The following is a 288,358-nucleotide window of genomic DNA, read 5'->3' as shown; positions in this document are numbered from 1 at the left end:
TACAAGGTGAATGACAACAGCAGTAATCTGACACAAATGTACACTGGAGAAAGTGGCTTCTTTTCCCCCCAGAACACTTTAATTAATTGAGGTTGATGACCTGATGCTCCTTTAATAAAGCTGCTAGAACATGGGCTCATTACCCAAAACAAGCACACTTAATAAAGAACCCACTGTCTATCCATGAGTCACCAGATCCAAAATCACTGACATGTCTTGAAGCAAACTTTAATGGTCAACTTAATTCTTTCATTGAAGATTGCCAATCAACTCTTTATAACTTAAATATTTTTGTGAGTGAACTTTTAAAATATACCAGCTTCAGTCACTCAAGGAAGTGAATATGTTTATTAAAACCCTCCAGAAGAAACAGAGTTGGAAAAATGGTGCTATTTGGAATTGGGCGGGGGAGGGGGGGGTGGGATGGATAGTTTAAAGAAAGGGCTTGGTTCAGAGAAATTGCATATTGAGGAAATATAAATGACAATGGGCAACATGAAATGGTTCAAGATTAAAATCCGCCCCCCCCTCCCCCAACTAATTCAGACAGAATGCAGAAAGTCAACTCCATTCAGAAGCATGTAATTCCACAGCACAATTCAGGCCCTTAGGCCCACGCTGTTGTGCTGATCTAATAACCTTCTCCACCTATCTAGATTTTCCCTACTGCTTAACCCTTAATTTTCCTCTGTTCCATGTACCTATCAATTTGTCTCTTAAAAGATCCTGTTCTACCGCCTTCACCACTGTAGCTGGCAGCTTATTCCATACACCCATCACTGTCTGAATTCACTGGATATACAAAAAGGCACGGATGAAGATCAGGCAATCGGTGAATGAGTGAAGAGTTTACTGTCATACACATACAATGTACAGATGCAAACAAAAAGTCTTGCTTGCTGCAGCTTTCAGCAGATAGGTAGCAAAACCTCAAATGGTGAGTTTCCAGATAATTTGAAGCTCATCAGCAAATCTAATCTAAAATCATCTGGTTGTGCGCCATAATCAAGCTCAATTGGATAGAGTTAAATGTCTTTAGGTTAAATTCCTTGCTACAACATTGACTTTAAGATTTGCTGAAATACAAGTGCAAAAGCATGAAAAATATTTATTATGCTTCTTGTCAAAGGTATGACTTGTGCAAGGGTAATTCACAAGATGAATGGCTTTAGTTATGTGAAGGACTAAAGACATAGGGATATTCTCCTTGGAACAAAAAAGATTATGTGTGGATTCAATTGAGGATTTAATAACCAAATAAAATGATATTTTTAATCTTTGCTTTTAAATAAAACAAAATAAAAACAAAGATTAAAAATATACCGTAATCTTATTTGGCGATAAAAGACCCTTGCTCTTGATGGCTGACATTGAGTACTGAAGTTGCTGCACTCCATTCATGGATGGATTGAATCTTTGTTGATGCTGGATGTCATTGACTCAAGGCTGTCTTCTTTTAAAATTTCTGATATATTATGGAATAAGGACATTGATGAGTGGACTTAATTTAACCATATTGGATTCTAAGTATCCAGTTCTTGCTGGAGCAGTTTCCTTGAAGTTATTTGCCTTGGAAATTGTGGTGATCAAAAGCAGTTTCAATGTTCTCAACGTGAGTCAATAAGAACAAGGGTGTTCTATCCCCAAATAAGATTATATATATGTTTTTAATCTTTGTTGCATTTTATCAAACCAAGACAAGTACTGGTTGAAAGTCATTCTCTACTACTGAGTTGCCTTGTCTGTTCAGAGTTAAGATATCTGTTTTCTTTTATGTCATCTCAAACAATCTTCCTTCAAGTACTTGAGCAGAATTTAACTTAACCAACCATATGAATGGTGGAGTGACATAAATAGCTCAGAGGCTGGGTGTTCTACAATGAGTGGCTCACCTCCAGATGCCTGTAGTCTTTCCACCGCGTATAAGCACAATTGAGGATTGTGAATTATTTTTCATTTGCCGAGATGAATGCAGCCCTAACTACTGCCATGAGGTTCGACAGCATCCAGGACAGAACAGTCTATTTGAATAGCCCTTCAACCTCACTAAATATTCAATCGCTTCAGCACCAACAAATCTCAAACTGATACCCCAGCCATTATTTGGAGGAAGGAAAGGTGGAGATTTGCCTGGTGTCTTGCCTTATATTTAAGGCTCAAATATCATGAAGTTATCAGATAAATTTCACAAACAATGCTATAGCATGACCCACCTGGAGAACAATACCATATAAACTAGGCTACTATTCATCAATTTCAGAATGGCATCTAATATGATAATTTCTTAGAAACTGGTGGAGAAGCTGTTCTCACTGGGATTTGGAATTGGATTCTGGACTTCCTGATGGAAAGGGCAGTCTGTCTGGGTTGGTAGCAGAACATCGAGCACCAATGGGCTGTGTTCAGCCCACTCCTGTTCACACCACTGATCTATGACTGCATTTCCAGCTCCAACAGTGTCATCAAGTTTGCAAATAGTTGGCTTCAACAGCAACAATAGTTGGCTTCACCAGCAACAATGAGTCACACCACAGGGAAGAAGTGGCAAATCTCATGATACGGTGAGAGATAAGCAATCTGAGTTCTGAAGGTGGACAAGATGAAGGAGATGATTGTGGACTTCAGGGGGACCAGGCATGACTACCCTCCACTACACATCAACAGCTTTGTAGTAGAGAGCACCAAGTTCCTCATGTCCACATTTCCTGAGAAGACTGAAGCAGGCAAGGCTACCAGCCACCACCATGTCAACTTCTGAAGGAGCTCTATTGAGAGCATCACTGTGTCGTTGCTGCAGAGAAATGGATTGGAGGTCGATGCACAAGACCATTAGAGTAGCAGAGAGTTTCCCTGTTGTCTCCCTTAACCACATCAATGTGATAGCCCAGGATCATTGTCTGAAGAGGGCATGCAAAATTGTTGAGGACCCCTACCATCCTGCACACAATATATTTCAGCTACTCGGGATATGTCGGGAAAGAGATACAAGAGTATCAGAGACAGCACGACGTTGGTTGGGAAACTATTTCTTCCCATGGGCAGTGAAAATGCCGAACAATCAAGACTTTCATATTACAAAACAAAATTTGTTTATTTATTTGTATATATGAATACTTGTCCTACCAATGTAGTGTGTGTGTGTCACCTCTGGTCATGTGTCTCGCGTTTTATACTGAGGACTGGAAAATGCTGTTTTGTCAGGTTATACTTGTGTAATCAAATGACAATAAACCTGACTTGAGAGTTTCACCTCTGCCACTCTCCCCTTTCCCTTAAGAAACTGTTTAAAATCCACCTCTGATCCATCACATGAGAGTAGCTTTGGAGTCTGATTAATAAACTAATAATATGGCTTGGGACAATTTATTTTTGCAGTATTTGTGGAAATTGCTAATTTTCCCAATGATATTAACATCTGGGAATGCTATGAGCCTGGTTTTGTGCATAATTATGAAGAGATGCCTGGTCAGAACTTCTATCCCTTGTGTTTTCTTAAATAGTCCATCTGTGTGACAAATATCCAAAGCTGTTGGTCCACTGCTAAATCATGGTGATATCAGGCACACAGCAGAAACAATTTGCATCTTTGACACATCATTAATTTTTCACTATTAATGTTGTTTGATAGATAAATTAACAGGTCCTGACTCCAATCCAAATTTAACTCTTTCAAATTAAATTAAACGTACAGCACTAACAAGCCATTTTGGCCCTATGAGCCCATTTTACACCTAAGTGTAACTACACCCCAGTACTTTTTTTTGATGGGTTGGAGGAAGCCAGAGACCCCAGAGGAAACCCATGCAGACATAGGAGAACGTATAAACTCCTTACAGACAGAGGGATTTGAACCCAGGTCCAGTACTGATTGCTGGCACTGTGAAGTATGAGGTCAGACATTATACCAAGGCTTTGTGAAATCTGATTTTTTTTAAAAGGTAATCAAGCAAATGAGTTTAAATCTCATCAACAAGAGAGCAGTTTTTGCTGAGTGAGAACAGTTTACAGCTGGAAATAGGATACTCATACTTAACGTCTGAGAGATGCAGAACCACTTGTACTGTAGTTATAGAATAATACATGTGATACCTCTTCTCGATTACTTGACATGCTCATTTACATCCTTCCTGTTGATTCTTTATTAAGATGTACTTTCACACACCATTATTATTCTATTCTCTATCCTACCCATGTTAATGTTTCTCTTTCCCAGAGATCCATTCACATTAAGATAGCATTTAACTGAAAATGCCAAATGGCATCAGAGGGAAATTACTCCAATGGTTGGTGCCATACTCTGCACAAAGAAATATGGCTGCAGTTTTCAGAGATCAATGAAACCAGCCCCAGGACAGCACTGTGCTGTAAGGGTTCCTCTGAGCAATGTCCTAACCACTTGCTTCATTTATAATTTCAGAAGCAAAAATCTTTGCCATTCATTGCTCAATAACCAATTTCATATGCAAATCATCAGTAAATAACACAGCCCGTGCCTGCACACAACTAAATCTCAAGAATATTTAGTTATCAGCTGAAGCATGTAAGGCATGTAACTATCACCCCACAAAAAACATGGGGAAATTATATTCAATAAGAGAATCTAACTGTGGAAGAAATTTTATGAAGATTGACACTGTCACTCTGTGAAAGAAAATCCATGCTGCAGCTTTGACATTGATACTAACATAGTTGGCGAATCATCAGTTTTAATTCAGCGAAATAATATTGAAAAGTTCTGCCTCAACAGTTGTCAAGGGCACTAGCAGTGATTATTGACACTCTCCTCATATTAGACAAAACTAAGGGTTTAATACAAAAATGTTACTCATGATGTAGTTTTCAACAGGTTTATTCCATGATGTAATCTTATTTCCTGTTACAACTTGGATAAATATATGTGCTTGTAGAAGTAGATTTCTGAGTGGGTAAGCAATGGAAACTGCCGCCTGCTTGCCATGATATATCATGTGAAATAGTCTGTGAAACTATACTAGATGTTCTCTGGATCAGTTAATGTAATTGCCACCTATTCTTGACATTCAACTGCATTACCATTGCTGGGTCACACAACAGTAATATTCTGAAAGGTTCCCAGAGGTTAGTGAGGACTTTTCATTTCTTCAGGGAGGCTTGGAACATATCCTTGAATCTCTTTACCCACCTAATCATCTTTTTCCTGTGACAGCTCAGAATAAGGGTGTTTCAAAAGTCGTATGAAGATACAGCTCGTCAGTGGTTAATTATGCCTGGTTTCTGTCCTTTGTGGAGCCTTTATTCACCACTGTAGAGTACACTTGCTCCCCCTGTGGTACCATTAGCAGAAGTTCTTTCTGCAATGATTGCCCTCTTATTAAGGCATGCATTAACATTTATATTACTGTCTAAATGTTTAATTAGTACTGTAATATCTTTTTTCTTACTGGAGAAAATTGGTTCATAATTCCATAGATACACAGTAATATTAAAGTGGATAAATTTCTTTGGGGTACTTAGATTGGGCATTCAGTTTTTGCAGTTTTGCAACATTGCATGGATTTATTCCCTGGACTCGAGTTTGAATGCATTGCCACTGGAGCATGAAGAAAGAGCCCATCAGGACACAGCTGGAAAAATGCCATTGAGCTACTGGTTAAACAGCTAATGTGCTGAGCTCTGCAAAACATGAACACTGCTGCTACATCTCTAATGTGTTTGGGGCAAAGTATTTGCTGCCGTGGTTATAGAATGAACAAAACTGTGGCACTTGAATCCACTTTGCCATTACTGATGTGAATGGTGAAGTGATGAACAGCACTTCATGAATAATTTTACGCTAACCAGTTTTAATTTTCTCAGAATAATGATCATGCATTTTTCATATAAATAATATCAGTTTGGAGTAATAATCAAGTGACTGATTTACTAGGAATACTTTCATTATAATGTTTTCTGATGGTATTTGGATTTATGACAAGCTCAACTTTAAAATTACTATCTGTGCCTAGCTGAACATTTTAATTCCAGTTGAGATATCCAATTTTTGTGCAGGCATTCATCATTATTTCAGCAAGGCCCATTTATATAATAAAAAAAACAGCTATACAGTAGATTCAAATGTCCTTCCAAAGAACAGTCCTTAATGATCACTCACTGGAAACATTGCACATTCCCCATCTTTTCCATCAAATCTTTCCGGCCACCTTGAGCCCTTGGACATTTTCTTTGTCAGGTGAACAGTCTTTTCCAATACATTTTCTAAGCTCTCCTCACAAGCTGAAAACTATATCAGGTAATATTTTGATTAACCTTCTCTGATTTTCATGAAGTTGATGCATTTGCATGTTAATTGTTCATTAATATGGTTATGGAACATCAAATCTTGCAATTAATAATCTGTACAACCTTTTAACCACATAATGTAAATGAAAATTAATCCCCAGCAGTTAAAATTAATTCTAAATTGACTGAGTCATATTCCTTTGGGAAAATTGCAAAAAATAATGTTTTCATTCTTTTATCATTGTTCCCTTCTGTGTTTCTTGCATAATCAAACCATCTTTCAATCCCATTATTTTATTGAAATTGCCCTCCTACCTTACACCATTACTTCCTCCCAAAATTGTCCAAGTATCCAGCTAAGGACAAACCAAAAATTATGAGCTTAAACAAGATCTAATTGATTGGTTTTAGTCCATGCTCATTGACCCACTTCAAGGGAATAGATTGATCCTCTGCTCGACCTCGGAATAGTGCCAAATACAGCCTTGGTTTTACGGTTCAGCTAAAAGACAGTATCTTCACTGAAATCAACAAGTGGGAAAAATATTCTTTATCTAAGGTAGGCCTTGACTATCTAAGAACACAGTTTTTTAGTCCCTCCTGCCTGTTCTATCATTTAATATGATCATGGCTTAATGCCAGTTTCCTGGACTAACTCCATATCGATTGATTCCTTTAATATTTGAACAACTATTGGTCTGTTTATTGGATATACTCGTGGACAATTCTCCCGAGCTCACTTGTAAGAAAGTTGCAAAAATTCATCTGATGATGTACTCTGAACTTTTCTTCATCTTGGTCCTTTATTTTTGAATGTTATTTTTGAGATTTTAGATATCCCAGCCAAGGGGAAAGAGCAAACATCCTCCATACCAGAAATCAATCTGATAAAGCTTTTTGCACGCTATCCATTTTAACTATCTTTCTGTGGATAGGTCGCCAAGATTTGTAAAAAAATGATTAACCAGCAGGATACCTGCCATTGCCCAGTAAAAAATAATCAGTTGTTAACTTCATGGTTAAAACAAAATACTAATATAAAAAGAAACCTCATAGTAATTCTGCATAAATTTACTGCATTGCTCGGAGTCTTGCTTGTCTTCCTCAGCAGTCTCTTCTTGTCTGTTTGTGGAATGCCTGGTGGTATCAGAACTGAGGTGGGATTGGTGCTGTTCCACAGTTTCCTACTGCCTGCCCCTTGCCTCTCTGGAGGCCTGAGCACTGAGGCAGGCCTGGTGTTGCTATTCTGTTTCCCAGTACCTACCCCTTGCCTGTCTGGAGGCCTGAGTTCTGTGATGGGTTTATCACTGCTGTTTCATTTCCTGCTGCCTACTCTTTGATGTCTGGAAGCATCAACAGTCAGACAAGACTGACAATTTCTCTGCTGTCTCTTGCTTTCTCCTTCGACTAATTCAACAGGCTTGTGAAGAATGTCTGCCAATGTTGCTTCGCTTTTTTGGGGCCTATATTGAACTAGATTTGACCACTTGTTTTTATTCTGAATGTACATTGATGCACAGCACTGTATCTAATTGAGGTGTCCCTGGTGAAAGTTCAATGTTTTTGAACTTCATATTGCTTTAAAGGTTAAATTCAATGTGGTCATGACATTCAGCATCAAATCTTACCCCTACTGAACCTCCTTGGACATTTCTCGAGTACTCCATATTGATTTGCATGGAGAACAAACAAACAGACAGACATACATGCACAAATATATTAGGTGTAACTTCCTCTGAATATTCTTGAGCATGACACCTCTGCTTTTGTATTCATCTTCTTACAATAAATGCTAATGCACCCATTGGTCTCCATAATCAAATATAGAACCAAGAACATTACAGCAAAGTACAGGCTATTCAGCCCATGATGTTGTGCAACCTTTATAAACCTACTCAACAAACTAAACTTTTCCATCCTCTGTGGTGCTACCACTGTGTATAGATGTATATATGTGCTTTATGGGCTGACCCTCCCCCTGAACCTGTGACTCCTCCCTCCCAGATATCTCCATAAAGGCTGTTAATACCCAAACCCTCCTCAGTACTTGCCTTGGAACTGGGCCAGCAACATGAAAGCTGTGCTGACACTAAAGTGATTAAGGCCTATTAATCACGATTCTCTAAATGATTGTGGTTGATTGGTGGTACAATGTAATCACCTTAATTTTAGACCATAGACAAGGCAGTACAGGAGAATAGATTAGACTCTGACCCCAAGGATCTGGAGGCCTCAACTTAATTTAACCAGTGGGTGCACTGCCTCAATGCATTCATGAGGTGCCATGATGTGCAGAGCGAAGAAGTCAAGAGGGAAGTGCTCTTTTCTCAAGTTGGCCACCAGAATTTCCAAGCATTAAGAGACTTTGTTAGTTACTCTGAAGCGATGGAGTTCCTGCAGAACCAGTACCGGGCTCTGACGAACATTATATATGCACAATTCCTCTTGGATAACTGAAAACAAGAGCCAGGTGAGTCAATTGATGAATATATGCGGGAACTGTGGCAGCTGGGATGAGTCTGCAAATGCCGAGAAGTCTCTGTGGCTGCCCAGTTCAAAGGCCTTTAAAAGGTGCTTGGACTTCTTTTCCTATTATGCTCAATGGGTCCTCAATTACGCAGACAAATCCTGCCCCCAGTGAAATCGGCTACTTTCCCTCTGCTGGCAGAAGCCCAGATGGCATTCACTCATCAAAGGTGACATCACCAAGGCAGAAATGCATGCTACAGATGAATCCATCCCCTTCCAAATGGAGAGTGATGCATCCAACTTCACCCTGGCCACCATGCTCAACCAGGTGGGCAGGCCCATGGCATTCTTTTTCAGAACCATCCAGGGCCCTGATCTCCAGCACTCAGCCATCAAGAAAGAGGCCCAAGCCCAAGTTTCACCTCCTCCACGCCAACACCCAATATGCCTATGTGGAATATCAAGATGGTTGACTCCATTTGGAACATGGTAATCATGTGTGCTATTGGAGACATTACCTAGTTGGAAAACCATTCATCCTGCTAACTGGCCAAAATACAGTTGCTTTTATGTTGAACAACAAACACTGGGGATAAATGAAGAACGAGAAGATCCTGAGGTGGAGAATTGAACTATCCACCTACAACTATGAGATCTTATTCTGGCCTGGGATGTTCAACAAGCCTCCCGGTGCCCTTTCCGGGGGGGGGGGGGCATATGTTGGATGTCTCCAAGTCCTCCACAACAACCTCTGCCACCCTGGAGTCGTTAGGCTCTACCTTGTTAGAGCATGCAACCTTCCCTACTCAGTCGAAGACATCATGGAATTAACATGCAACTGCCCAGTCTGCATCAAGAGAAGAGCAAACCCCAGTTCTACTGGCTGGACAAAACCCACCTTGTAAAAGCCACCCACCCCTTCAAGCGGCTGAGCATGGACTTTAAGGGACCCCTCCCATTAACCAACAGGAATGTATACTTCCTGAACATCGTGGATGAATACTTCCACTTCCCCTTTGCCATCCCCTGCCCTGATATGACCACAACCTCCATCATAAAGCTGCTACACACATCTTCACTCTGTTTTGGATACCCCTGCTATATCCATAGTGACCGGGGGTCCTCCTTTATGAGCAAGGAGCTGCACCAGTACCTGATGGCCAAGGGTATAGCCATGAGCAGGACCATGAGCTATCAACCCCGGGGAATGGACAGGTAGACAGGGAAAATGTCACTACTTGGAGGGAGATTCTCTCAGCCCTTAAATCAAAGGGACTACCCATCTCCTGGTGGCAAGACACCATCCTTGAAGCTCTCCATGCCACCAGGTTCTTTCTCTGTATGCCCACAAACATAACACTGTATGAAAGGTTCTTTTCCATCCCAAGGAAGTCAGCGATCCAGGACTACAGTACCGTTCTGGCTAATGACCCCTGGGCCTATGTTGCTTCCACATCAGACACCACAAAGCTGACATGGTTGAGAAGGTTCACCTCCTCCACGCCAACACCCAATATGCCTATGTGGAATATCAAGATGGTTGACTCCATTTGGAACATGGTAATCATGACCAACCAGTCCCACTATTGGCGCCCGAATTTGCTCCTCAAACTCCAGCCGAACCAAACAACACCCCGGCACCAACAAACCCTTAGTTACCGGATCCACTACCTGTTGCACAAGGCACTGCCTGAGAAATGACAACTGTGCCACAGCAGACCCTGCGATGGTCGCTGCGACAGATGAGACCACCGAAAAGGCTGAATCTTTAATGGACTTTGGAACTGCAATGAATCCTAAACCACACCACCCTGCTAGACTTTGTTTAAAAAGGAGGGTGTTTAGGAGCCTGTCAACAACTCCCACTAAATTTTCATCCCCATATTATTTCTTAGCTCCACCCAAACTCATTTGTATTCTTGTCACCAACACAACACTGATTGACCCATTGACTTCCTCCAGCAGATTGCTTATTGCTTTAGATTGCAACATTTGCTCATTCATCTTCCTAATTGGTCTTTTCTTGATTTTTTTTTTGAGTTATGTTCCTTCCACTTTACTGTTTATATTCATTTTTTTAACTCAGGGCAACCTCACTTTATTTTCTATTTTGTCAATCTCTTCCAAACATTAAGTATGATTGAATATTTAATTTCCAACCTTAATTTTTTTGCAATCATGCCTTCGTGATGGTTATGAGATTGCCACACATTTATTTTCATTTGTACGTTAATTTAACAATTTTCTCAGAAATACTGTAAACATTCGGATGAGGAATCTTCCATTTTGTTTTTGCATTTGCTTGACTCCAATTGTCAAGCAAATACAAGAACTTGACAACTGTAAGCACTGTCCCACTTTGATAGATCCTGGTTAATATTGTCCATTTTGCTACCCTGCACCACAACTGTATTTTTACTCTAACTTTTGAAATTTCCCTCACTCATCCCCACTATGTAGTTAAGTGTTATCTGCAGCCTTAATCATTCAAGTCACTAAGACTATTGTTTTTTTGTATCTATAGAATTTGTATGATTTTTAAAAATCAGTCTGAAAAATGTCTGATGTTTTGGCATTGGTCGTTCACACATGATCGAACAAAACTTAATCTCTGTTTCCTTACGCGAGTTTAGACAGAATAACGGAAGTGTGGTAATTAAAGAGGTGGAACTTGCAACTTGTCTTTGGTACATGCTATTCATTAGCCCATTGTTCATGGAATCTCTGCAGTTAACTTTAGATAGCAGGCATTCAGATTAATTTACTAGGGATCTAGGAGGTAAAATAGTGGAATGGGAATGGCACCCTCATTCCCATTCCAACCTTTTTACACAACATACATTTTGGGAAAATGGCAATAATTTCTTGGAATCCAGTGGCTGTAAAAAAGTTTCCAGAGTTATTCAAGTGAACCCAATCCCAGTGGAACAAGGTCTTCAGTGGCCATGAACTGAAGCCTACTTATTCTATAGCAGTCTTTAAGCAATATATTCTCTGATATGATTGACCCTGTGTCAATTTACACATGAGTCAGGTGCAGTCTAGAGATTATTATTTTTGTAATTTGGACTCTGGATTCAGCAAAACCTCCTATGTTTCATCTATGTTATTTGCTCCCACATGGACCTTTCCCATATTTCCAAGTTTCTCTCCAGCTCTCAGAAGATGCCTTTAACCCTGGCATTGTGCAGGCCACACAGCTTTCAGAACTCGTACTAGTGCCTGCAGAGAACAGTATCTGCCCCCTTAACTATCCAGTGCCAAATTAACACTACATTTCTCATCACTCCATCAAACTTGACTAGCCTTCACTTTAAATTACAGTGCTGTGTTTTATTTGCTTCCTATTCAGTAATCTCTGCTCACATTACACAAAAACAGCATGAACCTCATATCTGTTTGACAAGTCCAAGGATTGATGCTCCTCCAGTATTCCTTTCTGGATTGCAAAATCATGCGCAATCACGTCACACTTAATCTAGAATGTATAACTCTTTTCTGTAACTATGTATCTAGGTAATTTTCCCACCCCAGCCCCACACTTTCCTGTGTTGGATATCCTAATACTTAAATCCTTCAACAATCAATCATGTAGATTATTATAATGCAAGTCTAAGATCATTCATTTGAAACCTTAAGAAAATGTCAAATCTGTTGTATTTAAGTGACTACATTTGTAAGTAATGAGGCACTAAAGTAAATCTAATAATATTTAATGCTATATTGGTCAGATGCCAAAAGTTCTATTACAGTCAAAGTGAGATAAATGTATTACAATTGAGCACAATTTATAATATCGATAGACCAGAGCATAAGGGCCCAGAATTTGCCAAAAGAATAACATTTGAAGGACATATTAGGGTATGAAGTATCCAGCAATTTGAGTTAAGAATAAGATACCTTGTGAATTCTGAATTGCCAAAATATTATTGGATTCACAGAAACAGGAAATTGCCTTGAGCTTCCATGATTCTCATGAAGTTGATGTATTTGCATGTTAATCATTCATTACCCTTGACACAGAACATTAAGTCTAGCAATTAATAATCTATATAAACTTTTAACCACATAATGATTATCAATTAATCCCCCAGAACTAAATAATTAACTGTAAATTGACTGAGTCAAATTCCTTTGGGAAAATTGTAAAAAAGTAATATTTTCATTCTTTTTCTCATTGTGCATCTCTCACATAATTAAAACCATCTTTCAATCCCTTTATTATTTTGGCATCTGAATTTGTCCGGTCTAATTTGTCCAGTTGAATTTGTCCTAACTGTCGGCTCCAGTTTCTGAGTCTTTCTCTTTAGTTCTGAAAATAAACAGATTAAGGAAATGCATTGTTTATCCTGCAATTCATTAAGATTTCTGATACTCTTGAGCAAGAAATGAGAAGGTGGTGGAACACAGTGAGACTAGCTACAAACATGGATAGAAATGGATTAGGATCAGGACCTTGATAGTGTCAAGGAAGGGATGATATCAAATATATCAAGGGGAAATAGGGGGTGAATAAGCTGGGGAGTGACTGAGAAGTCATTGGGTATTAGACAGGAGGTGATGGAAGTCAACTTGGAAGTGGAAAAGGTTAGGGAGAAACGCAAGAATGGTAGTTGGTCAAGAAGAAATAAAACCAGTGGAACCATAAAGAAGTAGGAATTACATAAAATTAGAAAAAAATATGTTCATGCCATTGGGTTTAAGGCTGTCCAGGAGGAGTACACAGAATACAGTAGATTAGATTCAATGATGTGAATGCAAAGCTCTGCTTCACCTGGAAGGTCAATTTGTGGTAATGGATGGAGGTGAAGTTGTGGGGGTGGGGGGGTGGGGGAGATGCAGAAGCATGTTTTATTTTTTTGTGATTGCAGCAAAAGAAGTGCCTAAGACAGGGAAAGGGTGGGGATGAAAGAGTGGTCTAGGATATCTCAGAGAGTGATTCCTCTGAAAAGTGGATTGGATGGGTAAGAGAAGATGTGGCTGGTGGTGAGATCACACTGAAGCTGGTGCAAGTGTCAGAGCATTATCTGTCAGAGACAATGGTGGGGTGGAAACTGAGGATCAAAGTGACTCTATCCTAGTTTTGTCTAGTGGAGGCGAGGTGTAATCAGAAGTACAAAAAATGGAGGTGATATGGGTCTGAGCTTTATCAATGACATTTAGGGAGAATCCACACTAATTAAAGATTTAAAACAAAACATTTCAGATGTCCTGGAGTGGAATGTCTCATCATGTGAACAGAAATTATGGAGGAGGAAGAATAGGGAGAAAGAAATAGCATCTTTATAAGAAACAGGTTGAGATGAGGTATAATTCAGTGACGAGTTAGTGGGTTTACAATAGCGGTCATGAATAATTTGTCTACTCACTTGGAGACAGAGAGAGGTGTCTGCAGCAGTCCAGATAAAGTTAAGGCCAGTGCGGGTTAGCAGTTAAGTTAATGAATCTGGGGAAGGGCTAATTATGAAGGGATGAGACAGGAACTAGTGAAAATAAATTGGAAACAGATGTTTAAGGGTGAAGGCACTGAAATAATGTGGAAGAAGTTTAGGGTCCACTTGAGCAGGTTTGTTCCACGAGGACAAGGAAAAGATGGTAGGAAAATGGAATTGATGAAACAGGTCAGGCAACAAATCAAATGAAGAAGGAAGTATATATTAGGTATGGGAAGCAGGAAAAAAGGAAGGGTTCATGAGAAGTATATAGTAGCCAGGAAGGAACTTAAGAAAGAACTTGGGAGAGTTTGAAGGGAGGATGAGAAGGCCTTGGCATGTAGACTTAAGGTATTCTATGCGTATGTGAAGAACAGAAGGATGATGAGAATGAAGGTGGGGCTGCTAAAGGATAAGGGAGGCAACATGTACCTGGAGGCAGAGGATGTTGGGAAGGTCCTAAATGAATACTTCGTGTTGATATTCATTAGAGAAAAGGACCTTGATCATGGTGAGGTCGAACTTATACAGGCCTGTGATTTGGACAATGTGGAGATTAAGGAAGTGGAAGTGCTGGATCTTATTAAAAACATCTGGCCCCAGGGACATAGACATGTTATACCCAAGGCTGCTGTGGGAAGCGAGAGAAGAGATAACTGGGGTGGTAGCTATGATCTTTGAATCCTCTGGCTGCAGGGGAAGTGTCAGAGAAGATTAGAGAATGAAAAACATAGTTCCCTTGTTTAAAAAATGTCATAGGGAAAATCCCGGAAAGTTTAGACATGTGAGTCTTATTGGAGGGGATTCTTAAGGATAGGATCTATGAGCATTTGGAGAAGTAAAGTATACTCAAAGATGGTCAGCATAGCTTTGTGAAAGGAAGGTTGTGTCTCATGAACCTAATTGAGTTTTTTGAGGAGAAACCAAAAGGAATTGATGTGTAGGGCAGTAGATGTGGTCTATATGGATTTTAGCAAGGCATTTGACAAGAATTTCCATGAGAGACTCATCCAGAAAGTCATGGGACCAGTGAAAAATCAGCTGTATGGATAAAATGGCTTTTAGGTAGAAAGTAGAGAGTAGTAGTGGAAGAAAAGTATTACACCTGGAGGTTGGTGACGTGGAATGCCACATGAATCTGTTCTGGGACCCCTGCTCTTGTTGATTTTTATAAATCAACAAGGTGGATGGATGGGTCAGTGAGTTTGTGGATGGAGCTGAAGGTTGTTAAAGGTTACAAGATGATATAGACAGAATGCAGAGTTGGGGAGATGGATTTCAATCAGGATAAGTGTGAGGTGATGCATTTTGGAAGGACAAACCAGAAGGCTGAGTACAGGGTTAATGGTCGGTTAATAGAGGGACCTTGGGGTGCAAATCCATACATCCCTTAAGGTTGCTACACAGGTTGATAGGATAGTTAAAGCCTATGGGATGCTTGGATTCATTAATAAAGAGATTGAATTCAGGAGTAGAGAGGTCATGTGGCAACTCTACAAATTGAGAGTATTATTTAGTTCTGGTCACCCCATTATTGGAAGGATGTGGAAGCTATGGAGAGGGTGCAGAGGAGATTTACCAGGATGTTGCCTGGATTGGGAAACAAATCTTGAGGCAAGGTTAGCAGAGCTGGGACAATTTTTTGGAGCATAGAAATATAAGAGGAGACTGGATAGAGGTCTAAAAGATTATGAGAGGCATAAATAAGGTGGACAGCCATCCCCTGTTTCCCAGGGCAGGATCAGCAAACACCAGAGGATGTGTACAAAATTAATGGAGGTAAGTTTAGGGGAGATGTCAGGGGTAAGTGTTATTTTTACACAGAGTTGGGGGTTCCTGGAATACCTTGGCAGGGATGGTGGTAGAAGCTGAAACATTGGGCGCATTTAAGAGACTCTTAGACAAATGGATAAAAGAAAAAGCGGGTTATGGGGTAGAGAGAGCTTGGTACTTTTAAGGAAGGGATTATAGGATTAACACAACATTGAGGGTCAAAGGACCTGTACTGTGCTGTATTGTTCTATCAAGAGGTAGAACCAAAGCAGTCTTCACTATAGCAGAGGAAGACTTGGGTACCTGGTTAGGATTGGAAAAAGAACTATTCCAGACAGCTAACAAAAAGGCAGGCATTGCTGGGGCCCATGCAAATATAGCCTTAATCCCAATGGAATGGACATCCTTTAAAAAAAAATTAGATCCCCCAACCTCTTTCCAGTTCTGTAATTTCTATTTCTTCTTTACCTTCTCCTGTTCTTACTTTTTTTTTCCTCTTTATTCCCCACCCTCCATTGGTCTCTCCTATCTCCTCACCCGTTGCACCTTCGGCCTAATAGCATAACATCAATGACCACCCCCATCCCCAGCTTCTTTCCTCCCCATTTTATCTCCCTTGATACACCCAATGTGACCTCATTCTACTTCACTCTTGATAGTCATAACCTGAAACATTATTGTATCATTTCTACATATGGATGCTACCTGACCCACTGAGACCTTCCATTATCTCATTGTTTACTCGATTCCAACATTTTACCTTTTTCTAGTCTTTCTGTACTATTACCACCTTGGATTTCCCTGTGAACAAAAACATTTGAGGTGGGACAGAATTAGTCTTACCAGGGTATGCAACAAGATACTATGGTCTAACAAATTCCATTGCAGTACACTCATCAAAATATCAAACACTATGACACTACGGTCCAATGGAGACAGCTCGGAAAAATGGCATTGCCAGCACCTTAAGCTGGTTTGAAAGATCACCAAAGAACAGAAAGGAATTCAACATTCATCCTACTTTTCTGCTTGGCCGCTGTTGCTTTCTCCTCATGAACTAAAGTGTTCAATCAGCAGCTGGCCTCTTTGATCCCCTCCCTTTCCTGATGAAGGATAACTTGCTTTGTGTAGAAACACTGTTAATTTTAGTCTTCCAAACTAGATGATCATCAATGGTAATAACCCTTATGAGGCTATTGATTGGATGTGGGGGACATTGGGAGCAAGGGCAGAAAAACTAAAGAACATTTCTTAACAGCTGACTGAACTGATTTCAGTCTGTAAAAGGGTTGGAATGCTTTTAAAGTTCAAAGATATTCAGAAGCATTGAACTATTAAGAATCAAACAATTAAAAATGTTGAATTTATTATTTTTAAGGAAGGGAATTAAAACACTTAAACAATTTAGACTATTTCCATTAAGAGGAGGAAAGATTAAAACAAGAGGACATGAGTTAAGAATTAAAGGGCAGAGGTTTAGAGGTAACATGAGGGGGAACTTCTTTACTCAGAGAGTGGTAGACGTGTGGAACGAGCTTCCGGGAGAAATAGTGGCGGCGGAGTCAATTGTATTATTTAAGAAAAGGTTGGACAGGTATATGGATGAGAAGAAGATGGAGGGTTATGGGCATTGTGCAGGGAGGTGGGACTAGAGAGGGGTGTTTTGGTTCGGTGCGGACTATAAGGGCCTAATGGCCTGTTTCCATGCTGTAAATTGTTACGTTATGTTATGTTATTAGTTTGAGACAATTAATCAGTTACCTTATATTTTATTTGCTCTATTATAATGTGACCACTCCACTCAATTAGTCTGTGTAACAAGGCTTAACCACTGCAAGTAGATTCCGCTCTATGAATGCTGGGAAGTTTTCACAGCTTTACTCCTCAAATGAAGGAGATGGAAACCAAGTCAAGATGGTAGAAGGGAACAAATGCTCCTTTTCCTCTTATATTTCCAGAGCAATGCCTGTAAGAGCGTGGTTCTCCAAGGAGGCAGAGATCAAAATTAAATATCTGCTAAGGAGTACCAGTGGCTGCAGGTCCATGCGTGGACAACTCAGCTTTTTAATTCTCTGGTGGGCATCAGTGATATCCCTCAATATATATCACATTGCAGGGTAAAGTAACAATGAAGTTTGGAGACTAGCAGTTGTGTTTAAATGCAGTTACATCATGCATTTAGTGCTACCTATCAGGAATTAATTTCTGGGTTGACATATCTATTACACAATTTCCAGTGTAATCATATTTTTTTTCTTTACACTGGCCCCTTGCCCATTCTGCTTTCATCTCTCGGTCTTCAGATTATAACTTCAAAAATGTTTGTCTTAATCCACGTAATTCAATACAATCATCTTTGTCTCATTACCTCCTTTAACCTTCCTCTTTGAATTTTCACATCTTTCTCTCTTTTGAACCTCTCTCTTTGAAAAAGGAGGTCACAACAGTACAAATTACTCAGTTAAAAACAATATAAAATCAACACAAGTGAATAGGCTAGGTTCTTCAGAGGACTAACAGTTCTGGAAGGGACTGCTGACATTTCCCATGGCAGGAGTCATCAAGTTCTCAAGTTCATAATTCCTGTACAGACATAGATGTTTAGGACTTTCTGGTTACCTTCTGCCTTGGTCAGACTACATTCCAATAGAGCAAAGGGTAAGCAGGTAGGTAATGTGAAGATGATACAATGCAATCAAAAATCAGCCATCAGTCAAAATTTATGAAAATCAAAAATAGCTCTGTTGTCCAAAAGGCAAACATTACATTCACTTTGGCCCCGTTCCCTTTGGTTGTTGTAGATTTCAGATTTCTAGCACTGACTGGTTTTCCTCCTATCAGTTGAAGAATGTTGCTGGGTCTTCTGATAGTTCATGACAGACTCGTATGTGTCAGGCATCATAATTGAAATAAATCGCCTTCTCTGGGTAGCAAGGTTCAGATATCTTGCACAGACCTTAGTGGTCACTTGACAACATTCAGATTTCTTTATTTGGGACATTTAAAAAAAACATCATAAATGTTGGAAGTGAGGCAGCTATTATTTATTCATGGGTTTAAGAGCCATTTGGAAAATTAATTATATCATCATATTTATTTCATGCACTTCCATGGTTTATTTAAGTGTTTAAGAACACCATTGAAAAAATATTGCACAATTGGAATAAATTTCAACAGAGACCACATTTTAAAATGGTGGGAAGTCGGCCTTGATATAATTCATCACAAACCTGCTTGAGGCAAGTTTTCTTTCCCACAATGGAACTTATTTCTCAACTGCAACAAATTAGAACTTCAAAAACCATCAACAGAAGTTTTAACGAGTATGAAAATAGTATTCCATTCTAACTAATTTAAGCCAGAGTACACTGCTCAACTTATTTTCTGGTTGGAATGTTCAACACTTTATTTTTATTGAGATAATTAAATTATGGATTACTTTATTTAAGTTAACAGTGCACATGCTGTTCAAAAATTGTATGTCCAGAAGTAAAACACTATTCCACTGAGAAAAATATATTGTAAATCTTGAGTCTTTGAGGGAATTCTACTTCACTGTTGACAAGGCCACAGGTGTTCATGGGTGACTTTATTCATTAAAATGAGGATTGACTGGTAGTAAATGAAATGGTTTTCTACCTTTGATAAGCAATGTCAGAATCAAGGTTACAGAACACACTGATTAGAAGTTCTTTCTACTCTGCCCAGCAACATTCATTAGCCCCTAACTTCTAACAAGTACAGCTTCTAGCAAAAGCATAAACTCTTCATGCCTTGCACTTCAACCTTCATTTATTTAACAGAGAATGACAGAAAAAAGGTCTGCTTGCTTGAAATCATAAAATATTTGTTAATCTTCCCTCCATTGCTTAATGCAGAAAGAAAATGAATCACCTACTCCCCTCTCTGCAGTAACAGTGCTAAGATGGAGACAGCTTTCAGTTCCGAGGTGTAAACATCTCCAGTGACTTTCCTGGTCCAGCAATGTCAACATGATGGCCAAAAAAGTGTACTAGTACTTCCTCTGAAGTCTGAGGACATTTGGTATGTCACCTATGTCCCTCATCCACTTCTGCAGATAAAACAATTGAAAGAATCCTGTTGGTGAATCTCTACCTGGTATAGGAACTATTCCACCCAAAACTGTGGGAAAAATGCAGAGCTGTAAATGCAGCACAAAAATCCATCCCTACCATAGTCTCCATCTAAGCTTCCTGCTGCCTTGAAAATGGAGCCAATATATTAAATAGTTCATTCCATTCTGAAGAAAATCATACTTCCAGATGTATGGACAATTTCTTTCTTGCCTGATGCACCATCAATCACTCAGGAGACTATTGTGGAGAACAGCATATCCCTACTGATTGGTTGTCCTGCACTGAGTAACGGGGGCTGTGGTACAGTCATTTTTATACAGGAACCGGTGGGGAGGGGCCACAAGTACAACCAGCCAGTAGGGGTGCTTGTCCAGATAATTATACATTACAGTGGTTTACCACACTGTCATTATCAGACTCTTGAATGAGCCTCACCTGAGTAAAATAAAGTTACATTTGCTCTGTGCTGACTATCTTCTCTCTGAAATTCAGCACTCTGTGCATGGTTTTATTCGGCTAGTGGTGTATCACCACACATAGTCCTATTAATAGGAGTGAGGCAGGCGGAGGCCCCGGTCCGGGCAGAAAGTAGGAGGCGATGGCCCCAGTCCGAGCACAGGGAAAGCAGCGGTGGCCCCGGCCCCGGTCCGGGCAGAGGGTAGGCGGCGGCGGCCCCGATCCGGGAAAGAGCAAAGGGGAGGCGGCGGCCCCGGTCTCGGTTGAGTGAGGCAGGCGGAGGCCCCGGTCCGGGCAGAAAGTAGGAGGCGGTGGCCCCAGTCCGGGCACAGGGAAAGCAGCAGCGGCCTCGGCCCCGGTCCGGGCAGTATGGACCGACCTAGGAGGGGAGGCAGACCCCTCCAGCCCGTGTAAGAAACCTGCATAGGAGAAAGCCACTCCGATATAAAACTTACGACCCAAGGACCTCGCTGCCATGTCCCAGCTTTCTTTGCCATGGCACACGAACCATGGATGTAAAGGGTGGGGCCAGTACTGCGCGCACTGCACTCCACCTAAAAGCTCCTTTGCGCGGGCCCGAGGACAGGTCCACGTCCTCCCCCTCCACGTCCTCCCCCTCCACGTCCTCCCCCTCAAAAGATGCTCACAAACTCAAGCTAGCATGCTGGAACATCAGAACCATGATAGACAAGGCTGATAGCCACCGACCTGAACGTCGGTCTGCCCTCATTGCACATGAATTCCTCAGACTTGACATCGACATAGCCGCTCTCAGTGAAGTCCGCCTTGCAGATGTAGGCAGCCTCCAAGAACGCGGCATGGGCTACACACTCTACTGGTCTGGCAAGCCTATGGATGAACGATGCCTATCTGGTGTAGGCTGCATGGTCAAGAACTCCATTGCCTCCAAACTCGAAAACTTCCCGACAGGCCACTCGGACCGGATCATATCCATGCGACTCCCCCTTCAAAACAAGCATTGCATCACCCTCATCAGTGTCTATGCTCCAACCCTCCAGGCAGAACCAGCAGAAAAGGACAAGTTCTACACTGACCTGCGCAACCTCATTCAACGCACACCCACAGCCGACAAGGTTGTCATCCTTGGCGACTTCAACGCTCGCGTCGGCAAAGACTCAGAAACCTGGCCAGGAATCCTGGGCAAGCATGGTGTCGGCAAGTGCAACGACAATGGGCGCCTCCTGTTGGAGCTCTGCGCAGAACAGCGGCTTGTCATTACAAATACCCTTTTTCAGCAGAGGGACAGCCTGAAGACTACCTGGATGCATCCCCGATCCAATCACTGGCACCTCCTGGACTACGTCCTGGTGCGAGAAAGAGACAAACGAGATGTGCTCCACACCAGGGTCATGCCCAGCGCGGAATGCCACACTGACCACCGGCTGGTTCGCTGCAAGCTCAACCTTCACTTCAAGCCAAAGCCCAGGAACAGTGAAGCCCCCAGAAAGAGGTTCAATGTTGGAAACCTGCAGTCAGACGAAGTGAGAGGAAACTTCCAGGCAAACCTCAAAGTAAAGCTCGAGGATGCAATCCGCCTCACGGACTCGTCCCCTGAAACCCTCTGGGATCAGCTGAAGACTACCATACTGCAATCCACTGAAGAGGTACTGGGCTTCTCCTCCAGGAAAAACAAGGACTGGTTCGACGAAAACTGCCAGGAAATCCAGGAGCTGCTGGCAAAGAAGCGAGCTGCCTACCAGGCTCACCTTACAAAGCCGTCCTGGCCAGAGAAGAAACAAGCCTTCCGTCGCGCATGCAGCCATCTTCAGTGCAAACTCCGGGAGATCCAAAATGAGTGGTGGACTAGCCTCGCCAAACGAACCCAGCTCAGCGGGACATTGGCGACTTCAGGGGTTTTTACGAGGCTCTAAAGGCTGTGTACGGCCCCTCACCCCAAGTCCAAAGCCCGATGCGCAGCACAGACGGCAAAGTCCTCCTCAGCGACAAGATCTCCATCCTCAACCGATGGTCAGAACACTTCCAATCTCTTTTCAGTGCCAACCGCTCAGTCCAAGATTCCGCCCTGCTCCAGCTCCCTCAACAGCCCCTAAAGCTAGAGCTGGATGAGGTCCTCACCCGGGAAGAGACATATAAGGCAATTGAACAACTGAAAAGTGGCAAAGCAGCAAGTATGGATGGAATCCCCCCAGAGGTCTGGAAGGCTGGCGGCAAAACTCTGCATGCCAAACTGCATGAGTTTTTCAAGCTTTGTTGGGACCAAGGAAAACTGCCTCAGGACCTTCGTGATGCCATCATCATCTCCCTGTACAAAAACAAAGGCGAGAAATCAGACTGCTCAAACTACAGGGGAATCACGCTGCTCTCCATTGCAGGCAAAATCTTCACTAGGATTCTACTAAATAGAATAATACCTAGTGTCGCCGAAAATGTTCTCCCAGAATCACAGTGCGGCTTTCGCACAAACAGAGGAACTACTTACATGGTCTTTGCCCTCAGACAACTCCAAGAAAAGTGCAGAGAACAAAACAAAGGACTCTACATCACCTTTGTTGACCTCACCAAAGCCTTCGACACCGTAAGTAGGAAAGGGCTTTGGCAAATACTAGAGCACCTCGGATGCCCCCCAAAGTTCCTCAACATGGTTATCCAACTGCACGAAAACCATCAAGGTCGGGTCAGATACAGCAATGAGCTCTCTGAACCCTTCTCCATTAACAATGGCATGAAGCAAGGCTGCATTCTCGCACCAACCCTCTTTTAAATCTTCTTCAACATGATGCTGAACCAAGCCATGAAAGACCTCAACAATGAAGACGCTGTTTACATCCGGTACCGCACAGATGGCAGTCTCTTCAATCTGAGGCGCCTGCAAGCTCACACCAAGACACAAGAGCAACTTGTCCGTGAACTACTCTTTGCAGACGATGCCACTTTAGTTGCCCATTCAGAGCCAGCTCTTCAGCGCTTGACGTCCTGTTTTGCGGAAACTGCCAAAATGTTTGGCCTGGAAGTCAGCCTGAAGAAACGGAGGTCCTCCATCAGCCAGCTCCCCACCATGACTACCAGCCCCCCCACATCTCCATCGGGCACACAAAACTCAAAACGGTCAACCAGTTTACCTATCTCGGCTGCACCATTTCATCAGATGCAAGGATCGACAACGAGATAGACAACAGACTCGCCAAGGCAAATAGCGCCTTTGGAAGACTACACCAAAGAGTCTGGAAAAACAACCAACTGAAAAACCTCACAAAGATAAGTGTATACAGAGCCGTTGTCATACCCACACTCCTGTTCGGCTCCGAATCATGGGTCCTCTACCGGCATCACCTACGGCTCCTAGAACGCTTCCACCAGTGTTGTCTCCACTCCATCCTCAACATTCATTGGAGCGACTTCATCCCTAACATCGAAGTACTCGAGATGGCAGAGGCCGACAGCATCGAATCCACGCTGCTGAAGATCCAACTGCGCTGGGTGGGTCACGTCTCCAGAATGGAGGATCATCGCCTTCCCAAGATCGTGTTATATGGCGAACTCTCCACTGGCTACCGTGACAGAGGTGCACCAAAGAAGAGGTACAAGGACTGCCTAAAGAAATCTCTTGGTGCCTGCCACATTGACCACCGCCAGTGGGCTGATATCGCCTCAAACCGTGCATCTTGGCACCTCACAGTTCGGCGGGCAGCAACCTCCTTTGAAGAAGACCGCAGAGCCCACCTCACTGACAAAAGGCAAAGGAGGAAAAACCCAACACCCAACACCAACCAACCAATTTTTCCCTGCAACCGCTGCAACCGTGTCTGCCTGTCCCGCATCGGACTTGTCAGCCACAAACGAGCCTGCAGCTGACGTGGACATTTACCCCCTCCATATATCGTCGTCCGCGAAGCCAAGCCAAAGAAGAAAGACATGTATTTAACTTTCTGGTGCAATTACAAATAAATATTTAATTAAAATTTTCATAAGAGACTAAATTTTGCTTTGGCAATATTTATCTGCACTATACCCCCTCCATAAATCTTCGTCCGCGAAGCCAAGCCAAAGATAATGGTATCTGAATATTTATTATCAATTATCTTTTGTACTTATTATCTCTTTTTAATGTAATGTATACTATTGTAGTACTTTTACATGAAGTACCTGTTTAACTGCACCAAGTAAAACTTTTGGTGCACATGCACATTGTACAATGTAAATGACAATACACATAATCTTTATCATTAAACAAAAGCCTTTGTTAATTTATGACTCACCACATCAATTATCTGTATAAACGTCATTCCAAGCTCAACAACCAAAGACTGAGAGTCATTCAGAACAGGACGCTCCAAACGATTGTAGCCTTTCATCAGATCCCTGTAGAGTTTCCTTTGGTATTCACCCTGGTGTGAACCTCAACATTAAAGAGAAAAATATCAATTTTCATTCACTCCTGAACACAACACACGCTAACGAACAGCGTCTCTGTCTATCCAATGTTATTGACCAAGATTCTTTTGAGCTTCTGTATTAATAAAAGTATCTTGATAGCAGCTTTGCTGTTTAGAACATGGTCAATAAATTACAAAAATATCAGTTTTAATTATTTATTGCATGTTTAGGATCATAACACTAAGAAATCAATGCAATGCATAATACATGTGTTTGGTCTTTCCTTCTTGGAGTGACAGAGAATGAGGAGTGACCTGATAGAGATGTAGAAGATGATGAGAGGCATTGATCATGTAAAGAGCCAGAGGCTTTTTCCCAAGGCTGGAATGGCCTACATGAGGAGGCATAATTTTAAGGAGCTTGGGAGTCAGTATGGGGTGGTGGGGTGGGGCGGTAGTGGCTGGGAGGAAATGAGAGGTAGGTTCTTCACACAGAGAGTGGTGGGTGCATGTAATGTGCTGCTGACTGCAGTGGTGGAGGCAGGTATAATAGGATCTTTTAAGAGACTATTAGGAACAGAAAAAAATGGAGGGTTATACAGTAGGGAAATTTTATGCAGTTAGTAGAGCAGTTTATTTAGTCACCAGAACACTGTGGGATGAAGGGCCTGTAATGCACTGGAGATTTCTATTTTCTAAGTTCTAAGGAGCAGAAGACAGAATGCTGGAGGAACTTAATGATTTGGGCAGCATCCATGCAAGGCAATAGATAATCAACTTTTCTGGCTGCAACCCTTCATCAGGAAAGAATTCCCAGCATCTGCAGTCTCACAATAATTTGCTGTGAAGAAAAGCAGATTATCAGATATTGGTGCACACGCTCACAATCAATTGTCTTTAATTTAGAAGTCTTGTTAAGAGAAATTGTCCACTTATTACTAGTGAGTCCTTTCACATGGTCCTCTGGCACATCATATGGCTAAACAGGCCTTGTCCATAAAAGAGCAAGAAAAGACATGATATTGCAGATTGCTCCGCACAAGTTAGCGGGCAGAATTGGCAGGGATGGGTGTGGGGTGGGTAATGGCGCTAGGGAGTCAGCGTTGCTGCGTAGAAGCGCCTACCTGCAGGAATGCGGGCTACAGGTGGAAGGCGGGACTTCCAGGGAATCTGCCCATCAAGACTCTGGGAATGGTGATGGGCAGACTGAGCTCAAGGGGTGGGTTTTGGAAACCCAGAAGGGCATTGGGACTGTTTAACTATCACGTGGGTGTTTTGAGTCAACTTTTTCTGTTACTGGCATTTACTGTGTGGACTTCAGTTATTGTGGCTCCTGTAGTTGGTAATTACAGATGCCAAAATTGGTGACCCCCAACAGACATCTAACATTTTTAGAACTAGTATTTATTTTTCCTTTGTCAGCAGTATGGAGGAACAGTCAGTAGCTGCCAGTTCTGGGCCAGTGAATGGTCTCAGAGCCTGTTCACACAGTGCGAATTCACCTCCCGCCATTCTGGGGAAATCAACTTCGTAATTGATTGGGTCTGGCTGAAGCTCAGTTTAATCTGAAAAGTATTACTTTGGAGGATACCAAGTCCTGACAAGTGGTCAGTGCTTTGGACCCGGCGACAGCTGCAAAGGTCAGTTCTTTTGTTCAAAATCCACCTTTGGAGCGTAAATATACCATGTTTCATCACTATCTTCTGGAGTCATTAGACCTCAGTAAACATGAGTGAGCCATTCATCTTTTAAATCTGCTGGGCATTGGAGATCATAATCCATCAGACTTAATGCATGAGATGATAGCTCTGGCAAACGGACACACAGATTGTTTTCTGTTTGAGGCCCTTTTTCCTTTGTAAATTGCCAGTGCACATGTATTTCTCTGCCCTTCATTTGATTGTCAGAGAAGCTGACTGGTTATTCTGCACTCTACAGCTCGGGTCATTACAGTCACAGCAAGTATTTGTTAGTTCCACTGAGGCACCTGAGTCGTCCTCTCCATCCGAGCTGGTGTGTGGTGGAAGGACATGAAGACTAAGAAGTACTGCTCTTATCATCAACATTGGGGAAGGGATGGCCACCACTGCATTCCACAGTGTTCATTCCTTGAAGGACTCTGGCAACGATCAGGTCAACCATCGTTAGTGGCCTCGGCGGTTGGCATACAAAAGGGCCTGCCATATATTGTGGATGTTCGCACTCAGCAGTATTTTCTTATTGACACTGGTGTGGAGTTTAATCTGGTTCCATTGACTGACTTTGAGAAATGTCACAATGGAAAGGGTCCCCCTAGAAACAGCCAATGGTTCCCCAGAGGCCTTTTATGGTGACTCCTCATATGGACAAAGCTGTCTTCCAATGGCATTGTACAATTGCTGTAGTAGGCCAGCTGTTGGTAGGGGTGGATTTCTTTCTGGCTCCTGGGTTCTTGGTGGATTTAGCACAAAGCTGCCTAGTTGATACAGGGTCTTTTCAGACCCACCTATTAGTGCTTCATCAGCGCTCGTTTAACACTTTAGGTGTGCATGCTGCCAACCACAATGAATATGCAGTACTCCTGGCACAGTATCCCTCCTTGTGGATACCTAACTTCCATACAGCACATGAAATGGAGCATATAATTACCACCACTAGTGCTCTGGTCTTTGCCAAGGTGAGACGTCTTCCACAAGCAAAGCTGCAGATAGCCAAAGCCGAGTTTAAGGCCACGGAGGACGTGAGTATTATTCACCATTCCAGTAGTCCGTGGGCATTGCCACTTCACATGGTTTTTAAGAGCAATGATGATGGCAGCCCTGTGATGACTATCGGTTCTTGAATAACATCATTGGACCGGACTGATATCCTGTTCCACATGTACAGGACTTTGCAGTGCGGCTAAAGGGCAGCACAATATTTTCCAAGTTGGATTTGGTTAAAGGATACCACCAGATTCCAGTGCAACCATCTGACATGCACAATACGGCCATTATTACACCGTTTGGTTTGTGGGTATTCCTAATAATGCCATTCGGGTTTAAGAATGCAGCCTAGACATTCCAGTGTTTAACTGACATCATAACTCGGGGAGTGGACTTTGCCTTCGTCTATCTGAATGGCATTCTCATTTTCAGCCCTGACTCGCATTCACACCAGAATCACCTAATGGAATTGTTCAAATCTCTGCAATTCTTCGATCTAACTGTAAACCCAGAGAAATGCCAGTTAGGTCAGGAAGTGATCAACTTTTTAGGGCACCTCATTGACAATAGAGGGGTGTGCCCCCTCCCAGATAAGGTAGAGGTGATACAAACTTTCTCTAAGTCCAGGCATGACAAATAATTACAAAAATTCCTGGGCGTGATAAATTTTTACCACTGATTTATCCCAGCAGCCGCCAAGACTATGCACCCACTTTTTGATATGTTAAAGGGTGATTAAAAATGACTTGTGTTAGGACTCGATTAAGGAACAGGCTTTTCAAAGGGCTAAGGGTGGCAGAGGCTGCACTATTGGCTCATGCAGATCCTGCAGCAGCCCTTGCCCTTAGGACGGATGCATCAAGCATTGTCACGGGAGCAGTCCTGGAATAATGGACAGATGGAAATTGGTCACCGCTAGCATTTTTTAGCCACCATTTACAGCAGTCTGAACTTCGTTACAGCACGTTTGATAGGGAGTTGTTGGCTCTGTACCTAGTGATACATCATTTCAGATATACACTGAAAAGATGGCCTTTTGCGGTCTTTACAGACCACAAGCCCTTGGTACAGGCACTGGTGAAGTCATCCAACCCTTGGACAGCCAGACAATGATGTCAATTGTCTTGCGTGTCTGAGTCTATGACTGACGTCTGTCACTTGGTGGGTAAGCTCAATATCATAGCAGATGTATTGTCCTGTCCAACAATTGCAATGGTGACAGGAGATATGGACATTGTACAGCTAGCCCATGATCAGGCTGAAGACCCATTAATCCAGGTTTATAGAACTGCTGTCACCCTTCTCAATTTGCAAGACATTTTGCTTAGGCTTGTTTCCCTTGCAGTACTCTGCAACATCTCAACCAGTACTTCCCGAAGGTTGGGGCCGTAACATTTTTGACAATATACATGAGTTATCACACCCATTGATATGGTCTACACAGTGGGCCAGGAAATGTCTCCAGTGCCAATTGGCCAAGGTGCAATGCCACACCAAGCCCACTTTGCAACAGTTCCCTACGTTTTACCGACAATTTCAACATGTGGCCATTGTGGGTCCTCTGCCAGTTTGTAAAAGTATGAGTTATCTGTTCACAATGGTGGATAGATTGATGTGTTGGCTTGAGGTAGTGCCCATGGAATTCTGTGATACAGAGTGCTGCGTATGGGCTTTCATTACATATTGGATTGCCTGGTTTGGGGTTCCAATGCATATCACTTTCGACAATTTACTTCTGCCTTGTGGTCAGCCCTGGGGAGGTTCTGCGGTAGTTAGTTGCACCATACTACTGCCTACCATCCTCAGGCAAATGGCTTGGTGGAGCGTTTCCATCGGTATCTTAAGGCTGCATTGAAAGTACGCCTGCAGTATCCTAACTGGCTCAATGAGCTGCCCTAGGTGCTGCTTGGTATCCGTACAGCACTGAAAGAGGATCTTGCAGCATCTTCAGCGGAGGTTGTATACAGTATCTCCGTTTCAGTTCCTGGGGATGTACATTTTGACCTGGCAATCTCGACCATGGAACAGCTCGTCTGTCCCCACTCCTCAACCAGCCCGACATGGTAATCATCCTACTCGTGTTCCTTCTGCACTATAAATGACTGATTATGTTTTTGTCCAGAGAGGACCACCTGGCTCACCTTTGCAGTGCCCCAATAAAGGACCTTTGTGTCATTAAAAGAGAAGGCACAGTTTACACATTGGATGTTGGAAGCCAACAGGAACTTTACACTATGGACTATCTGAAACCAGTGATTACCCCATGCCGACCAAGAAGCCTTGTGGCCAACCATCCAAAGTTCTGGATCTGCCTGGCACCCTTCCTGAACTAGGTGGCAATTCTTGGGGGGGGGGGGGTTGGGGGGTGGGGTTGCTGTAGCAGATCGCTCCACACAAGTTAGCAGTAGATTCAGCAAGGAGGGATGCGGGATGGTCATGGTGCTGGGTAGTCAGCGTCGTTGCATAGAAGTATACGCCTGCAGGAATGCAGGTGGAAGGCAAGACTTCCAGGGAATCTGCCCATCATGATTCTGGGAATGGTGATGGGCACCCAGAGCCTGGAAGGGCATTGAGACTGTTTAAATATCACATGGGTGTATTGAGTCAATTTTTTCTGTTACTGGCATTTACTGCGTGGACTTCAGTTTTAGTGGCTCCAGATGCCAAAATGACCAATATTCATTCATAGGCTTAGCCCACTGTCAAAACTTTTAAATATTTTGATTTTTAAAAAAATTCTGACATTCATAAACTTCAAATACTATTGAAAGGAACTTCTCATACTATTTAAAAGTTAGTTTTTTTTCTAGAATAGTTTGCAAAATATTTCTTGGCTATTTTTGTGGTTATGCAATCAGTACATTAGAACTCACAAAGGAAATTACAGTCAATGATGCAGTTCAATCACTCAAGCACTAAGGAACAATTGTTTCCTGAATATTTAATGAATGTTGGGATTCTGTTACTTTATTGATTTTAACAAACAATTGAAACCCTTTGGGCATCAGAAGAGAAATAAACATCAAGTTTTTTTTGTATGTTTGCAAATAAACAAATCCCTCCTGGGAAATGTTTCTTAATACAGAGCAATGAAGTGGATCTAGTGCAGCAACAGGATTGATTTCAAATCAGGACAAAAGATAAAAATGGAAAGCAAAGATGAAAGTAACTTGCTGTGAATTGTTATGCAGTTTGTAAAACTACTCCAAAATATGTTCCAATTTTATGAAGATGGACATTTTGTGTTACAGAAGATTTTGGAGATTAGTTTATAGATTTTTATTCTGACGAGCTGGAAACACAACAGCAATGTGAATGTTGTGTATTTGAACAACATTCATTTTAACAATTTTGATGATCTTAATTATTAAGAGTGATAAAACTTATGTTACTACTTGTAAAACTATTTGTTTTTCATTCGTGCCAAAGTCCAATTGAATCCACAATATTTCTCATTTCCAAGTTGATGGTCGGCAGAGTCAATGAGCAAAAGGCCTATTTCTGTGATGTTTCAATCTATGATTCTCAGAAGTGGGTTAAGTTGGGGATAAATGATGGTGTATTTTATCCCCTTAATAGAGTAATTGATTCGTACACCATGGAATTGGCCCTTCAACCTTGCTTACTCATACCAAACAAGTTGGCATTCTGGACTAGACCTATTTGCCTGAATTAGTTCATATAATTCTAAGCCATGCCTATCGATCTATTTGTCTAAATGTCTTTTGAATGTTCAAAAGGTGTCCATTTCTGCAGTTTCCACTGGCAGCTCATTCCTGATACAGATCACCATCTGAGTGAAAATACTGCCCTTCAGGTCCCTTTACTCTCTTCTCTTAAATCTTAAACCTATGCTCTCTGATTCTACTAATGTCCTCATGGGAGAAAAGAGCATTCACTGTATCCATGTCTCATGATTTTCTAAACCTCTGTAAGATCACCTGTCTGCTTGCTATGCTCAAGGGGATAAAGACCCAGCCTGTCTAACTTCTCCAGTCCTGGCAATACGTTGGCAAATCTCTTGCTCAATCCTTCCAACTTCCTGATGCCCTTCCTACAACTGACTGACCAGAATTGCACATAGTAGTCTAAGCATCTCACTAATGTCTACAACAGCTGAATCATAAGATCCCAAATTTGGTACTCTACATCCTGTCCAATGAAGCCAAGCCAGCTAAACACCTTCCTCAACACCTTGCCCACCCGAGTCACCACTTTCAGAGCTTTATTGACTTGAAGCCTTAGGTCCCTTTGTTCTCCACTGTGTAAGACCTGCCCTGGTTTGGGAGATCAAAGGGCAACATCTCACACTTACTATTCACTGTGCAAGTCCTGCCCTTGTTTGACCTCAAAGTGCATTATCACACACTAATCAGAGTTCAGTTCCATTCAACATTCCTTGACCTAACTTACCAATTGATCTAAATCTTGTTTCAAACTTAGATATTCTTCCTCACTGACCAGCAAACCATCAATTTTGGTGTCATCCACAAATGTATTAATTATGTTTATGATATTACCATCCATACCATTAATATAGACAACAAAAAGTTAAAGACCTTACTAGAGTCCATATATTGATAAAATATCCTCTGCTCTGTCCTCATTAATTTTCTTTGTTATCTCTTCAAAAACATCAGATTTGTGAAATATGTCTGCTGTACCCAAAGCCATGCTGACTACCTCCATTCAGTCCCTAGATTAAGATCCTCTTACTGATGTCAAGCTCACTGACCTCTTTGCTGTACTTTTAAAATAATGGCACATTACCTATCCTCCAGTCTTCTGGCACCACCTGAGGCCAAAGGTGATTATAAATATTTGTTCCCTAGCTTCTCACAAGGTGCAAGGAATCACTTCATGGGGTCCTTGGAATTTGACTGCCTTAATATGGTCCAAGACTACCAGGACATCACAATTCATTTCCTTCTGTTTCGAATGTAGCCTTATTCTGTATGATTGCATCAATCTTCCTATTCCCAACCAAGAGCTATTGCAAATGTGTGGGGGTGGGGGATGGCGGAAGAATTGTGCATTATAATACTCCCGGGCAAAAGCTCCATGATGTTAGAATGGGAGGCAAAAAAATCTTGCTTCAACTACTGAATAATCCAGGTAAATTGCTTCATATGTTCCATGCAAAACAATTTAGTCAGGTCAAATATAACAAAAAGTCATGGAACCTTCAATCCTAACCCACTTTCAAAATGCGGGAAAAAAATCAGCCATGTCAAAGAATTTATTGTTGTTTTTAAATTTTTTTTACATTATTTTGATGATGTTTCTTAGGAATTAAATAATGTTTAAACATTTCTGTAGGATCTTGATTTCATTCAGGCTGATAAACCAAATATTAGGATGGAATGGATTTGTTTTTAAATGAGAAGAGAAAGTTTAGAAAATTTGATAGAAATTTCTTAAAGAATGGATGGTAAGACAGGGTTAACAGTTTGCACTGTAGGAAAAGTTGAGGACTACAAGTCACAGGTCAAAATAAAGGGGAAGAGAATTAAGACTGACATGGTTTAAAATAAGTTAATATAGTTTGTGGTCAGAATCTGGAATGCAATGCCTGCAGGTCTGATGAAGGCAGGTTTAATTATGACCTAGAAGGAATTAATCAAATATATGGCAATAAAAATAAATTTGCAAGAGTGGCCTGGAGTGATGATCAACCAGCATTTACATCATTGGTCCAGTGGTATCTTTCTCTATTGATTCCATAATTCTGTAAGAAGTTGGCTATTTGAGTCTGTTTCACCATTCATCAAGCATATGGATGATATGCCAATGCTTCACCTTGTTTTCTGTGTCAACTTTGTGGATTTGTGAACTCAAAATTGCAGTCTCTAGGCCCCTAAATAGCCCTTGGGACACTGAGTAGATAAGCAGATTTTGAAATGTTGCAGGAAATACAGGGTTATAGTTATGGATGATTTCAACTTCCCTAACATTGTGTGCCACTTCATGACTGCAAAAGGGGTAGATGGGGCTGAATTTGTCAGGTGAGTTAAAAAAGGATTTCTGACATAGTATGTGGACTAGCTGATAAGAGGAAAGGGCATACTGGATCTAATCCTGGGTAATGAACCTGGTCAGGTGGTGGACCTCTCGGTGGGCGAGCATTTTGGTGAGAGTGACCACAACTTCCTGAGCTTTAGCATAGCCATGGAAAATGAAAGAAGCAGATAAAATGGGAAAGTGTTTAATTGGGGAAAGGCTAATTATGATGGGATGAGGCAGGAATCAGCAAGAGTAATTTGGAAACAGATGTTCAACAGTAAAAGCACAGAACTTATGTGGAGGAAGTTTAGGGACCACTTGTGTTGGGTTCAAGATAGGTTCTGGATTATCACTTCCAGATTTTAGATTTTATTATTGGACAATTAACATATTTAATTTACTTTTATTATTACATTTGGATAAGTCAGTGAATCGTCCCTCTTGGGTAGAAATAAAACTGAATTTTTCCAAAAAAGTTTGCGTGTTGGAGATTTTAGGATTTTCTTTTTACCATTGTCCTTTTCTAAACTGACATCTAATCCATTAATGAGAAATAGGTTGAGAATATGGGCTCAATTTCAAACATTCTTTGGGTTTAATAGTTTTTCTCTGGCTAGTCCCATTATAAATAATCATCTTTTTCTGTCTTATATGCTGGATATAGGTTTCAAGGTATAGATTAGGTATCCTAAGTTATAAGGATCTTTTTATTCGAGATAACTTTGCCTCTTGAACAATTAACAGACATTTTTTAGCTATTTACAGGTTAGACATTTTGTTTAGTTCAAGCTTTTTGATTTTCCTCAAATCTCAAATACTAATATCCTTGATTAATTTTTTAACGTGTTTTTTCCCCCATGATGGATTAATATCACATTAATGATGATTTTTGGATTTAAGATCAGCCTCAATGTCTGGGATTGAGAATGATTGGGAATGAGATTTGAATATAACATTTTCAGATGAAGATTGGTTCTCTACTCTCTGCTTGATTAATGATTCCTCATTTTGTGCAAGGCATTGCTAATCACAGTTTAATGTGGTTTATAGAACACATATGTCCAAACATAAATCATCCTGTTTTTATGCAGATATAGATCCTCTGTGAGAAATGCAAAATATTTGAAGCTTCACTGATTCATATGTTTTGGGAATGCCCAGATTTAGAGAGAATTTGGAAAGTCATTTTCCAAAATTTATCATTGATTTTTTTTAAAAGAGATCAAAATAGAACCATGTCTGTTAATTGCTTTGTTTGGTTTTTCATGTGAACCATATTTACTTCTGTCTGCAACTCAGGAGAAAGTTTTAATGTTTACCACACTGATAGCCAGACAAGCAATTTTATAGAAATGGAAAGATGACACTTCACCTACCCATACACAGTGGTTGTATGATGTAATGTCCTATTTAAGCTTGGATAAAAAATAGATACAACATTAAAGATAAAGTTCAATTTATAAAGATGTGGAGACCATTCATAGAATACTATCATGTTTGAAAGATTTAAGTCATTTGAATGTTTCCTGAGATTCTCTGTCCGATGTCTGAGGTTGCTATGCATACCATAAGTTCCCTTTTATTTTACAAAAGTTACCTTGATTAGATTTAGTTTTTAGGGTCTTTTTTGTTTATTTGTATCAATTTTTATCTGGATTAATATGGCAAATATGGGTTTAATATGCTTATCATAGATTAATTCAAAAACTTGTTTCACATGTGAATTAAGGAACTGTCTAATGTAATTCCCTTTTTTGTACAGTCTATATGCAATGACTTATGTGTTTAAAAAAAAATGTATGTAAGATTGTATGTTAAACCAGTGTTTCTTAACTTTTTTTCTTTCCACTCACATACCACTTTAAGTAATCCCAATGCCATAGGTGTTCTGTGATTAGTAAGGGGTTGCTTAAGGTGGGATGTGAGTGAAAAGGGAAGGTTGAGAATCACTGCTCTAGACCCAATTGTTACTGAAATAATTTGCTAGAGAAACATTTTCATTGGCCCATTTCCTTTGGAGTTATGAAACCGTGCACGGGAAGCTTGTGCCTCACGAGCCTAATCAGGTTTTTTTTTAAATTATTTTTCACACTATGAACCATATTGACCAAAATACACATAAAAATTTCCCTCTTGAATATACACAGTGTCATTTTCTTCCCTTTTCCCCCCTCCCTACCCACTCAATGCTCAACATATATGATACATTAAATCCATTAAACAATGTCATCAATCAATGAAAATAAACAAGAAAATTGTGTAATCTACTTTTACACACTGGGTCAGTTCATTTCGTCGTCTTATCATTCTGTAATTTTAGGTGGTGAAGGTCCGCGTTAGGACTTCTCTGTTGTGTTCCATGTACAGTTCCAAAATTTGTTTGAATACTGTGATTTTATTTCTTAAATTATATGTTATTTTTTTCCAATGGAATACATTTATTCATTTCTATGTACCATTGCTATATTCTCAGGCTATCTTCTGATTTCCAGGTTGACATTATGCATTTTTTTGCTACAGCTAAGGCTATCATAATAAATCTTTTTTGTGCTCCATCCAAATCGAGTCCATATTCTTTACTTCTTATATTACTTAGAAGAAATATGTCTCGATTTTTTGGTATGTTGCTTTTTGTGATTTTATTTAATACCTAATTGAGATCTTCCCAAAACTGTTCCACTTTCTCACATGCCCAAATTGCATGTACTGTTGTTCCCGTTTCCTCCTTACAGCGAAAACATCTATCTGATACTGTTGGGTCCCATTTATTTAACTTTTGGGGCATGGTGTATAGCCTGTGTAACCAATTATATTGTATCATGCGTAACCTCGTGTTTATTGTATTTCTCATAGTTCCGGAGCATAGCTTTTTCCATGTTTCATTCTTTGTCTTTATGTTTAGATCTTGTTCCCACTTTTGTATCGGTTTACAGCTTATTTCCTCGTTCACTTTCTCTTGCAGTTTGATGTACATGTTTGTTATAAATTTTTAAATTATCTTTGTGTCTGTAATCACATATTCAAAACTGCTTCCTTCTGGTAACCTCAGCCTGCTTCCCAATTTGTCCTTCAAGTAGGTTTTCAGTTGGTGGTATGCAAACATTGTACCGTGAGTTATTTCATATCTGCACTTCATTTGTTCAAAAGATATTAATTTATTTCCCGAAAAACAATTTTCTATTCTTTTAATCCCTTTTCTCTCCCATTCTCTAAAGGAAAGGTTATCTATTGTGAAGAGGATTAGTTGAAATTATCAACTACCAAAATTAATATTGACCTAATCAGGTTTTTTGAGGAGATAACAAAAGGGATTGATGTGTAGAGCAATATGTGGTCTACATGAATTTTAGCAAGGCATTTAACAAGGTCCCCCATGAGAAACTCATTCATAAAGTTATGAGGCATGGGATCCATGGAACTTTGGCTATTTGGATAAAAAAAATTGGCTTGCAGGTAGAACGCAATGTAGCAGTGGAAGAAAAGTATTCTGCATGGAGGTCAGTGCCGCAAGGATCTGTTCTGGGACCCCTGCTTTTAATAAATGACCTGAATGAAGAGGAAAAATGATGGGTCAGTAAGTTTGCATATATGAAGATTGGAGGAGTTGTGGATGGAACTGAAAGTTGTCAAAGTTACAAGAGGATATAGACAGGATTCAGAGTTGGGTGGAGAAGAGGCAAATGGGTTCAATCTGCACAAATGTGAGGCGATACATTTTAGAAAGACAAACCAGAAGGCTGAGAACAGGGTTAATGGTCAGTTACTTAAGAGTGTTGATGAACAGAGGGATCTTGGAGTCAAAATCTATACATCTATCAAGGTCACTGCACAGGCTGATAGGATATTTAAGATGACCTATGAGATGCTGGGTTTCATTAATAGGGGGAATGGGTTCAAGAGTAGAGAGGTCATGGTGCAGCTCTATAAATCGATGTTTAGACCACACTTAGAGTCGTGTGGTCAGTTCTGGTCACCTCATTATAGGAAGGATGTGGAAGCTATGGAGAGGGTGCAGAGGAGATTTACTAGGATGTTGCCTGGATTGGAAAACAAGTCTTTTGAGGCAAGGTTAGCAGAACTGGAACTTTTCTCTTTGGAGGGTAGACAGATGAGAGAAGACAATAGAAGTCTGCAAGATTTGGAGAGTATAGAGAGGGTGCACTGCCCATGCCTGTTTCCTAGGACAGAGGACAGGTGTACAAAGTGAAGGGAGGGAAGTTTAGGGGAGACAGCAGGGGTAAGTATTTTTATGCAGAGTTGTGGGTGCCTGCTAGGGGTGGTGGTGGAGGCTGAAACATGTGCCAGACAGGCACATGGATGAAAGAAAAATAAAGGGTCACAGGGTTGGGAGGGTTTAGTACTTTTGTTTTCAAGAATATATTGGTCATTACAATATTGAGGGCCAAAGGGCCTGTACTGGGCTGAAGTGTTCTATGTACACTAAAAAACTCTGGTATGTGGTAAAATGACCTATAAGGCAACCTGATTGATCATATTTCACAAGGATGACATAGTATAATTTTGTGAGCATATATCGATCCATATATATAAAAAAAATTTAAAAGATGCTTATCGGTGCTTGTGTGCAGATTGATGTGCCTTCCTACACCAGTAATATTACTAAAATCTCACATTAACCCTGGTTCTTTGCTCTATTTTAAGAAGGTTGAGGTAATACCTACTCATGTTTTAAATTCCCCAATCTAATTTATCCAAGTCCACTTGATTGTGATTAAAAACTGATCCAATGGAAATGGAAACTCCTCAATGCAACACTACATTTTGAAACCAATTGCTTTCCAGAAGCAATGGCTCTAAACAAGTCTTGAGATTTGTTTTAATTGGTTGCAAAAGTTAAATATATACATTAAAATTCAGCATTAAAACTCCATTCCCCAGAAAACAGAATAAATCACAAAAAAGTAAAGTTGTGTCTCATTCATTCTGGTTAAGGTTTCTATTTCTTTTTCCACAGTTGCACCATTTTCTGTTCAAAATTCAGATTCTCAGCTTCTACACTGTTTTACTTTGGGTTGAATAACAAGATTAATGTAATACTTCCTTGTATTAGCATCACATAGTGTGAATTGTGATTTGGAAAATAGTGTGACTACAAAAGCTACAAAACCAGAAACTAACCTTGCATCTGTCTTAATTTATATATCCATTCAATCTATGAAAATAAAAATGGGGGTCCTCTGTTAAATGGGGGTCAGCTTGTTTATACTACACCTTCAAGCTCTCTGCATACAAGATGCCAAATCTCAAAGATCCTGTTGGTTATTGAAGGTAGCTCCAATCAGTTGCATTGGCAATTAACCAAAGACACTGCATATCCAACAATAGGCTCCCAAGGAGCTCTGTGGAAGTGCCCATCTTACAAAGAGTGTTGCCTTTTGGGGAACAGCCTCTTGCAACTGGCATCCTGTCAGATCTGGAAGAGGATCCAAACTTTGTTGATTTCAGTGGGATATGCAGGTTACTTTAATTAAAAACACTGAAATAATATAATTAGCTTGAAAGGCTTAAAGTTTTTGATTTGATACATTATAAGCGTTTAGATTTAGTTACTTCAAAAGCATGTTAGTTTACATGACCTGAGTGCTGGAGCATTGATCCAGGTATGTGAATTCAAATAGCAGCTGGAGAATTTAAACTTGGATCATTAAATAAAATCAGAATTGAAGAAAAGATAGTCTTAGTAACAAGCAAATTAATTGCCAAAATTGCCATAATTAAAAACCATCAGGTTCACTATTGTCATTTAGGGACATATATATATATATTTACCAAGTCAACATGTCAAGTCAAATTTATTGTCATTTGATTACACAAGCACAACCTGACAAAACAGTGTTCTCCATTCCTTAGTGTAAAATATGCAGGCACACAACCAGACATAACACATACAAATAAATAATACTTGCACAGGACTAGTATTCACATAGACAAATAAAGAAATAGTTAAATAAACACAAGAGACTCAGATGGTTAATGTGAGCAGTTCCTTTGGTTATTCCACATTCTCACAACCCTTGAGAAGAAACTATTTCTCAGCCTGGTGGTGCTGGCTCTGATACTCTGGTTTCTTTTTCCCCAATGGGAGTAGCTGAAAGAGGCTGTGTGCAGGGTGCAAGGGGTCCTCAATGATTTTGCACGCCCTCTTCAGACAATAATCTCAGTAGATCGCGTGAAATGGGGGTGGGGAAAGGTGAGGAGACTCCAGTGATCCTCTCTGCCATCTTATTGTCTGGTGGATTGACCTCTGATCCATTTCTCTGCAGCAATTGAGCCACAATGTGATGCAGCCAGCCAGGATGCTTTTGTGAAGCTCCTGTAGAACGTTGATGTAATGGTGGCTGAGGGCTTGCCCATCTCAGTCTTCTCAGGAAGCTCAATCCCTGTTGCACTTTCCTCATAAGTGACTCCACAACCATTAAAATGGTTGGATTTTAACTGTCTCATCAATTCATTTCAGAGGAAATTACAAATTTTAGTGTCAGCAAAAATATTCAAAGTCTATAAATGAATGCAATGTAGTAATCATTTCTAGATGTCTTCAAACATTTAGCAAGCTACAGATATCTGCTTTTACAGCTGGAAGAGCCTCAAACTCAGCTTTCCTAGCTGTCAAAGACAGTCAAAACATAGAAACATAGAAGATAGGAGCAGGAGTAGGTCATTCGATCCTTCGAGCTTGCTCCGCCATTCAACGAGATCATGGCTGATCTTGAAGTTCAGTACCCCATCCCCGCCTTCTCTCCGTAACCTTTAATACCCTTATACTGAAGAAATAGATCTAATTCCCTCCTAAATATATTTAATGAACCTGCCTCTACTGCCCTCTGTGGCAATGAATTCCACAGATTCACCACCCTCTGGGTAAAGAAATTCCTCCTCATCTCGGTCCTAAATGGTTTGCCTGTTATCCTCAAACCATGGCCCCGGGTTCTGGAATTCATATATATATATATATATATATATATATATGTCCCTCCATTGCAAGAACATCCTTCCTCAGATAAGGTGACCAAAACTGTACACAATACTCTGCCATTCAACGGAGGGAGTGCAGAGGCGATTCACCAGGCTGATACCTGGAATGGCAGGAATGACTTATGAGGAAAGATTGCGCAAATTGGGATTGTACTCACTGGAGTTTAGAAGATTGAGAGGGAATCTCATAGAGACATATAAAATTCTCGCAGGACTGGACAGAATGGAAGCAGATGGGATGTTTCCAATGATGGGAAAATCCAGAACCCGGGGCCATGGTTTGAGGATAACAGGCAAACCATTTAGGACCGAGATGAGGAGGAATTTCTTTACCCAGAGGGTGGTGAATCTGTGGAATTCATTGCCACAGAGGGCAGTAGAGGCAGGTTCATTAAATATATTTAGGAGGGAATTAGATCTATTTCTTCAGTATAAGGGTATTAAAGGTTACGGAGAGAAGGCGGGGATGGGGTACTGAACTTTAAGATCAGCCATGATCTCGTTGAATGGCGGAGCAGGCTCGAATGACCTACTCCTGCTCCTATCTTCTATGTTTCTATGTTTCTATGTTTTGACTGTCTTTGACAGCTAGGAAAGCTGAGTTTGAGGCTCTTCCAGCTGTAAAAACAGATATCTGTAGCTTGCTAAATGTTTGAAGACATCTAGAAATGATTACTATATTGCATTCATTTATAGACTTTGAATATTTTTGCTGACATTAAAATTTGTAATTTCCTCTGAAATGAATTGATGAGACAGTTAAAATCCAACCATTTTAATGGTTGTGGAGTCACTTATGAGGAAAGTGCAACAGGGATTGAGCTTCCTGAGAAGACTGAGATGGGCAAGCCCTCAGCCACCATTACATCAACGTTCTACAGGAGCTTCACAAAAGCATCCTGGCTGGCTGCATCACATTGTGGCTCAATTGCTGCAGAGAAATGGATCAGAGGTCAATCCACCAGACAATAAGATGGCAGAGAGGATCACTGGAGTCTCCTCACCTTTCCCCACCCCCATTTCACGCGATCTACTGAGATTATTGTCTGAAGAGGGCGTGCAAAATCATTGAGGACCCCTTGCACCCTGCACACAGCCTCTTTCAGCTACTCCCATTGGGGAAAAAGAAACCAGAGTATCAGAGCCAGCACCACCAGGCTGAGAAATAGTTTCTTCTCAAGGGTTGTGAGAATGTGGAATAACCAAAGGAACTGCTCACATTAACCATCTGAGTCTCTTGTGTTTATTTAATTATTTCTTTATTTGTCTATGTGAATACTAGTCCTGTGCAAGTATTATTTATTTGTATGTGTTATGTCTGGTTGTGTGCCTGCATATTTTACACTAAGGAATGGAGAACACTGTTTTGTCTAGTTGTGCTTGTGTAATCAAATGACAATAAATTTGACTTGACATGTTGACTTGGTATATATATATATATATATATATATATGTCCCTAAATGACAATAGTGAACCTGATGGTTTTTAATTATGGCAATTTGGCAATTAATTTGCTTGGTCTCACCAAGGCCCTGTACAGATGCAGTAAGGTATCCTTGTTCCTATACTCAAACCCTCTTGATATGAAGGCCAACATTCCATTTGCCTTTTTAACCGCCTGCTGTACCTGCATGCTCGCCTTCAGAGACTGGTGTACAAGTACCCCTAGGTCTCTCTGCACTTCCCCATCTCCTAATCTATTGCCATTCAAAGAGTAATCTGCCTTCCGGTTTGTATTCCCAAAGTGGATAACCTCACATTTATCCACATTGTAGTGCATTTGCCATGTATCTGCCCAGTCCCTCAATTTATCCAAATCGCACTGGAGCTTCCTGACCCCCTCTTCCGTGCACACAACCCCTCCTAGCTTAGTGTCATCTGAAAATTTGGAGATATTCCATCCAATCCCCTCATCCAGATCATTAATGTAAATTGTGAACAGCTCGGGTCCCAGTACAGATCCCTGTGGTACCTCACTGGTCACCGCCTGCCACTCAGAAAACGAGCCATTTATCCCAACTCTCTGTCTTCTACCTGCCAGCCCTTTCTCAATCCACATCAATACTTTGCCCCCAGTCCCACGAGCCTTGATTTTGGAAGCCAGTCATTTACGCGGGACCTTATCGAAGGCCTTTTGGAAGAAGGCTTTGAAGACGAGTTAACATCAAATTTTGCTCCTTAAATCCAGGTTGCAGTAGTCCAGTCCAGATAAGGTCCTCCACATCATGATGAGGTCACAGAAAGGGAGGAACAGGGTAGCATTATCTGGCACACTGCCCTTATATGGCCTTTGCTACCTACATCCAGATGTTTGAAAAACCTGATTACTCTGCTTTTCCCACTTCTAATAATCTTTGAAAATTTGGTTTTCATACTACTGTAAATTGGCCTGCATGTGCCATCCATCACCCCACTCCTATATCATCCTGCAGCTTTCACTATACTTTGATTTAATGAACAAATACTGCACCATTTCTACTGTACTTAAGCCAAAATAATTTTATATAATGGAAAACAGGAGAGCCCCATAAGGCCAGAGACAACTGTCCGTCTGAAAAGTATTCACTTGATGAGGCTTGCTTTTTTTATGGCTCACAGCAGATTAATAGTTAGCAAAATGAACGATGAGAGTGATTAAACCCGATATTAAATGCAATTTCAATAACACACTTTTAACTCTTTAGTGCCCGAATATGTGGACTGCATTGAGCTTCCTTGAAGGGCTGGCATACAAACTCCAGGCTGACAAACCAGAATAGCAGACTGACAACACTGTATTCCTACTGGAGTAAACTTCACGGGAGAGTGCAAAAGTGAGGTCCATCAAGCAACGACAGTGAATCGAAAGCCCCAAGCAATGGTTGCCAGAAGGTTTCTTCGAAGAACATGGCCAAAAATAGAAGAAAGGAATTAGGTGGTAAATTTAACTGCTCATCCAGAAAGTTACGCTTCTGTTGAAGCAGCTTCTGCCTCACTGGAGAAGCAAACTATATTTTTATGGTTCAGAACTCAGAAGTAGATATGAATGCATAAAATTCCCACTTGAAGGCAAGAGCATCATCCACTGAGCCACAACTTCTGGTGTGGGTGCGAGAGCTCAGGATACAGACATCTGAAAGTATGGTCAAATATTTCAGACAAACAATGGCAAAAAACAACCTATCATATTTTCCATCAGATTTAAGGTTAATTTCACATTCAGAATCAAAATCAACCTAACTCCAACATCAAAGTTTCAGGGATTAAAAGAACATTCAATTGCGCTGCTATTGTTGAGACTCTTTGTGTAGTTATTACTTGTATTGGAGTCCTTTTGTGAAATTTCCATTCAGGAAGTTTATATCATCACAAGAGACATGGGTAACAAATAAACTGATTTTTTTTTAAACACACCAGTCTTAGATTTGTTCTTGGCTACTCAATAACCCAATTCTGGTCCTGGAAGAAAATAGAAATGACTTTATAGCACTCACTTATCTATTGTTAGCGAAATGATCAGGTGTCATAATTGCTGCTGCCAAAATTTGAGCTATCTTATCCGAATAGATCGCCATATTTACTTTCCCTGGGGGAAAAAATATTCAATTGATAACCTGTTAAAGTTCTTGCTTATCGCTTTAGATGGAAAGATAATTACAAAAGGAACATAATGATAGGAGAAGAGTGACATGAGGGCAGCACTGGGTGCTGTCCACAAGGCTCTCCCTGTGATTGCATGCGTTTTATCTGGTTACTGTAGTTGCCGTCCACATCCCAAAAATATGCAGAATGATAGGTTGGTAGACTACTGTTGATTGTCCCTAGTGTGTAGGAGAGTGATAGTGTAAGGAAAGAGATGATGAAAACGAAGGAGATTTTAAAGCGATATTCATGCAGGATTAGTGCAGGTGGGTGCTCAGTGTTTGGTGTGGTCTCGTTGGGCAGAGTCTGTTTCTGTGCCACATAACTCTACAACTTATTGAGATTCCTTACTGAAGATAAATTATGCTGAAGGTTTTTATTGTACATTTTAGCAGACAATATTAATACATTTCATAATGTATGATCCATGCATAGCATAACTAATGTTATTTTTCAGTACAGTGGTCAAATGATCTCTTTGTAATTCCCCTTATTTTTTATCCAAATCATTACTATCATTCCCAGTTGACAGATTCGTTTGAGACACTACAGATGCTGGAATCTAAAGCTAAGCACCATCGGCTGGAGGAACTCAGCATTAGTTTGAGAACTCTAGCTATTTTGAGGCATTTGGCTAGATCATGTTTAATCAAAGCTATCATCTACAAACAGGAGTTGATGTCATAGGGAACATATTGTTGGTAAAATCCTATAGAGATTAGAAGGGTGGCAAATGCATTTCAGAAAAGGAGTTAAAAGAAATCAGAACCACATTTTTCTTGACATCTATGGCAGAGAATATTTCACGTGGAAACACAAATAAGAATATCATTGAAAAGAGCAGCATGAATCTATTAAAAGGAAATCCCATTTGATAAATCTGTTGGTTAATTTTAGGGTTGTAATGAGCAGAATAGATAAAGAAGAACAAGGATGTGGTGCATACGGTCCTTCAGAAAGGGTTAATAGCCTAATGTGGTTGAAACATAAGAACATAAGATACAGGAGCAGGAGTCAGCCCATCAGCTCTTCAAGTTTGCTCAATTAACCCATAGGTCACAAATGATCTCACTGCCACTGGGATTTGAAATGAATATTTCTCATCAGATTTCACTGAGGAGAAGATCAAGGAAGCCAATGAATTGAAGCAAATGAATTGCATGGTCCTGGAACATACAAGAATTACCAGGGAGGAAGTATTGGTAGGTTTGGAGCATATTAAAGACGACAAATCCCCAGGACCTGGCAGGGTACTGAATATCTGTGCTAAACAACTAGCTGGAGTGTCCCACCTGCTTCATAAGGGCATCAATCATATCAATCCCCAAGGAAAGCAGAGTGAGCTGCTTCAATGACTATTGCCCAGTTGCATTCATAGCTAATGTGATGAAATGCTTGGAGGTTGGCCATGGCCAGAATTAACTTGCAACTTAAGTAGATACCTGGGCCCACTGCAATTCACCTACTGTCACAATCACACCACAGCAGATGAAATCTCACTGGCTCGCTACTCAGTCCTGGATTAACTAGACAACAGCAATACATAAATCGGGCTGCTTTTCACCAATTATAGCTCAGCTTTCAACACTAACATACCCTCAGCAAGCTCAAAAACCTGGGCTTCTGCACCTCACTCTGCAACTTTCCTCATCAGAAAATCTATGCAGGTGTACCTCAAGGATGCATTCTTAGCCTATTGCTCAACTCTCTATACCCATGACTGTGTGGCTAGGCACAATACAAAAGCCATTTACAAATTTCCCAATGACACCATGGTTGTTAGCTGAGTCATAGATGTTAATGAGGAAGCGTACAGGAGTTAAATAGATCAGCTAACGGAGTGGTGTCACAACAAAACCTTGAACTGAATGTCAGCAAAAGTAAGGAGTTGATTGTGGACTTCAGGAAGGGGAAGCCTGGAAAACAAAATAAAACAGTCCTTATTGAGGGATCAGCAGTGAAAAGATTGAAGATCTTCAATTTTATGGGTGTCAACATCTCTGAAGATTTATCCTGGGGCCTTCACGCCAATGTAATCATGAAGAAGGCTCACCAGTGGGAGTTTGAGGAGATTTGGTGTGTCACCAAAGGCACAAATTTCTACAGGTGAACTGTGGAGAGCCTTCTGACTGGTGGCACCACTATCTGGCATGCAAGTGCAAATGCACAGGACAGGAAGAGGCTACAGAGAGTTGTGGTTTTATCAGTGCCAGCATGACATTAGTCTTCACTCCATTAAAGACATCTATAAGAGATGGTGTCTCATGAAAGCAGCCTTCATCATCAAGGACACACACCACCCAGCACAAGCTCTGTTCTCACTGCTGCCAGCAGGAAAGAGGTAAAGGTACCACAAGACTCATGACAAGGTTCAGGAACAGCTGATACCCCTCTACCATCACATTCTTCAATGACAAACTCAATCATTTACACATTTAAAGACTCTTGTGCACTTTATTGATTTTATTTTGTTCTCTCAGTCTTGCAGTTTGTTTACATTTGTTAAGTTTATTCGATATATCTTATTTGTTTACATTGTATAGTTTATTTTTTGCTCTTCCAGTTATTGGTCATTCTGCTGTGCCGACAGGAAAAATGGAATCTTGGGGTTGTATGTGATGTCGTGCATGTGCTCTGACAATAAATCTGAAATTTGATGTCAATATTATAAAATTGCCAGAAGGAATTCTGAGGGATAGCTTCTACCAGCATTTGTATAGGTATGGACTGATTGGTGGAAATCATTGTGGCTTTGTGTATGGCAGGATGCATTTCATGATTCTGATAGTTTTTTTTTGAAGATGATTGATGAGGGTAGAGTAGAGGATGTTATTTATATGGGGTTTGGCATGGTCTTTGACAGGGGCTACAGGGAAATTGGATTCAAAATTGACAGTGGAAGCTGTCGGCAGTGGTAGAAGGATGGTTTCCATGGAGATCTGTGAAGAGTGGCGTGTCATAGGGATCAGTAGTGGATCCACAGTGTTTGTACTCCATTAATGATTTGGATACTAATGTAGTTAACACAATTAGTAAATTTGCAGATGACACCAAAATTGGAGGAATAATGAATTGTGGAGGATATCTAGTTTTATAGGATCTAGAGGAGTGGTGTCACAATAACAATGTCAGTAAAACTAAAGATTTGATTGTTGACTTCAGGAAGGTGAAGCCAGGAGAACACAAACCAGTCCTCATCAAGGGGTCACCAGTGGAGAGGGCAAGAAACTTCAAATTTCTGGGTATCAACATCTGTGAAGACCTATCCTGGGACCATCATGTCGATGCAATTATGAAGTCATGCCAATGGCTATATTTTGTTAGGAGTTTTAAGGAAATTTGGTATGTCATAAAGACCCTTGCAAATTTCTACAGGTGTACCATGGAGAGCCTTCTGACTAGTTGCATCTCTGGTATGGAGGGGCAATGCACAGGACAGGAACAGGCTACAGAGGTTTATAAACACTGCCAGTGCCATCGTGGCCATGTCTTCAATACATTAAGGACATCATTAAGAGGCAGAACCTCAAGAAAGCAGGACGCTCACCACCCAGGCCATGCACTCTTCTCACTGCTACCATCAGGAAGGAGGTACAGGAGCCTGAAGACAAACACCCAACAATACAAAAACAACAACTTCCTCTCCACCATCAGATTTCTGAATGGACAATTAATAGGTAAACACTACCTCACTTTTCTCTTTTTTGCACTAGTTATTTATTTTTTGAAATCTGACATTTAAGGAATTGTAATTCATTAAATGTACATCTTGTTCTGCAACATAGTGCTGCCACAAAACAACAAACTTTATGACATATATTCATGACATGTTCTCCTCACCTCCAAACCCATTCAATGAGGATTGGCAAGAACATCTCCGCCACAATCTCCATCAGTACTGGAGCACCACAGGACTGTTTTCTTGGCCGCCTACTCACTTTACCACTGACTGTGTGGTTTGATACAACAATAACACCATCTACAAATTTGCTGATGTTAGGGGGTTGTATAAAGGGGGCAATGAGTCAGCATTGGGGGGGGGGGGAGATTGAAAACTTGGCTGAATGGTGCACCAACAACAACCTCACACTCAATGTCACCAAAGCCAAGGAGCTAATTGTTGACTTCAGAAAGGGAAAACTAGAGGAGTATGATCAGTGATCACTGGGGGATCAGAAGTGGAGATGGTGAACAAATTTAAGTTCTTGGGAGTCACTATTTTGGACAATCTTTCCTGGACCCAACACACTATTGGCATAATGAAGTAAGCACATCTACTTTCTGAGGAGGTTGCGGAGGTTTGGTATGACATCAGAAACCCTGTCAAATGTCTACAGATGTGTGGTGGAAAGAATGCTAATTGGCTGCATCGCGATCTGGAATGGGGACACCAGTACCCCCGAGTGTAAAGCCCTCAAAAAGGTAATGGACACAGCCCAGGGCATCACAGGCAAAACCCTCCCCACCATTGAGAACATCTACAGGGAACACTGCCAGTGGAGAGCAGCAGCGATCATCAAGGATGCACACCACCCAGCACACGATCTGTTCTTGCAGCTGGTATAGGTGCCACAAGACCCGCACCACCAGTTGCTACCCCTTCATCTTCAGACTCCTCAACAACAAACTCAATCAATAACTTATTTAAGGACTCTTACTTTACACTATTGATTTTTAAAAAAATCTCTGTATTGCACAGTTTGTTTACATTTGTTATCTGTTTACAGTTCTATTTGTTTACGTGTACAGTTTTTTTTGCACTACTAAGTACTAATTCTCTCACCCACAGAAAAAGGAATCTCAGGGTTGTATGTGATGTCATGTGTGTACTCCAGCAATAAATCGGAAAACTAATGACAATAAACCTGATTCTGATTCTCAGATCAGATACTATTTATTGTCTTGTAATAAAACAGAAATGTAATATTGCACAAAATTGCTTTTAGTCTGTCATAAGTCTGACAAAGATTCCCCATTAGCTTTAGCTAAGGTGCCCCTTATAGTCAGAGAAAGAGAATCAAAATAGTATCGAAGTTCACTGCCAGCGTTCACACAGCCTCTGCAGCTGCACAATACTCCAGTTCAGTTCAAACCATCAGCAATTTAAGTCCAGATCCAAACCTCTGACTTGATTAGGAAGACTTCAGTGGCTAGGGGTCTTCAGAAGCCCTCCTTGCCCTCAGTAACCTCACAAATCCTGGTTCCCACATCTGGTTCTCCTAAGCCTGTTTCCAACAGCCCCTAGCCTGGCATGAGTCCTCTGGCCTCAAGTCGCCAACAGTCGACAGTTTGAGTGGGTTCCCTTCCTGAAAGTCACCAAGAGCTTGCTGCTTAATTGTGCCCTTCAGCCAAAGAGCCCCTCCCTGGTCTATAATTGTGGTCACCAACCTTAAGGTTGTCTCCTCTGCTTTCTTCCTTATCAAGGTTGGGGGTGGGAAGAGAGATGGTCTCCCTATTAGAGGCGCCTTGAACCAGTCCACTGCTCCTCCTGCAGTCTACAACCCTTCGAGGGAACTGCCGAACACTGACTCTACCATCCAGTGACTCCTGTGATACACACGCTTTTGAGAACCTTTGATTCACCCCAGACCTGGAGATTGGCTCACTGTGTGAATCCCATTCATACCTTGTAGGTTCGATCTGAGACAGACACCCACAGCAGAGACTGAGGTGCAGACTGACCTCCCTTACATGCAGACCCAGACCAAGGGGGATCACTCCCTCTGTCCCGTGAAATCCAAAGCCAATGGTCCATGTCTATTCCCCATTCCCCATTTGCAGATGGCACTTGTCCTGCTGTGGTGAAACCACAAAGTCATGATGGCCCATTGTGGTTGTGATGGCTGGAAAACAGTGGTTTGTGCAATGCTACAGGGTTCAAATCCACTGCTGTCTGTAGAGTTCATTATGTTCTCCGTGATTGCATGGGTTTCCTCCGAGTGCTCCGGATCTCCCACCCCCCCTTGTTCCAAAGACCTAAGAGGTTAGTAGGTTAATTAGATGTATAGGTGTAATGAGGCAACACGGGCCAGTGGACCTGAAGCTGTCCTGTGTTTCTGAATTAAATACATTTAATGAGGCAGCCTCTCTTGTTTCCTTGGGCAGAGAATTGTATGGATTCATTCCTCAAAGAGAAGCAGCTCCTCCTCATCTTGATTTATATTTCTTCTCCCTCCACCCCCTCCAACTTGTATCTTCAGGCTCTGTCCCTGAGTTATCGCCCCTTTCCGAGACATCCCCAGAACCTATCTCCTCTCACAGCACATCACCACCCTCAAATGATCTGACATTTTCCTCCTGCCAGAGAACCAACTATGGATCCAATCTTCTGCTCTTCCTCAGATCGCAGAGGATTTTAACATTTAGACCAGCCGGCCTCAAGGGACTGAATCAAAGATGTTGCTGAATTATTGGCTGACCCTCAACCTCAGTAAATTCCACCATGGCCCCACTCTGATTCATCTTTGCCTTGCCAAATGACGGTTTACTCCATCCCTGAAAATAAGTTCAATATTTTTCCGAGCACTGAAATCATACCCTCACATCTTGTTTCATTTGGTGTACGCATTCCATACCATGGGGTGTTCTCATCCCCCCCTCTCCTCCAGCCCCTCTGTCTGCAGCTGGAAAAGAGCAAAATCTCTCTCCACCCCCCCCCCCCCCCCCATGCCAACACCACCCACTCCCACCAGTCCAACAACACCTCAACCTTCCCCCCACCAGGTCCACCGCCGATGCTGAAAATTCAGTGTGGCCTATTATTCAACCACCAACTCACCATCTGGTATGTGTTGTGGCGCTTTTTAAAATGTGTTCACTCCCCCCTATGTTAATACCTGGCTATGCCCCTGCTGCTATCTTGGGCTCAGACCCAGCGGTCACAGGATTTTAAGTGAAATACAGTCAGTTTCTTTAACAGGCTGTTTAAAGCTTGTACTGAGCCTTTGGTGGTAGGACTAGGCAGTAGGACCCCATGAGGTGGTGCTGTGACTCTTCAGCATGATCTCCCCAGGTCTGCACCAGCACTTCTGCTACAGCAGTTCAAGGAGTGTCGCTTTTTTCCTCTCTGAGATCAGTTGGGAAGGTGGGCCAAGATGTGATAAAAGGAACTCAACTTTCCTAATTTCATCCTGTCCCAGTTAAATCCAGAGATACAAATATTAAGGACTGAATTAGGTTTGAAATCTTTTATGTTCTAATTTACCCCTCTATCACTTCATCATACCCCACTCTGCCACCTGTTCTAACTCCCTGCTTCTTCCCCATCCAACCTCCATGTGAGGCATAAGGAATTTCATTGAATGTGTCAAATTGGGGTGGCTGGGAAAAATCTCCTTTTGAATTCCAATATTTTTACAAGCTTTCAAAAATAGCTCATGTTTTTTAAAAAAAAGTAATAACTTCTTCCAATTAAAAGTAATTTTAATACAAATTCAAAATGCATATACAACAGAACAATTCACAAAGGCTGAACTATACCGCACACTGACTGCTCATTTTCCAGAAGAACATTGGGAGCATCAGACATTGTCAGTGTGACAGAATATAGATAGGTTTTTGGGAGATACATTAGAGCAAGTTTTAGTGTAGGTCACATATAAACACTTTAAAACTGATCATATTTAAAACACTGGAGCTCTTCCCCATGCTAGACATGTCGGGGCCAACAGTCTTTCCAAAAGCTTTGGAAGGTGCCCAAGAGACATCACTAATGGATTGTTGTTTACAAAAAGGCAACAGATGAAAGAGCTTGTCGGAGCCGCAGACAGTCTGGAGGGGAACTTGCTGTTCTGAGAGGGTCATGTGGTTTTTCAAGCAGAGAGAGTCAAACAGGCTTTCTGTGTGAGAGAGAGAGAGAGAGAGAGAGAGAGAGAGAGAGAGAGAGAGAGAGAGAGAGAGAGAGAGAGAGAGAGAGAGAGAGAGAGAACCCCATTTGGAAGATGGGTTGTGAGTGCTTGGTTCAGCCTGGTCAAAGCCCTTGTGGTTCATGCAAGAGGAGAAGACTGGCTGTCTAATATTTCACTTGAAATAAGAGAAACAGAAAAGGCACTTTGTGGTGACCCAAAAGAAAAAGGGTATCATCTGGAGAACCCTGAGGGGGAAAGTTTTGTCAGCAAGACAATGGAGTGGCTGATTAAAAAAGGAATCAGTTGTGGGTGTCCTAGAACAACAAATCTCTCTCTGAAAACAGACAAAAACCTTCCTGAGCAATAACCATTTACCTTTCAAACACCAAATCCTGGTGAACTTTATAAATGTTAAATTCTGTGCACAGTGTAAGAATTACCTGCAACCAGTGAATTAGAGGAATGAGAAGTGGGATTGGACTTTGAATCAAAGAACTTTTCTAAACTTACATACACATTACATATGCGTGCACTTATAATTAGAATGGGGAAGTTAGGTTAGTTAAGTCAATAGTAATAAGCTAAAGTGTAATTCTGTTTTCATGTTTAAAGATAATTAAAAGCAACTTTTGTTTAAGTAACCATTTGTCTTGGTGAATATCTATTACTGCTGGGTGTTGGGGTCCTCTGGGCTCATAACATTTTATGGGGCTCGTCCTTTCGGATTGAAAATTGGAGTTTTTGTGATTTATTCGTTAATTATTTTTTTCAAGCTAATTTAAAGTTTGTGTGTGGAAAAACAGTAGTAATGGATGTTGATAATTTTTTGTCACAACCAATCACCAGCAGAGCAAGAGAAAAGAGGAACTGATGGTTATTTCTAAGGCATTAGAGCTGTCTGAAGTCAAGCATTGGATGAGGAAAATACAAATACAAAAGATTATAGTGAAAGACTATATAGGTGAGGGAAAATTTTCCAGAGGATAAATCTGTTGAATTGGAATTGGAGAAATTGATGGTGGAAGAGAAAAGAGAAATGGAGGGTGTTGGAGGCTGCGAAACAGACAATATGAGACAGAGAAAATTTAAAAACGGAGGATATAGGAGGCAGAGGAAGCAGAAAGACAAAGAAAATATGACTTGGAAAAGATTGAAAGGGTCAGACAGTTTCAACTAGAGAAGTTAAAAATTGTGATGGAGAGAAGTAAGAGAATCGTGGCTGTAACTCCTGGGGAAAGAATTGTGGCTAGTAAAGAGGTATATCTAGTTTAATCTTTTGATGAGGGAGATATAGATACATATGTCCAGCTTTTTCAAAAGGTTGCTGAGAGCTCAAGATGGCCAGAAGAAAAGTGGCCTCTTATGCTTCAAAGTGTACTGAAAGGAAAAATCATAAATTGCATCCTGTAGCTTGACTGCAGAGCAAGTGGCAAATTATGATACTGTTAAACAAGCAGTATTGAAAACTTATGAGTTTGTTCCAGAAGCATATAGACAAAAATTTAAGAGTTTGGTGCAAACATGGAATCAATCTTATATGGATTTTGCCCTGAGAAAATCTATGTTTTGTCCATTGGTGCACCTAAAAAGGAATAAATAATGATTTTGACAGATTAAAAGAATCGATATTCATTGATGAAATTAAAAGGTGTGTTCCAAATGAGATTAAATTATACCTAGATGAGAGAGACGTGGGGGAAAATGGCTAGATTAGCAGATGAATTTGTCGTAATTCACAAAAATACATCTCAGAATAGTAAGCATTTTCATAGAGTTAATGTGGAACAAATTAATAAGCCTGTTCAGCAGGTTAATGTGGAGCTGACTAATAAACCTGAAATTAAGTCTGGAGAGAATGTTAAGAGAAAAGATAAAGGTAAGGTGGGAAAGGACAGAACTTCTGGATTTGTATGTCATTTTTGTAATAAACCTGGTCACGTTATTGTGAATTGTCTAGTATGGTAAAAGAGACAAGAAAAGGAGGTTTTTACCAGAAGCAGTTGAATTTAAGGAGAGCAGATGTTCCAAACCTTGTAAGGGTGTCATGGAGGTTTTGAAACCTATTGTGTCAGAGGGCTTGGTTTCAGTAAAGGAGGGAGAATCATAGGTTCCAGTTAAAATTCTTAGAGATACTGGGGCTACTCAGTCATTGTTGTTGGAAAGTATTTTAACTCTGGATCAGAAGACTGACACAGGGGAGATAACTTTGATTAAAGGTGTTGGAGGTGAGGTAGAGTCAATGACTCATCACAACATAGTGCTGAATTCAGAATTAGTTAAAGGACCTGTTGTAGTAGGAATAATTTTAAAGTTGCCCATGCAGGGTGTCTCACTTTTATTAGAGAATGATTTGGCAGAGTATAAAGTTGGGCCAGTTTTGCGATTAACAAATCGGCCTAGTAAGGATGAAATTGAAGAGGATTGTGAGATATATCCTGCATTGCTGTTACAAGGTCTTTGTCTAAGAAAATGATGAGAACTGAGTAGATTTGCCCAGTGCTTCTGAAATAGTTTTGAAAGAGCAGAGTAATTTTGAGAGTAAGGATTTCTCATTGTCAAGGAAAGAGTTAATTCAACAACAGAAAACAGATACAGATCTTGTTGACTTAAGGGACAAAGCAGTAACTGAACAGGAGATTAAAGAAATGGCCTGTGGATATTACTTGAAGGGTGAATTGTTGATGAGAAAATGGAGACCTCTTGATATTCCTGCTAATGAAGAGTGGGGGGAGGGGGGTGATTCATCAGCTGGTTGTTCCTAGAAATTACCGGAATGAAATTTTAAATCTTGCTCACAGTACACCTTTAGGTGGTCATCTTGGTGTAAAAAAAAACCTGAATAAGATCTTGAGACAATTTTTCTGGCCTGGTTTGAGGAAGAATGTGGTAGGTCTAGGTCTTCCATTGCAACTTAATCCTGTTGTTGGGGAAACTTTCACTAGGGTTATTGTGGATTGTGTATGTCCCCTGCCTAAAATTAAGTCTGGGAATCAGTACTTATTAACAATTATGTGTACAGCGTTGAGATTTCCAGAGGCTATATCATTAAGGATTATTCAAGCCAAAATGGTGATAAAGGCTTTGGAAAGATTTTTCAGTTTTTGGATTACCTCAAGAGATCCAGAGTGATCAAGGATCTAACTTTATGTCTGGGTTGTTTCATCTGTTATAAGTTGGGAATAAAACCGATCACTTCATCTGTGCATCATTGTGAAACACAGGGAGATTTGTAAAGATTTCATTCTACTCTTAAAAATATGATGAGGATTTATTGTTTAGCGAATAGGAAAGATTTGGACGAAGGTATTCATTTATTGTTATTTGCAGCAAGGGAAGCTGTGCAGGATTAATTATGTTTCAGCCCTTTTGAAATTGTGTTTGGGCATCAGGTTAGAGGACCTTTAATGTTGATAAAAGAACAGTGGGTTATTGAGAATATGCAGTTGAACTTGCTGGATTAAGTTTTTAAATTTAAAGATAGGTTACAAAATGTGTGGACTTTGGCTCAAGAGAATTTAGAAATGGCTCAGGGTAAAATGAAGTGTTTATTTGACAGAAAAATTCAAGTGAGGAATTTTAAGACAGGAAGTAGTTTTGATTTTGTTTCCAATACATGACAATCCTTTGAGAGCTAAATTTTCTGGACTGTACATAGTTAAATCAAACCTGAATGATGTTAATTATGTTGTTAACACTCCAGATCCAAGGAATAAAACTCAGGTTTGTAATATAAATATGTTGAAACCTTATTATGAGGATAAGACTCACAGAGAACAATCTGTACCTGGGGTGTTGTTGACAGGGCTGAGGAAGTTATGCATCATAAGATGATGGAAACAGAATCATGTGAGGGTAACCTTAAGGAAACCATTGTTCCTGTGCACCTGTCTAATTCAGCAATTTTGAAAAATTTGGAGGAAAGGTTAAGCCATCAAGTCACAAGAACAGATACAGTTCACAGAATTAATTTTGAAATATACATATTTGTTTCCTGATGTGCCAAAAAGGACATCAGTGATTCATCATGATGTAGACATGGGTGAAGCAAGTCCCATAAAACAACTCCCATATAGAATAAACATTCAGAAGAGTAATGGATCAGGAGGTGGAATATACGTTGAGGAATGACATTATTAGACCTTCGAACTCAGATTGGAGTTCTCCTTGTATTCTGGTACTAAAACCAGATGGAACTGTTAGGTTCTGTACAGTTTACAGGAAGGTTAATTCAGTAACTAAAACAGATGCTTATCCTATTCCAAGAATAAATGACTGTATTGATAAAATTGGCAAAGCTAAATTTTTTTTACTAAGTTGGATTTGTTGAAGGGTTACTGGTGTGTGCCTTTAACAGAGAAGAATGAATATTTCAGCTTCTGTAACTCCATCTGGTTTATATAAGCTTAATGTGTTACCTCTTGGCATGAAAAATGCCCCTGCAACATTCCAAAGGATGATTAATTCATATTCCAAGGGTTAACACATACAGATACTTATATTGATGACTTGGTCACAAAAAGTGACACATGGGAAGAACATTTGAAGGACTTGGACAAATTGTTTGCAAGATTATCCAAAGAAAACTTAACTGTTAATTTAGCAAAAAAGTCAATTTGCAAATGCCAGTATTACATACTTAGGCCATGTAATTGTTAATGGCACAGTTGCACCTATTCAAGCTAAGGTAAATGCAATTTCTGTGTTTCCTATATCCAATGGCAAGAAAGCAGTGAGAAGGTTTTTAGAAATGGCAGGAGATTATATGAAATTTTGCAGAAATTTTGAAGTTGCTCTTCCTTTAACCAATATTTTGAAGAAAGGGGAAATTTGTGTGGACTAAAGTTTGTCAGACAGCTTTAGAAAATTTAAAAGAGATGCTATCCCATTACCCAGTGTTAAAATCTCCTGATTTTGACAGACCATTTTCTTTAGCAGTGAATGCCAATGAGGGAGCAACAGGTGCAGTTTTATTGCAAAAACATAATGAAATTGACCATCCAGTTGCCTACTTTTCAAAAAAATTCAATGTTCATCAAAATAACTATTCCATTTTTGAGAAAGAACTGTTATCCATAATATTTGCTCTGCAGAATTTTGATGTGCATCTCAGTACTTCTCATAAACCAATTGTAATATTTACTGACCACAATCTTCTTGTGTTTTGAAATAAATTGAAGAATAAAAACAGAAGATTGTTAAACTGGAGTTTGATATTACAAGAATATAATCTGCAAATTAATCATATCAGAGGTACAAATGATGTGATGGCAGATTGTTTGTCAAAATGTTAAAATTGATCATGCATAGAAATATATACTCTCAGCATTGGGTTATTTATTATAACATATTGTATATTGTGTATTGTTATCTCTTTAGTGATTTTAAAAAGTTTAATTATAACTGAATTTTAACTCGAGTTAAAATTCCTTTAAAGGGGGAAAGTGTGACAGAATATAGATATGTTTTTGGGAGATAAATTGAGCAGGTTATAGTGTAGGTCACATATAAACACTTTAAAACATATTATTTGAAATACTAGAGCTCTACCCCATGCTAGATATGTCAGGGCCAATAGTCTTTGCAAAAGGTTTGGAGAGTGCCCAAGACTTCACTAATGGATTGTTGTTTACAAAAAGGCAACAGATGAAAGAGCTTGTCAGAACCGCAGACAGTCTAGAGGGCAACTTGCTGTTCTAAGATGGTCATGTGGTTTTGAAAGCAGAGAGAGTCAAACAGGCTTTCTCTCTGTCTCAGAGAGAGAGAGTGCGAGCAAGCGAGAGAGAGAGAGAGAGAGAGAGAGAGAGAGAGAGAGAGAGAGAGAGAGAGAGAGTGAGAGTGAGAGTGAGGAGTGAGGAGTGAGGGAGTGAGGGAGTGAGGGAGTGTGAGAGTGAGAGTGAGAGAGTGAGAGAGTGAGAGAGAGCACACGAGCGAGAGCAAGAGAGTGATCAGTTCTAGTGTGTTAGTCAGCAGCAGCATCTGGGACTGGAACAGGACAAGCTGGCAAGCTTGTGGAAACCTCCCATTTGGAAGACAGGGTATGAGTGCTTAGTTCAGCCTGGACAAAGCATTTGTGGTGCATGCAAGAGGAGAGGACTGGCTCTGTAATGTTTCACTTGAAATAAGAGAAACAGAAAAGGCACTCTGTGGTGACCCGAAATAAAGTGGGTATCATCTGGAGAACCCTGAGGTGGAAAGTTTTGTCAGCAAGACACTGGAGTAGCTGATTAAAAATGGAATCAGTTGTGGGTGTCATGGAACACCAAATCTCTCTCTGAAAACTGACAAAAACCTTCCTGAGCGGTAACCATTTACCTTTCAAGCACCAAATCCTGCTGAACTTTTTAAATGTTAAATTCTGTGCACAGTACAAGTATTTCTTGCAACCAGTGAACTTGGAGGAATGAGAAGTGAGAATGGACTGTGAATCAAAGAACTTTTCTGAACTTATACATACATTACATACACATGCACTTAGAATTAGAAGAGGGTTAAGTTAGGTTAGTTAAGTCAATAACTGAGCAACAATTTATTATTATTATTTTTTTAAATGGTTTGTTTCCTAAAAAAAAGTTAGGGATTATGATAGATAACTTAAAGCTGATCAGAAAGATTATTTCAGATTTGCTGTATTACATAGAAAGTTTGAGAAACATTAAATTAATTTTCATTGAATTTAGCATGCAGTATTAGAAATAAGGTTAGTGAACTTGAGGTGCAAATCGGTACTCATGCCTATGATTTGGTAGCCATCACGGAAACATGGCTACAAGGTGACCCTGAATGGGAATTAAACTTTCAAAGGTATCAGGTGGTGCAAAGAGATAGATAGGATGGTAAGGGAGGTGGAGTTGCACTCTTAATCAAAGATGAGCTCCAGGCAGTAGTGAGGAATGATATAAGATCTAAAGAGCATAACGTTGAGTCCATTTGAGTAGAGATAAAGAATAACAAAGGGAAAAAATTATTGGTGGGTGTTATCTATCGCCCACCAAATAACAATAGTTTAGTGGCACAGGAAATAAATAGAGAGATAAGTGAGGCATGTAATAATGATACGGCAGTAGTCATGGGGGACTTTAACTTCCATATAGATTGGGAAAATCAAGTTGGTCGTGGGAGTCTGGAAGAGGACTTCATAGAATGCATCCGCGATAGCTTTCTTGAGCAGCATGTTAAGGAACCCACAAGAGAAAATGCTCTCCTGGATCTAGTGTTGTGCAATGAGATAGGTAGAGTAAATGATGTAATAGTCAGAGACCATCTGGGAAATAGTGATCATAGTATGATTGAATTTCTCATTCAGATGGAAGGGGAAATAGTTAGATCTAAAACTAATATATTATGCTTAAACAGGGGTGACTACCATAGGATGAGGGAGGAATTGGGCAGAGTGGACTGGGAGCACAGGCTAATTGATGAAACAGTTGAGGAACAGTGGAAGATTTTCAAAGAAATATTTTGTAATGCTCAACAAAAATATATTCCGGACAGGAAAAAGGGCAGCAAGAGAGTGAAAAATCAACCGTGGTTAACAAAGGAAATAAAGGAGAGTATAAAATTGAAGACGCAGGTGTACAAAGCTGCAAAGAGCAGTGGGAAACTGGAAGATTGGGAAAACTTTAAGAGACAACAAGGGGTTACAAAGCGGGTAATAAGAAATGGGAAAAAGGATTATGAAAGTAAATTGGCACAAAATATAAAAACAGAAAGCAAAAAATGTTATAAATATATAAAACAGAAGAGGGTGGCCAGAGTTAACATAGGACCCTTGGAGGATGAGAAAGGAAAACTGGTAGCAAAAAAAGAGGAAATGGCCGAGCCATTAAACAAATATTTTGTGTCAGTCTTCACGGTGGAAGACACGTCCAGCATGCCCAAGTGCGGAGTTAAGGATGCGAATGTTGGGGAGGGCCTTGATAAAATAGTTGTTACAAAGGAAGTAGTGATGGAGAAACTAATGGGACTAAAGCCAGACAAATCACCTGGTCCTGATGATATGCATCCAAAGATTCTGAAGGAAATGGCAGAAGTTATAGTTGATGCATTGGTGGTCATATACCAAAATTCCTTGGATTCTGGGCAGGTCCCGGCAGACTGAAAGACAGCAAATGTCACACCACTTTTTAAGAAGGGATGTTGGCAGAAGACTGGAAATTATTGGCCAATTAGCTTGACGTCTGTGGTTGGAAAAATGCTTGAAGCCATCATTAAAGATGAAATCGTGAAACTTTTGGAATGTAAGGGTTCAATCAGGCAGACGCAGCATGGTTTTAGAAAGGGAAGATCTTGTTTGACAAACTTGTTAGGATTCTGAGGATATAATGGGTGCGGTGGATAGAGGGGAACAGGTTGATGTTGTATATTTGGATTTCCAGAAAGCGTTTGATAAGGTGCCGCACAAGACACTTCTCAGCAAGTTACAAGAAAGTGGAGTCCGGGGAAGTATATTGGCCTGGATTGAAAATTGGTTGTCTGACAGGAGGAAGAGAGTCGGGATAAATGGGAGTTTTTCAGGTTGGCAGAGAATGGTAAGTGGGGTGCCGCAAGGGTCAGTGTTAGGCCCACAACTGTTCATCATTTACATTCATTACTTGGAGGAGGAGACAAAATGTGGTGTAACCAAGTTTGTGGATGACACCAAATTGAGTGGAAGAACAAATTGTAATGAGGATGTGGAGAGTCTGCAGAGGGATATAGTTAAGCTGGATGAGTGGGCAAAGGTCTGGCAGATGGAGTAGAATGTTAGTAAGTGTGAGATTATCCACTTTGGCAAGAAAAATAAAAGAGCTGAGTATTATTTAAAGGGTGAAAAACTACAGCATGCTGTTGTGCAGAGGGACTTGGGAGTACTTGTGCATGAATCGCAAAAAGTTAGGTTGCAGGTGGAGCAGGTTATTAAGAAGGCAAATGGAATGTTGGCCTTCATCGCTAGAGGAATTGAATTCAGGAGTAGGGAGGTAATGTTGCAACTGTATAAGGTACTGGTGAGATCGCACCTGGAGTACTGTGTCCAGTTCTGGTCTCCATATTTGAGGAAGGATATACTGGCTTTGGAGATGGTCCAGAGGAGGTTTACTAGGTTGATCCCTGGGATGAAGGGGTTGACTTATGATGAAAGATTAAATCATCTAGGATTGTATTCGCTCGAGTTCAGAAGAATGAGAGGAGATCTTATAGAAACATATAGGATTATGAAGGATATCGATAGGATAGATGTAGGAAGATTTTTTGAGCTGGCCAGAGAAACTAAAACGAGAGGATACGGTCTCAAGATTCGGGGGAGGAGATTTAGGACAGAGATGAAGAAAAATAGTTTTTCCCAGAGAGTAGTGAATGTTTGGAATTCTCTAACCAGGGAAGTGGTTGAGGCTGCCTCATTAAACATATTTAAAATTCAGTTAGATAAATTTTTACATGATAGAGGAATTAGGGGATATGGGGAGAAGGCAGGTAGGTGGAATTCGGTCATAAATTAGATCAGCCATGATCGTATTGAATGGCGGAGGGGCCATTTTTGGCCTACTCCTGTTCCTACTTCCTATGTTCCTAGCATGTTTAATTGCATAATGATGCTGACACATTGGATTCGTTCAACTGACCTAAAAATATTTTGCTGCTGAATTTCATTTGTTTTCAGCATTTGAGGCCTCTTGTGTCAGTGTCCATCAATAGTTGGCCAGCCTTGATGGAGATCAGTTGCCCTGATATTGCTTTTCCATGGACACAATATCCTGGTGAAACGTTTCACCATGTTTGTCACTGATTGCACCAAATTCAGCAGGGAAGTTGTTCAAGTGCGAATACAGAAAATGAATTTTCAATGACATATTGTTCTTCATGGTTTTGTATGTTTGAAGTAGACATAAAATAGACAGGAGATCATTAAGTTAGGTTACATCTAAAAAACTGGTACATGATAGGAAAGTTTGAAGATGAATTTCATGATTAAAGCACAAAATTCATAAAATACACCCAAAAGTTTTCAGGAAAAATCTTTGTTGTTCAGATATTTTAACATTACTTGGGCGATTATAGTTAATACACAAATGTGCTGGAGACACTCAGCAGGTCCCATGGAGCCAATAGGAGGCAAAGATTTATGTCTTTAAAGCTTGGCCTCTTCTCAAGGTACCCCTGTTTAGTACTGCTTCATGAATTACAGAAATACTGTCCTCATTCATTATTATTAATTCCAGTAATTTGTTCATTAATTGAGACAGATTGCTAACTACGCTTATTCTCTTGGGAATAAACATTGCCAGTTTCTTTAAAATGTGTTTATGAATGAAATGTGGAGATTCTGGAACGAGCATGCCACTGATAATACAAAGACCAGCTGCAGGAATAACAAGTCAGAGAAGGAGAAAGTTGCTGTATATACAAGCAATAATGATATAATCCTGAAAGGAATCAAAATAAAATTGCATAGAAACAGGCTCTTCAGCCTAACAAAGGGCAGCCCAGTAATCAAAGTGCTTAAAATTGTAATGGTATTAGAGCACCTGTGACCTGGGTTCATATTCACTGCAGTCTGAAAAGAGCTTATATGTTCTCCCTGTGACCTACATGGGTTTTCCAGTTTCTTCCCACCCTCCAAAATATATGCCATTGGTAGATTAATTGGGTGCAATTGGGCTGCACAGATTTCAAATAGCTGAAATCAGCTTCTACCGTATTGAAAATAAAAATAAATAAATGTAATTTTGCTCACTATTCCGGGTTACAAATGAGAACTGTTCCTAAGTTTGTCTTTAAGTAGAATTTGTAAGCAAGTCAGATCAGGTACATGCAGTTCTTATTTATCATCAGTCAAATATATGTCTTAGTTTAAGTACATATTTTACATTTCTATGCATATAAAACTACTGGAGTCAATTTCTTGAAGTAGGCACACTCAACACAGTGTTAACGGCAATGTGATCTGACTTAAAATGGAAGATTGTGTTCTCCTTACTCGATCTGATGCACTGGAACCTGTGCATAGTCTGTTTGTAAGCAAGTTCCAGTCGTTTGTAAGACAGACATTCATAACCCAGGGAATGCCTGACTATATAAATGTTGGTATTTGTACTTCATTTATTACATCAAAAGTAACTATATATCAATTTCTGATTTTTAATAAGTTGATAAGTTACTAAATGGGGAAAAAAATGTCCCTTTTCACGCTCACAGATCTTTTTTGGGAATGCATTTCTTTACAAAGCAGAACTTTACCAAAGTAGTAATGAAACCACTCAGATCTTTGTGATTGTACTGCCATTCAACACAATGATGACTGTTCCTCTGTTTCAATACCACACGCAATACCGTCAACATTCCATTTTCCTTTCCCTATAATGCTGATGCATTTTGTGGGTATAAGGAAACAGAAGAGAAAATTAATGTTTGATGTAATCAAACATTCTCAACAATTGTTAATTATGTTCACATTGTAAATGTTACACAATGTTGATCAAATTAAAAGAACTAAATGTCATTTTATTTCGCACCTTTGTAATATGACCATGGGACTTCCTGAGAGCCTGTTTCCATGCTGCATTATTCAATGAAATATTGGGTTTTATGCTCTAATGAGAAGAAAACAATGCAGAATTTGTTGAATTCTATGGACTACAGATAACCTATGAAACACAATACTTTCAAATGCATATAAAGCAACGAATCAAAAGGCAAACAGAATGTAGGCCTTTATTGCTAAGAAAATTGGGCATAAAAAGTAAAATGTATTGAGACAACTATTCAGAGCTTTGGTAAGATTACATCTGGAGTAACCCATTCTTATTTTAGGAAAAAATTCAGAAAACTTCATTTAATTGATTCCTGCAGAGAAGAGATTATGTTGGAAGGAACAGCTGAGCAGTAGAAATTCTTCAATGAATGTTGTGAGTCTTTGGAGTGGCTAAGTACCAGTAATTGAAAATATTCAAGGATGAGATGAACAGATATTAGATCTGTTGTGGATTCAAGATCTTTTGTATTTTAAATGAAGGGTCTTCAAACTGAAAGTTTGGCTCAGTTTCTTTTCCCACAGATACACCCTGACTTGCTGGGTATTTCCAACATGATCTGTTTTTGTTCTGGTCTTACCTAGCTTTGTGCAATTGGAGCAAAACTTCCCCTTATACTCCAATAAAGGCCACCAAACCATGTGCCACAGCATTAACTTTTAAGCATTCATAAAACAGCACACCTAACATTCATTTATTTCTCACCAATGAAACCATCTCCTAATTTTCTAATTTGCCAAGAGAGAAGATATCAAACTTTCCCACATGCTACATCTATAACCTTTATGCTGACTCATTCTTTTCATCCACATTCCTTTTCAAGCTGTTTGTGTCCTCACAATTCACCTTTTAGTACAGGTATAAATCATGTCATCTAGTAATCTCAGCAGTCTTTCATGAGTAAATGCTACAGTTCAAGGTTGGATATATTAATCTCTAGTCCAATAGATTCAGTTCATTTTAAATTAACCTTGTCATCATGTACATTGCATCAATAAATAGACAAGCTGTTGATATGTTGAACTCTCTGTAGGATTAAATATATAATAAACAAAAGCATTGCAGCATAATGTTACAAACGGCTTTGAATTATTCATTAGACTTGTGTTTAATAGACTGGATGTTTCAGTCCTTCACAATATTCAATTCCATTCTCATTACTGAGTTTCATATGGATTTTATATTCTCTGTTAAAGAGCCACTACAATAGAACTGCTTGCCCCTTCCTACTATTGGCTCTGAGACAAAAGTTACTATTGTATAATACTTGAATGGAACTGCCAGCTTGCTGTTTCTGTGTTTTCTGGATGTTTATGTTTGATCCTGTAAAAGGTGTTACAAACTAACAACCCCCTTAAATTTTATTTGGGACTAAAGGGACTTTGCTAGCACTAACTCAGGAACAGCAATGGAAAATTCAAATATTAATTAAAATTAATAGTTTTTTTTAATTAAACTATTAATAACATAACATTTCTTATCTCTAAACTTAATTAATTCTAAATTTAACCCCACTGTATGCGTGCATGTGTGATTAAAGTCTCACTCTCAAAAGTCAGTCTTTAAAACTTCAGCATCATTTCAGTCTTGCTTGAAGGACTTAAATTTTTAGTTCAGAAATAATTATCAAGTGTTTTTAAACATTACATCCTCAGGCCTCTTTACTCACAATGTGGCTATTCTTTCATGATGCACAAACCCAGTCAAGGGTTAAACAAATGTGGTTATATTCTTCCACAATGAAGTCACAAATCAGACAAGGGTTAAATGAAGTAGCCACACAAAAATAGACCCAGTAGAAATCTGTCCTCTTTTCCAAAGAGACAGCAAAATGGTCTTCCTTATTTCAAAAGCCACTGATTCTCCTTTTCTCAGGAGTAAAACACAACAGCACCAGTTCTGGTTACTATAACTCAGCCTAGTCTTTCATAAGGTTTCAGCCCCTGTTTCATAGGAGTTTTGACTTCTGTACTCTCCAAACTAAACTCTTCCAAAACTGAACTCAAAATTTTGAATTTGGTAATATATTTCTCCAAAACATGTGACTGTTACATCATCACTGAGGTAAGTCCCACTTCTTGGAAACCACATGGCCTTAATTTTACTTCTACCAAAATTCTGTTCTTTTTATAAAACCATTCCATATCCAGAGCAACCTCTCACTTAATCTCTGTTTAAGTGACTTTGATTAAAAACAGATGGCTTCCTTCAGCAGTTCTTGAATATTTACTTGAAATTCATTAGCTCAGTCTGTCCAAGATGATGCGACTCCAAGAATGGACACTCTTCTGAGTACAATGGTTTAACTGTAAATTTTCTGTGACCTATGTGTTACCCTATGCCAGCCCACAACTAACTTACCAAGCCATATCTAGATAAAATATAGTTTTAACATTATACTAAGGATTAACATAAATTCATTACAATGGACACATGGTACATGCTGGGAGTCACTGGTGCCACATCTGATCTCCCATTTCACCCTGAATTCAGTGCAGAGTTCAGGAATAGGTTACAAAATCCAATGTTTTACAGCAGCATTACAAATGCAAATATTGCTATGTTACATTTAAAAATGAATAAATTAGTGCAAAAAGTTTAAGTGAGGCCATGACTGTGATTCGTTGTCTATTCCTACTGAGATGAAAAGTAGAGTATATCCCAGCATCAAGCCTGGCCCTATTTGAAGGATATTCCCTTTAAATGGGCAGGTGTGTGGTGGTTTAAATCTTTTAATTAATATTGGTTTTTAAAGTGCATGTTGAAAGTTGTCTAAATTAATTTATACATTTTAATTAGTCTCATTTCCGCACCCACCCCCAACCCCCGCAGTTTAAGTTTTTTAAAACATCCAGAAGAAGTCAAGAGAAAAAATTTATCTACTATTTCTGAAATGAAGTACATTTCATCTAATGGGAAAGAAACTGTATGTCATTGGAAACTAAAAGTGATAATAGCACCCCTTAGGTTTCTTAACTGAAGGAAGCATGAAAAAGATTGAAAAGACAGTACATACAAAAAATTGACAAGAGAGCACTGGGTAAAAAAATCAAAGATCAAAAATTAATTGGAAAGACTTGCATTGAACAACATTGAAATAATGAGGGATTACTCCCATGGGAGGTGATGAAACACTCTCCTTCAAAAATACAAATGGACAGAACAATGTAATATTAGACAGAGAATTAAGAAACTATGATCTGAAGACTGAGGCCATCTGGAACAAAGCCATAGTAAAACACATAGCAGCTTGAGTTGTCACAGAAGTGAAAGCCTGCATGCTGTTCAAACAGCTGCCTGGAAAAAATGCCAAGAAAAATCTGCATAAATCCACGACAACTTCCATCGTTTCCTGCTGGCTGCTGGCCCAATGAGGCAAGAACATCCCTATTAATATACTTCTATACTGCAAAAAAGTTAAGTGCTTTTGTTGAAATTTGATAAACTGACAATAAAATGGTTTTGCTCCAAATACATAATAAACAGTACCAAATATTTATTTTCTATGTAAGGAGTTTCTGCTGGAGGTAATATTGTAATGCCAAAACCACTTCACTTTCAGGTGATATTTAGCAATGGATTTTCAAATCTGCCAATGACAGTTATTGATGTTGGGGTTAGAATTAATTAGTGCTCATTGCCACTTACTACAATTGTCTCTGAAAGTGCTCGGAGATGTTGAATACCTTTTTCTCAAGTTTCAGCAAATGTTTTCAATCTAGGGGCTTTCAACACAGTCATGATTTGATGACCTTATCATCATGTATATCATCCGCAAAGCTTGGCCCTCATATAATTTAGCCTCAGACAACGAGAAAGGATTTCAGAATTGTTGGCTTTCTCAATATTTTCAATTACAGACTATTTAACAGGACAGGTGAATTTTAAAGCAAATGTCAATATTTAAAACTTCAATTTCTTCTGTTCGTATCACTAAACACATCTCAGTTATGGCCGTTCTACTCCTGCTCAATCGCGTTACAGCCTCCGTATTTACAATGGTGTACTGTGCATGTGCGGGATACCTGGTTGGTTCGTAGGGGTTATACGGAAGCCTGTGGATGCAAGCTCTCCCTCTTCCCAGAAATGTAAATACGTTTACCTTGCTCAGTAAAGCATTCGTTGTGGTTCACTTCAACTACTGACTTTACTCATTATGTTAAGCAAATATAATGAATATGGTGTCAGATGTGAAACCTCACAACTGAAGAAGTACCACAGTGAGTAATTCAAACCACATTTGTGAAACCTCAAAATGGCCAATGTGTTTAGGTGGCCCAACACCATGGTGTTCAAAAGAAATGTGGCCGAGAAGTAGCTCATATTCAAACAGGAATGTGATATTTTTATAGCACAGCATACAGTGATAAGCTTGCAAGTACCAAAGCATACATCTTGTTAAATCTGGCGGGCATGGAAACCATTGAAAGGAAGAGGTCCTTAGTCTACGCAGGTGAAGTGTGTGAGGAGATCCGTGCAGCCAAAATGAGGAAGGACCCAGAATGCCTGAAATGAAAGTTTAGGGAGAAGTGCAACTCTCAGAAGAATATAACATTGGAGAGACACAAATTTAATAAAAGGGAGCAGAACTATAGCAAGTCCATACCCTCATACGTGAGCGACCTAAAAATTAAAGCCAAAACTTGCGACTTTGGGATGCTTAGTGATGAACTGATTAGAGACCATATGATATGCAGAATACCAAACAACTGCATGAGTAAGTTACTACTGTGAGAAGGCAATGTAACATTGCAGATGGCCATTGTAATGTGCCTTACCTATGAAGCTACTGAGGAGAACAGCAGAAAATTGACTGCTTCACAGCACCTTACCGCAAGTATTGACATGATTCAAGCCGGACCAGCGAACAGACAGTGGCCAGAGATTGAAGAGGATGCTCAGTTTCCCAGACAGGCCGCTCCACACCCAATCCTGGGTGTGACAGCTGTGGGGAGACCACTTTCTGAAACATGAGGATGTGCCTTCTATTCCTCTGGTATGCTTTTCCCCAACTTGATGAGGTATGACCTCGGCTCATTGCAACTCTGTGGCACAGCGCCTTGGTGGTCATACCCTTCTGGAGTCTGCAGCCGAATCACCTGCCCTTCAGCAAGGGGTGTCAGTGGCCTAGTTGACCTATTGTAACATTTTTTTCCTGTGTAAGGCATTTGCATAGTAGCTGAGCATTAACGTCCTGAGGGTTCTTGATGTGAGGCTCCAAGAGCCTCTTAGCTACTGGAAGAGTCATCCTGGTCTGGCGGAACATCAAATGTTGTGCCGGCGAGCCCAAGGATTATCCCAGGCGACTTTTCTCAGGTTCAGCAAACTGAGGAAGATATCTGCTTTGTCTCTGTAACAGTGCTCCATAAGTTGCTTGGTGCTTCTTACAGCTCTTTCAGCAAGCACATTAGACTAGGATATTCCAGACTGCTGGTAACGTGCTTGAAATCCTATGAGGTGGCAAAATTGCGGAACTTCTGACTAACGAACTGGTCACCGTTGTCGGACAGGAGTACGGGTGGGGCTCCATGTACTGAGAAATGGCAACTCAGTTTCTTAATCATTGCTTCTGAAGTGGTAGTTTGCAATAAGTTGATTTCAAACCAGCCAGTGTCAATACCAGGTAATGCTGTCTATGCCACTCAAAAATATCCATTGCCACTGTGGACCATGGTAAGGTAGGCACTGGGTACAGTTAGAGTGGCTCCTTCTGATTGTGTGGCCTGGTAGGTTGCAAACCACACATGACTGGACTTCCTTGTCTATTTGGTCGGACATTCTTGGACAGAAAACTAAGTCCCTCACCCGGTGTTTTGTTACATCCATGCCTGGGTGTCCTCTATGTAGGATTTCCAAATACAGTTTTTGTAGGCAGCGGGGATGACCGCTCTTTGGCCTTTCATGATGATTCCCTCGTCGATGATCAGCTCATCCCAATAGGGAAAGAATGGCTGTATGGCAGCTGGCAAACTGCATTGTTTATTTGGCTAGCCCCCTGAAATGACCCTGCCCAGGGAGCTCAGAGTCCTGTCATCCACAATGTGCTGCCGTAGCTCATCAAGACGGGCCGAGGAGATATAGCTTATTGTCATGACATCAAACGTGTCCTCTTCCTCAGTGTATTGGGTAGTGCACTTTCTAAGAGCATCTCTTTGCCACATCTGTGGATCAGAGTGATGCTGTACTTTTGCACACAGCGCATCATTCAATGAAGTCTCCCTGGTGCTTCATGGATAGGTTTGTTGATGATTATTACCAGGGGTAAATGGTCAGTTTTGACAGTAATCAGTCTTCCATATGTATAGTCATTAAATTTGAAACAGGCAAACACTTTGCTAAAAGCTCCTTCTCAATTTGGGTGTACCTCATCTCCACGTCTGTTAGATATGGATGCTTACACCACTGGTTTTCCATTCTGTAGTCATGCTGCACCTAGGCAAAACTGTGAAGTATCACAGGTTAGCAGCACAGGTCGGTGCACGTCGAAGTAGGAGAGGATAGGGGGGGCAGGAGATGTGCCGTTTGAGGGCCGCGAACGCATCCTGTTGCTGCTGGTGCGAAATCCACCGTGTCCTTGTGGGTCAATTGTCGGAGAGGAGCTGTTAATTCACTGGCATTGGTATGACCTTTCCCAGATAGTTCACCATAACCAGAAATCATTGGAGGGACACGACATCCGTGGGTGCTGGCATCGCGCTGATGGTCTTTGTTTTTGAAGGGTTCGCTTTTAGTCCCCTACTGGTGAATACATAGCCCACGTGCATGTCTTGATCGAGGTAGAACCTATATTTAATCGGGGTTGAGCCTGAGATTTACCTCTTGTGCCCGGTCAAGCACCCTTTGCAGATTCTCGTCATGTTCTTTATGCAACATCAGGACTGAGCCAGACATGCATATATTATTTTGCTTGGTCGCTGTTGGTTTGATGCATGTAGATGTAGAATACACTATGTGTGGGGGCCAGCTCAAGAAAGGGGATGTAGGCAGCTGTTATGACTGTTCTACTTCTGCTGCAATCCTATTGCAGCCTCCGAATTTACAGTGGTGTTCCTACCCGGTTAGTTAGTAGGGAGTATATGGAAGGCTGTGGATGCAAGCTGCAAGCTCTCCCTCCTTCCCCTTAGTGTAAATACATTTATCTTGCTCAGTAAAGCATTTGTTGTGGTTCACTACAACTACCAACTCTGTTCATTATTTTAAGCTCAATAATGAAGAAGTGGGACACCACTTACCCCATCAGTTTAAAGCGAACTGTTCCTGGTAATGCAAACATTGACCAAAAACTTTCTACATAGAAATCCAATTCATGCTGTTATGATTGGTCTACCTAGATACAATCAGGACACCGGGTTTGCATTGAGCAGATACATATGGAAAATCAATCCATGATAATTGTTCATTGTGGTTTACATCCCACTGCAGTTTTCTGATAGGCAAAATTGCCACAATCAGAAAGCTCTGTCTCAGATCTGCACATGTTCTTTTTAATATTAGGCTGTGAACAGATGGGTCTGTTCATTTTGGGGATACATACAACTCATTAAAAATATTAATTTCAAATTGTTACCTGTACTATGAGGCAACAGGAAGCAGGAGCTTATGTTTTTTTTTTAAATTGCCACTAATAAACATTATTTATATTTTCTACACTAACATTCCTGGCACCAGTGGAATTCCAGCTATTGAATGTATCTGGAAGCTTGTATAACTGGCAATTTGAGGCCATATGGATCAGGCAGTATAATAGATTGTTAACTCAATGGGAATAAAGCACTCACATGTGCTGATAAATGATGGACCAACTCCATGCTGATGGAGACATCTCTTTTCAGAAAATAGGCATCAGTAAATTCCTCACTCAGTACTGGGATAGCGAACTGAATGAATCATATAACCATATAACCATATACAGCACAGAACAGGCCAGTTTGGCCCTACTAGTCCATGCTGGAACAAATCCCCACCTTCCTAGTCCCACTGACCAGCACCTGGTCCATACCCCTCCAATCCTCTCCCCTCCCCTCCTTAAATGTAAATAACATCCTTGCTTCAACCACCTCTGCCTGAAGCTCATTCCACATCCCAACCACCTTTTGCAAGTTCCCCTTATAATTTTCCCCCTGCAATCTCAAACCTGGCCTCAAGTTTGAATATCCTCCACTCTTAATTGAAAAAGCCTATCCACGTTGACTCTCTCTGTCCCTTTTAAAATCTTGAACACTTCAATCAAATCCCCCCTCAATCTTCTACGCTCCAGAGAAAAAAGCCCCAGGCTGCTCAACCTTTCTCTGTAACTCAAACCCTGACATCCTGTCAACATTCTCGTGAACCTTCTCTGCACTCTCTCTATTTTGTTTATATCCTTCCTATAATTCTGTGACCAAAACTGTACACAGTATTCCAAACTTGGCCTCACCAATGCTTTGTACAATTTCATCATAACATTCCAACTCTTGAATTTAATACTCCGATTTATGAAGGCCAACATTCCAAATGCCTTCTTCACCACTCTATCTACCTGAGTATTAACTTTGAGGGTACTATTTACCATAACTCCTAAATCCCTTTGTTGCTCTGCACTCCTCAATTGTCTACCATTCAATGTATATGACCTATTTAGATTTGCCTTTCCAAAATGCAACACTTCACACTTATCCGTATTAAATTCCATCAGCCATGTCTCAGCCGACTCCTCTAGCTTTCATATATCTCTTTTTAAGCTACGGTAATCTTCCTCACTGTCCACAATACCACCAGTCTTTGTATCATCTGCAAACTTACTTATCCACTTTACCACCCCTTCTTCCAGATCGTTAGTATATATAACAAACAATAGTGGACCTAGGACCGATCCCTGAGGAACTCTACTAGTCACCGGCTTCCAATTGGACAAACAATTTTCTACCACTACTCTCTGACACCTCCCATCCAACCATTGCTGAATCCATTTCACTACCTCCTTATTTATATCTAATGGCTCCACCTTTTTTTTCCTAACCTCCTGTGGGGAACTTTGTCAAAAGCTTTACTAAAGTCTAAATAGACAACATCCACAGCCTTCCCTTCATCAATCTTTTTTGTAACCTCCTCGAAAAACTATAAGGTTTGTTAAGCATGATCTACCCCTGACAAAATCATGCTGACTACTACCTGTTCTTCCCTGACAATCCTTGTTCTTCCAAATATTTGTAAATGCCATTCCTCAGAACACTTTCCATCAACTTACCCACCACAGATGTCAAACTCACAGGTCTATAATTTCCAGGCTTACATTTAGACTCTTTCTTAAACAGCGGAACAACATGAGCCACCCTCCAATCCTCTGGCACTACCCCCGTGACCAGTGACATCCTAAATATCTCTGTTAATGGCCCCACTATCTGTACACTAGTCTCCCTGAGTGTCCTTGGGAATACATTGTTCGAACCTGGAGATTTGTCCACCTTTATCTTTTTTAACACTGCCATCACTACCTCCTCGGTTTTCCTTATATGATTCATGACCTCCCCACTATTTTTCTTTACTTCAACTGGTACAATATTTTATTCCCTAGTGAATACCGAGGAAAAGAATCATTTAAAATTTCCCCCATCTCCTCTGACTTTTCACATAGATCTCGCATGTGTTTATTTATATTTTTTATGATACAAAGTTAATACTTTTCTTTATTTTGTTTTAAACTTTTTTTTAATTACCCCATGTCGGTGATTGAAGTGTTAGCCAGTATGTTATTTGGTGATTTGCTCCTGAAGAATGCTGGAAAGAGTGACAAAGATTTAATCAATGTTGGAAATGTGCTGGTGGTGATGGAAAACATTAGAGGTTGATGTGTTAAAGTGAAAGCTGTAGAGGAGTACAGAGCAATTCCTTTCTTGATTCTGGGAAAAAATAACTGATCGTGGCAGAAGTCTCGGGGTTATAACGTGCACAATAAATAGCCCTGTCAACCACAATCAAGAGAACTGGCTATTGAAGGAGGACATGGTAAAAGAATTGCAATGGCAAGCCTTATTATCTCAATGAACAAGATCGAGAAACTAATTGATGGAATAGAATCTTTACAGGAATTAAGGTGAAGATAATGTCATTAAAATTGTGGTGGACATCCGTAATCATACATTTCCAGAATGAAAAAGGAAGAAACTAAAGAAGGAAAGAATGTACCAAGGCACAGTTGAAGGTAAAATTAAGAGCAAAGTCAAAGGGTTTTCAGTTCAGCCAAGAAAATGGGTGCCACTGATCTAGTCACAAGTGTGCTGACTACAGAGGTGAGGGAGTGAACCTGTGTTGCATTGAAGGCAAAGTTGTCAGGCTCATTGAAGAGTACACCTAAATTCAATAATAGAGCAATCATGCCCCCAGGAAGTTGACACTTGTGGTAATCATGCACCACTTGAAGACTTCACTTTTATCCTATCCAAAGGCACTCTTCTCAATACTAATGGCTTAGCAAATAATAATACTTAATTCCTGGTGCAGAATAGAAAGGATAGTCAGTAAAAATATTCAGTGTATGTGTCTGGAATGGATGAATAACTGAGGAGAAGGCAGAGGTGTCTTTGGGGCAGTGGCTGAAAGAGTGACTGAAAGCAGGAGAGGATAGAGTTGTGAGTATTTGTAGCAGAGTCCAATGGACCACTGTTTGTAACAATGATTCTGGTGAGGTTCATGTTTTTTTTCCCCAACAATATAGTTTGAGTTTAGCTTTTTTCATTCACCAGGTTAGACATCTCTTCTCAGAAATAGACTCAATTTGATTGCTTTCTGTTCACTCAAGGGTACAAAAAATCAAAGCCTCAGAGTTGTATAGCACAGAAATTGGCCCACCATACTGACCTTTTTGTTCATCTACACTAATCTGATTTACCCACATTAGGATCACATCTTCTACACTTTGCCTGTTTTAAGTGTCTGTCTAAATTCTTCTTAAATGTATCAGACTTCACCAGCTCCTCTAGCTGCTTATTCCAAATACCATCCACTTTGTGGAAAAACCTTACTCCTAATATGGTCTCTAAATCCCTATACTCTTACTTTAAAACTATGCCCTCTTAGTTTTGATACCTCTCTCATGAGAAAATGATTCTGACCACCTCCCCTCTTATCCCTCTAACTATCGGCTGTTTACCAGGAACATTTCCCTGTGGTTCATTACTGGAGCAGGACCAGGTGGTTTGTTTCATTCAGTGCTTTACTCATCCTATCTTTCTTGCAAAGGACTGCATCATCTCTGGAAATAGAGTGCCTTTTCTTTTTGAGAGATTTAGTACAAGTATCAGTCTATTCCAATTTTCAAGTGAACATTGGACTTGTAAATACCAATGGGTCACCTAAGTGTCCAGTACTACAACTTCATGCCACAGATTTCACACTCTGGACAGGAGGAGGAGTGCAAGTGTGGCAAATATAGTTAAACTTTCAGAGTATTCCTGGCTGTTTTAATATGAGAGTACTTCATATTTAGGTGGGAAACATGGAATACAGTCAATTCTGCATCATCTATTCAAATCACAAACAACTGTCCAATAAAGATAAGGAAGCATTGGCATCTTGATATTAATACACGCACTTATGAATGTGACAAAATGATATGAATATCTGAATAAACAAATGCTGGCATGTAACATAGGGAACTGTCTGGTTAATTCAGTGTTGGTTGAATGCATGACTGTCAAAGTAATTGAAGGAACGGTTTTTTTGCAGTGGAATAGAAATGATTTTAGCAGTCAGGTCTCATGCCTTGAATACATGACAGGGTAGTCAAACAAGGCATTTACTCAGCATAATCTGGTCACATCTTACTACTCTTCAAGGTTATAGTCTTAGCCAAGCTTACTTTATTAGAAAATGAATATTTATGCCAAAGAACTGATATGTATTTGCAGTATGTTGAGGTGCCTACAAGAGGGGAGGCAGTGTTAGATCTATTGTTAGGGAACGGAATAAGGCAGGTAACAGAATTTTGGATCCAGTGATCATGGGTCCATTAGGTTCAACTTAAATATGGAAAGGGATAGGCCAGGTCCGAGGTTGAAGGTCTTTGAGTGGGGGAAGGCCAGATTTGAAGAAATGAAAAGGGATTTGCAGAAAATTGTATGGGCTGATCTTTCTTTTGGAAAGTATGTAGAGGAGATTTGGAAGGTATTTAAAGAAGAGATATTGAGAGTACAGGATCTTTACATGCCAGTCAGATCAAAAGTTCAAGGAAACCGTGGTTTTCTGGAAAAATTAGGAAGTTGGTTTGGGATAAGAGGGGGGCATATACTAAATTTAAGAAGCAAAAAATGGATAAGATGTATGATTATTACATAGATTGCAGAAAAAACCTTAAGGAAATTAGAAAGGCAAAATGGTATGAGGTGTCGATAGCTGATAAGGTAAAAGTGAATCCAAAGGGTGTATACAGATATATGAATAGTAAAAAAGAGGGTTACGGATAGAACAACACCACTGTAAAATGGGAGCTGCGAACTGTGCGAGGAACTGTATCAGATGGGAGAGATATTAAATGATTTTTTTTCTCATCTGTGTTCACAAAGAAAAGGACATTGGAATATGAGAGATAAGTGAGGCAAATGGCTTAGCTATGGAAAGGATAGGGATTAGTAAAGAGGGTTTTGGAGCTTCTAGGGTCAGTAAAAGTGGATAAGTCTCCTGGTCCTGATGGGATTTTCCCCAGGATGTTAAGGGAGGTCAAGGAGCAAATAGTAGAGGCATTGTCAGTGATTTTTCAATGATCACTGGAAGAGGGTGTGGTGTCACGGGATTGGAGGGTTGCTAATGTAGTTCCATTGTTTAAAAAAGGCACGAGGTGTCAACCAAGTAATTATAGGCCTATAAGTTTGATTTAGGTGGTAGGGAAAGTTATAGAGGGTATTCTTTGAGATGGTGTGTATAAATATCTGGATAAGCAGGGATTGATCAGGAGCACCCAGCATGGGTTTGTGAAGGGATAGTCATGTTTGACGAACCGTGTAGAGTTTTTCAAAGAAGTGACAAGAAAGGTGGATGAAGGTTGGGCAGTTGATGTAGTCTATCTGGATTTTAGCAAAGCTTTTGATAAGGTTCCACATGAAAGCTTAGTAAGGAAGTTTCAATCACTAGGGATTAATAGAGAAATAGTAAGATGGGTTGAGAGGTGGCTGGAGGATAAACAGCAGAGGGTCATGGTGGACAACTGTCTGTCAGGATGGAAGCCTGTGACAAGCAGTGCACCTCAAGGATTGGTGCTAGGTTCCCTGTTGTTCATAATTGATATTAATGATTTGGATGATGGGGTGGTTAACTGGGTAAGTAAATATGAAGACTATACAAAAATTGGGGGAGTGGTGGTTAGCGAGGAAGGTTTTCAGGGATTAGAGGGATTTGGTTTGTCTGGAAAATTGGGCTGAAAGATGGCAGATGGAATTTAATGTAGAGAAGTGTGAGGTGCTTCATTTCGGAAAAAAATAATCAAAATAGGACACATCTAGAAAAGGGGAGGATATTGGGGAATGTACAAGAACAAAGATCTTGGAGTTATGGAGCAGCATTTCTTGAAGGTGGATTCCCATGTTGACAGGGTGGTTAAGGTATTTAAGCCTTCATAAATCATAGCATAGAGTATAGGAGCTGGGAAGTGATGCTGAGTCTGTTTAAGGCATTGGTGAGGCCAGGTTTGGAGCAGTGTGTTCAGTTCTGGTCTCCAAATTATAGGAAGGATATAGACAAGGTGGAGAGGGAACAGAGAAGATTTACAAGGATGTTGCCTGGCTTAAAATACCTAGAGTACAGAGAAAGATTGAAGAGGTTAGGACTATTCATTGGAATGTAGACAGTTGAGAGGGGATTTGATAGAGGTGTTTAAAATTATGAAAGGAATAGATAGACTAGATGCAAGTAGACTCTCCCCCTGAGAGCAGGGGAGGTTGAAGCAAAAGGACAAGATGAGGGTAAGGCGGCAAAATTTTAGGAGAAACATTAGAGGATGCTTCTTCACTCAGAGAGTGGTGGCTGAATGAATAATCTTCCGGAGGAAATAGTTGAGGTGGAGTCAATCATTTAAGAGGCTGGATATATACATGGTTACGAGGGGTTTGGAGGGTTATAGGTGGAGATTAGGCGGGGGGATCCAGCAGAGTTGTTTGAGTGAACCGGCGTGGACTTAAAGGGCCGAGATGGCCTGTTTCCATGCCATAAGCTGTTGTATGGTTATATTTAACATGATTTCTGGGCATTACTACAAAAGCATAGTTTTTGATAAGGCAACATTTTCAAGATATTTAGCGACAATATTTTAGTTTGTATCTCTCTATCCTTACACCTTTAATACTACAAGTGGGTACTGCTAGTTGTGCATTTCTCATTTTGGTAAAGTGGCAAAAGTACCTTTAGATTTATAATATAAATAAGTTCTGGAAAAACTCAACAGGCCAGGCAGTATGTGAAAAGAGTTAATGTTTCAAGACAAAATAAGTTTTTTTTTTCCCCCAGTATTTGAACTTGGAATCTTGAACATGAAAAATTGAAGATACATTTTATGCTGTAATGAAAACAGATGAGATGAGAACAAAGGGATTGTCTATGATGGAATAAGAACAGACTGAATGACTCAAATAGTGGCCAAGAGGGAATGGTCCAGGCTCATTAATTGCAGATGAACTGCTGGAACATGGTATAAATAGGAGTGGATTACTTTTTTAAAAATTATATTGGTGAAATTGAACAATATCAGTCTTGTGAATGACTGAATTATATGAATTAATTCAGAGATATTGAAAAATAGCAAAAGAGGCATGCAGAATTGTTTTCAAAAGTATGCTTTGTGAGAAGATCTCAGAAATTCAGCCTATGATTTTTGATAAAAGTATAAATGATAATGTGCACACCAGTTAACCAACAAAACAGTTAAAATATTCCCACCCACAGAAGTCTCATGACAGCTACCTGTCTCCATTGATGGGATGGTCATGGAGAGATTTAGTTCACTTTCAAGCTCCTAAGAGTCCACATAGTGAAGGACCTCTCCTGGAGCCAGCACACCAAGGCAACTGCTAGAAAGTAAAGACATTGGTGTGCCTTCTTAAGTAGTATGAAGAGATTTGGCATGTTGTAGACTGATCCATCAAACTTCCACAGCTAAATTGCATCACAGACCAGTTTGACAATTTAAATGGCCAGGAATACAGAAGGCTGAAAAAAGATAGCCAAGTCCATCACAGGCACCAACTTCCCATCCATTAAAGACATCTACGCAAGATGCTGCCTCAAGAAGGCAGCCAACATGAGGCTTGGTCACAACCTCTTCTCACTGTTACTTTCAGGTAGAAGATAAAGACTGAAATCCAGAATTTCCAAGTTTAAAACCAGTTCTGCTTTAAACCAAGAGCTGTCAGGCTCTTGAACCTCCCCAAACTACTCTCATCACAAGTACTGTGGCACCATAAAGATCCATTTGCACAATTGGAATTCCCCCCCCCCCCCCCCCACCCCGCACAACTCTGAGTATTTATTATCTATCTTTTTATATTTATTTACTGCTTTCTGTGCAATAATGTAATGTGGTTATTTTTTTTTAAATGATTTGGGTGCAGCAAATAACTTTGGTGATGTGTACATTGTACTTGTGTGTTGCGACAATAAATAACTCATATTTGGACAATTGGCAAACAAGTTTTAGAACATTCCTAATTTCAAGATTCCTTTATTGTCATGAACACAATATTACACAAAATTGCCTTCTGCCTGTCGGAAGGCAGACAAAGAGTTGCCAGTAGTGTCACCTGGAACCCTTTACAGAACAAGAATCCCTTCTAAGACATTGAGTCTCCATGGATTCACCTCCAGTGTTTCAGCAGCCTCTGCAGACTCCTGTTCAATCCATTGGTAACCGAAGCCTCCAATGCAATCAGGAAGCCTTCAGGGCCTGAGGCCCTTCAAGAGTTGCTCTTCTCCTGAGCACCTTCTCAAATCCCAACTCTGATACCTAATTCCTATGCCAGCTTCCAGCAGCCCACAGCCCATGCAGGGCCCCCGACCACGTTACCCACAGCTTGTGCGAGTCCCTTAGCTGTTGAGTGTCTCATTGGTTTGCCCCCATCCTGTATGGTAGTCTCCTCAATTTCTCCTTTTTTTCGGAGGGTGTTCTCCCAATTTCTGGTGCCTTGCTTGCGCCAGTCCGCTGTTTCCTGGAGTCTGTAACCCCTCGTGACGGCTGCCAAGCACAGGCACAGACCCGTGATTGCAGGACTTTAGTTTAAAAAAAAACACCGTCATCTCCTTTAACAGGCCATTTAAAACCTGCTAGCATTAGGACTGGGTGGTTGAACCCTTCAGAGCAGCGCTGTCTGTCATGTTCACACCTGCGGCTGACATTACACATTGCTGGCAGTGCCATACTTATTCAAGTTTTCCCTCCCTCCTTTGCTGATGGAATAACAGTCTCTTGACACTACTTTTGTTCCTTCAGTAGCTGAAGTAGAAACAAACTTAGATATATGGTGGCGTTCATAAATTCTGGTCAACACATCCAAGGTTTGCCTCAACAAGAGTAAATTCTATGATACCTGGACTCCATAGGTCAAATCACAAGGGGACATCACAGAAACTGCGATTGTATTCCTTGAATTTTAACAGGTTAAAGAATTAATCTTTTGATGCTACATGAAATTAACAGGCAATTTTCACTAGTTGGAAAAGTATTAATTAGAGCTGGCATTTCAGGAGAAAGTGAGGAAACATACAGGTAATTGTGGAAATTTGATACCTTCACACACAGGCACCGAGATACTGAGCAATCTGATCGTTTTAGTTCTGCGATTGTTAGTTCTGTCCAAAGCAGTTTCTGTCTCTTTTCATTCCTATGGTAAGTTAAGCACTTCTAAAATGTAATCACAGTTGTCACCTGGGAAATACTGTAGCCAATCTGCATAAACACTTTCAAACAGCAGTGATAATGGATTTCTACTGATGCCAAATACTTAATTTGTTAATTGGAGGCATCCAAAAACAGCTCAGAATTTTAAAAGAATAAAATGTTCAGAACAAAGTGAAATCAAGTTCAAGCTACAAAAATATTCAAATAATTAAAACATGAAATAATTCCAACTCTCACTGGTATTTACCTTTCTCCACAGATTATGGGTGGTGATGGCAGGAAAATACCCCCTTGCTGTCAAGTTGGAGTCCTGTGTCCAGCACCAGCTCCAAAACATCTGGCTCATTTTGGATTTCATACTTGGCTGAATATTTAAAGGCAGCAAAATGAACTGGGCACTGTCAACCAGATCCATTCAGCCAATAGATTGAATTGATATTAATCGAACATTCTTTCTGACCAAGATGTGATTTTGACTCCGTTTCCCCTGCAGGGGAATAAAATCAAAATAATAGTCTGATAAAGGATTGTCCAATAAAGATGAAGAGAAATTTTCTCCTCTGGCAATAAAGTCTATCCCCGAGAGCTGTGGGCAGCATAGTCACAAAGTAACATGGCACGCGGGCACATTAGTACAGCAGGTAGTGCTGTTCCCTCGCAGCTCCAGGGACTCTGGTTTAATCCTCACCTCAGGTGCTGGGTGTGTGGAACTTGTTTTTTTTCCCCCCCAGTGAGGTGTTGCTTGGGGAGTGATATCATTTAATATGGATATCTCACCAAACACAGGATTGGCAATGGGATAATTTCTGAACAGATATAAGTGGCTTCTCCGAGGTGGTCTAGCTTCCTCTCACATTCCAAAGACTTGTTGGTAGGTCAGCTATTGTAACTTACTCCTTGACTTTAGGTTTGTGGGAAATTTGGAAGGGAATAAGTGTAAAAGGACAGGAAACAGGGTTCAATACTATATATGCTGGTTTACAAGGTGACTGACTATACAAGATGACTCCAAGAATTTCCAATTAAAATGTAGGTTTTGAGCTAAACTTTCCGTATAACAAGAACGAAGTCTGGCACTTACTGCCCCACTAGTCCTTTACCAACCATCCCACTAACCAATGAAGTGATGCTGTGACAATAATTTAAAGGCAAATTACCCATTAAATGTTTACATTTTATTAGCATATTTTAAGATAAACCATTGGTTCTTTTTATAGGCAATTTAAAGTCTGTACAGACTGACAGCAGTCGGACTAGGTGGATGGATCCCATAGGGCAGCATTGAGGCTTCGCTCTTTGACAGCTGTTGCAAATGGAAACTGATGTATGCTGTTAGCTTTGTTTGCTGTGCTGTTATTTTTTAAGTCTGTTGGAAAGTTTTACAATACATTTTATCATTTAATATATCATTAAAATACATGTGCAAGATTAATAAAGGGAAAAACATCTGCACTATGGATAATCATAAGGGTCATATTGTGGAACTGGATATGAATGAGTAAAACATTAAACCTAATAAATTTTAAACAGATACATACAAAGGAAAAGAATCTTGGCACACTTTAAAAAAAAAGACAGATTAAACCAGCAAAGATAGTGTCAAAGAATGAGTAAAACATTAAACCTAATAAATTTTAAACAGATACATACAAAGGAAAAGAATCTTGGCACACTTTAAAAAAAAGACAGATTAAACCAGCAAAAATAGTGTCAAAGACAAAAGTTACTTCATCTTTTATGAAGTATTTAAACCTGATAGAGATGGAGACAGTCACAACCCAGGGTGAGAGGTTATTCATTCTATACAAAAGTTCATGATTCATATACAAGAATTGATTATTTTCTATTGTCTGTCTACACAACTGAAAAACAGAATTCCCAACCAGACTATTATCTGACCATGTTCTGCTTATTTTAATGATATTGATGGCAGAAAGTTAAGAAAGTGTTTATAGGCAGTATCTTAATCCCACGATGCTGAGAAGGACAGATATTTGTAATTTCAGTAGGGGACAAATAGAATTGTCTTGAAACAAATTGACCTTCTACTAACTATAGTTTTTTTTTTAAATGAGATACTCTCAAGGCTTATTTAAGAGGACAAATAATTTGATATACCAAAAAAAAGGAATATATGGCAGAGATCAATGGTCTGGAGAAAGCTATCACAGATTTGGAAAAAGAATACCAGAGAACAAGTTCAAAAGATAAATAAAAAATTTTAGGAAATAAAATATTGGAATGAACTACGTTATGAAATAGAAAAAAAACTATTTTAAAATCAAAGCAGAAGTATTAAAAATTAGGAGATAGAGCACACAGTTTTATCATGGCAATTAAAGATAGAGAAAACATTAAAGAAGATCAATGCAATTCAAATAGAGCCTGACAAATTAACATGCAATCAGAAGGAATCAATGAAACTTTAAAAAAAAATATACAAAACTGTATAAATCAGAATTGCTGGGGGATTCTAATGAGATAGAGGAATTTCTCTCAGTAAATCAGCTGCCAAAATTGGAAAATAGAGATCAGATGGAATTGGATGTCTCCTTTACTAGAGGAGATTGAAAAAACCTTGAATACATTACAGGCAAATAAATCACTGGGAAAAAATGGTTTCCTGTCCAAATTTTACAGACAATTTAAGGATATTTTGATGCTTCTTATTATGACTGTGTTAGACTGGGCAGTAGAGACTCAAACTCATCCAGAAAAGCTAGTATTATGGTGCTACCAAAAAAAGAACAGATCCACTAAAACTGTCCTCTTATAGACTTATTTCTTGTCAAATGTGCATCACAAAATTTTGGATAATGCACTGGCTAATAGACTCGGGCAATATCTACCTAAATTCATAAATCTGGATCAGGTAGGCTTTATTTAAAAAAAAAGACAATTTAGGCAGACTATTTAATATAATTCATTTGGCCAAGTCTAAAGTGAACCCAAGTATAACTGTAACACTAGATGCTGAAAAGGCATTGGTCCGGGCAGAGTGGCTGTTCTTATTTAAAGTATGAGAAAAGGTTGGAATGGGCTGAATATTTATTGATTGGATAAAAATTCTTTACCACAAGCCAAAATTATAACTAATAAACAGATGTCAATGTTTCCTTTAAATAGATCCAGCAGGCAGGGGTTCCCACTGTCTCCAGGTCTCTTTGTTCTGGTGATTGAACTACTAGCAGAAATTATAAGAATGGACCCAAATACAAAGGAATTCAGAGTTTTCCAGGAAGAGCATAAAATTAATTTATTTGCAGATGATGTGCTGTTATATTTATCTGACCTGGTTGACGCTTTGACCAAACTACAGACCACACTGGAGAAATATGGTAGAGTTTCAGGTCACAAAATTAATTTGGAAAAAAGTGAAATCATGCCATTAAATTTTGATTATGATGAATATCAACAAGCAAGCCAGTTTAAATGGAAACTGGAAGGAATTAAATATTTGATAATAAAACATATACAACCTTAACTATCTCTTTGCTTGGAAAGGTAAAGGAGAATTTACAAAGATGGAAGGACCTGCCTATCACTTCAGTTGGGAGGGTTAATGATGTGAAAATGAAAGTGATGCCGAGGGTGTAATACCTTTTCCAGTCGTTGCCCATTTCTTTGCCTCAGATTTTTTTTTTTTTAAAAAGATACTTAATGGTCATAAGACAATTTATTTGGAATAATGTATCTATGATCTCCATGGGAAAATTGAGATGGGAATACAAATAGGGAGGATTAAGATGACCAGATTTTTTAAAATATTATTTAGAAGCCCAGTCGGGGTTTCTCTCATCCTTTTTTGAAGAGAGCCTCTCATGGATCCAAATGTGATTGCATAAAATGAGGGAGGAGCAGAGAAGGATTTTTATTTACAAATGAAATGTCACATTAATAACAAAAATCTAGATAACTCCATTTTGATACATATGATTAAAATTTGGCAATGATATTAATAAGAGTATTGGGGAAAAAATGTCACCAAATGCACCACTGTGCCAGAATGAATTATTGTGCATGAACCTGGATAATAGAATTCTAAGTATTTGGTATGAAAAAGGACTTATTGAAGACTGTTATAAAGAAAGACCACTTATGCCTTTTGAACAATTAAAACAAATATGACTAATCAAAAGGAACCTTCCACTGCTTTCTTCAGTTAAAGTCTTTTCTGCAAAAGAGGTGGGGTCCCACATTGGTCCCGCTCTCAAGCAGTGACATGGAGGGGATGCTTTGACTGGGTAATATGCCTAAATTTATAGCTAGGATGTATTCTGTTCAAAGGTGAAAGTACTAAGGCTGGGCAAACAAAGGTTGAGGGAGAGGTGGGAGTCAAATCTAGGTGTTTTAATACCAGAGGAATGTTGGTCTGATTGGTGTATGGATAGTATGGCATCAATGATAAATACAAGATACAGATTGGTACAATTTAATTACAATGCAATTTCTTACATCAACTATATCTCATGCCACAAAAACTACACAAATCAAAAATATGCTTTAGGTGTGCCATTGAAATTGGGACTTTCCTACATTCTACATGGTTGTGTGTGAAGACAAGATCATTCTGGCATGATATTGTTGAAACACTAACAAGAATAATAGGAGTGCCTTTGACATACGACCCAGAGCTGTTAAAGCAGCCCTGACTGTAGCCAAGTGTATAGCAATCACTTGGAAGTCCGATTCTCCCCTATTTATTGCTCCATGGGCTGTTGAGTTATGTAGCTGTATACCCATGGAAAAAAAAATACAACTTTAAAAAAATAAATGATACTGTGGCGTACTGTGCAGCTGAAGAAAGCACAGTCACTACATTGAGGGTCGTTAATGACTGTTTATTTGAATTTAGCGCATGCCACTTTAAGTGAAGCGCTGGTTCAGTTTCCACGTGCAACATGATGTCATAATTGCTGGCTGAGGTGCCCACTGAGAGGGAGGTTTGAGTCAGGAAGAACCCCTGATGGCGCCATGGCTGACCCGCCACGTGGCATTACATGCGGAGCCTGTTTGCCATGAGAAAGTGTGCCGCCACACAACATCCCCAGAACCGGCTATGCGTCCTGCCACTTGGGCATGGCCATCTGCACTGAGACCAAATGGCCACCTTCAAGTTCCTCCTTCCTTCCCACATTCAGAGTGAAAGTTCTGCTGGATCGCCAGAGGACCTTCGTACGGGTGCTGTAATGGTGCCCTCTGCAGTCCTCTCTGGACGTACAAACTCTGCCAAGTCCAGGTCCTTGGGGCGGTGGGATGGCCGGGTGCCGTGGCATGATGGGAGTGGAGGGGCCAGTGAGGCCAGTTTCCTGCAGAGATCTGCCAGCAGGTTCGCATCCTCGGGTACTGTGTCGGCTTCTGAGCTGAAGAACTCGCCGGGCAGGGAAAGTGGTGTGCCATATACCATTCCACCGACGAGGCTTGCAGGTCCTCCTTGGGTGCCATCCTGATTCCAAGGAGGACCCAAGCCAGTTTGTCTGCTCAGTTCAGGCTGGTGAGTCGGGCCATGAGGGTGGACTTTAGGTGCCGATGAAACATCTCATCCAAACAGTTGGATTGTGGGTGGTAGGCCGTAGTGTGGAGGAGTTTAACCACCAAGAGCCTCACCAGCTGGGCCCGTAGCGTGGAGGTAAACTGGGAACCCTTGTCACTGGTGACATGCGTTGGCACACCAAAACAGGCGATCCACTGACTGACCAGGATCCTAACACACGTCTCCGCCAAAGCTTCTCTGATCGGGATGGCCTCGGGCCATCTCGTGGCTCAGTTCAGTATCGTAAAGAGGTAGCATGCCTCCCTGGACACCGGCAAGGGGCCGATGACATCAATGTGGATGTGCTGGAACCTCCACGCTGACTAGTCGAAGCGTTGGATTGGGGCCTGCATGTGTCTGTGGATTTTGGTGGCCTGGCACCTGGTGCAGTTCCTAACCAACTTTGCCACCTCCTTGAGCCCATGCCACACGAATCTCTCTGTGACCATCCACATGGTCATCTTCAACGAGGGATGAGCGAGGTCATGGATTAGGCTAAAGACTCTCACTCTCCACTACGGCAGTACTACCGGGCATGATGGGCCTGTAGAGACGTCGCAGAGCAGCGCGTCCTGGCTGTTGAGCAACAGGATGTCCTTGAGGTCAAGGCCCGAAATGACAGTCCGAAGGGCTCGTCTCTGCGTCATGCAGTTGGGCCTGACATAGCTGTGTATAGTCAAGGCTGGGGGCTAGTGTATTGATTGATGGGCGCAAGAGTGCGTCCGCTACCACGTTGACCTTTCCTGCCATGTGCTGGATGTCAGTAGTGAATTCTGACATGTAAGAGAGGTGGCGCTGTTGTCTGGCTGACCACAGGTTCTTTGCCATGGTGAGTGCCTGGGTGAGGGGCCTGTGGTTTGTGAAGAATCTGCCCTTCAGTAAATAGTGGAAATGGCAGATGGCCAAGTACAGCGCCAGCAGCTCCCAATCAAACACGCTGTACTTGAGCTCTGGCAAGCGCAGCTGTTTTACTGAAAAAGGCCAGCGAGCATCATTGTCCATCGAGCCATTGCTCCAGAACTCCCCCCAACCGCTGTAGCTGAAGCGTTCACCGTGCGTTCCTCCAGGTGTGGGTGCACAAGCAACGTCGCACTGGCGAGGACTTCTTTCTTTGCTGTAAGAGTTTATTCCACCTCTTTCTTCTCGGCAATGAGTGCAAACAGTGGGCGCATGGTACAGGCAGCACTGGAGATGAACCAATCGTAAAAATTCACTATCCCTATGAACTCTTGTAGGCCTTTGAGGGTGGATGGTTTGGGGCAATGTTGGATGGCTGCCACCTTCTCTGGTGCCCGAGCAGCCCCAGCCACCGAGATGGTGTGCCCCAGGAACTGCAGTGACTGCTTGCCAAACTGGCATTTGGTCATGGTGACCGTGAGGATGAACTCCGCCAGCTGGGCAAACAGGGTGCGAAGATGGGCCTTGTGTTCTTTGCAGTTGCGACTGGTGATAAGGATATCATCCAAGTAGATGAACACACGTCCAAGTCCCTACCCACTGCGTCCATGAGGCGCTAGAGTGTTTGGGCTGCATTCTTTAACAAGAAAGGCATCCAGAGGAACTCGAAAAGGCCGAATGGGTTGATGATTATTGTCTTTCCCACATCGTCGGGTGCACTAGGATCTAGTGATATCCCCGCACCTTGGAAAAGAGCTGCGCGTTGTGGAAGTTGGCTGAGAAATCTTGTATGTGGGGAACTGGGTACCTGTCAGGGGTTGTGGCATCGTTCAGCCATTGGCAGTCTCCTCAGGGTCTCCAGCCCCCAGACAACTTGGGGACCACGTGGAGTGGTGATGCCCAAGCACTGTCTGAATGCCGGATGATCCCCAACTCTTGGAGCCTTGAAAACTCCTCCTTTGCCTGCTGTAGTTTTTTGGGTGACAGCTCTCTGGGCTTAGCATGCAATGGGGGGCCTTACATGGTGATGTGGTGGAAAACTCAGTGTCGGGGAAAGCGGTATTGAAGCGTGGTTCCAAGATGGCAGGGAATTCATGGAGTATATCGGTGTACTGATTTCTGGCAGCGATCTTGGACCCGACTATATCCACCACGTCCAAAACTACAGAATGGAAAGAGCGGGCATTAACCAGCCTCTTGCTCTTCACGTCAACCAGCAAGCTTTGAGCCCTCAGAAAGTCGGCCCCCAACAGCGCGGTGCTCACTGAGGCCAACATGAACCTCCAGTTAAATTTTTCTTTGCCGATCTGGATCTGCGCCCTGTGGATGCTGTAGGTCTTGACGGTGGAACCATTGGCTGCCCGCAGGGTTGGACTGGGAGATTGGATGAGAGTCTCCAGTGCTGTAGGGGGGAGGATGCTCAACTCGGCCAGTGTCCACCAGGAAACATCGGCTGGTGGATTTTTCAGTGACCAAGGAAGCTGTTCACATGGCCAGCCATTGCAACCATCAACGACGGCTGGCCTGGTTGTTTCTCTGGAAGCTGCAGGGTTGGTGGCACTTACGGCCTTGCACTCCCCAGCGCTGGTGATAAAAGCACCAGGTCGAAAGGCTCTCTTCTAGCTTGTGCTTGGGGGTGGCTTGCGGTTGACTAGTTCCTAGTCTTGAAACCTGGTTGAGCTGCCTCATGCTCCCTCTTCATGCGCCTAAGGGCATGCACTTGGGCTGCGACCTTATGTGGGTCTGCGAAATCCTCATCTGCTGGAGCAGCTGGATATCCTCTGGCATTTGTTCGAGGAAAATGTGGCAGAAAAGGAAAAGAGGCTTATGATTCTCCACCAGGGCCAGCATTTCAACCATTAATGCTGATGGGCTGTTGTCCCCAAGCCCATCCAGATGCAAGAGACTGGAAGCCCGTTGCTGGGGGTGGGGGGGGGGGAGAAGGAGGCCAAAAGTCCCCAGGAGCAAGTTGTACCCTCAGCCAGAGGATGATGGATGAGGTCGTCCATTCTGGCTGCTGTGTCTTGATCCAGCGCGCTCATGACGTGGTAGAACATCATGGGGTCTGCTGAGATGTTTCTAAGGTGGAATTATGCTTCTGCCTGCCCAAACCACATCTGCGGGCAATGGGTCCAGAAGGGGGTAAGCTTGATTGCCATGGCGTTATCTCAGTCAAATCCATGTCTGAGTCCAGAAAGGCATCTGAGCTCGTCAGGGTCACCACTGTAGCACACTGCACAGCTGAAGAAAGCAAATCCACCACGGTGAGGGTCGTTAATGACTGTTTATTTGAATTTAGTGTGTGCCCCTTTAAGGGCAGCGCTGGCTCAGTCACCTCATGCATGGAGATGTCATAACTGCTGTTCGAGGTGTGTGCTGAGAGGGAGGTTTGAGTCAGAAAGAACCCCTGACAGCGCCATCTTCCCATGGCTCCCCCGCCATGTGACTTTACACGTGAGGCCAGTTTGCCATGAGAGAGTGCACCGCCATAATACATTCATTAAGATATGGTAACCATAGTTGGATTATGTAGGGGCCCAATTATAAATTTGACCCAGTAAAGTATATATATAAAAATTATGGAAAAAGAGCTCTGACAGTGCATGGTTATATTTTTGTATGGGGGAAACATTTAATATATTCGATGTGTATAAAAGTTTAAATATATTCATACAATCTTTAGAAAATGGAAAAATAAAATATTCAAAAAACATTTACTATTAATCCAGCTTCCCAAACAGAGTTTCAGTAGAAAAATATTCTGTGGTAGGACTGTAGGAGTTGAGCGTGTGTTTTATGTTGTTCTCCATCATCACAGGGGACACACTAAGCCATAGGATATCAAGGTCCAGATTTTATACCTGGTACAAGATGACCCCTGGTTTTGGGGTGACATTTTTATGGTTCGATTAGTCCATTGGGAAGCAGGACCTCAAAACGGCTGGTGCTCAGGCGAGTACAACACCACCACTACAGAACTTTTAAACAGCTCACACAAGTACAAAACTACACCATGGGAATTTGAAACTGCCCACGACCAGGCCATTCAAACTCTGCGGGAGTCACAGACAGCAGACGCTCAGCACATTTAAACATCAGGTGGGAATTAAAGAGACAGCACACAGACCAGTTAAACACCATGGGAACTACGGCATACTGAGCCATACCACGACCACACTTTGGCAAGTCTGATCACCCGGTGTACAAGCAGAGACTGAAGACCACAGCACCAATGGTGAAGACGATGAGGCGGAGAAGTGCTGCAGGACTGCTTTGAATCAGTGGACTGGAATATATACTACTACTCATCCACAGACTTTAATGAATATGCAACAGGTGTCACCAACTTCATCAAGACCTGAGTGGATGAGTGTGTGCCCAAGTGTGAATACTGTACAGGGTTTTCCCCAACCAGAAGCCCTGGATGAATTAGAAAATTTGCAACCTGCTGAGGGTGAGAACAATGGGGTTTTAGGCTAGGGATCAGGATCTTTACAAGTCTAGGTACAACTTGCGGAAGGCCTTCCCTGAAGCAAAGTGGCAATTCTGGAGGAAGCTAGAGACAGAGACGAATACACGCCGGCTATGGTGGGGAGTGCAGGCCATTACAGACTACAATGAACACTAGATAGCTGTGATGCTTCACACCTTCTATACCCACTTTGAGAAGAACCACCAAAAAGTGCCTACCAGAATTCCTGAAAAGGCCAGGACCCTATGATATCAGTCTCTGAGGGCGACATCAGAACATCATTCAAGAGGTTGAACCCTCACAAGCCACTAGGCCCTGATGGTGTATTTTGCAGTGTACTGAAGATCTGCACCAACCAACTAGCTGGAGCATTCACAGACATTTTCAAACTCTCATTGCAGCAGTCAGTGGTGCCCACCTGCTTCAAATGGGCATCAATCATCCCAGTACCCAAGAAGAGTAGCGCAAGTTGCCTAAATGACTACCACCCAGTTGCACTAACTTCGACTGTGATGAAATGTTTTAAGAGGCTAGTCAAGGCCAGAATTAACAAGTACCTAAGATCTGGACCCATTGTAATTCACCTATTGTCACAATCACTCCACAGCAGATGCAATATCGTTGGCTCTCCACTCAGCTCTGGATCACCTCAAACAGCAATTCATACAGGTGCTCTTCATCAACTACAGCTCAGCCTTCGATACCATTATTATCTCAGTGCTTATCAAGAAGCTACAAACTCTAGGCCTCTGTACTCCCCTCCCTCTTCAACTAGATCCTTGACTTTCTCATCGGAAGACCAGTGAGTACAAATTAGAAACAAATTAGATCTCTTCACTGATCATCAACACAGGTGCACCCCAAGGATCTGTGCTTAACTCACTGCTTGAGTCATTATACGTCCATGACCGTGTGGCCAGGCTCAATTCCAATGCTATCTACAAGTTTGCCGATGACACCACAGTTGATAGCTGAATCACAAACGGCAATGAGGAAGCATACAAGAGGGTGATAGATCAGCTCTGAGCAGCGTCACACCAACAACCTTGCGCTCAACATTAGCAAAACCAAGATGATTGTGGACTTCAGGAGGAAGTCAGGGAAACACAACCCAGTCCTCATCAAGGGGTCAGTGGCAGAAAGGGTCAAGAACTTCAAAATCCTGGGGTGTCAACATTTCCAAGGATATGCCCTGGAGCCTCCATGTTGATGGAATCCCAAAGGCAGCTCATCATCAGTTATACTTTGTGAGGTGTCTGAGGAGATTTGGTATGTTACAAAAACTTCTGCAGGTGGACCGTGGATAACATTCTGGCTAGTTACATCACTGCTTGATATGGAGGCACCAAATCTCAGGACAAGAATAAACTCCAGAAGGATCTCAACTCAGCCTGTGACATCATGGGCATCAGACCACGCCATCAAAAATATCAAAAATATGGTGTCTTAAAAAATGCTACCTCTATCCTCAAAAGACCCCCACCACCCAGGCCATGCCCTCTTTACTCTGCTGTCATCGGGGAAAATGGTACAGGTGTCTAAAGATGAGCACTCAAACGCCCAAGCACAGCTTCTTCCTCGCTGCCATCAGATTCCTGAATAATCAATAATCAAAGTCACTGCCTTACTTTTCATGCACTGTTAATTTTTTTTATATATAATAATTGTCAAAATATGGTTATAATATGAATGTTCGCTCTATAATGCTACCACAAAACAAATATCATAATAAATTCTGATATATACAGTAAGTGAGAGAATGGGATAATGGGATTGCTCTGGAAGCCAGTGGACTGAATGGTCTCTTCTGTTGTCAAGAAATAGGATTAAAAATATTTGTTTGAAAAATATTTGTTTGGAGGAGTTCCATTTTTCATTGAATAGAATCAACAATCAGAAATTTTAGGTTACAGTGAAGAGGTATGGGAGAAAAGTGGTATCAAGGCCAAGATCAGACTAGCATGTTCTCCTTGAATGCACAATCAGGGCCAGTGGGCAATGCGACTGATGCTCCCATTAAGTAGCTTACTACATTTCACATAACCATTTAATTGCAGGGGTTGCTGTTAAATTCAACCCAGAAAAAACAAGGCATTTCACTGAACAATTAGATAATTGGTCTGCCGATTTCTGCTTTCCCAGCAAATGTGACAGAGGATTGGATGAAGATGATCACTGAATTTGATGATGCATCATTGATATAACTAATACACGGAAGCTGAAAATTGTGCTGCCCCTTCCTCAGAATAATTTCTCCATTGGTTGGGTTCAAGTGCTCATTGAATTTGATGTTCACCTTGTCTTGTGAGTACATCAACAAACTGCTAATTAGCTCATTATAATTGTGTGAGCAGGGCTCACAAATTTGTATTCTTATTTTTTTTGATAAAGTAGTAGTTAATGAAGAGGAAACACCTTCTGTTTGATACAAATTAGATCAGCTCTTGTGAACGGCTGGTGAGACAAGCTTATTGAAAGACTGATGAGACCATTTGTGATGACAAATCCTTCTCATCAATTCCTTTCTTGTGAAGGAGGGCCATTGAAAAAACAAAACATTGAATCCTGACCCTGGCTTTCCAAGATTCTGACAGACAATAAAGTGCCATTGACTAATCGATGGATTAAAAAATGTATCAAGAAAATAGAAAATAACTGATGTGAGAGAATTTAAATGACAGAAACTAAATGCCGTCATCAGTTTATGGCAACTGACTCATCTGGTAACATTGCAAAGCCATTTGCAAGGCACAAATGTTTGAGAGAATATTTTACATTGCTTAAGTGTAGCACAACAGCTCTCAAGAATCACACTGTAGTTAGACGGCACATTTTGTATACAGTTATGGTCATCCCACTACAGGAGGGAGATAGTAGGAAGAGACAAAGTGCAAGAGAGATCCACCAGGTTATTACCTGGAATGGAGAACTCTAGCAATAAAGGAAACATTGGATAAGCGGAGTTTACATTCACTGGAACGTCGGAGGCAAAGTGATGATTTTTTTTTCCAGGATATGCAAATCTTGAATTGAAGGGCAAGGGTTTAATCTGAGGGGGATAACTTTAAGGAAGACTTGGAAAAAAAAAAAATTTTTTCCCTGCAAAGGGTCACAAATATTCAAAATGAGTTCTAGAGATAGACAAAATTACCAAGTGCTTGAACAGACACTGAGTGGAAAGATGCACAGGGATTGGACCCTATTGTGGATAAATATGATTAGTACAGATAGGCACTACAGTCAACATGGATGAAATGGGTTGAAGTGCCAGTTTCTGTGCTGTACACCCACCTCCCAGGCTGTACCCTCTTCACTCTGCTCTCTTCAGGGGGACAAAAAAGGCACAGAAGCCTAAAGTTTAATCCCAATGCCATCCAGGACAAAAGCACCCACTTGATGGTTTCCTCATCCAGCAGCCTAAATATCATTTCTTCCCACCTCCACCATTCCATGTCTGCAGGCTTACAATCAATAAAATGCATTTCCACCATCACCCTCAAGCACTTCCTGATCAGCAAACTCGAACATCAGAAAGGGCAAGGATCCCAACCATATGCACATTCCCTATTATCCCAATTTGGAAGCATATTGCGACCCTTCATTAATGGTGGAACTTCCCCACATTGTCCCTACTCAGCATCACTATGGGAGGATTATTACCAATAGGATTGCAACAGTTCAAGATGATGATTCAACATCAGGTTCAAGGCTTTTATGGATGGGCAATAATTGTTGGCTGTGCCAGAAATATCCACATCCTAAAATAAAAAAAAGAAATGTGGAATTAAAACAGGCACCAGTATAGAATGGACTGATGTATAACAGTGTTTGGAACATGTCTGAAACATGTGCAGAGGTTGATCAAGAATACATTGAATAAATGAAGCCTGGAAGTGACATTGGCCCAGATGGGTGCTTTGGATGCCAAAGAACTGAGGTGAGCCACCACAACAGGTGGCATTTTGAAGGCAGAAATAACAATCTTTGCAGTGAAGACAATCCAAAATTCAACAAACAGAACAGATTTTCGGAAGAAAAATCTGGTGTAGTTCAGTTAACTGGGAAAGAATTTCAGAGCAAATTTGTGTTGATTTCTAAGATGGCTCAGATCAACAGAGAAAAGAGAAGCAAATATTCAAGCAACATGGCTGATACATTGTGAAGTGTTAAGGCGTATGCAGCAAGCTCCAATTATGTCACCTTAATAGTCTTCAAACTATTTAAATTTTTGAATAAAAAATTTATAATATTTTTAAAGGGTTTAAGCAAGACATTACTTTGGCTTTCATTTCTGGCTCAATGCACACTCTTCATTAAGAATAATTTCAAACTTCCTGATGATGGTTAAATTATGCCTCCTTCATTATTTCAAGAGAACCAGCAGGGATTTGAGTGAGCTAAAGGGTACAAATCTATTTTCAAATTGTTTATCTGAATAGAGAATTGCTTATTTATTCAAAAATTCCACTATTTAAATCTATAAAATGATTATTTTACATATTTTAAATGTTCTCCTGTATTGCCTGACTAGATTGAGAACTATCTTGAGATTTACTGGGTAACTGACTGGTTCTCTTTTTAAATTTTGTTATTGAGTTTAACAACATAAAAATCCAACATACAATACCAGGTCATGTGTGTATATCTATATCTATATGTACGTACATCACAAATTAATGTCAATGAAAATCAAAAAGCCTATCCATATTTATTTAAAAATATTTCTTAAAAATAATTCTGGATAGAAACCAAGTAAACTACATTGAACAATTCCTTTGACTCAACAAAGATCATATCATTAAGCTAGTCAGAATGTACCCTATGACAAACATGATTTAACAAGGTAATCCAAAAATGAAAAAAGGGAAAACCCTAAAACTAAATCCAATCTACCCTCTCCCTCTAATCAAGGTTACATTGTAGAAAAGGATGCAAAGATATGGATCAAATAGTGACCTTCAGAGACTAGACCAAGAATCACTGGAGCATCCAAATTACTCAAATCTTCCTATCATAATAACATTCAACGAATGGACCTCAAATCTTGTTAAATTTAAACTTACTATCTATAATATTATATCTAATTTTCTCCAAGTTTAAATAGGACATTACATCATGTAACTATTGTGTATGAGTAGGTGAAGAGTCATCTTTCCATTTCAATAAAATTGCTTGTCTGGCTATCAACATGATCAAAGCCAAAACTTTCTCTTGGGTTGAGGTCAGAGGTATATCCAGTTCACAAAAAAAAAAACAAACAAACAAAGCAATTAAAAGGCATGGTTCTATTTGATCTTAAAAATCATTAATAAAATTTGGAAAATATTTTCCCCAAATTTTCCTAAATTTAACACTCCCAAAACATACAAATCAATGAAGCCTTAAAAATCTTACACTTCTCACATAGTGGATCAACATCTGCATAAAAACTAAATAATTTAAGTTTGGAAATACATATTCTATGTACCACCTTAAATTATACTAAACAATGCCTTGCACAAAATGAGGAATCTGACTTTTTAAAAATACTTAATTTTCTTTGTAAAATCATGTCTAAATCAATTCAAGCTACCAGGCAGTTGAAATGCATGTAACCTACAAGTTTGCCCTTTGCACAATTATTTATTCTTGGTTGTTCCTCTGGATTGTTTTCCAGTTCTGTAGGTCCTGGGATGGTTGATGAGGTCAATATAGGACCTGCAGACTCAGACAGTAGAGACAATGGGTGCTTTTACAGTGCACTGGTGATAGTCTGTGAAGCAATATATTCTTCTAGCTATTTATGCAGGGCACACACTGATGGGGAATCTTGCAGATCTTTTCCATCTTTCTTGATTTTAAGCAGTCATGGACCAGAGTTTTTCCACAGTCTGAGGTATGTTACAATTATTCAAGATGAATGGGATGAATGGTGTCTGCCTTGGGAGTTTAATACTGGGCATACAAACCACGTGTTCTGCTAAACAGAATGATTGAGGATCACTAGGGCTTTATAACTAGAGGAGTGAACATGGGGGAATTTGTTAGCATTTGTTCACTCATCTTGCCCATGAATTAGAGTTTTGTAGGAATAGCATTGTTTTTTTTCTCTCCAGTGTCTTTGAGATAGCACTGACCTGGCTCAGAAGTATATAGTAGGTATAAGCCATAGTTGTCCAGTAGATCATGAGTTGCAAGTCTGAGATCTTGAGCTTCAAACACTTGTTTGGACAAACAAAGGATACAGTCTGTATTTTATGAGAAATGGGTCCTGGCTTTTAAGAAATGGTCCATTACTTCCTGGGTGATGCAAAGGGTAGAGGGGAGGTTTTTTTAAAAAAAAAATATTAGTATCAGGTTGGCTGAGGACCTTTGTTTCATAGATATTGAATACAAAATCCATCCTCTTGTATCCGCGAAGCCAAGCCAAAGAAGAATTAGCATCTGAATCTCCTGGTCAATCTCATCATCTCATCACATTAAGTTTTATATTTTGGTACAGAGACCATCACCAATGGGACACTGTTTGGCCTGTTTACTCCACTCCAAAGGAAGGTCAAGCCAACCTCTGTCATCAGGCTGCAGAATGCAGATGAAACTTGCTTATATGCCTGTCAAAAAACTAGACCAAGTCATCATCCACTCATTCACTGAAGCATTCACCACTCCACAGGGAATCTTATCAGAAGCAAATACAGTATTGCAAAGAGAAAATTTGAGAAAAGTATCGAAGTGACAATGCATGACCCCAGCCTGTATGCAATGATTTTTTTTGTGGATTGCAAGTTAGATGAAGATGAATTTCTGCAGAAAAAAAAAGGAGATCCTCAACAGACTCTCTCTCTTTCTCTCTCTCAATTGATGAGAACAAAGGCATTTGTGAGAGAATAGAACATATGTAAAAGATAGTGTTGCTTCCTTCCTACCTATCTCTGGGAATTGTCCTATGGTGAAGATCTTGTCTACTGTGCCTCTAAAAGGGCAGAATTCAGAATGCGATTTGCTGTTCAGCTTCCAGGTGTTTTTGTTTAGGGGGGGGGTGGGGAAGAGAGGAAGCAAGGAAGATTGATAACACATTTCCTTTTAGTGGATAACTGGGAGAATCCACTGCAGTTACCATAATCAGACTATTCCCTTCATAAAGATTATCATAATTAGAGTGATTGTGGTCCCCCTTCTCATCTCAGATGTGAAAGAGTTGAAAATTCAAGTCTACAGTCCTTCTCCAGAAAAAATTAGAACTTTCAGGAACATATTGTCATTTTTCAATTGCAATATAGACATTTCAACTTCTTATTAGTCTGGAATGATGGCAAGAATGGATTTGTAATTTGCTGTGGGATGCATTCAAATGTATTAATGTTAAGGAGAGCATCATAACCACAAAGTTCTTTGAAATAATACTTCCAGCAGGAGTTGACTGCCTCTCAACCCTTGAAAAATTAATCTCCATTCTTGGCTTTCAGTGGGTGGATTATTGAGAGTTTGAGGCAGAGATTCATTTGACAGTCCTGTCTCTGCCTGTAATAGTCATTAACAAGTTAATTGATCTTCTATCCTTTTCATTCAATATCTGTGGTCTGCATTGAAGGCTTTTCCTGACATCAGTCTTCAAAGTGGAATTTCCCATCCAACAATTCATTTTCATTATTTTTCCTTTTATTTCACAAACCACCACCAGAGGTTGATTAAACCACGAGGCAGATCCAACAGTTCCAAACCAACTTGCATTGTTTCTGCAGGCAGTGAGTTCAGGGTGGCATCTGTGCTGAGTAGTAGAAGATGGATATAAACAATGAATTGCAACTTGTCCAGTCCCTTTCATTCTGCAGACTGCAGTGACCCTGTCTACATCTCATCAGTCACACTGGTTGCTCCACAGCATATTGATGGTCAATCTTGAACAGTATTAGGTTACAGAGAAAATTCCGATCACTCTTTGGAGAGAAGCTTGCACTCTGACCACATGAGAGTTGTTGGAGCAAAAATTGCTGCAAACACTTTACTGCAACCAGCATAATAGCCTTGCAGCACTCACCATGCAAGGCAGACAAATGCATGATTAAGGGGTTGTTTCTCGCATCTATTCTGAGGAACACCCGAAATCTGAACCTTGAGTGTTCAGCTTCATTTGGGGTTAATTAACTGATGAATGTTTCAGTTATTCTCACCAAACTAATCCTGATATTTTCTGGTACAGAAGCCAAAACTCCATCTACAGGTGCTAATTATGGTGGATATCACCACCAGATACATCATCCCCTTCCCCTTCTCTCTCCACAGGGACTGCTCTCTCCGCAACTCCCTTGACCACTTCTCCCTTCTCATCAATGGGACAACATGGTTAGTGTAATGGTTAAAGCAAAACTGTTACAATGCCAGTGACCAGGTTCAAAACTAGCATGGTCTGCAAGAAGATTGCAAGTTCTCCCCATGTCTGCATGGGTTTACCGAGTTTTCCGGATGCCCCCTGCCATTCAAAACGTACCAAGGGTGTCAGTCAATTGGGCAGCATGGACTTGTGCACCAAAAGGGCCTGTTACCATATTGCATGCCTAAATTTAAAAATCAACCACTTGGTATCTATCCCTGTGACTGAAGGAAATGGTGCACTTTTGCCCACATCTCCTCCCTCACCACCATTTGGGACTCCAAAGAGTCCTTCTAAATGAAACAACACCACTTATGAATATGCAGTGGTCATCTACTCTATCCAATGCACCCTTTGTGACCTCCTCTACCTCAATCTGTAAACAGATTGGGGGAAATCATTTTATTGAACACCTTCATTCTGTCCACTGTAATAGAGGCAATCTCCTAGTGGAAACCCATTTAAATTTTTCATCCCATTCCCTTACAAACATGTCTATCCATGGAGTCATGCACTGCCAGACTGAGGTCACTCACAAATTTGAGGAACACCACCCTCTAACCAGATGGCATTAACATCAACTTCTCTGGTTCCTTTCCTTCCCACCTTTCTTTCTTTCCCTGGTCTCCTTTCCTCCAACTCTGCATTCACAGAGCCATCTCCCTCCCCCAACCTTTCCTGTCCTCCTATCGATGTCCAAATATGGCCTTTTGCCTATTGGCCTCTGCTCCTCCCCCACCATTTCTTTCCTCCTCCCCCAGCCTTTTAAATCAAGCACCTGCCTGTTTTTCACTCGTAGGATGACTTTTTTTTTCCACACTGTGAACCATATCAACCAAAATACACACACAAATATTTCCCTCTTGAATATACAGTGTCATTTTCTCCCCTTTTACCCCCTCCCTTCCCACCCCCCTCCAAAACCAATAAACATTCAACATATACAATACAATAAAACCATTAAACAATGTCATCACACAATGAAAAATAAACAAGAAAAATGTGTCACCTACTTTTACACACTGGATCAAGTAATTTTGTCTTCTTATCATTTTAGGGGGTGGAGGTCCGAGGCAAGCCCTCTCTGTTATGTTCCATGTACGGTTCCCAAATTTGTTCAAATAATGTGAATTTATTTTTTAAATTATATGTTATTTTTTTCCAATGGAATAGATTTATTCATTTCCATGTACCATTGCTGTACTCTCAGGCTCTTTTCTGATTTCCAAGTTGACATTATGCATTTTTTTGCTACAGCCAAGGCTTTCATAATGAATTTTTTTGTGCTTCATCCAGTTTGAGGCCTAATTCTTTACTTCTTATATTACTTAGAAGAAACATGTCTGGATTTTTTGGTATTTTCTTTGTGATTTTATTGAATACCGATTTAGATCTTCCCAAAACTTTTTCACTTTCTCACTTTCTCACATGCCCAAATTACATGTACTGTTGTTCCCATTTCTTTCTTACAGCAAAAAACATCTCTGATAATGTTGGGTCCCATTTTTTTTTTAAACTTTTGGGGTGTGATACCTGTGTAACCAATTATACTGTATCATGCATAACCTTATGTCTATTATATTCTTCATAGTTCCAGAACACAACTTGTCCCATGTTTCATTTTTTATCTTTATGTTTAAATCTTTTTTCCCACTTTTGTTTGGGTTTTTAGCTTATTTCGTCATTTTCCTTCTCTTGCAGTTTGATGTACATGTTCGTTATAAATCTTTTAATTATCATTGTGTATGTAATCACATATTCAAAGCTGCTTCCTTCTAGTAATCTCAGTCTGTTTCACAATTTATCCTTTAAGTAGGCTTTCAGTTGATGGTATGCAAACATTGTACCGTGAGTTATTCCATATTTGTACTTCATTTGCTCAAATGATAATAAATTATTTCCCAAAAAACAATTTTCTATTCTTTTAATTCCTTTTCTCTCCCATTGTCTAAAAGAAAGGTTATCTTTTGTAAAGGGGATTATTAGAAAACAATTGGCCGACTGTGTACCAAAAATAGTAAAATTAGATCAAACTGGATTTATTAAGAAAAGATGAACAGCAGATAATGTCTGTAAATTTATTAATCTAATTCATGCAGTTCAAGGAATTAAGAAGCCAACAGTGGCTGTTACTTTAGACAAAGAAAAAGCCTTTGACAGGGTAGAATTGAATTATTTATTCAAAGTATTACAAAGGTTCAATCTACCAGAAAAATATATTAATTGGATTAAAGCATTATATAATGGACCATTGGTGAAGGTAACAGTAAATGGATATGTATCGAACCAATTTAAATTAAGTAGGTCAACTAGGCAGGGATGTCCATCATCTCCCTCACTGTTCGCTTTACAAATAGAACCATTGGCAGAACTGATAAGAACAGAACATAAAAAGGGATAAAAATAAAGGAGGAATATAAAATCAATTTATTTGCAGATGACATCATAGTATACTTAACAGAACCAGAAATATCAATAAAAGAACTACATAAGAAATTGAAGGAATATGGAGAAATATCGGGGTACAAGATCAAAGCAAATAAAAGTGAAGTGATGCAAATGAGTAATGCGGATTATACAGAATTTAAAAAAGAATCACCATTTAAATGGCAAACATGAGCAATCCAATATCTAGGTATTAGGTTAGTTAATAATTTAAGCCACTTGTACAAATTAAATTATCAGCCACTAATAAAGAAATTGCAGGAAGACTTAGAACATTGGAAAGAATTACCGTTAATGTTGATAGGGAGGGTAAATTGCATTAAAATGAATCTCTTCCCAAGGATACAATACTTATTTCAATTCCCTTAACAGAGAAATTCTTTAATGAACTAAAGAGAATAATAAGGAAATTTTTATGGAAGGGGGGGTGGGGAAACTGAGGATAATGTTAGATAAAGTAAGAGAGGTACAACCAAGTTGGTTTGCAGGTACAAAACTTTAAAAATTATTATAGAATAGCACAATTAAGGTACTTGTCAGATTTTTATAAGATGAGGGAAAAATCAGATTGGTCTAAGATAGAGCTAGATAAAATAGGGGAGAAGGTACCGGAACATATACTTTATAAGTGGGATGAAAACCTGGTACAATATAAAAGCTCACCAGTATTGCATCATTTACTCAATATATGGAAGAAGATTCACTTAGAAAGGAAAAAAAACCAAATTACCAAATACCAAAATTATTCATAGGATGAATTAAGACCAAACGTTGGTTATATCTTTACCTCCTATGGACACTGAGACCTATCGAATTCCTCCAGCCTTTTTGTGTTTTACATCATTCACAGTGCCTGTGAATGATACATCAGTTATGTAGTTTTGCTAATATAATAGACTGTTTGTCCTGCTGAGTTTCTCCAGCATTATATTTTATTATAAATATCCTGCAGCTCTTGCTTATTGAGGTCGTCAGGTAATCTTAACCTAATCAGAAAAAGCTTCCGTTGAACAAATCTGAGACCAAGTTATTCTTGCTGTGATATTCCTGATGATGCTAATGTGTTAAGATCAGGTAGATGGATATAACAGAATGGATTAGTTGGTGTTCAGTCCAGTTATTATTAGTATGTGTCGTGGCACATCTTATGTAAGTCCTTGTGACTTTATTGATGATAATTTAATGCAAAATATGCAAATGAGATCTTGTACTTTGCTCTACAATGAAAGAGTGTTGGTTATGTCAAAGCTATGCCCCTAGAGTTAACTTTGTATTTTCACTCCTTGCCAAAGAGCTCCATCTTTGTTCACCAGGCGGAGGTTTTTTTTTAATTGAAGGAGCAGTTCTCTCATCTGTGGCATAGGAACATTCAAATGGAAGGACCATATTAATTTCAAAGGGTCTTCAAGTGAATGCACCACTAGTTTAAAAAAGCCATGTTGAATGGTTAATTTCAGATTTGAATTCAAATTTTCAAACACTGTGGGGACCCTTTTGAATTACATTCAATCTTTGATTTGATATGAAGGCAGAGTGTTAACTAATGAGGTAATGTATTACTCTAGTAAGAATTCTGTCTTTTTTTGGACAAACAACTTCTTTCCTGGTAATGGGCTTAGGTTTTTTAATATTAATACTGTACAATGTAATTTGATTGAGAATGTGGGGTAACTTGGATAAAATGATATGTTTCAAGTGTAATGCATCTTTAACTTTTAACATACTGTATATCTTTATGTACACTAAGTCATATTTCAATCTTGGGGATTTCACTGTGGGTGGAGAGGGGGGAGAAATCAAAACTTTTTTTCTTAAAAACTTTTAATTAATAATACCAAGCCATAATTTATACAGGTGGCAATAACAAAAATTTGGAAAGAAAATATTTTGTAAAGAAAAAGAACGTGTTAACAATTTCACAGACTAAAGAGTTGTAAAGACAAAATAATCAATTGAAGTACTTTGGCACCCATTGCATCATCTAAATGCTCAACACTTAAAGATCAAGAGATTATTAAATATTTAAAGGCATTTTCCCCATTGAAGTGTCAAGTCAAATATTTGTAAATTATGGAACAATGACAAATTAAACTGAAAGGTGATTCAGGTAAATAGTTAATGCAAAGTAGTGTCTTGCTGCTTGTATATTAATAATTGGTCAAACAAAGTCAAGGACATTGCTGAGGGACACAGCTGTCACATGTGTCCATTTGCAAGTTGGGATTATTATTTTTTGATCTCCAGCCAATCAAAAAATTGTAAAATCAGATCAACTGACCCATTCAGTGCTCAACCACAAGTACTAAAATTAAAGGAATAATTGATTTACTGTCTGAATTTTCAAAAGTAATTCACTATGAAAATATTTTTGCGAATAAACAGCAGAATTGCTGTATTTATTCTTTTGCTTTGGGGGAAAAAATGGTCAAGATCAAAATGGTAGATGATATTATTCACATTCAAAGTGGAGAGCAAGTGGACATAAATATAAAGAAAAGCTGCAGATACTGTGGTCAAGTGCAATACCGAAATGTGGTGGAGAATCAGAGCAGGTCATGCAGCATCTATAGGAAGTAAACATCCTTGCTGCCCATACCTCGTTGCCCATACCTACTCCTGGGAAAACAAAAAATTCTGCCTTTGCCTCACATCTCCTCCCTCACTACCATTCAGGGCCCCAAACAGTCCTTCCAGGTGAAGCAACACTTCACTTGTAAATCTGCAGTGGTCATTTACTGCTCACCATGTAGCCTTCTCTACCTTGAGACTGGATGCAGACCCTGAGTTAGTTTAGTTGAGCACCTTTGCTCTGTCTACTGCATTAGGAAGAATCTCCCAGTGACCAGCTATTTTAATTCTACATGCGTAATACATGTTTATCCATGAACTTTTGCATTGCTAAACCAAAGCTACCTGTAAATTGAAGGAACAATTTACTGTCTGGACACTCTCTAAACAGATAGCATTAATAGAAACTTCTCTCCAATTTCCATGAAACCTCTCCCCCTCCCCAATGTCTCTTTCCTGTCTCCTTTCCCCACCCCCTTCTGTCTCCTATCAGAGAACAACCCTCCACCCTGATCACTTCTCAGATTTTTTTCTTTTTTAATCCCCCACCTATATTCACCTGACCCCTTATTCTTGCCCCCTCTTCTCCCTCCTTGCACCTCCCCCCAATCTCTTTTTATTCAGGCACCTGTCTGTTTATTCCCCATGCTTTGACGAAGTGCTCAGGCCTGAGCATATAGTTACCCTTTACTTCCAATAGATACTGTGCAATTTGCTGAGCTTCTCCAACACATTTGTGTATTGCAAGCACGTGGACAACTTTCTGATGTTTGTTTAGAAACTAATCAAGATAATCATACATGTTAGGCTGCCTGCATTAGCTACGTGGTTTGACCGATAAAGCTGCATTTTCTAGCTGATCAACTCAGTGATTTTCAAAGCGTTCACTGATCTCATCCAATTATGTCTGAGTACTTCCCTTGCCTCCTCCTCCATTCATTAAAGAATGATTCATGCAATAAAAGAATGAATGGTGTGGATTGTCACTAGACATTTCCAATGGGCCTGATGAAATCCCTTCAAGTAACAGAAGGATAACACAAGGCTGCTGATTCAACTCCACTGCCAGATTCAGGTCCAACCAAATCTTCAAAGTTGCTGACAACTCAACAGTAGTTGGCCTCATCAGCAACAATGATGAGTTGCATTATAGAGAGGAGGTTGAAAACTCAAAATTAAATGAGAAAAACAAACCAATTCTCAATGTGAATAAGACAAAGGAGGTGATATGGACTTCAGGTGGACAAGGTTGACCTTTCTCCACTGCACATCAATGGCTCCATCATAGAGGCCACAAAGGTCCTTGGCATGCGTACAAAGGACACCCTATCCTGGACTCTCAACACCTCATTAGTAAGGAAGGTGTAGAATTGCCTGGTGAGGAGGGCAAGGCTGGCAATTCCCATCTTGAAAACTTTTTGCAGGAGCACAAATGAGAGAGTCCGCTCTTGCTGCATCATTGTGTGGGTATGTTAGCTGCAAAGCATCAGACTGGAACTCAATTCAGAGGATCATCAAAACACCTGAGAGGATCGCTGATGTCTCTCTTTCCTCAGAGAAGACCCTTTCCATCCAACACATTATCTTCAATCTACTACCAACAAGGAAGTGGTACAGAAGCATCCAAATTAGGACTGCCAGGCTGGGAAATAACTTCTTCCCACAGGCAGAGAGACTGATGAGTTGCCTCATGCTACCATAAAAATCATCCTAAACATTTATACGTCGATCATTATTTAGTGCACATTGTGTTTTTAAGTGCCCCATTGTTTAGAGAAACATCGTACAACCCAATGTAATGATCAGATGATACTAAACCTAGAATCACAGAATGCTACAGGACAGAAAACAGGCCATTCGGCCCTTCTAGTTGTGCCAACCATAATTCCACTAGACCCATTGAGCTGCTCCCATTCCATAACTCTCCAGATCTCTCTCAGCCATGTATCTATCCATTATTAAAACAAGAGCAAGCCCACTTTCACATCAGATGGCAACTCATTCCACACACCCACCACATGGTGGAGAACTTTCCCCTAATATTTCCCCCTAAACCTTTTGCCTTTCATTTTAAAACTATGACCTCTCATATTTATATCTCCCAATTTAAGTGGAAAAAGTCTACTTGCATCCACTGTCTATACCTCTCAATCTTGTAGACCTCCATCAAATCTCCCCTCATTCTTCTATGTTCCAAGGAACAAAATCCTAACCTGTTTAATCTTTCCCTGTAACTCAACTCCTGAAGACCCAGCAACATCCTAGTAAATCTTCTCTGCACTCTTTCAATCTTTTTGATATCCTTCCTGTAGTTAGGCAGCCAGAACTGCACATAATATTCCAAATTTGGCCTCACCAATGTCTTAAACAACTTCAACATAATATCCCAACTCCAAAATACAATACTTTGATTTATATAGGTTAAGATACTGAAAGCTTTCTTTACAACCCTGTCCACATATGACACCACCTCTGCTCTTCAGCACTCAGTGCCCTAACATTTACTGTACATGTCCTACCTTGGTTTGCCCTTCCAAAATGGAACACCTCATACTTGTCTGTATTAAACTCCATCTGCCTATTCTCCAAGTTGGTCCAAATCCCTCTGCAAGCTTTGAAAATTTTTCTCACTGTCCACAAAACCTCCTATATTTGTGTAATCAGCAAACTTGCTAATCCAATTTACCACATTATCATCCAGATCATTGATATAGACAACAAACAATGATGGTCCCAGCACCGATCCCTGAGGTACACCACTAATCACAGGCCTCCAGTCGGAGAAGCAGTCATGCACTACCACTCTTTGTCTTCTCCTATACAGCTAATTTTGTATCTAATTTACAACCTCTCCCATGGATACTAGTGTCTGATCCTTCTGAACTAACCTCCCATGTGGGACTTTGTCAAAGGCTTTGTGACAGGATATGTTGTGTTTGTATTGTTTTTTGGAGATAAATTGGGGCATGTTTTTTAGTACAGGTCACATACAAAAACTTCAAAAAAATCTCATTTAAAATACCGGAGCTCTGCTCAAGCCAGACAGGGCGGCTCCTGATGGCCTTTGCAAAAACTCTGGGGAGTGGCTAAGGACTTCATTAATGGATTGCAGTTTTGAAAATCAACAGATGAAAGAGATTGGAGGAGTAGTTCAGAGCCAGACTGTCTGGAGTGCAGTTTGCTGTTCTAAGAGGGTCATATGGTTTTGCAAAGAGAGAGGGGGAGAGAGAGAGAGGGGGGGAGAGAAAGAGAGAGAGAAAGAGAGAGAGAGAGAGAGAGAGAGAGAAAGAGAGAAAAAGAGAGAGAAAGAGAGTGAAAGAGAGTGAAAGAGAGTGAAAGAGAGTGAAAGAGAGTGAAAGAGAGTGAAAGAGAGTGAAAGAGAGTGAAAGAGAGTGAAAGAGAGAGAGAAAGAGAGAGAGAAAGAGAGTGAAAGAGAGTGAAAGAGAGTGAAAGAGAGTGAAAGAGAGTGAAAGAGAGTGAAAGAGAGTGAAAGAGAGAGAAAGAGAGAGAAAGAGAGAGAAAGAGAGAGAGAAAGAGAGAGAGAAAGAGAGAGAGAAAGAGAGAGAGAAAGAGAGAGAGAGAGAAGAGAGAGAGAGAAAGAGAGAGAGAGAAAGAGAGAGAGAGAAAGAGAGAGAGAGAGAAAGAGAGAGAGAGAAAGAGAGAGAGAGAGAAAGAGAGAGAGAGAAAGAGAGAGAGAGAGTGAGAAAATCAATTTTGAAGTCAGCAGCAGTGGAACAGGACAAGCTTGTGGAAAAACCCCATTTTGAAGACAGGTTGTGAGTACTTATTTCAGCCTGGTCAAAGCCCTTGCAGTCCATTCAAGAGGAAAGGACTGGCTACCTAATGTTTCACTTGTAATAAGTGAAATAAAAAGAAAGTCTGTGGTTGTGATAGTACAGATCTATCACCAACGTATATAGTGTATATAGTTACAGTATCTAGACTGTGCTTACAGCGATTGGCTGAGAGATAAGCCACGCCTACTGTCTGGGCCTTAAAGGGTTGTGTCCCTAGCCAGGTCGGATCATTCCGGATTTGTCGGCCACCTGTGAAGAGCTCCTGTCTTTTGCTAATAAAAGCCTTGGTTTGGATCAACAAGTTTTTGGTTCTTTCAATGAGCTCTACAATTTTATTAGCAAAAAGAGTTGTTTTTGAAAGGGATGGAGCGTTTAACTCGGCCAGAAAAACTTGATATCGACCCATGGTCAGCTACAGCCTTCAAAGCCTTTAAGTTCTGGCTGCTGAACTTTGAAAACTTCCTGAGATTCATTGAGGTGGAGGAGGATAACCAGCGTCTAACAGCATTGCTCTCTATGGTGTCCTTGAGAGTCTACGAGAACATCCAGGCTGAGACCACTTACACCGCAGCCATAAAGATACTGAAAAAACTGTATGATCAACCGGTGAACAGAGTTCATGCCCGGCTCGTGCTTGCGTCGAGGAAGCAACAGTCCAGCGAGTCCAGCAGGGCATATTTAAAAGTATTAAAGGCGTTGGGCCAGGACTGTAAACTGTGTGAACAAAACTGCTGCTGAGATCACAAATGATCTCGTTCGGGATGCCTATGTGGCCGGGCTCCAATCGAGAAGGAGGCCCAGGCCATAGTTGAAGCGGTGCGTCGTTGGAGACATTACCTCGCTGGGAGGTGCTTTACACTGTTGACTGATCAACGCGCGGTCTCCTTCACATTCAGCAACACCCAGCGTGATAAGATAAAAAAACGACAAAATCGCCAGATGGAGAATCGAACTCTCCACCTTTAACTATGACATCCTGTACCGGCCTGGTAAGCTCAACGACCCGCCTGATGCGCTCTCCAGGGGGACGTGCGCCAGCATACAGATGGACAGACTACAGAAACTCCATGAGGCACTGTCATCCAGGGGTCACTAGGTTTGCCCACTTTGTGAAGGCGCGCAACCTACCCTACACAGTTGAGGAGATCCACTCCATGACCCGAGCCTGTTCGGTGTGCGCTGAATGCAAGCCCCACTTTTTCCGTCCGGATAACTCCCACGTTATCAAAGCCACCTGCCCCTTCAAGCGTCTTAGCGTAGACTTTAAGGGGCCCCTACCATCGACCAACCGTAATAACTACATCCTTACGGCCATCGACGAGTACTCCCGCTTTCCGTACGCTGTGCCCTGCCCAGACACCACTGCCACCTCAGTGATACAGGCCCTTCACAGTATTTTCACCATTTTCGGGTACCCCCAATTCCATCCACAGTGATAGGGGGTCCTCATTCATGAGTGCAGAGCTGCAACAGTACCTTCTGGAGTGTGGTCCTGCTTCAAGCAGGACCACGAGCTATAACCCATGCGGTAATGGCCAGGTCGAGAGGGAGAATGCCACCATATGGAGAGCAGTTACACTGGCTCTCTGGTCTAAAGGTCTCCCCACCTCTCACTGGCAGGAGGTTCTCACTAGTGCCTTACACTCCATCCGCCACCCCCCAAGAAAGGATGTTCCTTTTCCCGAGGAAATCCGAATCAGGAACCACTGTACCGGCATGGCTCACCGTCCCTGGCCCCATCCTTTTGTGACGCCACGTCCGGCACTCAAAGAACGACCCCTTGGTCGACCAAGTGACTCTACTCCACGCAAACCCACATTACGCCTACGTTGAGTTCCCAGACGGGTGGGAGGACACTGTTTCGGTGCAGGACCTAGCTCAGGATGCGGTAGACCCAGCAAACCCCCCAGCCTAACCTTCCCCAACTCTTTATTCCCCAGGCCCCGTGCTGCAACAAAAGGACCAACAGCACCCCAATGACCCGGGGCACCCTGCCGACAACACGACTGGAAAATTGAGCGAAGGAGCGGTCGCACCCGACGAGTCCGCTGGCGACACCACTCCAGCGACCCCAATCCCAGCACCATGGCGGTTACGCCGGATGGTCAGACCCCATGACCGCTACAGTCCTTAACCTACCCCTTCCTTTCATTCTCTCCCTCATTTTTTTTGTTTGTTTTTCCAGGGTAAGTTCTCCAAGAAGGGGTGAATGTGATAGTACAGATCTATCACCAATGTATATAGTGTATATAGTTACAGTATCTAGACTGTGCTTACAGCGATTGGCTGAGAGCTAAGCCACGCCTACTGTCTGGGCCATAAACAGTTGTGTCCCTAGCCAGGTTGGATCATTCCGGACTGGTCAGCCACCTGTGAAGAGCTCTTGTCTTTTACTAATAAAAGCCTTGGTTTGGATCAACAAGTCTTTAGTTCTTTCGACGAGCTCTACAGTGGTGACCTGAAAGAAAGAAGTTATCATCTGGAAAACCCTGATGGGGCAGGTTTCTTCAGCAAGACACTGATGTGGCCGATTAAAAGGGATCAGTTTGCATCCAGGAACCACAAATCTCTCTCTGAAAACTGACAAGAACCTTCCTGTGTGGTAACTATTTACCTTTCAAGCACCATCCTGGTGGAATTTATAAATGTTAAATTCTGTGCACAGTTTAAGAATTGCCTGTAACCAATAAACTTGGAGGAATGAGAAGTGAGATTGGACTGTAAATCAAAGAACTTTTCTAAACTTACACACACGTTACATACACGTACACTTAGAATTAGAAGGGAGGTAAGTTAGGTTAGTTAATAGCGACAAGTTAAAGTGTGATTTTGTTTTCACGTTTAAAGATAATCAAAAGCAACTTTTGTTTAAGTAACCATTTGTTTTGGTGAATATCTATTGCTTCTGGATTTTGGGGTCTTCTGGGCTCATAACAGCTTTACTAAAGTATATGTAGACAAGATCCACAGCCTTTCCTTCATCTACCTTCTTCTTAACCTCCTCAAAAAACTCTACAAGATTTGTTAAACACTACCTACCACACACAAAGCCATGCTGACTCCTTAATCAGCCCATGACTGTCCAAATACCTATATATTCTCTCTCTCTCAAAACCCCTAATAATTTACCTACTACTGACATCAGGCTCACCAGCATCATTACCTGGTTTATTTTTGGGGCATTTTTTAAATATATAAATGAGAAAACATGTGCTACCCTCCAATCCTCTGGCACCTCAACCATGGCCAAGGATATTTTGAATATCTCTGCTAGGGTCCCTGCAATTTCTACATTAATCTCTCACAAGGTCTGAGGGAATACCATATCTGGCCCAGGGGATTTATCTACCTTAATTTACTGTAAGTCAGCAAGCACTTTTTTCTTTTTGCACTGTCATATCAAAACATCCACAAATGATCATCAATATACAAGTGACATTTTTTTCTTTTACCCCCATCCTCTCTCCCCTTCCCCACCCCTCCTAAAAATCAATAAATGATAAAACACATAAAACAAAGAAATAACCAAAAAAAATCATATCGTCTACTTTCACATCTTTAAATCTTATTGTCCTCATAATAATGTTGTTTTAGGAGATGGAGGTTTGTGGTCGGCATTCTCTGGCATATTTTGTGTATGGTTCCCAAATTTGTTCGAATAATGTACATTTGTCTTTCAGATTGAATGTATTTTTTCCTAATGGAATACACTTGTTTATTTCTGTATACCACTGTTATATTTTAAGGTTTGTTTCCATTTTCCAGGTTGTCATAATACATTTTTTTGCTACTGCTAGAGCTATCATAATAAATTTTATTTGGGCTCTGTCTAGTTTTAGTCCTAATTTTTTGTCTTTTATATTATTTAACAGAATTTTTTTGAATCTTCCGGTATATTTTTTTTGTGATTTTGTTTTTTATTAGGTTTAGATCTTCCCAGAAAGTTTTTACTTTTGAGCATGTCCAAATTGCATGTAATGATGATCCAATCTCTTTTTTGCAATGAAAACATCTATCCGATGTTATTGAGTACAATTCTTTTAATTTCTGAGGAGTAACATATAATCTGTGTAGCCAGTTATATTGAAACATACATAATCTACTATTTATCATGTTCCTCATTGTTCCTATACATAACTTTTCCCATGTTTCGTTCTTTATCTCTGCGTTTAAATCTTTTTCCCAACTTTGTTCCAGTTTATACTTTATTTCAACTTCTTTATATTGCAATTTGATGTACACGTTTGTAATAATTTTAAAAATTATCATTGTGTCTGTGATTAAATATCCTTAGTTGCTACTTTCTGGTAATCTCAAGCAATTTCCCAATATACCTTTTAGATAAGATATCAATTGGTAATATGTAAACATTGTATTTTGTGTTGTTCCATATTTATCTTTTAATTGTTCAAATGTTAATAAATTATTTCCTGAAAAGCAATCTTCTATTTTCTTGATGCCTTTTCTATCCCATTCCTTGAAAAAATTAATTGTCTATTGTAAAGGGGATTAATGGGTTTTGCATTAATTTTTTGGTATTTGATAATTTATCTTTTTTTTCCTTCTAGGTATATTCTTTTCCATAAGTATGTGATGTAGTACACCAAATTTTCATCCCATTTATAAAGTAAGTGTTCCGGGATATTTTCTCCCAATTTGTCTAATTCTATCTTAGTCCAATCTGGTTTTTCTCCTCTCTGATAAAAATCTGATAAGTACCTTAACTGTCCCACTCCATAGTAATTTCTGAAGTTTGGTAGGTGAATCCTTCCTTGTTTGTAACTCCATGTTAATTTTTCTAGCACTATTCTTGATTTATGCATTTCCATAAAAATGCCCTTACTATTTTCTTCAGTTTTGCAAAATAATTCTGTCAGGGGAATTGGTAATGTTTGGAATAGATATTGAACTCATGGGAACACATTCATCTTAATACAGTTTACTCTTCCTATTAAAGTTAACGGTAGTTCTTTCCAATTCTCCAAATCTTCCTGTATATTTTTAATTAATGGTTCATAGTTTAATTTGTATAAATGTTTTAAGTTGTTATCTATTTTGATACCAAGGTAACATATCACCTGTGATTGCCAGTTAAAAAGGGTATCTTTTTTACACAACAAAAAAGGCACTGCTGGGAGGGGGCCCAGCAATGGGACAAAAATGAACTGTCAGAAATAACCGGGCAGATGACATTGCGGCAAGAAGAGATGAACAGAAGACAAGGAGTTAGAGAAGAATAAGATAAAAACTTACATGGAAAAAAGATAAACAGTTAATAGATAAAGAATATTATAATGAGCAAATGAAGATATTAAAGGACATTTTAACAACAGAATCTAATGGAATAATAAAAATGGATAAAGCTGAAGATAGAATGCAAAAACTTGAGCTGGCCATAGCAGATATAGGAAAAGAACAGATGAAGTGGAAGAAAGTCAGAAAGCTGTAGAACTAGAAATGAATGAACTAAAAGAGCTGAAAGAAAGAGACAAAGAAATTAAAGAGATACAAGATCAGTTAATTAAAAAAAAAAGATGTCTTAGAGAATTAATGAAAAACAATATAAAAAATAGTAGGCGTACAAGAAGACATAGAAGGATCAGACAAAGGGATTCATAAAGATGGATCCCACAAGTCTTGCAAGCAGAAGAACTACAAGACAAAATAGAAATTGAAAGAACATCGGTACCAAAGCCTTATTCAAACCAAAAACCATGTCCCAGAATAATAAAATTACTAAGACACACAAGAGAAAAAATATTAGAGTGGGCAAAGAATAAAGTAAAACAAAATAAGCAGCCTCTGGAATATAAAGGACAAAAATATTTTTCTATCCAGACATCAGCTTCAAGCTCTTAAAGAAACTGAAAGAATTTAACTTGACAATGCAGATACTATGGAAGAAAGGATAAAACTTTAATCTACGACATCCAGCAATATTAAAAATATTTATTCCAGGGGAAAGAAATACTGTTCTCAGACCGAAAGGATGTCCAATATTTTTCTGAACAACTGCCGAACCGACAAAGAAATGAGAAGTATTTAAAAAAATCAAAGCAATGTATAGAGATAAATTGTAAAGATAATAATGTAAATATAAAGATTAAGTTTGAAAAAGATAATGTGAAAAGATAAGAAAAGGTGAAAAAAAGCTTTGTTACATTTTTGAAAAATATATAGTGTTTCTCTTGGGAGGGGCTAGGGAAAGGAAAAGAACTGCTACTGCAAAATCTGTTGATGCTTGCAGTTATTACCGCAATTCAAATAGATAAGGGAATTGTGGTTGTCTGGGAAGGAGCCAAAGACGACCAATACACAGGAGACTATCACTATTTTGGATAAGATAATTTTATATGTTAATTGTAGCAGGGGTTTCTAGAATAATTTGTTGTTTTTTTTTAAATTGTGTCATTGTGTATTGAAATATGCAAAAATAATTTTAAAAAATATTGAAAAAGAGATGGAAGAGTTGAGGAGACTAGAGAGAATTGAAAAATAGAGTTATAAGATGGGTACATTAAATGTCATGACTGTAAATATTAATGGAATACACAACCAAATTAAAAGAGGTTACTGACATTTCTTAAAAAAGAAAGAAAATTAGACATTGCTTTTTTGCACACTTAACCGAGATAGAACACAGTAAGTTGAAGAGAGACTGGGTAGGTCATGTGGTGGCATCATCATACAATTCAAAATCCAGAGGAGTAGCTATATTAGTCAACAAAAATCTACCAATCAGCAAAAAATAATAACAGATCCAGCAGGTAGATATGTAATGACAAAGTGTCAGATTTATTCTGAATTTTGGAATCTACTAAACATCTATGCACCTAACAAAGACGACCAGCAATGTATGCAAAATATCTTCCTAACGATAGCAGATACACAGGGACATATCTTGCTTGGAGGTGATTTCAACTTCATCTTGGACCCAATGATGGACAAAACTGAGAAGACAATCAACAATAAAAATAAAGTAACTAAATTTACACTAAAAGTAATGGAGGATATGAAACTAATTGATATATTGAGGAAACAACTCCAAAAAGAGAGAATATTCACACTACTCAAATAGACACAAGACCTATTCAAGAATTGTTAGGTTTTTGTTATCAGCACAGATCAAAAGAAGAGTTTTAAAAAAAAAATGGAATATCAAGCAAGGTTATTTCAGATCACTCTCCCATTATTAACAATTGAATTAGAGGATGCCCCACTAAAGACATAGATGGAGACTAAATCCTACACTGTTAAAAAGACAAGATTTTAAAGAATATATAGAACAACAAATTAAAATATACTTCGAGATAAATATGTAATCAGTAAAAGATAAATTCATTTTATGGGACACAATGAAGGCCTTTATTAAAGGACAAATAATTAGCTATATGACTAAAATTAAAAAAGGAATATAAATCGGGAAGTAGAACAGTTGGAAAATGATAACAATCATAGAAGGAATTAGCAGAAAGGGAAGATAAATAAAAAGCTGACAGAGAAAATTTAAAATATGAAAAATTACAATCATATAATGTAAAGAAAAAATATAATGAAAACAAATCAAAAATATTATGAACTGGGAGAGAAAACACAAAATATTGGCCTGGCAACTTAAAACAAAACAAGCTAAAATAACCATTCTAGTGACAAGACGATAACCAGATCATATATAATCCATTGGAGATTAATGAAAATTTTAAAAGATTCTATAAACAATTATACCAAACTGAAAAAAATGATAAAATTGATAAATTTTTCTAACATTGAACTAACATATCTACAAATAGAAGAACAAAACAAATTGACAGAACCTTTTAAGACTGAAGAAATACAAGATATATTAATGAAACTACCAAACAATAAAACACCAGGTGAAGATGGATTTCCTATAGAATTTTATAAAGTTTTTAGGGATCTATTAATCCCTCCCCTCCTGGAAGTAATAAATCAATTAGAAGAGGCCCAAAACTTGTCAGAATCATGTAAAAAAAAGCATTAATCACAGTAATCCCGAAGAGGGAAAAGACCCACTACTGCCACCATCATACTGACCGATATCATTATTGAATAAAAAATATAAATTAATAGCAAAATTATTAGCAAACAGACTGTATTGACACTAGTAAGGCAAGACCAAACTGGATTTGTTTAAAAAGACAAGAAGATGTTTGTAAACTTATTAATTTAATACATGGAGAGCAAACACCTTCTCCTTAATCTCAATATGTTCCATGACCCTTCTATTTGTTTTCCTTCCTTACGCACTATCCCAGTTACCTGAGTAAATACTGATACAAAAAAAAGTTTAAGATCTCCCCAATTATGAGAGATCCCATACACAGTTGACCACTCTGATCATCTGGGGACCAATTTTGTCCCTCACTATCCTTTTACTCCCAATATACTTACAGAAACCCTTAAGGTTTACCTTCGCATTATCTGCTAACCTCACATCTTTTTTGCCTTCCAGATTTCCTTGAGTATTTTCTTGCATTTTCTGTACTCTTCTAGTGCCTCATTAGCTCCTTGTTGCCTATATCTGCTATGCACCTCCCTCTTCTTTGTAAACCAGGATTCCCTATGCCTGCTAATCCTAACAGGAACATGCAAACTCTCAAAATTTTGCATATGAAGGCCTTCCACTTTAACAGACCCTGAGCAGAAAACAACATATCCCAATCCACTCTTCCTAGATCCTTTCTCATTGCCACAAAAGTTTCCTTCCTCCAATTTTTAATCCCAACATGGAGACTTATCCTTTCAATAATTAACTTGATGCTAATGACATTATGGTGACTGAACCCAAAATGTTCACCTACACATAAATCTGTCACCTGGCCTGCCTTGTTCCCTAATAGGAGATCAAGTACTGCATCCTCTCTCATTGGTACCTCTATATATTGATTTAGAAAATTTTCCTGAACACATTTCACAAACTCAAAGCCATCCAATCTTTTTACCGTCTGGAGTCCCAGCCAACAGAGTAAGTTTAGAATCTCCTACTATCACAATGTTTTGCTTCTTACCTTGGTCTGCTATCACTCTACAGATTTACTCCTTCAATTCTCTCTGACTATTGGGCAATCTATAATGCAACCCTATCAGTGATCACACCTTTCCCATTCCTCAACTCCACCGATACAACCTAAGTAGATAAACCCTCTTGGCTGTCCTGACTTCGTACAGCTGAGATAATTTCTCTGACTAGCAAGGCCACTCCTCCCACTTTCATTCCTCCCCCTCCATCACTTCTGAAGCAATAAAACCTCAACATTAAGCTGCCAGTCCTGCAACCAAGCTTACTAATAGCAAAAATGTCATAATCCCATATCAATCCATGCCCTAAATCATCAGCCTTTTCAACAATACTCCTTGCATTAAGCACACCTGAGAAAATTTCTATCACGTACAAACCTTTGATTTCTATCTATACAGAGTCCTCAAATGACCATTATCCTCCTCTTTCTCACTAACTGCTCTAACAGTGTGGTTCCCCTCCCCCTGCAAATCTAGTTTAAATCCATTAGGGCAAGACTAACAAACCTACCTTCCAGTTCAGAGGCAATCCATCCCATTGGTACAGATCAGACCTTCCCTGGAACAGAGCCTACTAGTCTAGAAACCTGATGCCCTCCCTTCTGCACCATGTCCTCAGCCACATGTTAAGCTGCCTGATCCTCCTAGTTCTAACCTCTCCAGCACATGGCATAGAAAGCAATCCTGAGATCACTACCCTGGAGGTCTTCTTCAACCTATTGCTCAACTCCCTGAACTCTTCTTGCACAGCCTCCTCACCCTTCCCACTTAAGTCATTGGTCCCTACATAGACCTCGACATCTGGCTGATCACCCTCCCACCTAAGAATGTTGTGAACTTGATTGGAGATATCCTGGGTCCCTGGCACCACTGATCTTGATACAATAAAAGGGCAGCATGGCTGATGTAGTGGTTAGCACAACATGGCTACAGCAGCAGCAATCAGGACCAGGGTTCAAATCCCACACTGTAGGGAGTTTGTACATTCTCACAGTGTCTGCGTGGGATTTCTCCGAGGGCTCCAGTTTCTTCCCGGTTCAAAATGTACTGTGGGGTTTAGGTTAATTTGGTGTAAATTGGGCAGCATGGAGTTGTGGGCCAAAATGCCCTGTTACTGTGCTGTATGTCTAAAGAAATGTAAACTTCCAGAACCAAGGATTTAAATTTTCAGGATTCTATCATATTACAAAGCTTTACAGTTAATTAATTACCAAGGGCAAGTATGCCAAAATATTCAAAATTATAGAACTGGAAAGAGGAAAAAATGTTTGTTAAGATGGAGAGATAGTGAGGAGGGAGGGAAGATTATTAATCATCAACATTGTTTCATTTCCAACAAATGTGGCCTGACCTGCTGCATTTTTATAGAATATCGTATTTTTATTTTAGATTTCCACCAACTGCAGTTTTATATACATTTGCCAAAGAGATGCTTCTCAGTTATTTCACTTCAATGTAATTTCTTTGATAGATCCCACATCCAGAAATTCTTGAGTTGAACAAACTGGATGAACAGTTCAGAAATTTAATTTTGATTTGAATACTCTGAATGAGAATATCATTCATTGTCTGTCGACCGAAAACCATTCTATGGCCTCAAGAGGAGTTTGCTATTATGACACCATGGTTATTCTTCTCAATCTGGTGATCTACTTGATGATAGACCCATGTCAGCTGTGGCTCAGTTGGTAATATCTCTTGCCCAAAAGGAAATTACTGGTGCAAATCCTACCCAGAAATCAGAGTACAAATTATAGCCTGGCCCTTAAATGTATTTCTAAAGGAGTGGATATCTGTCAAAGATCTTTTCTTTGCAGACAATGTTAAAATAAGACCCCACTTCTTTGATTGAGTGCAGAAGATCCCATGTTACTACTTCAACCAGAAGTTCTTCCTGTTGTATTTATCAATGTTCATTCATCAATAAATGAAACCAAAGATTACATTTGGTCAATATCTACAAATAACAATTTTGGCACAGTTAGCACAGTCCATATAAATCTTTTATAGAATCAGCAACCTGGGTTAGAATCCACTTCTGTTGAAAAGGAGTTAGAAAGTTTTCCCTGTGACTTGTATGGGTTTTCTCAGGGCACTCTAGTTTTCGTCCACCTTCAAATACATACAGGGTTAGTAGATTAATTGGTCTTATGGATGTATTTGTGGATGGCTTGTGGGCCTGAAGGGCTTGCTACCATGATGCATCTCTAAATTAAAATTAAAAGTTAATTATATTCCTGATTCCAGGAATTTGTGGTGCTCACATTAGCTTCTGCATTTTCCAAGTTATAAAAGTACTTTGAAAGCACCAAGTTATAAAGGACTGGGATAGAGGCACTTTACAGATACATCCTTTTATCTTGCATTCTCAATCAAGACCTTGGAGCTCTGCCCAAATATTTCAATCTAGGAATAAATCTGCCACCTTTAACATTGGTGGAAATTAAAATGCTTTGCTGTATCCCTGCTCAAAATATTTTTTTCAATTTTTTTTTTGTTTTATCAAGTAAACGTCACATAGGCCCATAATAACAGTAAAGTATTAACAAATCACATAATAAATATGGTGTTAAGACCTATGTTATATTGAAAATAAAAAAATCCACTAGATAATTGTAAACCTCCTCCCATCAGAGTCAACTGGCTAAAGAATCCACTACCGAATTAAAAGGTCAATGGGGTCAAAAGTAAACTAACCTTTCAAATTTTGAAAATAATTAAGAAATTAACCTCATAAAGGAAACTAAATTAAGATTCATTTCAGTAATGGACCATCTAATTTTTTCCAAAGTCAGACATGCCATCATATCAGACAACCATTGATTAGGATTGGGAGGGACAGAGTCTTTTCATATCATTAATATGGGCCTTCTAGCAAAGAGGGAGGCAAAGGTAACTACATGGGATTGTGAAGCAGTCAATATCAGACCCGTTGACCCACTTATAGCAAAAAGAGCAAAAGGATTTGGAGTCACAGTAATGTTAAGAACCAAAGACAAGGTACGAAATACACCTTCACAAAAATTGGAAAGAGAGGGACATAACCAGAACACATGATACAGAGTACCTTCAATTATATATTTGTCACATTTCAAAGAAAGATTAGAAAAGTATTTAGCTAATTTGACTTTGGAATAGTGGGCCTGATGTACTACCTTAAACTGTATTAATGAGTGACTAGCACAAAGTGAGGATGAGTGCATGAGAGGACGAACGCATACACTTCAAAATATAGTCCCATGTAGTTTCAGAAATTAATTGTTTAAAAAATCTTCCCATAGTTTTTTTTAAATATAAATTCTCTCCAGGGAATTATCCCTGGATCTTAAAAGTAGTTCAAAAAAGACATAGCAACTGTTTGTGAAATGGTTTAAAGTTATAAATCTTCCCTTTCACATTAGGTTCCAGATCTTGAGGGAGCCTCAAAATTAAAGAATTCAAGAAAATCCTAACCTGAAATTAATGAAAAAAACATGCTGTTCAGGTATTATAAATATGGTGGATAATTATTCAAAAGAAAATTTTGGTCAAAAAAATATCGAAAAAAGATTGGATCGCTAAATTTGACCATTGATGATAATTGAAATCTTGAACTGAAGGAATGACCCAAAATAGGACTAATTAATAAAAATCTGCAAAGAGTAGTTCACGGACAAGTTTCTCTTGTGTCTTGGTGTGAGCTTGCAGGCGCCTCAGATTGAAGAGACTGCCATCCGTGCGGTACCGGATGTAAACAGCGTCTTCATTGTTGGGGTCTTTCATGGCTTGGTTCAGCATCATGCTGAAGAAGATTGAAAAGAGGGTTGGTGCGAGAACACAGCCTTGCTTCACGCCATTGTTAATGGAGAAGGGTTCAGAGAGCTCATTGCTGTATCTGACCCGACCTTGTTGGTTTTCGTGCAGTTGGATAATCATGTTGAGGAACTTTGGGGGACATCCGATGCACTCTAGTATTTGCCAAAGCCCTTTCCTGCTCACGGTGTCGAAGGCTTTGGTGAGGTCAACAAAGGTGATGTAGAGTCCTTTGTTTTGTTCTCTGCACTTTTCTTGGAGCTGCGCTGGATGGGTCACGTCTCCAGAATGGAGGACCATCGCCTTCCCAAGATCGTGTTATATGGCGAGCTCTCCACTGGCCACCGTGACAGAGGTGCACCAAAGAAAAGGTACAAGGACTGCCTAAAGAAATCTCTTGGTGCCTGCCACATTGACCACCGCCAGTGGGCTGATATCGCCTCAAACCGTGCATCTTGGCGCCTCACAGTTTGGCGGGCAGCAACCTCCTTTGAAGAAGACCGCAGAGCCCACCTCACTGACAAAAGGCAAAGGAGGAAAAACCCAACACCCAACCCCAACCAACCAATTTTCTCCTGCAACCGCTGCAATCGTGTCTGCCTGTCCCGCATCGGACTTGTCAGCCACAAACGAGCCTGCAGCTGACGTGGACTTTTTACCCCCTCCATAAATCTTCGTCCGCGAAGCCAAGCCAAAGAAGAAGAATAAAAATCTATGGTACCCAAAATGTTTCCTGAATTGAATCCAAATTCTTAATATAGGTCTGACAACAAAATTTTCAGTTAATTTGGTATCTGAAAAGGTAAAAGTGCTCCTAGCATCAAAAGAATATTTTTTAGTCGATATAATTCCCAAATTAATCCATCTTAAAGCATCTAGATGTCCCTGATGATGGATCCAAAAACGAACATTATTGGTTGCACAGTAATAAAACCTAACATTGGGTAAGACCAAGCTTCTGGGTTTTTTAAATTACTTTGAAGAAAAATCCAAGATGGGGGCATTTAATTTTCCATATAAAAGAGATGAGAGTCCAGTAAACTGAAAAAAGGATTTGGGAACAAGAACCAGTACAGTTTGAAAAATATAAAAAAATAGGCAGGATGTTCATCTTGATAATATTGACACATCCAATTAATATCATAAAAAAATGGGGGACCACTGTGCCAAGGACTTCTTGACAGGATTCCGGCTCAAAATCCAATCTTGCTTTATATGAAATGTATGGAGCTAAAGGAACATGGAAGTACTATTGTGGTCATTGATCCAAACTCAGAAAAGGAATTAGGCTTGGAACACAAGAAACAGGAGTGGGAGCACTTCAAGCATCTACCACAATTGTCGCCCTGTGCTCTGTTGCAACATCACTTAATACTTAACTATCCAAATCTAATGAGGAGTTTGAGCTCATCTACTCTGCAAATATCACAACAATCCATCACGGTGTCAAAAGAAGCAAGACAGTTCCTTGGCTCATTGGTCATAGCCTGCTGTCAGATGTCATACCAAGAATGATTCAATACAAATGACAACCGATGTGTCCAACCAGGAGGCTAGAGGATAAAATATTTTGTAATAAGAACAAATGGATTATGGTCTAATTCAGTACAAGATTTACAGATTTTTTTAAAATAAAAGTCTTCTTCTAAAATGCTAAGAGTTCTGCTTGGGATTGTTGTCCCATCTTTTGGAGAGTAGATAAGTTCAGGAATTCTGACTTAAGGAAAGAGTACATCATTCTTGTATGAGTAATTGTCACCCCTGGGATATTACCAATGAGGCCAACTACTATTTATGGATATTTGTCATCGACAACAGATGAGTCAGCTTAAAGAGAAGGGGGTTGGAAGTTTCATAAAATGATGTGAGAACAACCAGAGTTTCCTCATGGACAAGACAAATGGAAACAATTGTTGACTTCAGAAGGACAAAGGTTGAACACTCTCCATTACACAATGGGTCCATCATGGAGAATAGTTTTCATGAGGATGAAATACCTGGATTCCCAACATCTTGTTTGTCAGGAAGGCGCAGAAGAACCTATACTTATTAAGCAGGCTAAGGAGGTTAAGGCTACCTGCACCCATCTTGACAATATTTTCCAGAAGCATTGTATGCTAGCTGCAAAGAATCAGAAGATCATCGAAATGGCCAAGAACAACACAAGGGTCTCTCTTTCCTCTATTGACAGTACTTAGACAAGAGTTGCTTAAATAGGGTTCAAAGAATTATGGAGGTCCCTTTTCATCCAGCACACAGTATTGATGACCCACAACCATCAGGGAGGTGGTAGAAGAACACTAATATCAGCTGAGAAATAGCTTCTTCACATGGGCTATGAAATCGATTAGTCAATCATTCAAAAATATTTAAATTGTATCTTTATGAATACATGTGATTATGTATGGTGTATGTTTTTGCACTGTGGTCTAGATAAATGTTGTTACATTTGGTTGTACACATAGAGTCAGATAATAAATTGAACTTGATTGTGATTTGATGATGAGTCTGTGTTCTCCAAAGAGGGCTCATAAACAATCACAGGATTTTCCACTTAATAAGAAATCTGCTCACTGAATGTACAAATCTGGCATATTTCAATGGGATAGAATATAATAAGAGTGGGAGAAGTGCAAGGTAATTTTAGTTATGTTGATTGAAATGCATTTAGTTCTCTTTCATTGTTTGTTTACTATGCAGTTAGCCATAGAAGCTGGGGAATTCCAAGAACAGTGATATCCCAAAGCAAATTCACACTGAAAAAGGTAAAATTAACAGCAATTTCTTAGATTTCTGCTAGATCACATCCTCTTTTACCCCTCTTCCCTATCCCTCCATCTTGTTTCCTCTAACACTCCACGCCCTTTTCCCTCTACCTTCACAGAGCTGTTCCACTCACCTGGTTTGTTGTTGTGCCCTCCTTTCCTCTTGCCTATAGCTCGCCCCCCCCCCACCATTTTGTTCAGGCACCTGCCTACAATTTGCTCATACCTTGAAGGAGTACTCAAGCCCAAAACGTTAGTTATATAGCAAAGATAAAGAAATTTAATGTATGTTGTGTACTTACTGAGTTTCTCAAGCATTGTTTTTCTTCAATCACAGTGTTTGCATACTTTTGTGTTTTACTTTATTGAAAAAGAGGGGCTGGCTGTCTTGAAGTGCATATCATTGGACATGGAGGAAAGTCAGGGAAGAAAGTGCTGGTGGCCTGACAGAGATGGATGTATCATCATTAGTCGTGGGAGAGGTACTGGAAGCTTGGAGAGTGATTAATGTGTCTTTATTCAAGATTTACTGCAAGGACAAGCCAGAGAACTACAGGTCAGTGAGTCTAACATCAGTGTGAGAAAGTTACTGGTGGGTTTTCTGAGAGACATGATGTATCCACATTTGGAAAAGCAGAACTGATAAAGAATATAATGGTTTTGTAAATATAAATTATATCAAATTTAATGGAATATTTTGAAGAAATAACCAAGCAGATTGACAAGGGCAAGGTAGAAGATGCTGACAAGTTTGTACATGGACACAATTGGCTTGGTGGTACAAATCAGATAATGGTAATGGAGGGCTGGTTTTTAAGAAAGGGGACCTGTGACCAGTGGTGTATCTCAGGGACCAGTGCTGAGTTTCTTGCTGTTTGTTATCTATATTAAATGATTAAAACCACAAGATCATAAGTCATAAGAGCAGAAATAGGCTATTCCATTTATCAAGTCTGCCCCATTATTTAATCATGAGCTGATCCATTTTCAAACACAGCCCCACTGCCCAATCTTCTCCCCATAACTTTGATGCCCAGGCTAATCAAGAAGCTATCAATTTCTGCCTTAAATACACCCAACAATTGACCTCTGCAACTGCCTGTGGAAATAAATTTCACAGATTCACCACCATCTTGTTGAAGAAAATCCTCCACATCCTACTTTGAAGATTGAAGTTGGGCCCTCTTGTCCTAGACCAGGGGTGGCCAAACATGCTTAATGCAAGAGCCACAAGTGATAAAGCTCAGATGCTTGTGAGCCGGTCAGGAAAAGAATTCACACATACGTTTTTATTGTTACATATACATTTTGTTACAAAAAATTTATAAATTTTAAGAAATGCATATTAAATGCAATAATATTTATTCATACATGCAGTTTTTTTTAAAACTGTTAATTTGTATTAGTTTCAGTAATCACAGACACAAATATGTAAAAAAAGCAAACAAAAAAATTAGAGATATTTTAATCAGATTTCCACCTGACAAAATTAGTTGAGCGGGCAAGAGACCGACAGTGTGAGTCAGGTGGGGTTGAAATTTCTAGAATATTTAAATTTTCCACAAGTCGCATATTAAAAGTCAAAGAGCCGCATGTGGCTCACGAGCCACATTTTGGCCACCCCTGTCCTAGACTCTCCCACCATAGAAAATAACCTTTCTACATCTGTGTCCACAGCTTTCAACATTCAAAAGTGTTTCAGAGATCCTCCCTCATTTTCCTAAACTCCAATGAGTACAGGCTAAAACCAGTCACTTTTCTTGCATTTTCTGTACTCTTCTAGTCCCTTATTAGCTCCTTGTTGCCTATATCTGCTATGCACCTCCCTCTTCTTTGAAAACCAGGATTCCCTATGCCTGCTAATCCTAACAGGAACATGCAAACTCTCAAAATGTTGTGTATGAAGGCCTTCCACTTTAACAGACCCTGAGCAGAAAACAACATATCCCAATCCACTCTTCCTAGATCCTTTCTCATTGCCACAAAATTTTCCTTCCTCCAATTGTAGTGGTACCCATCTCCACCACTTCATTTGGTAGCTTCCTCCTCATAGCCATTTGTATGAAAAACTTACCTCTCAAGACCCTAGGACATACTAGCTATAGAAGGTGTGCAGCGCAGATTTACAAGGTTAGTTCCAGGGATGGCGGGGTTGACATATGCTGAAAGGCTAGAAAAACTGGACGTATCCGATGGAATTTAGAAGGATGAGGGGGGACATGATTGAGGTATACAAAATTATCAGGGGGATAGACAGGGTGAAGTCGGATTACTTGTTCCCAATGATGGGGGAGACGAGGACTAGAGGGCATAGTTTAAGAATACAGGGTAGGCCCTTTAGGACGGAGATGAGAAAACATTTTTTTACCCAGAGAAGTGTGAATCTGTGGAATGCTCTGCCACAGAGGGTGGTAGAGGCAGATTCGCTGATTATGTTCAAAAGAGAGTTAGATAAGACTCTAGTGGGCAAAGGAGTTAAGGGTTATGGGGATAAAGCTGGAAAGGGGTACTGATAGTAGTGATCAGCCATGATCTGTAAAATGGCGGTGCTGGCTCGACGGGCCGAAGGGCCTACTCCAGCTCCTATTGTCTATTGTCTATAACCCTTTCATTCCCGCAATCATCCTTGTAAATCTTCTCTTCACCACAATCATTGCCAGCAGATCCTTTCTTAAATGAGCACAAAACTGCTTACAATAGTCCAAGTGATGTCTCACCAGTTCTTTGTGTAGCATCACATCACATCCATGCCCTTGTATTCTCTTCCTCTTAAAATGAACACCAGCGTGGCATTTGCCTTCTTCACCACTTACCTTCAACTTCCCAGGCACAAAGACTCCCAGGTCCCTTTGCGTCTGGTCATTTTCTATTTTCTCCCCTTTTAGAAAATAGCCTCCCATTTCTTCTACCGAAGTGCATGACTGTACATTTCCTGACATTATATTTCATATAATGCCCATTTTGCGTCAAATCCTTCTGCAGCCTCCGTGTGTCCTCAACAATACCTGCTCCTTCTCTTATCTTCTTATCATCTGCAAACTTGGCCACAAATCAATTCATTCCATAATCCACAGCATAAAAAGCCCCGATACTACCCCCCACCCCACCCCGACCATGGGTAGTAACTGGCAGCCAACCAGAATATTATTCATGTATTCCATCTCTCTACTTCCTACCAATCATTAAATGCTCTACCCATGCTAGTATGTTTCTGGTTATAGCACAAGCTCTTACATTGTTCAGTAGTCTCATGTGTGCCACTTTGTCAAAGGCCTTCTGAAAATCCATTGCATCTCTTTTACTCATCTGCTTATCACTTCAAAGAATTCTAATAGGGTTTGTGAAGATATTCCCTGAACCATGCTGGTTTTGACTCATCTTGTCATGTGCCTCCAAGTAATCTGAAACCTCATCCTTGGCATTCGACTCAAAAATCTTCCAACCACTGATTTCAGACTAACCAGTCCATAGATGTCTCCTTCCTTTTGCGAATAGCAGGGTGACATTGGCAATTTTCCAGTCCTCTGGGATCATACTAGAATCCATCAATTCCTGAAAGATCATTACTAATAACTAAAATCTCACCTGCTACTTCTTTCAGGGCCCAAGGGTGCAATCCATCTGGTCCTGGAGACTTAACCATCCTTTGATCAGTTTGCAGATGCCACCACAATTGGTGGTATAGTAGACAGTGAAAGAGATTGCAACATGATCTAGAAATCTATGGTTCTCAACCTTTTTCTTTCCACTCACATACCACCTTAAGTAATCCCTATGCCATAGGTGCTGTGATTTGTAAGGGATAACTTAAAGTGGTACACCAGTGGGGGGAAAAATGTTGAGAACCATTGATCTAGATTTGAGTATTACTAAAATATTTTGCTTGAGAAAAATTGACTGGCCCATTTCCTTTGGAGTTATGAAACCATACACATAATGGGTCAATTAGGTACATTAGAAGAGTGGTTTTCAATTTTTTTTTCTTTCCATTCATATACCACCTTATGTAATCCCTATGTGATAGGGGCTGTGTGATTAGTAAGGGATTGCTTAAGGTGGTATGTATGGAAAGAAAAGTTTGAAAACCACTGATCTAGATCAACTACAAAAGTGGGCCAAGGAATAGCAGATGGAGTTCCTCTCAGACATGTGCAGTGCTGTACTTTGGGAGTTAAACCAGGGCAGGACATGCACAATAACTGTCAATGGTCTTGGAAGAAATTTCATAGAACAGAGACCAGTATATAGCTTTTTTTTTTAAATTTATTTTTTCACACTATGAACCATATTAATCAAAATACACACAAACATTTCCCTCTTGAATATAGAGTGTCATTTTCTCTCCTTTTTCCCCTTCCCTTCCCTCCCTCCCTCCTTCTCACCCCCCTCCAAACCCATTAAATGTTTAACATATACAATACAATAAACCCATTAAACAATGTCATCACACAATGAAAATATACAAGAAAATTGTGTCATCTACTTTTACACACTGGGTCAGTTCATTTAATAATCTTCTCAGTCTATCATTTTAGGGGGTACGGTTCCCAAATTTGTTCAAATAATGTGACTTTATTTTTTAAATTATGTCTTTTTTTTTTCCAATGGAATACATTTATTCATTTCCATGTACCATTGCTAGGATAGTGGAGGGGGATTGAAAGAGGCATTCTTGCCTTTATCAGTTGGATCATAGAGTTCAAGAGCTGTTCAATATGTTAACAAGGCTACATTAGGATTGATTATCAAGCTGGAAAGTGTATAAATTCTTGGTCTTATTTTTTTTTAATGCTTAAAGATCTTTCAGCCTTCTCAAACATTAAATTGCCGATACTTTCCATCTATAACGCATTTTTGAAAAGGAAGCGTGAGCTCCAGATTATGCGCCACGGGCATTCAATTCACAGAACACTAGGATGCACACTCTAGAAGTTAACAAATTAATCTAACTTCTACATGGCTGTCATTTAATTATAAATATCCATAGTGTACAAATCCACAGTAATTAATATAAATGGATAATAAGCAAAAAGAAAGGGGATATTTTCTAATATGTTGTTGTTTTCAATCCCATCAGCAGTGAGAGATGTCCATACAATTAACTCAATATTCAGAAAATGTTAGGTTCATTCATTTTGAACAAAAGCAAAATTCATTGCCTAGTCCTGATTGGCAAATCATCCTCTGTATCCACGGAGATCCAAACACACATGGCCTTCTCTGCTGCCAGAGTGTGGTCCAAAGTCGACTAGAAGAGCAACAATCCATAGGAGTGGAGCAGGAATGAGCAATACCTCATTCTGCCTTGGCAGTCTGCAGACCAATTGTATGAACATTGATTTTCTAATTTCAGATAGAGTTCCCCCTTCTTCCATACCATTCCAGCTCTTCTCCATTTTCCCCTTCCCCCTTTTTGTCTCCTTTCCTACCCAACCTCTCCTAGCTACCACCTAGTCCCATCCCTAGTTGCATATAACCCCTTCCACCTGACATCTCTACTGGATTCTTCTGCACTTCCCATTCCCCCACCTCACCTGCCACAGTTCAACTTTTTCCTCTTTGTAGCACCATTGTCATCTTCTCTTCTAGATTGATTCCAGCACTGAAGGCCTTTCTAAATCACTCCACCCTATATGCCCCATTTTCCTCCACCTTTTCTTGATTCTGTCCCCACCTTTGTCAGGCATCTGCCACCCTTTTGCTTCGGTTCATCAGGTTTCACCTCTCCCTGGTTCACCAGGGCAAATGGGTCAATCCTCCACCCTGCCTCACTTACATCAGAGGGCTGCAGAATCCCAATTAAATATTCTCTTTTCTACATTCCCAGTTTAGTTGAAAGCCTCCAGTATGAAACACTGACCATTTTTCCCCCACCCACTGATGCTGCTCAGCATTTATTTTTATTAGTTATGGTATAATTGGGTGGCTTGCTCAAGTACTTGAGACAGATGGAGTCACATGCAAGCCAGATCAGGTAATTGCACAGATTTTCTGCTTTGAATTATAATCTTTCTTTGGCTTGGCTTTGTGGATGAAGATTTATGGAGGGGTAAAGTCCACATCAGCTGCAGGCTTGTTTGTGGCTGACAAGTGCGATGCGGGACAGGCAGACACGGTTGCAGCGGTTGCAAGGGAAAATTGGTTGGTTGGGGTTGGGTGTTGGGTTTTTCCTCCTTTGTCTTTTGACGGTGAGGTGGGCTCTGCGGTCTTCTTCAAAGGAGGTTGCTACCCACCGAACTGTGAGGCGCCAAGATGCACTGTTTGAGGCGATATCAGCCCACTGGCGGTGGTCAATGTGGCAGGCACCAAGAGCTTTCTTTAGGCAGTCCTTGTACCTCTTCTTTGGTGCACCTCTGTCTCGGTGGCCAGTGGAGAGCTTGCCATATAACTCGATCTTGGGAAGGCGATGGTCCTCCATTCTGGAGACGTGACCTACCCAGCGCAGTTTGATCTTCAGCAGCGTGGATTCGATGCTGTCAGCCTCTGCCATCTCGAGTACTTCAATGTTGGAGATGAAGTCACTCCAATGAATGTTCAGGATGGAGCGGAGAAAATGCTGGTGGAAGCGTTCTAGGAGCCATAGGTGATGCCGGTAAAGGACCCATGATTCAGAGCCGAACAGGAGTGTGGGTATGACAACGGCTCTGTATACACTAATATTTGTGAGGTTTTACAGTTGGTTGTTTTTCCAGACTCATTTGTGTAGTCTTCCAAAGGCACTATTTGCCTTGGCGAGTCTGTTGTCTATCTCGTTGTCGATCCTTGCATCCCATGAAATGGTGCAGCTGAGAAAGGTAAATTGGTTGACCGTTTTGAGTTTTGTGTGACCGATGGAGATGTGGGGGGACTGGTAGTCATGGTGGGGAGCTGGCTGATGGAGGACCTCAGTTTTCTTCAGGCTGACTTCCAAGCCAAACATTTTGGCAGTTTCCGCAAAACAGGACGTCAAGCACTGAAGAGCTGGCTCTGAATGGGCAACTAAAGCGGCATTATCTGCAAAGAGTAGTTCATGGACAAGTTGATCTTGTATCTTTGTGTGAGCTTGCAGGTGCCTCAGATTGAAGAGACTGCCATCCGTGTGGTACCGGATGTAAACAGACCTCATTGTTGAGGTCTTTCAAGGCTTGATTCATCATCATGCTGAAGAAAATTGAAAAGAAGGTTGGTGCGAGAACGCAGCCTTGCTTCACGCCATTGTTAATGGAAAAGGGTTCAGAGAGTTCATTACTGTATCTGACCCAACCTTGTTGGTTTTTGTGCAGTTGGATAACCATGTTGAGGAATTTTGGGGAGCATTGGAGATGCTCTAGTATTTGCCAAAGCCCTTTCCTACTCACAGTGTCGAAGGCTTTGGTGAGATCAACAAAGGTGATGTAGAGTCCTTTGTTTTGTTCTCTGCACTTTTCTTGGAGCTGTCTGAGGGCAAAGACCATGTCAGTAGTTCCTCTGTTTGCGCGAAAGCCGCACTGTGATTCTGGGAGAATATTCTCGGTGACATAGGTATTATTCTATTTAGGAGAATCCTAGCGAAGATTTTGCTTGCAATGGAGAGCAGCGTGATTCCCCTGTAGTTTGTGCAGTCTGATTTTTCACCTTTGTTTTTGTACAGGGTGATGATGATGGCATCATGAAGGTCCTAAGGCAGCTTTCCTTGGTCCCAGCAAAGCTTGAAAAACTCATGCAGTTTGGCATGCAGAGTTTTGCTGCCAGCCTTCCAGACTTCTGGGGGGATTCCATCCATACCTGCTGCTTTGCCACTTTTCAGTTGTTCATTTGCCTTATACGTCTCTTCCCAGGTGAGGACCTCATCCAGCTCTAGCCTTAGGGGCTGTTGAGGGAGCTGGAGCAGGGCGGATTCTTGGACTGAGCGGTTGGCACTGAAAAGAGATTGGAAGTGTTCTGACCATCGGTTGAGGATGGAGATCTTGTCGCTGAGGAGGACTTTGCCATCTGAGCTGTGCAGCGGACTTTGGACTTGGGGTGAGGGGCCGTACACAGCCTTTAGGGCCTCGTAAAAACCCCTGAAGTCGCCAATGTCCGCACTGAGCTGGGTTCATTTGGCGAGGCTAGTCCACCACTCATTTTGGATCTCCCAGAGTTTACGCTGAAGATGGCTGCATGTGCGTCAGAAGTTTCGTTTCTTCTCTGGCCAGGACGACTTTGCAAGGTAAGCCTGGTGGGCAGCTCACTTCTTTGCCAGCAGCTCCTGGATTTCCTGGTTGTTTTCATTGAACCAGTCCTTGTTTTTCCTGGAGGAGAAGCCCAGTACCTCTTCAGTGGATTGCAGTATGGCAGTCTTCAGCTGATCCCAGAGGGTTTCAGGGGACGAGTCTGTGAGGCGGATTGCATCCTCGAGCTTTGCTTTGAGGTTTGCCTGGAAGTTTCCTCTCACTTCGTCTGACTGCGTTTCCAACATTGAACCTCTTTCTGGGGGCTTTACTGTTCCTGGACTTTGGCTTGAAATGAAGGTTGAGCTTGCAGCGAACCAGCCGGTGGTCAGTGTGGCATTCCGTGCTGGGCATGACCCTGGTGTGGAGCACATCTCGTTTGTCTCTTTCTCGCACCAGGACGTAGTCCAGGAGGTGCCAGTGTTTGGATCGGGGATGCATCCAGGTAGTCTTCAGGCTGTCCCCCTGCCAAAAAAGGGTGTTTGTAATGACAAGTCACTGTTCTGCACAGAGCTCCAACAGGAGGCACCCATTGTCATTGCACTTGCCGACACCATGTTTGCCCAGCATTCCTGGCCAGGTTTCTGAGTCTTTGCTGACGCGAACGTTGAAGTCGCCAAGGATGACAACCTTGTCGGCTGTAGGGGTGCATTGAATGAGGTTGTACAGATCAGTGTAGAACTTGTCCTTTTCTGCTGGTTCCGCCTGGAGGGTTGGAGCATAGACACTGATGAGGGTGATGCGACGCTTGTTTTGCAGGGGGAGTCGCATGGACATGATCCGGTCCGAGTGGCCTGTCAGGAGGTTTTCGAGTTTGGAGGCAATGGAGTTCTTGACCATGAAACTACACCAGATAGGCATCATTCATCCATAGGCTTGCCAGACCAGTAGAGTGTGGAGCCTGCGCCGTGTTCTTGGAGGCTACCTGCATCTGCAAGGCGGACTTCACGGAGAGCGGCTATGTCGATGTCAAGTCTGAGGAATTCATGTGTGATAAGGGCAGACCAACGTTCAGGTCAGTGGCTGTCAGCCTTGTCTAGCATGGTTCTGGTGTTCCAGCATGCTAGCTTGAGTTTGTGAGCATCTTTTGAGGACGTGGAGGGGAAGGACTTGGACCTGTCCTCGGGCCTTCCCTGTGCCCAGACCAGGGCCGCCGCCTCCTTCTTTCTGCCCAGACCGGGGCCTCCACCTGCTTCGCTCTGCCGAGGCCGGGGCCGCTGCTTCCCCCTAGCTTCGGATCGGGGCCGCTGCCGCCTGAATTATAATGCAAATCATGTAAATAGCCAAGTCTGTAGATGCTGCGATTGAAGTGTAATACACAAAAGTGAGGGGGATGCTCACGGAGATTGACCTGATAATGTAAATCAGATCGGTTTGTCCATAATCCAACAAATGTGTTGGTGATGATTACCTGATGCCTACTTTGTTTTTAATTCATTATTAACTGAATTTAAATTCCATACCTGCCACCCAGAGCATTTAATTCAGGTACTCTGGATCGTTAGGCAATATGTCTGGGTTACCAACTTAACTGTTGCTCCCTCACCACCACCAGATGTACAAGTTATCATTAAGCAGAAGGGATCAACTGCACGGTCTATTGTACAATGCACAAGACGGCTGAGATTTTATGCTTCAGTAGAATCCTGGTACCACTATGCCTTCAGGCCCAGGCGAGTTCAGGCAATGTTCCACAGCAAGGGTTGCAGAGAGAATCAGGTTGATGGCAGGGAATGAAGTTTGTGGCAAGAATGTCACTACTTACAAGTAAATAAATACCATTATCTATGACTATATTCAGTCTGGCAAAGGGTTCAGTTGAAAGGCCAATATCGCCAATTGCTAACTGTTTATTTCTCTCGATGGATTACACCCGATGCAGTTCATAATCTGGATATCAGAATGAACCCCAAAGCAAGAATACCAGTACTGAAAACTGAACAAATCACAATCATTTGTTTCATACACAGAACTGGACTCAAATTACATTTAAAAAAAAAGCTTATGGCAAATTACAAGGTTTGGGAAGCAACCACAATGAGAATTGAAGGCCGGTATGAACCCTCCACAGTGAGGAGGGTTTTAAGGTGGTTTTGGAAACAAAAAATGCCTTGTAAAAGGAACTAAACAGTGTTTTGGAGGGCAGAGTCTTGTGAGGATAGAGCATTCATCACTGGACAACAAGTTTTTTTTTTCTGAAACAAAAGGTTTGCTTCCCGAAATAAAATTGGGGATTAGGATAGACAGTGTAAAGCTGAACACAAAGATAATTTCAGATTTGCTGTATCACGTAGGAAGTGGGAGAAATATTAAATGAAATTTTATTGAAGTGAGCATGTTTAATCGTATAATGACACTGACACATTTCATGAGTTCAACTGACCTAAAAATGTTTTGCTGCCGATTTTCATTTGTACTCAACTTCTGATGCCTCTCAGCAATAGTCAGCCAGCATTGCCCCGATACCACTTTTCCATGGTCGCAATGTCCTGGAGAAATCTTGCACTCTTAGTCACTGACTCAACCAAGGTCAACAGGGAAGAAGTGCAAATGCAGAAAATGAGTCAATGACACGCTGCACTTCATGGTTTTGTCAGCTTGAAGTAGTCTTAAAATATGACAGGAAATCACAAAAATAGGTTAAACCTGAAAAATGGAACGTGATAGGAAAACGTGAATGTGAGGTTTGTGATCAGCAGCCCAAAATCCATAAAATACACCCAAGTGTTCAGGAAGCAAAATTTTAATTGTCCAGTGTAAGAAATCAGTATAAGTGAGAGAGTGGAAGTTGGAGGAATGGTGATTGTAGTAATCAAAGAGGAGGAAAAAAATGACTCAAATTAAGCTTTTTAAGCACTAGTGGTTGGTACCACTAGGGCCCTGTAGGGGTGGGGTTCAGCCATGACGTTTGCAGACATTGAAATTTAATAATGTCAAGGTGACATAGATGGAAGGCTCATAAAATGGTGCAAGAACAGTACCCCCATGTGGACCAGACAAAGGAAGATTGTGGATTTCAGGAGGATGAAGGTCAACCATTCTCCATCACACATCAATGGTTCCATATTGGGTGGAATGAAGTGCACGAAGTTCCTTGGTGTACATAAAGGATGACCTATCCTGGATCCACCACACTTCTGATTAGTCAGGAAGGTAGGGCTGTGCCTACACTTACAAAGGAGGTTGTGGAGCGAAAGGCTACCAGCCCTCATCTTGGAAATAATTTACAGGAATGCCATTGAGAATGTTCTGTCTGGCTGAATCATTGTGCAGTAATGTAGCTGCAAAGCAATCAGACCAGAAGTCAAAATGGCTGAGAAGATTATTAGGATCTCCCTTTCCTCTAGGGATGGCATTTACTGGGAACATTGCTTAATTAGAGTGCAAAACCCGATCTACACAGCATATATTACATTTGATCCACCACCACCAAGGTGGAACAGAAGCATGAAAAAAAAACTGCCAAGCAGGGAAATAGCTTCTTCCTGCAGTCTGTGCGATTGACGACCAGTGTTCTGCAACTAAGTAAATCATCCCAAAATATTTATATTTAAATTATATTTTTATTTATACACAATTTGTATGTACTGTATTGTGTGCACATTTGTGCATCATGGTCTGGAGAAACACTTCCATCTGGTTGTATATGCACAGTCAAATAATAATGAATTTGAACTTGATGGCTACTTGGAAGGATCTAATGAATACAAAGCCTGATCCGAGGAAGGTGCAGAATTACTGGGAGGATGTGAAAGTGCTAAAGATTTGGAAAAAAGGCAAGCTTGATAAGTTTGTTGAGGAAAGAAAATTAACCCAACACTGAGAATCATGTGAAAATAAAACCTCAAAGTACCAATATTTGAGGAATGTGAAGTGCTTACTTTCTTGTACACAGTGTGCCCATGGCCGAAGCAACAGGAACCCCGATACTTCCAGATAAATCTATATTCTCATTTTCTTTTTGCTTTACTCCACCTAAATATGCTCCTCATGCTATAGTTAGAATTACAATGTTTTCAGGGACACATATTTATTGACTTTCAATACCCAAAGTAACACAATACATGGTGTGTAATGAAATCTTTTTTCAGTGTCATCTCTCTGATTCTTCTTTCACAGCAAAGAGATCAGTGGAATTTTTCTTAAATAATAACAATATCGATTTATTTTTGATTTTAAAAGTCTCTTCCAGCCCATGAAACCCATGCCGTCCAATTATACCCAATCAACTTGGCAACCCAATATGTTTTGGAGGGTGGAGGGAAACTGGAGCACGCAGAGAAAACCCACAGATGTCACGTGGACTATGTACCAACTCTTTATAAACAGTTGCAATTTCAAATCCAGGCTGTTGCCATTTAATAACATTGTGCTGACCACAGCAACAACAATACCCAGAAATTGGACTTCCAGAATAAAGCAGAAATCTACCTATTATGATTAACAGATCCTGAACAAGGATCTGTTATTTTAAAGTATATTAATTCCTGAGAAAATTAGTGGGACATTTTTATGCTTTCTAAATACAGCCTTTGGCATTCTACACTAATGTAGAATTTTGTGCTGAAGAATACTTGGCATTTACGTTAACAATCAGCAGGAAAAAAAACTGAACAAGCATCATGCATTACATTGCACTCTTAAAATGACAATTTTCCTACAAAATATAGTGTGCAATACCTGATAAATACAGAATACAAATTTAAATTTTTTCCTGCATCTCATACCAATCTCAGATTGGTCCATAAGCATATAGTATTAAGTATTTTCCTTAAATTAAAAAAAATAAATTAATATTTTTAAATTTAATTTAAAAAAAAAATTTAGACATACAACATGGTAATAGTCCATTTTGGTCCACGAGTCTGTTCCGACCAACTTACACCCAATTAACCTACATCACCATTATGTTTCAAACTGTGGGAGGAAACTGGAGCACCTGGGGAAAATACATGCAGACACACGGAGAACATACAAACTCTTTACAGACAGCACATGATTTGAACCTGTCCCAATTGCTGACACTGTGAAAGCATTGCACCAACTACTACACGAACCATGCTGCCCCCACCTCGCCAATTGTGCTGCCCCGTATTGACCATCTTAATCCAAGATTTTGAAAAATGCAAGGAAAATTTTTACATTCCAATTAAATTCATGATTAATTAATTAAACTTTATTGGCAAGTTGGAACTAAATGAAAATGTTCAATTGTTTTTAACATTATTCTCCATGTTCAGAAAAAAGTTATCCTTATAAAAATATACCCTGATGTAGCAATCCATGTACTTTTGCTGCCACTTTCTATCAATTGTAGAGATGCGATTATCTGTTTAATGTCAAAAAGTGGAAAAGGCAATAGACAATATTTCTTTTTAATCTGAATTTGAGATTCACATTTCAATATGTAATTCATGAAATTATAAAGAAAATGAGTTTCATGACCTTCAAAAAAATTGTCAATGTGTTTTGTAATAAAATCCAAAAGTGTTTGAAATATTCAGTAACAATGAAGAAAGAAACAGGGCTATCATTTCAATGTGAAACCCATTGATTTGACCTGGAAAAGAGAGAAAACATGTTTTAAAGCTGCAGAGATGGAATGTCTATAGCCCCTTTCACACTTGCATCCCATTCAGTGTCCTGGGATAGGAATGGGGGTTTGACTTTTCACACTTGACCACTCCTAACTGGGACACTGAACACCTTCACTCTTGCAAGGAGCCATCCCTGGGGTTAGGATTGTTCTATCTTCTACTAGTGATGTCATGACACATCACGTGATGGTGGACCTGCCCTAAATCCTGATGTATTATGATCTTGTATCTGAATAAAATTAATCATGCATTATTATAACATAATTAAGCTTTATGTACAGCACAGTACAAGCTCTTAATCTCCTGTTGTTGTGCCAACCTATACAGACTTTTATAAGGGACTGTGGGAAGTGCTAGGAATAAATAGCAATAACGGACAATTTTTAAACAGCGTGGGAAGGTTTGTAGTGCTATAGCACACAATTTCTATAGTGTGGGAAAGTTGGAAGTACTATTGTGTACAATTTATAAATACCAATGGGGGGAAAGCAATGACGAATCTGCCCTCCTAAAATTCCATGCGGCAGAGAAAGGGCTGTATGACTGGCTGCAGCAATGGAGCATTTATGGAGGGGTTTATCTGCCACACAGCATTCTGGGAAGTGAGATCCACCATTGTTTTTCCCACGGTCTTTATAAATTGTGTGCTTATAGCGCTACAAACTTTCCCACGCTATTTCCAATGCCAGGGATTGTACTAGCAGATGAGCCCATCACTCTCCAGCATGAGATGACATCATCTGATGCCGGTATTGAGCTGATTTTGCTTTCACACTAGACATTTTAAAGACCAATTGGCAGTTAATTCCTGGGATCACTTGCAAGTGTGGAAGGGGCTTAAGACAGGGTGAAGACCAAGACTGAGCAATGCCAATGATGGTAGTGAACAGAGGGTGGTGAAACAGAGTGGCTTGTTAATAGCAGCAGCCCCATCTTATGGATATACAAGTAAGAGAACAGCAAATATAAAGGAGAAAGAAATGTAGAATAACAGCAACCTTTTTTAATGTACAATTTACTGATCATTTATTTTGTCAGTGTTGTTGGATAGATATCAAATATTGGCCAAGACACCCAGGGAAGAATACGATTATAGTTGCTGTGCATTTCTTACATCCCCCAGAAAGGCCAGGGATTACTTTCCACATCTCATTTCAAAAATGACGACTCCTTCTAGCTTAAATTAGTGCTCAGCTGTCCATTCATACTGCTCACACTTCTCAATTGTAATAGACCTTCGTCTACCCCCATACACTGTATTATCCAATCCCCAAGGCAAATTCTCAGAATCAAAAAAATGTTTTCCTTCCATTCTGGTTCTCAGAACTCTGGGATGACTGATGAGGCCATTGAGGGAATCAATCTCTGCATTGGTGGAGCAGACATACCTGGCTAGCAGAGGGGATCGTTAATGAGGTAATTATCTGCTTCCAGCACTTACATAGGGCTTTTGCATGCTCTTTGAAGTAGAGATTTAAGTTCTCAACCATCAAGAATACCCCTTTCTATTTTAAGCAATCATAAGGGTTCCAGCTGTCAGTAGGGTCGTTGCATTTCTTCATAAATGATCTGAGCACATCTTGCATCTTTTCCTTTGTGCACCTGGTTATCTCTTCCCACGTAGGGTTCAGAACAGACTCCCAAAATCCCATCAACTGAAAGCTAAGAATAGAGTTGCGATTATCAAAGCCAATGGAAGGAGTTTCTTAACTCCCCTTGATACAGGTTTACCCTGACTCCATTCACACAAAAAACTTGCTATCACATCTGACTGACAAACATTTGAGAAAGTCTCATTCCAACTACAAAATAACAATATATTGGAAGCAGGCAGTATCCATTCCAAGATTGAAAAACTCAGATACTCAACAAATAATTTTGTCCATAGATGGGAAGGGGATTTGTCATGTCCAGATTCAAGCAAGGCAATGATGGAATAGATAGAATTAGTTTTCTGTAATTTAAATATGGTTGATGAATTGTCCAATGTTTGGATAATCTGGATTTGAAAGACTTTAAATAACATTGAAAACCTTGATTATAAATGATGCCACCGCAAGTGCATTGCAATTGCAAAACCATTTTAAAAGGCTATCAAAATTCATTTCCTGAGACAAATATATACACACAAGAGATACCTCAGCTGCACTTGCAGTTCTCCCTTCATACCAGTTGACAAGTATATGAAAGCAATGGAAAACCAGCTGCACTGATCCACCAGGATAAAAAGTAATTGTGAAGCTGTACTTAAAATGCTTTTCGCTCAGATGGAGTAAGAAGATATTCTAATGGAAATCTTTAAGAGTATGAAAGATTCTGATAACAATTGTCTACCTGGTTCACAGAAGAAGAAAAAAAAACCATGCAATTGAAGAGATTAGAATAATTAGTTTTACACAAAAGAAAAAAAAAATGGATTTCTTTACCACAACTATTCTTGAAGCAAAATATTTCGGATGGCAGATTGAACAAGTCTGGAAAGGCCTTTGACCTGAAAGGCTAACTGTATTTTTCTACTAATGCTGAGTAGGCACACTAAGAATCTGCAACATGCTGTTTATTTTTTAAATTTCAGTTGTAGAATATTTGCAGTATTCTTGCATTGCATTTCAGAGTTAAAATTATAGTGAGTGAGAAGAATAAAGTTAAAATAACCAGCATATCTGGAGAAAATTAAGACAGAATTGATGAGTAATTTCTCTTATTTTATTTCTCGTGATCCTCATATTTCATCCCCACCACCCCCGAGGAAAATATTTCCACACATGTCTTGATTTTTGGTTTTTAAATATTTTAGCTCTGTAATGTCTTCTCATGGCATTTTCTCATTTTTGATCTTCGAGCTGCGGGCTGAACTGATGGCTTCAAATGCAAGTGTCGTCAAAGGAGTTTACAGGTGTCTGACAGGATTTTGGCTTCCATTCTTTTTTTTCCTCAGTTCATGGTCTTAATCTTTCCAATCTACTTTTACTATCTGATCTAGGTGGTGCACTTTTTCCCCCCACCCAACCCCACCAGAAATTGCCTTTCCCTCTCTCCATCATCCCCAGTACTTGTATTTTCTTGAAACTCATGGTAGCTAAAATACAGGACAACAACCAATTGGATGGTCACCCCATTCACTCACTCCATCACCAACAGTTTGTTCTATCTACAGGAAGCATTGCAGCAACTCACCAAGACTCCTTATTCGTATCTTCCAAACCCACAACCTTTATCATCTAGAATGACCACACTAGTAAAAGAATGGGACACCACCACTGAAGTTGCCCTCCAAGACAACCCATTTTGACTTGGAAATATATCTTTTCTTCACCATCACAATGATGTTGTATATTTGGATTTCCAGAAAGCATTTGAGAAGGTGCGCCCAAGAGACTCATCAATAAAATACATTGAGTTGGAGAAAGTACATTGGCATGGATTGAGGATTGGTTAACTGACAGAAGGCAGAGAGTTGTGATAAATTGATTATTTTTTTCTGATTGGCAGACAGTGGTAAGGAGTGTTGCAGGGGTCAGTGCTGGGCCCACAGCTGTTTACTATTTATATTGAAGATTTGGAAGAGAGGATAGAGAGTAATGTGGCATGTTTGTGGCTGATTCTAAAATGAGTGGAACAGCAAATTCTACAGAGGATGCAGAAGGATATAGTTAAGTGAGTGAGAAAAGATTAGTAAATGCAAGGTCATCCACTTTGGCAGAACAAAAGTAGAAGAGCAATTATTTCAATGGTGAAAAATTGCAACATGCTGATATGCAGAAGGACTTGGGAGTGCTTATGCATGAATCACAAAACATTGGGTTGCAGATATAATAGGTTATTAAAAAGGCAAATGGAATTTTGGCCTTCATCACTACAGGAAGTCCAGAGGAGGTTGATCACAGAGATGGCCTATAAGGAGAGACTAAATCATCTGGGATTATACTCACTTGAATTCAGAAGAATTAAGAGATCTTATAGAAACAAAATTATGAAAGGGATAGATAAGAGAGAGGCAGGAAAATTGTTTTCACTGGTAGGTTAGACCAGAACTATGGGAGACAGCTTCAGGATTCAGGGGAGTAGATTTAAGACAGATGAGGAAAATCTGTTCCCCCCCCCCCCCAAGAGAGTATTGAATCTGTGGAATTCCCCACCCAGGGTAACGGTTAAGGCTACTTCATTAAACATATATATTGTTCAGTTAGATAGATTTTTTGCATTAAAAAAGGAATAAAGGGATATAGGGGAATGGCAGGTAGATCGAGTTGAGTCAATGATCAGATCAGCCATGATCTTATTGAATGGCAGAGCAGGCTTGATGGGCTGGATGGTCAAATCCTTATCCTATTTCTTATGTTTGTAATATCTCCCCCTCTCGTCCTTCCATTGCATTGCGAGATTCCAACATCAAGGATTGCAGCAGTTCAAGAAGGCAGTTCTCCACCAACTTCTCAAGGGCAATTAAGATGGACAACAAAATATTGGCTTCAGCCCTTGAATGAATTAAAAAAGTCACTAAAAGGAAGAACATGAAGATCATTTTTTCCCCAAGAGGGACAGATTGGATCATGTTAATATTCAAAAGAAACTTTAGTTTTTTTTGTAAATAAATAACTGAAAGATGATGTGCAGATACAGTTGGAAAAGCAAGTGAATGTTGATCTTTATTGAATACCAAACCAAACATGTATTCCTGCAAATGAATGGGACATTGGTGAGAATGCCTTCAGTTCTGGCCTCCTTATATAAAGTGGATACATTTGTCACCAAAGGACATAAATATTGTTTTTAAAAAAAAAAAGACATACAGCACACTAACAGGCCATTTCCACCCACAGACTGTACCAACCAATTTATACCCAATTAACCTACACCCTGGCAAGTTTCAAACAATGGGAGGAAACCAGAGCCTCAAGGGAAAACCCATGCAGATATGGAGAGAATGTGCAAACTCCTTACAGACAGGATTCAAACCCCAGTCCAATCAGTGGTGCTGTAAAGATGCTGAGTTAACTGTTATACCAACTGTGCCATGGCACAAAGATTCACCACATGGGTTCTAGGGATGATTAATTTTCCAAATGAGGAGAGATTAAACAAACAAGGTCTGCATTCTGTGGTCTTGAAGTATGAGAAGCAATCTAATTAAATATACATTGACTATATCATTTTCAGATGAGGACTGGGACACAACTCTTAATTTGATTAATGAATCTTCATTTTATGCATGACATTGTTACAATTTGAGGTGGTGCATAGAATACACATCTAAAGTTAAATTCTCTTTTATTCTGATATTGATCTACTGTAAAATCTTTGAAGTTTCACTGATTCTTATGTTTTGTGAGCACTCCAAATTAAATAAATTTTGGGAACAAATTTTCCAAACTTTATCAGTGACTCTCAAGATCAAATTAGAACTATTCCCCCTTAATTTGGTTTCTCAAGAAGTTACACCATTAATTTTAACCTAAGAGGAATCCTAGCTTTTACCTTGGTGGTAGCCAGATGAGCAATTATGATAAAATGGAAAGATAATTCTTCACCTACTCTTACGCAATAGTTGCATGATATTATGTCTTACTCAAGTTTGGAGAAAATTAGATACAACATTAAAGCTGTTAAGGTTGAATTTGACAAGTTGTGGAGCCCTTCATGGATTACTATCACAACTTGAAGATTTTGTGGGGGATTGGACAGAGGATTCCTGGTCTGATCTCAGAGAGTCATGATTCAATTCACATCTGCTAACTATATGCAAGTTGACCTTATTAGTGGGAGGGGTAGGATTAGTGGGGGGGGAGTGAATTTTTTCTTTTTTTTTTAATTTATTGAGCAAACTAGGCTATGATAGATAATGATGATCACATTATGGAATAGGATGAAGATTTATAGGCCCTATGTGGGATTCTTAATTCCATCTTATTTTCTGGTTAACATTAGAACTTGAGGTTTTGAACAAGATATGTTGCCTGATAATTATGGTTTATGTTCTGTATTACAATTTGTTTTGTTACACACTCACAACCCTTGTAATGGGGTTATGTAGGTGTCATAACCATCTTAAAAAATTCACCATCATTTTAGTCTTGCTTTAAGATCAAATTCTCAGTTCAGAAATAATTATAATGTGCTTTTAAACATTACATCTTCAGGCCCCTTTTACTCACAGTTATGTTTTTCCACACAAGGAATGTGCTCTGTTCTAAAAAGACAGCATATGTGGCTATTTTCTTCCACAGTGAATTCACAAACCCAGACAAGGGTTAAATAAATGTGGTTTTCTTCCATGATCATCACAAATCAGACACAAAAATAGACACAGTAGAATTCTGTCCTCTTTTCCAAAGAGACAGCAAAGTGGTTTCATTAATTCAAAAGCCATGGATTTCGTGTTTCTCCTTCTCATAGGAAGGACACGCAACAAACTGCACTAATTCTGGTTACTGCAACTCAACCCTGTTGAACCCACATCACAGAGTTTTGATTTCTGTGAAGTCCAAGCTGAGCTGTTCCAAAACAGAACTCAAAATGTGCGAATTCGGTAATTTCTCCAAGTCATGCAACAGTTACATCATGGACAAAGCGAGTCCCAATTCTTGAAAACCTCCTGATTATTAGTTTTATTTCTACCAAAATTCTGTTCCTTTTTCAAAACTATCATATTCATAACCACCTCTGATCTCATCTCTGATTAAAAGCAGATGGCTTCCTTCTGCAGTTCGTGAATAATTCAGATCCACTTGAAATCCATTAGCTCTGACTGTCCAAGACATATCGACTCCAAGAATGAACACTCTTCTCAGAAAACAATGGTTCTCTATAAATGTGCTGTGACCTGTGTGTGACCCTGTACCAACCCACAGCTAACTTATTAAGAATACATATACAATATTTAATTATATTTTACTAAAATTATAAATACAGTTTTTAACATTAAAGATTAACATAAATCCATTACAATACATATACTATGAACTGAATTATGTGGTTACAAATCATGTATAAAGGGTTTTTTCTATTAAAACAATAAATGCACACACACACACACACACACACACAAAACTCTCTTTCATGCTGGATGTAGGGGAGATATTTTTTCCTATTTGGGAATCTAGAACCAAGGGCACGGGTTCACAACAGAAGATACACAATTTAAGACTCAGAGAACCTTAACAGTTTGGATTTTTGACTCATTCCGAACAGATGGATAGATTTCTGGACATTACAGAAACTAAGGGACATGTGCTGGAAATAATCAATCTGCCATGATGTATATTAATGAAGCAGGTTTGAAGACCGAATGGCCTATTATTGCTGTTAATTCATATACCCTTCAGCAATCTTGTGTCAACATGGTATGCATCTGAACAGATTTGTTCTTTGAACAAATCGGGTTCCCTACATTACTATTTCCAGTCCATTGATGGCTCTCATCACTTGCTTAGCAATGATAACCTCCAGACAAGTCTTTCCTCTGTCCCTGGGCTGTCAGCATCTTTCCGGTGACAGGTGTTATTCTCCATGTCAATCCATTTAAACGGGTCGTAAACTTCAATTAAAGCGAACATTTAAATTTTAAAAATGCAGCACGGTTCACAGGACGTTTCGGCTCACGAATCAATGCCGTCCAATTTACACCCCATTAATCTACACCTCCAGGTACGTTTTGAACGGTGGGAGAAAACTGAAGCACCCAGGAAATCCTACTCAGATACGAGGAGAACGCACAAACTCCTTACGGACAGCGCGGGATTTGAACCCTCGTCGGGTCCCTATAGCTGGGGCAACCGTGCCGCCCAAATTTCGAGCTTTAATGTTAATAAATTGAAGTTTTTCTGCAACAGGCTGGTGGTCTTGAGAGCAAATAAAACGAAGTTAGTGATAGACCTTTAATTTTCTATTCCTTTGTCTGTCCGGTTCTCCAGCCTTTGCGAGGATGCATCAGGACTGAAGGCATTCCGCAATGATAAGTGAAGTGACTGCTTCTCTCCCGCTAGATACATTGCTCAAACATGCTGCACATCTTTTATTGTCTTTCAATCAGTACACGACTAAGGTTAATAAGAACATTCCATGAGAATATAGAATTCAGCTGAACCAGTCGCTGTAATCAGATCGTTTCAATTTATTTTTAAATGGTTTAAAGTCCCTTGTTAAACTGGTGGACACATTTTTCTACTTCCGCGATTCCCCAATGGAAATGAATAACTAGCAATAGGTAACTAATTTGTTCACGAAAAGCCAAGACATTCTGTGAAAAATGAAATGTTGTCAGGGATGTGCAGATGCTGGCTGCAACGCATTCTCTAACCCTGGATCTTCCTCAATCCCTGCGTTCTGCGTCTGCTTGCCCCCATTTCACTCCTTTTTAGTTACTTTGGCAAACAGAGTTGGAGAGAGCGAGGGAAACCGACTTGGCGGTCATCTCGCGCGGTTCAGCACCATGGAGAGCTCCACTACGGGAAACAGCAGCTCCCCATCCCATCCCGGGTTGGGGGGGTCCAGTGATGGGCTCGGAGCGCCACAAGTCAGCCGAAATCCCTACGAGTGGAATAGTAATGTTTCAAGCAACCCTTTCCGTAAATAAAATGAAGCAATTGCATTAATTAGGTTACACATACACATGTGTTTTGATTTATGCTTTTCCATCCCCTCTTGGAATAACCGAGAGGGTGTGAAACATGTGAATATATATTTACATATATATGGACGAGAGAATCTCTGTGGAAATGTGACCGCGAATAAGCAAAATGGTCTTGTTAGAGACAAGCTAAACATAAAATTAATCCCTAGATACATCTCCCGGCAAATTCCAGACAGGCCAAAGGGATTGAAATAGGTGCTTACCTCTTACAAAACAGAAAAGGATTAAAACGTAATCCAGCCATATTCGCGCCCGCATTTTCAACACACCTCTGGAAACAACCATTTCAAAAGTGTCGGGCGAGATAGACCGCGTTTAACTGGATCTCAGGAGGTCAAGCATGACTTTCAGGATTACGCTCTAAATTGACTGAATGCCTTCACCCAACCAGGACATTTGCGATACACACTCTTCGCCCGCCCATAATGGCATCAATTCAGCCAAATACTGTTTGATCGGAGTAGGAATCTCACAGCCGAACAGGCTGTTCAGCCCATTATGCTGTTCACTCCAACCTAATATGGGCGGCGTTTAATTCTCGACTATTCCCTTTCTACAGGAGATTGCTGATACTAGAATCTGAAGCAAGACCCCACCTGCTTCAACCGTCAACCATTCTCTTATTTCCCTCTAATACTGCTTGACCCGCTGAATCAATGAAAAACGTGCGGCCCAATTAAACCTAATTACAGTCACCCTGAAGGTTTTGGAAGGCGGGAGCTCTTTAGTGTGGAGAATCTTTCAGACAGCGTTGGATTCGAACCCGTGTCGCTGGATCTGCGATAGCGTTGCGCTAACTGTCCTGCAGCACACTGTGTCTATGTCAAATCCTCTGTTGTAAATAGCTCCAAGTATTTTTTTCGGGCAGGTAGTTCAGGATCATCCTGCACTTACTTATTCAGTGTCCAAGATAAAAGCCGTTTGGTTTGCTATATGTATATCCCAAAATGAAGTGATGCTGAGTGATCAGTTTTGGTCGGGATGAGAGAGGCACATTGCAGAACAGTTACTCAGTTGTTGATGGGACAATAATGCTGATGTTGTCACTACTGCCCGGGCAGCGCATGGACACCGTGATGTTCCAACCCCCCAAAAGAGCTTTCAATTCAATCAGCTTTCAATCCGAATCAAGATTTTTGTGCACTCAGAATTTCAACTCTCAATCCTCATTGCAGGATCATTTTAGATGAGCTTCTCTTTAGACGTCACTCTTTATTGCAGCACGCAAACTCTACACCTTCATATTGCTCTGGTGGACGGGGGCTCCAAGTCAAAATGTGCAGTGTTCGCCACCTCCCCCACCCCTGCCCTTTGTCGCCTCCCGATGCCAGAATTGCCTCGGGTTTAACATTTCAGGACAGTCCAAAAAAATTAACAGCTAAAATTGACTCAATAAAATGAACCCCCCAAACTTTGTCTGGGTGTTTTGAGTTGATGGAGATCCTGTTTTTTTCTTCAAATATGCAAGCGAAAAAGTGGAGGATTGTGAAAATAGTACGGGGATCTGCTCTCTCCTGAGAGAGGAATTGATTCTGTGTTTGCTGTTGCTCATGCAATGTCTGGGATCAGGATGAGGAATATCAAACTATTAGAGTTTGTGATAATTCAATATTTTTGCAATGAGTAGGGGTAATACACTATGTTCTGTATTAACCTTCCAACAAGCACATCTTTGAAATGCGTAATGACACCAGAGCATCAAAGCAATTACAAGGAGAACATACAAACTCCACACAGACTGCACCAGAGAACATCATACTGCTACCTGGTACAACTCTGTGCTACCCAGGTTCCTGAGGCTATTAAGGAGCCATCCATTGGTCCCTATAAGATGGGTAAAAGGAGGTTTTCTGCTGGCTGAGTTACACTGACTCTGTCATAGATCACCACAGCTGGGGCATTCACTCACTGAGGGCATTAGGGTTGATTTGGGCTGAGATGTGGATGATGAGTGCTGTGATTTAAATTCCCGCTTCTATTGCCTCTGCTCTCCTCTCTACTGTACCTGCACCCATTCTGTTACACCTACTGAAATGTTGTCCAGCATTAATTCAGACCAGAGCCAGAACTCTGGTGATGAAGAGTGGAACTTCTATTAAAATATGATGTTCATTGTATATGGGTGACCATGCAGGTTGAACTTAAGTTAAATTTTATTTGAAACAAAGTATCGAGTACAGTGAAAAGGATTCTTCCGTGATCTGGACAGCAGGTCACTCCAAACATTCAAACAGTCATCATACTGAGTATTAGATTAAAGAGAAAAGGAAGATCAAATAATAGCAAATAAGAACAGCATGAGAGCACTGTTATGGGGTTCATTCAGGATACTGATGGCTGCAGGAAAGAAATTTTCTTTAAATCTGTTGGTGCATTTTCACACTCTTAAGCTTTATTGCCATGAGAGAAGAGCATGTTTCTGGGTGTGATAGGTCTTTCAGTTTGTTGGCTGCCTTTCCTAAGCAATAGGAAATATAAATGGAGTCCATGGAGGAGAAAAAAAATATTTGATATGATCTGAGCTGAATTCATTACTTTCTGTAGTTTCTTTCAATCGTGACAGAGCAGCTCTCATACCATGCTGTCATGCATCCAATAAATGTGCTTTTGACTTGGAATACTTTGAAGTTATTGAGAAATGGGAGAATATTGTAATTTTTTTGTCTTCTAAGAAATCAGAAGCAATGGTGTATTTTCTTGATCATCACATCAGCGTGCGAGGTTTTTCAGTTGGTTGTTTTTCCAGACTCTTTTGTGTAGTCTTCCAAAGGCGCTATTTGCCTTGGCGAGTCTGAGTCTGGAAAAACAACCAACTGAAAAACCTCACAAAGATAAGCGTATACAGAGCCGTTGTCATACCCACACTCCTGTTCGGCTCCGAATCATGGGTCCTCTACCGGCACCACTTACGGCTCCTAGAACGCTTCCACCAGCGTTGTCTCCGCTCCATCCTCAACATCCATTGGAGTGCTTACATCCCTAACGTCGAAGTACTCGAGATGGCAGAGGTCGACAGCATTGAGTCCACGCTGCTGAAGATCCAGCTGCGCTGGATGGGTCACGTCTCCAGAATGGAGGACCATCGCCTTCCCAAGATCGTGTTATATGGCGAGCTCTCCATTGGCCACCGTGACAGAGGTGCACCAAAGAAAAGGTACAAGGACTGCCTAAAGAAATCTCTTGGTGCCTGCCACATTGACCACCGCCAGTGGGCTGATAACGCCTCAAACCGTGCATCTTGGTGCCTCACAGTTTGGCGGGCAACAACCTCCTTTGAAGAAGACTGCAGAGCCCACCTCACTGACAAAAGGCAAAGGAGGAAAAACCCAACACCCAACCCCAACCAACCAATTTTCCCCTGCAACCGCTGCAATCGTGTCTGCCTGTCCCGCATCGGACTTGTCAGCCACAAACGAGCCTGCAGCTGACGTGGACTTTTTACCCCCTCCATAAATCTTCGTCCGCGAAGCCAAGCCAAAGACACAAAGACATCAGCGTGCATCTCCCAAATCAGGTAATTAAAGATATTTATTCCTAAGAACATGAATACTCTACTTTTTTCACTTTAATGCTGTTAATGTGGACTGGGTGTTGACTCGCCCTCTCTTGAAGTCAATAATCATCTCTTTCACCTTATTAATATTGAGCGGGAGGTTGTTATTTTGGCACCAAAGCACTAGCCTGTCAATCATTTTCTATATTCCATCTCATCATTATTTGATACCCAACCCACTACACAAATTTGAAAATAGAGTTAAAATGGAACTTAGGTGTACAGAAATGGGTGCAGAGGGAGTTTAGCCATGGACTGAGTACAGATCCTTGAGGAATGCCAATATAGAGTGTGATTGCAGAGGAGATGGTGTTGCCCATCTTGACTGATCCATATAACCATACAAAAATTACAGCACGGAAACAGGCCATTTTGACCTTTCTAGTCCGCACTGATCCAAGTACCCTCCTCTAATCCCACTTACCAGCACTCTGCCCATATCCCTCCATCCCCCTCCCATCCATATACTTATCCAACTCTTTCTTAAATGACAAAATTGATGCTGCCTCCACCACTTTTCCCAGAAGCCTATTCCACATAGTAACCACTCTCTGAGTAAAGAAGTTCCCCCTCATGTTACTCTTAAACCTCTGTCCATCAACTCTCAACCCATGACCTCTTGTATCCATCTCTCCTACTTTCAATGGGAAAAGCCTTCTCACATCAACTCTATCTATCCCTCTCATTATCTTAGACACCTCTATCAAATCCCCTCTCAACCTTCTACATTCCAAAGAATAAAGACCTAATTTGCTCAATCTTTCCTTGTATTCCTGATGCTGAAACTCAGGCAACATTTTTGTAAATCTTTTCTGCACTCTCTCTATCTCGTTAATATCCTTCCTATAAATCGGTGACCAGAACTGTAGATAGTACTCTAAATTTGACCTCACCAATGGTTTCATCATTACTTCCCAATTCCTATATTCTATGCACTGATTTATATAGGCAAGCATACTAAAGGCCTTCTTCACCACCCTATCCACATGCGCTCCTACCTTCAGGGAACAATGCACTGTTATTCCTAGATCTTTCTGCTCCACTGCATTCTTCATTGCCCTCCCATTTACCACATATATCTTGCTTTGATTATTATTTCCAAAATGAAGCACCTCACACTTATCAACATTAAACTCCATCTGCCATCTTTCTGCCCACTCCCCTAAGCAGTTTAAATCCCTCTGCAATCTTTGAAAACCCTCTTCATCAACCACAATTCCCCCTATTTTAGTATCATCTGCATGTTTACTAATCCAATTTACTGCCCCATCCTCCAGATCATTAATATATATGACAAACAGCAATGGTCCCAATACCGAACCCTGAGGTACACCGCTTGTCACTGGCTTCCATCCTGACAAACAATTATCTACTACTACTCTCTGGCACCATCCTTCCAGCCACTGTTGAATCCATTTGACTATCTCCAAATTAATACCCAAGGACTTAGCCTTCCTAACTAACCTCCCATGCGGAACCATATCGAAGGCCTTACTGAAGTCCATATAGACAACATCCACTGCTCTACTCTCATCAACATTCCTAGTCACCTCTTCAAAAAATTCAACAAGATTGGTCAAACACGACATTACACGCACAAATCCGTGTTGAGTTTCCCTGATCAGACCCTGTCCCTCCATAGACTTATATATACTATCTCTAAGAATGCTTTCCATCAATTTACCTACCCCAGACGTCAAACTTACAGGCCAATAATTGCTAGGCTTGCTCCTCGAACCCTTTTTAAACAAAGGGAACCACATGCACAACACGCCAATCTTCCGGCACTATACCTTTCTCTAATGACATTTGAAAAATCACTGCCAGAGCCTCCGCTATTTCCTCACTAACCTCTCAAAGTCCTGGGGAAAATCCTGTCAGGACCTGAGACTTATCCACCTTTATATGTTTCAAAAACCCCAGTACTACCTCTTTCTTAATCACTATAGTCTCCATATATACCCCCTTTGCTTCCTTTACCCTGCACAGTTCAATATCCTTCTCCTCAGTAAATACTGAGGAAAATAAATTGTTCAAGACCTCCCCATCTCTTTTGGCTCCACACACATTTGATCCATTTGAAGAAGGGGTCACTGAAGTTTAGGGATGAGTTTACTGGGGACTATGCTATTGAAGGTCAAGCTGTAGTCTAAGAACAGTCATCTGACATAGGTGTCCTTGTATCCAGGTGTTCTGGGACTGAGTGGAGAGCCAAGGAGATTGCATCTGCTGTGGATCTATTTGGCCTAATGGCAAATTGAATTGTTCAAGGCTGGCTGGTAGATGACAGTTGATGTGAGACATGACCAGCCTCTCAAAGCACTTTGTGGTGGCGAAAGTCAGAATCACCAAGCAGTGGTAATTGATCCCATTACAAAGCTTTTCTTCATGATGGTGGCCTTTTTAAAAAAAAATATATGCAGCCATATCATGTGAGCATACAAACAAAATACATATATAACATAACAGGTGTATACAGCACATCAATCTATCTTATTCGACTTCTGTTCATAGAAGCATCACAGATCTGGGCATCCAATTAACCTTATTTCAACCAATATGCAGTAACCTATATACTTAACCATACACCTCTTCATATGCCCTTGATGAGGCTTTCAAGCTTAGATAGGAGAGGGTCAGAGCAAATCTCTGAGTAATTTATTACTGTATCATCACTATTTTGGCATGTATGCAATCACAATCTCATCTGTATACATTACTCCAATTACATGTAGAGTGCATCAGTCAAACTCCTCCCCACCACTGAGATTGCAGAGAAGTTATATCCTTAATCAGTCTTGGTAACTGTAATATTACCGCTGCCCTCTTGATGCTGAAATTATCAGTCCTTAGTTGGAGTTTAGCTGTAATGATTTCCATCAAATATACACTTTTTAATCTTTCCCTCCATTGTTGGACAATTGGTGGTTTTACATTTCTCCATCATGCTGTAATCATCTTCTTCGTGATCAACAGCAATACCCCAAGTAAACATGCCTGGTTTTTGGTATTTATATCCTCTGACGTCACTCCCAATACAAAATATGCTGGCTCCAAAGGTAGGTCGACCCCCAGGATTTGCTTAATTTCTGCCTTGTTATCTCTCCAATATTGATTATAGTTTGAGACAGTCCCAAAAAATATGGCTATGATTGCCAACCTTCCCACATTCTCTCCAGCATAATTCTGAGGTGCTACTGTACCTCGCTAAATACTTTATTTTTAATTTTCCATTCAAACTCCCTCCAAGTAGGGCTACTTGTTAACTTGTGACCATCAAGTCATGTCTTTCCCACATTCCATCTGTAATACAAATATTCATTTCTAATTCCTATTTCTGTTTTATTTCCATAGTTTCCTGTTATGTTATCTTGAAGCCATCTGTATAAGTGAGCTATCAGGTTCTTCTTTATTACTCCCTCCATACACAGCATGAAAATCTTTTCTAGTGTAGAGGGTATTTTGCATATCTGCTCCCAATCTGCATGTCTCTGTAAGTAGTGCCATGCTAGAAGGAATCTAAAAAAAATCCATCCATGACAAGCCAAATTCTTTCTAAAGATGTTCATATGATTTCAAGGTTTCCCCACACAAAAGCTGATCCACAATAGTTAGCCTTTTATTCACCCATTTTCTAAAACGGTTATCTACTTTTCCAGGTCGAATTCTGGGATAGCTACGATTTTTAATGTTCTGTGTAAAGAGTTAAAAAGGTTTGATTGTTTTCTAATAGCCAAACAAGTTTTCATTGTGAATTTAATCCATTCATTATCTACTTTTAATTTCTTCCAATTTGCTTGGCTTAGGAATGGTAGCCCTTCCTGAGAAATACTAGGGCATGAATTTTGTTCTATACTCACTCAATCCACTTCCATATCATTTGTTATCGACACTATCAGGATCCTCAGCTGTGCTGCCCAGTAATAATATTTAATGTTGGGGATATTAAGGCCCCCTTTTTGTTTTGATAATAACAAAGTCTTAAGTCTAACTCTAAGTTTTTTATTTTGCCATACGAATCTTGATATCAATTTGTCAAGAGCTTTAAATGTTATCATAACAACTCCTATCGGCAAATATTGAAATAAATAAAGCAGTCTGGGTAGAACATGATAAGGGAAGAATCACCTTTTTGAGCATATCTGCTTTTATCTCCTTCAATAACTTACCATAATTGGCTTCATACAGTTTTAAGATAGAGGGAGTGATAATAACACCTAAGTTTCTGAACCCCTCTCTAGACCAATGAAACTAGACCTGGTTATCTAATTGTGATGGCCACAAACTCAGCAGCATTACTGCTTCCGATTTTGAGTCATTAATTTTATAAATAGATATTACTTCATATTCTTTTGAAACTTGCATCATGTGAGGTATTGAAGAAATAGGGCTGGTCACATACAGCATGACATCATTCACAAATAGGGATACCTTATATCCACCCCTCTATCATCTTTTATACCCTTTATATTACCCTCTTGCTAATAATTTCAGCAAGTGGCTCTAAGCATATATTGAAGAGCAGGGGACTCAAACTGTTTTCGTGCCTAACTCCACATTTTAACCTGAAAAACTGAGAGCAACATCCATTCACTCTCACTCTTGATCTTGGGGTTGAATATAATACTTTCACTCATTTTATAAATTTTGGGCAAAGCCCCATCTTATCTAATGTATGGTTGAGATAGACCCAGTCTACTCTATCAAAAGCCAATTGTGCATCTACACTAATTATCATAGATGGTGTCTTTTTGAAGCTAGTGGGGAGTTGACCCATGATTGGGAGAAATGAAAGATGTTTGTAATTAAGTCTGTGAGTTGAACAGCACAGGCTCTGAGAGCCTGTTCATGGACTCTAATCACTTTCCAGAGGTACCTGCTGGAAGGCTGCTTGACTTTATCAACAGGAACCATTGGTGTAAAATTGCTTTTAGTATATGCTGTGGATGTCATCTCCATATTTCCAGGAGAAATAGTGGCGGCGGAGTCAATTGTATTATTTAAGAAAAGGTTGGACAGGTATATGGATGAGAAGAAGATGGAGATTTTTGTGCAGGGAGGTGGGACTAGAAAGGGGTGTTTGGTTCGGTGCGGACTAGAGGGGCCTAATGGCCTGTTTCCGTGCTGTAATTGTTATGTTATGTTATGTTATATTTGAAGTGAGCAAAGAACATGTTTAACTCATCCAGGAGTGTTGCACAGTTGCTTTCTTTTCTGTAGGACTTTGCTTGTATTCTGTGATAGCGTGCATTCCCTGCCATAGTCTCTGATGTTCTTTTGGGACATGAGCTTCCTGTGGTACCGTCTCTTGGCTTTTTGGGGCTTATATTTGGATTTCTTGTTGAGGACTAGGTCTCCTGACTTGCATGCTTTTACCCGGCTCTCACTGTCCAGTTCACCTCTGGTTTTCAATTTGGGAATACCTTTATCAGGGAATACAGTCTTCTATGTACTGACTGATGAAGGTGATAACAGCAACATAATTGGCAGGCAGAAGAATAGGTTTGACAGGACAGCTATGTTTGTTAATTTTGGGTAGGAGATAGAAGTGGATGGTGCAGGGTGGGGAACTATCAGGTTGGAGGCATTGACAGGGCATTCACATGAGTTACAATGTCCATGATGGTCTGGGAGATGATATCATGATTATGTTTAGTGGGGTCTAGGTCTTGGTCTAGGCTTAGCTATGAGGAGATGATTGAAAGCTGATGTCTGGCTTCTGCAATGTGGAGCTCAGCATAAGAGAACACAACCGCAATTCTCTTGTCTATGGGATTGATGGTGAAGTTGGGGCTGGTGCAGTTCATGCTTCTACTATGTTCATGTGGGAAGATGGTTCGGAGATTGAATGATCTTCATGAATTTTGGAATGTTAAAAGAAGAAGCAATTAATATGTTTAAGACCCAATTTCTCCTTTTATTTATTCTAAAATGAAATGGAAATAATTGGCTAGCAGAAAACTTGGACAATAACAATCAAAGAAACTCCTCCAAAAACAGTAAATACTCAGCAGGTCAGGTCACATCTGTGGGAAGAGAAATAGAGTTAATGTTTCAGATAAGAATTTCCTCTTCTCACTCAGTCATAGAGAAGTTAACATGAGCTTTGTGTAGAACTTGAAGAAGTGGGGATTTTCCTTGAGGATCAGTTTTCCTGAATGTCCCAAACATTAAAACCAGTGGATTGAGTTTAGCATCAGGTTCCAGCATCTGCAGACTCTTGTGAGTCTTCAGTACTTCCATTTCTCCAAATCCATGCTCCATGGCTTATGACCCATAGATTGGAATAAAGTATTATGTGTACTAAGCAAGCCTTGTACATGTAAAGCCTTCCCTTCAAATACTTGACTTACAAGTGCAAACACACAAATGAAATTAGACAAGCCCAGGAGGGAGGAAGGATGCCTGGATATGCATTGACAAGCAAGAATCTGAAGGGTGGCTGAAGACAGAGTAAGGGACCCTAACAAAGATTGATGCAGATAGGCTAATAATTGAACAGTGCAATTAGTCATCAGGATGTGATCAGTAGTAAGGAGTGGATATTGAGTAGTTGGTGAATGTAACAGTGACAGTGATTGGTTGTTGCAAAAGTGGCCTGTGATCAGGAGGCTCAGGTGAGCAAATTTAAAATAGCCTTGTTTGAGAGGGTATTGCTTGACATTGGTGGGTATGGTTAACAGGGAATTTACGGAAGTTGCAAGCTTGGAATATGTGTTGTGCCAGTGATGGGAATGTTGGGAGATTAAGGAAAAATAGGTAATTTTAAAAAAAATAGTGGAACAAGAAGAGTGCCTGACTATTGTACTGAAGACCCAGAATTATCTATGGGTCTAGCCAAGCTGCTAAGTATGGTTGCCACACTGGCACCTCCCCAACAATGTCAAAAATTACCTAAGATATCCTAATTACAATCAAGTAAATTACTGCTCAATCAGTTTTGTCTCAATTGACAGCAACATATGGAAGGTTTAATCAAAATTTACACTCAGTGATACCTGCTTTGTTTTTTGCTAGGATTAATCATCTCATCTCAGTTATGGACCCAAAAAAAAACTATATTCAAGCAATGAGTTGAGAATGAGTTCTCTTGATATCAAAGCATCATTTGACTGAATACAGAATCAAGCGTCTCAGATAAATTGAAGTCATTGACTGAGAATGGGAAATATTTCCACATGTCTTGTATCTTTAGGAGCTTGTTGCAGGAATTACAATGTATGCCCTAAAATGATCTTACCTTCATCATAAGGTTAGAACCAAGAATGCCTGTTAAAGCTCTCCTCCACCAATGGAGAGTTTAACCATCTACCTTTGACATCATTGCTGAGTCCCTTACCATCAACTTCTTTAGAATGCAATTCACTGGAAATTTAAATGGGGCAGTCCCATAAATCCAGTAGTTATAATAGCAGGACAGATACTAAGCACTGACCTGTGTGTGAATGATTATCATTTTGATGAAGCCTGGGCATTTTGTGCTTCTTGGATGTCACTCTATATGCCCTCCATATATCAGCATGTCTAATACACAGTGTAATTGAGTGCGAGGGTCACTCAATTCACACTGAGTCCTGGATTCTACATTATCCTTAGTTTTTCATTGAAACTGAATCATGCAACCCATAGAAACATCAAGACACATGTTCCAATTTATAGAAACTGATGCTTCAGAATCCAGCTTACAGAATATTTTCACCATGATTTTTTGTATTCATTGAGGTGGGGGGAGTTGACACCTGAACTGTTGTAATTTCATCTGCTATAGCCTCACTTGAAACCCTAGGGCAGCTACTCAACCAATGCATTGCCTTGATTCTATAGATATTTTGTTAAGCTTTCAACAAAATAATGCTGATACATAGGGAGCTTTCATGAGAAATTTAACCTGCATTATCAGCATGAGAAATGGTCAGGTGTAGCAGCATACAGGCTAACACTCAATAACACAAATTCTCCTCTGCCTCAGACTCACTCTCCTTTACCATTGCAAAAAGCAAAACACACATAATTGAGATGAATGACGTACCCCAAAGAGAGTTTAACCTCTTCTTCTTTCACTAAAATTGAAACCCTTGTGATCAAACATTGCCCATGGGTATCATTCCTTTTATGGTTATTAGCATTACACCCTCTCAAACATTGCCAAGGTGCTACCATCCCTGCCCTGCCTTCTCTCCCTTGATCACTCTCTTATATCTTCAAAATTACATGATACTCACCTTCTTCAAATCTATATTTCAAAGAGGCGGATATTTACCACCTACTGAGTTGTGGCTTCTTCTGCCAGACTCATCACATCACAGGCACTAAGCTCATCAATCAAACTGGATTTTGTCCATGATGGATGTGAGATAAATGCAAACAAAAATCCACTTTTTTTTCTGGCAGAAATACCTCCTCCATTTACTTGAAAGTAATGCCACGCGATATAGAAACAGAGAACACTAATCAGAGAAACAGGCCCCTTCGGTACTTCTAGTCTGTGCCGAACCATTTATTTTGCCTAGTTCCACTGACCTGCACCCAGTCCTTAGCCCTCCATATCTCTCCCATCATTGTACCTGTCCAAATTCTTCTTAAATGTTAAAATTGAACCCGCATTCACCACCTCAGCTGGCAGCTCATTCCACACTCCCACCATTCTCTCTATGTGAAGAAGTTCTCTTTCACATTCCCTCTAAACTTTTCCCCTTTCACTCTTAACCCATGTCCTCTGGTTTGTATCTCACTTACCCTCAGTGGAAAAAGCCTATTTATATTTACTCTGTCTATCTCCCTCATCATTTTAAATACCTCTTTCAAATCTCCACCCTTTCTTCTTCGCTTGAGGGAATAAAGTCCTAACCTATTTAATCTTTCCCAGTAACTCAGTGCCTGAAATCTGGGCAACATTCTAATAAGTCTTCTTTGGCACTCTTTCTATCTTGCTGTTACCTTTTCTGTAGTTAGGTGACTAAAACTGCACACAATAATCCAAATTTTGGCTCCACAAATGTCTTATAAAAATTTAGCATAACATCCTAATTCCTATACTCAATGATTTATGAAGGCCAATATGCCAAAAGCTCTTTTTACCACCCTAGTTTCAGGAAATTATATATCTATAATTCCAGATCCCTCTGTTCTACCACACTCCTCAGTACCCTATGATTCATGTGTACATCTTTTCTTGGTTTGTCCTTCCAAAATGCCACACCTCACACTTGTCTGCATTAAATTCAATCTGTCATTTTCAGCCCATTTTTCCAGCTGGTCCAGATCTCGCTGCAAGCTTTCGAAACCTTCTTTGCTCCTTTGTTGCTGTCCAGAACTCACTCCTTCGATCTTAGTGTCATCTGCAAACTTGCTGATCCAATTAACCACATTATCATCCAAATCATGATATAGATGGCAAACAACATGTCCAGATTGAAGGTTCTGGTTTACTATCAAGTCTCCGTTCTACCAATAAAGAGAGAGTAAAAGAACAAAAGATAGATGGCATAAAGTGGCCATGAAATATCACTGATACATAAGATGAAATAAAGACCAATTCCAATGGATCTGTAACAATTACTAATTGTGATGAAGTCCAGTTTACTGTGTGTTTGTCACTTCATGGACTGCCAGATTCTAAGATCAAATGCTCTTGATATCAAGGAGTTTGTAATTTTTAATTAATAAATTGCATTTTATTTGTGTATTTAATCTTGTTTTATTGGCTGGGATTTCTTTTTATGTGTGTGTCATTTTAACCTATATTTGATCGACTTTCAAATCTGAGTTAATTTCTACCTCCCCCTATCTAATTTAACACCTCCCCGTCATCTTCCCCTAGCTATCTCTACATTCCCTGTCTCCTTTTGCACAAACATGATAAATTCCTACCTTGTCCTTCACCATATTCAATTAACATTTTTGTTGGTCTGGATTCTTCCCCCAGTGAACATTGAATTCTGAGATTTTCTGAGATTTCCTGCTTCTGGCTCATTCTCCTTATTCCGTGAAGAAGGGCTCAGGCTCAAAAGGTTGGCCATATATCTATGCTTTTTATAGACGCTAAAAAGACCAGCTAGGTTCATCCAGCATTTCATTGTGTTTTTACTACAATCACAGTGTCTGCGGACTATTCACTAAGGAAATCTTCAGATTATTTAGAGTCTATTTTTAAAAATAAACACTATTATTATTCCAAAGTGATTTAAAAAAATCAAGTTATTAGAAATTATTATGATCAGCAGGTTTGGCCTAATCAAAATAAAAGAAAAAAATAATGGAAATACTCAGTGGGTCTGCCATCACCTGAGGAGGGAGAGAGAGAATTGATGAGTAAGGGTTAATGTCCTAATACTGATAAAATGTCATCGATCTAAATATTAAATTTGTTTCCCTTTGTCTGGATGCTGTTTGACTTACTGGCTATTTCAAGCATATTCTGATTTTTTTCATAGTTCTAGCATCTTCTGTAATTTCTTTGGGTTAATGCACATGTGTTTCATGTTCATTATAATACAGAAGGAGCTATTTGACCCATTGAATCTATTGTGGCTCATGGATCAATCTGATCTCCTACTTACTTTCTTTTTATCTTTTCTCGAGCACATGCTCATTAATGTTATATCCCAATATTTGAGATAATTTTCAGTTGAAAATGAATCTGTCTGTCTGTTTTTGGTATGTGGGAGGAAACAAAACCATCTGGAAAAAAACATATGTCGTCATTGGGAGAACATATAAACTCCACACAGAAAGCTCAGGAGGTCAGGATTGAGTGATCACTGGTGTGGCAAAGTTGTTTCTCTATGCCTTCTACCTGGAGGGAGGCAACAGATGCAACTGGTTACTCTCAGAACTAATCTTGATTATTCTGTCTTTAACATGGATAGTTAGGATATCAGGAAATACAGCTACATCTCCAAATTTCTATTTTCCATCTGAATATGCAGCAAATTATTAAAAAACACAAAGATTGAAGACACTGATACCTTGAACAAACAATGAGCTGCTGGAGAAATTCAGAAGGTCAGGCAGCGCCATGGCTAGAAAATGGTCAGTCAATCTTTCCGGCTGGGCCTCTTTATCGAAACATTTTAAAAATTGGTCACATCCGGAAACATTGAGTGACTATCTATACCCATGGATGCTGCCTGACCTGCTGACATCTCTCTATCTAGTTAATGCCTATGTGTGGAAGATGACCAATGGCCTCCATCTCCTACAGAACTTCATTAACCTTCTTCAATGACTTATCACTGCCCATCAACCTCTTCTGTTTTGCAATGAGGATTGCAGCCCTACAGATGAGGAAAGGGTCTGCAAATCTCTTAATTACCAATATAATTGGAATCTCATCGACAAAAATGTTCCTCATAGTATTGCTGCTCCATAGAAATGTTCCACAAAAATAAAATAGTATTCTTTGATGGAAATGGCCTAGAAATTGAATTTTACCCCTTGTTGGTGTGTTAATATGTGCTACATATTTCCTAACAAATGATTGGATCTCCTATGAAAAAAAAGTGAAATTGAGTAAATATATGTGAAAAGAGCACTGTGGTGTTTTTCGCTCAGAGATAAGCACTAAACCAGGAGTTGCATGCAAGTTTGAACCACTGCTGTAAGGGCATCATCATCCTATACCAAATCCACATGTTCATCCATTGGTTCTTCATCAACCTAATTTCCATCTGCACTGCACTAAACCTGAAACATTTTTGTGATTCAGTGAAATCCTGACTTCAATATAAATGGAAATTCCATCAAAACTTTTCTTCATTGGATTCCCATTCCATAGAGTAGAACATAATTGAGGTTAAAGTTTTAAAGCAAATTTTTAATGGAACAGTGTCTTTTGGCTACAGTTATATCATCCAATGGAGATATTGTTTCACTTATCAAGCACCTTGAATATTATTTTATGGTTTGCATTTTTCCTAAAGAATAATTAACTTGCTTTGTACCAGAGACAGTTGTGCCACTTTTTGTCAAAACAGTGTATGCCAGTTGAAGAAATTTTCACTTTAATTGATTTGGATTTGTGTTGGGAACAGAGACTGGATTTTGATAGATGCAGCATTCAAATCTCAGGAGAGCTTGAAGTCCAAAAGTGCAATGCAAGTCAAAGGGTATGTTCTGTATGCCAGTCAGGTACTGATTTGTGTCCGAGAGTCCATATAAATCTACAGGTATTAATTTGGAGACTATGCCACCTAAAGATGACCCTATTTCATACATATTGTGTGACATGCAGAGACAATTATGTCCAGGATTGCCATGATATACTGCAAAAGAGCTGCAATTCCTCTCATTCTGTAGACTGCCTTCTTTCCTTAGTCAAACAAAGACCCAAACTCTGACCCATTGTTTGGTCAATTGACTTTGTTTAATTCAAAAAGTAGATTACACATAAAAACTTGCTGAGTTATTTGCTGCAATTAATGTGTAAATACAAGATTTAATTGTTATTGTGAACCAGTCCTCATGATTCACAGAGAAAAAAATACTGTTGAAAATTTCAGAGCAAGTTTACTGAATGAGGCTTGGTAGATGTGGTGTATATGGACTTTAGTAAGGCATTCAACAGGGTCCCCCATGAAAGATTTGTTCAGAAAGTCACAAAGCATGGGATCCATGAACCCTTATCTTTGTGGATTCAGAATTAACTTGCCTGTAGAAAATAGAAGTAACAGGTGGAAAGTGTTCTGCCTGAAGATCAGTGACTAGTAAAGTTCCATGGACATCTGTTCTGGGATTCCTATTCTTTGTGATTTTTATAAATGACCTAGATGAAAAAGTGGGAGGACGGATCAGTAAGTTTACAGATGATACAAAAGTTGGAGAAGTTGTGGTTAGTGTTGAAGTTTGTCGTAGGTTACAGCAGAATATAGACAGGATGCAAAGATGGGCGGAAAAGTGGCAGGTGGAGTTGATGCATTTTAAAAGGATAAGCCAGAAGGCTGAGTACAGGGTCAATAGTCAGATACTAGGAGTGTAGATGAACAGAGGGGCCTTGGGTTCCAAATCCATATATCCTTCAAGGTCACCACGCAGGTTGATAGGATAGTTAAGAAGGCCTATGGTTAGCAGAGCTATGGCTTTTTTTATTTGGAGCATAGAAGGATGAGGGGAAAGGTTTAAAAGATTCTGAGAGCCATAGATAAGGTATAGAACCAGCACTTCTTTCCAGCGTGGGAATAAAAACCAGAGGACATCAGTACAAAGTGAAGGGATAAAAGTTTAGGGAAGATATCAAGGTAAGATTTTTTTTCCCCATGAAGAGTTGTGGGTATCTGTAATGTCTTGCTAAGGATAGTGATGGAGGCTGGAACATTAGGAGCATTTAAGAGACCTCTCTACAGGCACATGGATGAAAGAAAAATAGAGGGTTATGAGGTAGGGAGATTTTAGCTTTTTTTTGATAGGAATATATCGGTCAGTCCAACATTGTGGGCCTAAGGGCTAGAATTGTGCTGTAGTGTTCTATGTTCTAAAAGAATTTCAGTGCAATAAGATAAATTTTTTTTCAAAACTTTTCCTGGGAGTGATATTTTCCAATCTTTCATCATTTTAATCCATCCTTGCTACACCAATACATGTTTGATTAATAATGACACTCTAGTGTTTCATACTCACTGGATTCAGAATTTACTGTTCATACCTTGCTTTAGGCAAAATATCTTTGCAAATTATCTTCTATCGGGCCTTCCCACAGCAATTTATGCTTATATTTTATGAATTATTTTGATCTGTTCTTTTTATTTTGCTGCATTTCTCTTCAAATATTTTTATGATGTTTTTTACAGCTTTGATTTCCTTTTTGTTTCATGTTGAGTCATTTCTTTCTTTCTCTAGGACTGTGTGTCTCATTGTTTTTCAAATCATGAGGTCCTCTTCAAGCAGCAATGGCTTTACAACAAAACATTCATCCTTACTACACATGTGACCCCCTTCAAAAGTTCTACAGTGGCTGTCAAGTCTTTGATCTGTCCTAAAAGCATATTAATTCTGGATTTCCTCTCTTGGTTTCAATCTCTGCTGAAGTCAACCCCATCCACCTAAAACATACCATTTAGTGCCTGGTGTGTCTGAGTCCACTTTACCTTTCCAGCCAAATCATCACCTGCTGTGCTTCATATTCATATCCTGACTGGTGCTTTGCAACATGGAATGGCATCATTTTACACACTAACTATCTCATGATTTAATCTTTCATCTAATTCCTGAACTCATTTCAAGACTTGAGTTTTAACAAATCTTATTCTCTTTGACATTTAGTTGCAATCTCACTTGAACAGGCATCTCCATCCACATGTCCATTATCCATCTGCTTCTGTTTTCAATCATATACAGGTCATGGTCAGCAAGCCCAGCATTTATAGGAAACACAGGAGAGACTGCAGATGCTTGAATCTGCAGCAATATGGAATCTTCTTCAAGAACTAAATAGCTAAGTGGCATCAGTGAGAGAAAATATTTTCCCCAAATATAAACTGCATTTACAATAGAAAAATATAGATAGTGGAAAACCAACACCAAGTCTTTTCACATTCTTAGTGTAATAGATCTCTATATATTTTATCACTGTAAATTGTAGAGTTGTCCATTAATTTTAGATAATAGCACAATGTGGCACACTGGGGTTATTCTCTTTCAGTTGTTTGAGGGATTTCCCTACCTCAGCACCCAGTAGTGGAAGGTCATAAAGATTCTGTTGCCTGCACCAACCTTCAGTGCATCCTTCATCTCATACTCTTGCAGAATGGAATGTGCCAGTCGGCAGCATTTCTTCACTGACGACTCAATGCATTGGAAGATCAACAAGTTCCAAGCACACCAAAGAGCATCATCCACTGATCTTCCAGCAGCACTGAATGTCTATTTCTGTATGCATCCCTGAGAACAGCCTGTAAATCAGAGTCCTCTGTTATGCCTTTCCTGGAGAAGAACCAAGACAAGAACCCTTACATCTTTCTCCACACGCTCTTCAGAAATCCAGTCCCCAATTCTACACTTAATCTCACCGATGTGCAGTAGAGCACATCAGAAGCTCCATATGCAATAGGTGAGGCTAGAGGATATGCATGTGAATCTTTGACTCACCTGGAAGGGCTGATTAGGAATCTCGCTGGTGGGAGGAGGTGGAAGGGAGGAGGTGTAAGTGCTGGTATTGCACCTCCTGCAATTCATGAAGAAATGGGTGGGGAAGGGATGAGGGGACAAGGGGAACATGAAGGGACCAATCACTATGGAAGTCCCTGTCCTCATGATACCAGAATTTATTAGCATTATGGCTCATCCTTAAAAGCCTTTGAAAATGGTGGAGTTAAGCCACCTTATCTAACTGTTGGGGCCCATGAGGTGAAGCTGCTCCCATTGCTCTGTAGGAAGTTCCATTAGAGTCTGTGGTGATTGAGGATAAAGTGTGATTTAGAGGGGAACATGCAAGTGATGGTCTTCTCATATATTTACTGTCTTCATCCTTTTAGATAGTCGAGATTTCAGGCTTGGGAAGTATTGTCAGATTAGCTTAAGAAAAATCTTCAATACCTTTTGGAGATAGAACCTACTGCAGCCAATGTGTCCTGGTGGATGGAACAAATGAACATTAGATGGGAAACTGATCAGGTGGGTTGATTTATCATGAACAGTGCTGTAGTTTTTAAAAGCAATTGGAGCAACATTCATTCAGGCATTTGGAAGAATTCCATCAATCATATGCTTTTTATCTTGTCAATGGTGTAAAGAATAAGATCAGGATATGAACAACTGACCTCAAAAAAAGGTAACATTTGACTTGGTCCTTTGGCCAGAGTATTTATGAAAACTTTTCAGTTATACTTTTGATTAATGGGTGACCCCAATGATATTCACAGTGGGTATCTAGGAAAGGTAAACGTTGAATGTCAAAGTTTAAGGTTCAGCTTAATTGTCAAAAATAGTCTGACACTGGAGAGGTAGCAGCTGTTCCTCAACCTGGTCGTGCGAATCTTGTGGCACCTATACCTCTTTCCTGATGGTAGCAATTAGAAGAGAGCATTTGATGGTTGTTATGGATTATTGATGATTGCTGGTGCTCTATGATGGCAGCGAACCCTGTAGATGTTCTCAATGTGTGGGAATGGTTTTTCCTGCGATGTCGTGGACTCTGTACTTTATATTTTGCCAGGCTTTATGCTCAAGGGTATTGGTGTCCCCATAGCAGTCCATGAATCAGCCAGTCAACACACTTTCTACCATACATCTGTAAAAATTTGCCAGGGTTTCTGATCTTATATCAAACCTCCGCAAACACCTGAGGTACTAGAGGCACTGACACACTTACTTCATGATGCCATTAGTATGTTAGATCCAGGAAATGACTCCCAAGAACTTAAATTTACTCATCCTCTTCCCCGCTGATCCCCCAGTAATCATTAATCATTCACCTCTGGTTTTCCTTTCAGCTCCTTGGTTTGGCTAACATTGATGTGGGGTTGTTGGGGCACCATTCAGTCAAGTTTTCAATCTCCCTCCTATACGCTGACTCATCATCCTTTTTTATACAACTCACTACTGTGGTATTATCTGCGAATTTGTAGATGGTGTTATTGTCAGACCAAATCACACCGTCATAGGTGTAAAATGAGTAGAACAGGGGACTAAGAATGCAGCCCTATGGTGCTCTGACAGGCACTGATGGAGATTGTGGAGATGTTCTTAATCTTTACAGATTATGGTCTGGTGGTGAGAAAATTCAGGAGAAAATTACACAGTGAGGTATTGAGGCCCATGCCTTGGAGATTCCTAATCAATGGTGGTGTTGAATGCCAAACTGCAGTCGATAAAGACCATCCTGATGTAAGCATCTTTGCTTTCCAGATCTTCCTGGACTTTGCATAGAACCATGAGATCTTAGGCAAATTGAAACAGATCTATGTTGCTGCTAAGACAGGAGCTGATATGCTTCATATCAAAAGATAAATGTTTTGACTTTTACTTGTTGGATATGATCTTTGCCTGACTTCTGCTACTGTTACTGTTTAATTCATGTTGAATGTTATATGAAGTTTACATTCATACAGATGCAATAAGAGTCTAACATACGGTAGCTTCCCAGGTACAAAAATACACGCAACTCCGAATAACATATAAGAAGAGAAAAAAATAATGATATAAACCAGGGGTTCCCAACTTGGGGTACATGTACCCCCAGTGGTACATTTGCACTTTTCAGGGGGTACATTGGGTCTGAGAGAATAACCACTACTGTTGTAATCTGCAGTCAGTTTGCACAATGTCATTTTTTTTATCCTTAATTTTTAGGGGTACATAGGAACCTATAAAAATGCCCAAGGGGTACAGGGGAACAAAAAGGTTGGGAACCCCTGATATAAAGGAAGTTAAACAAACAAATGGATAATTAGATAGATAGATAATATTCACAGCTGGTTATAGTACTGAAAATATGCTGAGTCAGTAGTGCAGAAAGAGCTTTGGTGGTCTTGATGAGTGTTAGGGCAGGACAGAAAGGTGCAAGAGCCTGATAGCTGTTGATTGTAAAAAATGCTCTTCAATCTAAAGGTGTCAAACTTCAGGTCTCTGCACCTTCTGCCTGAAGATATTAGCAAGAAGAGAGCATAGCCAGAGCAATTGGGGTCTTTTATGACGTTGGCAAGCTTCATAAGCCAGCACCTCATGTAGATATCATCAATGGCTGAGAGTTTGATACCCACGATAGATTTACCTACGTCTGTCACTTTCCACAGACTGGGTGTTCAAGTTCCCATAGTAGTCCTTGATGAAACCGGTAAGTACAGTTTTCACTGCCCTTCAAGTAAAATAATTTCTGCGGCTGCTTGATTCATGGTGCAATGATTCATGGATTTCTTTCCAGAAGCATCAGCAGTATTTATGCAGGAGTTCTACAAGAGTAAGCATGGCACTGAACCATATTAAGGCACATTAAGACAATTGATCAATTGTTTGGTCAAAAAAATAGGTTTTATGGAATAATTTAAAGAAGATTTGGGGAATAATTTCTCAAATGTAAGTCCTAGGTATTGATATTGGAGGAAGCAAATCAAACCTGTTCAAGATTGCTCAGAGCTTTTAGGTTGTTGCAAGACTGATGACATGGGTAGAATTAAACAATAACTGGAGTTTTAAAATTGAGGCACTCAGAATCAAAGGATTTTAAAGGCTAATGATGAGATGTGACAGATGAGCAGGACTTGATGTGCATTTGGATCTAGGCAGTGCAATTTAACACGAACTGTACCGGTCTCATGGGGTTAAGTTTTGTCTGAATTTTGCTTTTGCAACCATCTCTGAATATTTTTCTCTAATGCTGGTCTACCAACAAAGTTGCATGCAATAGATGAAGTGAAACAATTCCATATCGAATGGATCAGATCTATCTCACTGTAAACAATGGTGGGTTATTAAATCGCTAACAGGAGGCTTCTCCCTCTTCAACCATGGCAGAGTCAAGTATGTAAATGCTAAATGCAAGGCGGAAGCAGTTGCAATATGTTCAGCTTGAAGAACCGTTTGGAAGATTCATCTCGGCTCCCCCCTGACATCCCCACCACCGTCTTCAACCAATTTGATCCACTCCTTGTAGTAGAAAGAAAAGGCCAGCAGGACTGCATATAGGATTGGAGCAGAAAATCACTTGGCCATAGAGTTGAAGTCCTGCGCTCTAGAACACATTGCAGGTTGCACCACCAGCTAAGTTGTTCCACCATGAAACATCAACATTAACCCAACAATGTGGAAAATTGCAAAAACGGTTGATGTGGAATCTGGAGATTTTAAAAAAAAGAGCCACAGAAGAAACAGCAGGACAAAACAATGTATTTTGAGGCAAAAAGGACGCTCAATGTTTTGGATCGAGACCCTGCATTAGTACCAAGTGTGTAAAAGAGAGATAATTAGTATGAAGAACTAAGGGAGAGGGGTAAGATGGGGTAGCAGGTGATGAGGAGTGATTGAAGGGCAGTTGTAGCCATTTAGAGGAGCAAAAGAGGATATAGAGTCAGCTGGGGAGGTGATGTGGAAATATAATGGACTACAGATTATGGATAAGAAAGGAAGGTGATAAGTGGAACAAGATAGTAACAGTCAGAGGAGGAGATAGGGATCCATTTAGTTGAGAATGTGGATGATAGGCAAATGAAACCAAATGGGGGAGAGGGAAGAAACAGGGTAACAAGGGCTTGCATATGGGGTGGTGGAAGAAGGGTATATGTGAGAAAACTGGGTGGAGCAGAAGGAGAGAGAAAGGAACAGAGAGGAGAGATCAAATAGAGAATGTGAAAAATTGCTCAGGTATGTCTCATTCAGAAAACATAGGGCAAAATGTCTTCTTATTGCCCAATCTGTCTTGATTTAATAATCATCAAAAAAGATAGTAGTAGCCAAGATTACAAAGAGGTCTATGCCCAAGAAGGCAATGCCTGTGCTGAGCAGCGTATCACAAGGAGTTCCAGGCTTTGAGGGAGATACGGACAGGTACAGGGCTCCAAAAATGGGGAGAACACCCCCATTGAGAAGGAGAAGCATTAAGGTTAGGTTTGGGAAATGACCTTTCAGGGAAGGTGACCATGGCAGCAGACCAGTGGGAGGCTCAGTGGCTGAAGGACCCAAACAGGCTGTGGGAAGTTGGTGGATAGATTGACACAGGCTGCAGGCTGCTGGCAATTTGCGGTCAAAGGACCCACACAGTTCATGGGAACTAAGTATCGGAATCAGGATTTGAGGGGGTGCTGAAGGCAAGAAGAGTTCCCAAAAGGCCTCAGGTGCTGAAAGTTTCCTGATTATATTGGAGGTTTAGACCTGGAGCTTGGGTTGCTGATGGATTGAATAGGAGACTGTGTGGCTGTAAATGGATGGACATTTAGTGACTCTGGAGGGACTCCTTTTTGTTTCTCTTTCTCTTATTGTTAGGTGCACTGGGCAATGCTCATGGCAACTCTTGACTTACATTAGGGCAGACAAAATTTGAAGTCTATCATGTGTATTACATTTTTATGTCCTATTAAGTGACAATGAAAGGAACGTTGAACATTGAACAGTGTTATCTAGTGATATTCACTTGCCAATAACTTAATCACTGATGTCAAATCTGGACTTCACCAGCTCACTCAGCTTCGGACCCCATCTCAGCCTTGTCTCAAACATGAGCCAAGGAGGATGCCATCACAGGGAGTCCAGACTTGCAGTAAATCTTTTTAAATGCCTTTTGTTGAATTGCAGCAGGAGCTGCAGTTACCTTGTTCTGCCACCATGTCAGAGAGAACAGAGTTGAGATTTACAGATTTACAGTGTATGCAATTAAATGCAGTTATTCAACCTATGTTGACATCTCTAATGAATGAGATGGTTCAAATGAACGCTGGTATGAGTTCAGAATTAAATATGGTTAAGACATGTGTGGATACATCTTATGAAGAATTTTAAAAATTTCAGACTGCTATTTTGGACTGTAAACAACAAGTGACTTCTAACACAGAAAAAGTGTTGAAGGTGGAGAAATCAGTCATAGAATTAGGAGATTGTGAGAAAGAGCTAGAAAGAAAAATATGTTATTTGGAAAATCAAAGCAGAACGAATAATGTGAAAATTGTTGGTTTGCCAGAAGGTATAGAACCAACTGAAAAACCTCACAAAAATTAGCGTATACAGAGCCGTTGTTATACCCGCACTCCTGTTCGGCTCCGAATCATGGCTCCTCTACTGGCATCACCCACGACTCCTAGAACGCTTCCACCAGCATTGTCTCCGCTCCATCCTCAACATTCATTGGAGCGACTTCATCGCCAACATCGAAGTACTCGAGATGGCAGAGGGCGACAGCATTCAATCCACGCTGCTGAAGATCCAACTGTGCTGGGTAGGGTTACATCTCCAGAATGGAGGACCATCGCCTTCCCAAGATCATGTTATATGGCTATCTCTCCACTGGCCACTGAGACAGAGGTGCACCAAAGAAGAGGTACAAGGACTGCCTAAAGAAATCTCTTGGTGCCTGCCACATTGACCACCGCCAGTGGGCTGATATCGCCTCCAACCGTGCATCTTGGTGCCTCACAGTTAGGCGGGCAGCAACCTCCTTTGAAGAAGACCGCAGAGCCCACCTCACTGACAAAAGACAAAAGAGGAAAAACCCAACACCCAACCCCAACCAACCAATTTTCCCTTGCAACTGCTGCAACCGTGTCTGCCTGTCCCGCATCGGACTTGTCAGCCACAAACGAGCCTGCAGCTGACGTGGACATTACCCCTCCATAAATCTTCATCCATGAAGATAAGCCAAAGAAAAAAAAGATAGAAGGACAAGACCCTCTTCATTTCTTTAAAGACTAGATTCCGCAAATATTAGGGCAAGAATTTTTCTCTGGCGGATTGGCACTGGAAAGAGCCCATAGAGCTTTAAGAAGAACACCCTCAGCTGGTCAACCCCCGAGACCGGTAATAATTCGATGTCTGAGTTATTTGGATAGAGAAGCAATACTTCGACTTGCAGTACAAAATGCGAGACAATGACAAACCCCATTATTGATTCAGAATAGTAGTCTTTTTTTAAATCCTGATCTGAGTCAAGATGTCATTCAACATTGATGTCAATTTAATCCAGTTAAAGAAGCTTTGTGGCGTAAAGGTTATAAGTCTACTTTTTGTTACCCTGCAGTGTTGAAGGTCTTTTACGGAAACTATCAATTTCGGTTTTTTGAAACTGATTGTGAAGCAATGATTTTTGCTGACTCATTGCCAGATATAAGAGGACAATGACGTAGTCCACCATTATCTCCTAAAGAAAAATTTAGTAGTTCTGGAAACGGAAGAAATGGCAGAAATGGGAAAAATAGGAATGGAAAGAGTCCACCACCTTCCGAAATGGGATCTTTGAGATTGGAGTCTTTTGGATGAAAAGAAGAATTTTCTTATTTTATTTTTTCTTTTGTTATTATAATACTTGGATGTTACTGATTGCTTGGCTGGGGAGGGGGAGATTTGCACTAAGTTCTTTACTAGTCATCAGCCACTGGGGGGTGATCAACAACCAATTTTTTTTTGGTAGTTTTTTTGGGGGGGGGGTTTTAATTGTTTTTTTTAAATTTTTTAAAGTTTTTTCTTAGTTTTTAATTTGTGATTTTTTTATTGGAGGGCCTATATACGTTGATTTGAGTTTTTATATAAAGATATTATTGATATTTAGTAATAATAGTAGATATGTCATAATTGAGGTTTGCTACTTTTAATGTTTGAGGATTAAATATTACGATTAAACGTAAGTGAGTTTTTGCATATATTAAGAAAATGAAAATTGATATTGCTTTTTTACAAGAAACACATTTGAATGTGAAGGAAAGTGTGAAATTAAAAAGGGACTGGTTGGGTATGTATATTTTTCTTCATTTAATTCTAGAGCTAAAGGTGTAGCAATTTTGATACATAAAAATTTATCTTTTGAATTACAATCAATGGAGGAAAAGGCAGGATGTATTCTTAAATTGAATTGTAAGATTTTTAGTGAATTTTGGACTTTACTTAATATTTATGCCCCAAATGCAGATGATGAAATATTTATTTCAGATGCATTTTTATGTTTGGGTCAAGCTAATGATAATATTTTAGTTGGTGGTGATTTTAATTGTGTTTTGGAACCTTTATTAGATAAATCTCCAAGGAAAGTTAAGAAATCCAAGATGGCAATTCAGGTCCAAGCGTTGATGAAAGATCTTAATTTAATAGATATTTGGAGACATCTTAATCTGACAGAGAAAGAATTTTCCTTTTATTAATTAGACATGAATTGTTTTCAAGGATTAACTTCTTTTTAGTATCGGGACATTTACAAGGGAAGATACAACAAGCGGAATATAAAAGTAGGGTGATTTCAGATCATTCTCTGTTATATTTTACATATGAAACTTCTGAAAAAATTCAAATAGCTTATCATCGGAGATTTAATTAAATGTTGTTAAAAATATGGAATTTATTGATTTTTTGAAAAAAAACAAATTAATTTTTTTGAAAGAAATTCTAATTCTGTTCAAAGTAAGTTTGTATTATGGGATGCTATGAAAGCCTATTTGAGAGGACAAATAATTAGTTATACTTCTAAAATAAAAAAAAGAATCGATTAAATCAAAGTCTTGAATTAAATAAACGGATCGATGAGTTAGAAAAGGAATTTCAGAAAGATGCTACAGAAGATCAGAAAATAGAATTATCTAGGTTGAAATTTAAATATAATACCTTGCAATCTTATCAATTTGAATGTGTGATTAATAGGACTAAACAATGGTATTACGAATGGGGAGAGAAAGCACACAGGTTATTGATGTGACAATTAAAGAAAGAACAGATATCGAGGACTATTAATGCAGTTAGACGGAATTCTCTTATTACTTATAAACCTCATGAGATTGATGATAAATTTTATTCATTTTATAAAAAGTTATATACATCTGAAGGAAAACAGGAAACTAGATCGATTGTTTTTTTAATCACAGTTGAATTTACCGATATTAGAGGATGGAGATATACAGGAGTTAGAAGAATCATTTACTGATTCAGAAATTAAAATGGCTATGCTGGAAATGCCAAATGGTAAATCGCCTGGTGATGATGGATTTTCGGTTGAATTTTATAAATTTTTTAATGATGATTTATCTACAGTGTTTGGGGATGTATTATGTCAAGTTGGAGAATATTATGATTTACCTGAGTCTTGTTCTAGTGCTTTAATTACAGTAATTCCTAAAAAAAGATAAAGATCCTTTGAAGGTATCTTCATATAGACCAATTTCATTGTTAAATGTAGATTATAAAATAATAGCTAAAGTATTAGCGAATAGATTGTCTAAATTTTTACCAAAGTTGATTCAAATGGATCAAGCTGGTTTTATAAAGAATAGATATGCTTCAGATAATATTTTGTGAGTGATTAGTTTGATTAATAGATTTCGACAATCTTTAGATCATCTGAGGATATCCTTAGATGTAGAAAAAGCATTTGATAGAGTTGAATGGAATTTTTTGTTTAAAAGTTTTGGAGAAATTTAAGTTTGGGCCTTCTTTTATTGGTTGGATTATGATTCTATATAGTAAACCGATAGCTAGAGTATTGACGAATGGTTTGATTTTGGAATATTTGAAGTTAACTCGATCAACTCGTCAAGGTTGTCCTTTAACACCAGCTTTGTTTGCATTACTGATTGAACCTTTAGCACAATTGATAAGACAAAATACATAGATACAACGTATGAAAGTTTTAGATGAGAGTATAAAATTAATTTATTTTATTGGTGTATTTAACAAATCCAGCTCAGTCACTTTTGCATTTGAAGAAATGTTTAATCCAATATGGATGTCTTTCTGCATATAAAGTTAATTGGGAAAAAAAGTGAACTATTACCGGTAAGTGAAGGAGATTATTCAGTTTATAAGAATATTATTAATTTGAAGTGGACTGATTGAATTAAATATCTGGGTATAATTTTGAATGTTAATTATCAATCTTTATATAAATTAAATTATGCTCCGTTAATGAAAAAAATTAAAACTGATTAGATTAAATGGAAAGATTTACCTATTAATTTAATGGGAAGGATAAATACAATTAAGATGAATATCTTTCCACATATACAATATTTGTTTCAATCTATTCCGTATTTACTTGATAAATTTTTTTTTCAAGATTTAAATAAAATGGTTAGGGAGTTTTTATGGAGGGATAAATTTTCAAGAGTAGCTTTGAATAAATTCACTTGGAAATATGAGTTAGGGGGATTACGTTTACCACATTTTCAAAATTATTATGAGGCAGCCCAATTTAAATTTATTAGTTCATTGATGGATTTGGTACGGCCTCCTAGTTGGGCTAAAATTGAGATGGCAAGTATTTTTGGATTTGAAATACATCAATTTTTGTTTAGGTGGAATATGAATTTGTTACAACAATATAATGTGCCTATACTAAAACATTTAATGAAGTTATGGATAAAGAAAAATAAAATGATAGGTTCTAGGGGTAAATGATAATATTTTAGTTGGTGGTGATTTTAATTGTGTTTTGGAACCTTTATTAGATAAATCTCCAAGGAAAGTTAAGAAATCCAAGATGGCAATCCTGGTCCAAGCGTTGATGAAAGATCTTAATTTAATAGATATTTGGAGACATCTTAATCTGACAGAGAAAGAATTTTCCTTTTATTCATCTAGACATGAATTATTTTCAAGGATTGACTTCTTTTTAGTATCGGCACATTTACAAGGGAAGATACAACAAGCGGAATATAAAAGTAGGGTGATTTCAGATCATTCTCTGTTATATTTTACATATGAAACTTTGATTCCGTTGTATAATAATCAACTTAATTCTTTTTCAATACATAATCAAAGTTTATTGCTTTGGAGATTTAAAGGTGTGAAAAATTTGGGAGATTGTTTTAAAGAGGGTAAGTTTTTATCTTTTAATCAGATGAGGGAAAATTTTGGCTTTGATAAGAATTCTTTATTTCTTTATTATCAAATTCGATCTTTGGTAAAATGTATGTTTGGTAGAGATATGATTTTACCTAAAATGACTAAATTTGAGACTTCTCTTTTGAAGGTACCAGTGAAGGGTTATATTTCATTTATGTATCAAATATTACAGGATGGTATGGATAAAAAGGGTTGGGATAGATCTAAAATTAAATGGGAAGCAGATATTGGTTTTACTTTATCTGAAGAGGATTAGTTAGATATTTGTTATGATAGTGTAACTAGATTGATCAATGTACATTATCCAATGATTAATTACAATTTTTTTTACATCAATTATATTTGACACCTGAAAAATTAAAAAATTATGGTTTTAATGAATTAGATTTGTGTTTTAGATATGGTGATACAGTTGGAACTTTTTTTCATGCTGTTTGGTCATGTATATATTTACAATCTTTTTGGAAGAAAATTCAAATGTTTTTAGAATATCTGTATAAGATTAAAATAGTTTTAGATACAACAGTATTTTTATTGGGTAGTTTGCAACCTCTGAAAGGGTTGGGATTAGATAAGTTTCAGGTTGCTTTTGTATATTTAGCTTTATCCTTAGCAAAAAATGTATTGCTAGTACATGGAAAGATACAAATATGATTGATATTAATAGATGGCATACTGAGATGAAATATTGTTTAATAATGGAAAAAAATACATATGTTTTGCATGATAATTATAATTTTTTTATTAATAAGTGGTTGTTATACTCAGAATATTTACATTTCAATTTATATTGATTAGATTTTAATATGTATATTTAACATTTTTTAAATATTCTTTCTTTTTTCTTTTTATATGGCTCTCCTTAGGAGAGTTGGCTGAAGTGGGGGTGGGTCTTTTCTTTTATTTTTTCTCTCTTTTTTTAATATATATTAAAACAAATGTTCATGTTCATGTTTAATTGATGTATATGTCATATATTATTTGTTTTTTTGAACAAATAAATAAAGTTTAAAAAAAACACATGAGCCAAGGAGCTGAATTCTTACACAAAGTTCACAAGATCACGTTAAAGGAATAGAAGTAGACTATTTGGCCCATCGAGTCTGCTCCGCAAATCCACCTTGAGTTAAACTGTTCTCACGTCTAATTCCAAGTTCCGGCCTTTTCCCATATCTCTTCATTCCTTGACTAATCAGATACCTACCAATCTCCTCCTTAAACTCCCCCAGTGATCTGGCCTCCACAGCTGTATGTGGAAACAAATTCCTCAAATCCATTACCCTCTGGCTAAATAAATTACTCCTCATCTCTGTTTTAAATGGGTACCTTCAAATTCTAAGACTGTGCCCTCTTGCTCTGGATTCACCCACCAAGGGAAACATCTTATTCACATCTACTCTGTCCAATCCTTTCAGCATTTGAAATATTTCTATGAGCTCCGCTCTCCTTCTTCTATACTCCAATGCTGTGAACAAGTCCCTTTGATGACATGATATCGCGGTATCCTGGTAAATGTAAAGACAATGGGAAACCTCTCCAATAACTGGAGACATACTTCCAAATGATGAATGATTGTTTGGTTGTTGGAGATTATCATCCATTCTGAAGACATAACAGTAGGAGTTCCTCAAACATCTACAGATGCTGATCAATGACCATCCTTCCATTGCCACATCAGAAGTGGAGATGTTCACTGTGTTCACAATATTCAGTTTCATTTACATCTCTTCAGCAAATAAACCAACCCATACCAGCATCTTACAAATTATAGTAAACACCAAGGCATGGGAAATAAATGGCAAGTAGCATGTGTGCCGCACAAGTGTCAAGCAATGGCCAGCTCCAAAAAATGTGAGACTAATCATTTACCTTTGATAGTCAATCATATTGACATTACCATGTTTCCTATTATACCAGGTTATCATTGACAAGGTGTCACGGTTATCGTAGCAGTTCTTGCAATGCTGTGACAGTGCCAGTGAGCCGGATTAAAATCCAGTGGTATCTGTAAGAAGTTCATACATTGTCCCTGTGTCTTCATGGTTTTAGTCTGATTTCCTCCCTCCCTTCAAAATGTATGGTGGCTGTAGGTTAACTGGGTGTAATTAGGCGACACAGGCTCATGGGCTAGAAGGATCTGATACAAGCTGTATGTCCATTAAAAAAGAAGCAAGTTAACTCAAACAGTTATATAAATACCATGACAACAAATGCAAATCAGAGGGTAGGTACTTGGAACCAGTAACCTACCTTCTGATACTCCAGATCTTTCCATCACCTACAAGGCACAAATTGATGATGGATGACAATCAATGTTGTCAGGGTATTAGATGTTATCTACCTGGACTTCAACAATGGGTTTGACAAGTTCTGCACGTTGGCTGGTCAGAAAGGTCAAATCATATGTGATCCAGAATCAACTTGGACAGTAAGAGACACAGGATAATAGAAAAGGGTTGTTACTCAGATTAGAGATCTTTGATCTAAGGATTGGTTCTGGGTTCACTGTTATTTGTCATCTATATTAAAGATTTGGTATTTAGCATCACTAGTAAGTTCATGGATGAGACCAAATTTGGTGACAGTGAAGAATGTTATATAAGATTGCAATAGAATGTAGATGAAATGGAAAAGTGGGCCAGAGAAAGGCAGATGGAATTTATCTTAGACACGTATGAGGTGTTTCTCTTTGGTAGCTTAAAGCAGAATAGGACTTACTCAATGTATACTAGAGTTCTGGAGAATGTTGAGGAACAGAGAGACTTGGAGGTAGGGGTACATATTTCCATGACAATGGTGGCACAGGTACACAGGGTAGTGAAGAAGGCATGGCACTGAGTACAGGCATAGGAACATCACTGGTTACAAGACACTGATGAGGGCCATTCAGAGTATTTTGTGTAGTTTTGGTTATTCATCATCAGTAATACATCATTAAGATGGAAAGGATACAGAATGCATTCATAAAAATGTCACCTGGACTGGTAGGCTTGAACTACAAGGTGAGGCTAGATAGGTAGAGATTTTTCCACATGGACCATAAGGGGCTCAGGGGGACCTTGTAGGTAGATAGTCATAGTCTTTCCCCACCCCCAGGGTATGGTAATCTAAAACTAAAGGACATCATTTTAAAGTGACTGCGTAAAGATTTAAAAGGGACCTAAGAGACACCTAATAGCCTGAGAACACCTGAGATTGTCTGATCTCAGAAGCTAAGTTGGCTCAGAACTGGTCGGTACTTGGAGAAGAGACTGCCTAGGAACGCCAGGTGCTTTAGGTTTCCGTGAGGGACGCTGGATAAAGTGGTGATGCTCTATCTGCCTTACAGTAGACAAAAGTTAAAGAATTTCATCAATGTTACATTCTAAATGCTAATAATGGAACCTTTACCTGTACCTTTATCTTTTTCGCACAGAGGGGAGTGGGTATATGGAGTGAGTTGCCAGAGAAAGTTGTCGGGTGGGTGGGAATTGTTAACACTCAAAATACATTTATACAGGTATATAGATAGCAAAAGTTTTGAAGGATGTGGCCCAAATGCAGGCAAATGAGACTAGATTGATCACCATGGACAAGTTGGGCCGAAGGGCCTGTTTCTGTGCAGTAGAAATTTATCACTCTATATCAGGGGTGTGATGGAATACTTTCCATTTGCTTGGGTTGAGTGCAGCTTCAAAAACTTTCATGAATCTCAATGACAGTGCAATCCTTTAACTGGTACACCATCAATCACTTTAAACTTTCATCCCCTCTACCTCATGCAGCAGCTGCAGTGTATGCCATCTAGAAAGGAAACTGTAGTTACTTGCTGAGAACATTCTGACAACAACGCATATGTCCATAACCTCTGCCACCAAGGAGGTGGTGTATGGGAATACCAATACGTGCAGATTACCCTCCACATCATACTGATCATGACTTGGAAAAATGTCACCATTCACTTATCAGAAACTTCTGAGGACTTCCTCCCTAACTGCACTGGGTAGGACCTTCACCAAAAGGGCAACAGCAGTTTGAGAAAACTGTTCACTTCTCAAGGACAGTAAGTGCTGGTCCAGGCTATGTTGCACAAAGTTTGCAAAAAAAAGTAATATTGTTGCTTTACTGTTATTTCAGCTTCAGTCCTATAAACTAGTTTACCAGCGGGACTGCCTTGCCTTCTGAGATAACATGTTGAGACTTGCTGTGCCTTGTGAGCTCACTAGAAAGTTGGTGGCCTCTGTGCCTCTGGTGGTAGCCTCTGCCACTTGTTTGCGTTATGAGGTTCTGCTTTAGCCAATAATGACCTTGAAGATTTAATGAGTTAAAAAGAGAAAGGCAGCATGTTGACTATTAAGATTCAGGTTTTCTGTTGTGCCCAAGTTCATTTTTTAATGTTTTCAAGTGATCATTTCAATGAATAATATTAAATTAACAGATGCCACAATGGCTTTATTGCAAACAGAACAACCACTAGTGGAACTATCTTCTAGTCCTGACAAGATCTGCAGCGACAGCATACTCATCAGTGTTACACTGCCACCTACTGCTTCTTGATCATTCGAGATCATTGGTACGACTAAAGGAAATATGCCGTGGGTTCCAGTCATTTCAATCAAGCGCATTATTGTGCAAAGATCAAATATATACTGTAATCTGGACAAGACTGCAGAAATAATTGGAGTAGCATGAAGTGGTATGGATCTCAATAATGGCCCTCTTTGCAAACGTATATTAATTCAGCCTATCACGTTTCAGAGCTTCTTTGTATCTTGAGATAATTGGCATTGCCAATTAGGTAAATATTCTTCAGGGTGTTGATGATTTCAATGAACGGCATAATTTTGAGAAAACTGAAAGGAAAATTAAAACAAAATTCCAGAAATAACTTGAGCAATGCTGTGTTCCTCTTTGTGTGCGTGTGTGTGTGTGTGTGTGTGTGTGTGTGTGTGTGTGTGTGTGTGTGTGTGTGTGTGTGTGTGTGTGTGTGTGTGTGTATCTATCTGCATACTGACAATCTTAGGTTTTCTTTCTCTCCCCTTAATAGAAATATTCTCTCTGTATCCATTCAATCATCATTTTAAAGACCTCATTTAGATCACACCTTAGCATTCTCATCTGAAGAGTAAAGATGCTTGAATCTGATGCTCAATATTATAAAAGTTTGTAGAATTAGGAAATAATGATCAAATAAAAATAATGATCAATTAAAACCACCAAAGAAAATCTTCAAAACAACAGCAAAGTTATAAATCTATTTCATATGGCAATCTTTCACATTTTATAATGCAAAATGCAGAAATGTAATCCTTCATGGAGAATGGATAACATTTTCCTTGATGGATGCTTTTCAGAAAGTACATGTACCAAATGGCTGCTTTGTTCAGGGCAGCTTGATTGAAACTATTGCTTGGTCACAAATTGATTTCCATGTTGTGACTCAGGCTTCATTGTATAATTATTACTGAGATGATGGCAGCCTGTCATGGTGAATGAGTCTCAATTCAAGTTGGTGTGACCTGAAACCAACCTTATAAACTTTTATTTTAATCTAGGACTCACATCAATCTATAATCTTAGACGTAGTTTTGCAATTTCTATTCAGCACTCCCTTTGCATCAGTAAACCATCCAAATTAGAGTTTTAGGACACCAAATAAATTATCAAGAGCCAAATGGAAGGAGCTTATTCTGAACATTCATACTTGGTGTTGAGCAAGTAACCATTGAGCCTGAAAGAAGTTGATTCAAAAATAGTTTTTCAATATTTTACATTAACCTTGCTTAGTTCTCTTTCCTGAATTGTTCAAATGGAGTGAACTTTCAATGCTATTCACCCTCAGTGATCCCATTGGTGAGGCGATGGGTATCCAATTTCTGCCAATCAAATGGATCTGTATAAAATTAACTCTTGTTACAAATGAGCATGTGTTTCTATAATTATACTGGAAGACAATTATTTTTTTCCAAAAGGTTTACTTCCTGATTGATGGATTCCATAACATAACATAACATAACATAACAATTACAGCATGGAAACAGGCCATTAGGCCCTTCTAGTCCGCACCGAACCAAACACCCCTTTCTAGTCCCACCTCCCTGCACAATGCCCATAACCCTCCATCTTCTTCTCATCCATATACCTGTCCAACCTTTTCTTAAATAATACAATTAACTCCGCCGCCACTATTTCTCCCGGAAGCTCATTCCACACGTCTACCACTCTCTGAGTAAAGAAGTTCCCCCTCATGTTACCTCTAAACCTCTCCCCCTTAATTCTTAACTCATGTCCTCTTGTTTTAATCTTTCCTCCTCTTAACGGAAATAGTCTATCCACATCCACTCTGTCTATCCCTTTCATAATCTTAAATACTTCTATCAAATCCCCTCTCAACCTTCTACGCTCCAAAGAATAAAGACCTAATCTGTCCAATCTCTCCCTATACTCTAGATGCTTAAACCCAGGTAACATTCTGGTAAACCTTCTCTGCACTCTCTCCACTCTGTTTATATCCTTCCTATAATTAGGCGACCAGAACTGCACACAGAACTCCAAATTAGGCCGCACCAACGTCTTATACAATCTCAACATCACCTCCCAACTCCTATATTCCATGCAATGATTGATAAAGGCCAGCATACTAAAAGCCTTCTTCACCACCCTATTCACGTGAGTTTCTACCTTCAGGGAACGATGTACCGTTACTCCTAAATCTTTCTGCTCTTCTGTATTCATCAATGCTCTCCCATTTACCACGTATGTCCTATTCTGATTCTTCTTACCAAAATGAAGCACCTCACACTTATCAGCATTAAATTCCATCTGCCATTTTTCAGCCCACTTTTCTAAGCAGCCCAAATCCCTCTGCAATCCTTGAAAACCTTCTTCATTATCCACTATTCCACCTATCTTAGTATCGTCTGCATATTTACTAATCCAATTCACCACCCCATCATCTAGATCATTAATGTAAATAACAAACAACAATGGGCCCAATACAGATCCTTGAGGCACACCACTGGTCACCGGCCTCCAACCTGACAGACAATTATCCACTACCACTCTCTAGCCTCTCCCTTTCAGCCAATGTTCAATCCATTTGACTATCTCAAAATTTATACCTAAAGACTGCACCTTCCTAACTAACCTTCCATGTGGTACCTTATCGAAGGCCTAACTGAAGTCCATATAGACAACATCCACTGCGCTACCCTCATCCACATTCCTAGTCACCTCTTCAAAAAATTCAATCAGATTGGTCAAACATGACCTTCCTCCCCAAGTCAGGTTTACTTCCTGATTGATGGATTCCAGCTGCCCTGATGTTGCTTTTCCATAATTGTAATGCCCTGGTTCATCAGCAGGGAAGTAGTCCAAATGCGAATGTAGAAAATGACTTAAAAAGATGACAGGAAATCACAAAAATAGATTTTATCTAAAACAGATACGTGATAGGAAATTTTTCAAGTGATTTTCATGATCAGCAGTCCAAAGTCTATGCAATGCCCCCAGAAGTACTCATGAAGCAAAATGTTAATTTTCCAGCGTTATCTAACCCTGATTTCAATGTAGACACTAACCCAGTTACTTTACTCACAAGTGGGATAAATCAGACATTTTGGGATTTTCAACTAGCAAAGTTTGCGAAAATTATATCTTACATGTTGATGTGATTTTCTTTAGTGAACATTCTTATGAATAATATTGTTATTTCAGCTTTCATATCATTAACTTAAGAACAAGTTGGCTATGTATATGCATTCATTTTGCTATAATATTTGTTTTCAAGTTTATTCTTAATTAATTAAGGGATAAAATGGAGTAAATTAAATATCATATACTTCAGTGGATAAGGCAAACTTAGGATAAGACAAGACCCCAATTCCAGTCTGAATTTCATGGTTTTAGCTCATAGCTGGGGTATAAGAGACCCCCAAACATACCCGTACTAAATATGTGTTGTCTGAGCTGGTGGATGTGGCCGGTAGGGTGGGTGAAGCACAGTCACAAAGCAATTCATGGTTCAGTCTGTTGCTAGCTTCAGTCTTAACTAAGTTTAAAAAATTTTATCAAATTATTATCATGGATCCACCCCCAAAATGAAGAAAGTATGGCCTGGAATATGTTTCGCAGTCATTTAATTGATAACACTAAAAATAGATGAACACAAAATAATACTGAGATTACTGTTATACAAGGTGGTTTGACGTCTCTATTGCAACCATTCTGCTTGAACAAGCCAACTAAAGATCATGTGCATAAAGAAGACAATAATTGGATGATGAGGGCTGAAAAACCCTTTACAAAAAATGGGGCAATGCATGTTGCATCACTTGAGGTGCTCTGCGATTTTGTGATCAAAGCATGGGATAAAGTGAAAGTAGAGACAGTGATAAAAAAATTTTTAAAGTGTGGTATTTTTGATTGGATCCTTTTCTGGATAAGTCAATGTTGACAGTATCCAAAACAAAAGCAGTCAAAACTATCTTGGCTTTTATGAATGATTTAAATTTGATGGATGTGTGGAGATCAAATGCGCCCTCAAAGCAAACACTATTCTTTCTATCTTGTCCCCATAATTCTCTTACTAGGATTGACCTTTTTCTGTTATCAATACAGTTAATCCATAGAACATTAGAATCTGAATTCTTATCTAGAACACTGCTGAATCATCACCTTTGACCCTGTCTACCTTGATGCCATAAAAACCAACTACTTCAAAAACCAAGTTTCTGTAAGTTTATTAGGGAGCAGGTAAAGCTATTCTGCAAAACAAACTGTGCCTCCTCTCTCAATAGTTTTATATTATGGGACATGTTAAAAGCTTATTTAAGGGGACAAATAATCTCATATACAAAAGGTATTAAGAAGAAATACATGGCAGACATAGAAGAATTGGAAGCAGAAATTTTGAAATTGGGAAAGGAGTTCCAACAGTCTCATTCCAAAGAATTATATCAATCACTTTTAAACAAAAATCTCAAATACATTGCACAGTTAAAGAATTTAAAAAGCCATTTTAAGAACTAAACAAAGATATTATGAATTGAGAGAGAAGGCACACAAAGTCTTATCCTGGCAAATAAGAACAGAATAAATTTCAAAGACAATCAACACAATTCAAACTGAAAAGATTTCAGTCTTATATAATCCAATAGAAATGAATGACACATTTAAACAGTTTTATACAAATTTATATACATCAGAATTGCCAGAAGATCTGAATAGATTTGATGAATTTCTGTCCACTGTTGAATTGCTCAAACTTGGCCAAGAAGACCAATGAATTTGGATCTTCCCTTCACTCAAAAAGAAATTGAAAAGACCTACGCTCATTACAATCTAATAAATCACCAGAAGAAGATGGTTTCCCCCCTGAATTTTCAGAGTATTAAAATATTTACTCATCCCTCTCATCATGGATATAATTAACTAAGCATGTAAAATTCAAACTCTCCTCAATTCATTCTCTACTGCCATAATCACTGTGAATTCATAAAAAAAATATAGAGAACCATTCATTTTGGCCCATTCCATTATTAAATTAGACTATAAATTGATCTCTAAGGCTCTCGCTGACAGGCTTGGCCAATATTTGCCAAAATTAATAAATCCAGACTAGAGTGGCTTTATTTTGAAATATCTGTCAGCTAACAATTTATGTAGCCTCTTTAATATTATCCACCTAGCAAAATATAAGACTAAGCCTAGTATAGCTATAGATCTAGATGCTGAAAAGTCCTTTGATAGGCTGGAATGGCCATAGTTATTTAAAGTATTGGCCAAGTTTGGGTTTGGGCAGTTGTTTATTAATTGGATAATAACTCTCTATTGTGAACCTCGGGCCAAAATTATCACCAATGGACAGATCTTGACAGTATTTTCCTTGAGTCAACAGGGCTGCCCTTTATCTCCAGGATTCTTTGTTTTGGCTATTAAGCCCCTAGCCAAACCAATTGGACAGGATCCTGATATAAAGGGTTTCAAGGTAGATCAGACAAATCATAAAATTAACCTCCTGGCAGTTGATGTAATTTTGTACTTAAGAGACCTTTCTAACTCCCTCACCAAATTATAGACTTTATTAAACTCTTAAGATGCTATTGCAGGATATAAGGTGAATTGGGAAAAAAGTGTAATTAATTCACTAACAAGTTTGATTACACTGAGTATCAGCGAACAACTATAGATAATGACCTAAAATTGTGTACAAACTTAATTACCTCCCACTGCTCAGTAGAATTGATTTCCCCATCACTCTAATTGGCAGAGTCCACTGTGAGAAAATTAATATATTATGGCGGTTACAGTATCTTTTCCAGACCTTGTCCGTCTGCTACCCCAAATATTCTTTAAAGCCCTCAACAAACAATTCATATGGAATTGTGTATCAAAAGTGTATCAGTGTATCAAAAGAAAAATTAACATGGGATTATAGATTAGGGGGCCTTCAATTACTCCATTTTAAGCATTATTATTTGGCAGTGCAAATCCAATTTATTTCATTCTTTTTTTGAGGGTGACAGTACTCCTAATAGATACAAATTGGACTGCATTCCCTGAAAGAAAAAAAGTATTTAGTGAATTTATTTATAAGTGGAACTCCAGGATTATTTCCAACAGGTCAGGCAATCCTATTTTAAAGCATTTGATAAAAATATGGTGTGAGATTCATGGAAGTCTTGGACTGAAAATGGAACTGCAACCAAAATCACCTCTGAGACAAAATGAATCCATACTCATGACTCTAAACAACAAGATTCGGGAGACATGGCATCATAAAGCAATCCAACGTTTGGAAGACTGCTACAAAAAGTGACACTTCATGGCTTTTGAACAATTGAAGAAGAAATACAACTTGTCCAGTAAAACCTTCAGTTAGGATCTTTTCTGGAAACCAATCTGGGCCCTGAAATGACTTTACCTCAGTGGTCTCTATTTTTTACTTTCCACTCACATATCTCTTTAAGTATTCCCTTATGCCATAGGTGCTCTGTGATTAGTAAGGGATTGCTTAAGGTGGAATATGGGTGGAAAGAAAAAGTTTGAAAACCACTCTTTTAATTGTACCTAATTGACTCATTATGGGCATGGATTCATAACTCCAAGGGAAATGGGCCAATGACAATTTTTCTCAAGCCAATATTTCAGTAACAATTGGGTCTAGAGCAGTGATTCTCAACCTTCCCTTCCCACTCACATCACACTTTAAGCAATCCATTACTAATCACAGAGCACCCATGGCCTAGGGATATTTTAAAATGATATATGGGTGGGAAAAAAAAGGTTGAAAACCATTGTTTCACCTATACTTAATGATGTGGAGAAATTGCTTCATGAGGAAAATGTATCCAAATTTATTTCTAAAATGTGATCCTGACTGCTGAACGGGGGTCCAAAGCCAGATTTGCACAAGTCTAGAGTGAGATAGAAATCAGATTTGAATATAACAATTGATAAACAGTTCTGGTCAGACTATGTCAAGGAAGTTTACTAGCTTCTATTAATGCTAAGTACAGACTGGTTGACTATAATTCCTCCATCAACTGTATCTCACCCATGGAAATTACATAAATCTATATCTGAATTGTCAGAAATGTGCTTCAGGTGTGCTCTTTCTTGCACTTTACTTGGCTTTGTACAAAGGAGAGACCCTTTTAGTATGACCTCTGTGAACCTTGTCCAAGATCACAGGAGTTACTTTCCCATTAGATCCTGAGGTTTTTTTTACCCCCTCCATAAATCTTCGTCCGCGAAGCCAAGCCAAAGAGATCCTGAGGTTTCAAGAGTGTCAGTAGATCTTTAACTAACTTCAAAATTAAATTTATGGAAAATCACCTTTATATGTGGCCAAGAAATGCATAACAATGACATGGAGGTCTGATTCCCCTCTCTTTGTTTGTTGATGGTCTTTGGAAACGAACAGGTGTATTCCTTTCGAAAAGATCATATATAGTCTTACAAAAGGATACAACACCTTTCAGAAAATTTGGTAGCCTTACCTAGAATATATGTGCACCACGAGAGGGATGTGATCATTTCTGGTTAGCTAGAAGGCCTCTTTAAAGGATATAACACTGTGTTTAGTACAGTGTTCACTATTAGCTCTGACAGTTTATTTTCCTCATTATTTGGGTTTACAGAGGAAGTATAGGGAAGTGAGGTTTCTTTGGTGTTTTGTGCTCTGCATAATTATTTAAAATGTTTGAAAATGATTTTTTTTAAAGTGCAGTATCTCTAGTGCAATGGATAATATGGAGGATGATTTATTGTGGGACACTGATGACGAAGCCTAAGCCGGCTCACCAGATTCAGACTGCGACCCATATGATAACAGCATACACAGTAAGACTCTGTGTGCTTGTCAATTTTTTTTATGTCAGATGATGAAACTAGTGATGTTCAAGATTTTAAATAGGTATGATGTGGGGTTTTTTTGTGGCAGCCCACCACCATGGTGATCAAGCCGGAACTCCAGGTGGTGAGAGCAACCAAAGGCCAGCAGCTCATGCAGCGACACTGGCCCCAACAAGTGAATCAGCGGGAGAATGCCAAGGGCAGCTTAAAAGCCAGCTATCCCAAAATGGCGCTGGCCTTGCTGCACAGCCAATAGACAGGGAGAACGCGTGGGAAGAAGGAATTGTTATGCAGGAAAGTACCCGTGTGCAGGAAAACCGGTTTTGTAATGTCAGGAAAGGGGGGCAATGGTGGGAATAGTGCGAGTATAAAAGTTGAGCCTGAGCCCCCAATAAAACACAGAGCTTAACCTGGTTACACTAGGTGTATGTGTGTCTTCTTTTGAGTAGCGTGCAGCTACAATTTTATAATTCTTTTATTGGTTTAACATCACATTGGTAATGGATTTTAGTGCAAAGTATAAATTGTGTACACTACAGCAGCTTTTTTAAAAATATACCAGTAACTTAAAAAATTGTGATAGGGTGGGGTCCAGTTGGGTTATGGAACCAATCAAGTGGTATTTTGAGTAGAATTTTAAGGTCCTGTTTTTGTATCTGACCTACAGGACGACCCCTTTACTTGGGGTGTTTTTTGGGTGTTTCAAGTGTCGACTTATCCACCGAAATATACGGTTATGATCAGCCTGACGTCTTGAATTATGTTTTCAGATAGTGATGAAGATTCGATAAGTTGAGCAACATCCTTTTTTTTAATTGAACTTTATTTATTTGAAGAATCATTAGTAGTCATACAGAATACATTCCATAAAAACATTTTATATGAATATATATATATTAAGAAAAAAATTAAAAAAAGAAAGAAAGAAAAATATTTTTAAAAAACAAAAAGTTAAGTCAAATCCCCATCCCCCCTCCCACCCTGTCCGCCAACTCTCTTAAGGAGAGCCAAAAATATTTAAACAGAAACTAAGAAAATATAATAAATCAAAATATATCGAAATGCATATACTCCAAGTATGGTAACCACTTATTAACAAAAAAAGAATAATTATCATGTAGATCATATGTAATTTTTTCCATAACAATACAAGCTTTCAAATCATTATGCCATCGCATTATATTAATCACTATGTTATCTTTCCATGTACTTGCTACACATTTTTGAGCCATATACAATGCTAAATATATAAAAGCAATTTGAAATTTATCCAACCCTAATCCCTTTAAAGGAATCATATACCCTATTAAAAATAGATGGATCTAATGGTAACTTAAAGTTATATATTTTTTTCAAAATTAACTTAATTTCATCCCAGAATGGTTGTACATGCACACAAGACCAAACAGCATGTAAAAAAGTTCCTGTACAGAGACCACATCTAAAACAAGAATCCGAATGACTAAAACCATATTTTTTTCAATTTTTCTGGGGTTAAATACAACTGATGTAGAAAATTATAATTAACTATTCCATACCGCACATTCGTCAATTTATTAACACTATCGTGATACATATCTACCCAGTAGTCTTCAGGAAAAACAAAAGCTAAATAATTTTCCCATTTAAGCTTAGACTTCTCCCATTCCGACTTATCCATATTGTCTTGTAATACTTGGTACATAACAGAGATATAACCCCTTTTTGGTATAGAAGAAATCAAAGACTCGAATTCCATCAATACAGGTAAAATCTTCTCTCTACCATACATATAAAATCGACAATTTACCTTTTGATCCAAAAATGTTATTTTTTTAGTCCATAGTTTTAATAGATGTTTTAATATTGGCATATTATATTCCCTCAACAAGTTTACATTCCATCAAAATATAAATTGATACACCTTGACTTCAGAAATACAAACCATCTCAACTTTAGCCCAACTCAGTCTACTAATAAATTTCAACTGGGCTCCTTCACAATAATTTTGAAAATGAGGTAATTGAAGCCCACTTAACGCATACTTCCAAGTAAGTTTATATAATGCAACCCACGGTAATTTACCTTTCCATAAAAATTCTCTCATAACTTTATTTAAATCCTGAAAAAAAACATTTGAAAGAGAACACGGTATTGATTGAAATAAATTTAGAATACAAGGAAAAATATTCATCTTAATACAATTAACTCGACTAATTAAAGTTAACGGAAGATTTTTCTACTTAATTAAATCTGCTTTCATCTTTTTTAATAAAGGAACATAATTTAATTTGTATAAAGATTGATATTCAGTATTTACAATTATTCCTAAATATATAATTCTATCAGACCATTTCAGTTTTATGATATTTTTATACTCTGAATAATCTCCTTCTCCGACTGGCAAAATTTCACTCTTGTCCCAGTTAACTTTATATCCAGAAAATGTTCCATATTGTAATAAACATTCCCGCAAATGTGGCAATGATTGTTCTGGGTTTATTAAATATATCAAAACATCATCTGCAAACAAATTAATCTTATGCTCTTCATCCATAACTCTCATCCCTCTTATCTTTTCATTCTGCCTTATTGTTTGAGCTAATGGTTCAATAGCCAATGTAAACAGAGCTGGTGACAATGGACAACCTTGTTGAGTTAAACGTGTCAGTTTAAACGATGATGAAACTTGACCATTTGTCACCACCCTAGCAGTTGGATTTGTATATAAAGCTTTAACCCAACCAATAAAAAAGGACCAAATTTAAACTTCTCCAATACTTTAAATAAAAAATCCCATTCAACCCTATCAAAGGTTTTTTCCACATCAAGCACAACAACCACCACTGGATGGTTGGGCTGCTGTCAATATGCATTGACCAGACTAATCAATTGAAAAATATTTTCTGAAGCATTTCTATTTTTAATAAAAACCTGTTTGATCAACATGTATCGATTTAGGTAAATACTTGGCAAGTCGATTTTCTAACATTTTTGCTGTAATCTTATAATCGACGTTCAATAAAGAAATAGGTCTATATGAAGACACTTTCAATGGGTTTCTATCTTTTTTCAGGATTACAGTAATTAAAGTACTAGAGCAAGATTTTGGTAACTCATACTGTTCAGTCACTTGTTGTATACCTCCTCAAACACTGAAGATAAATCTTCATAAAAAGTTTTATAAAATTCCATCAAAAATCCATCATCGCCTGGTGACTTCCCATTGGGCATTTCCAACATAGCTGCCTTAATCTCTAATTCTGTAAATGGAGCTTCCAGATCCATAACATCCTCCTCTTCTAATGCTGATCATGTTAACTTAGATAAATAAAAATCATAGAATCACTATCCTGTTTCCCCTCAGAAGTATATAATTTTTTATAAAATTAATAAAACTGGTCATTAATTTTGAGGTTTATAGGTAACTGTTGAATTCTTTTTTACAGCATTGATAATCCATGAAACCTGTTCCTTCTTTAACTGCCATGCAAGTACCTTATGTGCCTTCTCACCCAACTCATAATAACGCTGCTTAGATCTATTAATTAAACATTCAAATTGATAAGTCTGCAATGTATTATAACGCCATTTCAATTTAGTCAAAGCCACTTTTTCTTAACCTTCTGTCACTTCCTTCTGAAATTCCTTCTCCAATTCATCAATTTGCTTTTCTAATTCTAAACTTTCTGCCATATACTGCTTCTTTAACTTTAATGGTATAGCTAATAATCTGTCCTCTTAAATAAGCTTTTAATGCATCCCATAACACAAAACGACTTTCTACTGAATTTGCATTCTCAGACAAAAAGAAAGGAATCTGTTCTTTAACAAAGATAACAAACTCTGTTTTTTTTTCAACAACATTGTGCTAAATCTCCATCTATAAGATGAACGGACCACTTCTGAACTTATGCAAGAAAAAATAATAAAGAATGATCTGATATAACCCTGCCTCTATATTCCACCTGTAGTACCCTTCCTTGTAAATGTGCCGATACTAAAAAAAATCTATTCTAGAAAAAGAATCATGTCGAGATGAGTAAAAAGAAAAATCCTTCTTTGTAGGGTTAACCCTTCTCCAAATATCCACCAAATGTAAATCCTTCATCAAGGCCCCAATTTGTATTGCCATCTTTGATTTCTTTATACTTTTTGGGGATCTATCCAACAAAGGATCCAAGACACAATTAAAATCTCCCCCAACTAAAATATTTGCATTAGCTTGATTTAATAACAAAAAAGCATCCAAAATAAAACACTTCTCATCCATGTTAGATGCATAAACATTAAGCAAAGTCCAAGATTCAGTAAAAATTTTACAGTTCACCCTTAAAACCCTTCCAGCATTCCCTTCCATAGTTTGCAATTCAAAAGGCAAATTCTTATGAATTAAAATTGCTACACCCCTTGCCTTAGTATTATAAGAAGAAAAAAACACATGTCCAACCCAATCTCTCTTCAATTTCATATGTTCTTTTTCAGTCAAATGTGTTTCTTGTAAAAAGGCAATATCAATTTTCATTTTCTTGATATAAGCCAAAACTCACTTTCGCTTAATCAGATTATTTAACCCCTGAACATTAAAAGTTGCAAATTTCAAATTAGACATCCTTATAAAATAACAATATAATCACTTACTACAAAATATCTCTCCCCTTCTAGTAACTTAAAACCACTCTCCCTGCCCTAAATATTTTTTTAAAGTAAGTATATATATATTAAAAAAAATCATCCCCCCAAAAAAACTACCCAAAGGTAGTAACACCATAAAAAACTGGGTGTGGTAAACCCCACTAGTGGCAGATGACTATCAAAGATTTCAGTGCTATCCACTCCACCCCCCTAGCCAGAAATACATCATTCTCATCAATACAGTCCAGTACTGTAAATATATTCAACCCAATGACTCCATTCCCAATGATTGTTCCGGATCTTCAATGTCAATAAGACTTCGTGTTACAACTTCTTTCTTTCCATTTTTTCCATTCTTCCCATTCTGCACATTTCCATTTCCCCTCTTTTTAGGCGACGATGGCGAAACTCTTCCATGTCCTCATAAATCCAATTCGTAATGAATTAACAAAAACGAATGCATCATTCTCAAAAAATTGGATTGAAAGTTACCATAAAAGACTTTTAACACAGCAGGATATCAAAAAGGAAATTTTTAACCCTTCCGCCACAGTACTTCTTTAGCCAAATTAAATTCCTGTCGTCGCCTAATAATTCCTTGACTCAAATCTGCATTAAAAAAAATACTCTGTTATTCTGGATCATCATTGGAGATTGACTTTGTTGTCCCTTCTGTCCCGCCAACCGTAATATCATTTCTCTGTCTTGATAGTTCAGGCACCGAACTAAGACTGCTTGTGGTGGTTGTCCCAGTGACGGTTTCTTTCGTAATGCTCTATGTGCCCTCTCCAATACTAAACTTTCCGGAAAAAAAGCTCTTTGCCTAACACCTCGGGAATCCAATTCTTGAAAAATTTTATTGGATCAGACCCTTCAATGTCTTCTGGAAGACCCACAATTTTTACATTGTTTCTCCGACTGATTTTCCAATGAATCAATTTTTTTCAGTAAGTCTTTCTTCTGGAACCCCCAATCCACAAACGAATCTTCCACTTTCTCTATTTTTTTCCTTGTTACGTTCAACTGGAATTTTACATTCAGAAAAAGCTGTTTCAATTTTTAAAAAAATTTCTCGCACTGATTTAATATTTACTGACATCCCTCTTAACTGTAGATATATCTTCAGACATATTAGATATATCTTCAGACATATTAAATATTTTAGTTGTCACATCCAGAAATCCTTGAGTCATTTGTTTAAACATATTGTCCATTTGATAGGCAATCCCTTCCAAAACTGTGCAGACTCCATTTCCACATCTTGAGGCCTACCTTCTCTAGACTCCACCTCCAATTGTTCCCATGAACTGCTTGTGAAAGGTAAGTCTTCCTCTTCTTCCAGCATTGTCGGGCCCTTCCCGGTGTGGTTGTGGGTCTGCACACCCGACAGCGTCATCCTGACCATGTCGGGACACCGCCGCTCAGGCCCCCCCCATAGCCCCCACGCGATCCAGTAATTCACAGACCCTTGAAGCACCACGCATGCCTGGCAAGGCCAGGGACTGCGCAGAGGTAGCTTCCGACGCCATTATGCGCATCCCCGACTCATCTGACAGTAGCCCGCGCTTAAGGCCACGTCGTCCGCGCGCCCTACATCGCGAACGCGCAGATCGACTCCGGCCGAGCTCATCATCATGCCGGTGCCATCTTGTGGAGACAAGGTCAGCACCGGTGTAATACTCAGCCTGGCAGGAGTTCTCTGTGCCTTGGAGGTTCTAAACGACAATTCCGTGGCTTCAGTTGAACAGGTAGGCCTCAATTCTTCAGCACTTTTAAAAGGTAATTTCTTCTGTAATTGAGCTTTCGTTTTTTTAACATTAGTTGCCATTATGACTCACGAATGTTCCCAAAAGTAAAGATACAACTTTTAATCACTTAGATAAACTTTAAAGGCAGGTGCTTAAAAAACTAGCTGAGGAAGGGTGGGATCGCACGTCTGCCCTCTACGCCATCTTACCACGCCCCTTGAGCAACATCCTTCTCAGTCTTTTTATTTCAGTGACAGAAGACAATTTTATTTCTGATTAATTTATTTTCATGTGATGTCAGGTTGCTGTTAAGGTGAGCAATTATTGTTCATCCTTAATTGGCTTTGATAGACACTTTTAGTAGAGAGAGCAAATGTTTAGGTTTGGAAAATAGATGCTGATGAATTAATGATAATTCATACACTGAAATGTACATTTTATCACTTACTTTACATCCATATTTAAAATTCAGAAGTATTTGTATCTTCAAGGCATTAGTTCAAAAGCAAGCACCAGTGAACCATTTTGCATTAACTATTCCTACATCAATATAAACAAAGGATGATTTCATTTATTCTTGTCAAATCCTGTATCTTTTCAACCTGGATTATAAGTTAGGTTGTATGTTACCTAACCTTCCTTTCTTCATTTCCTGACATGTAAATCTTCTTAAAACATAATTTTTGAACTATGAATTGTGTGTGCAAAGCAAAACAAGCATTTTGCAGATGCATTTCATTTTGTTCATGGTGAATGAGGAAGCTTCAAGTCCACTATTGCCAGGGAGGGAATTAACATAGCACCATGGGACTTCATTAACTGAAACAGAACTCCGTTTATTCATTTGAACTATCTCTTCTCAATCTTTTTGCGTCCTTCATCATGAGGAAGTTTAACATCCTTCTTAATTATCTCCACTCCACAGCCCACTTTGGTGTAGTCTTCAGTTGTTTCTACTCTATCCTATCCTATCTTAACCAGAGTATCTCCAGCACAAGGCTCTCTTCTAAGCTCAACACAATAAGCTCTGGAGTCCCTCAAAGATCCTTTATTGTCTCCCCCTTTTTCCTTGCACGATTTGAGGGTTAGGGTCACTATAATGTCCATGTATAATTTTCCATCACTACATTTTCCATATGTTTTAACAGGTGCTAACAAAATAAAAGAATGCTAATTGGCCTTTCACATTTATTCTGCCCCACAGAGTGCTCCCAATAATCCCATTCCCCCACTTACTTTCCTGTTATCTACTGTCACATGGATACCTAAAAATTCCCTGATTCTTCTGCCACCCATTTACTTTGGGGATTACTTTATACCAGCCAATCCACCATACCAAATAAAATTATCCAAGGCACAACTAGCAAACAAAGCTTTGAAGAAAAAGCTGGGCTGCATTGTACTCAGGAAGCAAGCAAAAATATCTTCATAAATCAGTTAAGGCTCTCATAACTCCAAGACATTCTGGATTGTTTTATTTCTGGATGTTTATGGCTCATATGCATTGCTATGTTTTCATTCTCTTCTACTGAAGTAATCCTTCAAAAATGAGGAAGACTTGCTTCCATTCCTGTTTTGAGGATTATAGGGAGACTCATGAGTCTAATGTGGGAACAACGAACTCTTCCAAAGACAGGACAGCAAGTGGCTGACAGATTGATTGGATGGGTAGGGTGTGAAGTGGTGTGTTGCATCTGCCAATTATATAGGGCTTCTGTGCGTTCCCAGGGCATGGACTCTAATATTATTGTCAATATTATCCTGAATGTTCTTCTGCTTTGCATGGTCATTGGCCAGAGAGTTAGAGTTGCTGGAATATTTTTTCAAGAAGTCTTAGAGGTCAACCTTGAAATTTTTCCATGTACACCTATTAATCTTTTTTTTGGTGTTGTGCCCGATGCAACCAAATGAGTAGAACTTGTGTCCAATTTCTGGGTGGGGGGGGGGGGGGGAGGAGACTGACCTTGGTTTATCCATCATCCAAGAAACCTGGAGGATTTTGTGGAGCTGGCATTTCCTGCTGTAGATAGTGTCAGTTTTAGAATCATATAGGAGGGCAAAAATCATTGCTGTTTGGTTAGACCATGATATCTGTGTCAGGTTTGAGATGCTGATCTTCACACTTTTACTGAGATTGCTTTATGGGCAGTCTCTGCACTGGCAACCTGCTGCACCCATACAAAATGGTGGCATTGTTGGCGTTGTAGTGAGCACAATGCCTTCTCAGTGCCAGTGATCAGGACTGGACTGGGGTTCGAATCCTACACTGTCTGTAAGGAGTTTGTACATTCTCCCCATGCCTGCGTGGGTTTTCTCTGGGGGCTCCGGTTTCCTCCAACCATTCAAAAAAAAAGTACTGGGGATGTAGGTTCATTGGAGGTAAATTGGGTGGCACAGATACGTGGGCCGAAATGGCCGGTTACCATGCTGTATGTTTAAATAAATAAATAAATAAATAGATCAATTGACAGCTCTGACAAGCAATGAATCTTTGGACCCCAGACTCTAGAGATGTCAGTGCGATCAAAGTTAATGAATGTTTGAACTTTTATTAGGCATTAACAACATTCAGTACACTTTGCCCAAGTTATAAAAAAAATACAATGTATTTTATTTTATATCCAAAGCACTAAATATGTGTTTAAAATCATTTAAAACTTCAAACATTAATAAAATAACAGTATGTCTCTTGATAGTTAATTTCCCTTATTACTGTGAAAGCAGATGGCTGTATTTGTGGCAGGTTTCAGCCAACATAGGCTCCATTCCCAGGCTCCACAGACAAAAAGCTCAATAACCTGTGATAGATTGTGTGTCCCAAATGAGGTGGGATAGATGGCATCATTGGTATAGACCATTACCAGTACCAGAAATCTGTGACTGCAGTGTCTAGGCTCAATATTCCGGTGCCTGTGTTCGGCAGCAGCCTTGAGCTGTTGTATACTCTGGGAAGCAGAGGACTTGCACAGGGAACCAGAAAATTGGGAGACCATCCCCCCATTTGAGAAGGAAAAGCAGACCTGATGAATCCATGGGATGGTGACCATGGCAGCGGACCAGTAAGGGGCTCTGCAGCTAAAGAACATGCAGATGGTGGGCTGTGATAACTTGTGAAGAACCCATGCAGGCTGCAGACCTTTGGAGACTGCGATCAATGGACTCACACTAGGCTGTGGACTGCTGGATACTAGCTGAGGAGTTATCAGAACCAGGATGCGAGAGGGTACTGAAGGAGCTGAAGGCTTCCTGATTGTGTCGGAGGATTGGATCTGCAGATTTGGATTGAAGTCTGTGTGACTGTGGAGTGCTAGAAGTGAATCCATGGACACTCGGTGACTCTGAAAGAACTCTCTTTTGCTTCCATTTCTCTGACGGTAAGGGATGCTAGGCAATTTTGCTAATGGAAAATTGTTGTCTGCCTTATTTTGTGTAATAAACACCTGTTTATTACATCAAATAAGGGAATCTTGAAACCAGGACTTCCATTGGGATAAATGGGTAAGTTCCTAATAGGCACTGGTGTTAGGAGTAAGATCAGCTACTATAATTATGAATAATGAGAGAGAGAGAGAGAGAGAGAGAGAGAGGAAGAGAGGGACAGAGAGGAAGAGAAGATGGGAATTATAGAACAGTTATCTTGATGTTTATTGACAGAATTTTAATAGAATCAATAAAGGTTGACTGTATGCCTTCAATATTTTCAGCTAATGAAACAGAGAAATTAGGGCATTTTATGATTGTCAAATGTCAAATATGATTTTTGTATCAAGAGGTGACAAAGAATTGTCTCTGAATCCAAATTATTTGATTATTCTGAAGGCATTTGGTGAAGTTACTCAGAAAGAGTTCACAGATGAATTTGAAGCTCAATAAAACTAAATTATTAAACTGGCTATGGAATTTGGGCAAGATTGACAGAGAGACCAGTATTTAGCCTGTAATAGAACATGAAACGAGCACTTACCTGTGCGAAGTTTGATGATTATTATTTGAGCAATGGGAGTTGGTGAGTCAACGTGAGATCCCATCCATGCATGCAGCCATTCTTTTACAGTCCAGAAGGGAGAAGCCACTGAACTTAAATGCATTAAATTAAACGGACCAACTATAACATGAACCTGTGACTGAACATGTTTATTGCAACCACGACATCTTTATCCATGAACAAGAAAAAAGAGGGGAGGGAGAGGTGGGCACATTGACTCACCAACTCCCATTGTTTAAACAATAATCATCAAACTTCACACAGTTAAGTGCTCATTTAATGTTCCATTATTCTTCGCAATATATGTTGGTTTGCCAACGTGAGAATTTGTAGCTCAGTGGCTTATCCACTTCAGGTGGTCCAACAGACCAAAATCAGTTCAATAGGTCCCCCTTCTTCAGCCTTATTCAATCTGCTTTGTATAGGATGGAAGCCATGAAACTCTGCCCCTCTGAGTTTAAAGGTTTGTTGTAGAATCTATTAAAGGTTCTCTCATTGCCCCATCCCACCTGGCAAAGAATATCCCATATAGGGACCTTGCCCTATTGGCTGCCGAGGTTGCTGCCGCTTGAATTGAATGAGACTCAAACTGAGAAATATCCACTCCAGCAACTCTCATGACCTCCCCGCAGCCATCTGGCCAATGTCTGGGAGGCAGCTTGCTGATGCATTTTCTTATAGCATATAAAGAGGCACTTCTCATTTAGTCTAATATGTTTTGTACATACAACATATCTTTTTAAACAATCCAACACACATAATCTTTCATCTTCTCTGTATGCATACAATGAAAATTCTGTCCCAATTCTCCCTTGCCTGTTACGTTACAAAATATCTGTATCTTGAATGCTCATGTGGTCTTCCTCCCAACAGATAATGTCCATGTAAATGTGAGACAAAGTTTGTATCCTCTGAGCAGATGTCAAGGCCACTAGCATTATCAGATTATGGGACAGGCTACTTAAATCCAAACTGAAAGTTGGTGACTGTAGCCTTTGATAGAATGAAACAATCTTTATGTCCCAACTTTCCTTATTTCGGTGTACCGGAGAATGCAAGTGGAACACTCCTTTCAAAAATCTTTTGATCACCTTGTGCTCAAAGTCCTGAAGCATCAAGAAAGCAGCTGTATTCACCGCGCTGTAGCTGGCTCTCTGCGCATAGAACATATCGGTTAGAAAACTCAATACGCCTTTGATAAAGGCTGACAGATCATTCAGTCCATTTTGAGCACAGTACTTTTTCCATTTCCCCACATAGGAACCAAACTATTTTTGTTTAGACTTTCTCCAAGATGCCCACAGGATGTCCAGAATTCATGGCTGCAGAGCATTTATGTCGATCCTCACTCTGTTATCCTGCAACCTAACAGACTAAGTAAGACAATGGATATCTTTGACACCGATTGGATTAGCAGACCTCCGTTTTTCATGAATATCCCCACCATAAGCCTAAGGAGTTCAGGGAATCAACATTGGGAAGGCCAATTTGGCACTACCAGCAATCCCGAGGCACCGTCTTCCTGTATCTTATTCAGGCACTTCGCCATCAAGGTGAATGGTGGGAATGCATAAAAGTTATATTTTGACCAGTCTAGGGTAAAGGCTTCAATGGCCTCTGCTTGAGGATCCAGCAGTTTTACAGACAGACTCGATGGCCTAGTGGCCTGCTTCTGTTCTCTTGTCTTGTGATCTTGTGACACAAACCTCGGAATGTGGGAATTAAGCCTGGGAGGAAGCAAATCTATCTCTGGTATGCCAAAGGTGTCTGCTAACAGTTGAAAATATTTCTTATCCAGAGTCCACTCAGTGCTATCATTAAATTTTCTGGGCATCAGGTCCACCTGTACGATCTGACCTGGCTGGTAGCTGGCAGTAACCCAAATGTTTCTTTGAATGCACCAGTGCCAAACATCAATGGCTAACTGGTTACAGGAAGATTTGAGACCTCCCATATTATTGAGGTAGGCCACTGCTGAAGTCTTATCCAACCTCAGCAGTGCATGAATGTCTCACACAGAAAGACTTCAGTGCTAAATAAAACCCGCCAGCATTTCCAAATAATTGATGTCAGGTTTAGAGGCCTCCCTGAGCTCTCTGTCTGTCCATCTGCCTCAGAGACCTTTAGATATATGGATCCCCAACCATTGCCACTAGCGTCTGACCTGATCTCCAGGTCCACCTTTCTGAATTCGATCCTCACGTAAGCCAGTGAGATATAGTTGATCCACCTGGCTTTACTTTTTAGCCTCATGAACATGTCAAAATGTCCCCAAGCTGCCTTAAGAGCTGATATTTTGTCCCTTTCCAGTAACCTATAATTTAGCGGACCATGCTGTACTGCTGGGAAAACCGCCACCAGTTTCCAATCAACCTGGCCACCTTTATTATGGAGGGACGACACTTTGTCATGAGCCCTCTGCAGGCTGTCCTGATCTCTGCCACTTTATCCTCTGGCAGGGTAACTTTCATGTCTTCTGCATCAATAATGAAGTCGAAGTATTTTAACCTCTTAGTAGGCACCAGCACTGATTTCTCAGGGTGTATAAAAAAGCCCACATGGCTTAATAATCTCAAGGTGGCTGCTACTACCATTTTTGTTTCTGCGAACAATCTGCCCATGATAAGGGTATCGTCTAGGTAACCCATTACCATGTTCCCCTCTTTCCTGAGCCTTGCATACACCAGCTTCAGTAACTTGGTAAATACCCTGGGCACCAAGCTCAACCCATTTGGCAAAGCCTTATACTACCATAGGTAGTACCACAAAGCCAGGTCAATGCATCCAGTCTTGAACCCCACCATCACCAAAGTTAGATCTCTGTCGCCTAATCCCACCCACAGCGGAGGTAGATCAGCATCACTGCTATCGTTTTCAGTCCCCCCAACTTCAATGAAACCAGCTCAGTGTAGCCAACCTTGGATCCCACTTTCAACAAAGATAGGCCACTGCCGCCTGATCCCACCCCCAACGGAGGTAGATTGGTCTTGCTGCTCCTCAGCTGGGACACTGCACCCTGGCAGGCCCATTGGATTAACAAAGCACTACAGGGATTCCTCTTGCCGCCCTGCCTCTGCCCCAGCCCCTCATCGGGACCAGTTCTCCCAAACCTTTTCTGGTATGCCTCCACCACCAGAGGGCTACATCGGGGCTTCCCCTCATTGGGACCCGGGAACCTCCCACCGGCATTCCTGGAAATTTTCCTCTCACCTATTTCTCTGGAGAGCTCGTTTGGGGATTTGACTCCATTTTTGTGCAGCGCTCTCCTGCGATCTCCCTCAGGGCTCTGCTCCTTCAGTCCTTACTATTTTAGTGCTTTTTTGGGGTCCCTCTACTACGATTCCCCACTGATTCAGCGCTATTCTGCTCCCACGCTGAAAATGCATGCTGCTCCTCACAAGTCAACGGATGTAATGGGTGCACATGCACAGATGGGATCTCACATTGGTGAACCAAGGTACGTTGCGAAGAATAATTCATTGTGTTTATAAATGATATAGTTGTTGGAAAAGTAATCAAAGTACTTAGGCTCTTGGATGTTGCCAAAATAAGTAAGAAGTTTTGATGGAAGAAAGGTGATAATTATATCCATCAAAAATGGTGGCAGAAGTAAGGCGATCCACTTTAGATCTTAAAAGTTAGAACAATTTATTAGTTCTGAACACTTGCTGAAGTAGTATTTCAACAAACACTCGGGACGGCATGGTTCACATAGCGGTTAGCATCAATGTTTGGGGCCAAGGTTCGAATCCCACACTGTCTGTAAGGAGCTTGTGTGTTCTCCCCATGTTTGTATGTTTTTCCTCCAAGAGTTCTAGGTTCCTCCCTCCATTTGAAATGTACCGGGGGGGTTGTAGGTTAATTGGGTGTAATTGTGCGGCATGGGCTCTTATGGCTGAAATGGCCTGTTACTGTGCAATGTGACTAAAGTTTAAAAAGTTAAAAAGAGAACATCATTGAGGAGCTTCAAATATAGCAAAGGGTTTACTGAGTTACCCCACTAATCATGGAGGAACTCAGAAAATTGCTTGACATGCTTACCGTTAGCCAAAGAACCATAGAATGTTATAGCACAGAAAACAGGCCCTTTGCCCTATCTAGTCTTGTGTTAAACTATTATTCTGCCTAGCCTCTTTGACCTGCACCCAGTCCATACCCTCCATACCCCTCCCATCCATGCACATGTCCAAACTTTTCTTAATGTTAAGAATGAGCCTGCATTCACAACTTGGCTGGCAGATCATTCCTCACTACCACTACTCTCTGTGTGAAGAAGCTCCCCCCAATATTCCCCTAAAACTTTTCCCCAATGCTCCATGTAATTATGCCATTCTACCTGACTTCATGAGCTTGGGCTCCTGTGGTACCTTCAGCATTTGCTTGAGTTCCTCCTTCTTTTGGTGAGAGGGGACTGGGGCAAGGTCATGCAGGATGCAAAGATCAGGTCCCTGCATCAGAACAAAGACAACCATAAAGATTTAACAACTAGCAAAGTGGTTCCTTGTTGAGTATCATAGACAATTGGGCTAAAATGTTTCTCCAGATGGAAAGAGGATTTTAGCAAAGCTCTGAATTCCTGAAATCTATGGAACTAGGGGCTTTGCCAAGGAGCTGATCACTTCAGCTTTTGTTGTATAAATACTGAGAACAATGTGCTAGCTGAAACTTTTGAGCATTTTGCATATCCAGGCTCCACAATTTCCCAAAGTCTCACTTGATGCTAAAAGCACCAAGGACACCATGAAGGCTGCAGCCGTTGTGTCCAAACTGAGCAAGATGGTGGGGATCAAGAGCAAACTGATGGGAAACACCAAACTGTCAGTCTACCAAGCTTGTGTCCTTGACAGCAAATGCAGAGCACAAGAAGAGATGTTACAATTTCCATGTCTGCCATTTGAGATGCATCCCAGGGATATCCTGTCAGAACAAGATGTCCTTGATTGCACCAAGTAATCAATGCTAACACTTGGCACCTGAAGGGGTTAGCTGTTCATCAGAGCATCAGAGTGATGAGGAGAAGAAAGAAACCTGATAGCTGCTAAGAGGATCCAGACAAAATGGAGCCCAGAGAATATTCCAAATGCTTGAAACCACCAGAAACAGATACAAATACAACCTCTGGAAAAATGCTACATCCACAAAGTACATTGTAAGTAAAAACATTAAAGTTCAAACTATCAAACCATGTATGATAAATGCAGCATATTACAGAAAATTCAATTGAGGAAGTTTATTTAAGTGCGATAAATTGCAGATCTCACTGAAGATACAAAAAAAATTCAAAAACAGCATTAAAACTTTAGACGAGTGGTTTTATTTCCTAGTAAACCAAAAATGCTGTGATTGGTGTTGTTGTGATGGGAACTAGCATGAATGCATTAATTTCTTGTGTAATAAGAGCAGACAAATTAATAATCAGGAGAATAAAAGAGATGAATGGAAAGGCATACATGGACCGGGGTTTGAATCCCATGCTATTTGTAAGGAGTTTGTACATTCTCCCCATGTCTTTGTGGGTTTTCCTCAGGGGCTCCTGTTTCTTCCCACTGTTCAAAAACATACTGGGGCTGTAGGTCAATCAGGTGTAATTGGATGGAATGGGCCCATGGGCCAAAATGGCCTCTTACCATGCTGTCTAAATTATTTTTTTTTAAACTGATATTTTAAATTAAAAAGATATTCAATGAAGGTCTTAATATGGCACACTTTGGGCTTTGGTAATGCTTGACCAGCAGATTGTTCAAGTTCTGCTATTGGATTTCACTAGGTAAGTATGTGGACATTACAACTGTACTCCAATTCTAAAATTGATTCTATTGATGCCAATGAAACCAGATTTTAAAAGTGTATTAAAATGCTCATGTGCTGTTTTATTGTGAATTGAACTCAATATTACTATAGGATTGATGGAATAGAGGAAAAACTACATTCATATAGTTCTTTTTTCCTCAAGATATCCCAACATTATCAATATCCTTCTTTATAATCTTGCTAACAATACTGAGGTTCATGCATCTTACAATGCAATGATTTCTTTTAACTTTAAAAAAAACTACAATATGTATGTTTGTATGCAATCTCTTTGCATTTTCATACTGCAATACAAAGATGATATGAAACAAGCAGAAGTAGGTCACAAGCCTCTTTGGCCTCTCTACCATTCGATAAGATCAAATAAAGCCTTATACCTCTATTCTCCTGCCTAGTCCCAATATCCCAAATATCTCTTCTTTTCAATCTTGATTATTATACCCACCCTCCATGGTGGAAAACATCCAAGAATTAGTCTGCTGAATAATGATCTGATCATGTCAATTCTAAAGGGATGATCTCTCACCCTTAAACCAGGCTCCTTGGTTGCAGTCAGTCCAGTCTGATGAAACTGCCTCTCACCATCCACCTGGTGAACCCTTTAAGAATCTTTCAAAATTATTTATTATTCTTCCCAACTTCAACAAGCGATAGATTTCAAACAACCTCTCATCATGAAGCAATCTCCTCAGCTCTAGCATTAGCCTATTTATTCAAAATAGTACTGCCTCAAAGGAAAATATGTACTTCCATAGACCAAAACTGATCTATGTGTGGTCTCATCAAAGCTACGTACACCCACTTTCTTTATTCTTGTGTGTCATCCAGGCCACAATAGTGTTTGTCTCTTGACTATCTTGCTGCCTTCCTGTATTCATGGACAAGTAGACTCAGGCCCTGCAGTGCACCAGTGGATGACTGAGAATGAGCCATGTTAATGAAGGAATGTTGGTAATGCACTGCATGATTAAAATCCTGTTCTATACAGTAAAGCTGCAAGGAAGGAGGAGAGTGAGTCATAGAATGAAGTTTTCCTGTCCCTACAGGACAGGAAGACTTCATTTAGGTTGTCATGCCCATACCAATTTGGCAGAGGAAATAATGCCAAATTTGAGCAATCCTTTGAACATAGAACACTACAGCACAGTACAGGCCCTTGATGTTGTGCCGGCCTATATATTCTAACCAAATATAAACAAAACCCTCTCTACCTCATATTTTTCTTTCATCAATGGGCCTGTCTAAGACCCTCTTTAATTCCCCTAATATTTCAGCCTCCACCACCACCCCTGACAAGTCATTCCAGGCACCCACAACTCTGTAAAAAACCTACCCTGATGTCGCCACTAAACCTCCCTCTATTCACTTTGTACAAATGTCCTCTGGTGTTTGCTACTCCTGCCCTGGGGAAAAAAGGCATTGCCTGTCTACCTTATATATGCATCTCAGAATCTTATAGATCTCTGTTAAGTCTCCTTTCATTCTTCTTCACTCCATACAGTTAAGTATCTGACCCTGAATCCTGTACTCAGCCCTCAGGTTTGACCTTCCAAATTGTATCAGTTCAAACTTATGTGGATTGAACTCCATCTTTCACTATTCTGCTCAATTTTGCATTCTGTCTGAATCCTTTTGTAACCTACGACAACCATCAAAACTATTCAAAATTCCTGCACCTTTCGTATCATCTGCAAACTTACCGACCCATCCTTCCATTTCTTCATCTAGTTCATTTATAAAAATCACAAAGAGCAGGGGTTTGAGAACAGAGCCCTGTGGAACTCCATGCGTCACTGATATCCAAGCAGAAAACATTCCGTCAACAACTACTCTTTGCTTTCTACAGGAAAGCCATTTCTGAATCACATAGCCAAGGTTCAATGGATCCCATGTCTCACAACGTTCTGGACAAGTACTCAAGGGGGACCTTGTCAAATGTCCCACTAAAATTCATATACACCATATCTACCTTCCTAGCTCCATCAATTTTTTTTGTTACCTCCTCACAAAACTTAATTAGGCATGTTGACTATCCTTGAGAAGATTGCATTTCTTCAACTGCTCATAAATTCTGTTCTTAAGAGTCCTCTCCAAAAGTTAGATTAACTGGTCTCTAATTCCCAGAATTCTCCTTCTTACCTTTTTAAACAAGGGGACCGCATTTACCATTCTCCAACCCTCCAGTACTGCTCTGTGGCTAAGGTGGATGCAAAGAGCATAGCCAACACCCCAATTATCTCTTTCCTCCCTTCCCACAGCAACCTGGGATATATCTCATCAAGTCCTGGGGACTTATCAATCTTAATGTTTTTATGAAGATCCAGCACTTCCTCTTTCATAATCTCAACATACTTTTACTCTCATCATCCTTCTGTTCTTCGCATAGAATACCTTCGGATTCACCTTAATCCTACTTCTCAAGGTCTTCTCTTGCCCCCCTCAAGCTCTTCCAAGTCCTTTCTTAAGTTCTTTCCTGTCTACAATATCATTCATATGAGCCTTTCCTGTTTTTTGCTTCCAAAATCTAATACCTACTTCCTTCTTCCTCTCAACTAGCTGCCTCATCTATTTTCTCAACCACATTTCCCTTTTCCTACCATCTTTTCCCTGTCTCAGTGGGACAAATTTATCCAGAACCCTTCACATTGATCCCTAGACATCCTCGAAATTACTTATGTGCTTTTTCCCATGAACATCTGTTTCCAATTTATTCTCCCTAGTTCCTGCCTCATTCCATCATAATTAGCCCTTCCCCAATTAAACACTTTCCAATGTTGTTTCCTTTTATCATTGGTGGTGCCAGTCAACATTTTGGAAGCTGAAGTCCCCCATAAGAATTACACTGTAATTCTGAAAAATTCCAAAATGTGCCTACTTTTCATTCCTCAGTATCCCAGGGGCTATTTGGGGGCCTAGAGGCTCCTAGGACACTTATTGTGCCCTTCCTATTTTTTACTTCCATCCACACCTTCTTAGTAGTCACTCCCTCTACAGCCTCCTTTTTCCACAACTGCAAAATTATTACTAACCAGTAATACTCTGCCCCCTCTCTTTCCTCCCATCCTATCCCTTTTAAAATACCTTAATACCTGCATCAGCTCATTCTATCCTTCCATCAGCCACAACATTGCAATTCCATGTACTGATCCATGCTCTAAGTTCATTTCCTTTATTCCAAATACTCCTTGCATTGAAATAGACACATTTCACACTTTGCTTAGGATTCAAGTTGTATTTTTAAAAATTAATGTTGGATATCATTGTTATTCTGTGTGGATGAAAGAGCCGAAAGAATATTCGTAGCAAGAGAATATTTTACTACGGCATAGTGATATGCAAATTAACTGGGTTTGAAGACTACAAGAGCATTGATTGGTGAATACAACTATAAGAAATACCAGCAGCTTATATGTGCATTTCAAGGCTTTGAAATCCTAACTGTGATTCAGAACAACAAACCCAGCTTAAACAAGGCAGGACATAATACGAAAGTGGCGACTTCAGGTTCCTTTTTTTTTGTATTTTCTAAATGTAGAACATTGATAAACATAGTAACAAGATAGCCAGCATCATTGACTTCAGCAAGTAGACCCAATTTGACTGAACTTTTTCATAAAGTGGCCATTATAAATGAGAGCATGTTTATTAGTTTGTAATATAAAACTTTCTTCTGCCAAAATAATGATCATATAATAAATATGTGCATGTGTCTATATGTGATATAATTCACATTGTCCTGCTGGAGAATTTATCATTCACATTTCAAATAAAATTAAGTGTGATCACAACACACAATGTCATGTTTTGAAGAATGAAATACATTACTCAATGATATACTGACATTTTATCCAAAATGAGACTACAATAAGCTTAAGTATAAATAACTGAATTTTACTTTGAATGCAATTGGCAATCGAGGTGTAGATTATGCTAGAAAGTGAATTAATTGTCAGAGTTTTTTCATTTTTCTTAAGTTTCCATCCAAACTTATTTGCCTATCAATGAATGGAAAATCTTCCATGGAGCTAAACTCTGACAGCATTTTGAATACAACTGTAACAATTGCATTACAACTATCTCTTGTTGTACTTTAATGGTGACAACATGATGTAGTTTGATTGATATGACTGAAAATAGGTGAATCCCAAAATAATAACTATTTATTATATTGTCCTTTTCTCCACCCCACAATGAAAAATGACTTAAAATACACACACAGAATTTTTTTTCCTGTCATGTTGGTTCACATATATAACTTCTAAAGTTTCTATTTGGAGCAGATGTGTAGGGCCAAATAGTTTTGCTCCTTTTTTTTGGTCATAGACAGGAGTAATGAGTGGAAGCATTTCAGTAGTCACTTCAGTCGGGGGAGTGGAAACTCAATGTTTTTCAATACTGTATTTGCCAAAATGCATGGAAATGTGATTTGTACTTAACATAATTTGTTGCTCAAATTCTTCCAATGAATCATTTTGATATCTAGTAAAAACCTTTTGAGAATGAGTCTTTTTTCTGATGCTTTTCAAATGACACCTTATCAAATCATTTTCCTTCCACAAAATATAGTTGAATGTAGTAACAAGAGATATATTAGCAAACCAGCTCCAAATATGACTGGGCCATATACAAGATTAATTGTTATAGTTTACGCTGGGCATTATGACAATGCTCTCCCACATTCGAAGTGCTGGTACAAATATCAACACTGATCCAAGAATGGCTACCAGCAAAAAGAGCCATAAGAAAATTCGGTCCAGAACTTGAGCTACAAATTTCCAGTCTTCCACAACCTGAGCAAAGGGAAACCAGAATTAAAAACATAATCTAAGCATTGCCAGCATATCCTCGAAAAACTTGAGATTTTTAAGTGGAAAATTGATCCATAAACTGGATTAGTAAAAGATATTTACTCCCAATTCCTTTTTGCACCATACTGTCTTTTAGATGCAGAAGAGGATTAAACTCATTGGTGAATAGTGGATTAGGCGCATCAGATTTTGGTAATTTGGACCACAGGTTAAAGAATGGCACAACTGTTGAGCAGGCAGGACGATGCATTACATTCTGCTGAACAAAGAACACAAGGTGCTACTTTGAAAATCCTGGTTAGTTATACATTTATTCCTAATTGGAGCTAATTTATGAAGTGCAACCAATGATCTTCAGTTATGATCAATTTTTATTTTGTTTTAAGCAACATGCATCTACCATTAACAAACAATGGAACAAAGTAGGATGGGCTACTGTCATAAATTATTCTGGTTAATGGCAAAACTGGCTGATACCCAGTAAATAACTCAAGAGGCTGAAACTGAGAATCTAATCTACAAGCTTTTATTCACAATGGACAGGGACCTCATCCTGTGCCATGACCCAGGCTTTCTGGGGAAGGGTCAAGGTGTTAGAAGCTTTATACAAGAGGGAGGAGCCCACAGTCACAGAACGGGGTTGAGCCAGGTAATCAGGAAAGCAGCAGTTCACCACACTGGCCAATTGAACTTCCAGCTCAAAAACTGGCTTCTTGGTATTTGAATTTGTGCCATTAAAGGGAGATCCAGTTCAGGGTCTTTGAATTCCAAAGCCATCTTTGGTTGAATCCTCATAGACTGAGATAATTAGATTCAAAATTACAAGAAAATGTTTAGTAAAGGTAAATTAGATTCAAAATAACAAGAAAATGTTTAGAAAAGGTACAAATTGAACCAAGGTTTAGTTAAAGTGAAGATTTTGCAGATATGTGACTATAAGGCCTCACCAACTGGTCTAGACCTACACTCATGGTCAAATCTCAAAAGCTCACTTTACTGCACTCTCAATTTTGGAATATATAAAGGAAGGATTGCCATCAGCTCCATAGAGGCTTTAATTGGCTCGTTAAATGAGCCAACAGTTGTTTATTTTAAAATCCTGCAAACGCTGGGTCTGGGCCCAAGATGGCAATGGCTACGAGGGGCTGCAGAGGACTAGTGCAGGGCACCAGAAAATAGGGAGACCACCCCCTATTTGAGAAGGATAAGCAGAGGAGACAACCCACATGATGACGACCATGGTGGCAGACCAGCGAGGGGCTCTGAGATTGAAGAATATACAGGTGGCGGGCTGTTGGTGACTTGAGGCGAGGAACCCATGCAGACTACAGATTGCTGGAGACTGGCTCGAGATGGGCTGAAGGGATACCATGTATGAGAGGAAACTTTTCAGAGCTCTACAAGATTATGAGAGGCATAGATAGATAGGGTGGACAACCAGCACCTGTTTCCTAGGGCAGGATCAACAAACACCAGAGGGCATATGCATAATGTTGAGGGAGGGGAGAAATCTGAAGTTCCTTACACAGCAAGTTTTGGGTGCCTGGAATGCCCTGATGGGAATGGGGTGAAGCTGAACATTAGACATACACATGATTGAAAGAAAAATAGAGGGTTACGGGGTAGGGAGGGTTTGGTACTTTTTTTTTTAAGGGATATATTGGTCAGCACAAAATTGAAGGCCAAAGGGTCTGTACTGTGTTGTATTGTTCTAGGTTCTATGTATCAGAACTGAAACTTGAGTGGGTACCATGGGCGCTGGAGGCTTCCTGATCGTGTAATACATTTGAATCTGGAGCTTGGATTGCTGATAGTTTGGATTGCAAGCTGTGTGGCTACCGAGGCTACATGAGAGCTGGAAGCAAACCCATGGACACTCAGTGACTCAGGGGGACTCTTTTTTGCTTGTCTAGAGGACCCAAGGGGCAGAGGGCAATTTCTGCTGTTTGTGAATCTTTGTCTGCCTCACAGTAGATTAAAGGAAATTTTATGTAATATCACATTTTCTGTTTTATTACATGACAATAGAATAATCTTGAAATGGCAGACGTCCCAAGTAATCACACTTATTTAATGATCCTTTGCTGGACATTGTATCCAGATTGCTGGAATCATTAGGTGAAGTTGCAATCAATATACCTTAATGGTATTGTGTGTTGTGACAACCACTAATATGCTCTCAATTTTCCTTACCTCGCAAATGGAATGCTCCTTCTTTATGTGACTTGAGATGTATCTCACCGACTCAGCAGCCTTTTCTAGGATGGCCACCGTGGCAGCATTTTCATTGCTCTTTGCTGAGCTGTGACAATGCTTTTCATGGGGATTTTGCTTTCCCTTTGGACTATTGGGAGCACTTCCTGGACAGCGATAGCGATCAGTGTGGCCTCTAATACACAGAAGTCTGGGAAGGGTTTGAAGAAACAGCTTCTTGACCCAAGGAGCCATGGGGTGGTATGTGGCCGAGGACCGGTGATGTATGTTTATAATGAAAACAGTCACAATGATCGAGAGGGTGACAAAGATCATAATAAACAATAAATACTCCCCTATCAAAGGGATGACCCTGGAGGAGGTAGGGATTATTTCTTCAATAAGCAAAAGGAACACAGTCAAGGAAACTAGAACTGAAGTGGAGAGTGATAGCTTCTCCCCTTCATCTGATGGTGTGTAAAATACCAGGACAGTTAGAAGAGATAAGCCGAGGCAAGGGACAATCAGGAACAAAGTGTAGAATAGAGGCAAGCGTCTCACTATAAAAGAATAGGTGATAAATGGATAGGAATAATAACCATCTCTTCTTATCCCTTTTATCCCAGTGGCATTTAAGATTTCCCACTCTCCGTTGTCAAAGAAATCCTTCTGGTCCACATCTTTATCCACTAGAATTAGATCAACCAATCCACCATCATAGGTCCAAGATCCAAATTTCATTGAGCAGTTCTGTTTGTCGAACGGAAAAAAGGTGACATCTATTGTGCAAGAGCTTTTGTAACTTGCAGGAGGTGTCCACCTCACTGTCCCGTTGTATCTTACAATAGCCTTTGTCGCAAAGGAAGATTCAAAGTGTCCATCTGCACTGAAAGTAACAAAGCACATTGGTGAGCATAATAAAGCACTAGGCAGCAGTGTCATTTTGGTATGTAGTGGATGGATGTCATTGACAAGGTTGAATGGTCATGCCCCCCCCCCCCACCCATTCACACTTACCTGGGATTGAAGCAGGGGCACAATTTATGAATTCAATGGTGAGGGCCAAACAGTAGTGGTGGTGAAATGCCCAAGTCCTTCCCCAATAGGCTTTAATAGAAGACAAAGCTGGAGTTGGACCTTTGACTTCTATTAAAGCTGTCATTCTTATTTTTTAATCATCAATGCTTTTTTAAACATAAAACTCAAAGATACTTTAAAGCTGTTCAAATTTAAAGTAAAACTTATTTTTTAACAATGTAACTGTTTGCGGTTTCTCAAAATACATTGAAACTCTTAGAAATAACTTTAGTAAAATAATCCAGATAAGTTAAGAAGCTTTACATCCCTTTCGCCCCCTAGTACCCATTAGAATCCTCAGTGATATCAATGGAGTTTAAATTCTTGCACCAGGTGAACACAGGATCAGATTCACTCCCTCAGTCTAACTCCAGGGATTCCTCAGTCTAATGCTGGGGAGTCCCAGTAAGACAGTCATGTATTTGGCTTTCACTGGTGTTCAGCAACAGAATGCCATGATTGATTCGACCCAATGTATCAGGCAGCAGGTCCCAGACTCTGGTTTGAATGACTAAAAGCTGATGATCTGCTGGTCACAGCCAGTATGTGGTTCTTCCCAGCCACTTAATTCAGAAATTACCTCCCTCAAAATAGTTCTCTGGAAATTCGCTGTGTCTGCAATCACAGGGTTTCATATCAGAAATCATTCACTCTGGAGTTTGTAAAAATCAAAAAATTACAGATGCTGGGAATTTGAAATAAGACACTATTTACTGGAACTATTCAGCTACTCAGATAGCATCTGTGCAGAGAGAAACAGTGAATGTTTCAGGTCTATATTTTTCTTTAGTTCACACATGGAGAGATGTGGAGAGACATTGTTTCCTGTGGTGGGGAGCCTAGGATCAGAAGGAACTTTAGAGCAGAGATGAGGAGAAATTTCTTTACCCAGCGGATGGTGAATTGAGGGAATGCATTGGCTATAATAAAGACAGAGTAAGATAGGTTCTAGATTAGGAAAGAAATCAAGAGTTATGGAGATAAGACAAGGGAATGAAGTTGAAAACAATGGTAAATCAGCCATGATAGAATGACAGGATTGACTCAATGGACCAAATGGCCTAATTCCTTTCCTATGTCATGGAGGTCAGACCACAATGTAGATCTCAGATTGGTCAGCTGATGGAATGCTGGAGCAGTATTCAGGGACTGTACAGATTGTTCTTGCTCCTATTTCAGGCTTTGCCAGAAGACGACATCGCTTGAATGCCAAATAGTCGTATGTTTCTTTAGGCAGCTAGCAGCCTCAAGCAAGTACGTGCAGGATGTTGAGCAAACAACCAGAGTCTCTGGGGACAGAAATTAATCCAAGTTAATTTTGCCCAATATATGAAGCTACCATTTAAATTCTGCATTCCTGCACTGTGACCTCTCTCTTTTGCCTCATACATTTTCAATGAAGCATAACACGAGTTGGAGATGCAGCATTTTATCTGAACCAATAAGTATTGACTCATATTTTCTCTCTGTAGAGATGGTGAGTGTGTATTTCCTTCTACTTCAGCAACTTTAGAGTTTTAATATTTTTTACAATTTTATTTACAGCACATTAGAAGCTGATTCTATCCATTGAAACCTGAGCCACTCAATTGCATCCAATTAATCTACAACCCCATATGTTTTGAAACTGGAGCACCCAGGAAAACCCACACAAATCACGGAGAGTACGTACAAATTCCTTACAGACAGTGCTGGATTTGAACTCGGGTTACTGGCACTGTAACAGCATCGTGCTAACTGCTATGCAAACAGGACCATATCTCACAATTTTTTGTTTTCTCTCTCATCTGTTTCCTCTCACCTCCTATTTAATTCTCCTCGGAGCAGAACAGAGGTCATTAACAAGCCTTCAGCATCCTCTCTTATCATTGCTCTTTGCATAATTCAGTATCTCTCAGTTTCACATTCAATCCTTCAGTTTCCTTCAGACCTCCTCCTCCTCCTCTGCAATTCAAAGCAAGTGGCAACACAGGTGTACAGGGTGGTGAAGATATTTGCCACATTTGCCTTCATTAGTCATAGCATTAGAGTATCAGAGTAAAGGAGTTGTGATATCATGTTACAATTATTATGTACAAGATATATTAGTAAGGCTACAATTTGAGTACTATGTGGTAGTTCTGGTTGCCCAGCTATTGAAGAATTTCATTAAACTGGAAAGAGTGTCTAAAAGATTCACAAGGATGTCATTGGGACTGAAAAGCTTGAATTACAAGGAGAGGCTGGTTCGGCAGGAATTTTTTTCCTGGACTGTAGGAGGCTGAGGTGACCTTATACAGTATATAGTGTATAAAATCACGAGGAGCTTAAATAAGGAGAATGGACACAATATTTTTCCCAAGATAGAGGAGTCCAAAGCTGAAGAGTATAGATTTAAAGTAAGAGGGGGAAACATTTAAAACAGATGCGAGGGGTAAATTTTATACATTCAGTACATGGAATGAGTTGTCAGAGAAAGCTGTAGAGACTTTTACAATTATGATATTCAAAAGTCTTTGCCAGGTTCTTTACTTGGAGAGATATGAAGGGATATGGGACAAGTACAGGCAAATGGGAAAAGCGTAATTAGAAAACCAAGTCAGCAGAGACAAATTGAGCCGAAAGGCCTTTTTTTTTTGCTGCATTGTTGGATGACATGGTGGCTGCATTACTGATTTTTATTTCTTTGCTGTTATTTCAATTACTTCTTGTACAGGACGGGTGAAATTTTCTCTTCAGATTTCCTGCATGTGGAATGCTATGTGTCATAGTTCCTGAATAGAATTTTAGAAGAAAAGTACAGTGTGAAGCCTCAATTATTTCATGTTTCTAGCAGCTATTTCCACCCTGTATGCTTTACAAAATGCAACTAAATTTTTTGATGACCTTGGAATAGTTAATACATCTTTTGGCCTGTATTTGCCCAAGCAAGCCAGAGTAGAGTTTTCCCTTCTCCCCTGCCTTGAACTTTCTGCCAGCTAGTCATTTTCTGGATGAATAAAAGTGTGACTTCATATCATTTAATGGATATGTGGGGAAACCATATCAATCATATCCTGTTCACTATTTTTCAAAATCCAGAGGAATTCCACACTTTTTCCCTTTATTTCACAGTATTTAATGATTGTGCTATATTCATACTTGTGTTGCATAGGCATTATCTTTGCACATTATTGTCTGGGAGTCACATCTCAGTATCAACAAAGTATTGATGTGCTTCCAGAAGACATATCACATGATCAGCTAACCACTGACTCATGTCAACCATTTTGAAAACCACTGGACACATGTTGTCTCATCCACCTATTTTTCTGTATTTCATCAAAAGCCATGTTGTCCAAAAGGATTACCAGATTGGAGCTGTTTTACAACAATGCCAGGTTTTGTGAGAGAAATAACAGAGCAAAGAAAAGTTTGTTTTAAAATTTAAAAAAAATTAAGTGTCATTTTATGCACTCTTACACTCTCAAAGAGTCGACTGAAACATGACAATGAAAATATACATACAGTATATAATGATAGAAAGGAATTGATGAGGAAAACATTCAATCAGATAATGGGTTTCTGTTGCTACTTGAGAAATAGGCATCCAGCTACAAACCTGCCCTACTCGCATCTAAACATTTCTCGGAGAATAATTTTCTGTATACCTGAAATGGTGAATAGAAATTGTCTGTTGCCTGCACTCATCCCACCATACACCACAAACCCCTACTGCTTTTCTCAAGACCACACTGGTGGACTATGCTGAACTTTGGATACTGTAGATAGAGTGTTAGTGATCCTCCTAACCACTATAGGAAGTTTTTTGCAGCTTGGGTTGGATTCAAGATGGATACCTCCACCCGGTTGTTAATGGGTTCTATAGCAAATAAAGTATTGTTGTTTTAAAAGAACCCAAATTTCTTTATTACAGTAAAAGAAACATTACATATTACCAGCAGTGTGCATGGTACCAGGAGTGAAAATCAGTTGATATCCGCAGAAAATATGGAAAGTGTGAATGTCAGATGCTGTAAATTGGACTCGAAATATCGACCACGATTGGAAGATGTTCAAATAAAGATTAATGCTGTACCTGCAAGCCATTAGACTTAATAGCAAACCTGATGCACAGAAGATTGCATTGTTACTTATCATGGTGAGACCTCAAGCACTAGAGGTCTCAATACATTTGTTCTGCCAAGGCAGAAGACCAGGGCAAGTTTGACAAGGTTATCAAGATGTTTGATGAACATTGTTCTCCAAGGAAAATTAAAACATTCGAGAGATATGCGTTTTGCTCATACATGCAGCTGCAGGTGGAGAGCTTTGATACTTTTTTAATGGGCTTGAAATTCAAAGCAAGAACATGCAATTTTGGATTGCTGCAAGATCCAAATTGTGTTCAGAATTCTTTTTTGCATATTTTACTTTAATTGTTCCAAGACTCATAGAACATCCTTAAATACATCATACAAATAGTATTTTAAAATTTCCGAGTCTCATATGATTGCCCAGATCTCCTCCCCCCTCCTCAAATGCTAACTTTAAAAAAAGGGGTGTTTGAGTAAGCCTTAAATAATTAGTCCATACCTTAATCTTAAGGAATTCAATGCTATTAAACTAACTATATTATTTGAACATTTTTGGTGAAGTTAATTATATCCTTGAGCCAGTATGATTCAAATAAGGTTACTATATTTTAACAAACATGTCATATTTCTTTCTAAGATGATGTTATCTTTTTCAGGGGGCACAACTTTGCATTTCTATATTCCAGCAAATAATAAGGGTGGGGGGGGGGGGGGGGGAAGGGGGAGTGTCAGATTTCCATGCAACAGCTATACATTTCCTGGCTACTGCTAGTGCAATCCTCATGAACTGTATTTGATAGTTTTGTGCCAATAACCATAAGATGCTCAATAAATACAGTCTGGTTCCAAATGGAAAATCCACTTCAATAAATTTGGTCAAAATGTCTATCAAGTCATACCAAAAGGATTGTAATTTCATGCATAACTAGGTAGAATGTATAAATGTTCCAATCTCTATACCACACCTAAAACACAATTCTGAAATTTCAGATCTTAAGCCATGTAATTTTTACAATTTAAGGTACAAGGTGCATAAAATTGTATTGTACCAATCTATATCTGACATTAATAAATGATGTAATATTATGAAAGCACAATTTTGACCCATATTGTTCTTGGATCCTTTTCCCCAGTCCGTTCATCCCTTTTCCTCGAGTTGTGCAAGCCCAGTTTCATGCTATTGCTCTACATTAGGAAATATATCTGAAATACAAGTTTACGTGATCTCCTTTTGAAGAAGGCTCCATGTCACTACACCTTGGCAGGGTCATGGCTAGTTCTAAACTATCTTTTAAAAGAGATTTAATTGAAGATAGCAGAAGAAAGTTCTATTTGACAAATCATATCTATTTTTTACTTGTTCAAATGTCATAAGTTATCCTGGTTCTTAACAATCCTCAATACACTTGATCCCTTTACTGTGCAAAGGATCCAGGATTTTATTTCCTGATGTCAGTAGCAATAACTCATTTTGATACAAAGGTGTTTTTGAAGATAACCCCACTTTTAGACCTATATATTTATTCATTTGCTGCCATATTCACACTATGTGTTTTTGAATGGGATTACCAGTCTTTCCAGATAATAATTTAATATTTCATTTGTAAATGAAATCTTCTGCTTTCTTCTCATCTGTCATGTGAAGACCAATTTGAACCTGATCAAAAATATCCCTTCCCTCAAAAATAGATGGTATAAATTTCGATTGGGCAGCCAAATTATATGTATTTTTTGTAGAAAAAAAATCAGTTAATCGTAGTCCATCCAATGAATAATCCAAAGTAAGTTTTTCCATGCAGACTCTTGGTTTCTTAGGATTCCATATAAATTGACTGAATGCTTGTTAAATTCTTTAAAAAATGTGTTTGTATAGGAATGGACAAGGATTGAAAGAAACATTGCAGTCTTGGCATCACTGCATCTTAATACAACTGATTCTGCCCATCAGAGTAATGGGCAGGCTCTTCCATCTATGTAAATCCTCCTCAATCTGCATATAAATTTGATGTCCAGAATTAATGTTGAACTCATGGGAAGACTGGAGTTGTTACTGCTACAGGCTCAGAAATTCTTCTTGCAGTGCCTTTGAAGAAATGTCCATTCACATGAGCTGTGGTCATAACACTCCTGGTTCTTTTATAGGCAAGACTCCAACTGGACAGCATCCATGAAACTTCCAAGACCCTGGCACTGGTCTCTCCAAGTAACTTCACTGCTAGTCACACTTAAAATGAAGGAGTGTCTCCAAGTGACCTTAACTGTTAGTCACAATCAAAATGAAGCACTTCACTTCCCAAAATGATGCTCCTGGCACAGGTCAATCCACTGAAAAGGCCCAGTCATTCACAGAGAATGCTTTGCTTGAAATTCAACAGAAATGGCTGGCCACTAGTGCCACTTTCAAAAAGCTGCTTTCCCTTCAGCAGCCAGAATGGTTCTCCCTTGAAAAATCATAGTGTCTTTGCAAATGTATCAAATTCTGAAACAGACTGTGACAAACCTTCCCTCAGTTCTTCCAATGTATTGAATTATCATTGGACTGTGACTTGTGTTGTGCCTGTGTGAAATGTTAAATGTTAACCCTGACCATTCAGTCCCTCCTGTCTATACTATCCCTGACAGCGATAATCTCATTTTACTAAAATGGAAGTTCGTAATACTGACCTAAGCCAATAACCCACCCTTATTATCTTGATCCTGACCGCAAACCTGAAACAGCAATGCCGGTCCCATCCCTGCCCAGATTCTTGACCACAAGTTTGCTTCCCTCCCCATCTCCCAGCAAATACCTCCCAACCCAGGCTCAGTTTGTTCAAATGTTCATGAAAATGCATAATGCCAGTTTAATGTGGGCGGCAATAATGTGGCCAAGACCAAAAATTTCTCATGTAGACTCTGCTTCCAACCATGTTACAATTCTCAGTTATATTTTATATTGTAAATAAATATGGTTTAAAAGGAGATAAAATGGGGAAGGATTTTTAGTGTAGGTCACATACAAACACTTCAAAACAGATCTCATTTAAAATGCCAGAGCTCTGCTCAAACCAGACAGTCCAGGCTCCAGGTGCCTTTGCAAAAAAAACTTTGAAGAATGCCTATAAGGACTTCACAAGTAGGTGTTAATTGGATACGCTGTGGAGTAATGGATTATTGTTTTGGAAAGCAACAGATGAACGAACTTAGAAGATTAGGAGGGTCATGTGGTTTTTCTGAGGGAGAGGGAGAGGGAGAGGGAGAGGGAGAGGGAGAGGGAGAGAATTCAGTTCTACAGTTCAGCAGCAGCAGCTGGGACTGGAACAGGACAAAAAGATGGGTTGTGAGATCTTAGTTCAGCCTGTTCAAAGCCCTTGTGGTCCATACAAGAGGAGATGGCTGGCTGTATAATGTTTCACTTAAAATAAGGGAAACAAAAAGGAACTCCATGATGACACAAAAGAAAGAGGATATTTTCTGGAAAACCCTGATGGGGCAAGTTACTTTGGCAAGACTCTGACGTGGCTGATTGGAAGGAATCAGTTTGTGTCCAACGAGTAACACATCTTTCTGTGAAAACTGACAAGAACCTTCCTGAGTTGTAACCATTTACCTTTCAAGTACCAAAGCTGAGTGAAATTCATAAATATTAAATTTTGTGCACATTATAAGAATTGCCTGCAACCAGTCAACTTGGAGGAGTGAGAAGTGAGATTGGACTGTGAATCAAATAACTTTTCTGAACTTATATACACATTACATATACGTGAACTTAGAATTAGAAGGGGGAAGTTAGGTTAAGTTAAATAGTCATAAGTCAAAGTTTGATCCTGTTTTTATGTTTGAAGATAATTAAAAGCAACTTTTGTTGAAGTAACCATTTGTCTTTGTGAATTTCTGTTACTGCTGGGCTTTGGAGTCCTCTGGGCCCATAACAGTTATCCCTTCAAATAAGGCATTGCTAGCAAACATGGACACATAGTTGCAAACAGCTGCAAATGTTTTCAAAATTAGGGACAAGAAGCATGAAGAACAATCACATTTGTTTCATTAATACCATGTTCCATTCCCAAAATTTAGTTCAATTTTAGTCGATTAAATATTTAGAGTACAATGTGCTGCTCTTGTATGTTGAACATGAACATGAGCAAACAAGGGTACATCTGTCCCATGATGCCACTTGTTTATAATGGCAGGAAGGATTGGAGTTCCACACAGGACATTTTGCTGTATACTGTGAACTCCAATGAGCATCATCCAATGCTACCTCATCAAACCTCAAAAATATAATAGAGTACATATTTTTAAAAGTGCCTTTACGTGGAGAATAAAGAAATGTACTAGACCTACTTCTCATACAAGACAATGTCAGGCAGCCAGATGGAGTCAGAAGGAACCCTGATTGTACTGATACCGCCATAATCATCTGGATTCCAGCTCAGCTTATAGTCATTCCACTCCTACATTACAAAAGATAATCATGTTATGAGAAAAAAAATCAAAATACGGATAAAACAATTTAAACAGGTTGTTTGTCAGTGATACTATTGAAACTTCATAAAGTTATATTCTAAGTAAAAAGGAAAGTACACTAGAGAGAGCAATGCTATTTTCTTAGAGAATGATCAAACAAATTATTCTGGAGGATTACTATGGGGTGGTTATACATATTTCACCATGGCACCAATGACTTTTCATCCAGAATTTTATTCTGTCAGAGCCTTGATTATTATGCATATCTTTTACGTATCTTTTTTTTTAATGAGCTTCTTTAATTCAATTATTAATCTTTATTACATCAAGCAGGTTGTGACTGTCATTATCAATCAAAAACTAAGCTTGACAAATTTGAGCATGCAGTTGTCAAGGAGAAGTTATGGTTTTATTTTTAAAACACAGGTATACCAGAAAAGTACAAGGTTACTGGAAATATTGAAACTCAAGCTCTTTTGGTTATAATCAAATCCTTCAACTTACAATTACTTTTTTTCCCTAATTCAGCACCCTCACTTTCACTGGTTAGGAACAAACAACATGACTGATAACATACCAGTGTTAAGCAGCAATGAAGTGATATGAAAAGAAACAGAAATTCAATGTTCTTGGATGATTGGTGACAGGTCAGGATCTTTAATCCATTACTTGCCATTTTTAAGAACAAGATGAAACCATTAGCTGGTCTTTTGTTTTATTTTGTTTCAAATGAAAGTTCCTAGTTGCTCAGATTGGCAACAGGGATGAACTATCCCCTGGACTCATACCGATTGACTAGTGTTTATGAATCGTACAGGTACCATGAAGTGATGTCCTTACCTGTTTTAGCCAAACATTTGTCGCCATCAGCTGATTCTTCTCATCCTGTAACAGAAGAAATGGACAGCCAAATGCAGTATGATTTAAGCTTTTTTTTTCCAAATTATGCAACTTGAGCAGAAGTTTAATGTACATTTTCTTTTTAGTTTTGAATCCAATTTCCACCATGTTGTAATTTGGGTGAAAAGCAAGTTCAAGATGAGGAGTTAGCCCAAGAATTTATTTTTATTTTTTTTTTAATTCCTTAACTTGACTCTATTCCTTTTTGCCTTGTTCAGTCTCTTCCCACTTGCATTCATGATATCTCTGGTACCCTCACCACCTGGAGATTCCTATTATCTGGTTCCAATCAGATCATCTTACCATGGTCATCCAACTCCTGTGTATATAGGGAGCCATAAGAACATCCTTCCACATCGAAATGAAGCAAATCAACTGAAATTTAAACAAATGAGAGGAAATCTCATTGAGAAGCACACATTCTGTCTGGGTTAGGCAGGCTGGGTATATGAAAAATGATTCCTCTGGCTCAGGGATGCGGTCTGGTCTTTAACCAGGCATCACAGTCTCAGGGAATGTGACTGAGGTATTTAAGACTCAATGGAGTACAAATATCAGAGGGTGATGAACCTGTGGAAAGGTGGTGGAGGTCAAGATGCTGAACATATTACGAGGGTGGTAGATATATTGCTGTGTACAAAAAAGCATCGAGGGGATTGAGGAGAAAGCAGGAAAGCAGTATTGAGATAAAGTATCAGTCCTCGCCATATTGAATTGTGCAGAAAGCTTGGATTGAATTGCCTATTCCTGTTCCTTGATTCTACCTTTTTGTGCTTGACTACTTTTATGGAGCAGTGCTTATCTATAGTCTCCAGAGTCCAGACCCATTGATGTAAGCTTAAATTCTATCAAGATGGCGATGGAATTTATCTAATTTAGAATTCATGTAATTTAGAATGTAAAGCTAATATCATGGCAATGCTCAAACTACTCATCGTTCACTAATACCCATGAGAGGAAAATGTACTGCTCCTATATACATGCTGAACACACGCACACACACACACACACACACACACACACACACACACACACACACACACACACACACACACACACACACACACACACACACACACACACACACACACACACACACCAATATGGTTGATTCTGAACTACCTTCAGAAATAGCCCACCAAGTCACTCAGCTTAAGAGGGATTTATGGAACTACATAAATATTAACATTGCTAGTAACACTCATATCATATCAATGAGTAGAAACAAGTAAAAATATTTTTTTAAAAATAGCCCATACTGAGAGTCAAGATATATTTTCTGAAGATTTCAACTCAAACTTGCTTACCACATCAACAAGCTGGGAGATTTCAAGTCCAAACTTGACTTTTATTGTATCATTGCGATTTCTAACTGGTCTCACCCATTTCTGGTATCCTTGAAACAAGTTCTTCAACAGGATGTCCTCCATCTCTGCAAGGAACCTCATTGTTCTAACAGCTGAAATAGAGTGGACATAATTATGATGATACAATGACAAATGTCAAATCAGATTGAAACAACAATATATTAGAGATTGAAACAACAATATATTAGGGTGTCACAGTTAGCGTAGAGGTCAGTGCAACTCTATTACAGCGCCAGCGACTGGGGTTTGAAACTGGCGCTGACTGAAAGGAGTTTGTGCATTCTCCCCATGTCTGTGTGGGTTTTCGCCCACTGGGTTGTAAGTCAATTGGGTGTAATTGAGCAGCATGGTCTTGAAGGCAGAAAGGATATGTTACCCTGCTGCATGCCTAAATTTTAATTTCAATTAAAATTGCAGAAATAAAGCATTTAGCACAATGTCGGCCCTATTTTGTGCTATAGGCCACATGGAAACACACATATCTTTCAACCATAAACATCTGGAGAATAGAGACAGAAAAATGTGTTGCAGAATCTTAGCTCTCATCAATCTATTTCATGGTTTCTGGAGATAGAATGGAACAAAACAACGTCTGATAAAAAATCAATGGATCAACTTATTGGTTCTCTTCTAATACGACAATTAAAATTAGGTAAAATGTTAACATTAATCATTTATTATTTGTAACCATCTGAAAAGTTGTAACACTCCAGATTCATATTTGCTCTTTCCTGCCTGAAGTCTTTTGTATTTTTTTTCCATATTTTCGATTAAGTATTGGCTAATGCAATGTTGAAGTGTGGATGTTCATAGCTTGTGACAGGATGATGTCATAAATACATGCACAACTGTATGATTGACAAAAATGTGTAATACAGGAATCACAGTATGGACATATATAAATTTTGACCCAAGCTAAATTCCCTGAAGTTAAATTAAGTCAACAACTTTGGATGTCAACTTTAATTATTGATGAAGTGTAGCAGTAATCTCTAATCATTGTCTGAAGCTTTGGGCAAGCTTAAATAATGTAATGCATTTGTTGTCGTTATTTAGAATACAGTATCTTATTTTCTGAACTTCCTTTGGCACGTGGCAGTTTTTGTGAAAACATCAATAGCAAGGGTAGCTTGGAGTTTTTAAATGCATATCTACTACCGTTGTACATCCTGTAATTCAATCAGTAATTAGCCATGGCTAAGAAACCATGACACTTCATTTTTGACATCACCTATCAAGAATGCAATAGTCATCAATTAGATTCAACTATGCTTACAGAAATGATCACAGAATGGTGCAGCACAGAAGGAGGCAGTTTGTCCTGGATTTGTGCCAGGAGTTCAAAGGTATGATCTAATTAATATTTCATGCCACACTGCAAATTTTCCCAACAATACAGTTGCCTTCTAAACATTACTGCTGAATCAGTTACTTCCACCTCTTCTGACACTCATTCCAACCCATTGCAGCACTGAATGATTGTTTTTGTCCTCATGTCACTTCTGCTTCATTCACCAATTACTTTATATTTTGTGTTAAGGGCCCTCTTGCCACTAGTAACAGTTTGCCCTATTCCTAAAATAATGATACATTGCTGTAAGTAGTGGAAGTATTTTTGTACAATACAATGCTGCCATTATGCATGGTAGTGGAGTTAAATAGATACAAGGGTAATGGGTCTGCCTGTCCCGCGTCGGACTTGTCAGCCACAAACGAGCCTGCAGCTGACGTGGACTTTTACCCCCTCCATAAATCTTCGTCCGCGAACCCAAGCCAAAGAATGGGTAAAGAAGAAGTCCAGGAAAGTGAATGCATTAAGTATCAGAGGCAAAGATGTCAGCATCAAAATTCTTTGGTCAGCAAGTCAGTGTCTTGTAATTCCATCCATTGAAGTGACATTTGTTCAAGGTTACCTTAAAATATGATGATGAAAGCCAGTTTATAATACAAGCTTTCAGATCTCCACTGAGTTCTACCATATCTGGTCTGTGTCTGGCTATGGTAGAGATTTTGAGCTTGTACGATTATTTAAATAAAAAGAAACACTGTTACATCTTCAATCTGTTTCACTGCATAAGCCTTTGTTTTACCTTAGAAGTCAACTAACTGCACTGACAGGCTATCTGAAGTGCTATAGAAATGTTCATATATTCCTGCTCATTCAAAATAAAGTACAATTCCTTTGTTCTTGACGGCTTTAGTTTTACTCATAATAATGCTGGAAATTCTGATTATTTTTTGTTGTAAATTATTTCGCAGGATAGTAAATATATGAACATTTTGGCTGGTAAATTAGCATTTGGTGACTTAGTAATAATGGGTTTCCAGTAATAACCTGCTAAAGTTATTTAAGTTGGTTTGCTGACATCCCAATAGAATTTATATTATGCCCTAACAGGGCAAGTTATGTCATTCTTGCTGAATTCAATCTGCACATCAAGTAGTTCCAAGTTCCTGTATAGGGCAGCAAGTTATGTTAATAAAGGGATGTTAATTCAGTTCATGAGAGAGAAAATAGAAGTAGCATGCTGCAATGGTGGGATAAAGTATGAGGGCTCAAGTGAGCAAAAAAAATCAGAATAAACTAAATTGAGTCAAACAGCCTGGGCTGCATAACTCAATGTTAAAAGAATTATTTTGAAATTGTGGATAAAAATAAGGGAAAAGCCACAATATTATTGATTGAAAATGTCTTTTCAGGTTGAATATCTATTTAGATTAATGTTGACTTCCTTTTTAGGAAATGCAAAATGAATTGTGACATTTTCAGATAGCCATCAATGGCTTTGGTCAAGTTAGTGCAGTTGGGCATTGAACCATGTGCATTGTCTGCAGCTGTACAAAGAAAAATGCAATATGGCTGAACGTTCAAAGGAAGAATAAAAGATAAGGAAGATTTATGCCACATTGCTGTAGGCCCGCAAACTAGGCAGATGTCTTCCTCAAGTTGAGGAACTCACATAAGAGTCAAAGAGTGAAAGGAAAACACAAAATAATTTTAGTCAACTCTTCAGGTCAATTCTACTTCATACATCTCCACAATTATACCATAACTATGATAGAAAATTATTTCAAGACTGCTAAAGAAATAAAGTATTACACCTGGAATTTTTTACCCTTGTATTAATAAATTAAGTTTATAAATTGCTGAAATTGTTGTTTTTTATAATGAATCTTGGAATTTCACATAAAATATACATAAAATACATTTAATCTATCTTTATATTAAATTCTTCATCCTGTACAATATTAGCTCATGTGTTTGCTTTGAGTAGTTCATTTAAGTAGAGTTCACCACTTGAGTCATGAATTCAGAATGTTCAACATTATTAAAAATGGAACAAAACATCAGTCTTCTCCTTCCTTGATCAAGAGAGGCTAAACAGTCTTCATGTAATTTAGAAGAACAATCTTATTCAAAAAAAATATAAGATCCAATGGCAGCTTGTCAGGAGATATTGAGAAGTTTTCACGTGTGGATGATTCGAGGATACAGTTATAAGATAAGGCGATGCTACATAGAGTCAAGTTGCATAGAGTCATAGAGCTGTACCGCATGGTCCCATTTGCCGGTGTCTGGCCCTTATCTCTCTAACCTTTTCCTATCCACATCCCTGACATAGAAATTTATTCTTTCAAAGTGGAGTGAATCTCAGGAATTCTCAGTAGTCAAGGTGGTGATAGATAAATCTTTGAAAGATCGAGGAAGGTTATGGAGAAGAGACACAGAAGAGGAGTTAAAGCCCAGCAAAGATCAGTCATGATCACATTGAAAGTGCTTGCTTGAGGGGTTTGCCTGCTGCCATCTCCTTGTGCCTTGTGATATGAAGCAGCAAACACCCACACATAACAAATCATTACTTCCCCCCCCCCAAAAAAAAACGATTTCAATAATCAGAAGCAAATCAGTTTTATTCCAGATATTAATCAAGTATGGGTTTCCACAATGCTTTGGCTTTTGGTTTCAAAATACTCTTCTGAACAATGTATGTGCATTCAAACCACCAGTTTTTTTTTTGTGGGTATTAAATACCATGAGATTAAGAACCCTCCAGATGGTGGGATGCGGAGTCCTCTCCATGGACTCCCAGACCTTGCCGAGTTTAGTTACATTGTCCTCTTGAACCTTGGCTGAAAAATCGTGTACATTCTCGACCCCCTTAGATAAAGTCTGCACTTGCCTGTTCTATCTATCTGGGACGAACTGGGGGGGGGATGTTTCTATCCTTTGACCTTAACCACACCGGGAATCCAATGACAAGCTCGCCGGCCATCAAATCAGGGTACCTGCGTCCTAATTTTTAAAGACTGGGTCGCAAACAAGACATTAAAGTGAATGCATGCCTGCCTGAAGTCACTGGAAATATTTCTCAAACCATTGATAGAATTCTCCCATCTTTTTAACGCTGGGAGCCGAGTCCAAAAAAAAGATACTTTTCTGTTTCATAAATCATTTCGACTGCTGTCCACCCTAAGCCTAATTCGTCCTTTAATTGCAACCTGCCAATGAGTGTGAGGATTGAAACTTGTAACATCCTTATTTTCCGATAGGATTTATTTACACTTCGGAGCAGAAAAGCCGGGACTTACCTGTACTGCCGGGCAGCGACAGGACGCATACAATCTGGGCTATTAGCAGCTGCATGTCACCTCGACAGACCGCGGCCGGTACAAGCGGTCAGCCTTGCCAGCCAGGCTATTCCGCAGGAGGAAACTGCAGGTCAACTTCGACTTCGCCCCATGTAGATAGAGGCAGCTCAGAGGAGGAGAAAGCAGATGGATACGACTCGTGCGAGAGAGCTTTTCTGACTGCACTGATCCCTTGAGCGGCAGCACAACCCAGAGGGAGAGAGAGAAGCAACCAGGCAGCGGCAGAGAGAGAGAGAGAGAGAGATTGCACTTGATCGATTTCCCTGTTTCAAAGAAGCTGAACGGCAAGAGCAACGCCCCGGGGTTCTATTTGCCGTCCAGTTCCACTATCGCCCAAGGCCCCCAACCCTGTAAACTGTTCAGCACTATTCGTCAAAGGAACGTCAAATAGATTTATGCACTCAGTAGCTTCGCTTTTTCATTCTTGGGTATTGCATGCAGCGGATTAGATCACAGAGAGAAATTGCGGCAGAGGAAGAAATAGGGCTAACTATTCCAGGTTGATGAGGTGGAAACTCAGTTTCTCTCCTCCCCCAACCTTCTCTTCCCACCTCCCCAGTCTTCCCCCACCTTCTCTCCCCACCCCCACTTCTCTTCTGACCCCATCTTCTCTTCCCCCAACCTTCTCTTCCCTCCTCCCCAGTCTTCCCCCAACCTTCTCTTCCCTCCTCCCCAGTCTTCCCCCAACCTTCTCTTCCCTCCTCCCCAGTCTTCCCCCAACCTTCTCTTCCCTCCTCCCCAGTCTTCCCCCAACCTTCTCTTCCCTCCTCCCCAGTCTTCCCCCAACCTTCTCTTCCCTCCTCCCCAGTCTTCCCCCAACCTTCTCTTCCCTCCTCCCCAGTCTTCCCCCACCTTCTCTCCCGACCCCATCTGTCATGATAATGAATATGTATGAGATGTACCGGAAGTAACGTGGTATGAGAGAGAGATAAGAGCACAAGCAGGAGAACAAAGGAAACCAGAAAATAAAGACACTGAGAAGTTTACCAGATAAAACTTGCGTTCGATGTTTTATTAACTTCACATTTCGGGCCACAAATGTGACATTGGCGACGAGGATGAAAGAAGCTTGAAGAAAATTAAAGACTAAAGAAGATTACAGAGGATTAAAGAGAACTTCAAGGTGATAAGAATTTTCTCTTTAACTCAGTACTTTTGGGGCTGGAATATTTCCTCATGGCTGGGGCAGACGGTGACTTTCTAACACATAGTGGAATTGCTCATTTTGACCCAACGGGTGATGCGAGCACTGTAAGTGCATGGCTGGAAGAATTTGAATCCTACGCCGATAGTCGTGGCCTATTTCTAGATACCGGTACAGTTGAACAAAAAGCGCAGAGAAGGGCGTTACTTCTTTTCACTGCGGGACCCGCAGTTCAGGAAACATTTAAGACACTTTTGAATACTGGAAGAAAGGATGAGTACCGGAAAGCGGTAGATGCATTAAATGCACACTATGTAGTGACACCGAATGCTACATTTCAACGCCATTTGTTTCGGAGAACGAGACAAGAAGATGGCCAGACAATTGCTCAGTACGTGATGAGACTACGCCAGCTAGCTGTTGGATGCAATTACATGCCAGCTGATTTGGACAACTAATTATTGGATCAAGTCGTACAGCACTGTAGATCAGATAAACTCAGAAGACGTCTACTGGAAAGAGGGAGTGAGTTGGAACTCACCGATGCTTTAGCTATTGCTGCTGCATTAGAGGCTGTTGAAGGGCAATTTCATAACATGACCCTGAAGGACAACTCAAGCCAGCAAGTTAAGAGGCTATCGCATAATCAGCCAAGATATACGTCGTCACAGGACGTGGAGTGTTATCGATGTGGAAACCGAGGTCACTTTGGAAAAGACCCATATTGCCCGGCCAAAGGCAAAGTTTGCAGAAAGTGTGGAGGTAAGGACCACTTTGCAAAGAAGTGCAAAAGCAAGTCCAATGCAGACCAGAAGAGGGAGAATACAACTTCCAAAGGCAAAGCCTGGGGGAAAGGAAAGTATCCTGGAAAGAAAGATACAATTCACCAGATAGACGGTGACGATGATGATACCCAGGAGGGACAGAGTTGTTACCAATTTACATTGAATGAAGTACATCATGAGAAGGTCCCAGTGATCAATGGTGGAGTGACAGTGCAGGTCATTGTAGACTCAGGCAGTGACAGTAATGTGATTGATCGACATTTATGGGAGAAGTTGAAAAGGAAAAAGATCATCTGTACCTCAAAGAAGTGTTCCAAGAAACTGTATCCATACACAGCAACCAAGCCATTGCAGATCATTGGATGTTTTACTGCAACTGTTGAAGCTGGAGATAAGTACAACGAAGCAGAGTTTATGGTCATAGAAGAGAGGGGAGAACCATTGCTGAGTAGAAGCACAGCGCAAGACCTGGCAATACTTCATATTGGAGCTTGTGTCAATTCAATTCAGTCATACGAGGATATGAAGCAAGAATTCCCCGCAGTCTTCCAAGGAGTAGGAAAGCCGAAAGGTCGACAATTGAAGCTAGTGATAGATGAAACGGTCAAACCCAAGGCACAACCAATGCGCCGAACTCTGTTTGGACTTCGTAGGAAAGTCGAAGACAAAATTAAAGAATTGATCGAACAAGACATTATTGAACCTGTGGAACATTTGACACAATGGGTCAGTCCTGTAGTGATTGTGCCCAAACCAAAGGGTGACATAAGACTATGTGTTGACATGAGAATGGCCAATGAAGCTATAATTAGAGAACGACACCCTATACCAACAGTGGAGGAAATACTTCAAGAACTAACTACCAGCAAGGTATTCTCAAAAATTGATCTGAAATGGGGCTATCATCAATTAGAGCTGGATCCAGGTTCCCGAGATGTAACAACATTTGTGACTCACTGTGGATTGTATCGTTACAAGAGTCTATCATTTGGAATTAATGCAGCTTCGGAGATCTACCAGTATGAAATCCATTGAGTGATTCAAGGCATTCCTGGAGTTGCCAACATTTCTGACTACATCATAGTCCATGCACCAACGAAGGAAGAGCATGACAGATGGTTGAGGCGTTTACTATCTAGACTACAGGAGGCAGGCCTTACCGTGAATGGAAACAAGTGCCAGTTCAGTGTGTCAGAAATGGACTTCATGGGACACAGACTTACACGGGAAGGACTAAACCCTGCAGAGGCCAAGGTGAAAGCTATTGCAGAGGCACGTGCACCTCAGAATGCAACAGAGGTGAGGAGTTTCCTGGGATTGGTCAATTTTTGTGCAAAGTTCATTCCTAATTTCGCTACAGTGGCAGAACCACTAAGGAAACTAACCAGGAAAGGTGTACCAAGAATCATTGCCTATGGCAGCAGATCGTTATCAGATGTGGAAAGAAGATACTCTCAGACAGAGAAAGAAGCACTCAGACTTGTATGGGCCTGTGAGAGGTTCCATGCATATTTATACGGCATTGAATTTGAACTCATCACAGATCATAAGCCATTAGAGGTGATCTATGCACCTAGATCCAAACCATGTGCCAGAATAGAGAGATGGGTACTCAGACTACAACCCTACAAATATAAAGTAATCCACATTGCAGGGAAAGGAAACATTGCTGATCCGCTGTCCAGATTGGTGAAGGATGGTGGTCCACAATCCAAGTCAGAATTGGGAACAGAAACAGAGAGCTTTGTACGCTTCGTAGCTATTCAGGCGACACCGAAAGCTGTGACTACGAAGGAAGTCGAGAGAGAATCCGAACGTGATCCAGAACTCATGGAAGTAAGAGAATGCATACAGAGTGGACAATGGGACAAGTGTACTCACAAGGCTTACATTCCCATCAGAGACGAACTTTGTTGCATCGGACAGTGTGTATTAAGAGGTTGCAGATTGGTGATTCCGCAAAGGTTGAGACCGAAGATCGTATCCTTAGCGCATGAAGGACACCTAGGTATTGTTGGTACCAAGCAAAACCTCAGAACCAAGGTATGGTGGCCAAGTTGTGATAAAGACGCAGAGAAATTTGTTAAAATTTGTCACGGATGTCAAATCACAAGTAGGAGTAATCCGCCAGAACCGATCCGGAGTACGCAACTCCCGACAGGACCATGGATCGACGTAGCTGTTGATTTTCTTGGACCTTTACCGACGGGTGAATCAATTATGGTAGTGATAGATTACTACAGCAGATACTATGAGTACGTGGTGTTGAAGTCCACAACCACTGAAAAAACAATACAAGCATTAGCAGAGATATTCGCAAGATATGGATTACCTGTTACATTATACTCTGACAATGGTCCACAATTCATTTCAGAGACATTTGCGGAATACATGAGGACCACAGGTATCCACCATCATAAAGTAACTCCGAAATGGCCGCAAGCCAACGGGGAAGTAGAGAGACAAAATCAGTCCATTGAAAAACGATTGAGGATTGCACACGCAGAAGGACAAAATTGACGAGAAGCATTGCTATCTTATGTGGCTGTCTATCGAGCAACGCCTCATGCAACCACTGGAAAAAGTCCTGCAGAAGCATTTTTTGGGAGAAAAATCCGCACAAAAATGCCAGAAATAAAGGAAATCCGAGACGACCAGGAGATGAGGGACCGCGATGCTGAAAAGAAAGGTGCAGCAAAGCTGTACACAGATTCGAAACGTGGAGCCAAGTACTCAGACATCATGCCAGGAGATAATGTTCTAGTGAGGCATGAAACTGGTGGTAAGCTAGACACACCTTATTACCATCAACCCTATACTGTCATATCCAGAAGTGGTAGTATGGTGACAGTCACGTCTCTGACTGGAGTCCTGTATAAGAGAAATGTATCAGGTGTAAAAAGGTACCAGTCCAGAGATACATCGAGCGAAGAGGTTGAAAGGCCAATACGAGATGCTGAAACTGAGAGACCTGATGATGTTCCAGAGGCAGTTACCAGCACTCCTGATGAAGTGACTAGAGCGCCAGAAACACCCGAAGCCTTGGCGAGCAGTATTTCCGACGCTGAGAGTGAACAACCGAGAAGTGACGACAATATCGCAGGCAGGCCGAAACGAAACCGGAAAGTGCCCAAACGATATGAAGACTTTGTGCCATAGTTTTAATAAGAACTTTGGGACAGTATTCTAATCATATATCATAAAGTGCATGTATGAGTGCTTTAGGAAGTAAATTTTATGTAGTTGAGTTATAGTATTACCATTAATTACGATGTTTGTAGGCTTCCGAGGGATATTGATAAGTGAAGGTAAAGTTTATTTCTGATTAAAGGAGGGATGTCATGATAATGAATATGTATGAGATGTACCGGAAGTCACGTGGTATGAGAGAAAGATAAGAGCACAAGCAGGAGAACAATGGAAACTGGAAAATAAAGACACTGAGAAATTTACCAGATAAAACTTGCATTCGATGTTTTATTAACTTCACATTTCTCTTCCCCCCAACCTTCTCTCCCCACTTTATTTTCTCCCAAACCTTCTCTTCCCACCGCCCCAGTCTTCCCCCACCTTCTCTCCCCACCCCCACTTCTCTCCTGACCCCATCTTCTCTTCCCCCCAACCTTCTCTCCCCACTTTATTTTCTCCCCAACCTTCACCCCCCCCCCACCCCCATATGGATGTTGCCTAACCTGTGCACGTTTCCATAATCTTTTGCTTTTATTTCAGGTTCTGCATTTTTGGATCACACATTATTGGCTGGGGCTCCCTGACAATCTTCTCCTCAAAGCTAAAGGAGAAGAGGGGTTGCTCCTCAACCTGGCATTTGAATGTTCCATTAATGATCCTCCATTTAAAAAATAAAATCAGTGAAAATGACAAAGAAATTAATCATTAGCCAGACTGGGCCATTCTGTTGGAATCTCACCCCATTTCTTTGTGTTTAATGACGTATCTCACACATTAACAATAAAGCCAATGATGGGTATGAAATGAGCTGAAGGTCAGATGAAAGAGCATATAACATTCTGTCCATTGCTGTGGTCACCATGACCCCACTAACTGACCTACAGATGACAGATACATCCAGCTCTGTCAGGAAGAGGCTGCCACTCAAATGGTGATCTCAGTCATTTGACTGGGAATGACTACTATGTTAACAAGGGTCAAAACAGATGACTCAACTGAAACATTTTTAAAGATTTATTCATATTTTAATTTTATTCTTTATTTTTATATTGTTAATGTGTTTTTAAATTCATTCAATATATTTGAATAGATTTTAAATGCTGATTATCAGAGATAAGAAGAGTAGAGATCTCAGGAATTCATATTAATATTTCCTTGAAGCACATTTGAGCCTGATTGGCCTATCCAGTCACTGCTGGTATACATATCAATCCTATTCCCCAACTAATATTCCTTGTAACCTATTGTCATCACATTCCCATCAGCTTACACCTACCTACACACCTGAGACAATCTGCAGTGGCCAAGTAACTTAGAACTGCAGTAAAACATAAAGGTTTGCAGACACAGTGATTGAATTAAAAACACAATGCTGGAGAAACTCAGCAGGTCAAACAAGGTACTTTAGATAGCAAACATAAAGATACATAACTAATGTTTTGCGCTTGAGCCCTTCAAAGTATGAGCAAAATGTACTGTTTATTCTTTACTTATTCCTTCACCACCTACTGGAGAAGAAAATGCCACAAGTTTCCAATCCTCTGAATAAGAAATGTCTCCTCATCTCTGTCCTGAAATTTGGGACTGTGACCATTTGTTGTGGACTGAGAAAAAATCTCCCTTATGCCCGTTCTGTCTGGCCCTGTCAAAATTTTTGCCAGTTCAATGAGATCTCCTCTCATTCTTCTAAATTCCAGGGAATTCAAGTCTTGTTCATTAAGTATCTCCCATACTGAGAGCCCTGCCATTCCAGGAATCAGTTTGGTGAACATTCACTGTACAACCCTTATGATAACAACATTGTTTGTGAAATGTAGAACAGAACTGCACATGGAACTCATTGTGTAGTCTAAGTTTACAAATTTTTAAATTTCATTTGTCACAATAGAGTGAAAAAGATTCTTCCTTAAGCAGACTAATATGTTAATTCTAAATCGATAACAGCCATGTAAGGTAGAAGGACAAGAGCACAATTAGAGCATTATAGAGTTACAAAGTAACTCAATTAGTACAAAGCAAGAGCAGCATTGGAGCACTGTTTGATTCATTCAGGACTTTGATGGCTGCATGTTTATCTGTAGGTCCAGAGCTAAATTAAATTGTTTATTTTAAGTATTCTTGTTCTATCAAAATAATCTGAATAGCATCCATTCAGCAATGACCTTTTCTGAGATAGTCTAACAATAATTTCTATCTCCCCACCTTCTAATCTTAAAAAAAATTACTTCTATCCCTCATTCGACGGTGGCTTTCACTTTCCTCCATTTTAAACATCTATCAAATACATTTTTTATTTGGTAAGTGCTCTGAGATGCCCTCTGCCTAAGTGAAGAACCTTATTGAGATGAACTCTATTTGAGCACAAGTCTGAAACTCTGCCCTTTTAATATAACACAGGTTGCACTGATTTATATACATGTAGTAAAAATTCATAAACCTTATATCAATGGAATTGAATATCTCCTACCATTAAAATATTTTTGTTATCGTAGGAGACTAAGAGCAATACCCTGTAATATTCAATGCATAATTAGCACGAGTATATTATTTAATAATTTATATCCCATAATTCCATCTGACCATAGAAATTAAACTTCAGGTAATTTATGGAGCAGATTTTTAAAAAATATATATATCTTTTTAGTAACACTCACACACACACACACACACACACACACACACACACACACACACACACACACACAATCAATCATATAACTAATTTATGGAGCAGAGTTAAAAAAGATAAACATCTTTTTAGTAAAACACACACACACACACACACACACACACACAATCAATCAATCATATATCATCAGGGAAGAGAAACTGCAATAGAAAATTAGAGATTCAAGTGCCCACTAACCATTGCCAAAAACTTTAGAAACACTGAGATTTCATTTTAGTGTCTGAAACTGTACTCCTACAAAATTACCCTTGAAGATGCTGATAAGATAACATTTCTGCGATTTTGCAGAAAGGTTTTGCCACAGGCTCAATGCGTAAAGCCACTATTGGACAACCTTCAGTTCAAAGACAAGCAAACTGTTCAGATTTCAGATCTGTTGAAGCAGGGCCAGGGGACTAATCTACCTTTAGACCCATTAGTTTGCCTGGTGCTATGTTGTTAGTGACTTTAACTGTATTGAGATCTTCCTTAACATAATTCTTTGCATGTTAAATGTGTCTTCCAATGTGAAGACTGACACAAAATATTTGTTGAAGCCTAGGCTATTTCCCCATTAAACATTAGAGTTAATTTCCCCTTATATGAAATTCCATTAACCAAAATGTTCCATTAACCAAATATTTTGCGGCGCCAACATGACAACAGAAGTTGAAAAAAAATTGTCACCCAACTTGCCCATATGGGGCTCTGAAGTTCTGTTGGCACCATTTTGAATCCGACTGGAGCTCTCGTGCAAATGACAAAAAACGTCTGCAGATAGCACTATGGATGTCAGTGAAAAGAAAAGGAGGAAGTATTTATGTTTGTCTACAGAACAGAAAGTTAAGCTGGATGGACAGTGGTTTAAGTGTGAAACGTCTTACAGAAGAGTATGGTGTTGGAATGACCACAATCTATGACCTGAATACAGATGGATAAACTGTTGAAGTTTGATTCTGAAGGTTAATAAAAGATATAAAAACACTGCATTAAGGTAAAAGTGAAGATCTCGATCGTGCATTGATGAATTGGATCTGACAGAATCGCAGTGAACACGTCCCACTTAATGGTTTGCTGATCGTGAAACAAGCAAAGCTCTGTCCTTGCCAAACGAAATGCATTGAATTCGCCCATCGTTATTGAATGAAGATCTACCAGGACCATTCCCTGAAGAGGGCGCACAAAATCAGTGAACCGGTGCGGACTCGAAAGGCCAACATGGCCTGTTTCCGCTCCGTTAATTGTTATATGGTTATGGTGATCGGAAAATTGAAGGTAACTTTGAATATTCAGAGTCAATTTAAGAAAAGACACACATTAATTTGTTAAAGATTAGTGGTGATAAAGCATCTGCTGATCACGAAGCGGCTGAGAAATTCATTGAAGAGTTTGCCAGGTTCATCGCTGATGAATTCTGACGCCAGAACAAGACGATAATGCTGATGAAATATCACTGTTTATTGGCCCCAGATGCATTGCCCCAGATGCCTGTGATGGTGCTGGCCAAGTTCACAACTCTCTGGAACTTTACCTTGTTCAGTGCATTGGCCACAGCAGATGAGAGAACCCCTACAGGAATTAAGGATGCCAAGGACAGAATATGTGTGCTAGGATTGTGTAAATGCAGCCGGCACACTAAAGTGTAAGCTTGCTGTGTTACGTAAAAGTTTGCGGGAGTGAATTTCTTACCCATTATTATGCAAACAGAAAGGTATGAGTCACTAGGGATATGTCTTTTAATATTTTAATTAGTTTAATTGTATAAATGCTACATTTGTACATGAAAATAAAATAGAATATTAACAAATCTTATAGAAGAACACAGAGTATTGTAACCTATGGTCCATTAAAAAGAAGTGAAAAAATCCCATTAAACTACTAACTCCACAATAAGAGAGGCTCTTGGCGTAACATGGACAGACCAATACTGATAATAAAAATAAGGTAGCCAATGGGGTCACAAACCAGAAAATAGTTTGAAAATAATTGAGAGAAGAACCCCATAAGAAACAAAATTAAGATTCATTAGGAGTAGTGGAACTTCTGATTTTTTTTCAAAGTCAGATATGCTATCCTGCCAGACAACCATTGAGTGGGAGGGACAGGGAAGCAAGGGCAACTACATGGGATTGTGATGCATTCAATTTCAAACCTGTAGGCCCACTTATTCCAAAGAGAGCAAGAAAATAATTTGGAGTCAAAGTAATATTAAGAACTGAGGACAAGGTACGAAGTACTCCTTCCCGGGGACATCTATAGATGACATGGTGAAAATGTGCGATGGACTTATTGAGGGACTAGATCAGCGTGCATTCATAAGAGAACAAAGAGAGACTCCTAAGATAAGAAACATTTTTAATGAGGCAGATGGCACTGGAGGAATCATATGAAAAAGCTGCTGAGGAGAATTTCTAGTGTTTGGTGCTGCATTTATCTCATTTTGTCAACAGAGGTCAAGTCATTTTTTTGGTATGAATTAGTTCATGCTCGAAAAGCCTTCTGTTCTCTTTTGTTGTGGTTGTTTAACCACTGATATACATATTCTGCTGATGTTACTGAGCTGGTTAAAGTGACTGTTCCATTAATCATAAAAACCCGATAACCGAAAACCATCTGGTCCCAAGCTTTTCGGATATAGGGAAACATACTGTATTAATTATTCCTTCTCATTCCCCAAGGGGGGTGTGCCTGCGCTCACCAGCGACCATGAGGGTTTGCAGATTCTGGGGGTGCAGCAGACCAGTTCAAGACACCAGAAATGTTGATAACATTCTCCCCACCCCCCCCCCCCCATTAAAAGGAGAAGTATAGAAGATAACCCTGCAGGATGGTGACCACAGCAGTGGACCATCAAGGGGCTCAGCAGCTGAGGGACCCTCACAGGCTGTGGGTGAGTTGCTGTTGGGGGACCCACATGGGCTATGGGAACCAGGTAACAGAGCCAGAATTTGAGAAGGTGGTGAAGGCAACCAGGTAACAGAGCCAGAATTTGAGAAGGTGGTGAAGGCAAGAAGGCCTCACAAAGGGCCTCAAGCACTGAAGGCATCCTGATCGTGGTGGAGGTTTGGATTTGGAGCACGAGTTGCTGATGGATTGAACAGGAGCCTGCGCGACTGCAGGAGCTGGAGGTGAATCCACGGACACTCAGTGAATCTGAAGGGACTCTTTTTTGCTTCTCTTTCTCCTACTGTAAGGGAATCTGAGCTCACGGTGACTTTGTTTGCATTACAGCAGACAATATTTGAAGTATATCATGTATGTTATATTTTTACTGTATTATTATGTGACAATAAAATAAAACCTTGAATCTCGAACATACGTTTATTTTAGCCACCATTTTGTTTTGGGTACTTTTAAGCACTTGTACCATTTGTTTTTATATTCTACCCTATCATACTCCCATAATCTAAATATCCTTTGATTGTTGCTTGTTTATTGGTTATTTGGTTTCTTTTTTTAGTTTTACACCCTTTGATTTTTGCACTAACTTTGCATGCATGTAATTTTAATTTGACACCTTTTATTATTTTCCGTGTTATCCAAGGCTTTAGCTGGAATATACTTTTGTTGAGCATTGTAAGAAACCACCTTGGGGAGGTCATTCACTGTTCATCAACTGTCCCAACATATAGCTTGTGTTCCCAGTCTACGCTTGCCAACTCCTCCTTCATCCCATTGTAGTCTTCTTGGTTAGTCATGACATTGGTTTTAGATTGTACTATTCCACACTCCAGCTGCATGAGAAATTTAATGATCCTACCCACCTCAAGGGTTAATATGTAATGGAAGAGAAGCTGATAATTGGCAGCACAGTGTCTTACCAGATTGTCAGACTGACAGTGTTGAGTTTGTGATTGGGACAGTGAAATTGGAAGGGAAAAGTGAAGGTAGGTGTTCAAACACCCTTCTGTGCTTGGCAGCCAACCTGACCATCCCTACTGCTGTGTGCCCTTAATCTGTCTTTAATTTTGGCTGTAGCCTTTTCCATTGGTATATTTGAAACTGCAGCACCTTCCCCTTCATGTCTATTTCCTCCTGTAATTTGATGGATCTTCCAGCAAGTACAGTGAAAAGATATTATGAAATGTCTCATTTTTTTAAAAATCTGAATTTATTAACCCATTTATCATAGTGTGAAACAGTGAGTATACTGTGCAGGAGCAGTAGTAGCAAACCCTCGTTCAGCAGTGAGACTGTAAATATAGAGATAAAATAAATGCAATGAAATATTCCAATGCAGGGTGAACAATTTTGCATTAGGCCTGTCGATTAGCTCAGTTCCAGATGGAAGCCCATTGTGGGAGAGGTACAGTTCTGCAATGAGAAAGATTGAACAAGTTCAGGACTTTATCAAATGTGACATGCTGATCTAATTGTCTGACATCAGCCACTGGTTAAGAAGACAAAAGTAAACAGGAGACAGTGTTTGCCAGATGTTCTGCATAACTTGGTCTGGTGATTTATTTCTTTGTTGCAGCCCACCTCACTGACAAAAGGCAAAGGAGGAAAAACCCAACACCTAACCCCAACCAACCAATTTTCCCCTGCAACCGCTGCAACTGTGTCTGCCTGTCCCGCATCGGACTTTTCAGCCACCAACGAGCCTGCAGCTGACGTGGACATTTACCCCCTCCATAAATCTTCGTCCGCGAAGCCAAGCCAAAGAAAGAAGAAACAGTTAAAATTAAAGTGTTATTGATTGTCTACCTATCAATAAAATTAAAAGCAAAATCCACCTAAATTAGGAGGAGATCAACAATGGAAACACTTTGAGGAATAGAAAAGGTGCAGATGCTACAATGAGGTTCTGGAGGAACTCGATGGGTTTGGCAGCATCCATGAGTTGAAATGATTAGTCAGTATTTCAGATTGGGACACTGTCGAGAATAAAGTAAAAAGGCAGTGATGTTGCATATATGAAGATAGTGAAAAGCTGAAGAGAGGCTGAGAGGTGATTGAATATTGGTCCCATTCCTGTATTCAGTGCTTTGAATGATGAAGGCCATTGTGTCAAATGTTTTTTTCACCACCCTATCCACCATCTTCAGCACTTTCCTTGAATAACGTACCTGTACCCACAAGTCTCTTTGTTCTACAACTCTCCTAAGGCAGTACCATTCACATTGAATGTCTTGCCTTGGTTGAACCTACCAAAGCAGAAGCCTGCATTTATCCATATTAAATTCCATTAGCCACTCCTTCTCCCACTTTCCCACTTCATCTAGACCTTATACCACTACTTTTGGTATCATCCACAAACTTACTAACTATGCAATTACATTGTCATCCATTTATTAATATAGAAGACAATCTCACTGGGGCCTTCAACAGTTATATTTTGGATGGCATGGGTAGCATAATGGTTAGCGCAATGTTGTAACAGGGCCAGTGATCAGCAGCGAGGTTCAAATCCCACCTGTCTGTAAGGAATTTGTATGTTCTCCCCACGTCTGTGTGAATTTTCCCCAGGGGCTCCAGTTTCCTCCCACCATTCAAAACATACTGGGATTGTAGGTTAATTGGGTGTAATTGGACAGCAGAGGCTCGTGGGACAAAAGGGGCTGTTACTGTATTGTATTTAAATTTACAATGAACACTGGGAATCCTGATCTCCTGTACAGAACCACCCATCAGTTCCTCTATTGACTCAAGTATCACTGCAGCTTCTCTCTTCTCTTCCCTTCCCTTCTAAGCCAAAGGCCTAGACCCTTTGCCAGAAACTTGACTACTGAGGCTTATCTCTCAGCAGCATACAAAATAGGGTTACCCTCCATTGACTGCCTATTTCCTTTGTCTCTTGACAGTCACCCACTTACCTGCCTCCTGCTTCCTAAGTGTGACTGTCTGTTATCCCCCCCTGCCTTCCGAATGATCCAGAGTTCAACCAGCTTGAGCTACTGTTCCCTAAGGTGGTCTGCAAGGAGCTGCAGTTGGATGTCCTTCTTGCAGATTAATACTACCTTGGCACAAATTATAAAAAATTGAAATCCAGGATATTTAGACACATTATGAGTTAATTATATTGAAATTAAGTATGTGATAAATAAAGAATTAAAATTAGTGATTTCTGGACAGAATATTTTACTAGAAATTTCTGCATGAGCCATTAAGAAATTGTTAAGAGTGAGCTGGCACAATGACATTCAATGCCATCTGCCTTCTTGTGCAAACTACAAGGGAAAGCTAAGAAATACAAATATTTTTTTACTGTATTTAAAGAGTAAAGATGACCCAGTTTTGCAGGCAATGCCATTTTGACAACAGACCCTGAAGCATGATCAATTATACAAAGACTGAAGTTGTTGAGACTGAAAGATTTTATTTACAAGAGATGGAGCGCATCTACGCCTGTTAAAATATTCACATGTATGGAATAATATTTTGCCACATCAAGCCTATGAGTTAAATCAATATTACTGTAATATTACACAATAAAATAAATATAAAACTATGGCGTCAGTGAGAAATGGTGTTACAACTCATTGAGGAAGTCTGTACCCATTTGATGATAAACAGCAAATAATAAAAACTGTTGTTTAAGTATAAACATATGGGACATAGATAAAGTGAATGGTCACAGTCTTTTTTCTCAAGATAGAGAATTATTGAACTGGAGGGCATAAGTTTAAATTTAAATTTTAAATTTAGATATACAGCACGGTATCAGGCCCTTTCGGCACATGAGGCCAATGTCACACAATTACACCCAATTGGTCTACAAGCCCGGTACATTTAGGTAAAGTGGCAGAGATTTAAGAGGGACCTGAGGGGCAACATTTTCATTCAGAGGGTGGTCCTTATCTGGAACAAATAGCCAGAAGAATCTGGAGAAGCAGGCACAATTTCAATGTTCAATAGACTTTGTATGCACAGGAAGGAATTGAAGGATATGGATTTAATGCAGGCTAACAGGACTAGCCTAAAATGCTAACAGATGGCATGGACAAGTTGGGCCAAAGGGTCTGTTTTGTGTCATTTTACTTCATGGGTCTACATCCCTAGTTTGGCAGCTTCTGTTACCTCCTGTGGACCAAAGACCACACAAGAATTATTTCACCCAGGTACAGAAGTTCTTTTAATTTAAATGTTCCAACTGAAAGATGAACACCTGTCTAACAATATCTCAAAGAAAATTATTCCATTTACTGTGAAGCAATAATTTCCAGCTCCACCTTGGATTCAGATGTGGTCAATAACTGGCTCTTTGTTGATGTCTTGCAAGCATTTCCTGAGCTCCTGCCACCTTTTGACATGCTCAGTATGTACTACTAGATTAACTCTCTTCCACATGTTTATAATTTCTTCATGAAACCATGGATTCACAGCACATATAGTATATAAATATTTTAAAAAAATTATTTGATATTCTGCCAACTTAAAATATTTGCATAGTAAAACTTTAAACTGGCAGAATGAGTATTTCAGGCTGGCAGTGACAATATTAAATTGTTTCAATGCCTGGTCAGCACAAGTCTCTCTCTTCTCATCAAGTTCACAATAAGTAAATTTAAATGGACTGTTTGAAATCAGAAATAAAACTTAAAAAAAAACTTTATTTAAAATAAAACTGCTAAGCATATTACAATATTTCAAACTTAATCCAAATACATGTGGTATTTATATAAAAAAAAGAAAAAAAAGTAAAAAGAAATTTAAAAAAGAAGAAAAACATCCTATTAATTCCCCAACTGCCTACAGACTCAAAAAAAAAGAAAAGGGACAAGAAAACCACGACCGGAGCACTTCACTTTCCGATACCTTTAAATATATAAATATATAGAGAGACCTATAAGAGAAAGGGAATGTTCGAGATTCATTTAAATTTTAATGCCAACAATATGTTAATATAGGAATAAAACTCTTGAAGAAATGCATTTTATTCAAATTGATTGAAGTCATTGTTGTTCCAGGAGTATGTCATGTAGTGAGATAAACAGCTGTTCCTTCATTGTGAGGCATTGGAGGAAGGTTAGAGTGGGAGTGAGATAAAGACATAAAATGACAGGCCACTGAATCATGGGTCAAGCTCATGGTGTTCTGCTAAACTGTGTCAGATCCACAAAATGAAAGAGATCAGATCAAAAGTAATGGACGTAGTCCACAAAAACATAGAAGAGTACAGCTCAGGAAGAAATCATTTGGCCAACATGTCTGCATTGAAAGCGATGCCTAATTAAATCAAACATTTTGCTGCTTGTACGTGACATGTTCCCAAAATATTTTTGTGATTACACATCTTTTAAATGCTACTGTTGTTTCCGCTTCCACCATTACTCCTGGCAACCTGTCCCAGGCACCTAGCATTCTCTTTGTAAAAATATTGTCTGTTATCACTTTTGAATCTCTTTTAAACTGCACCCCATCACCTTAAACACGAGTCCTCTGGCATGTGGCATTTTTATCCTGGGAAAAGATTCTGACTGTCTACCCTATCGATGGCTCTTATAATTTTATAACTTTCACTCCTGTCAGCCTTCAATAGTCCAGAGTAAACAACTCCAGTTTGTTTAACATTTTCTTTCAGTTCATACCCTCTAATCAAGTTGGCATGCTGGTAAATTCTTCTGTACCTTTTTCAAAGCCTTCACAACCTTTCTGTAATAGAGTAACTAGAATTGCATACACTACTCCAGTGGAGCCTAACCAAAATTATATATAGCTACAACCTAATTTCCTTACTCTTATATGCAAAGCCTCACCCTTTGAGGCTAAGCATATCATTTGCTTTATTTATCAGCCTACCTACTTGCATGGCTATCTTAAAGAATCCAGATCCCTCTACATGTCAATGCTTTCAAGAGCTCTGTCATTAACTGTAACATCCCCCTTACATTTGACTTCCCAAACTGCAAAATCTCACATTTGTCTGGATTAAACCATCTCCCTCTTCCACTTTTTGACTATAGCCCCTGGAAAGGGATTGGGCACTAATGCAATTTTCTTAGGATATTTGCAACTGTTATTGGGCTTATAGAGTCAAACACAAAAGTCTGCAAACATGGCAATCGCAGTCAAAACACAGAAATGCTCAAGGAACTCAGCTGATCTCATAGCATCCACAGGGGTAAAGATATATTACCCATTTTTTGGGCCTGAGCCTTTCCTTAAAGTGTGAATGAAAAAAAAGGGCAGGCATCAGAATTGAAGGCTGGGGAAAGAAGAATGGAAGGGGGAGTACAGACCAATAGGCAATAGGTGTTAATTGGCTAAGATAAGAGGAAATGTGAGAATTGAATTTGGCTCTGTGAAAGGAGACAGATGGAAAGTTGGGGGGGGGGTGGAAGAGAGAGAGAGGAAAGGAGACAAGGGAGAGAAAAGATAGGGAGTGTTCAATGGAAACTGGAGAAGTTGTTGATAATCCCATCTGATTGGATGATGCCCAGACAGAAGATTAGGTGTTTTTCTTTCAGTTTACAGGTGGTTTCACTCTGGCAAAGCATGAGACCATGGATAGACATTAAAGCAAGGGAATGGGGAGGGGAATTGAGATTTAATCTTTCCAAATTTAATCTTTCCAATAAGAACTTTAAGTCAGCCTGAATAAAACTGAGGTCCTCCATCAGCCAGCTCCCCACCATGACTACCAGCCCCCCCACATCTCCATCGGGCACAAAAAACTCAAAACGGTCAACCAGTTTACCTATCTCGGCTGCACCATTTCATCAGATGCAAGGATCGACAACGAGATAGACAACAGACTCGCCAAGGCAAATAGCGCCTTTGGAAGACTACACAAAAGAGTCTGGAAAAACAACCAACTGAAAGACCTCACAAAGATAAGTGTATACAGAGCCGTTGTCATACCCACACTCCTGTTCGGCTCCGAATCATGGGTCCTCTACCGGCATCACTACGGCTCCTAGAACGCTTCCACCAGCGTTGGAGTGACTTCATCCCCAACATCGAAGTACTCGAGATGGCAGAGGCCGACAGCATCGAATCCACGCTGCTGAAGATCCAACTGCGCTGGGTAGGTCACATCTCCAGAATGGAGGACCATCGCCTTCCCAAGATCGTGTTATATGGCGAGCTCTCCACTGGCCACCGTGACAGAGGTGCACCAAAGAAGAGGTACAAGGACTGCCTAAAGAAATCTCTTGGTGCCTGCCACATTGACCACCGCCAGTGGGCTGATATCGCCTCAAACCGTGCATCTTGGCGCCTCACAGTTCGGTGGGCAGCAACCTCCTTTGAAGAAGACCACAGAGCCCACCTCACTGACAAAAGACAAAGGAGGAAAAACCCAACACCCAACCCCAACCCACCAATTTTCCCTTGCAACCGCTGCAACCGTATCTGCCTGTCCCGCATCGGACTTGTCAGCCACAAACGAGCCTGCAGCTGACGTGGACATATACCCCTCCATAAATCTTCGTCTGCGAAGCCAAGCCAAAGAAAGAAAGAAGAATATCTCTCACATAAAACTCATTGCCAAAGGACAAGCCACATTATCCAAAGCTGTGATGGTGAATAAAACAAAAATCTCAAGTGTATAAATCTTGCTGGAAATTAATTAATGTGGAAAAAATTGACAGATACTACCTAACTTTAAAGTAATAAAAAATTATACCGTACAAGATTCATGTTCCAACAGAAAAAAAAGGGTGCTATTAAAGATCAGAAGACTATCTAAACCTTTAGACAAATGTACCCTTGTAGCAAATTAACTAAATTTTTTCTAAGATGATTACCCTTTAAACAACTCCTCAAATTTGTGATAAATCCAGACAATTTTCATCAATTAAATAAATTTTTCAATCATGATACAGGATTACAATTTTTACTGATAGTGAACTACTTAATTTATGGACACATGCAAACAAACTAAATATTTAATCTTTTAGAAAAAATAGAAAAAAATGAACACATTTAAGGGTAGGATAGATTTAGAGAGATATGAGCCAAATGCAGGCAGTGAGGAACAAGCTGCCAGCTGAAGTGGCGAATGTGGGCTCAATTTTAACATTTAATAAAACTTTGGACAGGTGTATGGATGGGAAAGGTATGGAGTGCTATGGTCTGGATGCAGGACAGTGTGACACAGCAATATAATTGTTTGGCACAGAGTGGAAGGGCTGAATGGTCTTTGCCTGTGCTGCAGTGTTCTATGGTTTTATGTCATACGGATAGAATTGTCTTTGGCTTGGCTTCGCGGACGAAGATTTATGGAGGGGGTAAAAAGTCCACGTCAGCTGCAGGCTCGTTTGTGGCCGACCAGTCCGATGCGGGACAGGCAGACACGATTGCAGCGGTTGCAAGGGAAAATTGGTTGGTTGGGGTTGGGTGTTGGGTCTTTCCTCCTTTGCCTTTTGTCAGTGAGGTGGGCTCTGCGGTCTTCTTCAAAGGAGGCTGCTGCCCGCCAAACTGTGAGGCGCCAAGATGCACGGTTTGAGGCGTTATCAGCCCACTGGCGGTGGTCAATGTGGCAGGCACCAAGAGATTTCTTTAGGCAGTCCTTGTACCTTTTCTTTGGTGCACCTCTGTCACGGTGGCCAGTGGAGAGCTCGCCATATAATACGATCTTGGGAAGGCGATGGTCCTCCATTCTGGAGACGTGACCCATCCAGCGCAGCTGGATCTTCAGCAGCGTGGACTCGATGCTGTCGACCTCTGCCATCTCGAGTACCTCGACGTTAGGGGTGTGAGCGCTCCAATGGATGTTGAGGATGGAGCGGAGACAACGCTGGTGGAAGCGTTCTAGGAGCCGTAGGTGGTGCCGGTAGAGGACCCATGATTCGGAGCCGAACAGGAGTGTGGGTATGACAACGGCTCTGTATACGCTTATCTTTGTGAGGTTTTTCAGTTGGTTGTTTTTCCAGACTCTTTTGTGTAGTCTTCCAAAGGCGCTATTTGCCTTGGCGAGTCTGTTGTCTATCTCATTGTCGATCCTTGCATCTGATGAAATGGTGCAGCCGAGATAGGTAAACTGGTTGACCGTTTTGAGTTTTGTGTGCCCGATGGAGATGTGGGGGGGCTGGTAGTCATGGTGGGGAGCTGGCTGATGGAGGACCTCAGTTTTCTTCAGGCTGACTTCCAGGCCAAACATTTTGGCAGTTTCCGCAAAGCAGGACGTCAAGCGCTGAAGAGCTGGCTCTGAATGGGATAGAATAGCAATGTCATAAATTACATCATGGTGTTCTTGAGTAGCATTTAAAACATATTGTTGGAGTTCAGGGAAGAGAAAAGTAACATGCACTTTTTGCCATTTCTAATCTTGGCAAGTGCAACTAACCTGATGATTTCTTGCATGCTGCAAGACTTGGTTTAGCTTAATGAGCACAGAAGTCTAATAAATGCGAACAAAAGGCACATCTTTGATATGTTGAGAACAGCTTGAATCACAAGAATGCAGATGTGAGATTTGAAATAAGCCTAATTGATTTGCTGAGGAACTTTGGGGGACATCCGATGCGCTCTAGTATTTGCCAAAGCCCTTTCCTGCTCACGGTGTCGAAGGCTTTGGTGAGCTCAACAAAGGTGATGTAGAGTCCTTTGTTTTGTTCTCTGCACTTTTCTTGGAGCTGTCTGAGGGCAAAGACCATGTCAGTGGTTCCTCTGTTTGCGCGAAAGCCGCACTGTGATTCTGGGAGAATATTCTCGGCGACACTAGGTATTATTCTATTTAGTAGAATCCTAGCGAAGATTTTGCCTGCAATGGAGAGCAACGTGATTCCCCTGTAGTTTGAGCAGTCTGATTTCTCGCCTTTGTTTTTGTACAGGGTGATGATCGTGGCATCACGAAGATCCTGAGGCAATTTACCTTGGTCCCAACAAAGCTTGAAAAACTCATGCAGTTTGGCATGCAGAGTTTTGCCGCCAGCCTTCCAGACTTCTGGGGGGATTCCATCCATACCTGCTGCTTTGCCACTTTTCAGTTGTTCGATTGCCTTATATGTCTCATCCAGGGTGGGAACCTCATCCAGCTCTAGCCTTAGGGGCTGTTGAGGGAGCTGGAGCAGGGCGGAATCTTGGACTGAGCGGTTGGCACTGAAAAGAGATTGGAAGTGTTCTGACCATCGGTTGAGGATGGAGATCTTGTCGCTGAGGAGGACTTTGCCGTCTGAGCTGCGCAGCGGGCTTTGGACTTGGGGTGAGGGGCCGTACACAGCCTTTAGAGCCTCATAGAAACCCCTGAAGTCGCCAATGTCCGCGCTGAGCTGGGTTCGTTTGGCGAGGCTAGTCCACCACTCATTTTGGATCTCCCGGAGTTTGCGCTGAAGATGGCTGCATGCGCGACGGAAGGCTTGTTTCTTCTCTGGACAGGACGGCTTTGTAAGGTGAGCCTGGTGGGCAGCTCGCTTCTTTGCCAGCAGCTCCTGGATTTCCTGGCTGTTTTCGTCAAACCAGTCCTTGTTTTTCCTGGAGGAGAAGCCCAGTACCTCTTCAGTGGATTGCAGTATGGTAGTCTTCAACTGATCCCAGAGGGTTTCAGGGGACGGGTCCGTGAGGCGGGTTGCAACGTCGAGCTTTGCTTTGAGGTTTGCCTGGAAGTTTCCTCTCGCTTCGTCTGACTGCAGGTTTCCAACATTGAACCTCTTTCTGGGGGCTTTATTGTTCCTGGGCTTTGGCTTGAAGTGAAGGTTGAGCTTGCAGCGAACCAGCCGGTGGTCAGTGTGGCATTCCGCGCGAGGCATGACCCTGGTGTGGAGCACATCTTGTTTGTCACTTTCTCGCACCAGGATGTAGTCCAGGAGGTGCCAGTGTTTGGATCGGGGATGCATCCAGGTGGTCTTAAGGCTGTCCCTCTGCTGAAAAAGGGTGTTTGTAATGACAAGTCGCTGTTCTGCGCAGAGCTCCAACAGGAGGCGCCCATTGTCGTTGCACTTGCCGACGCCATGCTTGCCCAGGATTCCTGGCCAGGTTTCTGAGTCTTTGCCGACACGAGCGTTGAAGTCGCCCAGGATGACAACCTTGTCGGCTGTAGGGGTACGTTGGATGAGGTTGCGCAGGTCGGTGTAGAACTTGTTCTTTTCTGCTGGTTCCGCCTGGAGGGTTGGAGCATAGACACTGATGAGGGTGATGTGACGCTTGTTTTGAAGTGGGAGTCGCATGGACATGATTCGGTCCGAGAGGCCTGTCGGAAGGTTTTCGAGTTTGGAGGCAATGAAGCTCTTGACCATGAAGCCTACACCAGATAGGCGTCGTTCATCCGAAGGCTTGCCAGACCAGTAGAGTGTGTAGCCCGCGCCGCGTTCTTGGATTATCCAACTGCACGAAAACCAACAAGGTCGGGTCAGATACAGCAATGAGCTCTCTGAACCCTTCTCCATTAACAATGGCGTGAAGCAAGGCTGTGTTCTCGCACCAACCCTCTTTTCAATCTTCTTCAGCATGATGCTGAACCAAGCCATGAAAGACCCCAACAATGAAGACGCTGTTTACATCCGGTACCGCACGGATGGCAGTCTCTTCAATCTGAGGCGCCTGCAAGCTCACACCAAGACACAAGAGAAACTTGTCCGTGAACTACTCTTTGCAGACGATGCCGCTTTAGTTGCCCATTCAGAGCCAGCTCTTCAGCGCTTGACGTCCTGCTTTGCGGAAACTGCCAAAATGTTTGGCCTGGAAGTCAGCCTGAAGAAAACTGAGGTCCTCCATCAGCCAGCTCCCCACCATGACTACCAGCCCCCTCACATCTCCATCGGGCACACAAAACTCAAAACGGTCAACCAGTTTACCTATCTCGGCTGCACCATTTCATCAGATGCAAGGATCGACAATGAGATAGACAACAGACTCGCCAAGGCAAATAGCGCCTTTGGAAGACTACACAAAAGAGTCTGGAAAAACAACCAACTGAAAAACCTCACAAAGATAAGCGTATACAGAGCCGTTGTCATACCCACACTCCTGTTCGGCTCCGAATCATGGGTCCTCTACCGGCACCACCTACGGCTCCTAGAACGCTTCCACTAGCGTTGTCTCCGCTCCATCCTCAACATCCATTGGAGCGCTTACACCCCTAACGTCGAAGTACTCGAGATGGCAGAGGTCGACAGCATCGAGTCCACGCTGCTGAAGATCCAGCTGCGCTGGATGGGTCACGTCTCCAGAATGGAGGACCATCGCCTTCCCAAGATCGTGTTATATGGCGAGCTCTCCACTGGCCACCGTGACAGAGGTGCACCAAAGAAGAAGTACAAGGACTGCCTAAAGAAATCTCTTGGTGCCTGCCACATTGACCACCGCCAGTGGGCTGATAATGCCTCAAACCGTGCATCTTGGCGCCTCACAGTTTGGCGGGCAGCAACCTCCTGTGAAGAAGACCGCAGAGCCCACCTCACTGACAAAAGGCAAAGGAGGAAAAACCCAACACCCAACCCCAACCAACCAATTTTCCCTTGCAACCGCTGCAATCGTGTCTGCCTGTCCCGCATCGGACTTGTCAGCCACAAACGAGCCTGCAGCTGACGTGGACTTTTTACCCCCTCCATAAATCTTCGTCCGCGAAGCCAAGCCAAAGAAAGAATTGATTTGCACACTCTTGATTTGCCAGCCATTAAAAGTATACAGTGAAATAAAGCAGCAATGCCCATACATTAGGTATGCCAACACCAACACCCGAAACCACAATCCATGCATCTGTAAAGTGCAACTTCACATCAATCAATGTATGAATGTAAATTAAGGTCAGTCTCACAGAAACAGAAATACATTTACAGAATAATTAAATTAGCAGAATGCTGTGTGTGAAGGAAACATGGTTGAGGCTAAACATGAACATCAAATGCAAATGCCATTCACAAAAGTGGTAGAGAAACTCTTTAGGCCTGAGCCCTTTTTCAGAAGTATCAAAATTCAGGTTGATGACAAAGAGCTCAGGCCCAAAATATTGACTGCCTCTTGCTTTCTATAAATGCTGCATTACTGACTGAGTTTATCTAGCACTTTTGCATACTGCACTAGACATCAGCCTCTGCAGATTTCTTGCTTACCATCAAATGCAAATAACATTTAGATTTACTGGAAATGTATAAATTAGGAGTGATAGCAAATGCTTAGGAGGGGCACCACTGTTAGTACATAGCATTATTGCAATGCCACCAATCTGAACTAGGGTTCAAATCCCATACTGTCTGTAAGGAGGCCTCTCCATGTCTGCATGGTTTTTCCCCGGGAGTCCAGTTTCCTCCCACTATTCAAAACATACCAGGGTTGTAAGTTAATTTAGTGTAATTAGGCAGATCAGGCTCATGTCCGAAATGGCCTGTTAATATGCTCTATGTCTAAAATGTAAAACATTAAAACACATAGTTTTGTGTCTTTCCTTCACTGGGCTTTCTTTGATCCTTTTTTTCTTGTCCATGATTGTTAGTCAAAGATTGTTGGTCAAAGATTATTTTTTTCTGTCATTCCATCTGAGACTGTAAATTAATAAAATGGATTTTAATTTTCCTGTTGCCATTTAAGCCTGGAAATTAGACTCGACAGTATTGTCATATCAAGAACTGGTTGTGCAAAATTTAACGCTGAACAATTTGAATGGTGATTTAAAACAATTCTGATCAATGATTCAAATTAAATTAATTGAGGACAAAGATCTCCAGAAAGGGCTGGAAATGGCTGATAGACAACAGATTGAGTTCTCAGGAGGGAGAGTGAGCAGCCAGATGTTGTGGTCCATGTGGGAACCAATGACGTAGGTTGGAAGGTTGATGAGGTCCGACAATGAGAGTTCAGGGAGTTAGGCGCTAGGTTGAAGGATAGGACCTCTCTAGTTGTGATCTCTTGATTGCTACCCATGCCAGGTGCTGGTGAGGTTGCTTGAGCAGTGAGGTTAAGGCATGGTGCAGGAGGCAGAGCTTCAGGTTTTTGGATCACTGGGCTCTCTTCAGGGAAGTTCTAATGGGGTGGCTTGCATCAGAACTGAAGGGGGATTGTTATGATTCTGTGTTACTTGGGAGGCTTCTTAAATAACTTAGAGATGCAAGATTCAAATAACAAACGAAACTTTACTTACTGATGCCTTCTACCATCTCAGGAAACTTGTCTCTCACACACACGCACACACACACACACACACACACACACACACACACACACACACACACACACACACACACACACACATGCCCCACGGTGGTGCTGGGTCACGTCTCCAGAATGGAGGACCATCGCCTTCCCAAGATCATGTTATATGGCGAGCTCTCCACTGGCCACCGTGACAGAGGTGCACCAAAGAAAAGGTACAAGGACTGCCTAAAGAAATCTCTTGGTGCCTGCCACATTGACCACCGCCAGTGGGCTGATAACGCCTCAAACCGTGCATCTTGGCGCCTCACAGTTTGGCGGGCAGCAACCTCCTTTGAAGAAGACCGCAGAGCCCACCTCACTGACAAAAGGCAAAGGAGGAAAAACCCAACACCCAACCCCAACCAACCAATTTTCCCCTGCAACCGCTGCAATCGTGTCTGCCTGTCCCGCATCGGACTTGTCAGCCACAAACGAGCCTGCAGCTGACGTGGACTTTTTACCCCCTCCATAAATCTTCGTCCGCGAAGCCAAGCCAAAGAAAGAAGACATTATCCTGACTACATAACATCCCTCTTTCTCAATATAAAATAAAATTTAGTGTTCTTTATCAGTTTCTTTCCCGTGCAACTTAAGTAACTGAACTTGTACACTAGTTTATTTACACAACTAATTTTTAATAGTTCTTATCGAACTATTAAACTATGAGTGCTCTCATTTCTGAGGTGATAGTTGATGCTCTCAGGTCTTTCACTCTTTTGACAAATGGAAACTTAGAGTAGTAACAGGCTACTATTAAATACCATTCTTGATTCTCGGTGAACAAGTCTACTCCCACTGTGTCCCATGGCCTGGCTGGTACTTCTGTGGAAATCATTTCCTCTTTTTGATGTGTGTTTCTGTACTTTTGGCATATTTGACATGTAGCCACCATATTTTTGATGTCTTTGTATATATCAGTCCAGTACACAGCTGACTCTCCACTGAGTTTGCATTTCTCCTTTCCCATGTGGCCTTCATGTATTTTCTGGAGAATCTCTTTATGCATTGTTTCAGGTATAATTAATCTTAATCCAACCAGCAGAACACCATTCTCCAATGATATGTCAAAGTAAAGGTTAATACTTTATTCCCTGGAGCATAGAAGAATGAGGGGAAATTTGATGAGGTATTTAAAGTTATGAGGGGTATAGAGAGAGTAAATTTAGGCAGGGTTTTTCTATTGAGGGTAGGTGAGATACAAACTAAAGTATATGGGTTAATGGTGAAAGGGGAAATGTATAGGGGGAACATTAGGGGGACTTTTTTCATACAGAGAGTGATGGGAGTGTGAAACAAACTTCCAGCTGAAGTGAATGCGGGCTCAATTTTCACATTTAATAAAAAGTTGACAGGTACATGGATGGAGAGGGGTATGAAAGGCTATACCCTGTGTGCAAGTCAGTGGGAGTAGGCAGAATAATAGTTTGGCACAGACTAGAAGGGCCAAAGGGCCTGTTTTCTGTGCTGTAATATTCTATGGTTCTGATCTTGACACAGATGAGAAATTGATTATTCATGAATAGATGGAACACATCTGTTAACCAATTATCCAGTTTAGCATTTGCTTCCTGCATTAAGGTGATGAATCTCTCTGCTTTGAATAATAAATTATTGTGCACTGAGTTTTAATTTGCTGTTGCTATGGGATTTGGAGACTCTCCTGCAGGCAGGGTCTTGGCATTTGTGCCTTCAGTTTTATTAGTTTTAACTTTGTCACAAGACAATTTTTATTTTTTGGGTTTCTGGACATCTTAGACAGAATTGAGGCAATCTATCTATCTTTAGTGTTTATTAACCCTTTTTTAAATTAATTTAGTGAATAGTATTGTAGTTTTTTTTTCTTTTTAGCTGTAGCAAGAAAGAATATTGGTGCTTAAGTACATTAAACAATGCATATGACAACAAATTCATTCTTTTTATTATCATCATTGTCATTGTCATCTCCATTGTCATTGTCACCGTCATCTCCATCATCATTGTCATTGTCATCTGCATTATCATCGTCATCTCCATCGTTATTGTCATCTCCATCGTCATTGTCATCTTCATCTCCATCATCATTGTCATCATCATCTCCATCGTCATTGTCACCGTCATCTCCATCGTCATTGTCACCGTCATCTCCATCGTCATTGTCATCTTCATCTCCATCATCATTGTCATCGTCATCTCCATCATCATTGTCATCATCATCTCCATCGTCATTGTCATCTTCATCTCCATCGTCATTGTCATCATCATCTCCATCATTATTGTCATCTTCATCTCCATCGTCATTGTCATCGTCATCTCCATCGTCATCTTCATCTCCATCGTCATTGTCATCGGCAACTCCATCGTTATTGTCATCGTCATCTTCATCGTCATTGTCATCTTCATCTCCATCGTCATTGTCATCTCCATCATCATTGTCATCGTCATCTCCATCGTCATTGTCATCTTCATCTCCATCATAATTGTCACCTTCACCTCCATCATCATTGTCATCATCATCTCCATCATCATTGTCATCTTCATCTCCATCAAAATTGTCACCGTCATCTCCATCATCATTGTCACTTTCATCTCCATCATAATTGTCACTTTCATCTCCATCATCATTGTCACCTTCATCTCCATCATCATTGTCATCGTCATTTCCATCATCATTGTCATTGTAATCTCCATCGTCATCGTCATCTCCATTGTCATTGTCATCTCCATCGTCATTGTCATCTTCATCTCCATCATCATTGTCATCATCATCTCCATCGTCATTGTCATCTTCATCTCCATCGTCATTGTCATCGGCAACTCCATCGTTATTGTCATCGTCATCTTCATCGTCATTGTCATCTTCATCTCCATCGTCATTGTCATCTCCATCGTCATTGTCATCGTCATCTCCATCGTCATTGTCACCATCATCTCCATCATCATTGTCATCTTCATCTCCATCATAATTGTCACCTTCACCTCCATCATCATTGTCATCGTCATCTCCATCATCATTGTCATCTTCATCTCCATCATCATTGTCACCGCCATCTCCATCATAATTGTCACCTTCATCTCCATCATCATTGTCACCTTCATCTCCATCATAATTGTCACCTTCACCTCCATCATTGTCATCGTCATCTCCTTCATCATTGTCATCTTCATCTCCATCATCATTGTCACCGCCATCTCCATCATCATTGTCACCTTCATCTCCATCATCATTGTCACCTTCATCTCCATCATCATTGTCACCATCATCTCCATCATCATTGTCACCTTCATCTCCATCGTCATTGTCACCATCATCTCCATCATCATTGTCACCGTCATCTCCATCATCATTGTCACCGACATCTCCATCATCATTGTCACCTTCATCTCCATCATCATTGTCACCTTCATCTCCATCATCATTGTCACCGTCATCTCCATCGTCATTGTCATCGTCATCTCCATCATCATTGTCATCATCATCTCCATCGTCATTGTCATCTTCATCTCCATCGTCATTGTCATCATCATCTCCATCATTATTGTCATCTTCATCTCCATCGTCATTGTCATCGTCATCTCCATCGTCATCTTCATCTCCATCGTCATTGTCATCGGCAACTCCATCGTTATTGTCATCGTCATCTTCATCATCATTGTCATCTTCATCTCCATCGTCATTGTCATCTTCATCTCCATCATCATTGTCATCGTCATCTCCATCATCATTGTCATCATCATCTCCATCGTCATTGTCATCTTCATCTCCATCGTCATTGTCATCATCATCTCCATCATTATTGTCATCTTCATCTCCATCGTCATTGTCATCGTCATCTCCATTGTCATCTTCATCTCCATCGTCATTGTCATCGGCAACTCCATCGCCATTGTCATCTCCATCGTCATTGTCATCGGCAACTCCAGATCACCCTGCTTCTGAACCCCCAAAATGATTATCATATTTGTCGGTGCCTAAGGCCCTGTCCTTCTTCAGGACTCTGTCAGCAGCCTACAGCCTGGTAATGCAGACTTTGATCACTTATCTCTATGTCAACCTGCTTCTGTGGTCTCCTACCCTATAGGGTTTTCTCTCCAGCTTCTATTTGGTGAACAGGGATGGGGGTGTGGGGGGGGGGGGAAATGAATCTCCTGTTTTAGAACCCTGCACCATCTGCTTATTCCCACAGAGCCCACAATCCTCGTGTTCTGCGGTACCAAACATCGGGCACAGTCCTGTTTGGGTTTCTTTGCTATTAAAAACACCACCAACCCCATTCTACAGGCAGTTTAAACATGTACAGGGCTGTCAGGCACGATAATTGGGCCATAGGCCCCTGTGGAGCAGTACTGGAAGAAATGGTTCTGCTCCCTCCCAGATCCGCATTAGTGGGAGTGCTGGATTACAGTAGCTGTAATATGATTCGAATGGGTTCTGATATTTGGGCTAATATTCTGTTAATTTAATCACTGTGCCACCCTCAAATCCTAAAAGTATACCATAAATTACTACACGTTGATTCCCATAACAACACTAAAGCTCTCACCATGAGAACCATTGTGCATTAATATGTGGCCGAGTCCAAGTAAATTTATTATTTTTCCTTCTTCCTTTGCAAGATCCACCATAAATTCACATTGTTATGAGTTGGACGACTTTAAGTTTTGCATCTGTATCTCAGACTGAACTTCAGAGGTCAGCCCAGTCCACGATATAGCAGTGATACAACTCCACAGGCATGGTGTGGGAATGGTAGGTGGGTGAGGAAGAGCAGTAATCTCTTTTCCTGTGTCTCTGAAGGGAGTCTCTTTTGTTTCTCTTTCAAGTCAAGTTTATTGTCATCTGATTGCGGAAAGTACAATCCGACAAAACAGCGCTCTCTGGGTGTCAGTGCGAAAACATGCAGATATACAACCAAACAAATAATACTATGCTGGTCAAGTATTTTATCGATAAAAGATAAATAAATATTGCTTTGTACAAATTAGAGCCTCTTTCTCCTATTGTTAGGGGTGCTGGCCAATGCTCATGGTGACTGTCTTATGTCAGACAAAAGTTGAAGTATATCATGTATATTACATTTTTAATGTATTATTACATGACAATTAAAGGAACCTTTGATCCCTTAATCGGTATGTAGCAGCTGCAAAAGTTTTTGATTATAATGCTTCCCAGATCCAAACAGCCCTTCTATCCTCACTGCCTGAGGTCAGAGGCATGAGGTCGTAGTGAACCATAGTTGTTCATTACATAGAAGACATCCTTGAATCAGTGCTGATTAAATTAGTATAATCAGCACCCCATGTTATCAGTGTGAAAGCACAGATATATAATCTCTATAAAATCAACCCTTTGCACCAAGTCCAACAAATTAGTTTGCAGATTAAAAATTTGGATGACAGAGTAGTTATCTATTTATGATCTAGAGCAGGGGTGTCAAACTCAAATTCACAGTGGGCCAAAATTAAAAACTTGGACTAAGTCATGAGCCAAACTAAATATTTATTGAAAATTTTCAAAAACATCTCCATGTTTTCACTTCTTTCAACATATGTAATGTTAAACTTTTTCTTATTAAAATAAATGTTTAATAATAGTTTTGGTTAAACTCTTTCCAGAAGAAGCATTAACAAATGAGAAATAAGATATTCAATAAATAATATTTCTCTATAGCCTTTAAGCTCCTTTTAAATGGTTTTTTTTCACAAGCCAACAAGTCAAAAAAATAACAACTTGCTTCAATGACAAACAGGGTTGTCTTTTAAAATGATGAACATATAGTCTGCCTCCCACCTGTCTTGAAAGGTCCTGTTTTCTGTCTTTCGTTTGGCCATTTTTCGTGAGGGGTTTATTACATGTGAGTTGGGCGACAGGTCGCAGATGCTAATGAAAGTAAAGAGAGGAGGTGGGGGCGATTAGCGGGCTGACGGGCCGGTGCCAACGCATTTGCAAAGCATTCTGGGATTTGTAGTATTAGCTGTGCATGCGCTATACTGGCGTGGCGGCCAGCGGGCCAGGTCTAATACATATTTGATATGATCTTGCGGCCCAAATATAATTATATCATGGGCCAAATTTGGCCCACGGGCCTGAGTTTGACATGTGTGATCTAGAGGGATGAACCAATAATCCAAAAAACTGAGGTCATATGAGAAACTTAAATACAACAATTAGATAAATCACAATAGCAGTTGTAAAGATGACGATAAAATCAAATGATTGCCATCAAAATCTCATTGATTTACCAACGCCCTTCAGAGAAGACAATCAACCATCCTGACCCAGCCTAGTTTATGTATAATTGCAAGTCCCCATCAAGGTGTTGACTGCTCACTGCCTCCCCAGTTAGGTACATGCAGTAAATACCAGCCTTATCAATGGTATCCACACTTCATAGATGAATTGAAACATGCATGAAAAATAATTTGAAATCAATAGAGATTAGTCATGTGGTTACCTAAAGGGTGAAGCAAATGTGTTTTTTTTCTTAAAATATGATGCACCAAAGGTGGGGGGGGGGGGGGGAAAGGGGAGGAAATGACACTGTGTATATTCAAGAGGGAAATGTTTGTGTGTATTTTGGTCAGTATGGTTCATAGTGTGAAAAATTTAAAAAAAAATTAAAAATTACGTATGGTCCAGAAAATCTTGTTCTCAAAGGATTGCCATGTGTTGGAAACAATATCAAAACTTTACTTCTTGTCTTAAAATTCCTCACTTGAGCATTCCTGTCAAATAAATGCTTCATTTTACTCTGAAAAAAAAATGGTGCACAAGATATTTCAGGCAAAATGTGTAGAAAGTGCATCCTATTTTAAAAGCTGGAACGAATAGTCATTCTTCATCCCTCTCTAGTTCACCTATTCCCTACTGGCCCCTTGTCCAACTCCTGCCATTCTGCCCTCATAATTCTGGCCATCTCCTCTCAGTCCTGTTGAAGGTTCCAGCCCAAAATATTGACCATTTCTTTACTCCCACTAATGCTGAGTTTTCCAGATGAGGGTTTGCTCCAGATTCCAGCATCTACAGTTTATTGCATATCCTCAACCAAATCATTACTAGGTAATAAGAAAAAAAAATTGAAAAATCCAGGAGATAATTTTGCGGTTAATTTCATTTCCAATGTTAAACAGTGCTTTTTCATGAAATATTCATCACATCTCTTGCTACACACTCTGGACATGATCTCAAGTCTTAGATATGATAATATGAATAGTACTATAGATGATTTGTTGTTTTGTCCATAAGTGGCCATGTCAGTGATTTGTTAACAATCAATATTTCCACAGTATGAAAAATGGAGATTTCAGTGCAGTCATTTTAATTTTTTTAATGTAATGTAGATTGCAATGTCACATGACAAACTGGATCTTAATACTATTGACTTTTATAGGTATTAAATGCTACACAATTATTCTGTCATCATCAATGGCTGTAGAAACAACCCTGCAGTTCCCAGAACACAAACTAAAATGAAAACCCACAGGAATATCCTGTCCATTACCATAGCCACATATTTCCAATCATCTTCCACCTGCAAGACAAAAATAGAATACCCTGTTACCAAATGACTTCTTTCACAACTTTTGAAACCAAACAAAAACATGGGACAGGAAAAGTTGATTTCAAGCAAAGTAATGGAATCACTTATTTCATGTTTTTTAAAATTTTTCATCATCTTAATCTACAATATTTTGTAAGATGTGGTGTAAATTCAGTACACTTATTCTGTGCTAAACAAACTTACAATTTCAAGGAAAACAAGATCACAGAACCATTAATCAAATAAATGCCCATAAATGATCTTTGCTTGTTGGTAGCGATTGAGAGAAAATCATTGGGCTAGATCAGCCATTCTCAATGGGGGGCCATACTGCTCCCCCTGAGAGCCACATCATATCACATTTATGGGGGGGGGGGCACAGACTGAAATCATAAAATATATTACTATGCTTTTTATGTAGTCAGTAAGCACAGAAGAACTAAACTTTACTGCTTTTTTTTTTGAATTTTTTTATTTAAATCAACCTATATAAGATAATTAAAACAAACAATAATAAATCACAATGTCACAATGTTAACAGTTCTCTGCTGATTGCTTCATAGGAAGAGCAGTGTCCTAAGGGGTCCAGAGCCAAATTAATGTTGAGAATGGATGGCCTAGATGACTGTGAGAATACCACAGATCTTCTCTGAATAAGATCTCTCTTCTACCTGATTAACTATTATCTCAGCTATCTGTAAATCAATGCCTCACTTATAGTGTCAGTCGATATTTTAAATTCTCAACAAATACTACAAAAATAGAATATCTGTGGATCTCATGTGTAGCTCAGAAAACCTCTTTTGATAAGGGTATGGTTTCAGTGTGATGACTGAAATGGGTCACAGATCTTGTGATTTCCACCTGTTTACTTTAGAAAAAAGGAAGGATATAATTTTGGAAAAGGAGCTTTACAAGATCAGGTGTAGCCTGAAATCAATAAATGAAACTTGGATAATCCACTACCAACTTATCATTTGGCATCTAGCTGATCATTTCTGCCCTCCCTTTAACACACAGAGGTTCCAGGTTCCCAAAACCCCTTTAAACTCACTGAGGCCCTACTTTGTGTGCTCCCTTGTATTCGTTTGGTTCTGTAATCAACACTCCCTTGAAACTCACTGGGATCCATTTTCCTGTGTTCTCTTTAAACGTACTGGGTTCATTGGAAAATATACTGCTGTGTACCATCTAAAAGTGAGAGCAAATTAGAGTCAGTGTTTTGGAGTACAGAAACAGGCCCTTCAGCCCAACTTGTCCATGCCAACCAAGATGTCTACCCAAACTGGTTCCATATATTTTATAAACTTACCCTATCCATGGACCTGCCTAAATGTCTTTTAAATGTTATGATTATACCCAACTCTATCACTTCTGCTGGCAGCTTGTTCCATGTACCCACCACCCTCTGTGTGGAAAAAACAATGGCCTTTAAGATCCCCTTTAATGTCTTTCTCCTCTCATCTTAAATCTATATCTTCTAGCTTTAGATTCCTCTACTCTGGGAAAAATACTTTATCTACTCCCTTCATGATTTTATAAACCTTCACATGAAACTGTATTTGAGTATGTATTATAGTCTGGAAAATTATTTTTCATTGTTCACTTCACCTTTCATCTATGTTCTCAATGTTATTCTTTGATCACTTGGGGTTTCTTGTTTATATCCAATAATGAACTGTACCTCATAATATTAAATAAAAATAGAGCTAGTTTGCTGACATTAATCTTAAGAATACAGGGCTCGACCCTACCAGAGTTATCAAAGAAAAATAACAATTCATTAGAATCAACACTGATATCAAGATTTAGCAAACCAAAAAATAAAATATGCTCGCTTTGTAATAAAGTTTATCATGAAAAATGTGTAAATTAACAAATGTAGAAATAGAAATGTGAATCAATATAAGAATGAATTAAATACTAAACATAATATTTTTTTAAAGATATAAGTAAGGTGTAAATTTAAACAGATCCTTATTTGTGAATATTAATGCTGATACAGATAATACCAAATAACCTGAGTGAATTATGGATGTACATATTTATCTTAACATATTATTGGGGGAGGGGGTAGTTATGAATAGCTTCTTATAATAACTGATCACTTTGGAACATACATTGTGAGCACACTGCATCTTTCTTTAAAATTGTGTACTGTGATATTCTGCCCCATTGGTTGAATAATTCCCTTGGATAAATATGCTCCTTTACAGATACTTAGGATATCAGGTCTGGAATAATGGGAACAGGAAAAGTTATTGACTTTCTGGCTGGGTTCAAATCATTTTTTTTTGTATCTTTATTAGTCAATAGGAGAAAAATCTAGAAGGGAAGTGTGATTTTGAGTAAATTGAAATTTGTATATATCTTTATGCTGAAGAGATATTCACCTTATGGCAGTAAGATATGAATTGTTGAGTAGCATCACCAATGTTTGGCTGGAAGATGTAATAGGGCAGATAAATGAGTGCACACAATCATATATTAGAAGTATGGTGAGGTGCTGGAGGAAGTCCATTAAAGGTTTATCTGGTTCATACACAAAATAAATGGTTGGACCTTCCTTAAAAGAAAATGTTTAGAGGTAAACCAAACATGCTTTTTTAAAAATTATCAAACAATATGTTGGAGTAGATATACAGAGGCCCAGTACCCATATGACAAGTTTGAATAAATGGAAAAGGGAATTCAGGAGGACCTGCCTTCCCGGGTGAGTGGGAGGTTTGTGGAATTCATTGCCACAGACAGTGACTGAGGCATGTATGATAGATATATTTACAATGTGTGAAGCAAGAATGGCATGAAAGAGAAAGGTATGGAAAGTCATGGTGGCAGTATCCAATGCAGTAGAACAGGGGTGCGCTGCCTCAATCTGACTCATTTAATGGAGACAAAGTCAACAATTTTACTTACCTCTTTGGCTTCATTCTGACTCCTTGTATTTTCTGCAATATATTTAATACTCTCTATAGTCTGTTGGATTTCAGAAGAAAGAAATGAGTCATTAAGCAGAGAGTCAAATGACTGAAGACTGATTTGTCCTTGCAAGTTGGAGGTCGCTGTACTCATGGGCCCTTTGCAGTATTGGCAATGATATTTCAGCTGATCTTTTGGGAACATGAAGCCATCATATTCCAGATGGTTGGTGCAGTCTTTCTGGGTACATTTATCCTTTTTTTGCTTGTTTCTTAATTTCTTGATTTTCTTTTCTTCCAACGGTTTTCTTAGCAACATAACTTTAGGTAGGAATTCCAAGAAGGTTTTTTGCACCCACCTCGGCATGATGTGAGTGGTTGGTGTTCGGTAATGCACATTCAGAACAAAGACTGTTATAATGATAGAGAGGGTTACAAATATCATTGTGAACAAGAGGTACTCACCAATCAGAGGGATTACCAGGGAGGTGGAAGGGATAGTTTCAGTGATAACCAGAAGAAACACTGTCAAGGAGAGAAGGACAGATATACAGAGAGTGACCTTTTCTCCACAGTCAGAGGGCAGATAAAAAACTAGAACAGTTAGAAAAGAGATTAACAGACAGGGAATGATCAAGTTGATCGTATAAAATAAAGGCAGTCTACGTATATAGAAAGAATAAGTGATATCAGGATAAATCTCTTCACAACAATTATACTTAAGTTCATGTTTATATCCAGGGGCATCAATGATCTCCCATTCACCACTCTCCCAGAAATCCTTCAGATTTACTTTGGTCCCTATGATTGTTAGGTCAATCTCAGCTTTATCGTAGGTCCAAGATCCAAATTTCATCGAGCAATTCTGATAGTCAAATGGAAAATAAGTGATGTCCATTGGGCAGGAGCTTTTGAAAATAGCAGGAGGCATCCAGGTAACAGTGCCATCATACTTGAGAAGGGCCTTGGTTTTGTCTTCAACTTGGAAAGCACCAACTGCACTGCAAAGGTGAAAAATCCAAAACTAATAAGTGAAACTTTCAAATACCTGTGGAAATAGCAACACATTCTCTCATAAAATTGATGCACTGGTACCAATTTATACATCCTGTGACACTTACTTATTATACAGCACAATATCTGGTTTCCAAATCATATCAGATGGAACTCGGATATACTTGATTCCATTATAATCAATTGGATTCCATCGGAATTTGTAATCATTCCAGATCTGTTAGAAGTGCTCAGGGAAGAAAGGAAATGCATTCAGTTTCGGGATATGTCTTGTTTTATCAATAGAATGATTATTTAATGGTCACAATTCACTACCTATTTACTGATATTATTTTACACTATGATTACCCATTTGATTCAAATTACTGTATAATCATTCTTCTTGCAAAAAGGGTCACAGATAATGAAATCCATAATTTAACATTATAGTTGGTTTCATTTTTAACTGAAAATTAATGAACAAATAATTTTAGTAATCAGTAAACCAGATTTCCTTTTGCTACCATGAAATCACCTGATGTTAGTTGTGGCAGCAACTGTATTGCTTAGTATTTAACAATCAATAAAACCTGTATGATTTTGTTATTAAACGATGTTGCTTTGCTACTGACCCAGAAGGAAGTTGCCAAAAGTGTCTCGTGAGCTCTTATTCCTTTCCAAAATCATTTATGATGTCGTATCAGTCCCATAGAACCTCCTGTGTCCAAGTTACTATAATACCATTAAGCACACTAACTGGGCACTTACATTAAAGACATCAAATTGTACTTGAATGGCATAATTTTAATTAACATTTAGCATAAAATAATGAATGAAAATTACACACTATTGAGATGAAATAAGAACAGCCTAGAAATAAAGGAAAATATTATTTGAACATCTAGCATATTTTCAGCTATTTAACAGAAGGAATTGTATTCTACTTACTAAGAATTTAAAACAAAATAGTTTTTCTTCATTCCAGAGAGTAGATGAAATAGAAACAATATCCTAATATAGCATTCCAATGAAAACCAACAAAGCCAAAAAATTTCAAAGCTGGACTGGCAATTTACTGAGTTTCAGAATTCTTTTTATTTAACACCCAATATTTTACTGTGGTACTGGGTCAAAGAATTTATGCCACATGGTCCACTTCCACAAAGCAGCAGCTACAATCCCAATACTAGAATGGAAATAGATCCCTTAAGCTGCACTTATAATCAAAATGAGTTGCTGTAGGGTTTGAATACTAGACAAAATGATCCATATTATCTTGAGTTCCTCTCATGCAGTTCTGCTCTCCAGCAAACAGCAGCTGGCTAGTTACTCTTGGCCATTTATTGCATATGTTTGTTTTGGTTCCTTGTTTATTTTGTTTAAAGTGAATGGAATAGTTCCATCTGCCTCAATGAAAGTTCTTTTTACAAAGATCCAGGATGTTTCCAATGTCATCAGGGAATCTAACATGGCATGAGGATAGCTCCATGTTGGCCTAAAGTGCCAGCTCTTGCTCAGTTAGCAATGTTTTAGCCTCTGCATCAGAAGGTTCAAGACCCACTCCAGAACCATGAGCACAGAAATCTAAGATGCAGTCCTGAGGGAATCAGAATTCTCACAGATGCTGCCTTTCAGATACCAGATCACAGTGATATTTTGAAGAAGCAAAGAAGTAAATAAGGAAATTATTGGCTTTGAATCATGGTCATTTGCAATGCTACAATGGAATAAGATTTCTTTTTTGTTCACTCTTTCAAATAAATGAGGAGAATTCTGATGGCTCCACTGCTAATATTTCAGTGCACATGCCACAGTCCATCTGCTTGCTACTGATAATGAATTGAGATGAAATTAAGCAGGGCAGCATCAGATGATTGGAAGTAAATAGACAAAAATCACTCTGTTCTGCTTCCCATTTCTGAGAAACCAAATTAATGGACCATATTCAGGGCCTGATGTTACATGAGTGATGTCATTGTCCCCTGGAAGTGAACATCTGTGCAGTACACCTGATACAACTTACATGCAGCAGCCAAAGATTTGTCTCCATTATTTGGTTGACTTCATCCTGTCAAAGAGGTGATTGAAATGGAATGAATTAAACTCTGAAAGGTAACAGCACCATAAATCGAAAAACACACTTGTAATTAAGTTAACTCCATGCATGGATGCACTTACTACTTTGACCAGCTGGGACATTGAGACTTCGAACTGCACTATCACGGGGTCAGAGACATTCTCGACTGGTCTGATGAATTGATTATATCGGCGGAATATCCTCTGGAATAGACGGTCCTCTGTTTTGAAACTAAAACAATCTACGCACACATAAAACAAGACATTTAAAGGGCATAAACATATCCATTATAGCATATCTCATTCTTGTCTGCAGACAGCAGGAACCACATGCTGTACAATAACCCGGGTTTTAGACCAATCACGAAGTCCTTATATTCGCAAACTTTATTTTTATTGAGGTTAAAAAGATACCCTTACCGTGAATCAAAACAATAAGGATTAATAGTCGCGTCTTCCCGAGAGTTGTCATCTGTTCCTCTTGAGTGCAGATGCGGCGGTAGAGTTGCTTTGCCAAAGGCAGTTCTGGTGGGAAAGGACCTTCACTCAGACACTGGGGCTGGAACAAGGCGAATGCAGACCCAAGGCTCTGCTCTTTCCCTCGAATCTCCGGCTGCTGGTTTGAACTCCTCGTCTCCTGTCAGTCATCCTCAAACCATCACGCCTGCGCTCCTCCCCTAGCGTCAGCTCACTGCAGGCTGGAGAACAGAAAGAGATATCGCCCGGAAGGAACAATGGAATAGGAGCTCGCTCCCTCTCTCTCCGCCTTTCTCTCTCTTCCCTTTCTCTCTCTCCCCTTCTCTTTCCCCCTCTCTCCCTCTCTTGCCCCTCTCTTCCTCTCCCTTTCTCTCTCTCCCCTTCTCTCTTCCCCCTCTCTCTTCTCTCTCGCCCCTCTCTTCCTTTCCCTCTCTCTCTCCCCCCTTTCTCTCTCTTCCCTCTCTCTCTCTTCCCCCCTCTTTCTTCCCTGCTCTCTCTCCCCATCACTCTTTCTCTCTCTCTAGAGCCGTTCAAACAGCCAAGTAAAATGGGGTTAACCGGGCAATTTACACGGTTAGTGCCCCAGTTACATGGTCATTTGAAAAGGTCCAACTGGGTCAACCTGGTCAGAACCCAAGTGGGTCCCTGACCTACCTCAGAAGTTGTCAGAGAACTCAGTGTAAAACTTATCCGGGCGTCCTGCTCTGGTCGTTTGAATGGGTCAATGGCCTACCCAGTTACTCTGGTGATGTCAGCACTTGCAGAGGGGGAGGGAGGGGGGCTATGATCAGGTGGGGGGGGGGAGGGGAGAGACTGACATAGTTCCCGTGAGTGTGTTGTCAATTTAATGGCCCCCTGAGATTTGAAAGGTGCTTTCAGCACCTTTGCCCCAGTATCCACACCTGGGTCTCAGGCGGGCTACCCAGGTTCTGCAATTTGAAAGATGCTTTTCTTTCTCTCACACGCGTACCATTGACCTTTGAGTTAACAGGTGACCACTTTTCAGTTTTGGACTGTACAGGATGAAGTTTCCTTGTGTTCTAACAGATATTTCTGCAGAAAATGGAATTCATGTTGTATCTACCAGGCTGTCTAATCCAACAGTGGCACTTGAAGTATGACCATACCAATCTTTTACCAGCCCCGATGTGTAGTGGGTGCGGATGGATGAGGCAGAGACACTGGAGACTGCATCTTTCCTACTTAGGAGAATGATCTAGATGTGCCGCATGAGATTCTATAAAAAGTTTACAGGTGACACAAAAATTGGAAGTGTTGTTGATAATCTGGCTGCAGGATATTGACTAGTTGATAACAATAGAAAATGGAATTTAATCCTGATGTACATTTACTGGTAGACTCTTTGAGAGGATTTATAAGGATAGGACATACACAACAAATATAAGGCCCTGAGAGCACATACGGACTTCAGTCTATATGGCCATATATCCCTGAAATTGATAGCACACGTAGCGAAGGCAGTGAAAATGACATACAATATATCTGTCGCTAATGCTTCGATTAGAAAGTGTGTGGAACGGAAAAGCAGAGAGACTAGGTATAACACCAAACATTAATTAGGCCACAGCTAAAGTATATGAGCAGTTCTGGTTGCCACATCAGGTGAAGGGTATGACTACACAGGAAAGAGTGCAGAGAAGATGCACCAGGGTGGTGCTGGGATGGAATGTTACAATTATGAGGAGGAAACGGATAGGTTGGGTTTGTTTCTTATAGCATAGAGGAGGCTGAAGGGAAGCCTAGTATAATGATGCAAAATTATTAGGGTGTAGTTATGGTAGATAACAGGAAAGGTTTTCCTCAGAAAATGTATTTAAATCTAGAAACCATAGTTTCAGAACAAGTTTTAGGAGGGTTAGAGAAGATTTGAGGTTTTTTTCACCCAAAGGGTGGTTGGAGTCCACAAGGTATTGCCAAGAGGTTTGTGAACTGACATTTATAGACTATTAGGATATTCAGGTGATAGGAAGACATTGCCGACTCCAAACCAAGTTCTGGTAAATGGGCTTTTTATAGATGGAAGTGTGATGACCAATATAAACACAGTGGGCTGAAGACCAGCTTTGTATGACCCTGTGACAGTATGAAGATAAAATGGTTGTATGGTGACCAAGAAGAGTAAAGTTTAGTGGTTCTTGGAAGAGGTGGAGTGGATTGGCTCAGGTATAGTCCTGAGTCAATTCACTGAAGTGCCCAAAATAAAAACCAAAATTACTGAAAATATTCAGGTTAGGCCGCATCTGTGGGAAGAATTAAGGTTTCAGGTTGAAAGTGAAAGCCCTCAAGATTTTGCAAATGTTTGTTCGAACAATAAGATCATCAAAAGAGCTTTTAGCACATTGGCATTTATAAATGAAGTTACTGAGTACAGGAGTTGGGATGTTATGGAGAAGTAGTCCAAGTCAGTGTTGAAGACAAACTTGGAATATTAATCTGCTCTATAACCTACCTCTCTGCAGTAAACTGGGATTCACTGGTAGTATGTTGTGTTGATGGCTGGCTCCACACCCATCAGCTCACTTATAACCCTGGTTTCCAACTAAACCCAGAATCCTTCCGAAGACTTCTGTGAAACCCTACTACTCTTAGTTATAAGCTAATAAAAGCGTTTGTTCTCCCTTCAGTCGTGAGAGCTTTTATTCACACTACAATTTTATTAGCTTATTTTCTAAATGATGGAAGTGCTATTCAAGCCAGTAATGCTTCTGACAGACCCTCTCTGTCCCCCAACATGGCTGAGGAGTTCACATACTGGCTGGACTGCTTCCAGGCCTACCTGAACGCAACCAGAGATGTCTTCCACACTGATGAACTCAGGAGGTCCGCACCCATTTCGAGGGTAGGAACAGAGGGATATACAGTCACCAGGCATTGCACTACATATGATGCTGCCACTGAGGCATTGAAGTACCTGGTCACAAAATGAGGTCCTAGCGAGGCACCGCCTCGCTCTATGTCACCAGTGGCCAGGAGAGATCATCGATGACTACCTGCTGGATCTGTGGATGTTTGCCAAGAAGTGTAGGTGCAGTGGCTTTGGGCCAGGTTCATGAGGAAGAGCAGATCCGGGACACTCTAGTCGTGGGGATCCGCTTCAGGTACATGAGGCAGCGACTGCTTGAGTAGCCACGTTGAACTAGCCAAATCGTTGGAACAGGCCAAGCTCGAGAATGACAAACTCAAAGCCAGTGAGCTCGCTCACTCAGGTGACCCCTTCCAAAGTCCAGCTGCTCCCACTAGCCCAGCCCTAACGGCTGCCGCTTCCCGTACTAGTGCTTTCTCTGTGGCGAAAGTTAACATCCCTGATCTCGTTCCCCAGCTAAAGACTCAGAGTGTTCCAGCTGTGGCAAGAAAGGACATTGGACGAGGGTTTGCCATGCGAAGTGAAGCCAGGGGAACTCCGTGGCCAGCACCATTCCCGGATCCAATTCCAGCCCAAGCCACCTGCTCTGAATTCACCTGAACCCACATGCTGTGCTACACACTGAAGGAGGGTGGCAGTAAGGAAATGATGCAAAAAGGCTCGGCAGCCATCTTGCTGTAACCTGAACTCAAACACGGTGCCATCATCTTCAGAGGAGGAAGGAGGGTGGCCATCTTGCTGCTCCACGAGGTCAACACCATCTTACTCATGCAGGGTAACCCAGGACAGTGGGAGCCATTCGAGTGAGAGGTATGGAGTGTCCAGGGTCCTAGACCAGGACAGATCCCACCAGGTCAGCAACTCCATCGTGACCATGAAGGTAAACGGACATTTCACTAAATGCCCAATCAACTCAGGCTCTAATGAAAGCTTCATAGACTCACCGACTGTGCAAGTGTACAACCTGAAGATGTATCCTTCCAATTACTACATATTCCTTGCATCCAATTTGCATTCTACGTGTATTCAACAACATTGTATAGATTGTATAGTACATTTGTCATTTGAAGGGGGGGAATTCTGTAAATTTCACCTGTATATACTTGATGAATTGTGTGCTCCGGTGTTGTTGGGTCTGGACTTCCTGTGTCACCTTAAAAGCATGACCTTGGAGTATTCTGATCCCCTCCTCCCTGTTACAGTTCAGAATGGAGGGCCCATAAAATCAGAACCCACATGCAGCCTCTCAACATTGAATATCAGCCCTCCCCCCACCTCTCTTCCCGAATTTGTGCTCGGACTGAAAACCTATTGCCACCAAGAATAGGAGATACAGTACAGCAGACCGAGATTTCATACAGTCTGAGACACGTCTGCTTGGACATTACAAAGCCATAAGCTCCAGAACCAATCTGTGGAAAAGGATATTCAAGCCATTTTAGATGCTGAGAGACACTGGAGACACTACCTGGCTGGTAGGAAATTTATGCTCCTCGCTGACCAGTGCTCGGTCGCATTCATGCTTAATAATGACAAGAGGGGAAAAATAAAAAAATGACAAGATTGTTAGGTGGAGGATCGAGCTCTCCACCTACAATTACAACATTGTCTATTGGCCAGGAGTTCTTAATGACCCTCCAGATGCCTTATCCAGAGGAAGCTGGGCTTCTGCACAAACCAGCCAAATGCGGTTTCCGCATAATGAGCTCTGCCATCCAGGGGTTACATGCATGGCTCATTTTGTCAAGGTGTGCAATCTGCCCTAGTCCATGGAAGATGTTAGGGAAATGACTAGGTCTTGCCAGGTCTGTGCGGAGTGCAAGCCACATTTCCACTGCCCCACAAAAATGCACCTAATCAAGTCATCCAGGCCCTTCGAACGGCTCAGTGTTGATTTTAAGGGACCTCTCCACTCCATGAGCGGGAACACCCTCCTCCTCTCCATCACTGACAAGTACTCCCGCTTCCCGTTCACCATTTGATGTCCAAACACATCCACCTTGTCAGTTATGAAGGCCCTAGACTCCCTCTTCACTCTATTCGAGTATCCCAGCTATGTTCATAGTGGCTGGGGCTCATTCTTTATGAGTGACAAGCTGCGTCAGAACCTGCTGGGGAGGGGCATCACGTCCAGCAGGACAACTAGCTACAACACCCAGGGGAACGGGCAGGTTGAAAAGCAGAACACCACTGTCTAGAAGGCTGTTAAACTGGCCCTGAAGTCAAAAGGTCTTCCAGACCCACGCTGGCAGGAAGTCCTCCCTATGGTTCTCCATTCCATCCAATTGCTACTATGTACCATGACCAATGCTACTCTTCTCAAGCTCCTATTCACTTTCGAAAGAAGGTCGGCATTGGGAACTACACTCCCAATCTGGCTCACCACTCCTGGTCCAGTCCTTCTCGGGAAGCATGTGAGGAGAAGCAAGACCAACCTGCTGGTGCAAAGGATGAAACTGCTCCATGCCAATTTCACGTACACCTATGTGGAGTACCTGGATGGCAGAAAGAACATTGTCTCCATCAGGGACCTGGCACCTGTCGGAGCAGAGGGTCCATTGCCTCAAGTGACCTACGAGCTATGGAGCTTATTCTCACCACCCCCAGTCAGGGCCTCAGGGGATCCAGTTCAGGAGGAAAGTGCATCCCCCTCCACCATTGAGCCGGATACCCAGCCCACCTCTCCTCCCTCACAAGGGGACCATGCCACCCAAGGAATTCAGGGCCCCCTGGTGCTAAAGCACTCCAACAGGCTCTCCAGAAACCTGGACTGCTTGAATCTAGGGGTCTGGAGATCCTGTATATAACTGTATATTTTTCAAATTTTTTTCTGTCTTAACTCATGGACCCTAAATTCTACAGGAAGGGGTGAATGCAGTGAACTGGGATTCACTGGTAGGTTGTTGGGCTCTGCCCCCATCTGCTCACATATAATCCTGGTTTCCTGCCTAAACCCAGAACCCTTCCAAAGACTACTGTGAAACCTTACCCATAGTTATAAGCTATAAAAGCTTTTGTTCTCCCTCCAGTTGTGAGAGCTTTTTTTCGCACTACAATGTCAAAACATTTCATCACAGTCAATGTAAGTTTTATTGGCTGATAGTTGTTGAGGCAGGTCACCTTGTCCTTTTGAAACAGGTGAGGATGTCAGACCATAGCAGTGAGATGGTGAAAATGTCTGTAAAAACAGCCAGTTGGTCTGCACAGGATTTGAGGATGCAACCAGTTGCACTGTCTGGGTCAGAAGCTTTCCAAGGATTCTTTTCATGTCAGACTCAGAGACCTGGAGAACAGACAGGCTGTGTGGGCTCATGAGGGCCCATCGCTGTTGTCCCTTTCAAAGTGAGCATTAGGCTCATCTGGAAGAGATGTATCACAGTTAAAGACACTGCCTTGTTTTGCTTCATAGGATGTGATGGTATGGAAGATCTGCCAAAGCAGCCGACATCCAAGTGAGACTCAGCTTGGTCTTGACTATGAGGTTAATTTCCAGGCCCCTGTCCTTATTTTGGTACTTTAAATTCCACAGTCTTTTAGGCCATATACACTATGCTTTAAAGCACAAACAGGTAAGCGATTCCAGGCCTCCATTAAAAAAAAAACAAATAAAACTGTTACCATTGTTAAATATGTTCAGCATTTTTTTGAGGAAAAGTAAATGAGCAAGATTCAATTTACTAATGTCACATCCTCTAGCCCTAAAATTGCTTGAAGTAACAAAAATAAAAATATTACAGTCCCATTCTCCAAAGGAGTCGTTTTAACAAGCTCTTCAATAATTGCTATCAAGCAACAAAATACCGCTTCTTTTCTAAAGCACTGTACATGAACCTAATTCCCCTGAGAGCTGGAAATTCATTTATTGTACAGCTCTTCAGCCTTTGGACAGAGCCATTCTAATAAGCTGATATCTATTTAGGAATGCAAAGCAATAGAGAGCAAGGAAATAACTGGTAAATCTCAGGGTAATTAAAAGTTCACACATCAGTTCATTTCACTCTATTTTTGCTACATTTGATTACATGGAATTCTGAACACAAAAAATCAGCTAGACAATTATACTGCAAAGTAAACAATATGTTATTTAGAGTCTCATTTCCGAGTGATCAAAATATGTGATTATCCTATAAAAATAGGAGTCAATAGGCCATCAAATTTGACTTCGTTATTTTGCAATGTGCTGTGTAAATTTCAATTCAAAGACTTAAAAGACCTTTCGACATAAGATAAAAAGTGATTGGAATCTGTAATTGCATGCTGCATCATCTTTCTTCGAGTACACCAGAAGTATAAACTATGAAAACCCAAATTCAAAATTCTTCCCTGATAGTAGATAAGATTGCACACACTTGTTTGGGAGCATTTCTTCCAAGGATTCATTCTCATATAGTATTTAAATGACAAGATTGGCTGGAGTACATCAAAATTGCATCAGATCTGAGATCTGCCTTGATCCAATTGTCAATGTACAGAACATTTAGTTATTATTTGGATGCTTTTGGTGGACAGCCATCTGGTGTCGAAAATATATTAGATTTCTCCTAAGAGGAGATAATGTGTCTATTTCGGGTATGCATTATTTGTCTCTTGTGCCAAAGGGTAAATGAGTCATCTTATACATCTGACCTGTCTTTGTCAACAGAGATGCTAAATTTAATTCCAGTATCAAAAATAGTTCACACTGATTTTCAGACTGGGAGCAGAGTCAAAGCTTATCATTTTGAAGCAATGCTTGTCCTGTTCTTTACAATATCATATACCTTTTGGCCGTGAGCAATATTTTGTTTCCTGTTTTACAATCTGCCAGACAAACATTATGCCTTTAGACTGGAAAGGGAAAAACAATACGTTCTTCAATCATTGAGAATAAGTGTAAGATCGCTTAAGTGTTTCAAGAAATATTGGGATAATATGGGAAAACATAGGGAACGCTTTTGGGCATGGGAGAAGATTTTTCCATACTCTTTCATATCTTTTTTTCCCTTTGAGCTTCAAAACAATAAGTTGATATCGTTGGTAAAGAAACAAATACAGGTCCGAAGATTTTTAAATGCGTGCAATTTACAAAATAAAGTAGATGATCTGTAGATCAGCAGGTATGATGTTGTGGCCATCATGAAGTTGTGGCAAAAGGATGGATATCATTGGGAGCTGAATGTCCAAGAATACACAGTGTATTGAAAGTAAGCAGAAGGGATTGGTAAGGAATAACATTAAATCATTACGGGTGATGTAGAATCAGAAGATGTAGAAACATTGTGAGTTGAGTTAGGAAATTGCAAGGTAAAAGGACACTGTTGGTGGTTACATACAGATCTTCAAACAGTAGCTGGGATGTGGACATCAAATTGCATCAGCAAATAGAAAAGGCTTGATAGAAGGGCAATGTTATGGGGATAGTCTGGGGGATTTAACATGCAAGCATATAAGGAAAATTAGCTTGGGACTAGATCTCAAGAGAGAACTTGTCAAATGCCCATGAGATGGTTTTTCAGAGCAAGGGGCATGGCTGTACTGGATTGGTCATTGTGTAATGCATCAGAGGAGATTAGAGTGTTTAGGCTAAAAACAAAAGCCATTAGGGGCCCATGATCACAATATGACTGTTCAATTTGAAATTGAACAAGGAGAAGTTAAAGTCAGATATGTCAGTATTTGTGGAATAAGGGATATTATGGTGGCATGAGAGAGGAACTAGCCAAAGTAGATTGGAAGTGGGCATTAATAAGGAGGATGCCAGAGCAGTAAGGGATGGAGTTTCTGCATGAAATGGGGTAGGTGCAAGAAAGATACATATCAAAACAGAGAAAATATTCAAAATGAAAAATGTCACAATTGTAGCTGATTAGGGAAGTCAAAGCCAATGTAAAAACAAAAGAAAGGGCATACGACAAACCAAAAATTAGTGGGAAGATAGAAGGAGAAAATTGAAAATTCCCTTATGCAAAGGAACTTAGGAGTTCTCATGTAGGACACCATGAAAGTAAACTTGAGGATGAGACAGTGGTGAAGAAAACAAATACAATGCTGGCATCCATTTCAAGAGGAATAGAATACAAGAGCAGGAATGTGATGTTGAGGCTTTTAAAGGCACCGGTGAGACCTCAGTTTGTGTATTGTGAGCTGTTTTGGGTTCCTCATTTAGGGAAGGATGTATTGATGTTAGACAGGATTCAGAGGACGTTCATAAGGAAGATTCCTGGAATAAATGGGTTGTCATATAAGGAATATTTGACAGCTCTTGGCCTGTATTTATTGGAATTTTAGTTGAAAGGCCTGGACAAAGTGGAAGTAGAAAGATTTTGTTCCCATGGTGGGAGAATCGAGGAGAGGAGGGCACAAATTCAGAACTGAAGGAGGTTCTCTTAGAACAGAGATTCAAAGAAATTTCCTCAACCAGAGGATGATTAATCTGTGAAATTTGTTCCTACTGGCGGTTGTAAGTTATTGGGTGTATTTAAAGGAGAGATTGATAGGTTCTTGATTAACCAGGTTATGGCAAGAAGACAGGGGAATGTGGCTGAGTGGGAAAATGGATCAGCTCATGATTGAATGGCGGGACACACACAATGAGTTGAATAGCCTATTCCTGCTCCTATGTCATGGTCTTATGTCCATTATTCTATCATAATATTTCTTATTACAGCAACAACAACTGTTTTTGATTACAATCATTTGATATAAGAGAAATGTGATTTACTAAATATTTTATCTAAGTTGAGAAAAATAAAATGCGGTGGTACCAAAATAAAAATGCTCCATCTGCCCATTTTCTTGTCTGGTTTCACCTACTGGCCACTTGCTTCTGTGTCCCAACACTCCCTCGCTCCCTCACTCTCCTTCTTGTCAGAGATGTTTGCACTGACTCTTTGCACTTGTCCTAGAATTCCAAGATGAAGTCCCAGCTACACAAAGGAATAGGCAGTTTTTGATTGCACTGCGTCTGCAGCCAGAACCTTTGCCATTGATTTTTTTTCCATTTTATTTTATTTTTTTTAAATAAATATATAAACGCAGTCCCCCACTACCACAAATTTTGCAGTCGAGTATCCCGCATTTGGGGACATCGCAGGCGTCAGCACACCCGAAGTGCAATGGGCTAGCCTCGTCCTGGGAGAACCGCCTTTCTGATCACGGTCTCTCCCCTGCCAGGTAAGTATGGCATCATCCTAAATTGCTGATTTCTTTTTCCTTAAAATTTCTTCAGATGCCCCCATTGTGTGCTCAGGTTTACTCTCATCAGTTATTCAGATAACCTGTTTCTTTGAACTATCCTCGTTCATTATATGAAGCTGTCAGCTATTCTCAAACATTTTTTGGGCTGTGCTCAAAGTTTATGGTCCCTCTTCCTTGTGAAGCAGTCAATTTTACTTAGTACTACATAAAAAAAAACATAAAATATTTTACCTTTTCTGTTCATGGCTCCCCTTCAATGTGCTGTGGCCCCCATTGAGAATGGCTGTTATAACATTGGACTGTCCACATGTCACATAATTAGGAAGGATTGTGCATTTAAGTGTTGCATTTATACCATTAAAAAATCAAACATCATTCTTATCCCAGTCTTCTTCTATCCCTTCTGTGGTGGCAGTTTATAATGTCTTATCTCTTGTGATCCTTGACCTAGGTACATATTTTGGAACCAAAGACAATAGGTGCAAAAGGCTTGCTTCACTAGTAGCCCTACAATGAACATGTTGGTGTTGTACCTTCATATCTTTCTTTGGCTTGGCTTCGCGGACGAAGATTTATGGAGGGGTAATGTCCACGTCAGCTGCAGGCTCGTTTGTGGCTGACAAGTCCAATGTGGGACAGGCAGACACGGTTGCAGCGGTTGCAAGGGAAAATTGGTTGGTTGGGGTTGGGTGTTGGGTTTTTCCTCCTTTGTCTTTTGTCAGTGAGTCATCTTATACATCATATACACCAAGGAGAAATCACATAACTTTTATTGTAAAACTTTCTCCACGGCTCCATCTGCCTATCATCCTCAACCCTCCTTGGTTCACCTCATCTACCAGCCCGTCTTACACCTCCCACTCCCCTCTTTACACTGGCAATCTATCCTTTCCACTCTCAGTCCTGATGCAAGTTCTCAGCACGTAACCTTTGCCTAACAGATGCTGCTCAACCCACTAAATTCCTCCAGCAGTTTATGTTTTTGCACCAGATTTAGCACCTGAACATTCCCTTGTGTTACTGGCCTTAGATGTCTCCTGTCCTGTACCACTTCCACTGGAGAGGTTCAATTGCTTGTCCTGAATAAAGAGAACAAGTTATATTATGCATAAGACCAAGATGTGTTCAGCAGGGACCTAAAACAATTTCATTCTGCTGTAACTGAGAATCACAACAAACAAAACCCATAACCAAGAAAGAATAACAGAGACGTTTTTTTAACAATTTTGAATGTTCTCTGGGTGAATGGGATTGAAGGATGCAAAAGTAAAAGTAGATGTGTGAGTTGTAGTTGTTATTACCAGTTCCCCAGAGAGAAGAATTGTTCGTGATTCCCCTCATTTTTAATATAAGTTATGTTAGATCTTGCTTTTTATATTTTTCAATGTTGGTTTCTTTTTCAACATTTTGTGGCTACATCAATATCCTCGAAGTTCCATGCTTTGGAAGTCCAAAAATCAATTTTAATTTGTACACTAAACTCTCTATCTGTTTAACCTCTTAGATTCACAAAACTATCTTTTTCAAAAAGGTTATTTTGCTGTGTTACTGTTATGAAGATGAAAATTTTTAACAAATTATGCAAAGACTCTGACAAATATTTCTGTGAATAAAAATGTTCAAACATGAAGGAGTAGAATCTGCTTCAATAGAAAATTTAAGACATTTGTGATTGTAGGTTTTCATCAGTTTCAATGAAATCCATTACTCAGTTAATATTCACTCTGATTTACTCTGGACAGGTGTTATTTGATAGGCTGGGTACTTAAGTGTTTGTTGTTTTAATTTCAGATTCCTGGAGAATCTGTCTTTCACTTGATTTTGTCCATGCAACTTGTGTCTGAAAGCAGCAGCAAATTCAAGTCAGATGCAACTGTACCTAATCTCAGAAACTTCACACCTGCAACTTATTTAGCAAAGTATTACTTCCAGTTAAAAAAACAAGTACATTGAATAGATCAATTAACAAATGGAAACTGAGCATGAAAGGTTCCAGATGCAAAGTGATTAGAAAGAGTCACCTTTTCCCAATTACAGTAGTTCTTTCATTAAGCTGATGGATCAAATTATGCTGGTGAGTCCACAGGCATGTGCTTGTTATACGTTATTTTAAATAATATATTTATTTTTAAAGAATTTATATAATTTATGCTTATATGTTATTAATAAATTTAATTCTTTAATATTATTGTTTCTAGATATCTATTATCATCATCGACATTTGGAAACAGTAGGCCATTTCAAGCAAGGAAAACACCCATCTGTAAAGGCAGAGGTTCTTTGCTCTTACTCCAAAAGAGTTACCTTTCTGAATGCACTGTGGCCAGCTCCAAGGCACTCTTTTTGTGGAAGGATAAATTGGCAGATTGCTGCACTCCACCACCTGACTTGAATGTACAGTTGCTGCAAGTGGCTGGTGAGGGGTGGACTGATGATGCTGTCAGCCAGCAACCCATCTCCCCACTCCCTCCATAACCCCTTCAAGGCAGGGACGGTGGGTGGAGGCTGTCATACATCAGGAGCTGGTGGGAGCCGTCGGGGCAGCGGAGACTGGTGGGAGCCGTCGGGGCAGCGGAGACTGGTGGGAGCCGTCGGGGCAGCGGAGACTGGTGGGAGCCGTCGGGGCAGCGGAGACTGGTGGGAGCCGTCGGGGCAGCGGAGACTGGTGGGAGCCGTCGGGGCAGCGGAGACTGGTGGGAGCCGTCGGGGCAGCGGAGACTGGTGGGAGCCGTCGGGGCAGCGGAGACTGGTGGGAGCCGTCGGGGCAGCGGAGACTGGTGGGAGCCGTCGGGGCAGCGGAGACTGGTGGGAGCCGTCGGGGCAGCGGAGACTGGTGGGAGCCGTCGGGGCAGCGGAGACTGGTGGGAGCCGTCGGGGCAGCGGAGACTGGTGGGAGCCGTCGGGGCAGCGGAGACTGGTGGGAGCCGTCGGGGCAGCGGAGACTGGTGGGAGCCGTCGGGGCAGCGGAGACTGGTGGGAGCCGTCGGGGCAGCGGAGACTGGTGGGAGCCGTCGGGGCAGCGGAGACTGGTGGGAGCCGTCGGGGCAGCGGAGACTGGTGGGAGCCGTCGGGGCAGCGGAGACTGGTGGGAGCCGTCGGGGCAGCGGAGACTGGTGGGAGCCGTCGGGGCAGCGGAGACTGGTGGGAGCCGTCGGGGCAGCGGAGACTGGTGGGAGCCGTCGGGGCAGCGGAGACTGGTGGGAGCCGTCGGGGCAGCGGAGACTGGTGGGAGCCGTCGGGGCAGCGGAGACTGGTGGGAGCCGTCGGGGCAGCGGAGACTGGTGGGAGCCGTCGGGGCAGCGGAGACTGGTGGGAGCCGTCGGGGCAGCGGAGACTGGTGGGAGCCGTCGGGGCAGCGGAGACTGGTGGGAGCCGTCGGGGCAGCGGAGACTGGTGGGAGCCGTCGGGGCAGCGGAGACTGGTGGGAGCCGTCGGGGCAGCGGAGACTGGTGGGAGCCGTCGGGGCAGCGGAGACTGGTGGGAGCCGTCGGGGCAGCGGAGACTGGTGGGAGCCGTCGGGGCAGCGGAGACTGGTGGGAGCCGTCGGGGCAGCGGAGACTGGTGGGAGCCGTCGGGGCAGCGGAGACTGGTGGGAGCCGTCGGGGCAGCGGAGACTGGTGGGAGCCGTCGGGGCAGCGGAGACTGGTGGTGGCCGGTGTGAGCTGTGACAGCCTCACTGGGCCACTTCAGCCTTTGGGGCTGGTCTCTGCACCTCAAAACATGGCAGAGCAATGGATGTCTTCCCGACCCATAATCTCCCATGCAGCTGGAACTGTTCTGGAAAATGCAGAGCAGTTCTAACTGCATGGGGGATTATAGGTCGGGAAGACTGCATTGCTCTGCCATGTATTTATGACAGGTGGCACTACAGCACAAGTTGACCTGCCTCCATCGGATCCAGAGGGTGCTATGAGGCACTGCTCAATATGAATGCGATGCTGTAGCAGCCTTTTAGGGCTAGTGTCTGAAAGGTAAGTTTTAAGTTTTCAATCCGCTCTTGTAGCCGACCTCCAGTTGGAGGCCTTGCATGAAATGGCCTATAGTAAGGGGAGGCTTCAGTTCCACTGCTTGAGGCTGAGTCACTGATAGAAAGTTACATAATCTTTTATCCAAAATTCTGAAAACTGAAATCTCCAAAAACCAAACTTTTTTCCATGTCGTCTGCAAACTAAAACTTGCGTTCAGCGCCAAACATGATCTGACATGACCCACCCAGTTAGACATGCCTTTACTGCTCATGGACTTTGACGAATGTGAAATGTCAAAAAGAGCTACAGATTTCCCTCTGGGTAACAGAGAGAAGCAGAAAAGAAAGCATCTGTCATTATCAATAGCGCAGAGAGTAGAATTATTGCCGATGCTTGATGGTGGTGTATCTGTGCAGCGTCTTCCTGAAAATTATTGCGTGGGCACTATCACCATATACGGTACAACTCCAATTGTTTGAACTCGGATAATCCAAAATCCTCAGTTTGACCCAGAAGTGACATCCATTGATTCAAAATTTTTCTTCAGATAATTGAGGATTCAGAAAAATCAAAAATTCTCATTTATCTGATAAAATTTCAATGCCGAAATGACATCATTTTGCCTCAAATAAATGAGGATATCCAAAACAATCAGAAATCCTCAGTATCCAAATTTTCTTTGGAGCTGAACTGGCATCACAGGTTAAAAAATTTGGGAATTTTGGAAAAACCTCTGAGTAGAACTTTGAGTTTTTGGTGTTGGATTTATCTTATTTTGTTCAGGTGTTTTTTATGGTGAAAATCAAAGATTATTTCATGCATTAAAAGCCTTCCCTTATTGCTTATTGTTGTTTAAACACTGTTACAAGTGATTTGCTGTGGCTACTGGGCTGTTTTTTTTTAAATGACTAGTTTTTCGAAAATATCATTTTGAATAATCAGAGTTGTACTGTATGACTTCAAGAAGAAGAAATATAAGTTGTTGAAGTTTTACAGTGACAGTGATAACCAGAAACTAATGAAAAATAGGAAAAATAGGAAAACATTGCATAGGGCAAAAAAATGCAGATCTTGATTGTGTGCTGATTGAGTGCGTTCAACAATGAAGAAGTGAACTTATATCACTGATTGGTTTGAATGTCATGAAACAAGCTATAGAATTCCATGAAGAACTTAAACCTTCAAATTTTGGATTCAGATTTCAGATTTATTGTCAGAGTACAACACATGACATCATGTACATCCCTGAGATTTCTTTTTCCTGCGGGCGTGTCAGAATTACCACTAATTGGTAATGCAAAAAATAAATTGTACACAGCATGAGTATGTAATCAAATAAAAGAACTGTAAACAGTTAACAAATGTAAAACAAACGGACTGTGCAATACAGAGAGAACAAATGAAAATCAATAATATGCACAAGTAAGAGTCCTTAAGTGAGTCTCTGATTGAATTTGTTGTTAAGGAGGGGTGGCTGCTGTTACTGAACCTGGTGGTGCGAGTCCTGTGGCACCTACACCTCTTTACTTATGGCAGCAGCGAGAACAGAGCATGTGCTGGGTGGTGTGAATCCCTGATGATTGCTGCTGCTCTCTAATGGCAGCGTTTCCTGTAGACATTCTCGATAGTGGGGAGGGTTTTGCCTGTGATGTCCTGGGCTGTATCCACTTCCTTTTCGAGGGCTTTATGCTCAGGGGTATTGATGTTCCCATACCAAACCATGATGTAGCTGGTCAGCACACTATTCACCACACTTGAACATGACTATAGACAGCAAAATCTGAGAGCAAAGAAGGAAATAGAGTTGCTGACATAACAGTGAGAGATGTTTGCCAGGGTTTCTGGAGTCATACCAAACCTTCACAAACTTCTGAGGATGTAGAGGCACTGATCTGCATACTTCATGATGCCATTGATGTCTTGGGTCCAGGAAAGATCCCCCAAGATAGTGACTCCCAATAACTTAAATTTGCTCATCCTCTCCCCCTCTGATCCTCCAGTGATCACTGCATCGTTTGCCTCTGGCTTTCCTTTCCTAAAGTCAACAATCAGCTCCTTAGTTTTGGTGCACCGTTCAGCCAAGTTTTCAATCTCCATCCTGAATGCTGACTCATTTCCTTCCTTTATACAACCCACTACCGTGGTAGCATCAGCAAATTTGTAAATTGTGGGTTTTTTTTAATACATAGTCGTAGGTGTAAAATGAGTAGAGCAGGGGACTAAGAACACAGCCCTGTGGTGCTCTGATACTGATGGAGATTGTGGAAGAGTTGCTCTTACCAATATTCACTGATTGTGGTCGAGAGGTGAGGAGATCCATGACCAATTACAGAATGGGGTGTTGAGTCCCAAGACATAGAGATTGCTAATCAGTTTTGAGGGGATGATGGTGTTAATTGCTGAACTGTAGTTGATAAAGAGCATCCTGATGTATGCATCTTTTCTGTCCAGGTGTTTCTGGCCTTTGTATAGAGCTAATGAGATTACACCCGCCATAGACCAGTTTCTATGATAGGCGAACTGGAATGGATCCATATCACTGCTTAGTCAGGAGCTGATATGCTTCATCACCACCCTCTCTGAACCTTGAAAGTGAGTGTGAATGTTCACAAGGTTGGCTACAGAAATTTAAGAAGCATCATGATGTTAAACCCTTCCAGTTGGAGTGTATCTTTGTTTTGCATAAGTCTGAAATCAGTGCAATTACTTAACGTATTGCTGTTACTTAATTTTATTATCCAAAATTTTTTTTCTGAATTCAAAGGTTTTTGGATAAAAGATTATGTACCTGGTATGCTCTTTTAGGTGACAAGACAGTCTCAGCAAACCCTGGACCCACAAAAGCTGTACGTGGCTGGATGGCTAATGTGGGTGATGATCGCAAAAAAATGGATGGTGGAAGTGTGGTCAAGTCCAATGGTGGAATGTGGCAAGTTTCAAATGAGTTGTCCATTCACCCCTTTTCACTCTATCAAAGAAACGAATCAGAATTTATTGTCATGAACAGGTCACAATATACGGTGTTTTGTGGCAGCATCAAGGTGCAAACATTCATGTTATAAACCATCTTAAAACAATAAAAATATACAAAAAATAATAGTGCATGGAAACTAAGGCATTGTCTTTGATTCAGGAATCTTATGGCAGCAGGGAAGAAACTATCCTTGTGTGGTTGGAGTGCTCGTCTTTAGGCTCCTGTACCAATGGTAGCAGAGCGAAGGGGGCATGGCCTGCTTTTTTAAGACATCGCCTGATGTAGAGGTCCTCGATGGAGCGATATCTGGTGCCTGTGATGTCACAGGCTGAGTTAACAACCCTTTAGAGTTTTTTCTTGTCCTGAAACTTGGAACCTCCATACCAGACAGTGATGCAACCAGCCAGAATGCTCTCCACGGCACACCTATAGAAGTGTTTAATAGTCTTTGGTGACATACTGAATTCCCTCAAGCACCTCACAAAGTATAGCCACTGGCAAGCCATCTTTGTGATTGCATCAACATGAAGGCTCCAGGATAGATCCTCGGAGATGTTGACACCCAGGAATTAGTAGTTCTTGACTCTGTCTACTAATGAGCCCTCGATGAAGACTGGGTCACGTTCCCCTGACTTCCTCCTGAAATCCACAATCATCTCCTTGGTTTTGCTAATGTTGAGTGCAAGGTTGCTGGTGTGACACCACTCAACGAGCTGATCTATTTCCATCCCGTACGCTTCCTCATTGCTGTTTGTGATTCTGCCATCAGCTGTGGTTTCATCAGCCAATTTGGAGATAGCACTGGAATTGTGCCTGGCCATATAGTCATGGGTGTAATGACTAGAGTATAATGACTAAAGTTATGGGCTAAGTATGCTTCCTTGGGGTACGTCCGTGTTGATAATCAGTGAGGAAGAGAAGTTGTTTACAATTTATACTGATATGTGAAAATCAATGATCCAGTGCAGAGTGGGGTACAGAGACCCAGAGTTTGTAACTTTTTGACCTGCACTGAGGGAATAATGGTATTGAAGGCAAAGCTGTAGTCAATAAATAGCAGCCGTATGTATAAATTGCTGTTTGCGACGTGACCCAGAGCAAAGTGGAGAGCCATTAATGTTGCATCTGCTGTGGAGCAATTGTGACAATAAGTGAATTGCAGTGAGTTCAGATTTTTGCTTAGGTACGTGTTAATTCTGGCCATGACCAGCCTCTCAAAGCATTTCATCACAGTAGAAGTTAGTGCTACTGGATGGTAGTCATTGAGGTAGCTCACACTACTCTTTTTGGGTACCAGGATGATTGGGGAACAGTGATGACACCCTGATATAGCTGGTGGGACTTCCCACAGAGCTCAGGAGACCTGATTTCATCCTTGCCTCCAGTGTTTTCTGTATGAAGTGTGCATACTTCCACTGCTTCTGTTTCAGATTTTGATGGGGTAGCCACTGAAAATTGCCTTAACCATATAGCGGCATGGTAGAATCTGAGAGGAGTTCATTAGGATGAGGAATAACATAGGTTTAGTTTAAAAGGGTGATTAGTGGTTGTGATAGTACAGATCTATCACCAATGTACATAGTGTATATAGTTACTGTATCTAGACTGTGCTTACAGCGATTGGCTGAGAGCTAAGCCACACCTATTGTCTGGGCCTTAAAGGGTTGTGTCCCTAGCCAGGTTGGATCATTCCGGACTGGTCAGCCACCTGTGAAGAGCTCCTGTCTTTTGCTAATAAAAGCCTTGGTTTGGATCAACAAGTCTTTGATCCTTTCGACGAGCTCTACAGTGGTTGGCATGGATTTATTGTGTTGAAGGACCTTTGTCCTTGTCATATGATGGTGTGTCTAACAGTCTTTAATTAAGGGTAAGTGGTTTTGCTGCTATCTATTAAGTGCTATCTTCTAAGACAGCCACACTTAACAGGGGTCCTACAGCCTTCCCCCCCCCCCCCCCCCCCATTCCCCACCTTGGGGCCCACAGCACATTTAGGCAAAAACCTTGTTTTCTTTTCACCACATGCAACATAAATATTTTAATATTGCATGTAGTCAGTAGGAGAGAAGTGCAGAAGAAACCAATTAAACTTGACTTTCACAGGGAAGGGAGCCCATAAACATTGAGCGGTGACCTGGGAGGGCCATAGCCAAATAAAAGTTCAGAACGGCTGGCTCAAACAAAGAGGAGGAATTACTTTGCCTCAGACACAGTTGAGAATGGCTGCTCTAAGTTATCACAGCAGGTCCCTTCTGTTTCTGCAGCAGCTTGCTAACTCCTGCTGCTCCCATGCCTGAGCTGCCAGCAGCGTCCAACAGCTTGCACGGGAACAGCCTGGGCGATTTAGCACATACCAGCCGTGAAATAGGGATAAGCCCAAAGCTGTGTTTCCAATGCCTAGACTGATTGAATGCTGGCTTTTCTTTTCAGATTGTACTTAAAATTTCTGGAATGCACAACATCATACTGACAATGAATTTTGGTGGTCGGACATGATTAGTGAATAAACTTTCCTAATAAGTGAAACAAATGCCTTTGGGAACTGATTGAGAAGAACGACAGCTCTTTCTGATCAACAATTAATTCATGAGAAACTGAGTGAATGTTTTGGGACGATGTATTTTCCTGAACCATTCTCTCTGCTCAGATGCTGCTTTGTCTGTTGTCTATTTCCAGTAATTTTTTTTAAAATTACAGGCCAAATGTTTTCATGTTTTGCATCTTCTGCACTCTATCCTTATATTATCAATACTTAAAACACATCCATTTTGCATTTAGCTGCTTCAGTGTTGTGCTTTACTTGTGTAGTAATCTTTTAATCCCAAGATTTAAAACCATGTGTTTACCCCCTCTTAGAATTTAGAAGTGGAAAACACAGTAATAAAAAAATGTTTTTAGCAAATATTTACAATTAAAATTAAAAATATGATGGGAACTGGAGCCAACAAGAAATGTATCTGTCATAATTGGAATTCAGCCACATGACTACATTAACCTCTGGTCAAAATACAAAATGGCCATGATCAGGATGAATCCATCCAGTATTTCCAAACCATTTATTTTGATTACATTGCTAAACTAGACAGTGCAGGGACCTCAGAGTCCGTTGTAATGTTAACAATGCCAACATATTTTACTTTGATCACCTGGAGTTCTTCAGTGGATCCAGTTCAAATCAAAAAATAAATGACCTTTCTCTTTGCTTTCTTTCATTATGGTTTCTGATACTTTCCTTGAACATCCTTATTTTGAGGTCATTTTGTGAAGTATTTCCCCTTGGATTGTAATATTGTTGATAGATGTACAATGGATATTCACAGAAGGGTTCAATTTCTGAACAATTATTTTCTCAATATCCATCTTGTACATAGTGTGAATTAATAAATGTAAAAGAACCCAACAATTTAAATATTTCAGGGATTAGCACTTAAATAAATTTTCTGCAGGATTATACCTTACTTGAGATAATGTTAAAAATGTAAATATATATTGGGTGTGTTCAACATGTGTTAATGCTGTTGTAAGGATGGTGTTAACCCATAAGCCTAATGCAGATATTGTCAGGTTAATGCTCATGGTGATAACAGGCTTCATCTTGATGTAATTAGTTTGTTAATAATAATAAAAAAAACACCACACTGAATCTGGCCAAAAATTATCCATGTCCCCTCAGCTCAGATTTACTTTTACCTCCATTTTCCACTTGATCAAACCTCATCTTTATATGTGTTCTTCTTTTGTCACCCAAGTGATGGGAGAGGTTCTGGAAGTGTGAAAATTGTTGTGATTAGTCTACAAACCCCTCTGCTACCCAGAGACTGTTAGTTAGAGCTGTTGGTTTATCTAGCTATTTCCCCACCTTTCATCTCCATCTCTTAGTGGAGGTTTTGCCTTTTAATGGCTTCAGTTCATTGAAACTTCATTTGTGATTGTCTATTTTTCTTATGTAATCACCAATCTCTGAAGCAAAGTAATGCCCCCTCTCTGTCTAAGCCAGCCATTCTCAACTTTTATTTGGCTATGGTCCCATTTGGACTTTGCTCAAAGTTTATGGGCCCCCTTCCCTGGGAAGCAGTCAAGTTAAGTTGGTTTCTTTCATACTTCTCTCCTTCCAACTACATTAAAAAAAAAATATTTCACTGTGCCTCCCCCCTCCCCCCTTAGATATACTATGGTCCCCAATGGAAATGGCTGATAAACTCCCTCCCCACACATTTCTAATCCCATCTGTGAGTCACTAGCTTTAGTGTTACACACAGAAAGATTTTAAGCATCATTAAACTCAATTGAATATAAATATATAATTTCAATGTAATTTCTATCCGAGCTGTTTCTGCAGGAAAATTATTAGAAATACTATTAGTGAATAAATATTTTGGAAATAACGCTAGTGTCCAAGTTTCTATGGAAAAAGTTGTAGTGTGAATTTGCCAAAATGTTTCCAAAATAAAGCAATGAACAGAAAGTTCCTATTGGAATCCAGAAAAAAATGTAGATATGAGAAAATATTGGATAAAGGTTGGGGTTGTTTTTCTTGAACAAAGGAAAGTGGAGGGAGACTTAATTGATATGAATAAAATTAATGATTGACCCAAACAGAATAAACAAAAAGGACCTATTTCCTGCATTTGAGGATCTAGAGCAACTGAAAATACTGTATATGTTGGCATATAAGACAAATGGTGTGCAAGATGATTCCCAGAATTTCCACAAAATATAGGTTTTGAGCTACACTTGCTGTATGACTACCCCAAGTCTGGCACTTACCACTAAGAGCTTACTATTCATGTCTGCTATGTGCTTCTCTAGAATTAGCCAGTGTGCAGTGCCTCCTCTCATTGCACATAGAGTAACTGGTCACTGCGAGATTTATTGTGATTTGGGACCCTGGCTGAGAGTTTACTGTTCATCAGCTTTTGCAAATGGCAACTGGTGCATGCTGTTAGCTTTGTTTTCTGTGCTGTTATTGTAAGATATGTTAGACAGGTTTATAATATACTTTTTAATGTTTTAATATAACATTACTATTAATCCAGCTTCCCAAAATAAGCTTCATTGGAAAAATATTTAGTGGTAGGATGGTAGCAGTTATATGAATGCTTTATGCTGTTCTCCATAGCCATGGGGGACACTCTAAACCACACGATATTAAGGTTCAGATTTTATACATTGTGTATAAGATAACCCCTGATTTTGGGAAGTAATTTTTAAGGTTCAAATACCATCTTATATGCCGACATATACAGTGAATGCCCATTCATTGGGAGCATATAGAATCACAATGTGAACAGCTTAAAGAATTCACTAATTCCCTTTGCATCTGCTCAAACATAAGCAGAGTCTGCTGTTCCCACATCTGCCTCATCAGACTCAAAATCCACAGAAGCTGAGTAAAAGTAAGTTATTCTTAATCTTAACGGACAAAGCAGAAGATTTCCATTGATTACCTTGCTTTGTATCATTAACATAAACCATTTCAAATCTGTCTATACTTGGTTCAACCTATCTCAATTGTTCAGTTTCATTTAATATTATTTCCGCAATTTAGCTTCTATAAGCAACAACACTCCACACAGTTTTACTCACTGTAAACATTTCTAGCCCCCGCCTAGGTGCCTGTGCTGCTTTTAGTCATTCTTTTTCATATTGCTGTAACTCCATTCACAGTGGAGTTTGGCCATTTACCTTCTTCCCTCATGTAGCAAATACTTCATTACATGGTATCAACGTGTTTGAAACTGATATTTCCTAACCATTTTATGGATGTGCTTCTTTTAAATGAATAATAGAACTGAATTAAACTCTGAAAATCCTTATGAAATATTATGCACTTTTAAGGAGAGCCATTAGCTCTCCTCTTGTAAACTCCTCTAAGAATCTCCTCCAGATTCTTCCATTCGAAGAACAGATTTATTGCATTTTCAATCTTTTGAATGTAGAAACAGTCAGCTCTATGCAAACTAAATCAACAATCATTGATATCAAGATTTAAGCAGCTTGTAACAAGTTAAACATGGAAGTCATCATTGAAATTCACTTGCTGCAAGAACCTCAAAGGGATTTAAAAATATCACCTCCAAATGAAAATGAATTAAACTTATTCATACTTTAAACTTGTATATCATGAATGAAGCAGGTGGTGCTGCTTCCTCAGAACTCCAGTGACCTG

The 288,358-nt window shown here is 40.0% G+C and overlaps 3 protein-coding genes and 1 non-coding gene across 4 annotated transcripts; all 4 read right to left on the bottom strand.

Annotated features, from left to right (window-relative positions):
* Positions 1-87,614: 87,614 nt before the first annotated feature.
* Positions 87,615-226,430, bottom strand: chrnb3a (cholinergic receptor nicotinic beta 3 subunit a). The gene is made up of 7 exons (XM_069924175.1): positions 226,351-226,430; positions 221,701-221,852; positions 219,371-219,480; positions 209,913-210,798; positions 207,561-207,701; positions 93,917-94,014; positions 87,615-88,368 (listed from the first exon to the last, which is right to left on the bottom strand). Exons 1-7 carry the CDS (start codon positions 226,403-226,405, stop codon positions 87,615-87,617), a joined length of 2,196 nt encoding a protein of 731 aa, XP_069780276.1. The 5' UTR covers positions 226,406-226,430.
* A 26,661-nt stretch (positions 226,431-253,091) lies between these two features.
* On the bottom strand, positions 253,092-256,420 carry LOC138756350 (dentin sialophosphoprotein-like). Its single transcript, XM_069923062.1, has 3 exons — positions 256,384-256,420; positions 254,420-255,103; positions 253,092-254,377 (listed from the first exon to the last, which is right to left on the bottom strand). Exons 1-3 carry the CDS (start codon positions 256,418-256,420, stop codon positions 253,092-253,094), a joined length of 2,007 nt encoding a protein of 668 aa, XP_069779163.1.
* Positions 256,421-258,573: 2,153 nt separating this feature from the next.
* On the bottom strand, positions 258,574-265,209 carry chrna6 (cholinergic receptor, nicotinic, alpha 6). The gene is made up of 6 exons (XM_069884022.1): positions 265,134-265,209; positions 264,816-264,955; positions 264,661-264,705; positions 262,766-262,875; positions 261,643-262,645; positions 258,574-258,717 (listed from the first exon to the last, which is right to left on the bottom strand). The coding sequence occupies exons 1-6, from the start codon at positions 265,183-265,185 to the stop codon at positions 258,595-258,597; spliced, it is 1,473 nt and encodes a 490-aa protein (XP_069740123.1). The 5' UTR covers positions 265,186-265,209; the 3' UTR covers positions 258,574-258,594.
* Positions 265,210-275,070: 9,861 nt separating this feature from the next.
* LOC138752036 (U1 spliceosomal RNA) lies at positions 275,071-275,234 on the bottom strand. Its single transcript, XR_011350328.1, has one exon. It is a non-coding gene; the product is annotated as a U1 spliceosomal RNA (small nuclear RNA).
* Between the last annotated feature and the right edge of the window lie 13,124 nt (positions 275,235-288,358).

This window comes from Narcine bancroftii, chromosome 1 (assembly GCF_036971445.1).
Source record: "Narcine bancroftii isolate sNarBan1 chromosome 1, sNarBan1.hap1, whole genome shotgun sequence".
In the NCBI taxonomy this organism is placed as follows: Eukaryota; Metazoa; Chordata; class Chondrichthyes; order Torpediniformes; family Narcinidae; genus Narcine; species Narcine bancroftii.
Note: the sequence above shows the minus strand (reverse complement) of the source record. Positions and strands in the feature narration are given on the sequence as shown.

What these genes read in the sequence shown, in the direction of transcription:
- chrnb3a (XM_069924175.1), bottom strand. Translation starts at nt 226,405, where the DNA reads ATGCAGCTGCTAATAGCCCAGATTGTATGCGTCCTGTCGCTGCCCGGC. An exon ending in GACATTGTCTTGTATGAGAA is followed by an intron (nt 210,799 to 219,370) that starts GTAGGTCTAGTA and finishes TGTTACTTTCAG; the next exon opens with TGCAGATGGACACTTTGAAT. An exon ending in GCATTGTCATAATGCCCAGC is followed by an intron (nt 94,015 to 207,560) that starts GTAAACTATAAC and finishes TTTTTATTTTAG; the next exon opens with GATGTGGATATTTCTGGCAC.
- LOC138756350 (XM_069923062.1), bottom strand. Translation starts at nt 256,420, where the DNA reads ATGGTTCACTACGACCTCATGCCTCTGACCTCAGGCA. An exon ending in CATGCCTCTGACCTCAGGCA is followed by an intron (nt 255,104 to 256,383) that starts GTGAGGATAGAA and finishes GGTGATCTGGAG; the next exon opens with TTGCCGATGACAATGACGAT. An exon ending in CAATGATGATGGAGATGAAG is followed by an intron (nt 254,378 to 254,419) that starts GTGACAATGATG and finishes ATGATGATGGAG; the next exon opens with ATGGCGGTGACAATGATGAT.
- chrna6 (XM_069884022.1), bottom strand. Translation starts at nt 265,185, where the DNA reads ATGACAACTCTCGGGAAGACGCGACTATTAATCCTTATTGTTTTGATT. An exon ending in CAAATCTTTGGCTGCTGCAT is followed by an intron (nt 262,876 to 264,660) that starts GTAAGTTGTATC and finishes CACTTCTAACAG; the next exon opens with ATCTGGAATGATTACAAATT. An exon ending in GTCAGAATGAAGCCAAAGAG is followed by an intron (nt 258,718 to 261,642) that starts GTAAGTAAAATT and finishes TTTGTCTTGCAG; the next exon opens with GTGGAAGATGATTGGAAATA.